At 37.4% G+C, this 286675-nt stretch overlaps 26 protein-coding genes and 1 long non-coding RNA gene across 49 annotated transcripts; 16 read left to right on the forward strand and 11 right to left on the reverse strand.

The window, feature by feature from the left end:
• The first annotated feature begins 485 nt into the window (after positions 1-485).
• On the forward strand, positions 486-60512 carry LOC110843255 (lachesin). 2 transcript variants are annotated; one of them, XM_035846192.1, is made up of 11 exons: positions 486-1228; positions 2847-3707; positions 4236-5160; positions 52034-52197; positions 57381-57525; positions 57611-57639; positions 57707-57746; positions 58146-58199; positions 58520-58750; positions 58834-58902; positions 59064-60512. In XM_035846192.1, the coding sequence occupies exons 3-11, from the start codon at positions 5100-5102 to the stop codon at positions 59198-59200; spliced, it is 930 nt and encodes a 309-aa protein (XP_035702085.1). In that variant the 5' UTR covers positions 486-1228; positions 2847-3707; positions 4236-5099; the 3' UTR covers positions 59201-60512. The 2 variants fall into 2 exon arrangements, with proteins under 2 accessions (XP_035702085.1, XP_035702086.1); XM_035846193.1 differs by lacking the exon at positions 58146-58199.
• Positions 55347-56909, forward strand: LOC110861997. Of its 4 annotated transcripts, none has more exons than XM_035846195.1 (3): positions 55347-55635; positions 55692-55831; positions 55925-56909. In XM_035846195.1, the coding sequence occupies exons 2-3, from the start codon at positions 55802-55804 to the stop codon at positions 56717-56719; spliced, it is 825 nt and encodes a 274-aa protein (XP_035702088.1). In that variant the 5' UTR covers positions 55347-55635; positions 55692-55801; the 3' UTR covers positions 56720-56909. The 4 variants fall into 4 exon arrangements, with proteins under 4 accessions (XP_035702088.1, XP_021966840.1, XP_035702087.1 ...); XM_022111148.2 differs by having other exon boundaries at positions 55709-55831; XM_035846194.1 differs by having other exon boundaries at positions 55348-55635; positions 55692-55836.
• Positions 59970-74637, reverse strand: LOC110862016. Its single transcript, XM_022111160.2, has 8 exons — positions 73269-74637; positions 70451-70611; positions 66401-66548; positions 66268-66333; positions 65381-65467; positions 63285-63530; positions 62555-62608; positions 59970-60713 (listed from the first exon to the last, which is right to left on the reverse strand). Exons 1-8 carry the CDS (start codon positions 73357-73359, stop codon positions 60589-60591), a joined length of 978 nt encoding a protein of 325 aa, XP_021966852.2. The 5' UTR covers positions 73360-74637; the 3' UTR covers positions 59970-60588.
• A 3765-nt stretch (positions 74638-78402) lies between these two features.
• LOC110862569 (hydroxyacyl-coenzyme A dehydrogenase, mitochondrial) lies at positions 78403-80198 on the forward strand. The gene is made up of 6 exons (XM_022111789.2): positions 78403-78710; positions 78873-78989; positions 79150-79308; positions 79427-79730; positions 79804-79920; positions 79998-80198. Exons 1-6 carry the CDS (start codon positions 78528-78530, stop codon positions 80111-80113), a joined length of 996 nt encoding a protein of 331 aa, XP_021967481.1. The 5' UTR covers positions 78403-78527; the 3' UTR covers positions 80114-80198.
• A 1032-nt stretch (positions 80199-81230) lies between these two features.
• LOC110863089 (neuroendocrine convertase 1-like) lies at positions 81231-88343 on the forward strand. Its single transcript, XM_022112324.2, is given in 13 exon segments — positions 81231-82015; positions 82179-82283; positions 82475-82657; positions 82740-82886; positions 82993-83274; positions 83382-83669; positions 84031-84073; positions 85498-85524; positions 85654-85684; positions 85779-85997; positions 87033-87199; positions 87338-87471; positions 87630-88343. Coding segments are annotated over 13 exon segments (2151 nt in total). The 5' UTR covers positions 81231-81694; the 3' UTR covers positions 87834-88343.
• A 1-nt stretch (position 88344) lies between these two features.
• Positions 88345-98182, reverse strand: LOC110863087 (heterogeneous nuclear ribonucleoprotein 27C). 3 transcript variants are annotated; one of them, XM_022112322.2, is made up of 15 exons: positions 98017-98182; positions 97692-97856; positions 97344-97471; positions 96711-96740; positions 96451-96632; positions 96247-96272; positions 96060-96165; positions 95776-95856; positions 95425-95507; positions 95243-95317; positions 95122-95167; positions 94989-95039; positions 94793-94909; positions 92571-92852; positions 88345-91884 (listed from the first exon to the last, which is right to left on the reverse strand). In XM_022112322.2, the coding sequence occupies exons 3-15, from the start codon at positions 97373-97375 to the stop codon at positions 91760-91762; spliced, it is 1236 nt and encodes a 411-aa protein (XP_021968014.1). In that variant the 5' UTR covers positions 97376-97471; positions 97692-97856; positions 98017-98182; the 3' UTR covers positions 88345-91759. The 3 variants fall into 3 exon arrangements, with proteins under 3 accessions (XP_021968014.1, XP_021968013.1, XP_021968015.1); XM_022112321.2 differs by having other exon boundaries at positions 88345-91887; XM_022112323.2 differs by lacking the exon at positions 96711-96740 and having other exon boundaries at positions 88345-91887.
• A 168-nt stretch (positions 98183-98350) lies between these two features.
• LOC110863176 (pre-piRNA 3'-exonuclease trimmer) lies at positions 98351-101441 on the forward strand. 3 transcript variants are annotated; one of them, XM_035846183.1, is made up of 13 exons: positions 98351-98704; positions 99006-99139; positions 99224-99293; positions 99417-99599; positions 99666-99779; positions 99853-100048; positions 100127-100366; positions 100435-100506; positions 100603-100663; positions 100721-100823; positions 100902-100982; positions 101058-101146; positions 101223-101441. In XM_035846183.1, the coding sequence occupies exons 2-13, from the start codon at positions 99006-99008 to the stop codon at positions 101362-101364; spliced, it is 1485 nt and encodes a 494-aa protein (XP_035702076.1). In that variant the 5' UTR covers positions 98351-98704; the 3' UTR covers positions 101365-101441. The 3 variants fall into 3 exon arrangements, with proteins under 3 accessions (XP_035702076.1, XP_021968116.1, XP_035702077.1); XM_022112424.2 differs by having other exon boundaries at positions 98357-98704; positions 99853-100045; XM_035846184.1 differs by lacking the exon at positions 98351-98704 and having other exon boundaries at positions 99033-99163; positions 99236-99293.
• A 136-nt stretch (positions 101442-101577) lies between these two features.
• On the forward strand, positions 101578-105394 carry LOC110850630 (chondroitin sulfate synthase 1). The gene is made up of 7 exons (XM_035846174.1): positions 101578-102308; positions 102428-102627; positions 102727-102881; positions 102975-103115; positions 103201-103387; positions 103511-103668; positions 103728-105394. Exons 1-7 carry the CDS (start codon positions 101779-101781, stop codon positions 104874-104876), a joined length of 2520 nt encoding a protein of 839 aa, XP_035702067.1. The 5' UTR covers positions 101578-101778; the 3' UTR covers positions 104877-105394.
• LOC110850619 (pro-resilin) lies at positions 105372-108895 on the reverse strand. Of its 2 annotated transcripts, XM_022098085.2 has the most exons (5): positions 108635-108895; positions 108485-108548; positions 108199-108387; positions 108097-108132; positions 105372-107999 (listed from the first exon to the last, which is right to left on the reverse strand). In XM_022098085.2, the coding sequence occupies exons 1-5, from the start codon at positions 108644-108646 to the stop codon at positions 105658-105660; spliced, it is 2643 nt and encodes an 880-aa protein (XP_021953777.1). In that variant the 5' UTR covers positions 108647-108895; the 3' UTR covers positions 105372-105657. The 2 variants fall into 2 exon arrangements, with proteins under 2 accessions (XP_021953777.1, XP_021953768.1); XM_022098076.2 differs by having other exon boundaries at positions 108097-108387.
• A 4152-nt stretch (positions 108896-113047) lies between these two features.
• Positions 113048-114343, forward strand: LOC110863276. Of its 3 annotated transcripts, none has more exons than XM_022112537.2 (4): positions 113048-113248; positions 113606-113823; positions 113887-114016; positions 114150-114343. In XM_022112537.2, coding segments are annotated over exons 1-4 (468 nt in total). In that variant the 5' UTR covers positions 113048-113247; the 3' UTR covers positions 114269-114343. The 3 variants fall into 3 exon arrangements, with proteins under 3 accessions (XP_021968229.1, XP_021968230.1, XP_021968228.1); XM_022112538.2 differs by having other exon boundaries at positions 113061-113504; XM_022112536.1 differs by lacking the exon at positions 113048-113248 and having other exon boundaries at positions 113511-113823.
• Positions 114344-115183: 840 nt separating this feature from the next.
• Positions 115184-117970, forward strand: LOC110858406 (probable glycerol uptake facilitator protein). The gene is made up of 10 exons (XM_022107182.2): positions 115184-115335; positions 115467-115570; positions 116306-116392; positions 116483-116531; positions 116590-116709; positions 116789-116934; positions 117004-117081; positions 117209-117366; positions 117435-117715; positions 117783-117970. Exons 2-10 carry the CDS (start codon positions 115469-115471, stop codon positions 117806-117808), a joined length of 1047 nt encoding a protein of 348 aa, XP_021962874.1. The 5' UTR covers positions 115184-115335; positions 115467-115468; the 3' UTR covers positions 117809-117970.
• Positions 117971-119808: 1838 nt separating this feature from the next.
• Positions 119809-123199, forward strand: LOC110853123 (NADH-quinone oxidoreductase subunit B 2). Its single transcript, XM_022101368.2, has 6 exons — positions 119809-120199; positions 120274-120377; positions 120456-120597; positions 122537-122586; positions 122665-122788; positions 122889-123199. The coding sequence occupies exons 1-6, from the start codon at positions 119998-120000 to the stop codon at positions 122984-122986; spliced, it is 720 nt and encodes a 239-aa protein (XP_021957060.1). The 5' UTR covers positions 119809-119997; the 3' UTR covers positions 122987-123199.
• On the reverse strand, positions 120639-122622 carry LOC118433844. Its single transcript, XM_035846182.1, has 2 exons — positions 122228-122622; positions 120639-122159 (listed from the first exon to the last, which is right to left on the reverse strand). Exons 1-2 carry the CDS (start codon positions 122376-122378, stop codon positions 120769-120771), a joined length of 1542 nt encoding a protein of 513 aa, XP_035702075.1. The 5' UTR covers positions 122379-122622; the 3' UTR covers positions 120639-120768.
• A 1657-nt stretch (positions 123200-124856) lies between the features above and the next one.
• Positions 124857-134044, forward strand: LOC110843266 (gonadotropin-releasing hormone II receptor). 2 transcript variants are annotated; one of them, XM_035846186.1, is made up of 9 exons: positions 124857-125309; positions 125388-125779; positions 129865-129968; positions 130172-130320; positions 131307-131412; positions 132149-132377; positions 132511-132637; positions 133227-133380; positions 133489-134044. In XM_035846186.1, exons 2-9 carry the CDS (start codon positions 125530-125532, stop codon positions 133732-133734), a joined length of 1365 nt encoding a protein of 454 aa, XP_035702079.1. In that variant the 5' UTR covers positions 124857-125309; positions 125388-125529; the 3' UTR covers positions 133735-134044. The 2 variants fall into 2 exon arrangements, with proteins under 2 accessions (XP_035702079.1, XP_021944922.1); XM_022089230.2 differs by having other exon boundaries at positions 124857-125779.
• Positions 134045-134203: 159 nt separating this feature from the next.
• Positions 134204-137861, forward strand: LOC110851551 (flocculation protein FLO11). The gene is made up of 3 exons (XM_022099381.2): positions 134204-134553; positions 135099-135350; positions 135460-137861. The coding sequence occupies exons 2-3, from the start codon at positions 135143-135145 to the stop codon at positions 137703-137705; spliced, it is 2454 nt and encodes an 817-aa protein (XP_021955073.1). The 5' UTR covers positions 134204-134553; positions 135099-135142; the 3' UTR covers positions 137706-137861.
• Positions 137862-137863: 2 nt separating this feature from the next.
• Positions 137864-139523, reverse strand: LOC110851554. Of its 2 annotated transcripts, none has more exons than XM_022099403.2 (4): positions 139233-139523; positions 138896-139120; positions 138787-138816; positions 137864-138661 (listed from the first exon to the last, which is right to left on the reverse strand). In XM_022099403.2, the coding sequence occupies exons 2-4, from the start codon at positions 139095-139097 to the stop codon at positions 137976-137978; spliced, it is 918 nt and encodes a 305-aa protein (XP_021955095.1). In that variant the 5' UTR covers positions 139098-139120; positions 139233-139523; the 3' UTR covers positions 137864-137975. The 2 variants fall into 2 exon arrangements, with proteins under 2 accessions (XP_021955095.1, XP_021955086.1); XM_022099394.2 differs by having other exon boundaries at positions 138896-139148.
• Positions 139524-142531: 3008 nt separating this feature from the next.
• On the forward strand, positions 142532-159560 carry LOC110848166 (serine-rich adhesin for platelets). The gene is made up of 16 exons (XM_022095311.2): positions 142532-143659; positions 144679-147011; positions 147172-147222; positions 153607-153677; positions 154695-154755; positions 156382-156528; positions 156714-156740; positions 156816-156929; positions 157022-157074; positions 157240-157391; positions 157471-157520; positions 157728-157902; positions 158012-158121; positions 158198-158308; positions 158398-158440; positions 158582-159560. The coding sequence occupies exons 1-16, from the start codon at positions 143566-143568 to the stop codon at positions 158674-158676; spliced, it is 3687 nt and encodes a 1228-aa protein (XP_021951003.1). The 5' UTR covers positions 142532-143565; the 3' UTR covers positions 158677-159560.
• Positions 159548-165075, reverse strand: LOC110848182 (arrestin domain-containing protein 4). Its single transcript, XM_022095334.2, has 12 exons — positions 164066-165075; positions 163941-163982; positions 163270-163386; positions 163078-163131; positions 162960-162993; positions 162742-162871; positions 162553-162646; positions 161922-161998; positions 160941-161021; positions 160773-160846; positions 160632-160662; positions 159548-160505 (listed from the first exon to the last, which is right to left on the reverse strand). Exons 1-12 carry the CDS (start codon positions 164142-164144, stop codon positions 160326-160328), a joined length of 993 nt encoding a protein of 330 aa, XP_021951026.1. The 5' UTR covers positions 164145-165075; the 3' UTR covers positions 159548-160325.
• A 1919-nt stretch (positions 165076-166994) lies between these two features.
• Positions 166995-181491, forward strand: LOC110848150 (insulin-like peptide receptor). 2 transcript variants are annotated; one of them, XM_022095292.2, is made up of 30 exons: positions 166995-167381; positions 167507-168594; positions 168701-169123; positions 169232-169349; positions 169577-169604; positions 169684-169787; positions 169987-170218; positions 170310-170436; positions 170508-170591; positions 170746-170878; positions 171270-171402; positions 171525-171737; positions 171900-172027; positions 172120-172221; positions 172299-172484; positions 172642-172910; positions 173051-173733; positions 173842-173961; positions 174034-174206; positions 174304-174564; positions 174808-175107; positions 175235-175308; positions 175397-175497; positions 178285-178377; positions 178463-178574; positions 178658-178671; positions 178743-178880; positions 178964-179097; positions 179230-179855; positions 179976-181491. In XM_022095292.2, the coding sequence occupies exons 3-30, from the start codon at positions 168992-168994 to the stop codon at positions 180120-180122; spliced, it is 4965 nt and encodes a 1654-aa protein (XP_021950984.1). In that variant the 5' UTR covers positions 166995-167381; positions 167507-168594; positions 168701-168991; the 3' UTR covers positions 180123-181491. The 2 variants fall into 2 exon arrangements, with proteins under 2 accessions (XP_021950984.1, XP_021950991.1); XM_022095299.2 differs by having other exon boundaries at positions 167507-168311.
• LOC110848174 lies at positions 175471-178322 on the reverse strand. Its single transcript, XM_022095322.2, has 7 exons — positions 177916-178322; positions 177576-177845; positions 177379-177519; positions 177197-177313; positions 176676-177129; positions 175945-176607; positions 175471-175879 (listed from the first exon to the last, which is right to left on the reverse strand). The coding sequence occupies exons 1-7, from the start codon at positions 178209-178211 to the stop codon at positions 175610-175612; spliced, it is 2211 nt and encodes a 736-aa protein (XP_021951014.1). The 5' UTR covers positions 178212-178322; the 3' UTR covers positions 175471-175609.
• A 229-nt stretch (positions 181492-181720) lies between the features above and the next one.
• Positions 181721-182460, reverse strand: LOC110848190. The gene is made up of 2 exons (XM_022095345.2): positions 182297-182460; positions 181721-182199 (listed from the first exon to the last, which is right to left on the reverse strand). Exons 1-2 carry the CDS (start codon positions 182370-182372, stop codon positions 181958-181960), a joined length of 318 nt encoding a protein of 105 aa, XP_021951037.1. The 5' UTR covers positions 182373-182460; the 3' UTR covers positions 181721-181957.
• A 5729-nt stretch (positions 182461-188189) lies between these two features.
• On the reverse strand, positions 188190-231044 carry LOC110842234 (RNA polymerase II elongation factor ELL). 3 transcript variants are annotated; one of them, XR_004833608.1, is made up of 13 exons: positions 230564-231044; positions 224408-224455; positions 195874-195995; positions 195367-195483; positions 194822-195139; positions 194668-194738; positions 194291-194447; positions 192837-194192; positions 192729-192764; positions 192519-192554; positions 192305-192404; positions 190810-192211; positions 188190-190347 (listed from the first exon to the last, which is right to left on the reverse strand). XR_004833608.1 is itself a non-coding variant. In XM_022087948.2 (12 exons), exons 1-12 carry the CDS (start codon positions 230714-230716, stop codon positions 192041-192043), a joined length of 2685 nt encoding a protein of 894 aa, XP_021943640.1. In that variant the 5' UTR covers positions 230717-231044; the 3' UTR covers positions 188190-192040. The 3 variants fall into 3 exon arrangements, 1 of the variants encoding a protein (XP_021943640.1); XR_004833607.1 differs by having other exon boundaries at positions 190758-192211; XM_022087948.2 differs by having other exon boundaries at positions 188190-192211.
• An 853-nt stretch (positions 231045-231897) lies between these two features.
• LOC110842451 (protein lingerer) lies at positions 231898-243295 on the reverse strand. Of its 6 annotated transcripts, none has more exons than XM_022088196.2 (19): positions 243163-243295; positions 242199-242429; positions 238700-238845; positions 238585-238617; positions 238461-238498; positions 237786-237856; positions 237257-237664; positions 237143-237185; positions 237008-237052; positions 236686-236703; positions 236155-236597; positions 235537-235968; positions 235066-235358; positions 234796-234974; positions 234423-234671; positions 234269-234344; positions 233805-234195; positions 233577-233729; positions 231898-233039 (listed from the first exon to the last, which is right to left on the reverse strand). In XM_022088196.2, the coding sequence occupies exons 2-19, from the start codon at positions 242346-242348 to the stop codon at positions 232944-232946; spliced, it is 3264 nt and encodes a 1087-aa protein (XP_021943888.1). In that variant the 5' UTR covers positions 242349-242429; positions 243163-243295; the 3' UTR covers positions 231898-232943. The 6 variants fall into 6 exon arrangements, with proteins under 6 accessions (XP_021943888.1, XP_021943889.1, XP_021943886.1 ...); XM_022088197.2 differs by having other exon boundaries at positions 233667-233729; positions 234763-234974; positions 243163-243294; XM_022088194.2 differs by having other exon boundaries at positions 234763-234974; positions 243163-243294.
• On the forward strand, positions 239402-239973 carry LOC118433847. Its single transcript, XR_004833613.1, has 3 exons — positions 239402-239473; positions 239571-239736; positions 239814-239973. It is a non-coding gene; the product is annotated as an uncharacterized LOC118433847 (long non-coding RNA).
• A 13-nt stretch (positions 243296-243308) lies between the features above and the next one.
• Positions 243309-244398, forward strand: LOC110842453 (probable 28S ribosomal protein S16, mitochondrial). The gene is made up of 4 exons (XM_022088200.2): positions 243309-243455; positions 243654-243800; positions 243867-244026; positions 244120-244398. Exons 2-4 carry the CDS (start codon positions 243684-243686, stop codon positions 244260-244262), a joined length of 420 nt encoding a protein of 139 aa, XP_021943892.1. The 5' UTR covers positions 243309-243455; positions 243654-243683; the 3' UTR covers positions 244263-244398.
• A 3-nt stretch (positions 244399-244401) lies between these two features.
• Positions 244402-245688, reverse strand: LOC110842452 (cytochrome c oxidase subunit 5A, mitochondrial). Its single transcript, XM_022088199.2, has 5 exons — positions 245529-245688; positions 245306-245424; positions 245106-245221; positions 244839-245006; positions 244402-244762 (listed from the first exon to the last, which is right to left on the reverse strand). The coding sequence occupies exons 2-5, from the start codon at positions 245379-245381 to the stop codon at positions 244658-244660; spliced, it is 465 nt and encodes a 154-aa protein (XP_021943891.1). The 5' UTR covers positions 245382-245424; positions 245529-245688; the 3' UTR covers positions 244402-244657.
• Positions 245689-255872: 10184 nt separating this feature from the next.
• On the forward strand, positions 255873-279344 carry LOC110841940 (homeobox protein B-H1). Of its 2 annotated transcripts, none has more exons than XM_035846122.1 (6): positions 255873-257225; positions 260847-261257; positions 261339-261394; positions 264823-265027; positions 265097-265142; positions 265200-265574. In XM_035846122.1, exons 1-6 carry the CDS (start codon positions 256598-256600, stop codon positions 265486-265488), a joined length of 1635 nt encoding a protein of 544 aa, XP_035702015.1. In that variant the 5' UTR covers positions 255873-256597; the 3' UTR covers positions 265489-265574. The 2 variants fall into 2 exon arrangements, with proteins under 2 accessions (XP_035702015.1, XP_021943336.2); XM_022087644.2 differs by lacking the exons at positions 264823-265027; positions 265097-265142; positions 265200-265574 and adding exons at positions 278234-278297; positions 278388-278458; positions 278601-279344 and having other exon boundaries at positions 255889-257225.
• The last annotated feature ends 7331 nt before the right edge of the window (positions 279345-286675 follow it).

Genomic DNA, 286675 nt, shown 5'->3' on the forward strand with positions numbered 1-286675 from the left:
TATATTTACAGGTTGTGTACAATCTAATAAACATTGGAGAATGCAGGACAAATACTTGAGTATAAGTGCAATTAACCTAAGGTAAATAATACGCTTAACAAGTAATGTTGTAGGTACCTATATTTTAGCTTATCAAAAAGGTTCTGCCTCTTAGGTTAAAGATAATCCTGCATTTTGAGGTCATTCGAACCAGACTCCTCTCATTCTGAAAATATTTTTGCGTCGATGCACATTAATACGTAATATCAATGCCTATTATTTCCTATCCAGGAGTGTATTGAAATCGGTATTAGGAATGGGCCGGGATGGAGCAAGTGCTCAATCGGAGTGAAATTGAGCTGCCCAATAACATGAGCGAAGGAAAAACGAGGGGGAAAGAGGCGTCGTTTTGTTGGAAGGAAAAGCTAGCAGCCAAATGCCCAAACTCTTCTCTATAAATCTCATCTTGACTCCAACTCTGCTTCAGTTCGAGTTCCAAGGTTTGCCAGGACGCTCCATGAGTTCACGCTCTCAAACGCTCCGTTTCTCAGACCACTCATTCACAACCACTCATACTTTCTCTCTGTCTCGGCATTGTTTACATAATAAAACACAGAAATCAATGTCATCACCTGAAGCTGTCAAAGTTTTAAAAATAGACTTTTATAGATCTATGTCAATCATCTATTGAGCGTAAACTAGTGTACTTTCACCAAGCTGGAAGACTTGCTCAACCCCTCTGAACTATAATACCATGCAGATGCATTAATTTTAATAGTGCGTAAATCAAAGCAAGGTTAAAGACCGCAGACATAATTAACCACACGCGGTGGTTAGTTGACACGGCAGGAATCCAAGCCACGAGCTCACGGGGGTAATTGTAAACGACAGGAGAGGAAGGAGTATATCTCAAGGTGTGAGTGAAAGTGAAGTGACTGAGAACAAATGCAAATTGGCCCCATCTTCCTATAACTAAGGCCAAATAACACGGGAAAAATTGGTTCCAAGGATAGTATTCAAAGTGGAGAAAAATTGAGTTGACACTTTATATTTATCTCTTATTACATACATAAAATAAATCACTAGAAATCACTTAGTCTACTAAATACCTTTACGTTCTTCAGTGTATTTTATCAATCGATTATCAAATCTGTACCCCATTGCTTCGGTAATTAGTCAATCTAACCAGTGAGAAGCCAGTGTGAATATAAATAAGCGTTGAATCCACGAAGCCACCTATTTTGTCAGAGTAAGTGATCATGCACTGATTATTTTTAAAAAAACGAGGAAATAGTAAAGATATCATCGCCTTATGAGCAAATAAAAATGAGAGATTTATTCATCACTTGAAGTATAAATAAGTCTTCATCCCCCTTTTGCAGTCTCAAATCTGTGTAGTCCTCCCTCTAGAAACCTTTTACTCTGAAACTCACACCCATATCCACCCTACGACGAGCAACCTACATATTTAACAAACCGTACATGCATATCAATACGTACTTACGCACATGTAGGTAGTTCTTTAGAAAGTCAATTGAATTAAACTAAGTACGAAAGTACATGGCAAATTAACAATTGAATCATTAATTTAAGCGAATATTGAAAGAATGCTTGCTGTAGAAAAAATTGCAAAGGACCAGCGTTGCATTCAAAATTGCCATTAATAATTTGTTCTCCTGGAGTGCAATTTCCATTCGAAGGTTTAATTGCATTTTTGGGAGAGAAGAGGACAGAATGTATACCGTTTTATATGAGAGTAATAGTCATCTGTTCAAATCTCACTTAACGAGTAGTTTTGCATCTTGATTTTTAGAAGAATCAGAAACGACGACCCTTCAAAGAACAAAGTAAAGTCTCCGATTCCCTGTCTCTCGTGTGACACTTTTGAATTTAAGCCAACTTGCTTGTCGAAATCTCTTTGCAGACTTTTCCCAATTTCGGAGTCAACGAATATATTACCAAAAGATAGGCATTTGACGCATCTGCCTGCCTGCATCTCCCTCCGCTCCTATATACCATAATTTTACATGCATGCATGAAACACAAGTTTGGAACATATATATTAGAATTTGCGCATTTTCGTCTTGTCTTGTTTGCACAAAGTGACATTTAGTAGACCATATTTGGGCTAAATCTGTCGCACACAGGAAACATAATATTGCTTCTATTTACATCCATCTATCTTTTATTAAAATTGCATATTTTGGTCAACGTTTAATACGTCTTAAAACTATTTCTTTTTCATACGTATCAGACATATATCAGTATAGTGTTCATAATTATATGTAGTACTTGTAAAATTGAACATGAAAATAGTAATTGGGCCAATTTTCTTTCCGACTGTTTCTTGGTGCATTAAATTAAAAAAAAACATTATCAACTTTTGGAACCCCTCAAGATTTAAATTCTCTTTTAGCATAGTTAAGAGTAGGGTAGATTAATAAATGCTGAGACATGGTGTTTGATGATGCTTGCATTTTCAAAGTGCAATTAAAATGTACAAGTACAATTAAAATAAGTACAAGTAGAAATGTTCATTATCCAAATTGGCGGAGAATCAGTAATTGTGATTCCTTCATTCATGGTCCAGCAGCAGTGGTTCCACTAGACAAATCAGGAACTAACCAAGTCCTAGCAGTGCTCCAAACCTGCTCAGGAGTGAATTAGGGGTTGTTGCGCCATATATATCAATTCATCTACTGTTAAACTTCAAACAACCCCGAAAATTCTAAGGGTTCTTTTTTCTCTCAAGTTTTGGCCTGAAAAGAGTTTGTTTAATGTCGGTCATTTGTCTGTCTTTTTTCTTAGAAACACGAGAACAAGAAAAATCATGAAAGACTAAAATGTCCATTATATTCTGTCCACAGGAGGAGGAGAATGAGTGGCGTTGTGGACTTTCTCCATGCTACACGTTAAAAACTAGAAACTCGAATAAAGTGCTAGCCAGCCAGCCAAGCATCTGAAGAGTGCAACTTTGTCTTGCGGAAAATAGGAGTCTTCTGCTCGGAGAAAGTTGAGACTCCAGTGGACGTCGAGGGTGCATGTATAAAGAGACCAAGAAGTTAAGGAGACAAGCTCCGAGAAATAAATTGTAGCGAAGACCGGGTTGAAACCAGGAGCCAGGAAACCTCAAAAAGGAAGTCAAGTACTCTCTGTTCTTCTTTATGCAGTCGAATATGAGCGTGCGATATAGTGAGTCTTCTGATATTTGAGAAAAATCTGGCGAGTTCAGTGGTGCAAGTTGACGATTTCCCTCAAAAAGTCTAAAAAACTCAAGACGGATCTTTATCTGACACTGGGTACACATATACCGTGAACAAAAGTGAAAGTCCCGAACTATAAAGTTTTACCAGCGCTTAGAGTGGAGACTTTTGTTTGAATTAAAAATTAGGAAAGTAAAGTAGAAACTTTAAACACCAACAAAGTTTTTTCTTCAAATGTTGCCACCCAGCGCTAACAGAAAAGCTCTCCCTCAAAAGCATAATATTTGCTAAAAGGCAAAAAGCTGCTGCGAGTGAAAGTTGCACCGAACGCGGTTTTTAGAGAGCTTGTGGTCTGCTATGTCATGTTGATTGTTAATGTTTACTGAGCCTATCGCGTAACCGCTACTACGACCAACCGTATGTGCCACATTGTTGGCCAAAAGTTCGCATACGCTACTTAAAAAACTTGTTTGGCGTTTGGAGTGGGCGAGGATTTAAAGTTGACGAGAGCCACCTATCCCGAATGTAAGTTGTGTAATATTGTATGTTTGTACTTGGGTGTTGAAGCTGGAAAATGACGATCATCATACATACACTTTTGCACTCGGAGTAAATTAAAAGTTGAGTTGCATGATGTGAACGAAAGCAGGTCAAACTAGATTCCACGGTATACATATTTGTAAATATATGCTTCCTTGTTGCATTACATGCCAGAGACTACACCAATTTTCTCACCCAAGTTTGTCAAATTCAAAACACACCATTTTCGAAATCCTGGCGTTACACCAGATCTATTGCAGCAGTTATTTAATATGTAGTAACTATACACATGTAGAATAATTACAGGTACAGCCAATTTCAAAATTCAAAGTTGAGTACATTTTTTATTTGCCTTGTCCACCAACAATTCAACTTTAGTCACTTTTGGTTTCAATAAAATAAAGCTTTGTAGGCTAAGCCGTTTCGGAACTGTAAATTAATCCGATTTCTGCCATCGTAAGTCACTCTAATGCAAAGTCTCACAAAGTCTGCCTTTGTTTTGAATCTAAACAGATTGTTTGCCATAAGTCCTTCCACTTCCCACGGACTCGCAGATTTCCTCATTCCTCAACTGAGTACTCTTCCAATAATTAAATTCGTTTGCAATTACTAACTTTACGACCTTCATCCAACTTTGTGACTCTCCTGGTCGTCCACCTCTTACGTAAATTCCGGTGAAGTGGAACGGGAGGATCGGTACGTTGCGAAGAAATTTAATCTGACTCCCGTGTCGCTTAATTATCACCTGCAGCCATTTCCGCAGACCAATCGAATATCCTTGAGTTCTATTTAATCAGACTCTACATAAGTCTCCACCGAGGGAAAGTGAGGAAAGGTGTGACGGTGTGACTTTCTGAACCCTTAATCTTCTCCTTTCACGACGACGACGACGACGACAACGGTACCATTGACTAATTTGAATACATTCTTGAAAATCCTGTCACCTGCAAGTTGGAAAATTAAGCAAGATCAGTGAATAAACATGTGATGAGTTACATTGCAATCGAAAGGGGTTAAAAATTAGGGCACGTACAATTACACAGCCGTGTAAAACTAAATAACCAGATAAAATACTGGGTTCGGCTCGTTTCCCTAACCCCACAAGAGTCTAAAACTTCGATTTCTTGACTCTCTGCCTCCTTGCGTCATTAGCAACTCCCAGTGCACAAATCAGTAATTAGTTCGTTAGGAGTTTTCATCCATCACTCTCTGAATCTATAGATTGCGAGTCTACAGACTCTCCCACGACTACCAACCACCTCCTCCGTCAAAAATATCACTTTGACGAGTTTTGTAGTTAAATCAAAGTCAAGTCAAAAAGTGCTGACTGGCAGTTGAGTGGTGGCGAACACAAACAGAAGTTGGAAGAACAGCAAAATGACTGGATCTCGGAGTTTCCTCATTTTTCTATGCATCCTGATGGAGATTGTGCTCTACGGTAAGCCAACCTACTCTTTTTCTCCCACAACTTATGTACTCATCCATCCATACGTACGCAACGCAACCCACACATTGATGCAGCTCATGTACGTGAATTTAGATTATTTTGGCTGACAAATCTCATGCCAAATGTGCTAATGACGGACTATCACGATAAAGAGAAAGTTGAAGCTTATTAATTAAATGAATCTTCATTACACGACTGCGTGGGTATAGCACGAGAAAGTTACAGCCATCAAATAGAATTTAAGCCACGGACGATAAAATGTGCATTTTATCTCCTTTTCAACGCCAACTCAACGAGACCATGTACATACACTTACTTATGATGGGGTTGCCTTTCAACATTTGGCCTGCCAGCACGACTAGCGAGGAGGAATATTATGCAACGGGGTCTGGACTGCACCGCCATCCATTATCCGTATTCTTGCTTTTATCCAGCAGACCTCCCATAATAATGACTCCGAGTACTAACAAGCCATGTCAAAACTCGTTGAGAGATCTCACTTTTCAAAAGATCTTCTTATTTGTTATTTTATTTCTCGGTGAATTGAGTGCAAGTTGTAAAGTAAGCGAGATCTGAAAGCAGATCTTTTGTTTACCTTCCATCCGCGTGGAACTGCTGTAGTAAACTAAATCGCTTCTTCCACTTCTTTTCATGAACATCATCAAATCCTACCAAAATTTTACAAACAAAAGGACGAGAGAATTCCAGAGCTGAAATTCAGCAGGATTTAGAGAAGGGCATTTAACGCACTGCCTTAATTACTCGAGGAATGCAAACAAAGTCCAACTTCTTGGAGACTTGGTCATAATGGGGCCATAGTAATTTCATAATGCTCTAAATTATACTGCACTGAAGCAAGTGGTGGTGTACGAGGCTTGGTGCGTGTATATTTTTCGGCTCACTATAGTTGACGGGTCATAATAATAAAACAGCGAGCATTTGCTTATAAGTTTACCTATAAGTTTTCTCCCTCTTTGAAACACACTTTGTGCCGTGCACTTCAAGCAGGCGTGAACTTGGCCTCAAGCTTAATCGTACTCTGGGAAATTCTGAACCCTTGAACTAATGCTTCATTCACATGGGAAATCCAAAACCTGGTTCACCATTATTTTACTCAGTCAGTTATTTTGCATCACATCATCGCCAGCATCAGCTCACTCACGGTTCAACAACGCATTCAAAATCTGGAAATCTCGCATAAGCCGAGTCCAGAGTTCCTTCGGCAATTGTAGTATTTAGTAGAGAGCAATAAAACACAATGCTGATCATAACGTTACTAAAAAGGTTGTGATATGAAATGCATAAAGATTCATCATTATAATAGATTTCTGACTTTGTACCTAAAAAAATTCTTGTCTTTTTGTCTAAATCAATAGCAGAAAAATAAACTGAACTCTGGGAAAAATCTGCATTCGAATATTTGCTTGTGCACGTGTGCCGTGTCGACTTTACTATTTGTCTAAATGTCTCAGCTCAACATTGATGTGTTGTCATAATGGATGCAAAAGTAGACTCAAACTCCGTTACCATCCTTTATTTGCAAGAGTGTCAAAACAATTCAGATGTCACACGTCTGGATGTTAAATTCTAATTGATACGGAAAAGAGGATGACATATTTCAGCAACTTTAACTAATGTACATATACACTCAACAGTTCCATAAGTGCTCTGAAATTTCATCTTAGAAAACCGATGGTCTCTGACTATTTGAATTTTAAATGCAAAATTACCAACGCGTGTTACCTGCCTAATCGAGTGGGTGGTGAGCGAGTAAAGTGGTTATCACCATGAAAGTAAATAAATGATTAATATTTACATTTCGTACTTCAAATGAACCACCAAATCCACATATTACGTTAACAATATACTCCACTTGAAATTAATGCCATAATTGGGATTCATAAAATATGCATACACACATACGACCACTTTTGACTAGCATTGTGCATACGTAAAACTCCTCGGTTAGTTACATGAAAGTAAATACATGGGTATAAATGACTATAGATTTCCCTAATTCTACGTGTTGGGAAATATAAATCATTGCGGGCGTGTTACTATTAGCTTATGCCTAGCTACAAGGGATGTGGTAATTTTAATGTGTCAAAAGTACCCTCTCATAAATTATGAGAAGTTGGCGATCCTAATTACCTATTAAGCTCCATTATTAGTTTCCTTTTATGAAACAAACAAACATGAAAGATAATGAACCTTGTTTACTACTCCCCTTCAAATTGCTCCAGTATGCATAGTTTACCTTCATAACCACCATCCAGCATATTTATCAAAATAAACTGAAAATGAACACCCATAAAAACCATAAAGAATCGAATTGAGCACCAGGACACGTGTGCAAATAAACACATTACAGTAAAATACTAATAACCCCGTCCATTTACCTTTATAAACACAAGGTGAAGAATCTAATTTATCCGCTGTAGATTTTAAATCATGGAAGGATGAAATATAATTTTCAGCAGGAATATCTTATTTTCCTCGAATTCTCCTTCTCCGAGTAGACATGTGTATTAAAAAGATTGCCAAAATGATGAGGGCGATGAGTAGCTCAAAGCCGTTGTGCTGAAGATTATTAGAAATTGAAAATGCATGGCGTGCGTCTTGCCTGGTTTCAGAACGATACACGGGTTCGAGTAATGAGATTGAGATTACCATTACCTGGAAGAAGAAGTTGAGAGGTCGTAAATCTACGTCGTCCCTTGAACGACGGAGCACCACGTTCATTGGGATGGGAACTAGACAATGCAGCCCGAGAGCAGCTTTCTACTTCATCAAATGGATTCATGTATTTGATCCCGGCTCAATTTTCCTTTCTTGGTCAAAACTCCAGGTCAATGGCGTCTTTCTTTGAAAAGTGAACTTCCTTCCCCAATCCAACTACAATTTACTGAGCAAATAACCCTGTTAATAAAAGGGTTTTGTTTTTACATTCAGACAAGAGAAACTCCTTTGTAAAGCTTGACCGAAAAGTTCATTCCTTTTTAGGCTGCGCAGATCAGATCAGTTTTCTTGAAAGCGCACTGTCCTGCTGTACTGAATGTGCTTGGATACATACTAAAAATATGAGCCAGGCTAAACGAGAAAAAGCCTTTTTCCCCCAACTGCAAAGGCATTATTACGCCTTCGTGCTGTTGAGATGACGTTTGCTCCTTTGCCCAAAGAAACTTTGAGCTTTATTTTCAAGATACTCGTAGTATTATTATTATTCACTTGAACTTGTACTTGTTTCATGGGTAGATCTTTGTTTCGACCCAGAAGCATGTTTTTATTCGATTAAGCTCCTCTGACTCTGCATGCGATTCAAACGCTAGAATGTTGCGTATGTATGTTGGATAACAATTCGGTACTCTACAAATGGTGCAAAAATAAAGGTTTCTTTGCTGGAGAAGAGAGATAGATGGTAACCACGGGGATGTGGAAGTTGGGCGTATGTGGGTTGAAGTCGAGAAGTGGTCGTTCAATCCGGATGTGCACACTACTGCGGTTTTAGTAGAGGTTCTGTTCACTTTTCACTTTCACATCTGCCAACGGCTGTCACGTTTCTTATCAAAGCGATTCCTTCACACCTACCAATTTCATTCGGGCCGGTGCCTTATTTCTGTACATGTAGAAACAGCAAAGCCTGCATTCCGGACCAACCTTCTCCATTCAAAGGGTTGCATGTGACCGGATAAGTGCATACACCAAAGTCTGAAAGTCATAGCACCATCACTGTTTCAAGAACTTTTTTCCTCTTTCAGCAATTTTTTGCTTTTGTTCTGATATGAATTCTATTCACACTTTTAGGCACGAGGTATGTTTATACATTTATACGAACAACGATTGACAAGTCGACAAGCTTACTTGGTTGGAGTATATGTATAGAAAATCAGCTGCACACAAATGACATTTTGAGTCGTTCTATCTTAAGGTTAAACTACTCCGTACATTAAACGGTACAGGACGTGAATGCATGCTGTCACTAACGCTAAATTTAAGTCTTCGAGTCAGTTTGGATCTTTGTGCACGTGTAACACGCTTGCACTCTACTGAAATGTCAAAATAGTCTAAATAATCAAAGTGAGAAAGAAAGAATCTGCATCTGCATTGTGATTTTGTTCCTGTTTCTTTCAATACTTACATGCGTATTTAGACTCTGTACATTACTGTAGTTGGGACTTACAAGTTTATAAACGCGTATACCAGATCATTAATTTATGAGAGAATGTTAATGGTTGCAAAGTTACTCTTGCAGAATGACAATAATGAACAAATCTGGTGTGTTCGTCTCGAGGAGAAGAGAATTCTTGAAAGTACGTGAACCACGGTATATGTTGCTTGATTACGTCTGCTATTGACTGAATTGGTGATGCTATCAAATGTCAGAAAATCTAATCAGCAAGCAGGCAGTAATTGGGGATGAAAACGTCTGCATCAAAACATCAACACCACACACTCCAAGTTTGGTTACAGTCAACCAAAGAAAATCTCTCCCACACAGTCGGTCGGTGTACCATAATGTCGCGCAGTATCGTTACCATCGGTTGGGGAAGAAGTGCAGTAAAACACGCCACACGCACAATATCACGCACAGGCGAAGCTGTGAAGCTTATTTTTTGCTCACTTTGGACAAGGTTATATGTGTGAGCCACTTTTTTCTGTTCCATTAAAAATGATCCTGACCAGGAGCCGAAGTAACGGTGTCGTTCCTGTCTTCGATCTCCTGGCTTTCCTTGCTCGCTCCAATACGTAGTCCAGCTTCTATTATATTCTCAAAGTCATGTTTGTCCCCATTGATCCAGAATTTGTCTCGTATTGTTGTCCATCAAATTGTACACCAAGACTGATTGGATCTTGTGGAAAGTTTACCTTGGATTCTTCTATTATTTGTAACATGACGAATCTGGGAACATTGGCTTGTTTACCCGTTAAATAACTAAAAAAGTTCAACTTGAACCAAGTTTGTACTCGCTCACTCGAGGGTTATTGGATTGGGTTATCGTATTTGTCTGTTCTCGAGCCTCTTATGACCATTCTAAAAGGATAGTTGTATCATAACAAAAAATTGTGTAGACAGCAATAAGCAGTATTTCTGAGGAGGAAAATAATGACCAAAACTTGCCCGGGTAGTAGTTGGGTAGGATATGTGATGATAAGTATGGAATTACTGCTTATGTGTTTCTTTAGGAACTGCATCAACTTCGAACTCACATGAAATGTCGCTGAATGCGTTGCACAGTGCAACGGCTGGCAAGGATAATAAAATATTGGTCATGAAAGCTGTGGCGGATTCTTTATCTATTTACACTGAAGGAAAGGCGGAAGGAAAACAACAACGCAATCGAAGTGGCATTTCAATTGAATTGTGGTGAAAATCATTGTTTTGTATTAAATATATATTTAACAACTTAAAGAATAATTTTAACATTAAGCTTTCAGAATTTCTGACATTTGAAATTCTAGAATTAAAACCAATCGGGTATAAATGTTTACATGATTTATTTCATTATTACGTTACCAGCATTGCAGGTTTGTACGGACTATGTGCATTTGTGCATTGTGTATTGTGTTTTGCAGAGTGTGAAAGTATTTGACTTGTCCTTTATTTGTGGGATCAGTGTGGAAATGTGGCAAGGGAACAACCATTGTATTTTTTTGTTCAAAGGATAGCTATTTTTACCCCTGTGGTGATCTATTCCATTCCTCAAAGTACATATTGAACACTATTCCTAGTCCTGCATCTCAAGAACATTGTTATTTCATTGGGTCGGTGAACGAGACAGATGCCTCATAAATTTTGCGGAAGAATTTTAAGTATCGTCAATAATACTTGACTAACATTAATCTATTAACAGCGTAGTGTATGAATGATTGTCACACAGCATAACAACTGTGTATCACATGCACAACATATCAGTCCATTAATTGAGAACGGAAAAGTGAGCGTTTTTCTCGCTACCACGGTTTCTTTGTATCATCTTGGGAGACGTCTTTTGAGCTGGCTTTACTTACACCCCCGTCGTTTTCCCACTGTGAGACCAACCGGTGGCAGTGATCTATCTGTTTTCTCAGTCCAGCACTTGAGACTATGCATTGCGATATTTGCTTTTTTGTTTGCCTACCACATGAAACGGTAAAAGTGCATCATGCTTCGTTGGTTAAACAAAACTACTGCCATTTCACGGGCAACCAAAATATTCCTGAGGACAGGAAATAAGAAACTGTACCGTAAATACTTGCAGATTGCATTACGACATAGCCGGCAGGCTGGGTATGGACGTAATGCATGCACTCCAACCATCGCCAAGCCATGACAGCAGCGCTGAGTTTTTTGTATTCACTCTTTGTCTTAGTTTATCTCCTTCCTTGTTTTGCTCGTCCACTTTCTCAACAGCAGTTTATGGAGGAGGCGGAGGTGGTTGAGCAAAAAGCCATGTCCAGGACTGGAGAGTTGAAAAGGTTGAGATACATATATGCATGTAGAAATGGTGTCACACCGCCCATAAGGATACGAGCATAGGTCCGACTGAACCTTAGTCACGACTTTCTCTTTGTGTAGTGGACTCCCATTTTGGACTTCTAGTCTCGTCTTGTCCGAATATTTTATGTGCATTTTAGACTTACCCATTCTTAGTACGACTGAAAATAAATGATGGACGACGACACTGAGACAAGAGATCATTGTGTATTTCGTGTTACACATTTGACTCTTCTCACAACATCCCACGCTTTCACTTTCACCGACGCAATGCAGAATGTCCACAATTCCTCCTCTTTTGTTAACTTTTTGTGCATGCTGAAAATGGTTGTGGTATCGTAGGGGATTTACCTTTTTGATTCTAGTCTATCCACTCTCGGTTTCATTTTCCAAATGGACGGAAAGATGAATTACTTTCTATGAACTCGACCACTTTTTACCTCCCTCTTTCGACTCCCAACTCGTTCGTAACAACTGTAACACAAAAGTTCAGATGTTCCGAATTGTGAAGATGAGAATTGTGTAACAAAGATTGTAGCTATTTTCATAAATACAAGGACACATGGTGATGTAGCAGCTTGGATAATGTACATATGTAAAAATGCTGAATCCTTTTTTCATCTTGTCGTTCTTTTGAAACTCAATACAAATTAAATTGAATTGAAAAGTGACGAACGTTACTTAGTCATCAAAATCAAATACCGTGAGAATTTAAACATATTTAATTTACGGTGAAAGCTATTCGTCAGACAAAGTTCAAAAGGATGTAAAAATGTAGAACGAAATGTGTATCGTCATCGACAAATAAGTTATGTAATTATGTAATTTGTAATGCATATGGAAAGAAAGAAGCATTTGCTTCCAAGTCAACCTTTAGGAGTTGTAAATGAAGTACGCTCACTACTTTTCCCAAAGGACCATTTCATTTAAATTGATAACTCAATTAATAATCATGTAAGAATATATATTTTCATACTATTTTTAAATAACCTAGCATTGGTGTTACATACGAGGGGAGGCCAATAAGTAATGCGAATCTACCCTTCAAAGATAAGATACAAAGCTCAGATTTCGTCCATTCAATCTACATATATCCTGTACATTGTGTTCCAAAAATCATAAGATTCCGATATCTCATTCTTTCACAATCTCTGAGCAAAGTCAGACATCACAAGCAAAAATGGATTTTCAGAAAACTGAGGTTCGTTCCACCATACGGTTTTTTGCATTACAAGGTGAATCGGCAACCGAAATTTTTGAAAAATTACACAAAGTTTACGGTGATAGTACTCCGTCGTATAGTACTGTTTCTCGTTGGGTGACTGAGTTTAAGTGTGGAAGAAAAAATGTTGAAGATGAACCCCGACCTGGCCGACCAATTTCAGCCACTGATGAGTTCACGTGTTCAAAAGTCCAAGAGTTTGTGATGCAGGATAGGCGTGTTACTATCAACCAAATAGCTGAGGAAATGGGGATTTCACGTGGTAGCGTAGGTTTCATTCTACATGAAAAACTTCGGCTTTCTAAGCTATCCTCTCGTTGGGTTCCACGCCTGCTTACACTAGCACAAAAAGAGGAAAGAGTGCGATGCTGTCGGAACCTGTTAAATTTATGCCAATTGGATCCGGTCAACTTTCACACCAAAATCGTTACTGGGGATGAGACATGGATCCACCACTATGATCCCGAAACAAAACAACAATCAATGCAGTGGCTGACTACTGGTCAAAGTGGCCCAATCAAGGCAAAAGCAACGAAATCTGCAGGGAAGGTTATGGCGACTATTTTTTGGGATGCCAATGGAGTTCTGCATACGGATTACATATCGAAAGGAAGTACAATGAATGCCAATCATTATGTGAAAGTCTTGGAGGAATTACGCTACAACATCAGAAATAAGAGGAGGGGATCCCTGCAAGGTGGACTTTTCCTGCTTCACGACAACGCATCGTCTCATACTGCTAAGATTGTCAAAGCTGCGCTGGATCGATCTGCGTTCTGGAAAATTGATCACCCCCCATATTCTCCCGACCTGGCACCCTGTGACTACTACCTTTTCCCACATATGAAAAAAATTATCAGGGGAAGGAGATTCGAGAGTGATAACGAGCTTATCTCGTGTGTGCATTCTATGCTAAACAGCTTCACTAAAGAATTTTTTTCTGAAGGCATGAAGAAACTGATACAAAGAGCTAAGCGTTGTATTGAATTGGGAGGAGATTATGTTGAAAAGCCGCAAAATGAATTGGAATAAATACCTTTCTTTGACGAGATAAATCATTATTCGCATTATTTAATGGCCTCCCCTCGTATAATGTTTGCATCATATGATTCGTAGCCAAGTACTATAGCAAGATTGCCATCCAAGGCAGTAGGTAGGTATTTATCAATGCTGAATCCGCATTTTTCTAATATGCGTCAAAATAATTGGTCATAGGATAAAATTGAATCAATTTCCACAAAGTTAAGTTGAGCATTTCAAAGCTAATCTTAAGATCAATCTTATCCAATTGAGAGAGATCTCTTAACTTTATCATCACTTCAATTCCTAGGACATGCATATTTACATATGTATCTACACGTATATTTAGAAGATAACGGGGTAGAAATTCGCTCATTCCTGAAGTACTTATTTGAATTAGTGTGGATTAATAGTTTATCTTCAACATACTCATTTTCGATAAGTCAAAGACTATCTTTGCAACTTTGTCCACGATTCAGGTTGTTTGCATTCCAATTCAAGGTTGATTTACTCGTTTCGTTTGGCTGAATTCTAAAATTGGTATTATAGAATTAACTCAGCCAGCCAAGGATATCCGTGTATTTTCATTGGTATTACTGCGATGTTGACAGAAGGGCAAATTAGTTGAGGTTAATGTCATCAGGGATTTAGCCGACGGATTGGAGGAGGCCAACGTAAGAGTATTTCCAAGTGGAACATAGATTGATGAGCTGCGCCGGAAGGGAGATATAAGGATGTAATGCTTGAGCAGGTGAAATCGAAACTCATCTTCCTCACAACATTCAATTCCAATCTATTGCCCATTTCTTCCCGCACTTGAAGAAGCGTTATGACAGCCATATCCCACTACGAAATTGGTTGCACAACGACCCACCGTCACCCTTTCTCGTCAGCAGATCTCGCTCACCAAAGACCAGCGGACCAAAGGGCCAAAATCCCAGCCATCATCAGCAACAGACCTGTGCAGGGGTTGGAATGTATAAAACCACACCATTTCTTTCACTGCCACGACCACGATGGTTGCCATTGGAGCAAGGAAATACTTCTCCCAGCTTTCACCACCACTTATTTGGCTGGATGCGACGGTAGTTTAGACATATAGCTCAGAAATAATTATAAGAACTTTCTGCATCAACTTAAGCTGAATAATCCCTTTCAGTGAATCCAATTGGATTAAGTTTGCTTACTCTGGCGCTACGTACTCTGATGTGCTCGTTCTAAACGACCTCACAAAAGTCGACAGTCAAAAACCATCTAGTTGAGATCTAGTTGAACGGGCAAAAAGCATACTGGCTGAAGGGACAATTTTCACTAGACTTAGGTACAATCGGTGTTTAGTGTTCAAAGGTGTTCCCAGAGGCGGGATTCTGAGTACTTTCCTATTTATACATACATACATGAGAAGATGCCTATGTATCTTACATCACGTCTTCTCGTCCGTGTCAATTAAGAAACAAATTATGTCCTTTAAAATTGGGCGGGGGAGTCGTCACCGAAGTTGTGCCATATATTGCTATAAGCCCACTTATGATGTGATTCTGGTGACATGTCTTCCTTACATTCTTACCCATGTGGGTCGATCCTTTAAACCCTGAATGGATGTTCCTTGTGCAATTTTTCGCCAAAATGGAATCCCTACAACAACAATACATTTTGCATAATATCTAATAATATAAGCTTTACGTAATAGAAATTTCAAAGTTAGAGCAAAAAAGTAGAGATTTTCAATTTTGTAAAAAACGAATACCCATTACATCAACATATGTACGTATTGCACATGTTTTATATATCAGACATATGCATATATCTAAAGATCTTTAGTACATCGGAATAGTTAATTGACTTTCAATGTATAGATACCTACATATACATATAAGTACGTAAATATGAAATATGCATACATTTGACCAAGATGTGGTGATACATAGTTTTGCGGAAAAGTACAAATTAAAGAAAATATATAAACCAAAAGTTCTATTGTGAACTAATTTGGAGACCAAGGTTATGAAAGGTGGTGCACGATGTGGCTTTCAGACCCCATGTAAGACGAGCTCAATGAATTTTTAAACAGGCTAAATCGAATTTAGTTCTGTTTACCTTGGGTCCTGAGTAACAACTTTGGCAAAGGTCGGAAGAACTTTCTTGTAAATGTGTTTGGTTCTGGTTTCTTACAAATCCGTCCAAATATGAAAAAAATAAACTAAATTGTAAATACCTCGAGTAAATTGGTGGAAAGGTTTTGATTCACGGTTGGTTGGCCTATCGTCATAAATTAGTAATAGGCCATATATTTGTATATGTAGCAACTTATCCTTAGGAGTGTTGTCCACTCTATCCGTGTACAAGTTTCATGAATTTACAAGTATGTATACGTATGCATGTATTTAAGTATCTGTATGTTGAATACATTAGATTTGTCAACTCTCAATTTTGGACTTTCTCCATTCAATCAAATTTATTTACACATGTGTGTGAAGGGTAAAAGGACATGGTAAACCTTTAACTTTATTTTATTTATTACGTTTATTTTATTTTCAGTATTTCATATGCACATTTTACTGAACTCTGATACATAGATACATGCCGAACTATAGCCTGAGACTCTTCTTCTGCTTCTGCTTCTGCCCCTGTAGCTGTATAATGTGTAAAATTTGTAAACTTACCTTTTACCTTGGTTCAAAGTGCGAATTATAAATAATAATCGGCAATTTCTTACCTAGATTACATAAGTTTTGGATGAGGATGTAAAAATTGAATGCCAAAGATTGTATAAGGCAGATAACCCATGTGCCTTGATGAAGGATTTCAAATTCGAATGAATGAATGAACCAGCGAACATTTTCCTATTGAAATATATCAAAGTGCGATTTGGTGCAAAAGTTGAAAAAAACTTGTACAAATCTGCACAAATTCTGAAACGAGGAATCCAGGAATTTGTTCAGCATATTGATACACATATAGAATTTATAGATGAGAGAAAGTGTGCCACCGTTCCTCAATCGAAGGGACAGAAAACCCGCATTTGCTATTGCATCAAATAGTCATAAATTGCTGGAAGAAGGAAACAACTTTACATTCACATCCTCATTCAGATCAATATTCATCCATATGCACTTTCATCTCGTATTTTACATTATTTCTATACAACAAAATTTGAACCGGGGTTTGTATTCAAAAAATTCTTAGCGTGTCTTCCTTCCTTTGGCTCACAAGCAATCCAATCCCGTTGGAATGTATGCTCGGTATACATTATTATTTTTAAAACCACTCACATCTCGCTCCACTGACGAACCTCAATGTAGCGTGGAATAAAATATGATTTATTTGCACAAGTTTATGGAAAAGTTTCAATAGTTTGATTTCTTGTCAACCATGAATTTTTCGTACAATGGTAAAGGGGAAGCTCCACCAGGCTCTTGACGACACATCACTCTTCCCGTTCCTTTAAGCCATTCTTTTGCATGTTACGTATATACAAATATGGCGACGAAATTCAAATTTCCTTCTGTTCGACCCATCATGTCCTCAATTTTTCCTCATTTCTTCTCGGATTTGATAATTTCTTTCAGCTTGCTCTACTCGTATTGATCAATCTCGAATATCTAAAATGCCTTTTTTTTACATTGTATAAGTTTATTTAATCTTATGTGCCAAGAAATTCAAATGTTAATTTTTACAACAACGTTCAATACCTTTCTACACGCATCTACAGCATTCCGAAAGAATCCATTCAAGTCATTCATTCCAAAACCCGAAGCTTAAATTTTTATGCGAGTTTAACAAAGCAAGAAACAAAAATTCTGCAAAGAGGAGATAAAATGTATATCGACTTAAATAATGCGGCACAGCACACTCAGGCCGTTAAGAATAACGTCAAAGGTATGTCTTCATTCAGTTGGAGAAGATGCCAAGAGACGTTCATCATTTGTACAGGCGGCCCTACGCTGTGCAGTACATTTATTATTGCGATCCATCTCATCCAGAAAACTGCAGAGAAAGAGAGAAAGAGCGATGGATGGACGTATTACTGCCGAGGAGGAAACAAGAGCGGAACAGTGGAAGAGCAAAGTGATGAAATTGATGTGCACCCAACAGGAACTGAAAGAACACAACATTAGCAAAGTTGTGAGATAGTCGGGAGAGAAATATCTCTGCTGGAAGGTGGAGAGGTAGAATAAAATTGTGGAAGTCAAGCCATTTCTCCGTCTATCAAAAAAACCGAGAAGGCAAGGAGGAAGAAAATGAAACAGCTCATGGTTCTTTGCGACTTGCAGCACGGCACATCCTCCTCCATCTCCATCCACCACAGTTAAACTACTTAATACTAACTTGGGCCTTCCTTTGTTCAACAACACTGGTTGTGTGTAGTGGGTAATTCTGAAGAGGGAGATTGTTCCAAGAAAGGGAAAAGTTTATCAGAATTGGTCCAAGAAATAAAACAAGGAGCCATTCCGGATCAGGCGGAGGAAGAGGTGGAAGAATAAAGATGAAGTTAAGAGATCGCATTATCCACGTTCGGACTCATTGTTCCAAAACAATGAGTGCCGTGATGATGGGATGGAAGTGGGAGAATAGGGCAGAGAAAGTCTCACCCCAAGGCTTTCGGCTCCCATGTCCCAAAGAAATGATATCATGATCATGATCCTTGAACTTTTAACTTGCTTCCGTGCATCAAAAGTAGGCAGTCATTGGCAAACTGTACGCTCCTCAGGACTGGCTAGACTATGTATGTAGACGACGGGCCACGGCTAGATATGTACACTGAAAAGAAAAAAAAAGTGCACAACTTTCGGTGTACATACATATATTTTTTTGCGCCAGGAGCTGCAACTTTCCTATAGTTCCCAATATATCTTATTTACACAATACCTTTACATTCAACAATTCCATAATCAAGATCTTTTTAGAGGAAATTGGGTTGAATCTGTCAAACGAGCTTTTGTAACTTTTAACTGAGGACAGAGTGCACGAAAATTGTACGAAAGCACTTTTACTGATTTTCCCACCACCGAATTTCTGTCTAATATAATGCATAAGTGAAGCGATTTAAAAAAAACCCTTTGCTCACATCCAAAAGTCTACATATTTCTGCACTTCGTGTACGAGGTGACGCCGGTCGGGTGGGAGAAAGTGTGGGAAGGAAGATGTTGAAGAAAACCAGTGTATTTTGTATAAAGCTTTTTCTCGCCATCACCTCACCTTTCCACCAATGAGATGAAAGTTGGGTCTTGGTGGCTGAATTTTAAAGTGTGGAGGAAATCGGCAGAATTTGACTTTTACCAGAGTAGCAGCGAGGTCTCGACGATTTCACTTACTTAAGTTTTTCCCTTTTGGTCCGCAAAAGACATTTTCTTCTCTTCTTCTCGTATCCGACTTAGCAAAAGTTTCCTTCCTTTACCCAAAGTTACTTGTTAGACATTTACATGTCGTACTTCAAAAGTTGGACCACCACGATATTCCATGTGTTGGTTGCAGTCGGTCGCTCGAGATGGAAGGAAATTGATGGTGCTGTTGTGTATGCATGTATGTATACTGCACTGGGTTTGGCTTGGTTCGTTGGTGATATGGGGAAATGTATTTACAAAAGTGAGATTATGCGGAATTGTAATACGTGAACTTTTATATATCTACACTTTCAAACATGGCTTACATAATTTAGCCGTTGCACTTTATATAATGTTTCATGAAATTATTTTGAGTATCATTTCAATGGTTTAGACATTTAATATTTTAGAATTAAATTTAAAGTGCAATATAATTTAAAATTTTTGCGAGTGAAGCAACTTTAAAGTAAATCTAGATGAAATTAAATTTCAACCTACACATACAGGTTTCTGAAACTTGTACACGTCTGTACTTGCACATCTATTAGTCTGCGTTTATATTTCGAAGATGCGGGCTCTCGTTTCTTATTAAGGTACAATTGAAAATACTTTCTCTTTGAATGTCAGCAGTATGCCAGAGTGAACGCATGTCTGCATTTTTCGATGTGAATGGAGAATACGGCTTAAAAATTTGTTTGTTAAAAGGCATGTGAAGCTTTGCCTGCAAGAAAAATAAGTTTTGGTCAGCATTAAATAGGTAAATCAAGTAAGAAGCTTTCAAATTAAAAAAGGTAAATTGCATAGATGTACATCTAAAAATAGCTGCATGAAAATATCAAGTGAATGAAAGTATGGGTTCTAAAATAATTTTAGTCCATTTTGAAATGAACACTTGTAAAAAAAATAAGGCGTGGACAAACAGGAGCAAGCACTCTTTGTCAATACTGGATATTCTTTGAAAAATATAGCTATCGTGGTTACACGTGGCGCATTTTTAGGTAATATCTCAGAGCATCTTCAAGTAAGTAGAAAGCGTGTTTCATAGTGAGCCAGCCTGGTTTGAGCATATGTTAACTAGCATAAGTGTGAAAGTGGTAGGAGAACTTTCCTTCCCGATTTCCTGAAAATTGCTTCACATTATCCAGCAGCAACTTCAGCCCTTCCCGGACTTATTTTTAATAGGGTGGGCTCAACTGGAGTTGTCTGCAGCGTGATGAGATGGATGAAGGAGGCTGCAAGATGATGGCCATCGAAGACATTGTTTCTTCTTGCGTAAACGGATATGGCCAAACTTTCTTCCTTGAAAAGTGTCATTTTTCCCACCTTTTGTAATAAGTCTGAGATCTACTTACTCTCTTTTTTACCCGACGATGTTATTTTTCGTACGCTCACCTTATGAACCTTTTTGCTCAAAATGTTATTCGTTTACAGACTACAAAAAAACCGCAAGGAAATAAAATCTATTGTGTTTTTCATGTTTTTAACTGAATTGCTAAATGAATAAAGCTCAAGCTCTTCCGGCCACCATCTTTATTCGTAGGTACAAATGTGTATAGAGGTTTAGAGAATAAAATGTTTAGTACACTGTTAATTTCCTCCGTATAAATTTCTAGGGACCGCCCTGCTCTCTACTTTTTTGTGAGTTGGACAAGTTTTGTATAAAATGCATTCGAGCCTTATATTGCATATATGTACATACGCGTACGTACGTGAAAGTTCATATTTCTGGTAACCTACAAAGTAGGAGGAAAGGCTTCTCTGAAGAGTAATAAAATGGCAAAAACAAGGCGCCGGGAGAGGATTGCATGCTGGTTGAGCAAATTGTGCACCACCCCTTTCACTCGATCTGTTGGAGACAGGCAGCTGTAGACATGCGATGAAGCAATGTGGTGCATGTGTCTTGTGTTGGATGGAAACATGCACATCAACCGACCGACCATCCAATCCAACTCAAGTGTTACTTGGCTCGGAACAATCTTCTTGCGAATAATAAACCCCACACCATCGCACACCACTCGAATATCCCACTTTTCCCCTCAAAATTTGCAATAGTAATTCCTTTTCCTAGAGACTCAATAAAACCTAACGATTTCTGTAATTTCAATGTTATTTGAATTTTGATTAATCAGTAAAGGAGATGTTCCTCTAAATTATTCATGGAGGGATCATATAGTGCATTCCTCTCAGCCTGGATACATGCTCACCTATGTATTTGGTATACACACCCTTACTTCACCCATGTTACAGTTGTGAGTTGCCCCTGAAAGAAAATTTCCAGTTTATGAGATTATGTTTTGCTCCATATGCTCTCACTTTCATCTTCAGCGATGAAAGAATATGAGGAATCTGACGAAGGTATTATTCACGAAGTTTTTAAACGACCATTGTCAATTAATTGATCCATAGATTTATTGAAAAATAGGTGTAAAACTGAAGCTGAAATGATCAACAAAAATGTACTTTTCCGATCCGGATCTATATTCCGGCCATAGAATTAGGGTAGTCCTCCTATGGATAATAACGGAAATTGATTCCAAGTTTGATAAGTGTACAAGTTTTGTTTTGGCTGAACTATTCTCACCAGGTCATTTCCTTGTTGCCCTCTGATATACAAACGAGTTTCCCCATTATCAAGCCTGGTTTTCAAAACAAGGAACTCATTCTTTCCAACAACGGGCTGCAACCCATTCCCTTTCACCTCGACAGCACAAATACGTTAGATCCTCATCCCCACCAGGTTGTACTCGTACGAACGTAGCTGTAGGTATGTATCCATCAACCCAAGTTTTGGCTGCTGCTGCTCTGCATAGCTCGGCCACCGTTAAGAGGTACAGTTATTGGCCTGGAGAAAGTAAAAGTTGGAAGTGTGGAGCAGTTTCGTTATTTGCCTGCACAGTCACACTCGTATCCTCTGCAGCTAAACTCCATCGCATCTTCCATCTCATCTCTCCCACTTTTTCCGACGACGACCCAGATACGGAAATGCTTTCTCCGTGTTTTAACACTTGAGAAGCCGTTCTCTTCGGCTTCTGAATTGCACGGAAGGTTGCTTGCTCCGTCGAAATATAGGCAGCGTCGTTCACATGCAGATACATATTTCTTTGTGCTTTGACCACTCATGCAATGTTCCCCTGCCACCACTCTTCCTCTCCTCTACTTTCAGGCCTGGAGAGCTACTTCCTCCTTCGCCCAATGTCATTGAATTCTTATGGCGAATTTCATAACAGAGACGTAAGTGGAAACATTTGCACTGTTGGAATTGGCTACTTAAATTTTCAAATCCATTGGTTTTTCCGCCCTTCCTCCTACCACAATTTTCATATAGAGCACATACGAGCAAAGAAAGCAAGTGGGTCGTTCTTCTTATCTGAATTTTCGGGTATTTATTTTATACATACATGCGAAATATAAGGACGGAGCAAGATGGGAGAAAATACAGCGAATTTGTAGATTTGAACTAGCCTTCCTTCCGTTTGACACTGGTTAAGTGGCTGATCAGCTTCTTTAGACCGACCGACTTTCTATACGTGCACGTATAACGACCTTTCTCCCCATTTCGACATGGCATCATCGTTTTTCTTGCACTTTTGCTCAAGTGGTTTGAGAAGCATTAAAAACATTTTGAAATCGATGAAGAAGATAAGACATGGTGCTGGGCTACATACGTTCATGACATTGTGCGGCTTGAACTTGTACCAGGCCTTCCTGCGCTCGTGATATTATTATCGCAAAGGGTTTTGAATGGGTGGTAGAATTGATATGGTGAACCAAATGTTGAGAATGTACAGAGTGTTGGACAAAGTAGTGGATCTAGACGATCAACCACTGCTGCTGGTTTGGCTGAAATAGGATGTATGCCCTGTCTGTGTGTAGAAATGCTGTGTATTCAAGAACAGGCTGAGGAGAGGGAGAAGTGATACTTTCCACTCGGATAAAAGCACTTATCAATGTTTTCGCTATAAAGTCAACTATTATGTGTTGTGTTATGCTATCAAACAGGAGGAGAAAGGAGCCATAACAGCAGCAGCAGTGGTCTTCTTTCATAAGTACATCACTTAAAAGATGTTTTCCAACTGGATCTATATCTCTGCCAATCTGCCAAAGTGTTGCTTGTTCTGTTGAGGACACGGCAGCAAAGCAGTGAAAAAATATCACAAAGACCGTTCGTCATTGATAGGACTGGAAAATTCACGGAAAAAGTGGTTGCATTGTCTGGACTGACCTTATATTGACATGAAGTGACAATACCTAACTACAACAAATTACCGTTTTATTTGCGAATTTTGATTGATTAAACACAAATAGTAACACTAGTATTTAGTAAAGTGTATTTTTACATTTTTCCTATATTTCAAAGAAACTCAACTCTTAAGCAAAATTAAAATACACAAACCCAATATTACGACTCGTATTTGCTACATTTTAATTTTTTTCTAATTAAGAATATCTTTAGTATGTTTTTGCAATTGAAGTTGTAAAACGCATTTGTCCTCTTCTGATGCTAACCCGATTTTCACTTGTCTCCATGCATATGTGCCTTTAACGACGTAATATATATGTTTGAGAGTTATATATGGGAAACCTTTTCAATAAGTAAGTGAACAATCCGTGTTAAAACAGAACATGAGCATAGCATCATATGTTTGAAAGCACATTCCTGATAAAATCTACCCATTAATTTTCCCCTTGTTACTTTACAGGCTGCAATTTTTCACGCTACACAAAAATACCCAGAATTGGCGATTTATCCGAGAAAGTTTGCTATATATTTCACAAAAAGAGCAATGAAGGAAATTGCACGATGATTATCTGACGACGCCTAGGTAGATGGGATCATATAGGGCCAATCTCATGAAGAAGGGCAAGAACCACCCAACGCTAAGATTCATTAATAACTAATACAGTGAGACTGAGGTGAACCCTGAATACAAACACGTTCGTTTGTCATTTTTAAGGTCTAGCTTGAAGTGCAAGACCCACAACACAGCATGGCAGCACATTGAGCCCATTTGCAGAATTTATTATGCCCAAGAATCCCCCAAATATAATTACGCCTCAGCACGCACAATTTAAATTTACTGCTTTCCTTCCTACTCCATGCACCATACTCATATTCCATTCGCAGCACAATGGCTCCCCCGACTGATTTAGCGGAGCGCATTCCTCCATAAGAAATACATTCGAAATACGTCTCCAGTGCTCCGCCATCCTCAATTCGGTGCATATGAATAATTCCCCCGGGTGGATGCGACTAATTCAAATTCTATGATATTGACACAAATATTTCCTGCTTGTGCGGGTTTGGCCATTTCATTTTGTAGTTCAATTTATTAATTGAAGGCTTAATAAGCTATGAGCAGGTGAAGCGACGGGGTCAGCTATGCTTTGCTCCCCAGGGTGTCAAATATGCAACTCCTAAAGGTTCGTGAAATAGAATTAGTTACTTTTTAAGGTCACCTTGTCTTAAATAAATCATAGTTAGATGGGTGCTCATTTCGGAATATCAAACTAGATTTTGTAAATTTTTTTATACAAACCCTAAACTGGAGCATGGCACTGGAGGGGTATTTGTTATGAGAAAATATGTATGTAGGTATGTTCCGCTTAAATCAGTCGATGGAACCACTGTGTGAAACTCCAAGCTTAAAGCGATATGAGGCGTGTAAATTCTAATAGTTGGTTTCGACTGTGCGGGACTAGAATCACAAAATTCAACGACCTAACTCATTGTGCTAAATACCAATATTGATTTCCGTCCCAAGGCAAAGCAGGACACAGGGTCAGAACAGAACAAAAATAATAATTCGTCTCATTCCCATTTAACTCATTAAAAACTATCAAGAATGACACTTATTGAGCAATTAAGGTGTGCGAGATTCGTAAATCAAATCAAAAGTAGGTGAGGAAAATCACAAGAGCAGAAAGTCCACTTCAAGAGTGCACTTTGGCATAATTAATTTGGCACTTCATGCTTCATACTTGTGCATGAATGTATGTACAATACATATGTACATTGTACATATGGGGACGGAAATGAAACTAATTCGCCCAAGGGCAGGATCAGTGTATAATGAAGAAACTCAATTATGCATATATCGGTACATAAAATACGAAAAATAGTTTACCTGCAAAAGGAGCCTGTAATTGATTTTAAGATGCAATGACTTAGGAAGTAATCGTGTAAATGGAATTTCTAAGTTCAAGACATCAAGGCATTACATGGCTGCTTGTACTTGGTATCAGAAGGTTCCTCCTCATCCTCGTCTCGTGAGTTCTGACTTTGTGATTTATGGTTTTCATGTTTATCTTTAAAAACACACATAAATCCGCTTGGACCTCACTTGCTGGATGGAATGTGAGATGGACGGACGTTTCTATGAGGAGCGAGCACAAATTTGGTTTAATGAAATTCTAGACGAGGTCAAAAGTATTATCAAAGACATAATTTTGCTAACCCCCTCAAAGCGATAAGAGGCTAATGTAGATTTATGACCTTAAATAGGATCACGGATATATGTGTGTATTGTTACTCTCTGTGCCCTTGGTACATGGATACATACATAGTTGTGCTACGCTACAGTTAGGTTTCGGTTTCTTATGTCACAAGAAAAGAACGACGCCAACGAGTTGTCATCTTGTTTCCAGATCATGAAACATTTCTGGATTTCGCGTTTTTACGAGGAAACATGCAAGCATTTTTTTACGCGAGCACAAATAAAATATTTATATTTTTCTATACGGTGTGTTCTTATCAAGGTTTCAATTTTGACAGCTTGTAAATGATTATTCACAGGTCTTTGATTATCGAACACGCGTTTTTACGCCGGCCAGCCCATTACTCTTTTTGCATTAATCTCAAATCTTACTTGGAGTAGAAGTAGACCTGACGTCTTCATCTACAATATATTGGCCAACTTGGACCGGACGTTTCAATCTAAGCTTAAATTAGATTAATTCCCCAATGAATGTTTACATGAGTAAATCTGAGTAATCTAGACTTGACGTGGCCCGAGCCAGTTGGTTATTTACCTCCCTTTCCCATGGACCTATTTCTACCGTCATTGAAACTCGATTCATACTTTGGTTTGTACTACGTATAAAAAGTGCGTACGAAATTTGATGTTGATTTGGATAACCCTTTTGAATATCACGGACAACAAACAGACACATACATGACACCAGCATAAAAAAATCCGACCCCGGCTAAAATTTTGGACTAACTTCTACCCTACATACACATTCCACCGTCCATGATTAAAAATATCGTAAACTTGTTGGAAGTAAAAATTATCTAAATACAAATAGTTTGGTTTTTGGGAAGCAGTCTTCCTAACGAACTGTTTTGTTGTAACGGTTGTTTCAGCCTGATTGAGTTATGCGTGTACGTATGTGAAACATGGGATGGTCATTACCAGAGTACTTAGAACAAGAAAAATTGCAAAACTTTGCATAACATGGGTTGCGACAACGAAGGCTGAGCGAGCTGTACCGTCGCATATAATAAAAGCAGTACGGGATCTCTCTCTCTCTCTGCACGACAATAAAACTTGGCGAAAAGAGAAAGGAGGGGACACACTACAATAACGGGACGAAGGAAAATGGGGTAGACACCGTTTCAGTTGAGAGTTTGAAAGTGGTGTCAGTAAAAGTGGAATTTTTATTATGGGCGGATGACATTATTCCATTGTGTCCCGGTTAAAAATGAAGTAATATTTAGATCATAAAAACGCATATTCTTGAGAGATCCACTTGGCCCTCGTAACTTTCACCTAAGAATTGAAGACAATAAGCCACCAAAAAAGGTGAATGCTAGATATTCATCTCATAAAACTTTTCCTCGTAAGGAATAACGTCTAAAATAATCTCGCTGTCATCCCAAACGTTGCTTTGTGCTGTGTAGTAAATTTTTTACGCAAAGATTCCAACTATTCTCCCGTATTGTTCTGACAATTAAGGCATGCAAAATTAGCCTTCTTTCTATCCAACAAGTCAAGCTTGTATACGATATGCACATGTAGTACACACACGAAGGTGAGAAAATAGGGGCACCAACAAACTTCCAGCAAAAAATAAAATCATATAAAAAGAATGTACAACATATACCTACTCAATTTATTCATTTTATATTTTAACAATCTTTCCGAGCATTACAAATTTATAGGTTCGACGGAGAAGCAATAAGTCACCCGATGTAAAAAAGCAATTCCTGAATTTATGGGTATGTAGGAGTATTTATAAAAAAAATAAGAAAAAAAGTAGAAAATTTCCTGATTGGATAAAGTGTTACCGGTGATAATCCACCTAACCTTACACATCCTATGTCCTCTCAAGCCTGAAGTCTGCTATGAATATTTGCAAAATAATTTCACGGAGCAAAAGTGGAAGGAAGAGTTGTTATACGAAAGAAACGAGGTCGTCATGTCCGTATGTGTGCGAGGGTGAAAGTGCTTAGTTCATGGTTCTGGAATATGCCTTTTTCTCCGGCCGGGACGTGGATGTAGGTGAATGGGTGGAAATGATCTTTATGAGATTCATGACTCTTCTCCCTCGCTCGTTATAGTGAATATGAATTTTACATTAAACCATTCCATTTATTCTCACTTTTTAAGCAAATCACAATCTCGCCGTAAAAACGATATAAGCTTATGCATGCTTGTACAGTATTTCATATTACTTGAATCTCCTGTGTCTAGACATAGTTCCAGGAACACTTATTCAGTAATTATTATTAGACTTGAATGAACTTGTGTATCAATGTAACGTTTGAAAATGTGAACAATGCTAAATGTGATAAGTACATAATACTTTTTCTACTTCATTAGTGCTTACCATAGTTGATGTTACGAAAACCATAATTCCAAAAACTTAAGTACGTACATATGCCTGCTGAGAGAGAACTGCAGGGTTCTCTTGTGTGTGTGTGGTGCTGTTATGATGGACGATGAAAGCATTAACTTTTGTGTGTTTCTACAGTCTCAATTTCCTTGCAAGTCTTGGAGAGAAGAGGAGAAAGAGCAGAATGCAAAATTCATTCCGTCAGTGTTCACTCGATCCCTGATGGGTCGTTCGCAATCGCAATCTACTAATTTCAAATTCCTCCCGAGTTTCAAATCGTGCCTTCGACAATGCTCCTCAGTGGGAAACTCGCTTGAACTTTACTCGTGTTATTTCCAGCACTAGCCAAGAACAATCCAACCATTGAGAAGCTCGTATTGCGAGTTCTGAAATCTAGAAGCAGTGGTGTTCTGGCTGAGGAGGAGGAGGAGGCGGCGGCGGCAGAGGAGGAAAGCCATCTGCTGATATTATTATATTATAGTATTTTCGATCCCACAGTCCTGGAGAGACTTCCTTGGTGCAAGTCTCTGGTGGTTTCGAGCACACAACACAAACAGTCAGCAATAAGGCTCAGAGTCAAAAGAGAAAGAATTCAAATATTCAAACATGCAAAAAATCAAGAAACTGTTTTCCCTCGGCAAACTCTTATTCCTCTCTTGCCCTTCTGCTATATACTTTTCGCCTGGTTGATTCCAGCAACAATCAAAATAAGGAAAACTCCGATTGTGTGTATGTACACATGAGCGCAGATTTAAAGGATACGAGCGCAGTGGGATAGATGGATTTTAGATTACTTTCCTCGTTTCTGTCTCCATTTAAAATTTACAAGCACGTTACTTTCCTCAATTCAACAGATTCCTTCCACCCGTCAGTCAGCTCAACTTTCTCTTCCTTGTAGTGATGCACTCACTTCATCCTGGTACACACACTCGTATGCGTAGTATGCAAGTAGGCAAAGGAGGCTGAATAGAACAAGATAGCTCGAATTCTGTGATTTGATTGTGGCATCCGTTACAAGGGAGAAAAGCACTATTTTTGCTCTACTAGTTCTTCATCCTCCTTATTCAGATTCCCTGATACGGAGGTAGAAAAGTCTACGTGTGTGTGATGCCTATCCGTAAATTATTCGGGTGTTATCTATGGACAGAGAGCCTGTGGGAAGTAACTTTGCGAGATTTAAATCAAATTCAAAGAATGCCTTTGCTCGGAATGCTTTGACCATTATGTACACGAGAGAGTACATCGTCCCGAATTTCTGTCGGTCGATGTGTTGCGTCATTGAAATCCATTGGATACAAGTTATTTGTTGAGCCGGGTCCTTTGTAGTCTTTATTTACACTATATTCTATTCCATCCCAAGAATGAAATGTGCATATATTTGGCAACGTGTGTTGCGGTCGGTTCCATCCTGATTTATGTATTCGGTGGACCATATATTTATGTGAATTAAGGGTCTTTAGAATTTACAAGCCTTACATGTGTTTTGCGGACAGATTCTACATCTAACGTACCTCTTTGCGGCTGTCTCTCTTGGCTATTTGCTCAAACTCTCTCTGTGATGAGGCTGGTGTTACTAGCGAAATAGCGTGGTTTTTAATTTGCAATAAAGGTTATGAACATCTCTGGGAGGGTGTGAATGGCTTTTGATTGCTTTGTCGGATTCTAAAAATATTTATTTTGTCATATTGGCCTAACTTTTGTCTAATAAATAATCAAGTAAATGTTTAAAAGGATATAAGTTGACGTGGAAATATGACATTCATGTGCATGGAGTTGTGACTTGTCACTTAACATGGATTTGTACGAGGCAGTCGTGATGGGCAATCAGGCACATAATGACTTTTTTCTCCTCAACTATTTATGAGTGACAGCGTGCACTCCAAGTTCAATGACAGTTTTAAATGAGGCAGAGTGCGAGGAGGGCAAGTGAATGGGCAAAAGGGTTTAGGCTAAATTGAGCTGGGTTTACGTAGTATCTGAATTCTGGTTAACGCTGTTCCGGACTTTGAACAACCAGCCAGGATCCAAAACTCTTTGATAATAAATGTTCTGGAGAGAAGAATAAGAATTTATGTGGATATGTAACATCTGTAACTTACGACGTCGTGATTCAACCTCGTTTCTATTAAAATATTATGTAGTTAAGCTCACGAAATTCTGCAAAAGGAGTTCCAAGTCCTACACGTTGTTTGTATAATGGGGATCTATGGGGTACGATGCTTCCACCACAGCGGAGAAGGCGTGAAGAGAATTACACACATATCCCACCTGCATTAGCTTTTTGCCACACAATCTCCTTCTCAAGACTTAAGATTCCCACTTTCTCCTCATGAATACGATCCACTTTTCTCTCCAGTAAGCACGGCGAGACAACCACCGAGCAAGCAACAGTACCTATTTTCCCAGCAAGAGAAGGAAACCCTTGAGCCTGTGGTGGATTGGATAGAAAGGAAAGAAATTGGGAAATTGTATTATGTATGTCATGATGGGAAAAGCTCATGATGATGGCGAGCTGAACGCCTTCTGGAGGGTAGCTACCTCTAAAATATGTGTATTACCACGTGGCACGACGCCAACTTGCCACAACTTCAATCATATCGAATTGAGCGTCAATTTACCTAATTACTAACTACCTCAACTTTCTCTCTTTTCTTCGCCCATGAAAGGAATGAAATGTTGGATGGCGTGGATGTTGATGGTCTTTGACACTTATTCTCTTCTGGAGGGATTAGGATAACTATTTTTTAGCGTGTTTCTCTCTCTCTCGTGTGCATGCATGAACTCGCCTGAACTTGGTCCGGTTGCCCTTCAGTCTGAACTCAAAGTCATTTTTCTTTCTCATCAGCTCTGCCCACCAAACGAAGCACTTGAATTTCCTAACCTTTTGTTAAGAAAGATGGACATTTTTGTTGTGCAAAAGTTGCTACCAAGGAGTAACACATTAGTGCGGAGAGCCAGATTCGTCTTCGGTCAGAGTGACTTCTGACCACTTAAACGAATTGCGATGTCTTTTTTTCTGGTGTAGACTTAACAAGAGCCATGATTCCTACTCCATTTCATTTTATTTACCTGACCAACGAGAGGAATATCTGAGTGACAGAATGTCATTATTTTACAAGCATTCCATTGTCAAATCACTGTTACTCTATCTAATTGCTTGCTATCCTATTTTTACTTACGTAATTCGTTTTGATTACATCAAGTACAAGTTGGAACCTTGCATGATGGAATTTGTGTCGTGTATAAATGATTAATTTTTTCTGATGACAATAAACAATGTTTAATTCTGGGATAAACATGAATATTCTAATATCGGTATTTGCAACTACATATGCAAAAAATAAGTACACTCTAGTACATGTGCAATACAGTAAAGCCAGGACTAAAGCTTTAACCTAGCTTCACTGCAACGCATACCTATGTAGATCGATTTGAGTGACATTTTTTCAGCTAGAACTAGAAGTTGTTTTTACCCAGTTTAATATTGGAATTTGAAATATTTAAATGTTGGCAGCCTTTTGTAAAATCGGAGTCAACACTTGAGTTCATACTCTAAGTTTGATATAGGGGAAAGAGCAGCTGAAGTATTCTACTGTACTTGAAGTTACCAGTCAAACCCATCCATGGATCGTTTTTTCATTTGCATGGCATGTGAGGTTCAGTAGACAGCGATGGAAACCTTAGCTTCTGGTTTCATTAGGCACGATAATTGGACAATTGAAGGGCAATTCTAATCCTAGATTTGGCACTAGGTTCGCGTTTTCAAACCACAAACTATCACTTTCCACTATCTAAACTGCAGCACCGATTCCTTTATTCTACACATTCCTACATACATATAGGTATTTTGTCCTAATGTAATTCTACGGGAACGAGAGTGATGCCACTGCTTTACCATTGTTGTCAGTACCTGCTTTAATTAACCATCCTACGACTGCCAAGTAAATCGAAAGATTAGAGGTTTTTATTTTAGTTGTTTCTCTTTAGTTGAACCATAATCGTCGAGATACGGGCAACCAAAAAATTTAGAATCTAATCTATAGCCAAACCGGCTGACAAATGTACACTCTTATGTGCATACATATTTGTCTGCAAAGAACTTTCACCGTATCTACACACTATGATTCGGACATGTTTTGAGCTATCAGGATACAGGATCATTAATAAAATCCAACAAACTGGACTGGGTTAACTTTGATACAAATGCAAACTTTGGTTCCATTATGACACAAAAGATATGCGTTTCTGGTTAAGAGCTGGGTAACAATAAGGCGTGAAAACTCGCAAACTAAAATACTGCACGAATAGACTGGTACGTATGTAGGATGAGACCACCGTAGCCAAAAGCACTAATATGACACCACTATAAAATGTTGTGTAGGTAGGTATATGTAGAAAAATGTATTTAGTTGACCTCGTCTTGAAGGGTCCACTTCATTTAATAGCATTACTTGGCGGGCCGAATGGAACCGATTTTTTATATGAAAAACACCAATCGGTTTTGGACCAGTATAAAATACATTTCATAAAATATAATATTGCTGCCCAGAGAATGGATGGTATTTGAATGGAAGTCAACAAATGAAATCAGATCAACAAAACGAATTCAGTACTTATGTACGAATGCACGCACTCTAGGCAAACAAAATGTGGGAATTTTCCAAATCCTTCCGTCGTCGGCAGCAGCAATAGATTTGGTTGAGAGAGCTGGAAAACGGGTTGGTTGCATTATCCAGATGAGATTTCATTGTCAATGCAAAATTACATGGAAAGCAATAGCATTCCGAAAGCTCAGATCCACCTTCACTCTCCGACACACTGCCTGCATTTGCATTCATACATACTTTATTCTATTCAGAGCAGAGAAAACCTCGAACGCGTACCAAAACTACTGCTCCCATCCAACAAAACAAACCCACCCACCCGTTGATCCACAAATGTGATTGTTTACCCTATTGTGCCCGCACCATTGTCGGGCTTAGCGATTGTTTACTCTAATAGGATGCTGTTTTTCATCATATTTTTTTAAAAGATTGCACATTTCATTTTGTGTACTACACCACATTGCAGTGTTACCGGCCTCGTAGGAAATTTCGACAAGAAAAGTCCTTAATTCCTAACCGATATCATATTTTGCCTGCCGCTGCCTGACATCTAATTCTTGAGCTCACTGCATGCCAACTTTCTTTTCTGTATTGAATAATATTGTAAAACAGTCACAACCCAAACACTTGACATTTGATCCTTAACCGGTTTTACATTTTTGGACTGTGAGCACTTCCAGCGTGCATGTTTTTGGGTGAGGTAGGCCAGAGGATAAAAATTCAAATACATGCTTCAGTTGCATCTCTCGAGTCACATATTCGTGTTCACTTTGACATACCCACCGATGGCAACATCAACATTTGTGGTTGAGAAGAGAAAGTTGACGTCTGTCATTTGAAGGGCTGCTTGGAACGAGTTTCAAGGAGCAGAATGGAGTCACAGAAATAAATAGCAAGAGGCAGATGCAAGAGCTACTTCTGTACACATATGCACAGTGTATGTGCTCGTGTTGACGTACGCTAGCCGGAATCTGAAACAACTGACACGTACGGGAGATGAAATCCAGTCTCAGTTTGAATTTGTAAATAAAATTGGCATATCTCTTGTGTCTTGAGAGTGACATTCACCATGATGATATCTAGATGTGGGCAAAATGCATTGATTTCAAAGTATGGAAGTCTATGAATCAGCGGTGAATTCGCGGCTCTGAAAAGCTGCAGATTCACAGCTTTATAATATGTATTACATCAATGCAATTGAATTGAATTAAATTGATCCTAATAGAAAAAAATAACCAAGGGGAAAATAAGATTGTAGGCATTTACTAGTTACATTAGGCATATTATCTAATTACATTATTTAAGCCTTCTGAAACTAGTCAGTAGTAGTAAATCATGACTCTATGTTGATCCTGTGAGTTTATTATTACAAAATAAAATACTATCGGTTTTAATTCCAGTTGATTGACTGGCATCTCGTTTCGGAACAATTTCGGTGAAGTTTGTTGTAAATTTATGCGGATGACAGCCATCCAACATGTTTGTGCTGCAGAACTCACTATTCACTCCTGTCCCCCTCTCCTTACATATAATGCACCCTTAATGATAAAAAACACATGCAATACTAGAGTTGGTAGAAAATAAAGTCGAAGAGCACTACGTCACGTAGTGAGAGTGAGCTTTTGGATGTCGAGAGGTTTCCTCGCAACATTTTGGCTTCTTCTGTTTGAAGAAGTTGGTTGATTTATTAATTTTCTCGTCCGGGTGTGTTCGTGCATATCGCAACTTGGTGCGATTCGCAAGGTATCTACCTCCGGAGGAAAATGGGTTAGCAGTGGAAGGTTTCACCATTCAGTCACGGCTACTTCATGAGTGATGGCAAGTAATTGAATTCATGAGGATTTTTATTGGCAATATTTATACTCCACCCGCAGCAAGCACTCGCCCTCACTCCTGACAATAATGCTGCTGGTTGGTGATCGGAACGACGAAAGGGTTGTTTTATCTCCACGATTTGGAGAATTGACTGCAAACGGAAAATCAGGGTAGCTCTTCTCCAGGAAGAGAAGCCAACATTGAATGCTGAAACACATTGAACGTTTTCAGAAAACATACGATGAAACTAAGAAAATAAATCAATGTTAAACATTCCCCAAGGGCCATCCCCTCAAAATCTCTCCCGTTCGTGTATTGCATTTATACGATTTTTTATCCATTTTTCACCCAGATTTTTACACTCATGGAGAAGAGTCAACGTGTTTTGTTAAAACAGAATGTCGGCACATTCAGAGATCCAGCTACACTGCGTCCTATGTGTGTGTGTCATGTGTTGGTATTGAGAACGTAGAATGTATAAAAGATAAGCGGCAAGTGAAATTTAGCACTTTCTTCACATCTTAACGAGATGGCATTCTGAGCTAAGTGTGCTCATAAAATTGGGAGCTGGTGGAACTGTCGAATCTTTGTATTTGTAGATTGTAGATCAGCATAGAGCACTCTGCCAGCTCTTTTCTTCCGCTACGGCATCACAATCACTTGACTTGACTTTTCATTCAGACAAAAAATGTCCCATTTGGGCTCGTCCCCATTCTTTCGGCTTTCTCCTCCGCCTCCTCTTTCCCCTTAACCAGTTTTTTTCACCATCCATCCGCCAGCAGAGAGAGGAAATGGGAGAGGAAGGTGCAGGGAGAAGTTAAAGGTGGTGGCAAACTCTACTTTATCCTAAATTGTGGTTCCGTGGTTGGTGAGGTAATTTTTATCCAGCTCAACTATCCTCGACACCAACGGAACAACCGTATTTAAATTGTTGGAAACAGCCTCGTTAATTGGGACCATATCATATCTGACCCATTTCATTCAGTAAATCACTCCCATGATGTCGGATTTATCTGATAAATCTTTTCCAATATATGTGTTTCTAATATAGTATATTATCGTTAATAATAATTGAAATAAACAAGAACAGACAATTATGCACAAAAGCGCCTTAGACCCATTTCATTTTGTTTGATAATGCTAATAATAGGTGAACATCAAATGTACACTTTGGTTAGATGAGTTAGCATACTATGCATTTAGTACATACAAACACGTAAGTACATAGTTGTTGGTGTATGTGCATATAACTTGTATCCTTTATTTGCGAATTTGTTCATCTTAATGATCTTTGCATCTGTCGAATTTTATTCCAATCATAATAATTAGGTTACATTTATGATGGAACTTTACGCTTGAGTTGAAAAACCCATGGTTATCGATATTTATTTGAGCATTTGACCATCATCATACGCGAATGCAAGCAGACAATAGGCTTCCAAAGGCCTCGCTGACTCTGAATTTGATTCGGTTTGGTTCACTTACATCTCAACCCCATGCAACCAAGCGGTTCGATTCCCATTATTATTAGTCAATTCTCTGGAGGAAGATTTCGTTCAGCTCTTCCTGTCTCCTCGACTGTTTATCTGTTCTGTCAATGGCCATCCGATTTTCTCTGCTTTGCTTTGTATCATCCAAGGAACTATTTGTTGTATTTAGCTTAGTTAGTGAGGGTGCAATGGTGGACCATTATTGAGAAAATGATAATGTTGATATTGTGCCTGATGAGTCATCTAGCACAATGCAAAGCTCACGCTTCACTTGCATTTCTGACATATCCTCAATTTCCCCATCTTATTATCTATGAAACAGAATGTACAACTGTACGTAAGCATTGCATGGCTGGAGTGTGAAGCATGAAGCCTCGAGTTCAAGAGAGAAACTTCCTATGTGAATTTGAAACTTGAATTTGACCACCAGAATGGATATGCAGTTGCCAGTGGTGCACTTATTTGAGCACGTACTTAGCATAAATAGGAGCAGAACTGCATGATCGGATGATGCAGACAGGCCAAAAAAGAACAAATCCATTCTCAGTGATTTTCCACTATTGGTGCAACTCTTGTTTCCATTTAAGCTCATCGCACCACAAGCTAAGTGGTTATTGGCCAATCCGGTTGAGCTGTTTTGTTCCGTTCATTGCATAACGGCGGCGTTGTGACAATATCCAGTAATGAAATAAAGGGAATCTGATTTAATCCGAGTCAGAGTCAGCCAAGAGTCAACTTCTAAGCTCAACATGGATTCAAAAGGGTCCGATACTGCTGCAGCTCATTTCCAGCTTTGCTCACTCCTACAGCAACGTAGTTGTAGGGGCCAGAATGGGGAATTATTTATGCCTGGCACGAGGCTGCTAAATAGCCAAAGCTAGTGCATAGCAATCAGTTGCTAACGGGGAAAGAATGGAATATTGAATGGGTGGCATGACCAGCAAATGCCAGAGACGAGGCGAGAAATGGGCTGCTAGGGGTCGAAAGAAGATAAAAACAGCCACAGACGGGATCCGGTCGTAGCGTAACACTTTCACTTGCTCAAGTTGATAATTCCGACCTTGGTCGACTTGCCATGAAATGAAATCAAGAAATGGCTTTGGCAAAAGGTTACTTTGCTCAGATCTTATGTGCTCAGCATTTGAGTTGGCTTGTCCTGCCGTGCCGCATACAGTGCTTCAACTGGCTGCGAAATTGCTTTTGCAAGTTGGTGATGCTGGAAACTAAACAACCTCAACGTGCCGCCCACAACAGAGAAATAACGAATTATTTTAGCACATTGCTATTATCATCACACAAGCCTTAGAAAGATTAGATACTCGGCTTAATTGACATAACAAATATTTCGCGAACTTGTAGTGCAATAATAATCTTGACCTCAAACTCTACTCATTCTCTGTTCTGATGTGGTAATTTTGCAGAAAGGTTCTGGAATGGAAGCATTACGGCAGCATTGTGAATTCAGATTCGGTACCATTGCAGCTTTTATTTTTAGGCAGCTTAACTCCCACTCAGCCCCAGTGAGAGCATAAGGAAAAGGGATTTCGGTTAGAATGATGATGTCAATTAAGTAAGTGGTAATTTGTTAAAATAAATGAACACTGCCTGGTTTTTTGATCGGAAATATGATTAAAATATGTATAAGCAAACATTGATAAGTACCTTCCATACTTTTCTCATCCTCTTTCTTACCTGAGAAGAAAGTATGTATTTACCACATTTAACTAAAAGACTTATAATTCTGAGGATGAGGTGTGGTGTTACTCGACCACTTTAAATAGTGTGCGACACGATGGTGGTCTTCAACCTCACTTAGGAAAAACAGTGTCCTATTGTTCATTGTTCGTTCACTTCACACCAACTCCCCATTACTGTTTTCACACCCTTCTGTGCTGATGTTAGCCCAAGTTATGAATGGATGAGTGGGAAGCAGGAGCAAAATAAATTATGAGTAATGGATTGGAGATTTGCTCACAGACAATGCTTGGATATATGGGCATACCGTGCACAGTATGAAATATTTCCCCATCCGACGTTCATCGAATTCTGTTGTTATTGCGTACACCCTATTGCTAATCGGCTGGATATCATTTCATCTCGAACGCAGGATTCAGAGTCAGTGAATTGAACGGAAGGAAGGAAATTGATGCGATTTGAGATAAACGGCAGAATTACACTCGAGTTGTTTAAACTGTTGATGGATCGACTAATAAAGTATGAATTCTGGTGCGTCAATTATTAATAATGGGCAAAGATATATGTACTTCTGCACTACTATTTCACATGGGTAGATATGTGCGTCCTCCTGGAAATCATGAGACTTAGAACAGCTTAATTTCAGGCTGTAATAAGATTGATACTTTTGGATAATTGTAATACAGTTTCGAGGTTTCTTTCAGTATGATTAACGTGACAAAATGTGTAGCTCAAACTAGTCTCTCAATCCTCTTACAATCTAGAGATAGGCCACTGCCTTCACTGAATGCCTAAAAGAACTGGAGCAGAAGCAAGAAATCTTCTGCAACGCATCCCAACATCAAACCGATTCCATGTGCTGGTTAATTTTGTAGTTCGGTTTATTACCAAACAATTTTTTTGAGGCGAAAGGACATACACATGAACGCATGCAGGGTAAAAGTCGTAACAGTTGCTACTACATAAAGGTCTGCAGTTGAGCCATGAAGCTAAATATGATCTAATGAGATTGCAAGGGAAGAAAGGCGACCATTTTAAATGCATTCTAAACCATGAAACAGAAAAGAAGGTCAACTCCTAAGTGAAACGACAGACTCATTTTGATAACGGCTCACTATCTGCTGAAATGGCAGACACAGTAAAGTTGGTAAGAAGAGACTTTACTCAAGAAAGTGGAGCGTAGTTCTTTTTCTCGCAAATAGACAGAACAAGTCCACGAGTCTTTTCACTTGATGTTGAGTTGACGATGACACAAGTGACACATACAAGTGCCTCTGCTTGTCTTCCATGTCATTTGCACATGTATGCTCCAGCCAACATTCTAGCGTTAATGGTTCAAAAATAATTTTAGCAACGACGTCGTCACATTCTGCAATTATGACCACGTTGATCAAATAGTTGGTTCTATAAATACGGTTTTAGCATTTCTTTGCACAAATTACACTTCCGAAATGAACTTTTCACTTTGTCGGACCTTCTGAGAATGAAAGGCTTGCAAAAAGCACGAATTGCTAGTTATATGCACAATGATGGAAATTGGCAACGTTAGAAATCAGCATGCAACTATAAATAAGCACCAATGGCAACAATAATGTCAAATACACAGCAGAGTACAAATCACAAAGTCAAGTATGCACCTACTGCATACGTACATACTCAAAACAAACAGTGAAATTGGGATTCGCCCAGTGAATCAGTGGTTGACGTTTAATAATTTTCACATTTTCCTTTCACTAACTTTCTCTCCGCGAAACGGGGGTTGACGATCCAAAACACGATTACGAATAGTTTAGTTGGTGGTGGTGGTGGTTGAAGCAATGTTTGGAAATTTAGGAAATTGTGTGATGCGAGAAAAGTTAGTTTGTGGCTTGTTTGAATGGTTGTCTGCTTGGATTTGAATTGTAGGAAGTCAGGGCAGGATGTTGGTGACACCAGACAAGAAAACTACCCGCACAAGTTCCATTTATTTCTTCATTTAATGTCACATGTATAAGTAAATGGGACCAAGCAAGGCTGAAGATAAATGCGACGTGTTCTTGTCCATTCATGTATCTCTCTCTTGTTGGAGTTTGAATTATATTGAGGTATTTGTATTCTCTTATCATCAGCGTCAAGTTGCCCGACCAAGTGGGAGCCAGGAATTATCCTAGAGCCCAATTCTTGCTGCAAATAGACAGAGTTTAATTACTGTTTACCATACTCGTGTTTGATTCCTTCCTCGCTATCTGTCTCGGCCTTCAGGGTATCGATTTGTCCATGGTGCAAGGGTTGGGTTAGCTAATTCACTCCATAATGTGACAAATTCCGAGGAATTGGAGAGATTGTCTGTTTATTTCATTGCACCTGAAAAATGTATATTTACGATTAGAATCAGGAGTGGGTGTGACACATTGACGAGTTATTTGTATACATTAAATTCTGGTTAAATAAAAGTAGAATATAGAAACCTGGCTCCCTGTGATTGTGTATGCATCATTAATTATAATCAAATTTTGCACTTTTTAAAAAAAGATGTTAGCTCATCCATGCTGTATTCCTTGTCGAATAACTTATTGATAAAACTCAGGGCGCATAAACTTTTTGTTGTCCGTGGTTTCTCTTAAGGGGGTGATGCAGGGATGAGCATTTTTTCAAAAAAATTAAAAAATTAAAAGTTCGGGAATTGCATGCAATTTTTCCATGAATTTGGTTGTCAACCACATATTAGAAACGAAATAAATAAATCTTGTCTTGGTCTTCATCTCTGAAGATGAGGAATAATGTTCGACAATTGATAAGATCCGTCAAGTGGATGACCAGTGGGGGCCATATGGGTCGGGTGAAGCCCGTGGTGCAGAATATTATCCTTTGTAAAATTTGGTTGACAACCAAATTCATGGGAAAATTGCATGCAATTCCCGAACTTTTAATTTTTTAATTTTTTTGAAAAAATGCTCATCCCTGCATCACCACGGACAACAAAAAGTTTATGCGCCCTGGATAAAACTGAAAGTCAGGTACATAAGTGATTTTATACCGTGTTGTTTTATTTAATGAATTGCTACACCGGAAGTGGAAGTCAGACTCAAATACGGGAGAAACCTGCTCATAAGTATGCTAAAGCAACACATTGAATGCTTATTCAAAAGATTTGCCCAACGTGCGTCTAATTCACTAAACGTTTAAAATGTCTGAAATGATCACGATGATGAATTAGTTGGAGGTGTTCAATTGATTTAAGAAAGTGAACAATTATCGATACATAACGTATGATTTTAGACATTTGTAAACTACAAAAATAAAAATAAAGGATAACAATTTATTTACAGTCATCCCAAATAGTAAATATATGCATATATACAGATGCATGCTTACGTATTAGAAATGTTTTAGTCCATTCGTTTGTATTTAGTAACCGAAAAGCGGACTTTCACTAGTAAAACATTATCATAACAAAACATTCTGTTGTAAATTTTGAAAATATCCAAATATAAAATTATTGTATAATTTATTTTGGCAACCCTAATCGTACTGCAAAGTATAAAATATGATATGGTCCTCATTGCATTTATATATATGACAAGTGGATGAAATCTAAATAATCCAAAGTCGCGTTGGTTTCCTCCTGGGAAAACTGCTTAACATATGAATTCCATTATCTCGCGTCAGTATCAATTAAACCCTTCATGTGTAAAGTTTAAAATGCATTACTTTTTATTTCGTAAATTATGTAATGAAAGGGTTGGTCTTGGTCGGGCGTCATGTTTATCCAAACATAAAAAATTGCACCCTTCATGGTACATAATAATATGCAGACCTTTGTCATTTAAAAAGTCACTCGTACGTACACAAGCATGATAATAAACAGTGCGCACTTCACATGTGTACATATCTGTAATAGCTTGAACGCATCAGGACTTTGGGTCTATTTTACACCAAATAAAATACAAACATAGTTTAAATACACATATATGTATTTACTTATTTAATATTTACTAGCTTCTTAGCACGATACACTTAACATTGACTCTGTACTTTATTGAATACAATGTCAGTTAACTTTGATCCAGCCTTCAATTTCGTGCTCGAAACCTGATATGACCATTCCTATTGTTTTTTTTTCTCTCTGAATGAATCTGCACTGTCTGGTACAATTTCCATCTCCGTCGTATTTAGCTCCCCTGTTGAGACTGGTGTCTAATCCAACTATCCAATTTAGTCTCGAGTAGACGAATGGAAAATCAAATGTTACTTCCAGCGAACACTTTTTATTAAACTGTTTCTTTATCCGGAGGAAAGTTCCTTTGGAAAATTTGTGCAATAAATTAATTCCCCGTGTTGGCTCCGAGATAGATTTCATCTGGATAAGGAATGCATAATGAGTTTGAACGGGAGGCGAAATGAAATGAGAATGAATAAATCTCTCAAGAAGGAAGGATGAATGGCAAAGTGAGTCTTGACATTGGGTCTCCACCGCTCTCCTCGTGATAGATGATCCAATCCGCGATACCATGGCAAGTATGCGATCGGAATCAAATTACCGACTCTTTCTTTCCTACTTTCTTAAGTATCGAGACCCAGAACCACCAAGGATCTTATCGATTTGCTCCTCTTACCTAAACCCCAAATTTGCCAACTTAACCGAACCAAAGATGTTCAATTTAGCTAAAGAGATAACCCAAAAATCACTGCTTAATGAAAAATGGTACATACTTATCTGACTGGGAAAGTTGAAAAGTGTCCGGACCTTTCTCCGCACGGTCCCCAGCTTTTTATCCCCTTCGGAATGAACCAACTATCGTAAAACCGACAAAAGTGAGCACCGCAATTCCTGCCCTTCTGCCCACGCATGTTGTGGAAGAGAAGGAGGCAAAAATTACCACAACCTCTGTATATAATGACATCCCTTGAAGTGAGGGGACATATGTAGCGTGGGTTGGACGGCTTTATGGAAATTATTTCTCGACTAGAAGTTCCATTTCATATCGAAGCATGGTCTGCTGAAACATTCTTAATTTTGTTATGACTGGCTTGCAGTGTGGCAGTCGGGAAGGCTCTGATTTTAGATTCCGCCACAGTTCTTGCTTTTAGTCCTAATTGCTTTCTCCTCGCTTTCCACTCCACACACTCCTTCAGTACGACTCGATCTCCATACATACTGCTCTTTCCAACGGAACGGATCCCATTTGGTTCGGATTGGCCTGAGTGAGTAGCAGCAGAAGAAGAAGTTCCGAGCTTCCTGATTGCGTTGCGAGAGATGGTGTGGAGTAGTCAGTCGGTTCGTGGTGGGGATGTTGAGTTGGTTGCAAAGAAATTAATGAAATCTTCCATGCACCGCTGCACCCGATTGATACGAGTTGATTGTCCTTTGATTTGTACGTATATATGATATACCCGTATGCAAATAAGGACAATACAAAATTGGGCTTGCCCCGTGGGCAACTTTGTAGTCTTTTGTTAGCCACATCACAAGAATTTTATTACGTGAACCAATTTTAGCATTACGCATATGTGTAGGCTCTATTTCTGTATAAAGTATGTGCGAACTTACTCATACACTAAACACCCTTCTACAAAATAGGTGCATACAGGGATACATTTAACACCTCTTTACTGTACTAGAGTATCTATTTATAAATGCTGGTTGTAGTGAAAGTAATTTTTTACATTCAGATAATCGTATGTGTGAATGCTTGATTTTTCTGTTGGATAAATTATCCTCTTCTTTCTGGGTTCCCGAAAGACAGATAGGAAATGAAAAATCTCGAAATAATGATGAGACTAGCTGCCTCGCATAACACAATTTTCTACAGAGGAGCTATAAGGTCCGATTAATCCTATTGAGCCAGACGTATGTAAGATAAGAAAGATGGAAACTTTACTTGTACGAGTCAATCGCGCATAGTCACTTAATTCTTCCTCCGTAAATATAAAAACAAGGAAAAGTTGCTTCCTTTTATCCAACCAGTAGTTTCACCCTTTCTTCTTGCATTCTAATCAAGAAGATAACGAGGGTTTGCACTTGACTGGATAAGTTGCTACTGTATACACCTCTTCAAATACATTGTTATCTACATACTTTCTCACTCTGCCATCTTTTCATCTTCGACTCTAAATTGAGAAGACTTGGCAATAATGGTGATAGAGTGAGAAGAACTCACGACGTTTTCCTCCTCAAATCTTGGCTTATTTTTTTGTATATCGCTAGAACGGTACAAGGAAGATACGAATAAAAAAGTTTCTCTCCTTTGTTCTTCCACTTATTACAAGAAATAGAATCGAGACAAAAATATAATCAAAACCCAGCTTGGATTTGAATACATAACGTGTCACGAAAGAGATAAAAATTGATGAAATGGGTTCACAAACTTGACGCAGATGGAAACGCGGAATATACGAGGCTTGCATCCGTTTTGATTAACCTTCAGATTAGATTTTTCAATACTTTCATACCTTAACTACAGAAACATATAGGTTTCTTATCAAACTACATAATCAGCTATCTATTTTTTACTCAGCATGCAAAAATTACAATTACATATATTTTCATGTGTGCAAATATGTAGAGGGTGATCTATATGTGAAAAAGAAAAATCTCAGCATTAAGAGTCATGGTTACTGGAAAAATGCAATTGTCTACAAGAATCCGAAAACCAGAAGTATGTATTCCAAACCGTTCAAAAATGAGAGTACAAAATGCGAAGCAAGTCGCAACATCGCCATATATATAAATATATACACATATACACGTATATCTGCATTTGGAGCTTTGTCATTCTTTATTGGTCACCCTTTATATCCGTAATGCAAGTTGCAGTATGTTCAGAAAGTTAAGATTTACTGATTTCTGAGAATATAAGAAGTGCAAATTTTTGTGTCGTGATTCTGCATTGATGGATGAATCTGACAACAAAAATTCACGTCTCAGGACGGGTTGAATCTGTCTGAAGTGGAAGTGCTATGCTGGAGGCAAAAGCGACTGCTGCTCAATATTTGCGACGGTGTCTTTCACTCTTGCCTTGCTTTTAGGGACACAATAAAAACAAGGGATGCGTAGTGTATTCTGCTGGATTTCCTTGATAGGATCAATAGGATCCAGAGGTCTGGGACACTTCCTTATTCTCACATTGGATCTTTTTTGATATTTATGGATCTGGTAGAGGTGACAAAGAAGATGTGACATTTCTTTGCCTTCTTCTTACTTTTATGTCGCAGGAAAACTATTTGTACTTTTTCTCAAGTAAAATCGTATCGCTAGGGCTCTCTCACAGTTGCGACTTGTACATATTTTCCCTTGTGCAAGTGTGAGCGGGCAGATACACAGAAAAAATCTCGAACCAATACCCAGAAATAGGCTAGCCTTTACTGATCTTTATCTGTACTAATTCATCGTAAGGTAATTAATGAATCATGAACGCATAACTTTCACGTGAAAGTGAAAGCTGGGCAAATAAACGCCAGGAACTGTATCGACCTAGGATTCAATAATTCTTTGAGGAAAATTATTTACGAGAGAAAAACATTAACAAAGGGGCAGAGTTATTTGAGGATCTGTATGAAAGCGTTGGAAAGATTAATCTGCCTCATCTTTCACTTTGGAACTATAAAGTGTGCAGCTGACTGAATTACTCGGTATCTTGGAAATATGAGATGTCGACAGCTCACATTTGACTTTTGTTTCCGGCCTCATGAGCTGTGCAGAGTTTATACGTGTAGGAAGGGGCACATGGGGGGAGATAAAGCATAGGACGCGCTTCCTTCCTCAAGCGAGGTTCTGACGGAGCTCCAATTGATTTATGAGCAAGGAGCTCGAATTGGACAGAATTTTAGAGGAAGTGGAGATGTTGGAGGAGGTTGTGAGTACTTGGCAATGTTGGTATGTCGTTCTCCTAGTTAGTTGTGAAGTATGATCGTCGTTGGTCCACTTTCACCGATAGAAAGAAAGACCTCGTTTCATTTCTCCTCCTCGGCCTTCCGCATTTTCTCCTCTGCTGCTGGCTGAGCTTACTATACTTCTCCGTATGCATGATAATAGACATTCAATAAATAGACATGAGTAAATACCGTGTTGTACTTTTCATTCTTCAACGCTTAATTTCAAACATGGCAATTTCTAAAGTTCGTCAAAAATCAAATAAATTTTATATCCCTTTCATTATTTCATTACAAAGCGTCATATCTCGAGGCACGCAGGTCCCAAAAGTGTTTTGAGCTGGCAGGATCCATTGCTGCAGAAAACAACTCGTATTTTCATGTTTTTTGGAAATGAGAAGTTATGAGCAATTTTGTCCACTAAAGAAGCAATTCTGGGTTGGTGTGGACTGGCAAATATTTTAGAAAAGGAGGAATGAGGAAGCAATATAACATAACACGAGAGTACGTGCACTTTACTGCTAAACGAGCGAATAAGGGCAGTTTAGACTTGGAGTGTCTTTATAAGGAGGAGGAAATGACGGTCATCCGCCGCCGTCTGAGCCACCATGGCTTCACCAAGTTTTATATGACCACCACACACGCTTGATTTCTCTGCCCGTCCGTTCAGTCGGACTTTGTGATGTACGAAAGATATAATAATAATGGTGGAGGAGGATGGAGGAGGAGGAGGCTAGTGGGTCACTCTGACTCAGGATTTCTTCGCCTCTCACTCGTCAGCTCTTAAAAATAAATGATCCCTTTTCTTCAGAGAAAGTTTGCTAACCATTTCCCCATTCTTGAGACAATATGGTCATTTCTTCAGTAATGGCTCCATCCCCCAACTTCTTACGATATATTCAAAGTTTGCTTCCTTCTCGAATTTTTTCTCATGCTACGTTTCCAATTTTCCCTCCCAAAACGAGTCCGAGGGTCCGATCCGACCAAATCATATCCACACCACCGATTGCTCTGTCCAGTAAAGCCATCTAACTTTGGCTTGCTCCAAGGAGGATGTTGGAAACAGGTCGGCTGTGAATGTGACCAAATGCTCCTTGAATTTTTATGGGATTTAAGGGAATAGTACGTGGATATTAAATGTGTAACCACTCGTTGTACCAGTTTTCTCTGAAATGTATCACTTGGGAGGAATTTAGGTTTGATTTATAAAAAAATCAATGACTCTCTTTCCTATTCCTGGATGGACCTGGTGCCTAAAATGCCTCTTTTTCAGAGATTTAATTTCTCCAGGAGACCGCTTTCTCTTGCTTAGTGACACAGTCTATTTGTCCCCACCTCGCAGTCTGGGCCTCAAATGAAACAGAATTGGCAAAATCTTAATTTAAAGTGCACAATTTATAGGCCATTAAAATCGATGGGGTGTGCAAAATTTCCCTCCTGCCTGACATTAGCAAAGTTGGGATTCCGGGTTCACATACATTAAGTCCAAAACTTGTTTCTTGGCCAACCCTCTCTGTCAATGGAAAGCACTATGGTTCTTATTACAACTCTGGAGGCCACCCTTACGACGAACCATAATTTCTTGCGTATAAGTATGTAGTTATTAATAGCTTGTCATTTCATTTATTTACCACACGATGGAATTGTTATCCAAGTGCTTTAGTTCTTCTACACATATCAGAGATGTGTGTTAAACTTCTTTACATTTTATTGCGAATAATTGCAACCTTGACGGTTGAGAACTCGTTAAACACATAAAAAACTCACTACTACATATTAATTATTGCTCAGTCATTGGCCGTGTGATAATTGGAGAAAGGTTAGACAAAAGAGCTTCAATTTACATTAAAGGCCTCACAAAATGTTTAATATTTAATATTTTTATTTAGATTTTTTAGAGATTGCTTGAGTCATGAAATGAATATCGGGTATCCACAAAAGCCCAGTGACATTTTTAAAAGGCCCTGTACTCGAGTTGGAATGGGTATACTTTGAATTTGAAATGTTTGTTATTTGGAATTATTGTACATTTACCTTTATGCCATACTTTGTATCCACAATTATTTTATAGTCGCTTGGGGTAATGCTTGTGCAAAAGGAATGAGCATTGGTTTCGTGGCACCGACTTGAGTTAAAATATTAAGAAAAATGATCCAAGGCGGGCGAAGAAGCTATATTTGCGGGACTTCGTAGTGGGAAAGCGAATGATAGATTGCACTCATAAAATTTCGAGTTGTGCCAAAACAAGAGCCATTCATAATGTTTTTCGGCCATCCAAATTTTTCATCCTTATCCATTGGGAATAGTGGACGATATGATACCGGCAGATAGGCCGAGTCACCTACATCACATTACAGCCATCTATATACCATTCATAATCCCTTTATGGTCCAGTCTCTGACTTCCTTGTCGTTATTACTGTAGGCATTATTGCAGCACTTTTACTCGCAAATCCAACTTTTCGTTTCCATCTATGCTATTTCTGGGACAGGCTGAGCAAACAACGTTCTGGAGAAATAGTTCGTACTTTTGGCCATATCAAGGTGAAAGCACATAAACGCAATACCAGCGCACAAAAGTCTTGTTTACTGCCAATCAGTGTGGATTATAAATATGTTTATAATTTCTTCTGTGCATATATTTGCCACATGCGTACTGATAAATTTATACAGGGCAAACTTTAAAAAACTTATACGTCGTCACAATCCAGAATACTTAATAAATCACTTTAGCGAATATTCAGACAGATTGAAGTAGCCATGTTTCAGCATTATTACTAAATAAAATTTTACATAAATGATAATCATAGTTTCGTTAGTTTATTATTGGGTCATAGAATGCAATAGCATGTCAGGATTACGTATTATGGTAGCCTGAAATAATGAAATGAGAAAGCGCAATAGTTCAGAATGTTGCAAAATAAAAGTGTGGACTGGTGCAGTGCAACCGTCTAGAACTGTAGTTTCCGTGTGAAGAAGGGGTTTACAGCATTAGAGAACAAACAAAAATTTATATTACAATTTCAGCAGCGACCAGCGATTTATTTGGCAATTGTCCACATCTTCTTACCCTCACACACTCAGCCTTTTATGGGCTGGAGAAAGCAGCAGAGGGAACTGTGGTTAGGAGAGACCTAAAGAAAGAAGGAAATCGGATCGAGCACACACAAAGCATGACAACAATATATTGTCTGATTGCATATTTTATTTCTCTGTCACTGTCTCCTTTATTATAGCGGAGATAAAATACTGCCTTTCTCTTCAGGAAACTGGGTTCCGGTACAAGGTTGCAAAAATTAGCAATTGTTGTATGTATTTGGTTCCTAAACAGAAAACTCTTCCTGGATTTGCATACAGTTTAAATTTCATTGCAACCTATTAACATGATGCAATTACATGGCTACATAAATATAAACACAGCAAGGTAACCACTACTATGGATAGTCCCCAAAAGGTCACATGTTAGTAAATAAGTAGTATTATGCATTATCCGATCGTCATTGACCACTTATTAGTGACACCGTTGGCTATGTAAATTTATAAAATTTCTAAATAAATTACTGATTATCATCATGGCACGTATGATGTTTTGTATGTTGACCACTAATCCTAAATTAATGCGGTCATTAAATTTTGGGAAAAATGTATGTAGTACGCATTTTCAGATCCTTAATATTATGAGACCAGAGGATGCTTCCGTCCTCAAGTTTATAATAAATCTCACATACACATATATTACATAAGGAAGTATACATCTATGTACGTGTGTGTGATGTTGGTTCCCTTTCCCCACCATCCACCTTGTCTCCCTTTCAAGCAATCTTGGGAGCAATATTATAATAATGTAGTGAAATAAAATAGAAAATGTTCCTCTTGTCAAACTAACGGGAGAATGCTTCAACTAAATCGATGGATTACTTTTGCTTTGATAGGATAGAGTTGAGGAGAAAGTGCCTTTCTCCAACATTCTCTTGGTTGGCTGGGTATTGGAAACCTGCGAGTTTATCTTTGATGCATAGTTCGATACGGTTGGATTCGCCTGAATGGCTGAATACATTTGGTTACCATTCCAAAGCAGCATCAGAGCAGAGTAGTCAAGTCATGACATTTAAGTTTGTTCAAGTTGCGAGAAATGTATTTGCATGTGTGTACTTTTACTTGCCTCCGAAGCGACTTGGCGTCTTTATAGTCATTCAAATTTTTAGAAAAAAGATATTTGGTTTCAGGTATTGGGTGGCAGCACTTGATATCCAATTTAATATATTGATAACCAAACCAAGAACATAATCATGAATTTTGGAGTGGAGATAGGATATTTGCTTCTACAAATTAAATGTCCACTTTTGAGAATTGGTCCAACTACATTTGTTCTTAGTTATGCTGAAATACTTATATTGCATTACGTTTATTTAGCAAATGCGTGGGACCCATGTTCAATTTGAGCGAGTTTTGAACCACGTTCACAGCACTGTTATGTTGCATACGTGTCATGAACGTATTGTAGAATTTCTATTTTATTATCAGGGTTGGTGGGGGATGGGACATAAAATTATACTGATATTACTTCCCTGTATTAAATTTGCCCGTTACGCATTCACTCTCGTGCGTCGTTTTATAACCTACACGGCATTTAAATTTTCAGAATGTTACGGAAGTTGGCTTTCCCAGCTTTCCTCAAAAAGTGTGGTAGCGAGCGAGAGGAAAAGTCTATTTCGCATGCTTCATTTGAGAGCGTGATTTATTAATATTCCATATTTTATGACCACATCATGGGAAAACCTTATTAATTTTAGAGTTGAACAAGGACTATTATAAAAACTATTTCATAATTTCCTACCTGGGCGAGTTTATGGTCAAGTCGTTGTGCTTACCTTGAAGAAGGTTTTACACGCATGTACATACTCGTAGAACCAATATAAATTATATGCATACACTGATGATAGTTTAATTTCGGCTTTATGAACGATTTTTGCTGCCTAACCGTGATTTTAGAGGACTTAGACGCGTATGCAGAAATACTTTCAACGAGTATCCTCTGTTGTATTGTTACTTGTGTGAATTTACAATGGACATGTACAATGCACAGAGGAAAGGTCACTCACCACTTCTCCCTAATTGAAGAAATCTGGATCTCGCAATTTCCGTGCTTACGAGCTTGCACTTAGAAATCCTTTGTAAATGGCAAATGAGGGCAGTGCACTTTGAATTATTATCAAATCGGCTGCAAAAATAGGATAACGGTTCATTAAAAGAAAATTTGAGCGAAAAAGCAGAATCGAATACTGCTTTTCCTGCTGGCATGGGTTTACATGTTTTGCCTTTCACAATTTGTTTGTTAATTATTAACAATTGTTGTCTCATGCAAAGTGTCTCCGGCTAATATTATTTGTCACTTTATCATTCTATGCGGGACACGGCGCCATAGAAGCGGTGTCAATTAATCCTGGTCTCTGGCGTAGCAGTTGGTCAAACTCTGAAATACTAAAACATACAATTTGCTGCTATTTTTGCACGCTTTTGATGAAGCTGGTCGTTTTGGTAAATGGAAGTTGGAGTATTTGGACAAATGTTCTCTCTGGCATGATGAAAATGATGATAATGCAAGTGACCTATATATTTCACCTAATCGCAATACAGCGGTAAACGCCAACGTGGTCTAGTTCGGGTCTCGGGATGATGGGCAAAAGACAATGGAAGCTCACAACAATAACATCGGCACGATTTATTAATTTATTTACCCATCTACACATAAAAGAACAATTTCATAGCTAAACACAGTGCCCTACTTACATAGCATAGCATTGCTTATGCAATCCTTTTGAATTTTCTACCTCTAAACAAGTATTATAGAATTAGCAAATCAAAATAAACTTTTACACATTTTCATATTAGTTCTGTAGTGTAGCTATTGTATTGATAGATTTTTGTACTTGTGTAAATGTGCATATCTCGTGTATGGATTCCCCAATCTGCAATCCATGAATGCCGGCTGCCGAAACAGAATATTATTTGGATGGAGAAAAGAATGCGAATAATATCAAAGTTTCTTATTGTGGAGAACATCTATAAAATCTACGGGTTCAATATGCTGACATTGAGGCGGTGGTGGTGATATTGGGTGCATGTGACATGAGGAAGGAGAAAGTATAGTTTTTATCAAGATCGTTTCCTAGTTCGTTCAACTTTCATCAGTTATCAGGAGAATACAGAATAGTAGTGCAGGGAAATGTGAATGTAGACTTTTCTTGTGACATGTCATCTTCCTCCCAATCTCCTCAATTCACAAGGATTGAGGACAAAAACTTGTGAAACTGGATAACTTTCTTCAACTCCTTCCGTGAAACCTTTTTCCTTTCTTATACGCATATCTCCGCTTGTCCTTTCATCACATCAAAATGGACATATCCTCGAGACTTACTCACTGGGCATACTTTTAGTGGTTGCTCTTGGTTTTGGGTTTGCAGATCATCATGTGACACTTCTGATACAAATTAATTAACGGAATGTAATGAAAAGAATTTTATTTTGTTGCAGGTGCAGAAACATCTGATGTGCTGCCTGGAGTTGGAAATATATATGTGTCAGATGGGAAAGTCGAACGTCCATATTTTGAGGTGGCCGGACCGAGAAATGTCACTTATATCGTGGGACACCATGCTCAGCTTCATTGCCGAGTGCGACATGCAGGAGATAGAATGGTAATAATTGCACACATTTTTCTAATGCATAGTTCAAGAGGACAGAGTTTAAAGACGCAGTCTTTCATGCCTGCACATATATTTAAAGGCTCTTATATAAAATCACAAAGGTGTTAGTTAACATTTACACTCCTGTATCTGCTCATTGCATAACATCAACAACATGATCAGAACAGAGTGTGTGCAATTAAATGAATCAAAGGCAAGCTTTGAATGTGGCGAAATAGTTTGTGAGGAGAAAGTCGTAGTATTTGTTACAATTAAACACTAGTGCATGTGTGAACTTGAGTACATAGTTGATGAACTTGCAAGGACATTTCACCTCAAAGGAGACGCAGTTAACTTCTTATGACGAATGTATGCGGCATTTATAAAACCACCCCCACCCACACCCAAATCCACCCCCACCCTCATCCACCCCCACCCTCATCCACCCCCACCCCATCCACCCCTACCCCCGTCCACCCCCACAATTTTTATGGGGCAACGTGAGATACCTTGGGGCAAAGTGAGATTCTATTTCATATTGGGGTATCGTTCGTAATTAGCGAGCGAAGCGAGCAGGTTAGGTTAGATCAACTAGGTACGCGGAAAGCCTGGAAGGCTGAGCTAGCAAACCTAGCTAGCTAGGCTAGATAGAACCTAGGTAGCTAGGGTAGCTAGAACCTAGGTAGCTAGGCTAGATAGAACCTAGGTAGAACTTCTAGCTAGCTAACCTAGGTAGCTCTGCTAGCTAGCAAGGCTACCTAGGTTAGCTAGCTAGAAGTGCTACCTAGGTTCTATCTAGCCTAGCTACCAAGGTTCTATCTAGCCTAGCTAGCTAGGTTCTAGCTACCCTAGCTACCTAGGTTCTATCTAGCCTAGCTAGCTAGGTTTGCTAGCTCAGCCTTCCAGGCTTTCCGCGTACCTAGTTGATCTAACCTAACCTGCTCGCTTCGCTCGCTAATTACGAATGATACCCCAATATGAAATAGAATCTCACTTTGCCCCAAGGTATCTCACGTTGCCCCATAAAAATTGTGGGGGTGGACGGGGGTGGGGGATGGATGAGGGTGGGGGTGGATGGGGGTGGGGGTGGGGATAGGATGGGGGTGGGGTGGGGGTGGATAGGGGTGGGAGTGGGGATGGATTTGATGGGGGTGGGGGTGGTTTTATAAATGCCGAATGTATGTGTTGATCACTCTAAAAGTATGTTTGTGGACCAGCACCTTACTCTGCGCATACGTATCTGGAGATGCACATCTAAAAGTTTGTCCCTATAATCAGTGGCAGATGCAGATAGTGTACGTATTTGTATGTAATTAATCGACAAGACCAGTTACAAACATTTCATACCTAATAGTAAAATCTAATTAATAAAATACGTATATGTAATCACGATAAATAGCAATGAAGGACAAGGAGTGGGGCGTTCTGAGACCCAAATTTAAATTTCCAGTTAATAGAAATAAAACGCATTATACCCTGATGTGTTTCTATTCGCTGTTGGTATGTACAATCCATCTTGAAAGAAATTTCGCGAGAGTCATAGTTCACGTGTCCCTGTAACGAAGCCAGGATTTCTTATATCCTTCAGCACATTTGTTAAGAGTGAAAGTCAACAACATTGCGACTGGTTATACGCACAGTGAAATTCAGTTCTTCATTTCTCTAGTTGATACGGTAACAGTCTGACAAAGCTTCTTTGAACTACAAGAAAGAAAACACAACTCCGAGATTTTGGCACTCACTTTTTAGCCCCATCGAAGGCTAATGGAACCGTCATGTCCGTCCGTCTGTATTGCGAAAACTCGTTAAAGCTAGCACATGAAATTGAAATTTTGTAAACATATCGTATGGGGCACGTGAGAAACCATTCCTGATCGACCGGTGGGGGATAATTTAGTGATTGGGGTTTGGTCAAGGTGCAAATACTTACTGCGCATAAATCTTGCATCAAATTTTAAGCAAAAGAGTGACCTCACTGCTTTCCCAAATCAGTTGAAAAGGGTGGAATTTTATGTGCTGAATTAATTTATCCACAACAAAGTCGCCTTTTTTCTTAAATATTAATTCAAGGAGGTGACTGGTGGTTGACCAATTTATTTATCGGAGGAAATGGCTGGATGGGGCTCTACCAAAGTCTGTTTCTCCTGCAGGGTTTTGCTTTGTGCGTATATATTTCACGAGAAAACCCATTATTTCGTCTTCAGTTAAGAGTGTTTCTGCTCTGTGCTGATGTTTCCCTTTCGTAGCGATCATGATATCATCAGAAGTCTTTCTTGGAATTGTTTTTCTCCGCATTTGTGACCCTCGTTCAGCATTGTTTATTTGAGGCACACTGACCCAAATGTTTTAGATGTTGTGGCTTTAAGTATAGCTGCTGAACCGATTTGGTTCAAGATTAGCATTTGTCTGGTCAGGGTGTCGCTACTGAATTGCCACAAAAATGTGGCTTAAAATGAATTTCAGATAGACTTAACCTAATTTAAATTTAAATTAGAGATATATATAACATAGATACACAGATGAATTCGATTCTACGACGACTCATACGTGCACCGAAAACGTTTTATACCAATTTGATAACAAGGAGAAGTTTTATCATTAACAACCTTGACCTACAAATCGCTACTTTTAATGGTTATAAATAGTTTGTTAAGTTACATCTTCAAGTCATAAATTATTGTTCATCACATGCAGTTAGGATTTTTTTGTTGTGATTTAATGTGTTTGGATGCAAACAATTAAATTTAAGTCGGTATTGGATTACACTGTGTAAAGGAGACATCAAAAGTTGAGGCTGCATCACTGATGCAGCAAATAAGAATCCCACACACATTTTAGTTTTTACGTCATGTCATTAAATTTAGCTTATCTACTTACATTAGGGCCCCCACTGGGTGAGTGGATGCCTACATGGGATGTATGTTATTTCAAGTTTTTATATACCAGTATCCACACATAAATATGTATATATCTGTAAGTATATTTCTGCATCGGGAATAATGTAGACTAATGCAGTAGTTCGATCAAGGAAGGAAGCGTAGATTATGATGTCGTAAGCTCAAAGTTCTCAGAAGTTGTTTGTTAGTCGGGGAATGAAAAAAAGTTGATCTAGTTCCAAAAATCAAAAATAACCTTCAGAAAGGTTTTATTCTGTCATTCAGTCAATCAGGCCGGAATGAAGAGGAAGCATTTCCCATGTGCCATTCTTGTTTTGTTGGCTTCCTCGATGATGGCATGTGTGTGCTAAACTAGAATAGTATTTGCAATATTGAGTCTAATCCTGTTGTAGGCTAGACCTCACTCCCCAAATACAAGCTATTCCATTATTATTCGATCCACTCCATTCGAAAAAAACTGTTTTGCTGGTTGGTTGGTTGGTTGAGGACTCTACTCTGCTGGGAAATAGTGGTGGTACTTTCTTATATCGTGCGTTTTGGGGATCAATACTTTGTAAGAAATCATTCAACTAACGCATTGGAAGAATTTCCTTAAAGTATAAATTGAAGATCGATTTTGAAACTAGAAAGAAGTTAAGTAGTAAAAATGGCTGGAGTGATGGGAGATGAGGAAGAGTCGCCCATGACAGTGGGAATCGAGTCGATAGACCTGCCATACTATGCGACCTACTCGAAACAGCCAACTGGAGGTCGCGTGAGTTTGATTTATATTGTCTCCTATCAATACTACCCGTCTTCCTCCTTATCCGTGCAGAGCGTCAGCTTGCCATACTTTTTTCCAGGTCATTCTTCCTCCAGAACATCAAATTCAGTACACCCCTTCGCTCCCTTGGGATAAACAAAAGGCGTTGGGCGAGTCAAACTCTGAGCTGCGAATCACTGCCACCAACAAAGCCAAGCCAAGAAGTGTTGACGTGGATTTGGAGGAAGATGACGGAGCCTACCCCACGTTCATCCCAGTGACTTACCAGCTTCCCCACTCTGACGCGGTGATAAGGAAATACATCAATACTCCACAAATAAACGACATTTCTGATAAGCTCGACAGCATGAAGGAGGACATCACCAAATCGATTGGAAAACTTTTGAAAAATTCAGGTTCATGCAGATGGTGCAATATCTTTAGCACTGAGGACTCCCGCTTCAGAGAGAGGGGTGGCTGTTGTGGAGAGCAGCATGGGTTTCATGGACCAGAAGCTAAAAGTCACTACCGACCTTATTTGAACTATAATCCAGAGATGGACTATGAAGATGGCATGAGAAAGATGATGAGAGCCGGAACGCCACGACTCACTAGCTCGGTGAGGGCTGAAATTGATGAATGGCGGGATGCTAATCCAGTTCGCAAGGTTCAGGATGAAATTAATAAAAAAGCTGCTGCTCTTCATGCCGACTCTCCAACGTGGAGAAAGAATATCGAAAGAGACAGATTCAGAAGGCAGGTCCTGGACTTGCCTGACTACGAAGAGGACGAGTATGGTCTGCCGAAACTGTCCCCTCTTCCAAGATATGCAAACACGAGATACCCCACAAACCACCTACTCACTCGACGCAGGGGATATAAGTTTATTGCCTAAACTGCATTGCGTAACGCTAAAAAGTGAAAGCACGTATTACTTTCACGTATCTTGTACGCTTTCCATCAAAATGAACGCCCATAAGTATGTGCATGCTTACGTACTTATATAAGAACGTATATATGTCTATGGTACAATATGTAATACCAAGATCAAAGGAAAGATAATAAAGACATTTCATGAACCTCTAGTGGCTGAAAGAAATTAATTAATTTTAACTATGAAAAAACATCATTATGTGGGTCTTTAGTTACAATGACGTATCACATATGCACGTATGTTACGCAATATTAATTTCCTTTGATTTAAAAATTTAGTCAATTTTTTAATTTATTCGGACTGCAAGACGGTTTCCCGTCCATTTCACCTAACTGCGTATATGAAATGCATTATATTATTACGAAGTTATTCAAAAGTCTTATTTATTTTATTTTTTAGTTGGAACTTGTTCAAAATAATAAATAAAGCATCTAATGTACTCATTTATAACATTCACATCCAGATACGTATTGCGTCTACAAGAGGAGTAATATTTCCTAACCGGAAGTACTTATATGTGCATGGTGCACTATGGTGGTTGACCTTCCTGAAAAAAACTATGTTTTTATGTATTACAATCTATTCATCTTAATTAAGGCAAACTGTTTTCACTTTGTTCTAGGTGTCGTGGATCCGAAAAAGGGACTTACATGTGCTCTCCTCTAATCAAATTAGTTTTACATCTGACGCTCGATTCAGCGTTATCCATCCACAAGATTCTGATGACTTTAATTTGCAAATAAAATTTGTGCAAAAACGAGATGCGGGTAAAATATTGAGCGAACTAATATTATTAGAATTATAAATCATGAACGACGACGTAATCCATCTATTGTTTCTTTTGTACTCTAGGTATCTACGAATGCCAAATACCGAACTTGGTACGTATTTGAGCTTCTTTTTAGTTCGTAAAGGATAAATTAATTTTAAACCGGTTATGTTTTGTAGGGGGAAACCATAAAGTACCAAGTTCTCCTCAATGTCGAAGGTAAATATTAATTTTAAAAATGAATTTTGATAGTATACTTTGTCATACTTTCTGATAATTTTGCAATGGGAATTGGTTACGATTCAATTTTAATTTTTAGAAAAGCTTGTGCACGAGATTCCTATTGCTTTCTTTCTTTGTAATGCTGTTTCAGTCTTGTGTTAAACCTTCATTTCTTTTAATCTTGGTGTAACTGATTTGTGTGGCAAATAATTCTTTTACATTACACGCTGACAACCACTTTGCACCTGAGCTTGTTCTTCAAGTGACATTTTCACCATTTTTGTTAATCACCTACTTTGTATTAGCTATGAAAGGGAATTTTCCTCGCATGTTGGAGGAAAAATTATTTATTTCTAAAAATCTTATGAAAAATTTGGTTGCTTTTCTTTCTTTCAGATCGCGAAATAATTTCGGATCAGCACAGTATCCAGTCCCCAAGATCCACTAAAGGTTTCCACTTTTATTAAATATTATTTTCGTAAACTTAGTTTTATTAGTTCAATTTTTGCACTATGCACGTTAAAACACAAGGGAAACTTTATCAGTCCCTCTACATAATATATTCAGATATTTTTGAAATTTTTCAGTGCTTTACCCCACCTTATTTATATCTTGGAATTTTTTGCATTTCAATTTACTCCTAAGTTTCAGCATATTTTTCAATATGTTGGATTTATCCTTTTAGTTGACTACGATGATTGCAACATTACAGCGGGATCGAAAACAACTATCTAATTAATACTAAATAATTGTTGATTTTTTATCGGCAGAAGCGCAAGCAATGATTTCTGGACCGGAATTCGTAAGGACTTCAAGCACAATCAGTCTTACCTGTTCGGTGAATATCCATTCCCAGCCAGCCGGATCAGTTACATGGTATCACGGTCAGAACGTGGTTGACTTTAACAGTCCCAGGGGCGGAATAAGTATGGAAACGACAAAGTCAGAGTCAGGCATCGTTTCTAAACTCGTTATTACAAAAGCTACCAGTTCTGATGGAGGTAATTGCAAAATACAAATCGCAACAATAGAAAGAGTAATCTGACATACTAAACAACCTGCTTAATCGCAAACATCATTTTAGGGAACTATACCTGCATTCCTGTTCCCAGCCACGCTGGACCTGCGTCTGTCATGGTGCATGTCGTAAATGGTACGTACAATTTTTGTATGCAATAAATGATAATAAGTGACAATTTACAAAAAAAATATTGATAAGTGCATATTTAGTTTTATTGTTGCGGCGCGACATGGCTGCTGCATTATAAATAAATACATATTTAGGTTTCTATTTGGTGTCATTATTTCTCGCAGGTGAACACTCTGAACCAATTCATCATGTTGAGCATAATAGCACGGGGGGAAGCCAATCCACTTGTTCACTTCGTCTCAACTTTCTTTTCGTCATCCTCGCTATCAACTACCATCAACTACACCGTGAGTTTCATTAGTGGAGCAGAAAACAAATATAGAAAACTCGTAACAATATAAAGTGAAGTTTTACTGTGTGAAAAGTGATTGAGATGAAATAATTTAAGCGACGTAAATTTCCATAACTTTCTCCGCCACCAACAACTTACTTTTCGCCAACCAACCAAAACTTCCTTAGTGACTACATAACGACTGTGTACACTTTAACCTTTAATACAAATTTGTAATGCTGATACTGTGATATTTCTTTAGTCAAGTTAATCAATCACTCTCGGGATAAAAGGATATGAACAACCACTTTTAATTAGTGAACTGTTTGCCAATGACCCTTTCGTGTGTCCTATCATCATCAATTTGCCCTTTGTTAGAATGATGCAACACAAGTAAATGTTCTCTTTATTCCTTATCTTAGAAAGAATATTACGTATGTGAATTGCCAGTTGCATACTTCCACTTGTAGCTTGGTTGTTCCGGGATACGCTGGAACGGTGCTGGTCAGACTGGGTATGACTTTCTCTTATTTTTAATTACCAAGCTACAAATCAGGGTGTAGCTTTGAATTTGCGCAAATGATTCCAATGACGAAGATTCGAATTCGACCCAAAGTATTTACTCAATAGCAGCAAGTCGTTTGGCTACAAGTGCGTTCTTTGACTATTATAAAACTCTGCCGAGTGAACCAATCTGCATAATGGAAATATATACTTATACGCAGTGGGAGAAACGCTAAAAAGCGTCCACATACTGGTGTGCAGTACAGGCAGGAGGTAAAATCTAAGCCAAATCATAAGTGTTTTGATATTTATCTGTTATTCATTGATCGAAACACACGTCATAACAAATACAGAGAAATTATGTATAAATTAACAATGATGAGAATTATAGATAGCTGATAGAACTACATATACCTATACCTGAGCTAAATATCCTTTACGCCATTACATATGTACAATACAAATTGACTTAGTTAAGGTGAAGGTCCGATACTAGATAAGTTCATAAGCATACAATTAAACTTAGCGTATAAAACTGGAGTAAATTAGATGTAATACTTGATTAATTCTTGTACAAATTCTTCCGTTATCGATTAATTATAGATTTTTATTTGCATTGTTTACTGTTTGGAATGTCTTAAACGATTATGTCATTTTCATCCTATTGACCCAAATTGTGGCAGGACATCAAAGTAATATCAAAATATGTGGTAAAATAGTGTACATTTATTATTATTTATTCTGTTCCACATTTAATTCCGGATAAGCTCTGTTAAACTTAATTTTGTATTGTCGTTTAGAGGAAATAAAGTAAGATTATGACCATGAAACAAAAATACGAGAATGTATAAAATCAATTGGAATGCTCAAAATATTTCCTCGTACAACCTTATAATTTTCCATTTATATGGAGCTCATGAATCTGCGTCTGCAATTGCAAATATTACAATAAAGCTAAATAGCACAGGAAACCACGTTGGTGATTTGGTCGCATGGGACGAACTGAACTCGTCTTCCTTCAACCCTGAGTTCTCGGAATCTGAAACACAGGTAACAATTTTTTGAGAAACTGAACATCCCTGAAACACTAAATACCATATCATTATTACATTTTTAACCATGAAAATCAATCATTAATTTTTTCATATTTATTTTATTTTGGACTCATCAGTCTACAACGACACAATTGTTGTACAACAACGTGCAGCACGCTGATGCTAGTTATTTATTCCTTAAAATGCACACAAGTTTCTTCCTCCTGATAGTCAGGCTGAGCATACAAATAGAATTACAAATGCAGCATTTCTAAGATCCCTGTAAAAAACAGCTAGGAATATGAGAGTAGCAATTCCCTCTGTGGCGTAATGGTTGACTGAGATGAAATTTATTGCATGAGCTCCAGAAGCCAGAAGTGTCAAATGATTCAATAAGTGCGTAGAATAGGTCCTTTGGAACCCATTAAATGCAGATAAACAATGGTTTTACAAGAGATAATCCAGTCATATTTAGCCTTGCACCGCTTCCAGTCACGCTGCAACGGAATGGAATCAACTGCAGAGATGCAATCCCAATATTACTTCTGCTGTATCGTACTTGCAGGCCTGGCTTCTCTCATTAGGCTCAGTTTTTAAATCAATAATTCATTTGCCCCAGAGTTCAAAAACAGGGGATCAAATGACTCTCACGGGAGTTGAAACATGCATTGTCTACGCCTAAATGACTAGCATAGTGGTAATCACTATCCTTACAGAACAGCAGATGCATGAATACAGATTGTACAGATGCACATGCAACAAAATTTCCAATGTGACTTCAGCCAGAGCAATGGATGGCATACGAATGGTTTTAGCCACAACCTCATTTATAGTAACCGAATTGGTTTCGATATCTAACATTACCCCAGTCGATAGACCCCACTCGACACACATACAACGTTCCCCTTGAGCCATGCTACTTTATTTCATTCAGGTTTTCAGTCAGTTCATTTACTGTCAATCCGATCAAAAGCAGTCCCTCTTGGAATTTATCTTGCAAGAAAAGAACAAGGCATGAGCTTGGCTGAGAGAATTTACGCTGCGTTCTTCCGACTTCCTCCCCACATATCTGTAAACGGAAGCAAAGCGCACAACCGGAAAAATAAGTTTGGTCCTCGCATCTATTTTGGTTTTGTGCTGTGGGTGTCACGAAACCAATCTACTAACCCAGGTCACACAGGTCCAATATATTTTGTTGGAGAAGAAGAGAGGGAGAGGAGGGGACGAGAAAGATGGAAATTGAAATAGAGTTTGGCAGGAGGCATTGTTCTTGGGGTTTGTTCGTGGTGGTGTTGTGTCATACTATTATTATTGCTTCTTTGCGGCTCTCGTACAAGAAGTGGTGGTGTCTGTCTCTGCGTGTGTGTCGCTGACGTAGAACTCGGCTGTGTGTAATTCACTGCATTGGCATTCGAAAATTCCATCATGGTGAACTCGGCTAACTTGCAGCCAGACCACATACATATATAAATGTGCACTTTCACTGCATCCTCATCCACATGAAGAGGGTAAACGGTAGGCACAGAATTGGACAAACATTATTAAATTATTTCTGAGACCCCCGGGGTTCACCTTATGAATCTGTTCCCTTTGAACCAACGCCAACACACACCCGCCGCGTCCTTTCATTCCTTTGATTTCAGTCCATCAAGAAATGTGACTTACCAGTGTTACTAGTAACGAGGGAAAACACCAAAGTCATACGTAATAAGTAGGCATACGCTCGCTCGTTATGCGCACACAGAATTATTTTTAATTTTATTTCGTCCATCAGATAATTCGTTCAATTCTCTAATTTCTATAAGATGCAGGTTGAGTGTACTTTGAGCAAATGAACAATACTTACGAGAATGACGTGGTCGGACTTTCAAGACTACAGAATCCGGGTAGACGGTTGCACCTGTAATATGGTCTTTGTTAATTCTGAGCTCATGTTCAAAATGCAAACCTGTCGTTCAATAAACTAATCCTAAGACGTGTTGTTATTTTTTTTATGATTGAAGATTCCTACAGCAGGTTAATTGTAGCAGATCAATCTTACTAAAGTGCGTAAATTCTTATTTCAGCGGTATATTTTTAGCCCGTGCCAGCTAAACAATTCAGGAAGGTGGACACAAAAGTAACGTACTTCATCATCTACGCTAAAGCAGTGTAATCAAATGCTTTTTTTGTGCTTATTCATACGTTTTAGTATATTAGATAATTACTTTTCTTGCACTAGTAAATATTTTTAAGGTTTCCTTTGATAGCTATGCGTGCATAAATTTATACGAGATAATTATGTAGAATTCATGTTATACATAGCTATATTTCTGTTAACGTTTCTTTCCACCTGCATACTGTCTAGACTAGATTAGTAGTGAGTGAGTTGATTCAAGGATTGATATGTCATTAGTCTTTACAAGCTTTCATTCATTCACTCATACGCGTATTGTCTAAATACGTATGCAGGTATTTAGATACTAAAGGTGAAGCAATCTCGGGCTAGCACTAAATGAATGTATATTTTAACCTGTGCCCATTTCTGCTTTTCACATTTCAAATTATAAAATAAAATAAGGCACAAGTTTACATACCGCCACAGGAATATTTGCCACTTTGAGGTTTGAGGATCACCAGTATTGAGACGGTTTGATATGACGACTTTTCGGTATCCACACTGAATCTCCCTTTTGCTTTCTGAATGGGAATCTCGTTGAAAAACCACGAAATATTTGGCGGAGAGGGCGAGCGTCCGTGTGAAATTATACAGGTGAAATTTGCGAGCTGTGAGCCTTGATCCAATTCCATTAAAGACGGTCCCAAGATTTTTGCCTCGTACCCTGGAGTCGCAAAGAGAAGATGAAATTGATAACTTTCAATTGTAAATGAGCTGCTGGATAGACGGGTGGGATCGTAAATTGAAACATATCCACTGCACATCGTCATCTTGATCGCCAGGCACGCTATGTGTACCGCTCTATTCCAGTCCAATTCCTACATTGGCGAATTAGATCCAGTTGGGAAAGTTGGGACCCCGTCTGGTTTGGTGTTATCATCATCTTGGATTGCCTTACGTTTGGTACAATGCGCTGTACTATATTGTAATGACATTATGTAGGTGAATGCCTAATGTATCAGTTAGTGCAGAGTGGAGCAATTTCTATTAGCAGGGCTACTATGCAGATGGAATGTCCTTGCCGCCTGAAGAAGAGCCATGCGGGCACGGTTCAATGCTGTAATATGCTCAACAAACTGAACTTTCGCTTGTTTCCACAATTCTACATTGAAATAGGCCTATTATATTCTGTTGTTTCACCACCAGAATTAATTTTAGAGAGAGAGATACAACAACACATAACTGAACAGGGAAACATAATTGGATTGAATTTATTAAAGGTGTACGAATTGAAATTAAATGCTGCTGGTTGGAAATGCGTTCCCAATGAGTGGAAATAACAGCATGTTGCAATTGTCCCCTGTCGTGTTCAGTACACAAATTGTTAAAATTATACAACATATGTCTCCAACAGCCATAATTTCATCTCAATCCCAAATAAATTGGGTTACAAAATGTTTAATTTGCCAAATTCTTAGATTCTAGTGACATAATTGTGATTTGTGAGAGCAAACCTGAATTGATAAATCTGATCTTTCTCCAAAATAATTTAATGAAGTACTCAGTATGTATACTCTGAACCCATGTTTGCACTCGAATAGAATAACTAATCCTAAGTCGCAAACGACTCCATATTTCTCTATTTGTTAGCAAACCGCATATTACGTAACGGAATCAAGATTGGGACAGACCTCCCAGTCAGATTTCTGTCATTTTCTCAATCTCGGTCTCCTCAGCCATCCAATCACCTAGGGTGTTATGAAGTCATAAATATTCAAAAAGTGGTCAATCAACTTGATACCTGTCTACCTAATCCTAATTCGCTTATGTATTTGTCTCTGTTATCAACGTCTTGTGTAGCATTTGATTTGTATCCTTTGTACCCCTCTCTTTGTGAATGTGAATACGTAAGATGTGTCTATTTTTCAAGTTTACAAAAATGCAAGTCCTAAATGGAAGGTGAATGTAAAGGGATATTGATTGATGACTTTTTCCCGGAAGGAAACAAAGTTCGGTTATTTCAGAAAAGTACAAGGTTACACAACAAAGATTTAACATGGAAAAATAAAATTGCAAAGTTTAACTGTGCCATGTTACGTGCTACATGTTTGCCAAACTGTGTATGTAGATTCAGGTCCCTCATTTATTAGTCTTAGATAGATAAGCTCTTGTTGGTCTCAAAGGACTGGAACGAGGCAAATGAAGGAACGAACGACTTTTGCTCCTAGCAGCAGGCAGGCGAGGGATTGAAAAGTTTGTTCTGTATGGACTATTCTGTAAAGCAGGTAGATTTTACGAGTGCGTATCGCATGCTGTGCCTGGTGAAAGCGATGAATAATTAAAAGATGAGATCCGATCCAAGTGCGAAGATCGCTGTGGGAGAAAATCCGAGGAGAGTGAAATTATGCAAATACACTTCTTCAAGTGAAAACTCTTGTCGTTCCAAAATGCACTTATACACATTATACCTCAATCTGTGTCCCATGCATATTGGGTGAATTTTAGGGTGACATTTCTATGAGTCTTGTTCTTGTACGGTTAGATTGGCTCTGTGAACTAGTACCAACTGTGTACCTTTAGAATGATGGTCGTCTTTTTGATGATATGGCGAGTCCAGCATTCCTAACGCCAAGGCTGCGCTGTCCGGGTCCTCAGAAGAACCTTCAAAATTCAAAGGTTCAAAATTGTAGTACCATTAAATTACTTTATGCCACATGACAATACCAATCAGAAAATATGCATTATTGAAATCTTACAAATTGTTTTCATTAAAAATTATAAAACTAAAACTATGACAAATAAGGTCAAGGAAAATGTAAGGTATCCATTTTGTTTATAGTCCTTGATATGCTCATTCATGGTTTTGCGCAAAAGTCATACATATTACTGTTCATCCGAGAAAAATGCGGCCCTAGAAATTCTGAAAGGTTACCTGGCGGAATTTATCTATTTTTCTTATTTTATCAATTACAGAAATTTATTTCAGTGTCAAAATTCAAACGTTGCTACGATATTCCCTAAAATTACGATAGCTGCCAGGTAACCTTTTAGAGAAACTTGGCTCGGCGAAGGCCACATTTTTTTCGGATGAACAGTAGTTATATTGCTTATTTTGACAAAATTAGTGATTTTCGTTTTGAAAGTGTTAATTTTGCAATCTTAGATGGGTTTTAAAAATTGTAACTTTGTAAAGTTCTTGTAATGTCTAATCTACATTATAGATTTTTACAAACTTCCTCAATAGCTAGTTGCTGACATGTATTTGATAGATAGCTGGTGCATGCAAGTGTTTCAATTAAATTTTATAGATTGTTTCGATCAGAACAATTCAGTTATTGCCACGCAAATTGTTTAAATGGTTTATGTACTAATATAATTTATGCTCATCGATCATATTCATATACATACAAAAATACATCCTGGTATTATCAAGCAGAAAAATATCACAAATGTGTGTGTACCAAGAACGATGAGGTGCACCGTTGCCGTCATTTTGGGATCCGTGTTAATTTGACATTCGTACGTCCCTGGAAGTACACATATCTTATTTTATTGCTTCATTAAATCATCAACGTCGACTGCTTGGTTTCGTACCTTCGTCTTTCTTACTGCTTGACGATATTTTGATTGTATAAGAGTTTCTCGATTTCCCTTCGCGAAGGAGAGAGAATCGTTTGTCGTTGGTGTAAATTTGATTCCCAGACGAAAGGATATGCAAATCTCTTTTCCTCATCCAGGACACCTAAAATTTCAAATTATATAGATTTTCTTGTATGAGCGTATAAGAGGCAAGATGTATAGAAACTAAAGTATACATGAATATTTAATAATTTAGAGCCTTCCCTATATTACGCATGGCCACGTTTGTCCAGGAAATGTGCATAAAATTTGACATATTGTGAGCTTGTGACATATTGTGATTATGGTATCTCTTAAAAATAAATTCTTTATTTTTACTACATGAATTCCAAAATAAGTTTGCGGTTCGCAAGCTGAAAGGATATATAGATTCCTATTCTTCAGCTGAAAGGCAATTTGTTGAGAAAGTAAATACTTAGGCCTGTATTTTGATATACTATGTAATGCTTCATTTCTGAGCTTGTTGTAAATATACATAAACCCAAAATAAACCTAGATTCGCAGAAAATCTGACAAAACATCTGCAGCCAGCCTGAATTTGTACTGCCAGTGTAAAAAGAAAAATCAACTCGTAAAATGCAAAGGAGCTCTTTACACTATTTATTTATTCTTTTAAAACAGTAGCTTCAACTATAGCAGCGAACGGATTCAATGTTTGTCAAGACAACTGAAATGTCCAATGTGGGTCGTTTAGAATTTTTAAATTGTTCAGTTTAAAATCATTCAATGAAAAACTGAAAATATATGCTGCGAACTTTCCCCTTCAGAGAATGCATACTTATTAGTTGACCCTATGCCCCAAACCTGCTGGCATTGTGTTGCAGTGGACACAACTTTTCCTTGTCTTAGAATCACTCGTTAACTGAATCCTTGCACCATCATTATCAAATGCCCTTTAATACTTTTTAAGCTTCATATAAAGCCGTATACATAAGTGATTGAAGCGGAAGCGCTTTGCGCTGTGCACAACTCTGTAAAGCACCAACAAAGCCTTCAGCAGGGCTTAAACCTTGGTCTTTAAAAACTGTCACATTTATGAACGTATAAAATATACGTGCAAGTACAACGCAACAATAAAGTATGTCAACAAAAGGGTAGAAGTTATTATATAGCATGGACGACAACAACCTTGTATGAAGTAAGTAAATGTAGTGGTTTAAAATATTGGAAAGCATACATGTGACGAAAGCAGATTGCTGCCCTCTCCTGCAAATAAACTCTTTCCTCTCGGGGGGTACAACCAAGTTTGTGGAATAAAACGTTTCCTCTTAATCAAGACGATATGAAAGTTTGGCCCGTTCAAATAAAATACATTTCAAACTCTTGTGTTGCTTGTCTTGATTGAGGTGAAAGCTGGTGAGAGAGATGTACGTAGGCGCCCATCATTATGATGATTTTCACCAAAACTTTTCTCGCTAATTTTAGCTTTTGCAGTAGGTGATGATGACTGTGAAAAGTAACATTTCCACACAATTAACACGAAAATAGAAAAAAAAAACTTTCCGTGACAAAGTCTATCGGATTGGAGGGAGAGAGCCGATAGTTGGACAAATATCGCAAATATTTTCCTTTTCATGGAACTACAGGGTCAATCGGAGAGAGCAGAGGCATTAATCCAAACTCTCATCTCATTCCTTCGGGACGTTGCTGAAGTTTAGAAGAGATGGTGAAAAATAGCGTTGGTTGCGATCAAATCGAGCCACTCATCGTCGTCGTTCACCATGACTCAGTGCGAGCCAAAGGGAAAATCACTGAGTCGGATGATATGGATATATGCATGTACATAGAGTGGCAAATCGTAGTCTTCTTTACTTTTGTTCTTGAAGGAGCAATCTGTAAGCGAAATGGACGAGACAGGACAAGGGCTAGCTTGGGGATTGGAGAGGAGGACGAGAAAGTGTCGAAATATTTCACGGCCTTACACAGACCATCGTCATTTGTTCTGCTGCAGTAAAGCGGCGTGTCAATCGGAAATAAGACTCTTGGGAATTAGGAAGGACCGTTGTCCAAAATAAATCGCAAATTCGTTACCAAGTCACAATTCACCTACGGAGAAAGAACGCCCCATCTTTTCGACTAATTATCACCATTCGCAAAACACCAGTTTCACTCATTGAATAACAACGCGTGGTGGATACCCGATAGAGTTTGTCAGTATGAGACGAATGATGTTGTCAAGATAACAATTTTTGATTAGATCACGTCATGCAAATTACATAAATACTACTTATCTACTTTGTCGTCTCAGACATTTCATTAGGATCATGCTGATATATCAAAGAGCCGACGCTACGTGATGAGTTCCTCGTAATAAAAAACACTATACATATTATGTATAAATAGACAGCTTAAAATTTTTCCAGTGACATCATTGTATTTAATTTGAAGAGAACACCAACATACATACAACATGACTTGGATTGCCTGCGTTTCTGTATCCGTTTAACATCAGAGTTGCAACTTACGAAGGGAATTTGCGTACCAGTTGACAATCTTGAAGATCTGTTGAAAATATTTTTCAAGGAGAGCAAACTAAAAGATAACTTAATCAATGAAATTCATAATTCAGCATTTTCAATTCAGTTGACCCACATTTTAAAATTGATAAATCGCAATTCGTTTGATTCATTAATATATTTACTACATACAGTTTACCTTGTCCGAATTTTCAAAGTTTTGTTCCATGCCTTTGGTAAGCATTTCCTGCGCTAAATGTTGTTGCCAATATGTTTGCAACACACAATATGTCGCACTTTTTATACAATCCTGCCTCAAACAGTATTTCGGAACATGCAACCATCAGCAAATGTTTGATGATAGTGTGGTCCTAATTGAAAAACTATATCAAGGTTCAGTGGGCGGTGGCCACGGTATCTTTTCATCGTAAATGAATAAATCCACTTCTTCCGTTGTCAAGCCCAATGATTAATGAGATATGGGTTCTTCTGTGTAGATCAAACTGTGGATTCAGAAATTATGGAGAAAGGAGAAGGTCGTTCATACATCGAGTCGATATCCAGTTGAATAGATCCACACTTCATCTCTGCCAATGATGAAGTGCACCAAACTCTTTATTAATTACTTTTCAACTGATTATGACACCCCAGGCAGCCACTCATCACCACGCTCTGATTGCTTATTGAATTTCAAACCTCGGGTAAAACTTTACTTTGCTTTTTCATTTTCGAGTGTAACCCACTACGCAACAAAAAAGGTTATGCATCGATTATATTTTAATTTAATTTACAAGACAGGCCCAGAAAAAGCGAATCAACAAAAGCGCATGTGGCCCGCATCCTCAAGTAAAACATGTACAAACATCAAACTAATTAATATATAATTAATTAACGAAAAATATACGTGTGTAAGAGAATAGTGAATGCTTCGTACATTGATATCATCTCAACGTAGTTTGTACTTACATACAAATAAAATCCATCTGCTCATCACGCTCTTTTCAATAACCTCGTACGTTCATATGTAAATATGTACCGGAAATATGCGATAGGGAATATAAATTTTAAATGAATTTGTTAACCTGACACTCGCTAAATGAAGTTTTGAGGTTGTCACATTAAACGCATTGCCGCAGAGGGACATTTCATTTTCAATATTTAATGTACGGTATGTACGAGGAAAGTGCCAGAGCTGCTTCCTGAACAGAAATCTCGCCGCCAAAGTGGCAGAGGAACATTTCCAGTCGAAGCGTGCATGGTTCATGGACGGCAACGGTTGATGATGATAATGGAGGAAGAAGGCATGCATGCATTATATCTCTACTCTCGCCAGTCTCACCCCACGGTAAAAGAGGTGTGAGAAATGTAAGCAAAAAAACAGAGCAGTTTCATTTTGGGCGAGAACCAAAACCAAACCGAAACCGATGACGGGGCCGGGATGGTTGACGTTGGATTTATGAAGGGGTACGCCACCATTACAATTTAGAATTTATGGCCAAACAAAAAAATCTGCTTTAAAAGGGAAGGAAATGATAATTGAAGATCGTACCGTTTTGTCGCCAAGATTGTGCACAATGCAGGTAATGTACGCACTTTGTCCGACAAACACGGTTGTGTTATTGTACTGGAATGGTTCGATGTAAGGACTCCTAGTGGTCAGGCCTATTCCACCACCACGGGAAAGATGAGACTCTCGAGCCACGGAGAAACCTGTAAATAATTACAATTAGCATTTAAATAATTACCATCGCTACCAGCCACCATAATTATTGCGAGTATGTAGATATACGAAAGCGTGCTCGCTCAACCGTTCGGCTTTCTTTTGCCAACAGACTAGCAACGTCGACAGCCAACAACTTTGACAATAATAGGATTGCCTTGATTTGGCAGTGTCAGGCATCATAACATTGTTATGTCCAATTCTCGTGTGGAATTGCAATTCATGGAATGAGCATGAACTCACTATATACATGCATAGAGTGAGTGAGTACATATATTTACCATATATTCCCCAGAGAAACTCGTCGCCCGTCGTAACATAAATAATTACATCTTTAAGAAAGCTCTTCGCAGTCCAAATCAGTCTTAAGGACATTCCTTACATCGACTTTTGAACCTAATGTCCTACTTTGATGGTTTGATTTTAAGTAACTTTCGTTTTAAGCTGCGAAAACCAGCTTCAATCAAAGAAATTGAAACTTATAATTCAATAAGTACAAGAGGTTGACAATTAAAGTCAGAAAAGTAATTTTTCAGTCTGAATGCATAGCTTTGACTGCATGCAATTTATCTGTTTCCATTACAACCTCCAATGGAATGAGACCTTACAATTTGTCGGCAGTCGGTTGGTGTCATAATAAGAGCACAAATTAACCACTTGGAGGAAATGGGTGGAAACAACTCTGATGAAAACAGCTCTAGAAAGTTTAGAGATTATGCGATTAAATCGGTATTCCGAAACTCAATGGGACTTAATCCGCATCTGTCATGTTAAATTGCTGGCGCATTCCATATTCGTAGTCAGGGTTTGTCACTTTCGGGTATTCGAATCTCTCAAGATTGAGTTCAAAGAAACACGTCGTATGCTCCACATGAAGTCAAAATGAACACTTTTAGCTACATAAATCCAAACCATATCCAAACTATTGGCTGATACATTACTATTTTATTGCTGATGATTTATTAACTTTCTAAGCATAAATTTCCTGGATAATCAGCAACGTATTTATAATGTTGATCATTTTTATTTAGGACTTTAAAATAATTGTTGACTGACAGAAGCAGAGGGTCCAAATCTATCTGCTTACTTGAAAGACCAGAAAGGCCGTCTCGTCGCACAATACTGTTCAATAATCCGTTTATGAATTATAAAAACGTTTTAACGTGATATTAATTATGTAATTAACGAAACCAATGAAATGAGCAATAAGCATGAATTACCAGAGTATTACACATTACTTTGGTACAACACTGCGTTGTTTGGGTTACATTAGTTACATAAAATGACTAGTGTCCAAGCCAAATATTGAAGATTTTGTAAGCCATTAATTACCGTGCCCCGCCAGTTATTTCAGCATCTTCAAACATACAAAAATGGCTGGTAAGAAATAGAGGTCAAAATTTCTGGTCAATTCGTTCAGTAATTTTTGCGCTTTCCTGTCAGAAGGTACAAATGAAAATTCTCTGAGCCCTTTCTAGGGTTACAAATGAAGTCATAACTAACATAACTTAACCCCTCACAGCTTTACATGAAGATCTCAGCACAATTCTGTATGCATTCCTAATAATTTTGTAGAATAAGAAAGGATCCCACTTTCTTTACAGGAAGCATAAAAAATACGTTATTTTTGTACTAATGCAGACTAATGCAAACTATGTAATGCAAGAGATTAGCTCGTCAGTACACAAAGTGCAACATTTAGTAAAAGCCAGCAAACTTTGGCCAGCAGTAATCTAGTAGTGTTCATGTATATTTATGTTCAAGTAATAATGCTTCATAATGACTCCCTATTACAGTGAGAGTGCTACTACCGCTATGCATACTCAAATACCCCAGTTTCCTACATATATCTAATTAAGAACCGTCATCATCTCCCAAATAGCTATGCTTTAATCTGTTTAGTCCTGGATCATCCACACATTTGAGATGTTTTGTTCCAAGGTGCACTCGTAATTGCTAAACCCAATTATCGCGCGACCTGATAGCACAGCTTCATTGAAATAGTTCGGTGCGGATGACCCTTGATATAAAGTTGCAAACATTCTTAATGCTTTCCTGTGGCCTAGAAAAAGAGATGTTGGAGGAATTCGAGACAAAAGAGACACCAATATTTGGTAGTTTGCCAGCCCTGTTGCTTTTCCTTTGGCCAGACAAACACAATTGTGAAGAGAACTAAAGCATTGTGTAAAATTTTACATTTTGAGCAAATATTTTTTCCTCTTTTCTAGCTCAAATAAAGAATCAGAGGTATTTAAGCACATCGGTAAATTTAGTCTGATGCGCTGCGAATTACGATAAACCAAGTCATTGTACATCACAAGAGGTTTTCAAGAGTACTCCGCAATCGTATTTCACGTTTTTATGATCTGGAATATTTTCTCCTGAATAGTTGTTGCACATTTTCATTGGCATTTGCATACTACAATTATTATGTATTAAAGTCCTAAAATGAAGGATGTTTAGTAAACGGTTCGAATGCTCTCACCATATTGAATAATAAACACAGAGTAGAATGTGAAGTCTCTCTCAAATTATAGTTAAAGTTATCTCAACTAAGAAACGCAGGTTTAAAATTTTAATTAACATGAGAAATAATCTCAAAAAAATTCTAGCCAAGTATTTGATAACTTTCTGCATTTATTTTTACCTGTTGTCTGCAATCCAGAAAAGATAATGAGAGAGAAAAAAAGTTTGTTGAGAGATCCAGTGCATTCAAAATTCCAAGTCATTTTCATCATTCCTTATTCGGTAAGAGTCGATGCACTTATTGTTACAATATTCACACACATCTGACACTTAATGTGCTTATGGAAGATATTTTCATGAACATACACCATTCCCCAATAAGAATATCTGTATAATAGAAGTAAATGCAATCTGTATATATTACGCAGATTCGTTGGGCAGAAAAGCAAAATTTACTGGATTATTAGTGCAGAGATTTTCGGAGAGAAGATGAGGAGACAATAATGGCCTGCTTTCGGCTTTTTCTTTTCCACACACAAATCAACAACTCTCTGTTTCTCTTTTAATGTCTCGATAGATTATAAAACACATCGTTCTGTTGCCAACGAGAAAGTGAGTTGATAGTCATTAGATAACGTCGAATAGATGTGACTGGTGATAATGACGACCATTAAAAGCACTATAACTTTGACTGGCTTCAAATGAAGTAGTAACACCACATAGATAAGTGTCGACCCACCACCGTGCGTGTGGGAGCAGTTGAATACAAAAAACGGGAACAAAAAGTAAAGATTTGGGCAATTTGCCTATTATTTTTTCAACACTTGGATTGTTTTGTTAGGCACTTTTGGAAACTTTTGCCGTGTTCATCAATCCGAAGATTGGTATGACCGAATTATGAATGAAGAATCACTTTTTTTGTTATAACCCATCACAAATGTCACAGTGAGAAATGCGGACCATGGATTTCGAAATCATAAACTTTACAAACTTTTAATATGAATTTCTGGAAGTAGACTCTGAATTTGTTCTGAATTTTCACAATACTCTAACAGTCACGGTAATAGCCCACTGTCACCATTTTTTCACTGATCTTTGGGTTATCACAAAGTTTTGAACGGGTTATATGTTTCCATTCTCCTTTACTTGCACTAACTGGCACTAGTTTGGACGCACACTCTTTCTCTCTTGAGTACAGTAACACGAGTTGTGAGATTTTCTGAAGTTTTTCTGCCAGAAGTTTTGATTCGTCTTTGTGCCAACTTAACTTACTGCTGCCTGTCATTCATGTTATACATGGACATCAGTCACTACTCTCCATTTCTATTCTTCTGCGCTTTCCCGTAATGAGTAATCTCTCGGATTTTGTGACTTTACGCGAACGTAAATCAGCACGTTGTGCTCACGTAATGTTTACCTCATCTAAGATGCAGACCAACTGAAGAAACAACGCTCTGCTTACAAACACACGTATTCTTGGCATGCCAAGAAAGGGACGTATCTACTTCTTACTACAGCCCAGCCAAGTAATACCAGATTTTAAATCTCACCACATACACAGCCACACTAGTTTCTGAAGCTGCATAAAGACGCACATGGGAAACCACAACGACGTGAGTACAAATGACTGTAGCACGCACAGGCACAATGAGTTGTTCCAACTTGTAATTTAAGGACAATAATGTTCTTTTAACGGCAAAAGTCTTTGGTAAAGGGTTGGATCAGAGTGATTTCAGACAAAATACTTGAATAATATTGTATAATTATATTTATAAGAATGCATGAACTGTGAAATATGTATTTGGCTGAACGGGAGGAGTTTTTCCATTACTCAAAACTTGCTGGAATGAGATTAATATACAAAAAAGGTTGGACACATCATTTAAAGAAAATGCAATTTACACCCATTTTTCCTAGTTAATTGCCTTCTTTGTCCAAAGCTAAATAAAATCCTAGAACAAAGGAAAAACGAGTAAGGAGAAACATACGCGATCCGAGTTTTCAATTTCGGCCCAGCAATTATTAAAGTAGTGGCACTTTACGCACAAGGTGTATGTTTTTGTGAATGTAACAGCCAACCGTCTTTTAACAAGATTTAGGAAGATGCATGGACCATCTTTCTCCGTAAATACTGCGAATGCAATCTGTAAAGTGTTTGTTTAGGAAATGTTACACGAACCCTTAAATAAAGCCGTGAGATTATGATTCTATTTTTTCAGGGTGTGATTTTGGTAGAGTTTATTGCTCATTTGGTTATGTGCATGGCACTGAATGAGATAGTTTTTAACATCCCCAGAGTTTTTACTGCGGTTTTTGTTGGGTTAATGAGTTCGAAATGCTGGGGCTGATACGCCGTAGCTGTAATAATGAGCGGAATGTAGGTTGTAGATTGTGATTATTCCCTTTATTATGGGTTGCGCTGTCATATAATGATACTTCCTCGACTTTGTTCAGAAACTCATTCATGAAAGGGAACTGGAAAAGTGCGAAAATGCCACATTCTGTGAAATTTTATGAGCTCTTCTTCGGCTGAAACCTCTAATTTAATACGGCCATGCAGCTGTAGATACAAAAAATTACTGTTTCATAGCGTAATGACTGTCATTGGAGTTTTAGGGTTTAATTTGTGACACATGTATTACATCACAAACATGTTTAATAGAATATATTTATTACTGAATGAAATAATGTGTCATGTCAGTTTATATAGGGTCCTTTTTAATTGTAAGCTCATCCTTGTGTGATATATACATACGTTCACATAATGTGAGATATATTACATGCATGTATTAACTGTTCGATATCATTTATACATCTTTTGTACTTTCCTTGGCTACATTTCATGGCTTCATGCGAATGTTGTAAACTTGCGCTTGAAAAATCTAGAGCTTCGAATTGCGTACAAATTACTCACATACCCTTTCCAGGATGGGTAGAAAATAGTTTTTGATACAATTTATGTATAAATATGTTGCAAATTATTTAGGTACTAAATTATAGATTTTAACGGCAAGCCTTTCTAGGAATTTTTGCCACCATTACGTTGCCCACACTACAACGTACAACACAATCAATACATAATCATCTATGTACAAGTAATTTGTTGCGTGACTGCGACTTCTTTAAACCAGAGCGGAAAAGAATCCGGCCATGGTACTTTACTTGTTCATGAACGTAATTGAAGTTGTAGTGACTCTTCCAAAGCTATTACCACCCGAACACTAAAACGCTCATCCTGTCTTCGGTATGTTTGGTGTTTTATTGTTGTTTTTTTAGCCTTGATCCTACCGACGTTGTAGTTGGATTGACATAGTTCATCATAATTGGAGAATTTGTTCGTGTGTATGATGATTGGAGATACATATGCACATGTACAGGAGTAATGTGCATTGCAGGAGTCCATGCAATCATCATTGACTAGAAAGGAGAAAGACTGCTACCAAATAATTTCTCTATATTACTTACTGTATTTTTTTTACTGTTGAACTGTATGAGTCAAAATTATTGAGAACGAATATTATTGGGCTTTTAAAAGACTAGTTTCTTGTATTCTGTGAGGTTTCACAGGGAGAGCCGTTAAATCATCCCTTGTTTTGAACTGGAATTTCAACAAGTTTTTATTTTGTTGCTGCTGTTGCTGTGCCTCATGGCATTTTTTTTCAACTTGAAATCACGACTTTTTCAAGAATTTATTTCCGTTCTCTATTTTTAACTTATTTTGAAGCTGTGAGTATTCAGCATTGGCAACAGGGGTTGGTTTTTTGTACGTGAAGGGGAGGACGAGGCTGGCTACAGCGTGTAATGTAATGGAGAAGATAATAAATGGTGTGTTTACCTTTTATGCATTTCCTGTCCCTTGGGGGTTTTCAATTTGCTCCTTTATTACACATCTTAAAGTACCAATCAAAACTTGTTCGGATGTTGAAGGGCTGTATTTTATTGCTGGGCTTGGTTCGACAATAATTTTTGATGAAGATTTTATCCGGTCTGTTCCCTGTATGTATATATTCCCAGTTTTCAAACCACAAACTCCAACTCGCACTATGGTGTGTAAATGCATTTTACAAGTGAAGTAGAATTGGTCAGGTTGTATTTTTTTACAATTTTTCATGAACATTTTCCACCTCGTTAATTCCTAATTTGTTTTTGCGGTGTCAAGAATCAACCAATACTTAAGAAAATAACATATCAGATAATGTACGATAAAATCTAGAATCGTGCATCACATCAATCTCAGATTTGGAAGAGGATAGAAGAAAACCTTCTTTGTGTCTCATTTGGTTTGAGGCAACGCATGAAAAAATCAGGTCTCTTGTAACTTATGCTTTGATGGAAATCATTATCCTATTTTATTCATACTTTGATTTATGATATGTTTTCGAATAAATTATGAACTGATTGTTCCTACATTTTGGTCTTTAATGTTTTTTTCTCCATATTTATGTTTGAAATGTTTAAATATAATCTTGCAAAAGCGCTAAAGTTGCATTGTTAGTGAACAAGTCGATGAGATATACATTTGTAAAACGTCGACACACAACCAGCATCAGCTAATTGGAACAGGATTACTTACATATGGACTGCAAGGTCCTTGATAAATACAGGAAAAATCTCAAAAACTTTGAAATTGTCCAACAAGCGAGAAAATTCCTGGTATTACAGATATACGCAGTATATTAGGTATGCATACTGTAAGCATGAGTGTAATAGCATTCATGCAGAGGTATTTCAATAAATCTAACCAAATTTTTATGTCGCCAAAATTAGATTTTGTAATGCTAATCCTAAGCTAAACAACGTAAGAATAACATAGCAGATGGATCAAAATAATAACAGGCCATGAATGAAGAGACGACTCAGCGTCCTTCTAAACGTAGCGTGAAAATGGTTTCTCATGAAATTGGATTACACACTTATTAAACTCACCCTAAAATTATATAAAAAATTAAGTTCTTTGGAGAAGCATTTGTTGCTGCCTGTAGTCAAAACAGTGCTTAGCTCCCAAGAATTAATTGAGACGTTGACTATACATATGTAGTTCCATTAATTTGATTCACACTTTGCCAGATTTTTGCTGCGAGGAAACACATTTTTTATCTGCTAACGTACTAATCTTAAATATAAATGTAAAAATGTGTGTATAATTATTATGAGAATGCGGTTGCCGTTGTAATTTATAAGTTGTTTTTGCCTGGAGCAAAATTCTCATGAGCTTATAGAGAGGGCTTCTCTGATTGCCATACGAAAACCACTTTATGTCACTTTTCTATCACTACACTAACCAACGAACATCAACCTTTGCACTATTAATGGTATTATTAATATGTTGTTATATATCTATGAAGCAGCTGGAGAGAGCCGGTTGTTTTTGTATGAAAAATATTTGGTCGACAACAAACTTTAAAGCATCCATCAAATTTATTAAATCTGGAGTTTATAAATGAATAGCATGATTTTGTTTTCGGCTGGAAATAAAATACAATCGGTGATAAACCTTTTGCCATCTGGGAAGTTACAACAATGTCAGAGGAGCACAAGTTTGTCCGTGCGATCCTTTCACAAGGCGTACTTGGAGCGAGTTACGGTGATCGGGGGAGGCCACATGGGGTCGGGCATTGCACAAGTATGAAAACCCACAAAATTTTGCAAATATTTTATGTTTAACGGAACTAATGCATATAGCAAGTTTAAGGCAACTGCTAAACAAGTATATGCCTAATCCAAATTGTAGAGGAACCATCGCGTATGTGTGTACCATTAATTGTGCTATTTTATTATCTGGCAGATCTCGGCAGCTGCTGGAAATTTCGTAACAGTTGCTGATGTAAATGAAAATGCGCTTTCAAAATCTCGACAACGAATGGAACAAAGGCTCGTGCGATTTTCAAAAAAACTATTGAAGGTTATTCAATACACATTGTTAGCCATAAAGTCCCAATTCCCATGTGTCAGTGTACAACCAATATCGAATCTTAGAACAAGTAGCTTGAAATAACTAACATCTCAAAACGAGAAATATCGCGTTTGACATGCATTACTAAAATATTCTACTTATAAAATAGGACGATGCAGAAAAAATTCATAAGCAAGTGGAAACTGTATTAAGCAAAATTCAATTTACCACCGATATAAAGAACGCGGTTAAGCAATGCGATCTGGTAGTGGAAGCAATTCCGGAGGACATTGAGCTTAAGCACAAATTGTTTGAAACAATTGATAAAGTATGTAAATAATGCCAAGGGTCAGGTTTTGACCAAACTTAACGCTGTTAAGTTAACCGGACCGAAATAATTATGCATTTAATTGTTAAAGAATTATTGTTTAAACAATAATTTACAGGTTGCTCACGAGGCCACAATATTTGTCACAAATACGTCTTCCATCCCGGTTCATGAATTGGCTCAAGCTTTGAGTTCAAAAAGGAAGGAGCAGTTTGCTGGAACTCATTTCTTTGAACCCGTGACTGTAAAGTTGTTGGAAGTTGTGCGAATTCCAGAGACGAGGGAAGAAGTATTTCACAAGGTGATGGAGTGGGGCAGATTCATCGGTAAAGTTCCCGTTGTCTGTAAAGATTCTCCCGGATTTATTGTAAATCGACTCAACATTCCCTATCTAATTAACGCAGTCAGCATGTTTGAGCGTGGTCAGTAATAACAATACACCTACAAACCAACTTTATTCTTGGCGTGGGTTATTTATGAAGAATTTGATCATAGGTGATGCGTCATATCAAGATATTGATGTTGCCATGAAACTAGGGGCTGGTTACCCTTATGGTCCTTTCGAGCTTGCTGATTATGTTGGACTGGATGTCATTTACATGATATTAATCGGTAGCAGAATTTATCCTCATATTTTATTCCTACCTAAATACATGTAAATTGGTTTTTGTATTTGACTTTTTGTTAAGGGTGGGAACGTCGGTTTGCAGACGTCGAGAGATTCAAGTGTCCAAACACCATAAAGGAAATGTACAAACAAGGGAGATTTGGAAAAAAGTGTGGACAAGGTTTCTACTCGTATTGAGAATCTTGTGATATGTAAATATGTTCGTCCATGCAAATTGCTCACATTACATAATAAACTACATACAGTCTAAATTCGCACTAAATTGTGGTATCGAATGGTAACATTTTCATTCAATTTCAGCATGTACATCAATTCGGTGTAAAATACAAATATGAAATCAGACGCAATAACTTTTGAATTACCTGGTCTTCATGACGTATTTATGGTATATCTAGTGAGATACCAGAGTAGGCGTGACCAACCACGCTGTGATATGTACGATGATGTTGTATACATTGGAAAAACAACAACTCATCCTTAATGGGATCCATTAGAGATAACAGATGTTCTGAGGTTTCTTATGAATCCAATTCTCCGGAGCATCATGCATCATCATATTCAAGCACGCTGAACATACTGTAAATTTCGTGTGCAATATTTTAACCTGTACCAATAATACCTCATTTGGTTTACCGTATCGTATCATAATTATCCGCAAGTTTTGCTCAAAGAATATTGACGTATCAAATATGAAACCATGCTTTTAGATTTTGTCTCTTTTTAGATTTTTGGCATTACAAAAAAGAAATGGTGTGTGCCACGAAAAAATTATGAAAGATTTTCAATCATAAAAATTAAACTTTATTAAATATTTCAATTGATTGATACGCATGCTAGAACTTTTTGCTATAATATATGCATACACCGGTTTGGTGGCGAAAACCTTTATCCATGCACGCATTTCCATATTGGTGACCCTTGATTGATAAGAAAACAAGTGGGCAGTAAAACAGGACGGAACATATGCCTTGAATTTACAATAGAATTCGTCGTCACTAGAAGGTAACAATGTGTCTCATACGGTATCCACCAGTACATAATATCCTGACATGACGGGATAATGTACGTACGTAAATATGTATGTGCCCAAACCACAGCCATATGTAGAATATGTTTGCACTTTGCATACGCGTGTGTTATACCTGTAATTATACCAGGCATGAGACGGATTACCTTGCTAGAGAAGTAAATTTATAATGTATTTCATTATCTTTGCCTCGTTATAAAGTGGTATACGGCATAATGTGTATTTAGCAGGATGCATTTGGGGACTCTTCATTTCTCCAGAGACACAGGAACTCCCCAATCAGTCAAACTAATCATCTCATTTACTTACTTACATCCCTGCTGCATTTCTGGCTTCTTATCAATCGATCCGCCGTCCATTTGAAACCATTGCAAACTTACATAGTTGGCATAATAATACACTACACTCATTCCTCCGGACACTACATGCACATCGTAAATGCCGAGGAGGCTCAAAATCTGCAAACGGTCCGTGTGGTGCTGTAAAATTTCATCCAGTGATTGAAAGATCAGGGAAACTTTATACATAGATTTTTTTGCCCATTTTTCTATAATATCAATAACCCAACATTTAAAATCCTGAGGCTCTTTAATCCTAGTTCTTTAACGATCAGCGCAGTATTAATAGAATATTCTAAAACTTTTACTACTACGTAAAGAAAATTTTGAGTACTGGAAAGTTGAAACTAATTTTTTTAGCAGTCTGCTGAAAATTTTATCCTTTGATCGATAATGATTAATTTTAAATCTGTGACCCTCTGGCTACTTCCTTTTGCGCTAAATCTGGTACTACAGCAATTAGTGCTAGTGGAATGTAAATCAACGAGGAAAGATTCGTCTGTGTCTGGCCTGAATCAAGCGTTGGACGGACTTTTGCTGAAACTTTATGGTGACATTGAGCCTCGGGATGAAATTCTATGGAATACTAAACATGCGGAACATGTCGGCGATGATAATGCAATTCATTATTCGAATGAGTGGTTGGTGTACGTTCAGGAGAAAGAAGCCGCTGATCGACTCGCTGCACAAAGTGGATATGAAAATCTTGGGGAGGTACGGACGCGATCAAACTTATTAATTAATTGCTCATGGCCATAAAATAGCCTCAAGATACATATGAACGTGGGTTTTCTTTCTGTATGTAATAATAATAATCTCTCTCTTTCTCTCCTCCTCGTGGTTATCTCTGTATTTAATTGGAACGGACTTCATTAAGCTTAAGGAATTTCCTGGTGTCTACCTGATGAGAAATTCGAATCATCCCAGGAAACATAAAAGGAGTGCACGGGAACTTACTCAACAACTACAAAACTATCCACAAGTAATCAACCCTTTAATATAATCCAATAATTTATTAGGCATAAAAAAACTGAAACTCATTACTGACAGTCCAACTAATAAATACGTGCGTACTACTACAGAGATGCTCCTGCATGCATATTGCATAATAAATATGTATGTGTACGTCCGTGAGTACTTAAATATTTGGTATTTGTTGATTAACTAAAACAGGTTGTATGGGCAGATCAACAATTTTCGAAATTTAGAGTGAAACGAGATCCTCTAGATTTGATTCATCTCGTGCAGAATTTTAAGGTGGACAACTTTTTTAGACAAAACAATCTCAACATTTTCGGGAATCTCGGAACCAATAATAGATTTCAGGATCCGCTTTGGGAAAAACAATGGTACATGGTGAGTTTATATCCATTGCAACTAGGTGGATAGATGCAGCATTATTTGATACTTGAACCCTTTGAACATTTCGGTTTCTCAGCAAGATACCAGGACTAGGAAATCTTTACCAAGACTTGATCTCAACGTTCTGCCAGTTTTTAGCATGGGGTACACTGGGAAAGGTGTAAAAGTCGTCGTTTTAGACGACGGATTGGAACACAGTCATATGGATATTTCACCAAATTACGTAATCAACAATTAACTAAATCAGACCTGCACGGAAATGCACTTTATTTTTTTGTACATTCGGATTGAATGAGACGTTGATTTTCTCCTATTGATCCGTTTTCAAGGTGGCTAGCATTAGTGGTGATTTAAATGACAACGACAACGATCCCACACCTCACTACGGATCTCATCCAGATAATTCTCATGGAACACGATGTGCTGGTGAAATCGCAATGGTCGCAAATAACTCTGTTTGCGGAGTTGGAATCGCCTACAATGCTGGAATTGGAGGTGTTCGGATGCTGGATGGACCTGTGAGTGATCGAGTTGAGGGAGAAGCACTGTCATTTGCGGTGGACCAAGTGGACGTCTATTCTGCTTCTTGGGGTCCGAATGACGATGGTCAGGTGAGTATCTTATCTTATATACTTATCCATCCACAATTTCTAATTGGTATTACATGCGAGTATTGAGTATATTTATGATGATGGTGTACTTTTTATCTTAAATAAAGACGGTCGAAGGGCCTGGTCGCCTGGCTCAGAGGTCTCTCATCAAGGGAATTACTCAAGGGCGGAAGGGAAAGGGGATAATATACGTGTGGGCGTCCGGAAATGGTGGATCTAAAGGAGATTGTTGCAGCTGCGATGGTTACACTTCGAGCATCTTCACCCTGTCCATCGGAAGCGCATCCGAATCTGGGGCTTTTCCCTGGTACGGTGAAAAGTGTCCCTCCACGATGGCAGTCACCTATTCTAGTGGGGCCTACACGGACCAAAAATTGTAATTGTTTTCTATTTGAGTCACCAATTTAAAATGTTACAATCATTCACAACCCATCCGTGCGTATTTATACGCAATATCGCTTCTACTGGCATGCAGAAAACAATTTTTAAATAAAAAGCAAAACCACAGTTTAGCCAAGCAGCCCTAGTGTTGCGTAAATAAGGAAATATATATTTAGAACATAACTATATCAACTATATGCATATTCGCCCACGCTTCTGATGGAAATTGCAGGAATGTGGGTGAATTCAGCGTATACATAGAGATGTATATACAAGTGCATATACATCCATTTATCCATGTTATGCATATGTATTTGGGATACCAAGGAATGTGATATCTAATAATTGTGTTTCTTTGCTGTGGCTTCAATCAAGGCAACTACAGATTTGATGAATCAGTGCACAACGAGCCACACAGGTGAGCAAAAATTAATTTATAAAGAACGTCCGGGAATGAATGGGAATGGTCTGAAAATGTGGTCATAAAATCACAATGAGTTATCGGAATTTTAAACTTTTTGCATATGTATAATACCAAATACGTACCTACATAATTTAATTAATAGCTAAGGCCGCCACACCCCCGTTGGCGACTAGTTCGATTTTCTTGCGAAGATTTTTCATTAAATTTTTTCCCGAAGTTTTTGCCACTTCCGAGGTGATTTTCTTCCATCGTCCTTTGAATTTTCGAAAGGTGTCAGGCACATCTTGAAGCCGGGAGTATACTGACTTAGAACGTGCCCAGAATTTTTCGATTGGGCGGAGTTGGGGTACATTAGGTGGGTTGATATCTTTTGGTACGAAATCAATATTTTTCTTTCTGAGGTACTCGGTCACTTTCTTTGCATAGTGACAAGTGGCGAGGTCAGGCCAAAACAAAACTTTATCATTTTTGTGAAACCTATTAATAAATGCTTCCAATCCAGCCTTGACGCAATTTTTCAGATAAATATCTTGATTGATATTCCCTTCGAGAACTACCGGGTCTGATACATGTCCGTGACTGGAGATGCATTGCCAAATGCAATATTTCTTTGGAAATTTGTCTTTTTTTCGTACTTTTTCTTCATAAGCCACTTCAGAGGGATCCGAGCTATGAAAAAAATGACGCCCTGGAAGATTTGAAGGGTCAACCGGAACATACGTTTCGTCATCCAGGATCACTACTTTTCCACGCATTTTCTTCAACAATTTTTGACAGCAATCCTTGATCCGACTTTCTTGTACGGGCTTGTAATTTGGTGCAGGTTTTTTGGTCCTTGCTTTGATTCCTAATTTATGGACCTTAATTTCCCCCAGGTAGCTTTTGGAAATTTTGACTTTCCTGGCAGCTACAGCTACTGACGTTGATGGCTTGGTTTTGAAAATTTTTTCAATTCTATTTTTCACTCGAGTGGTCGCTAGCTTCGCCGGACGACCAGCTGGCTTCTTGAATTGCACATTTTCGGAATCCTTGAACTTTTTTATGTAGGAATACACATTTGAACTTGGAATTCCTTCCTGCTTAAAAAAGTTCTAGGTCACCTTGGAGTCTCGGTTGGCTGTCGTGTTGTAGAACTCCATCACTCGTTTTCCTAACAGCTCCCTTTCAAACAAGCTTCTTCTACCCTTATCCATTTTTGAAATTTAAGAGTGATATACCAAATTGACCCTAATGAAGTGGGCTTTCAGAAATTTAAATTATTATAGTTCGCGGGTTTATTGATTTGTCAATATACTCGCTAGAGCGCGCATTCCCATTCATTCCCGGACGTTCTTTATATTTATATATCAGTGTGTTCATATGTGTGTGTGGGCCATGCAAATTTCAGCCGAGTGATAATAAATTTTTGGCTATTGCAGGAACCTCTGCTTCCGCACCATTGGCAGGTACATACATACATAAGTGGCTAACAGCACTATAAGCGTTCCAAAATTGATGGAATTTATATGGCGGAAATTATGTAAGATGTGCATAAAATGTACGTAATGCATAACAGCATATTTCTTTTCTTGCAGCCGGGATAGTTGCGCTCGTTTTGGAAGCAAAGTAATAAGTGAACTAACGAACGTGTTCGTAATGATCCCTCCAAAGAGTGATGCGGTTTGATGGAAGTTAACTTATTGATGTGATTTCTTTGAAGTGGGCAGTTGACCTGGAGAGATATCCAGCATCTGACGGTATGGACAGCACAACCCGGTCCACTTCTGGACAATCCAGGTTGGAGAACCAATGCTGAGGGATTCCAGTACAACTCCCGTTTCGGATTTGGTCTCCTGGATGCTCATGGAATGGTTAAAATGGCTCTAAATTGGACAAATGTTCCACCGCAGAGGATCTGTCGTGTCAAATCACTTCCATTGTAAGTGGTCTCTATAGCATATTTGTGTCCATATCATGCTGTATTCACGTACTTACGTATATGTATATGTACGGGATCGATTGCTCGTCACCACCACTATATATAAATACACATAGAGACTAAATGGGGAGTTTAAAAATTGCACAACTGCATGCCCATGACCTTGGTATTAAAAAAAATTTTAACTATTTTGGGGATGCATCTTACCCTTGTTTTTCCGAATACCCAAAATATATAGCAAAATCATTTAAAGATTAAATTTATGGCTTGAGTACGTGATGCATATGCAGACAAAAACTACATATACTTTTTTGAGTTGATGTGTTGGTAAGCGCATGTTTGTGACAATTTTGGAGTAGTTATCGTTTTCACTTTCAATTAGTATTGAAAAATCTGCAGTGCACGTCCTTGTGCTGTTCATTACCTGTTATTGGTGTTGCGTTGTTCTACATTTTGTACAAGGTTTTAGGAATTGCATTAGGACTAAATCACTCCTGAAAGCTTTCCAAATCCGATTCACTCCTCCTGTGTAAAATTGAGTTTCATCTCTCAAATCCTGCCAATGGTGCAAAAATGCCCTGTCGATTTTGAAAGGTAGATCAAAGTGCAAGCTCTCAGGTCAAAGTGTAAATATGTTCGCATGGAGCTCTCTCTCGACTCCATCGCAATTTCCTTTCCCCTCCCTTTAGAAAGTACTTGTGTAAGTTTTTATCCTCATCTGCCCTCCAGCAACGTGAGCATTATGGCTGGTACATAATACTTATATAACATATTAGTATTGCTCATCCAGAGGCCAAGGCTTATTTTATATGAACCATGCTCACACGCTTTCTCCTATGCTTTCTCTTTCTCTCCCTCCTTCTCCCCACCCAATTCAAGGAAAAAGAGAAATTTCCCGAAGGTGTTATTACATTAACAACCTGGAAAACTCGGTCACTTCGATCGAATTAACCCTTAATCCAATTTAACGATTTATCATGGTTTCCTGTCCAAGATGAGGACGTGTGTTAGCTGGCCTTTGTTATTTTTACCCAGGTCTGACCGGGTGATTGACCCAATGAAGCCAAAAATCGTGGAATTCATTACGGACGCTTGTCGCGACACGGAAAACCAAATCAACTTTTTGGAACATGTTCAAGTGATCACAACGGTCCAGTGCAGTCAACGTGGTGCACTGCAAATTGATTTGACTTCCCCGCAAGGTCAGTTTAACAGTCTGATCAGGTGCTCATCTTTATACTGCTAAAAGCATGTATGAAAAGAGGGAAGAAAAACTAGGGTTGCTTGTTCCTACACACACACGTAACATACATACATAAGTCCATATATATTTGAAACAGGAACTATTACCAGGCTCCTTTTCCCAAGGAAGTTTGACTCCTCTGCAACTGGATTCTCAGAGTGGCCTTTCTCCTCAACACACACGTGGGGTGAAAGTGCTGCGGGGAAATGGATCTTCAATTTAACCGATTCCGTAAGTTACACACATTTTTAGTTTGTACATCCAGACCTGCATAATATGATTATGCATGTATTCTCCATCATGTCCTGACCCCCTGTCTTAGATATTAATCGCTATTGTCCAAGCGACTCTTAGATTTATAATTTTTTCCGTGCTTGCTTACATATTAGACGGGAAATCCACGTCACGAGGGATTTTTGGAGAACGTGGAACTGATCTTATACGGAACACAAGAGCCAACTTTCCAAGCCTCGAAAGGGAGACGAGTGTATCCACAAGAGTACAAGAAAAAGAGTTTGTTCCCACATAACGATGGATTGAAACCTGGTGATAGGTTGCAAGCCATCTTGGACGATATGAACAATTGGGTTTAAAATTACACCCATTATTATGGAATGCTGTGGATTGGGAAATTGAGTATTTTTGTAACAAAATTCCAAATTATGAACATGTATCCTTGCATTGTGTACAATTCCTCGATACCACGCTGTTTGTCATATGCGTACTAGTATGATTTTTAACTTTTACGACAGATGTGAATTTTTAAGATAGCGTGTGTGGAGACAAACATACTTTCGATTTACTTTCGTGTAATTTTATGTAGGGAAAGCATATTGGTGAACTTATTTAGCAACTTTTTATTTTAATATTTTGACATCTACACACGATACAAATCAAGAGTGATAAAACTTGTTTCAATTCTAGTCAAAACTAGTTATTTTAAAATCTGAGAAAATTGGGTATTAATTAAATTCACACCAACTGTGAATGAAGATGCAACTGTGAAAGTGTATAAACGCACTTTAGCGAAGGCGTTGTTGAGCGTAATGAATAAGTATGTATCTTCAAATCAATGAATAAAAATTAAATTGAACTGCAATGAACTTAAGATCATGAATGAATCATTTATTTTTACATTTTGTTAAATAATCAAAAAACATCAACAACAGTACTACACTTCACAACAACAGTGTTTGCTGGAAGTTCAGCTTTTCAAATTTCACTTAAAAGTTAGCATGCAGTCGTTTGGTTGGTTATACACGATTATTATAAGACTAAGAAAACGTGTGTCGCAGTTGTGTGTGGCCTTACTGAACTAAGAGCTAGTTAGTTCTTATACAATATTCTACGTTTTTCTTTAAAATGTAACATGAAGTGAGCTGTTAATATTTTTTACAGTAGTAAGATTCACAATGGTTGTGTCTCTGTGTGTGTATATGTGTGTGGGGCCATGCACAATTTGTAATTAAAAGTATTTACACGCACATCATCCTCGATCCTCCTGTTCTTATATTTGTGAAATTCTCTGTCGTCTTTAACGTTACGTAGTATCTAGCTGGAACGTCATAATAATTACCTTAAGGATTGACTAATCAAACATCTGCATATGCGAGTACCCTATAATCAACGAATAAAATTAAAACGACATTGGACAATAAGTGTCAGATGGACGACAAGAATGATGACCATTAACACCTTCTCTCTATTTTTTGATGATGAGTAAAACAGTTACGGGATATAATAAAGGAAGTTGCACTCTTATTACTTTCTCCTCATCGACGACGACGACTCTTTTACAACGACGTTATATAATAGGAACGACGGCAGATGAGAATTACCCCAAGCTCCGTGGTCAAAAAGTCAGAATATAATACCTATAATTACTACCATTTAATACGACGTAATATTCGTTACTATGACAACAAACTCGACTTGTTGTGGAAGGATTTGACAAATTCAAGGCCCTAATTTCATGTAATAGTAAAATGTAATTAAATGTAACGTTAATTAGCATATCTACGTTTGCGGGGGGTATCAAATCCTAAAATTAGTTGTTATAAATTCTTTTACAAGGCAAACCTAAGACGTTTAATATAATTATTCGGTACTGATGAACATGTTTAATTAGTCATTCCATACTTCTAACAGTCGGGTTTTTAAAAGTTGTTGACGATATTAGCTCTTATATTCCTTACTCAGCTTAATTACGCTTACGTTTCTCAATATATGGTGGCTTAAAAAGAGTGCTTATAGTTCTTATGTAATATGTGGATGTCATATGGTTCAGACGAACAATGAATAGTCACGTTGTTATTTTTACGGTTTCGACAATCAATACAAGGTGATTAATATATAAGTATGCTAATTAATTATTATAATAATAATAATATTTACCATTACATCAATGCTACCATGATCAAAATCCTACAAAAACCTCAACGACACACCATAGAAGTGATCCCCCCAATCACCGTGTATGCATGTTGGATTTAATGTCACTGGAAGTTGACCACCCACCAAGTACACATGTATGTATATTGATATCAATAAAAACCTATGGAGGTACAATGGAGACGTAGAAAGAGAAAAATCCTCCAATAACTACTACAATGACAACCCTATAAACATCTATAGTATGTAACTAATTAATATGTACTCATATGGCATAATGCCTACTAAAAAGTATTGTTATTGTAATCTTTACCTTATTTTTTACTACCCTTCTTGCTTACTATCTTAATTTTATTAATGACAATCGAATCATTCTTAATTACAGTTGGCATTCAATCGCTGGTTGTTTTGTTGCCTGCTGCAGTGGTTGCTGCAAGTGGTGTCGGATGGACGAAATTTGACGACTCGTTATCATTGTTCCGCTGTGTAGTACATAACGGCGATCAAAGCTGCCCAATAACGACAACCACATGCACAGCTACTCGCAAACATCAAAATTGAAGAAAACACATGAGAAACGAAACAAAACATGACAGAAATATATTTTTACGACGTTAGAAAATCAGACTGCAAAAATGGGAAAAGGACAAATTGCAGTTCTATCTACTTGTTAGTTCAACACTTTAATGGAGTAGTATATAGTGTGCATACGTCCACCTTAGAATGAACTGATACACCATGAAATCTTAATTATATAATAATAGTAATCATATGTACATTTAATAACATGTCAGCATGTTAAAAGAGCAAGTGATATTATGAAGACGGTAGTGAAATGAATTTAGCATCTGGTAATAGAAATGCGGCTCAAGAAAGCAATATTAATAATGGTCGGTGTGTGAGAGGGAGGGTAGGTCGTGGACACACTGGGAGGGGAGACTACTAGACAAGAGGAAATTAAATTTGAGAAAAATGCGTCGTCGTCGTCCCCTAAAAGTACAGTATTGTATGTATTTATGAATGTCAGTGTGACACTTTTTATATAGTAGAGTAGTATGGCTGAGCGTTGCTTATTATTTTACAACAGTATCATCTTTCACAGTCGGTCTTCTTTATCTCTCATCATCTCAATATATTATAGGTATGTATGTTATCCTTACAAGTATTTGATTGAAAACTGTAGTACATATATAGCTGTTCCCGTCGTCCTTTTAGAGAATACTGAACTAACCATCGTGTGCACCTTCTTATATTTGAAACTAGTCAATCATCATCAAAGTGAACATAAAAAATATAAACTTTATCATTTCATTTCGCTACTACTATAGTTTAGTAGTTCAGTTCAAATCTTATAAATACAGAGTCTTTTGTTTTAAAGAACCTACTACGTGGTAATTTCTAGTCAATAAATTCACGCGGTTACACAAATAAACTAGTCGTAAGTTGATTTAAGTTAAAATTTCATCTCGCGAGGGTGTGTGTGTGAAATAATCGAATACGGCTTAAATAGCTTAAACTCTTATTAAATTTTAATGACTCATTACTAGTTGTATAAATAACGAATGTTGCGTGTACCATATCCTTTTTTTAAATGTGTCGCTTGTTTGGGAGATTGAGATTGTACAGTATTACCTATATACGCTGGATTTATAGCTCAGTTATTAAAATTCGCTCATGGATAACGTTCGAGGTTTGTAGCAGCAGTAGTAGTGTAGTATATAGTAGTAGTCACATGTCATTCATAAAATACGTACAAAATATTCATACTTAAGGCTATTCTATAGAATTGCTACTAGAGTACAAAATTTGTAATTAACAGAACACTTTTTGTTTAGAGGACTGGACTGGGGTCGCCTATTTTGCATCGTAAATGGTCAGGATGGTGGACTGAACCACAGATGATAAAATCACCATATATTTTAATATATATATATATTTGTATTTATACTAGTTCAATCAAGAACGAACGAGAAGGAAAGAAAAACGACGACGAGGAAGAGGGATGAAAATAAAGTCTTAAAAAAGGTCGAATTAATTAATGTGCAGCAACATATCAAGCATTTGTCATAAAGCACTGCATGAAGAAAGTTTATTATTATTCTGCCAGGATTTGTTTTTGTGGTAGAAATTAACGCCTGTATGGGTGATAGCTTGATGATTGGCTTGGTTGTGAATAACTCCCTCCACGCTGTGGTCCATAATTTCCTGCACCAGTTGCGTCAGTGCTTCCATATCCGGAAGCAGCTCCAGTCCCTGCTGCAAAAATATGATGATAAGCTACACGCTACACCCTGTCCTTTTCCACTTTTTTTTATCTACACACACACTTCCCCCGAAAAGGAACACTCAGTCTTGAACCAAATATATAAAGATAAAAGGACACTCGATAATTGATTTTTTCTGATGATATCATCACTGTAGTACAGTCCACTTGTTCCTAACCATGCTCCAATCGGTTTCTTTTACAACAAAATAAACAACGCTGGCCCAGGTTCTTCTCCATCTTCTGTGTCTTAATTAATATAATAATAACAATAATATTCCGTTCGTATAGGGAAAAAGCCCAGCCCAGTAGTCACCTTATTAGAATTTTATACCAAAGATCTTAGCTAATAAAAAGCCGTCAACAGTAACTTAAGCTAATCTAGAGAGATTGATTACTGCTAAAAATTTAAAATTAGGTAGGTGGTCATACGAGATGGTAAAACATACTAATTAGGAGCCGATCAAAATACGATATACGTAGTAGTGGTAGGTAAATAGCAGTAGTAATTGTAGTTGTAATTAAAGTAAGGTAATTTGTAATTTAAACTAATGTAAAGTAAGTAAGTGTAGTAATCCGAATTATAGGTGTCTTAAAATCAATATTATCAGAAATCAATAGGGTTTCTCAAGACTGAGTGCCTATGTCATGTATCGAAGATTTTTAGAAGTCTGACCGTAAGCACGAGAAGGTCCATATGCACCAGCAGCGGTGTCTTGTGGTTGTTGCGAATAACCAGCAGAAGTTCCATATTGAGGTTGCGGAGTCGAGTATGGGTAGCTGGACGCTGCTTTTTGTGGAGCAGGAGCAGCCCCGGGCGCAGTTCCAGGCGCAGCGCTCGGAGTTGCCCCTTGCCGCCCGTACATGTCAGTTGCTTGTGGGGTTGCCCCACTGCTCTGACCATTCTGTCCCATGGTGTAGTTCCAGTTGGCTCCATAGCTGTTTTGCGGAGTTGTTCCTGTGCCAAAGTATCTTATATTATTCTACCCAGTAAAAAAAGTATCTTCAAAAAAATGTACGAGGTTTTAAACTAACAATGGGAACGACAACCGTGTTCAACTAAGATTTTTCTGGTGACTCGCATAGTCCGATAGACCAACTCTGTATAAACAACATTTCGTGCGTCACTTTGACCAGTGTTTTCACAAACTTGTAGTCGCTGAATTTTTCGCATTGGTCGAACTGATGCACCAAATTTTGCTTTAAAGAGTGCTCTATCGAACTGTGTGGGTCACACAAAGGTTGGAGTTAACACCAATTGTAAGCACTAACAGAAAAGGAAGAAACAAAGAGAGTGCTTAGTTGATTGATAAATAAAGCAATTTGATAGGTAAATAAAGCGTCCCAAAAATAAATTAGGACAGCCACGCTTTAACCACTTCGCCCCTATAACGACTATGTGGCGTATTTGATCTTTACACCGAATACGACCATGTGGCGTAGTTCCCTTGGCTCCGGAATACAACCATGTGTCGTATTGACCCTTGACAACGGGTACGACTATGTGGCGTATTTTCCGTTCACGCCGGCATACGACCATGTGTCGTATCCGGAAAAAATTAGGTCATTGCCCTTCCAAGTATAGCAAAATATAGTTTTGAGTCAACAAAACGCCCTTTGGGCGTGAAGATGAATTGCCTCTTCGAAATCAATGTTATAAAGGGAGGTAAAAACAATTTATAGCCAAGTGGCTATTTCTAGCCATCACGCCCAGTTTTGAGAACTGCTGTTGGATGGAATTTTTGTCACCTATTTCAACAGCGCTTTCCGACAAAATTAGAGAAATTGTTTTTCTCGGATTTAGAACGAGCGTTTTTGGCGGGAAAATTAAACCTTGGATGAGTTGCATGAAATTAATATTATGAGGCTAAAAATAATATTGCCATTAGGACAAAATACGTAAAAATTAATTATTACATATCTGGAGCTGGGGCAATCTCTTTGGGCGGGAAAATTAAGAGATTGCCTGGAATTAATAGCAATTAATTTTCCCGCTTAGAATTGAGTTATATACACCAAATGCGCTAAAGTCGATTTCGAACAGTTGATGCTATAATTATAGCCTGTATATTGTATGTCAAGAATTGAAAGCAATATTTGCGAAGTTTAATTTTCCCGCCCAAATCTACTTCTTGGGCGCTTGAGGTGCGATAATCGATTCTTGCGAATTTATGTACTATTATGCAAGTGTTACTCCATGTTTGTCTAACTTTCCATGCGATTACAATCATTTTCAAAATTCGGCGGGTTGGCTATTTTCGGCTATAAACATTAGTGGTTCGGAAAAACGCAAAGATGCAAATTACGGCTCAATATCCATGCCAAAATGGTTATTCGCATCAACTTTCATAAAAAAGTGTCCAGAATAATTCAGGTGGGAACACCATGTTTTAGTTGATCTCCCAGTAATTAACGTCATGCAGTAGGTGAAAATTGCGGGGTCAAGGGAAGTAAAAATTCGTGGTTGCTAGGGGTGAAAGGTATGAAAATATGCGTTTCTCAGGGGTGAAATGGTTAATCTCGCATAAAAATTCATAGTCAACAATAAAATTTTGAATCATCTATCAGAAATTGTTCAAATGAATTTATATCAGTGATAACACTAATAAACCCATCAACCATATACTACCACGTTATCATTAAATCGGCTCTAAGAAATTTTTTTCTGCAAAAAATTGCAATAATATTAAAGAAGCAGTACAGCTGTGTATAATTTATAAAACTCAAGCAACAAGGTAGGCAGCAACCATATATACTATAACTAGATGAGTTTAGTAAACTGGAGTGGACCTATCATATTCTAAGAGTGGTTGGTGTAAAGTAATTTGTAGCGCCAAGATTAATTATAACGACTTAAATTGGTGTATAAATTAGTTGAACGAGTTGAACCCCTCTCACCATAGCCACCGTAGCTTTGCTGGGGAGTAGCTCCATAACTTCCCCATTGGGGCATTTGTTGTCCCTGGGTAGCTTGACCCCATCCTTGATAGCTCTGACCGCCTCCAGGTTGATATCCTTCAGATATTACAAGAAACAAAATCATTAATTAACTTGTATTAATATGTGTAGAGTTAATGAAACTATTGACATTTACCTTGAGGAGCGTATCCAGATTGCTGAGGTGGAGTTCCCCAACCTTGGTAGCCTAAAACGATTCGAGGTTGCTTTATACACATCAGTCTAAAAATTATTCAATATAATCGTTTCTATTAGCATATAAAACCTACCTTGCATCATTCCACCTGGAGGCATGTGACCCATGGGATTTCCCATCTACAAAAAAAGCATTTCCAAAAGTTAAAACAATATGTCAGATTAAATAACGCAAAGGGATAATTAAAAACTAACCATGGTGCCCCATCCAGACTGTCGACCCATAACCCCACCACGTCCATCTCGAGGTTCAGCACGCTTAATTTCAACCTGGAAAAAGTAATTAGGTAAATGTATAACAAAAAAACACAATTTGTGCACAGATGTTCAAACTTCAAATAACACAAACAACCAGAGTATATAGAAAAATAACATACTTGTTTTCCATTAACATTGACAAAGTGTTCAGCAACCAGTCTTTCAACAGGGTCATCAGACTCGAAGGACACAAATCCAAATCCTGCAAAGTTCCAAATGTTTTTAATTTCTTTGCACTTTACACTAAATACCTGTCTCATTTCACATAACACATGATGAATTATAATTTTTGTATATGGCCAGCCTTGGAGGCACAACACATATTATGTGTAACCACATATAAATGTGCTGTGTACTATGGGAAGGACTTTAATTTTGGCTGATTTAACTTATCACTCCAACAAATAGAGCAACATTTTAATTCAACTGCAGCCATATAATAAGTTTCAAACAAAAAATGAAGCACTCACCTCTGGTTCGTCGACGCTCTTGATCATACATAATAACAACTTCTACAACTTTGCCATATCGATCGAAAAAGGATCGGAGATCTGGAATGAAAATATTGTAAATATTTAGACAAACTTTTGAAGTAAACTTGCATACAACGGAAATACTTGCAGTTATGCATTTACAATTACGACCATCGTATTAACCTAACCATATTAAATACATTTCGTATTGAGCAAAGTAGTGGTATGTATGCTGTATTAATTAAATAAACTCACAAATGACAAATATTAAATTGACTTACCGGTTTCAGTCACATTAGGTGGAAGTCCTCCTAAAAACACTTTGGGCACGTTGGATCCACGTTTGGGTTTCTGCATCGTGCGTGGATTACAAGGTTTTGGGTCGATCTACAATTAATTTATAAGAATTGTTACACTTCAGTGTTATCCAAACTATAAAAAGCATTTATACAGAGACTAGTATATTACCGTTCGACCATCCAACTGATGCGGCCCTGAAATGAAAAATGACAATGGTATTATTAGTACAACTTGTACTGCACAAATGTTCTCGTAAGCAAAATGTGGATATAGACAGACAGACAGTAAGAAAAATTAAGAGACATAGTTAATTAATTGCGTAGTGCAAAAATTATTTTTCGTTTATTTAGAGTAAACCTAAACTAATCTTACCACTATTTAAAACAGCATCCACATTCGCAGGGTCACTGAAGGTGACGAATCCAAATCCACGTGAGCGACCAGTATCCGGGTTTTTCATGACGACTGCATCAACCACTTCTCCAAAACGGCTAAAATAGCGCTGAAGCCCATCAATGGTTGTTTCCCAGCTAAGTCCTCCAATGAAGAGTTTCCTGTGGCAAAATAATACGTTTCCACCATTAGCAAACGCACTCACTTACGCTTATTGAATCGCTAAGTAAGACCCCTACCAGTCATCCTGGTCCTTATAGAAATCGTTTCTATATAAAAATTCAACACAAGAATAAAGCGAATCAATCAAACTGTTAAACAATGGAACCAACTTAACAAAAAAGTTTTTGTAGCACACAAGACAATCAAAGTTGAAAGACACTAGCTCGCAAACAAGTAAATAATAATTCAATTCTATAAACAAAATCGTCTAGCAGCAACTAACAATGCATCTACCAACTTTATATTAAAATCAATTTTAGAAACACAAGAACATGAATTTATTTAAATGATGCTAAAAAATAAATCAATTTATCACGGACCACGGACGAAGCTAGATTCAAAATTAATTGCAAATAATAAAAAAAACACAATAAATGAATAAATCCGTCTATATTATTGAGGACTCGACTTGTCAAATTTGTCAATTAACGCAACACAACCAATCAAAACATTCATTCATCATTGGACACACTTGCAAATTATTTCAAATGAAGGATTTAAATTAAACCGAAACAACAACGCTTCTTGTATTAGTTGTACATTATTAAAATGAGTAAAATAACTATGTCTGTCCTAATCTATGATGTTGGGGGTTAAGAATATAATGCACATAATAACTATAATAAAGAGACAAAGACAATACAACTTACCCACGCTCATCTCCTTCGCCATCCTTCTTCATGATGCTATCCTGGTTATTCTTGACACCGCCGGACAGATTTCCTCCAGCAGTGCAGTCAATTACGACGTTAGAACCTATGGTGACTGCTAGTGAGTACTGAAATGGACAAAGTAAGTCGATAACGTTAGACCCTTGTTTGTTGCTGCCGAAATGGGAAGAAAATTTTAATGTACTTCTTTGCGAGTCTCGATTGAGAAGAAGAGATAGAGAGAAAATGTGGCAGAGGAGCCCAAGGCCAACGCAAGTTTCAAAGAAATTAAACCGACCGTTGTGCCATCATCGCCACTACAAAGAAGTGTACACCAGGTAAGCTCACCTGTTCAATTTTGATGGAATATGTCGGCGAGATAAGGCGCTGTCAACCTCAACTGAAGAAAGCAGTGGTGGTGGTGGCGGCGGCGGCAGGCTGATGATTGATGTGTCGTGGTGACCGTGGAGGAGCGAAGCAGCAACTCAAAAGAATCTACTGAACAGATGTCGTCTATAACAAAATAGATTATTATTATTACTACTATTACATTCTCCTCATATATTTATTAGTATACAACCGCTGGAATACCACCCACCCTTCTTACTCTTCAAAAAAAAAACTTGAGAAAAAATGTTTCAAACAAAGAGAGGGTGTAACCACCATGACTTACCTTGCTCTAAGAAGAAGTATTATCCTTAACCCCCTAAATCGTAATTAGAATAGTAGCCCTACTTAATATAAATTAAGTCTAAAATTTATCCTAAATTGTAAAATTAATTAGGAGAGAAGTGTAAAAGGACTCTTGTCCGTGGCGTGTAATCCAACATGGCCTCGCAGCAAGCAGCAAGGAGCCGGCCGGGCCATCATCACCATCCAGCACTCGCCTCCCAACCTCACAGAATCACCAGGCCTGGCTCATCCATCCCGTCCATGCTCCAACCACCACCACCACGGAGACGCTCCTCACCATCCATCAAACACGTCACCCCGTCCACGAGGAAGAGTGTTCTAATTCTACTAATTTTAATAGTTGGAGGCGAAGGAGCAATTAGTGAAATTACATTTGCAGCCTGAAGATAAAGGGTGGATGAGTGGGGGTGGTTTGGGGTGGCGTGGTGCATGCGAGCCATAGAACCCTGCCACACCTGCACTGCTGTCCGCAGGTCATTCTACCTTCTCTTCTCGTCTCACTCAAAAGCCAGAGGCACCAAAATAGATTTTTTTGTCACTCGTTCGATGAGAAAGTCAGCAACAAAGTTGTTGAAACTCAAAGGCTGCATTATTTGAAACAATATCCTGCCTGGTTTGGAAATTTACGAACCTTTTTATTTGTAACTTTTGGAATCGAGTTTGAAAAGGTACTGCTGGATATGAGAACCCTTATTTATTTTGTACTGTTTTTTGTACCGTTCGTTTGTATGATGCATTCATGAGAAGAAGTTCAAAGGTCTTTATTTTAACTTTTCATGTTGATCGACGTTATCTACGACGCTTCGATGAGTCATGTGCATTAGTAATGAGATAATTTACAAGTTTTTTTCTGAACGGTTTATCTTGGCTTTAATAATGTTTACTCTGAGCTGCTTTCCAATTGGGGTTGCATTTGTTTATCTAATAATAACAATATTATTATTTGTTTTTGGTTAAACTTTTCTCTAGATGACGGAGATAACGCGTTCCAATTACCAAGAATTGCTCCCTGAAATTAATGAACAAATTAAAAATGCAACCTTCATAAGCTTTGATGCTGAATTTTCTGGACTCGGCCCTCCCTCTGGGGGAATTCGCACATCGTAAGCATTATTTATCATTAAATGGTAAGGAAGGAAATCATTGATGGTTTTGCATTATATTCGTATTTTATCATTTAATGCTAGACTATTTGATAGCGGTGCAGAACGGTACCAAAAATTACGTAGCATCGTAATGCAAAACACAGCTCCTCAGGTTTGAAGAACACTGATTAATTTTTAATTAATTAATTGATTAATTTTTACTTCTGCTAATTTAATGTCAATTTCGCCATCATGCTGAACGAATTGGTGATGTATTTTTGATGTATTCACATAGATTGGCTTCTGTATTTTCCGTAAAACTGACGATGATGCTGCTAACGTATATCATGTCGATGGATACCAAGCATACGTTTCTGAACCATGTTTCGCAAGTTTTAACAACACGAATAATGTCGTTTTATCCCTGGAATATAAATGTGCCAAATTTTTGAGACAGTGCAATTTTGAGTTCAATGCGGTAAGAGTACAAGACAGTATTGTATGCATACCGGACTATTATTTGTAAATTGTTCGTTCATTTTAGCTTATCGAAAGAGCCGTACCTTATCTAAATTCCAAGAAAACTAGGGATCTTACAGTGTATTTTAACCAGCATCCTGACTTTATATGGAAGCACCCTAACCGTTATTTTGATAAAGTGTGTTAGTCTATGAATGTAAATAATATGTATAAGGACATTAAATTAATCCATGGCTTGATTGAACTTTTAGACATTTTTCCCAGAGTCTGAAAGAGCTGGAAAACATTGTTACACATCAGAGGATAAAGTAAACATTGTAAAACGGCTGAGGGGATTGTCGCAAATAGTTGATGTTATCCGGGAGCACAAAATCCCTTTGGTTGGGCACAATTTTGCATTGGACCTGCTATATTTCTTCAGAATGTTCTGCACAGAGTTACCAGGTAGTAGTATTGTATATTCATATATTTGCAATAACAATAATATATATTTTAATATCAAACTGGATTATCGTGGCATTACAGATGACTATGATACATTCAAGAGTTTGGTTGGCAACTTCCTCCCTCACGTGTATGATACAAAGTTCATGGTTCTAAGCTGTAGGAAACTCTTACATAGTCACCCAGCGTATAAGAATAATCAAGACAAGGACAAATTAGAATCAAGCAGTTTATTTACAGCATTTCTAAATACGACCGTGATAGGTGATCGGTTTTGTCCACATGTGGAGATGAACTCTACATGTGTCCACTTTGAAAAAAGTAATTTGGCATGTTAATACTATTATTATTTATTTCATTTGCTGATACATTTTCTGATTGCTCAATAGGTTTGCAAATCGGGCGAGAGTCTGATTTAGAGGTTGACAAGAACGACCTGGTACATAGTCCTGGATTTGATTGTATGTTGACGATTGCAGAAATGCTGGATTTTATATTCTGTACTATTAAAAGTTGGTCCATATGCATTAATTAATTAATACTGTTTTCTCTTGCAGCATGTATCACTGGGATTTTGTTTCTTAACATTAGCCATATTGCAGCTAGAATTGATAAAAAGTAATCAACTACTGATAGCAATTAATTTATTGAATAATTTGAGTTCGTTCTTAACAGTTTTGAGCGAAGGACCGGTCCCCCTACTCTTTCCGAACTCTTGGAAAACGTCCAGTCATGGAAAGATCAAGTTTTTATTTCCCGTGCAGCCGTGCTGGCAATGGTGCATTATTACATTATGTTATATCCTTACCACCAATGTCACAATGTTTGTTAAGTTCCAGTAATGTTGCTCTTGTAGTATCTTAGTGGAAATGATCCAAAACCTTGTAGACCAAGATGGACTGAAGCCACGATTATGCAGAAAATTAACTTTCCCGTTGTATGTTTTTATTATTTTTCGTTTATTTGATTGGTACTAAAGAGTTATTTATTATTAATTTTGAAATACTTGTAGCTAAAGGAGTCCTTACTGAAATTAGGTCCAGTAGACATTGAGAAAATAAACGATTACTCATTCCGATTTGCTGCTGCAGGTGGTAAATGGTAAGAAATATATTTATTCAATTTTCAGTATAGCGTATCTCAGCATTCTGAAGTTCAATTTGTTATTTCATAATAGTGCAAGACAAATGAAGAAACTGCTTACGGATGAAGGATACAAAATTAAAAACATCAATATTCCTTACAACAAAGAAAGCTATGCGGTATCTGGAGAATTGAAACAGGATGGAGTGTATGACCGATCCAAGCTGTTGGGATAACTCAGTGTTTACGTTTGTTATGCACATATGTATTACGGCGTTTTCTGAATGAAATAAAATGTATATCATTAGCCGTATATTTTTCTAGTCAATTACATTTATGATGCACCATGCATTAAATAGGAGTAGGTCGTCTGCTCAAGTAGTACATTTAATGAAGACATGTGCTCTGATTAAAGACCAAAGGAAGCGTGATTACGGCTTTCCAAGAATTCCACATCCACACTGCTGAGAGCACAGATTCCGTTTGCATGCATGAACAAAGTGTCCGACGAAAGTTTTAAGCTTCACATGCAAAAGGACTGGAAGTTACCCAATCTTCACTTGATTGAGGATTTAGTGTGGTGTACTTTTCAAGGTCATTCCCCGTGTGACTGATCACATAGGTCATTAGCTCATTTTTAGTTTTAGAAAATGGGGCTCAGATCAAGGAAAAAAACAGTGTTAATCTTCCTATTCTTTGTCGGCCTAATCATTGGACTTGTAATTTCGTATGGAATACGACTATTATCTAATAAATCGAGTTTGTGTCGTCAAACAAATTTGGCTCCTTCTACATCCTCCTCAATATCGAGCGCAGTAGTAAAGTTCCCAGACCAAATTGTCAATCTCGCGTCCAATCAATGGAACACGTCGTTTGGTGACAGTAGTGGCGATGACAGATCCAGCTCCTCCCCAATTACTGCGAGTGTTCAACGAGATGATAAACCGAGACAATTGCTGTTTGTGGGTGTAATGACTGCTAGCGTATTTCTTGCCACGAGGGCGAGGGCCGTGTGGGAAACCTGGGGTAAAACCATTCCGGGGAAAGTGGTTTTCTTCACTGGAGGCAATGCGTACAGCGAAGAAAGGAGAAAGTCATTTAACGAGTCCTTCCCATTGGTCCTCCTCCCCGGAGTAGATGATTCCTACCCTCCGCAGAAAAAATCATTCATGATGCTCAAGTTTGTCAATTCTTTCCAAGTCCATCTTACTTAACCTAAAAACCTACAGTATTTTCTTTTTTTACTGACTGGCATAATTACCATAAAGAAAATTTAAAAAAAACATGTCTAATTTTCAGATACATGTATGAAAATTATGGAGACAAGTATGAATGGTTCATGCGAGCTGATGACGATGTATATGTGCGTGGTAATAAGCTGGCCGAGTTTCTTCGACAAATTGACAGCCGGCACATCTACTTTATTGGTACCGCTGGTCAAGGCAATCAGGTTGATAAGGGGACCCTAAACTTGGCACACAATGAAAATTTCTGCATGGGTGAGGAGCCATTATGTTCACGCTTACATAGTTAAATATGTAATCTTGTTTTTTTTTGTTAATTCCGCAATTCTTAATTTTAAAAATTTTCACATTCAGGGGGTCCGGGAATAATTTTGTCCTTCCAAACTTTGAATAAAGTTGCTCCTCACGCCCAACAATGTCTAAAAGATATGTACTCAACCCATGAGGATGTTGAAGTGGGACGATGTGTAAAGCGATTTGCCAAAATTTCCTGCTTGTGGGCTTACGAGGTTATCAGCATCTCACTTTCAAATTTAACTCGCTATCAATAATTTCTAAACCTTTTTAAGCAATTTAAACGACGAACGTCAAACAATTTTCAGATGCAAACAATCTTTCATCATAATTCTAGTGGAGATTTGGCTTTCACTGGAAAATTAAAACGCAGAGAGGTGAACAAAGCTATTACTTTGCATCCTATAAAGGATTTCAAGCATCTTTACCGTCTTCACGTGTACTTTGAGGTTCATGCACACACATTGTATACTTATCGTTAGATTTATAATTGTTTCGTGAAAAGTTGCCGATAAGATTATGAATGTGTTATAGGGGCTAAAAATTCAAGACATGCTCTACGAAAAAATTTTAATCCAACGAGACATCAATTACATGTCACAGTTTCTACCGCTAAATAAATCTTTGAAGTACAACAAACAGCGAGGTCAGTTTAATCGAAATAATCTTGCTATTTTTGATGATGGGCATTCCACTGAAGATTTCATCGGAAGAACAACAGGTACCTTACTTAATTTATACTACCATACTTACGTATGTATATATGTACATAAAGACCACTAAACCAATATATTGCGTATGCAATCAATGGTGTAATTGGATTTTATCTATTATATGAAAATAGGATTTTCTCCCAGCCTAACAAAGTTTTCCCCAACCAAGCTAAACGACATAATTGACTGGGATTTTATTGGCAAAGGAATATTTTCTGCTGGAACAATAAGTCCAAAACTAAAGCTCAAGAGCGATGGGAAGGAGGCCTTGGAGGATATTGTCAGAGAGGTGCATAAACGATAAAATTACCCATTAATCTGATTCACTGATTGAGTGTCAAATTGTAGGTGATGGACATAATAAACGGCTACTCTCGGGCTAGAGGTAGAATTGTAGATTTCAAGGAAATCTTGTATGGATATCGAAGAGTGAATCCTGTACATGGATCAGACTACATTCTTGATTTGCTCATGACTTATAGAAAGTACAGAGGTCGAAAAATTACTATTCCTGTTCGTCGCCACGTTTATATTCAGAGACCATTTAGCCCATTACAAATAAGTTTAGTTGAACCAATTTCTTCCGTCGAAGATCAATCCATAGTAGTTGTTAATACTGTAAAGACTAAAATTGTAATGATCGTCCCGTTGGCAGGAAGGTACTCAACATTCAAGCGATTCTTGGATAACTTCCATTTCACTTGTATGGAGTTGTATCAGTTGGATAACACCTCTCAACATGTTTCGCCAACTCTATTCGATCTTAGTTTAGTGGTAGTGTTATTCGGCACTGACGACGAGAAAGACAAGTTTTTACACCTGGTTCAAAGAAAAAGGGATTTATTGTCGTGGGGAAATGATCCCGAAGAGACGCAGTGTAAAATTCAAATGGTTCAGCTAGACACAGAGTTTGCCAGGGGCCAAGCATTAGAAACGGGTATATCTCAATGTAACGATGAAGATCTTCTATTTTTAATAGACGTTGACTTGACTTTCAGTGCAGATGTGTTAAGAAGAGTCAATTTAAACACGAAACAGGGACGTCAAGCGTATTTTCCGATAGTATTTAGCCAGTACAACCCAAAGTTTTATAGCGACCCGACGAAAGATGACAAAGGGGCTTGCAAACATATTAATGGCGACAGTAATTTTAGCCAAAACCTCGAGTGTCAAATAAATTCTGATCTCGGGTACTGGAGAGAATTTGGCTATGGAATTGGGTCATTTTATAAATCTGACTTCCGAAAAGCTGGTGGATTTGATACCAAAATTAGTGGATGGGGAAAAGAAGATGTTGCATTGTTTGACAGGTTTTTACAACACACTAATCTAACAATATTTCGTGGACCAGATCCTCATCTAGTTCACGTGTTTCATGAGAATGAGTGTGACCGAAAATTGCCAAAATCACAGTTGGAAATGTGCCTTGGGTCACAAGCAAACACGCTGGGAAGCGATCTAAATCTTATGAAGCACCTTTTAAAGCAAAGGCAATAATAGGTAATAGGCCGGTTCGTAATATAGGGGAATTATGGGGCAAGTTTAATAACTTAAGTCCTGTTTAGTGTTATCATTTTCTTGTGTCATGTTTAATCGACTGGCTTCACTCAACTTTAGACAATATTATGCGATGATTTAGTTTAGAAAGCGACTATAAAAAGCTTGGCCGATACTTGATTAAATCATGTCAAAAAGTTTCTCACCAAGCAGACAGACCTCGCAAAACGCTAAATGGGTCTTATCTATTTGCATCTTTAAGAGGTTGGATTATTACAATGTACTTACATATGGATTCTGATAAATGTTTATTCCAAATACACATAAAAATACATTAATTAAGGTACACATATTAACACATAATTTTTATCTATCATATCACTTGAAAAAGTGCATGTATTTGTACAATACGAGCGTTATGTATGCCATGAGAATTTTCTAATCTGGAATTTGATTGGTGAGAATAATATTCCTATGCATGACATAACGATGGTGTGCGAAGTAGGACAAATGTAAAACAATTGATTATTATTTTGTAAAAATTCCTAGTCCGCATCAAACACCTTACATTTATATCGAGGTGCATCAAAATAATAGTATACAATAAAAGTAAGCCTTATTAATCAAACTATATAATCATTAATATAATAATTATGCATGTTGTCAGTCAATCATCTAAATAAGTATGTGTATCATATTTGAAATCTGAAATTGGTAGTTGACAAAAAATACATAAATTTGGGTGATATACAGTTAATCCCCGAATTGCATAAAATAAAATCTAATGATCATTTACTATTTTTATTGTTCTTCCTTGAAAATGAGATTTTGAGAGTGATTCTAATTTTTCAGAAGACTTGACAGCTTCCCTGTTATATCTCCCACTAGGCTGACCTGATACAAAATTAGGTGGACCGTATTGTGGTCTGCTTCCAACGGGAGCTTGAAAATTTGCTATAAGTGATGCTGGCCTAATGTCGTCGATAGAAATTCCTGAACTCCCAGCACCAGTTTGACTAGATCCTGTTTGATACCCACCAGTACTACCAAACGCCGCTCCTCCGTATCCACCGCCAGAAGGTCCACCCACAGGCGCTCCGTACCCGCTACTTGGTCCACTACCGCCTCCTGGCGCACCATACCCACCGTTTGAAGGACCAGTATTCCCGCCTGGAGAGTAGCTGCTAGAAGGACCACTGCCGCTTGGCGTTCCGTATCCGTTACTTGGTCCAACACCACCGCTTGGGGCACCGTACGACCCACTCGGCCCGCTGCTTCCTCCGGGGACACCATACGACCCACTTGACCCACCGCCACCCGGTGCTCCATACCCGCCGTTTGAAGGACCAGTATTCCCGCCTGGAGAGTAGCTGCTAGAAGGACCACTGCCGCTTGGCGTTCCGTATCCGTTACTTGGTCCAACACCACCGCCGGGCGCACCATACGACCCACTTGGTCCACTACTTCCTCCGGGGGCACCGTACGACCCAGTTGGTCCACCGCCTCCTGGCGCTCCGTAACCGCCGCTAGATGGTCCACTGCTTCCCCCGGGGGTACCATACCCGCCGCTAGATGGTCCACTTCCTCCGCCAGGCGCACCATACGACCCACTTGGTCCACCACCGCCACCAGGCGCACTATACCCGCCACTTGGAGTGCCGCTTGACGGACCGCTACCCCCTGGCGCTCCGTACCCACTGCCTGGTCCACTACCGCCGCCTGGCGCACCATATCCACCACTTGATGGGGCTCTGTTTCCACCTGGCGCCCCGTAAGATCCACTTGGTCCACTGCTACCTCCGAGAGCACCGTACGACCCTAGGCCACTGCTTCCTCCGGGGGCACCATATGAACCGCTTGATCCACCGCCTCCAGGTGATCCGTACCCGCCGCTAGATGGGCTACTGCTTCCTCCTGGCGCACCATACGACCCTGGCCCACTGCTTGATCCTGGCGCACCGTACCCCCCACTTGGCCCATTAGTGCCGCTTGACGGACCGCTACCCCCTGGCGCTCCGTACCCACTCCCTGATCCACTACCGCCGCTTGGTACACCATATCCGCCGCTTGATGGGGCTCTGTTTCCACCAGGCGCTCCATACGACCCACTTGACCCACTGCCTCCTCCTGGCGCACCATATCCACTACTTGGCCCACTTGGCACACCATATCCTCCGCTAGAAGGTCCAGTATTCCCACCGGAGGAGTAGCCGCTTGAAGGACCGCTACGGCCCGGGGTTCCGTAGCCACTGTTTGGTCCACTACCGCTTCCTGGCGCTCCGTACCCGCCGCTGGATGGTCCACTATTTCCTCCGGGAGCACCGTACGACCCACTTGGTCCACTGTTTCCCCCGGGGGCACCGTACCCTCCGCTAGATAGTCCACTTCCTCCGCCAGGCGCACCATACGACCCACTTGGTCCACTACTTCCTCCGGGGGCACCGTACGACCCAGTTGGTCCACCGCCTCCTGGCGCTCCGTACCCGCCGCTAGATGGTCCACTGCTTCCCCCGGGGGCACCATACGACCCACTTGGTCCACTGCTTCCTCCGGGGGCACCATATGACCCACTTGGTCCACTGCTTCCTCCGGGGGCACCATATGACCCACTTGGTCCACCGCCTCCTGGCGCTCCGTACCCGCCGCTAGATGGTCCACTGCTTCCTCCGGGGGCACCATACGACCCACTTGGTCCACTGCTTCCTCCGGGGGCACCATATGACCCACTTGGTCCACCGCCTCCTGGCGCTCCGTACCCGCCGCTAGATGGTCCACTGCTTCCCCCGGGGGCACCATACCCGCCGCTAGATGGTCCACTTCCTCCGCCAGGCGCACCATACGACCCACTTGGTATACTTCCTCCGGGGGCACCATACGACCCACTTGGTCCACTTCCTCCGGGGGCACCATACGACCCACTTGGCCCACTGCTTCCTCCTGGTGCTCCGTACCCACTACTTGGTCCACTACCACCGCTTGGAGCACCATATCCGGGCCCTGCATTTCCTCCTAGGGATCCATATGATTGACTTGGCGAACCTCCTCCGATTGAGTATCCGGGTGACGGAGGGCCATACTGGTTATTCAAGGCGCCATTACGTCCAAATCCTGGTCTCACAGAGCCTGTAAAGAATTGTGTATCATCTTCTTACTAAACGAATTCATGCATTCAGATGTATTAAATATATACGAATGAACTATATTAATGAATGAAACCAACCTCCTGGTGCTCCATATGAAGAAGTTCCCGTATTTCCTACATTTTCCAAAATAGAACGAATTCGATTTAGCAAGTCTGGAGTTACCAATTGACCTGCCAAACCTGATCCAGATGTTCCAGAGCCTGGAGTTCCGTATGAAGGAGTTCCACTGGAATATCCCCCGCTGTTACCGCTGTACCCAGCAGAATTCCCTCCTTGATAACCACCGCTTGAGCCTCCGCCAGTATTTGCTGGAATGTATGATCCTCCACCTTGATATGAGGTTGGTATTGGTGAACGGTTCGGGTAACCTGTCCGTGAAAAGATGATAATGATGACTCATGCAAATAAGCAAACCTTGCGAATAATCAAAATGAAGGAAATCTTTGTATGCAAGCTGAAACTGACCAGGGAAACCACCGGTCAGTGGAGCTTCTCCAACAGCAAATCCACACAATGTAGTGAAAATAATCTGAAAATATTATATGATCATCACAATATGTTAGTTCACAAGAGTGTAAAACTTGCATTCGTATATCATCTATTTTTCCAGCTTACCAAATTTTTCATGTTGAATGTCACATGAAACCACTTTCCTGTAATACTTTTTGGGGTAACTCCTAAACCCACATTTATTGTTCAAATTGAACTTATTTCACTGATCACAGAAACAAGTAATTTTGTTTTTAATATATTATGCAAAGTCTCAATCACGGATTCACATGTTACACTTTAAAACGCTTACTGCAGTGCTAGATTTATATTATGCAGAACTTATCATCGTCCTTCTTCTCTCGTGACTTTAAACGAATAGCCATTTGATAAAGTTCCCAGAAGACTTTTATACCTTTCGTTGCATCAACTCAGGAATACATAAGATTCCTCAACATTTGAAAGGTACGTTGGATTAACTAGCTTTACCTTTAAAAGTCACATGCATACTTACAAACAAGCGTCGTCGACTAATTCCATTCTGTCTTGACATGTATGTCCTGACATGTATGTACATGTACCTGAAAGGTGGACGACTTGTAAAAATTAAACAGAAAGTGCAACTTGACTCCTGATACTCAAGACAATTAATGATCAGCTAATGTATGGATTTTGAATTGAATAGTGCGAGTAAATGTCGTTGATATAAATCAGAACTCTTGAGACTTTTTATAGCTTTAAATACATACGCAAACATTATTCGATCATTATTTATCTACTGCTGTAAACAACTACATTATGGATATATGCATTTTAAAATTACTCATCGATCGAAATCATACAGTGATTTAATTTTGCGTAATAGCTCATGCAATCCGACCATCTTTTATTTTCTTAAAATTCTCAACTTTTTGCTGCAAATGCCAAAGCAGCTAGAAGTTTATTTTTACAATAAGTGTGGAGCAATTATGATTATAAACGGGAAAATAAAAAAAGTATAGGAATATTGACTTGTTTACACAACAGGCAATCTCGTCTCATATATTGAAACGATTTGAGACCATAAACACTAATTCAGCAACATTTGTCGTGAGCTTCTCCAGAGTGGGTTTAGGTTTGTTCCGATGTAAATGTATGATTTACTGTATTTAGCTTACGAACTAAATTAAGAGTTAATTCAGAATAAACCTTTTAAGCGCAAATTCATTATATTTTAAGTAACTGAAGTATTTAAAAGTCTGACAGTTTTACTGCTAAAGATAAATAAATCATATTTTTTGCAGATATACGGTGTATCAAAGTAAGTTTAATTAATTACTTAAACTACCGGATATTGAGCAAAGGGATACATGATTGATGACAACACAACAATGGTCCAAGATGTTTAAATTTGATGGGCAGTGTTATATTCGTAATATATCAATTATGGTAATAACAGTTTTGATTGAATCCACCTGTTGTGAGAAGCACTTGTGGCAGCTTAAATTGTGTGCAACTTACTCATGTCAATCATAAAATTGCTAAATGAATGCATACGTATGCACTATTATTAAAAAGCTTATCAAAAGTGGCTGTTCGTAAGGTCGGATAAAACATTGTTCATCTGAAAAATCTTTTGTATAAACATCCACCACCTATGCTAAGCAGGTAATATTTAGGTACTGGTGACTGATAAGAATTAATTGAGAACATGGGAAACTAGTTGAGTATCGAAGTGCATGGTGGTGTAGTAGTTGTCATGATTTACATAAATTGAAGGCAGCTGACTAAAATATATTATGCATTACAAATGATTTTGGTTTTAGACTAAAAAAAACTGTGGGATTATGTATTTCAAGCGCGTTTTTCTGGTTGGTTTTGTGCTTACATACAAGAACGAGGTGACTTAACAATGAGTAAAACATCATCATGCGTGTATGTGAGTACATTTTTCACAGCGGCTTAAAATGTCCAAAACAATGTCCAATTTATAATAATGATAGATCGTAATGATACAATTGATGTCCATGAAAAGTTGACATTCTTTTTACTAATATGTGTAATACCTCTTTGATTGAATGTAATTCATTTAAATATGGTGGTCTTGTAATTGAGACTAATATTAAACTAACTGGATTGTACAACATTCATATAACACGTATTTATGTATGTCTACATATTTATATATGTACACAAGTAATATGTCTATGGATTTAAAGTAAATGTGCGTAATTTACAAGTACTGAAGTCACGTTGTCTTCTGACGGACGGACGGATAACGTGTGACAGGAAAACAAATTTGTCCAATCACCAATGGATTATATTATATGAACGTATTTAGAATTGATAAACACTCATCAAATAAGTCTAATAATAAGACATTTTATTGTACAATTATAAAACTACATGCATCGTAACGATTGCAAGTAAAATGGGTCAAAAATATACTTTTTCTCACAAGTCAAATATTATAAATGCTTATTCAAAGTATTCATAACACAGTCAGATATGCAAATGTTAGTTACTATTTGAAGAAAAGGAAGTAGAAAAATCGTGTCTCGATTTTTATTAGAGTTTCGCCAAATTCTTATTTTTGCATCGGTCAATCTTTGAAATATTTTAGGATACAACATTTACAAAATACGGAAATCCATAAATATATACCATGTACGTACATATGTGCACATATGAATGTAATTTATATTTATAGCGTAGGGGTGCTGATTGGCTATATTTTATTAGCTGCAAGCAATCGTCTCGTAGTATGAGAGAGGACATAACAACAATGATATACCTACATTTGCCGGATAGGAAATAGCAACAGTTTCAAATTACAAAACTCTTCGAATAGTTATGTATAGCATATCCCACTTACAGTTCCTTTCATTACATGAGCGAGCAGCGGATAAAATTCGATATTTTATGTAAATGTGACAATTAAAAAACCTGTTTCGTTTGTTGGTGTGTAGGCAGTGTTGCCAACAATGTCATCAAAATGTTTTTTGGTTATCTGAGCGTTGTAAAACTGATTTAGAGTGACTTTCAATTTTAAACGGAAATCATTTATTTAAGACGTGTGCATGATGATGTTCTCACAAATATTACGAATGATATAACATCCGTTGAATTGAGATTTGGAAACCTTGGTGCATCTTCTTTTGATTTGCAAAAGATACCTTCATTTCCTAGCAAGTCGAGACAGACTTCTCAACTTCCGGTATAATATGTTTTCAAAATGTGTGTAATAAATTTTGCTGTTGCTTCTGGTGTACGTAATTACTAAAATTTGTCCACCCAAATATCAGGATTTGTTAAAAATTTGGTCTGCCCTACTTAAAATCAATAAAGTAAAATTGTACACCTCTCAGAATAATCAAAATGTAAAAATTTTTCGCACTTTTGGTAAATAGACTGTTTTTGTACCATTTGAATGGTATTGCAGCCCAATAAGCAAAGTCTCATATTATGTATGTCCATTTGGGAGACCAAAGAGCTAAAGTTAATGAGTCATTATGCTCGATAATCGGTATATGCATATGTATGAAGAGTGATTCATAAATTGGCCTGATCCAATGATCCAATGATCCAGTTGTGTTAAAAGCACATAATTTTAGAAATTTTCATAAAATCTGAAATTCGGCATTTATTTTAGATTTTCTTTCTAGAAAAGGTATATGAAGTTAGACATACGACCGTTGCATTACGTGATACCAAACTAATCAGTGCCGTTTTGACTCAATATGCATAAGTTATAAAGATCACAATCACATGAATACTTTTGAGAAACAATACATATTGACATCTCATGTGAAATTTGAAGTGCATCAGAGTTGCATGAAAATGCAGTAGCGTGAATCCCCAGCTTCTTCCATTAATTGTATAACGCAATTACTTACAATTCACCAGGTTTATCTATCCACAATCAATGTCACGTTGAGTGTGTCGCAGTCAGCAGTACGTGCATAGAAATATATTCTGATATCAACAATGACGAGGACCTGATGATTCACAACTACCAACGCTTTTGGTGAAAAATGTGTATGCATAAGAATTCCTAAAGCAATATTTTTTTAAACTTATACTGACATTAAATATTATCGTATGTATTATTCAAAATAATAATTTTGGATTTGTAGAATATTAGTAACAAAGTATCAATTCTGCAATGGATGGGAATCGTAATTATGTGCGTATGTGCATAATCGATATTTGATTGAAATCCACCATATCGTCAGCGTTGAGTGTGAGACAACAACAAATGCTATCGTGTGATATGAACTCATCGTATTTTTTGCTTTGACTTATGATAGACAGCTAAATAAATTGGACTTCATTCTCATGCAAGAGTGCATCCTCCATTGTCGTACTTTTTAGATTTGGCTAATCGACATTTTATTGAGATACGGTTAATGCGAACAATTAGTTTGCGTTTATAATGATACGCCAGCCGCCTTGTTTTTGAGCAGACATGACATAATATGTTCGTGACTGCGTTTATGAGACTTATGCAAATAAAGAAAGAGTTGCAATTCAGAGTCAAGTAGACTCGATAACTGAGAAAGTTGTGATAATTTAAAGCATTCCAATTTTACGGTTTATACACTTCAAATTCTGATGGTATGGAATAATTGGCCTCCGAAATGTCCAGTCGTGGATAACATTGAACCCGCTACAGCTTGGGAATTCTTTCGGTCACTAGAGTTAACATTATCGTGTCAAATTTGACAAAAGGTGTCCATCCACACACACCCACACCCAAAAGTGAATAGTTCTTTACAACTAATTTATTTATATGACTGCATGTCATGGATCATATTTGATGAATGGTTATACTATCCATATTTTATTTTTATTTTCAAAACTATTGAAACGAAATATTTCATGTACATTTGCATATGGTTGACTCAATACAAAATGTAGCTTTATATCTGTGCATAATCAATATCGTGCACATTCAAAAGATCATGAATCTATTTTTGAAAAACTCTATAAATATGAGGTCCCTACGAAATTGATTGTGAGTTTAATTTCAATTTTTTTATGTAACAATTACGACACAACAGTTTTTCAGAATGCAGAGAGCAAAGATTATTTCTGGGATAATTTATATTTCCGCAGTGGTTCTGGCAATAACTGAGCTGTCCTTCAGTTTCAGTTTCAATGGTGAAACTGTGCCGTGCAAAGGAGTAAATGTCACGGGTTATCCCAAAATGAAAGAGCAATACAAGCGCTGCAACAAAACCGTTTACGATGGGTATAAAAAACGAGGCGAAACCGCCGAGATGGTCCCAGCTTTACTTTGTACAGCGCAATGTGTTTTTATAGAGGACAAATTGGTATGAAGCATTTAAATAAAAAAAAACATTTGCTGGATTTCTGTAAAAATTGTTTCTTTGAAGGTGAACACCAAAACGGGAATGCTCAACAAAGCTGGGCTTGACAACTACAAAGAAATGTTTGACCATATTCCTGAGCTAGTTCGAAAAGATATCAAGAAAGTATTTTACGACTGCTTCGAAACGAATAAAAGTAAGAAATCCCATACGTATAGAGATAAAAACTTGGGTATATGCATATGTGTACAATATACAAACGCATGTAAGTTGTGACGCCGTGACGCCGTGTATAAACTTGCTGATGATATGTTTGTCTTATTTATTAGACAGTACTGTTTATGACGCAAAGAAACCAAATGAATGCAGTGGGATCACTAATGTCGCAATCTGTGTAAAAGCGGGCATCGATGGAATCTGCAACCCTGAATCAGCGGATGAAGAGTGAAATAGAGTCGAGATCCTATTACATTTAATTAATAAAGGTCTAAATAAAAATCGACTTTGTTAAAATCAAATGTTACATCATTTACAAAATGAGTAATTATTTTTGTCCATTAATTGGATCATTGTAAAAATAGATCCAAATAGTGAAATTCCTCAATATACTTTTGCATTAGAAAATATGGGGGAATATGAGAATATGAGCTTCTAAGGATATTTCTATACATATTTTACTATGAAAATAACCTTTTTCAAATTGATGCATATCAACAAATCCATCAAATTGGCTGATTTATTATAATTCAATTTCCACGAATCTGTGCATTTTTGAGTATGCATACCATTAATGCTATTTTGCTGAGAATGAATTAATTGATTCTCCTTCAATTGACAATAATATGCGTGATATTTCATTGACATAACATAATCTGACAAATGTATACTTGTAATTTGCTTGCATGATTCTGATTCATCATTTATTAGCACAATATATGTAACACTCATATTAGAGGCCATTCCAGAGGAGATTATACATGCATACATACATATATATGTACATGCCGGGGACTAGCAATGTCGTAAATTCGCCTCAGTAATTATACATTCATTTCAACATAAAAAAATGTTTTTCGTACATAATACCCACCTTGTAATTGACTGATTAACAAATAAAGATTTTTTTACTCCATGAAACTGATCAAACCGTGTTGTGATATATTATCTGCATGTCCACGCCACAATCTTTCTTGTAGGCGTGATTTCAGTTCATTAATATATGCCAGTTTGAAGGGAAATGTTTGATGAGTCGACGACAACGATAACGAAAAGCATGCGATGCAGTTATCCAATAGTAATTTTGAGGTTTATGAGAAATGTCGCATATTTTGATTGACGATATGCTTATCTCAAGTGTACAAGCAACAGCAAAATGGACACTTAATGTGTAATACCCAAAAGATAAGAGTTGTAATAGTTGTACTTTAATGACCACTTGGATCACACATTTTTGTCACGATTGTCAACCGCGTCGGAGTGGATTGTGAACCTTTGGCAATCAATCTCATCAGCCGAGTAAGAAAGACGTCATATTTAAAATATTTAGAATTCTAAAATCCACTTGCTTCATTTTTATTTATCAATTTTTAAGGTGAATATATAGAAATATAGAAATACTAAAATTCATTATTTTCATTTTCTTTTAGCAATGAGTACGCCAACCTACGACTGGGCAGTTAGGAATGCTCACATTAAGTCCGACTTTGTCCGGGAAGCTATTGCTGAGTTTCTTGGAACCTTACTTCTCCTGGTAAGATATTACAGCGACATGCACAAAGCTATAGCATAAAATAACCCAATTAACCTACGCATTAATAAACAAGCATTCTTATATTCTCAAATCTCAATTTCCTCCTAATATCAATATTAACAATTACAATAATTGAGTTAGCTGGTGGTTTTAGCTGGCTTTTTCTTGTTTGATTTCTGGGAAAATGTGTTTAATGTTCCGAAAATGCAGAACTAGGTCAACACTGATAACAAACGTAGATCTCACAATAGTCATGACTCTGATCAAATCTGATTTTGACTGTAAAATATTCAAATAATAAATTAATGTAATTGTAGTATCACACATAGGTAAGCATCCAGAACGTCTTTTATTTAAAACCATCACGAGACTAAAAAATTTTCACTCTCGTGGCAAGCAGTTTCATTTTAAAGTGATACCTACACATTGATTGGCATGCACATTGCACATGCTACTCTCAATACATATGCACACAAATCTGTGTGCATATGCAAAATATATGGGAAATGAATAAAATGCATTAACTGGAGTATCTGTAAATCTAACTGAGAGTGAGTACACCACTGTCACCAGTGTCACCACTACAATGTAAACAGACAAGATAGCATTGAATTGTTTGGACTGTCAAGTCAATCAAACATTCTATTGATTGAGATTTTGCGTGACAATGATTTAGTATGTAGTGCCATAATTATCATAATTAATCATGTTTCTTTAATAATCTATATTTCGTAGTTCTTTGTTGTTGGATCAGGGTTGGGGGCACTCATCCATCCTGACTCACATGCTGTGGGCGTTTTTGGCGTTGTCTTCGGGTTGATGGTTTGTGTGATTTTTGGCTATTAAATAAGATTATTTAATTCTGGCTGATAATTAATTTAAATCAGCCCGAAATCGATTTATGTATATTAGGTCTGCGTGCTGATTTTCGGTGGCGTCAGTGGAGCCCATATCAATCCAGGTATTATCCCATTAATTAAACTGGATTGATCATTTAAGGATTGATCTTATTAATCCAGCCGTAAGCATTGGCCTTGCTGTCGCTGGACATTTAAAATGGGCCAAGGTGCCCTTGTATATACTTGTTCAATTGCTTGGTGGCTATCTTGGATCACTGTTAGCATATCTTCTTTATGAAGGTTAGTCCACTAAACAATTTGTACAGAAGCCTTTACCCCTTGTACCTACGCTGTAATCATTTTAAGTACTTTTGTGCAGATCATATTGAGAATTATGTGAAGGGCTTGGCTCCCGAATGGACAGGATCTATTCCAGAATATGATTTGAATACGGGTGGCAAAATTATGGCATCATTCAGTCCTGCCGGTGCTGGAACTTCACTTGGAATCGGAGTTTTGACCGAGGTAAATGTAAACCCAGACCCTGCATGAACTATGACACTGATCGCAATGGTTTTCCATGATGACTTTCAGATTATTTTAACTGGAATTTTACTAATGGCTGTGATGAGTGTAATTGACAAAGGCAACATGAAAGTTCCTCCGCATTTGGTAATTAACAATGCATATTAAGTATTTATTATTAACTAGTGTTTAATTTGCTATTCATTGTCAACATAAATATGGATTAATTTCCGATTCGTGATTACAAATTGCAATTTTATTATCTCGTATGTAGGTGGCATTTTTATTGGCACTGACCGTTGCTGCATTAGCAATGTCGCATTCAGTTGTGACGGGCACAATGTTGAATCCGGCAAGAGATTTCACTCCGAGACTAGCAGCAAAAACATTGGGATGGGATAACAAACTCTGTTTTCAAAATATAAACTTTCAGTGAGCAATTGAACGAATTTGCATAATTGAATGGCATTATCCAATAAGAAACACAATTTAAAAAATAGGGGTAAACGACAAGAGTGGTGGCTGGTGGGAGTTATTGCTCCGCCATTGGGGGCAATCTTGGGAGTTTTGATCTACAACTTTCTCGTTGGTGCCCAGTTGACCAACAATAGAGATGAGTTGGAGCCAAATAACAACGTTGGAGGAGGAAAGGGCGAAAATGGGGACTGGAGAAATAACACCATGTTCATTCCAAGGACTGGAGCTCAACCCCCTGTTCACCAGCCACCAAATTATAACCAAGGGCAAATTAATGGACATTATAACCCAGGGTTTGCGCCAGGTAGTATAAAATACGTGAGCAAGTAGTCCGTGGAATCACATTTTATACCAATTTAAATATTTTACAGGTGACGTTCGACAACAGCGATATTAAGCAGGCGTACACAGTATTAATGAATTTATAAAAGTTTTTACGTTATATACTCGATACTTATTCGATGAGATTAATTCATATTTTTAATACTAAATGACAAATTTCATAAAAATATTGTACATATAATTCAATAAACCTTGGTTCAGATGTTTCTATAATGCAGTTAAGTTTAAAGTGCATCATATCTAAAACCAAATTATGTATGCTAGTTGACGCGTTCGGGACCAGAGATCACGTAAATTGTATGCACAGTCAACAGTAAATAGTTCATCGACGCGTTTCTCAATTTCCCCATGCAGAGGATGCTATCCTTAATTCTTGTATATCTATTACTATTATCGAACATATTCACAAATTTAAAGCTAATTTTAGGAGATGAATGAACTGCTAATTATGTAGCACATATTAATAGTCTTTGTGTAAATGAGTAAATCGCAGCATCAGGTCACATATTGTAAGCTAATTGGCACGTTATAATTATAGGTAGTCACTGTAAATGAGCTTAAAATTAAACTTGCAACTCGTTCTGATTGCCTTAAACAAAAAGCATAGGTATGCATACAATATTCAAATGAGAAGATTCGAGAATTCTGAGAATCACCCAATCCGCCCTAGTTCGTAAGAGAGTGTTTCATATTTTATGAAGTACACGAGGACGAGTGGTTTATGATGCAAAGTAAAACCTCAAGACTACTTTCATGTCCACGTTTATGCGAATTTCATGTCACACTCATGAAACCTTAGTCTGTAATGCGAGTTAAATTCATATTCATATTATGAAAGTCAGTATACTAACCTCTGGAATCGATCATAACACATTAATGGAAGTGGGCCTTTTTAGCTCACTAATAAACAGTCATCAGCGGGGAGGATCGTGAAGCAGGTTATGTATTTATTCCAGCAAGAGTGTGGTAAGAAACAGACGACCCAGATTTATTGCAAAGTAACAATTTTCTTTGTCCCTCCCTGTTACTGTTATCCTCTAAAGTTTAGCACTCTCTCTCTGGCACTCCAAAGTTCTCGCATGCTCTCACCATCACGACAACGGATTTAACTCTGTAATGGTTAGTACAGTGGGGTTTTGGTGCCCAGGTTGAGTTTCTCAAAGTTGCTTCTTGTCAAGCTAACTGGAAAAAGCGTCTCTTTTCACTCCAACTTTCTCTTTATCACGAGCTCCGTTCCGAACAAATAAACAAAATCTTTACCATCAAACGACGACTGAGCCACCCGCCTTGAATGAGAAAATGGCTACATGTAGAGTTTCGAGGTTTTCCTGCGAAAGTGTGCACAATTTTGTACAATACTGATGATACCACAGATGATACTATCTTCACCAGATATGTACAAGTATATGGCATGCCTTTTCTTGCAACTTGATCCATCCCTTTAATTACTATTTTGAAACGAAGTAATGCATCATTAAATTACTTTCCAAAAATAGGACATGTTTCGTAATATTTAGTTCTGTACTTCAAAAACAAAAGCATGTCCAAATGTCAACCACAGATCTCAAGATTAGTATTCATGGAAGCTTATAGTCCAAGTTTTGTACAGGTGTTATTTATACGATTATATAACAAAATACCTTTGTACGTATGTATGTAGGTATTTACGCATGGTCTGGTCCCCTTGCGGTATAAAAGACATGGTAAAAATGTATCACATAGAACTACCAAACATAACTTTCTAAAAGCAGTGCAGCACAAGAAGTTACTTTGTAACACTTGGAACAAAAGTTTACATAATTCTTTACTGTTTTATTGAAAAAAGAGAAAAACATAAGTCCTTTTCCGTGCTCGCAGAGGCAGAGCGAATACTTAATTGATTTCATTCCTAGTTGAAAAACTAAATCTCATCAACTCCGTCAGTTGAGCGTATGTCCTTTTAAATTCCAAAACTTGTGGCTGCGTGAGAAAAGCATGCGGCAGAGCGAAGGGAAAGCACCCCGTTTTTTTAGGAGCGACCCAACGAGAGAGGAGAAAGTTTGGGGCAAGTCGCCCCAGTCGGCGGGTTGGGTTGAGAAGAGGAAAAACATCTTCCTCAAGAAAGTTGAAAATAAAAATTGAAAACTTGTAGTAATAAAGTAAAATTAGTTATAATATTGAAATTATAGAGAGGAGTAGAGGTGTTTATCCTCTCTTTCTCCGATAAGGTTGAAAATTGGTGTGACCTGATAAATTATTAAAATAATGGCGTCGCTCGTCAAGGTGTGCGGTCGTTTCGGCACTGCAAGGCTCAGCTCTAGTCAACAGCCTTTGGGAGTACAATTGCACAAAATTGCGCCCAAGTCCCTCTCCACCCTTCCTTCATTTATAGACGATAAGAATAAGAAAGAGGACAGCTTGGCTCTGGTGACTGTGAGAAATGCGTCGTCAACTCCAGGATCAGAAGGTTAGATTTCGATAAGTTTCGAATAATATACGTTACACCCAACATATCTTTACATGTTTTTTGTTTGCTTTCAGTATCAACAGAGAAACCGAAACCTTACTCGCCCTTTCAAAACACAAACAGCTGGGGAGAGTATGCTGTTGCTCGTTTAGATGACCTTATGAATTGGGGTCGTAAGGTGTGGATTTTGCATTATTTATATATCTATTTAGTTACTGTTGTTTATAATTACTAAATGCATTTTTGGATATTTAAGAGTTCAATGTGGCCGTTAACGTTCGGTTTGGCTTGTTGTGCCGTGGAAATGATGCACATTGCCGCGCCCAGATATGACATGGACAGGTTTGGAGTTGTATTCAGAGCGTCGCCACGCCAGGCTGATGTTATCATTGTTGCTGGTAAGAAATACGTATAAGCTTTTCGTACATACTCAACCATATTTAACTGGTTTGATATAAATTTATTACCAAACAAAAATATCCGGAGCGATAGAGTATACAACAATCAATTAATATTTACTTCAATATTGCAATAATACACGGAAAAAAATTTAAACAATGACAACTATTTCAATTGGAGTTGATTTGAAGATGTTTTGTTGCTGGTCCCCAATTAATAGATTTGATATCAAGGGTTGCTGGTGGGGTGAATTCAAGTTCACGAGATGACCAAAACGCGAAAAACATCTTCATCCTCTCCATATGCCGGTCCTCCCAGTCAGAAAAGTTCTCATACTTGCTAAAGTCAGGCTGGATTAGATGGTCATCGATCTCACCACCCAACATCTTGCAAAACAAAACTCCCATTTGACCAATTCCTTCCATCTTGCTTGTCTCGGAGTTGAGAATAGTTTGGTCTTCGTCTTCACATTGAAAAATGGAGATTCCTTTGGCGAGTGGGTCAACAATAAGATGTCGTTTAGGAATGTACGATTCTGGCATCGGTCCTCTACTGTGGTCTTGTTTTGATGTACCAACATAAATTTTTCTAATTGTTCCAAATTTCATGTATATCCATTCATCGCCTTCTCTCCAGGAAAGGTCTGCAATTTTGAGTAGAGGGGACTCTTTCAACTCCCCTAAGTCTGAAGGTTCCCCAAGTGAAATTGAAAATCCGCTGCTCTCTAGAATTTTTTTCACTGCTTCCCAATCCACTTTATCAATATACACCTGATCTCTGATAAATTGCAGCCGTTGCTTCTGATTTCCCTCATTCGCATTCATCATTGTTATAATACAAAGAGTTATTGCGATAGTCTGGTGGAATATCCGAGACGAGTCCAAGTTCTTGGCGACCCATGGTTTTGGCGTGAGTAGAGTCCATCTAGGTGGGAGTTTTTCCTGCAGTCTTCTTTCTTTGTATTTCTGAAAAGACGCGTAGTGTCGCTTATCATTTCTGACCACTTCGATGAAATCGTTTAATTTGTATTTTGTGTTTTGTACATGAACAGGCGTCGAAAGAAGGAAAGTTGTAACAATAGGATTATTGTCATCTTTGATAAGGAAATGGGTCGAATAGGAACTGGAATGGTCAGCACATGACCCATCTAATTTTGAAGTTTTCCAACAATTCTCAAATTGACATGTCGAGCTTGTCTTCCAGGTTATTCGCCCATGGCTAAATTTCACATCAATAATTTCTCTGGTCTCAGAACTGTTTTTCTTTTTGAGAGGGTTCTTCTCTCTATTTTTGAGTGTACGTGGTGTTGGAGTCTGGCCGGGTTTGATGACTTTCAATGTCCTTCCTGATCTTAACAATTTCTTCATGTCATCCGACGTCTTCATCAACCTATCCTCCCCAGAGTAGCCGAGATGTGCCTTGACGTGCTTGAAAATGTAATCCGCCATGCTGTTTTTTGTGGGGGGAATCCATGTTTCTCCTATTTCTGGAGGAGGAGGAGATGATGTTCTCCAAGGAAAGCGGGTAGCGCTGACTTGTTGGGAAGTTGGTGGTGAACATTCTGAAAAACATAATTAATTATTACTTCATGCATTAATATAATTGGTAATAATGTCAAGTTGTACGAACCTTGAATCTCCATTAATTCACCAGCTTCATTTTTTACACAAATCTGGATAGTAGAGCCCGGAGACGGTTCATGCACGTACTTGTGCAATAAAACTTTCTTTTTAGGGGGTTGACTATTGTCTCTCTGCGAATCAGCGAATTTTGATAACATTTTACAAAAAAAGTACTGGAGATCTCCTTGAAAGTAGAAAAAAATTGGCAAACTTGACTCTGTTCGACAGCAAGAAATGGAGTGAAGAAAAAGTTGAGTGAACTCGAGAGTTGAACTCAGCAAATTTTCACTTTTGTATTCCTTTTTTTCATTTCCAGGTACGCTGACAAATAAAATGGCACCAGCCTTGAGAAAAGTTTATGATCAGGTAAGTCATAATTATTTTAGTCTCCATTACAAAATGACATATAATGCAAGATCGTCAACTGTGTCTATAATCTTATAGATGCCTGAACCCCGTTGGGTGATTTCTATGGGAAGCTGTGCCAATGGTGGGGGTTATTATCATTATTCTTATTCGGTTGTCCGAGGTTGCGATCGAATTATCCCTGTGGATATTTATGTCCCCGGTAAGCACATCCGTCCGGCACTGCTGGACAGTTAAATTGATGCAATTCCATTCAACATACACTACATAAAAATGATTTTTTACTTGTTAACAATGTATAGGATGTCCTCCAACCGCTGAAGCTTTGATGTACGGGGTTTTACAACTGCAAAAGAAAGTCAAACGAATGAAAACTTTGCAAATGTGGTACAGGAAATAACGTAGTAAAGTTGAAGCATACGTAGTAAAATACTTTGTATTATAATAATATTCCCTTTCGGTATCATCGGTATCTGCTGAAACGCATCATAAAGCATCCACAAAATTGCGGTTGTTTCTTTTAACCGCTGCCTGTTATTCACATTGTAAAATATGTACTAAATATATACTATAGACTAATGTTGAAGTGAAAATAAACCCACTGGTAAATCAACTCATTGTACTGTTTTTCATTGATACTACGTGCATTCAAAATTTAAATGATCATAAAATTATCACATCAGTTCTTACGTACCTACGTACCTACTTTAATACATAAGTTCCAACCAGAGTACAAAAAATGGGACATCAATAATTTGATAAAACTTCGCATCTGTAAGTAATTTTGGTCTCTGAACCTCGAGAATTTGACACGGTTTTAATTTATATGCATGAATGAAGCTTGAGAACTTATGCAACTCACATTAAATGCGTACCTATGTAAAGTTTTGTAGAAAACGATAAACTTTTACTGGTGTTAAGATTATAGTTAAGCCCATAATCGCTACCTGTCTGCCAATACTTGACTTTTCTCTATTTCCCTCCGGATAAACTTGTTCTTTGTTTCTTTCTGTTGCCCTCTTATACATAAGGAAAAACTTTGTATATAACTACTTACAGTCTGCTTAACGTTGAGTTCCGAAAACGAATAGTAATAGTAATCCTTGGGTAAACCTCTGCTGCGTAAGTGTGGGAGGCGGAAAGTAACATGGAATATTTACCATCTAATGGTGATGAGCATACACAAGTATGTACAAATTTATTACACGTTCAATAAAATATTCACTAGTACATATGTATGTATGCACGTATTTAGCAGTTCTGAGCCGCTGGGCTTATGTATGTACATACATATTTATGTATACCTTGAATTTATCCCTCTGACGCACCGGCCGTCTGTAAGCCTAAACTGGCCTCAAGTCAAATTTGTGAGCTATGTGTGTGCATATTCTCACTAGGTCATAGGAAAAGCTCTCGGATGGATTTATTTGCTTTTTGTATAATTGCATTTATGGGTTATTGCACTTCAGAACGGTGAGGATACTGACCATTTGTATTTTTATTATGAATATTATGTGTACATGGATTTGCAGGGAAAATCTCAAGAGAGAGCTCCATAAATAAGTAAACGTTCCAACTTTTTCAGATTTTCAAGTTCTTCATCGCAGGTAATCTACCATAATAAGAACAAGTTCCTAATTTCTTCCACCTCTCAAATTTCTTTGGATCTTATTAATAACCACCACCACCATCTGCTTCCTCTTACTTTTTCATCATCTTTGAGACGATGGCCAACTTTCTTTCAGCGCAGAGCAACCCTTACAAGGGAACGTGAGTGAGGACATGCTTAATGTCAGCCTCGTGGGCTCCACAAATCCAATCCCTTTCTATGTGTAGAGACTTGTTTGATGAAAGCGATCTGTGTAAACCCTTCTCCATTTTCCCAAATGCACTGACGATTTATAAGCTCAACGGGAATGAATACAAGAATTTGATCGAAAGAGAATCATCGTGGCTGAGGAGAATGAGGCTCTCGAAATTCTGATCAAGAAAGAAGAGTTTTCCGCATCGCAAGTTACCATTCGTATAACCTGTCAAAAGGAAAGTAGTCTGATCTTCTAGACTACTTATGTAGTTTGTATTGGGTGGCTCAGAATGCCCCTGCTGCTGCTGCTCACTTTTATTGAGAGATCTGCTGGAAACCATGATCTCCGATCCTGGTGATGCAGAGTTTTTGGAACTGAGACATGGAGTCTGGATATTGGGGGTTGCGGTGAAAACTGGCTGAAACTCACTTTCAACTTTCACTTGCATTTCAGAATCTGCGAGTGGAGCATGATCTCACATAATACTTGAATTTCACTCCTTAGCTCTCAGATTTGCCTTTTTATGTCCTGGTGCGTGAGTCAGTAAGTCAAGTAGGGCTATCATCATTTTTGGGGGTCGAGTTGCAAAAGATTGGCTAAAATTTCCCCTACACTCTCGTTTTTTCCTTGCATACATCTTCGTGTTACGGTATCGAGTGTTTCAGAATAGTGTTCCTTCACGGAAAAAAGTTGCTCAATGGGGCAAATAAATATCGTCTCGTGAGATGTGAAATTGTTTCTGCGCTATAGCATGCATACTTTCATCGAAACTCCTGAGGGACCCCGAATAAAGAAAATAATGCATATTATATTGCGAGTTAAGTGAAATTTATTATTACGTCATAGCTTTTCATCTGGAAAACTTTTAAAACAAAAATTGAAAAGGATTTCTGTCTCCCAGCGGAACTACAGACGTTGGTATATGTGCATTCATACTTTGACAAATATAGTCCATACACCACGCATATTACTGAAGAACTCTCGAAATCCGATTAGAGCACCTGGGACACAATCCAATTAAAATACCCAACATCATCAAAACTGGGGAAATTTAAGAAGACGAAAACAACTACGACAAAGGGGCTGAACAAGAATTTACATAAATCACGAAGGGACAAGAGACAAACTGGGTGGTGCAATGTACAGCTCGTCATCAGCAGCTACGCCAACCTCACTGTCGTGGGGTTTGGTGGATAACGAGGGCGACGGCGACGGCGGAGAGAGCATGACCACATTTTGGGAACACAAGGAAGACGACAGTTCTATTTGGAATAATTCCACCCCGAATAGCACGATCGAGTTGGAACTGCCAATTGACATGCAGTTCAATGCTGGCCATGTCTTATCAATTGTCGTCTACTCCGTGCTCTTTGTTTTGTCGGCAATCGGTAAAGTGGCAATCATTTTTACTAAAACCAGTATGATCACTATAAATATTTGTAACAAACAGCATGATTTATTCATGTGTCTACCACACATATCAACCACATATTATCAGCATATAACTATTTCTTGACTTGTTTACTTGAATATCAGCCATCATAGATTTCAGGAATTGCATTATTTAAATTAAATATCACCCAAAACTCCTGTCATATGTCGACATGCTCTTACGACAGAATGAGAACTCGTATGAACCGAAACTTGATCAGTGCATGCGATACACTCAACATTCGAGAATTGCAGAGTGAATTTCCAGCAGCATCTAAGATTACACTGCTTCAGAAGCAAGCCGTGTTCTCCAAGATGTTCCAAGGTGCCTCGGTTGATATTGCCCTTTACACTTGACTGAATTTGAATCGAAATTTGTTCATGTACAATCATGGTTCAACGATGAGAGTTGTGTTTACCATGAGCAGGATTTTATTTCGTTTGTGGGAAATTGAAAAGACTTTTAAATACTTCATTTTTTTAACGGAAATAAATCCATCAAGCAGGGATTACTCCTTTCATTTATTTAATGTTCAAGGAGACTTATGACATTATTGACCTGATCGATGTTGCAAAAAAGTTTGCCAAGCTGATGTTAACATCTTTCAAAGGGGGCGATTTATTCATTCATTCCTAGTTTCCACATCTAACAAGGGAACCTTAAGTACTGTCACATCTCGATTTCCTTTCGGATGGTCTTAATTGACAGATAATTTAGGAGGGGAGGTTGTGTACTACCAACTCACTGATCTCGATGCCCTTTGGATATGTTATAGTGTCCCATGAATGAACAAGAACCCCCAATTGGTTTGATGCCATGGCCGCATTTGCGCCCGCCACACCCACTCAAAGCTGCCCAAAACCCGCTTTCACTCCAGCTTTCACTCCATCAAATCCACGCCAAAAATCCAATTTTACTCGGATTTTGACATTTCTTTCACCATTATACTCCCAGATAGCTGCTTTCTTATACCCAACACCAAACTCAACTTTTTGAAATTCTTATTATTTTTAAAACTTAAAATTCTAAATGAGCATTGTCGTAGTAATCAACAACGCAAATTATGCATGCGAAATAATATTAAAAAAGTTGACTTTGATGTTAGATTTAAGAAAGTAACTATCTGGGAGTATAATGGTGAAATAAATTTCAAAATCCGAGTAAAATTGGATTTTTGGTGTGGATTTGATGAAGTGAAAGCTGGAGTGAAAGCGGGTTTTGGGCAGCTTTAAGTGGGTGTGGCGGGCGCAAATGTGGCCATAGCATCAAACCAATTGGGGGTTTTTGTTCATTCATGGGACACTATAACATATCCAAAGGACATCGTGATCCATGAGTCGATAAATTTATATTTATTTTTGCAAGTTGCAAAACATTTTGGAAGTTTACATCGTCAGCTTTTCACCTACTCAACAAAATAAGTTCTCCACGCCTCGTTTGACATTTTAAGGTTTTTGAAAGACTGGAAAGACTTCACCTGGGAGGGACCCTACGGGGTCCCTCCACTATGGAGTATATATAGGACATCCTAGATATACCCCCTTAGGAGAAACCACGGATAACAAAAAAGCTTATTCACCCTGCTAAATTATCTATCAATTAAGACCATCCGAACGGAAATCGAGATGTGACAGTACTTAAGGTTACCTTGTGAGTAGGAATTGCCCGCAGCCAGACTCCCACACAAAGTCAGTATTTGTCCCACAAAATGTGGAATTAATGAATGTGGATCTGCGAAAGCATGTATAATCATTTGATCTTTACCAATAGTAGTCTCAAGGGAGGAATTAAGGCATCTCATGCTGTAAATAATTAAAAATGTCTTTATGGTCAAACTCAACCAATTATTTAGCAAAGTTTGCTGCTATAGTTTCTTCGACCATAAAACTGGTACACCAAATCAACCGCAGTATATTAAGTTTCGGGATAGGCAACGTTATTGCAATGCTATAATATGGTTCCAATCACAATCTCTACCCAAGTTCTATTTCTAATTTGGCACTTTGATATTTTATCGTGCCACTGCACCCTTTAGTTGTTTGTATTGTTACGCAACACTGCACTCCAAATGTGAATGCGATCCGTAATAATTGGGCCCTTTGAAATCTGAAAATTGAAATGTCCTCGTTTAAATTAATAGAATTTTCTCTAGTTTCAACAGCATTGAAATCAGATACTAATAAAGAGCTTAAGGTTAGAAAGTACTGAAAATGTAATCATACGAGAAACAAATTATTCTTCCGGACCACTGCGAATAAAAGTGTACATAGTAGGACTCCATCACCCCAAAGCTGTGTGTGCAATGCACACTGTGCATTGTACGAATAAAAATGAAACATTAACTCGATTCGCCATGAGCACTTTGAAACGAATGTCACAGGAAATGGTTTGCATACATGGCTCTGAATATATAAATTCCGAGCAGCATGCATGTATGCATGCATGATATAGTACTCATTATTTATTACCGTTGACTTACTTATTACTGCAATAGAATTCATGCATATATCACACACGAGAGAAACAAAATTTTGAGAATGCACATCCATTAGTGGCAATGTTGTCAGTTTTGTGGCTTTGGCAAACTTTCCAAGTTTGACATTTGTGACAACTCGTAGATTCAGCCGTCTTCCTCCAGGAGTTTGCTTGAAAAAATGAAGAAACGTGCCATTCTCATTTCCCTGCAATGTCAGGAAGGATTGAGCCATTTTAGAGAGATGTAGCCAAGAAGAACTCCTTATTGTTATTCAGTTTCCATATGCAATATGCGCGAATAATGTCATTATTCATTCATGTACTTTAGTTATAGTTCAGTTTTATCCACCTTGGGGAATTTTTTCTACATGCGCTTATTCAATTAGCAAAAGTGCATTAAAAAACAGGTTGGAACAAAATATGCAATCCTTATTCAAGACGTGATTATGGGTTTCTCGTATTTCGAATGAAATGCCACAAGATGTCCAAGGTTTATTTAATTAGCCCAAAAACATGGCACAAGAGATAGTGGCTACTTTCGTACACAGTTAACAGCAAAGTTTCTCTTTCCATTAAAATTTGCATAATGAAAAAGTTAAGCCAATTACTCAAGAGATTACATATCCGCCAAGGAGTGAGCGCTCAACTCGGAATAATAACAGCTTCCCGTCAATATGACTGAAAGTGAAGAAACCATGAATTTGAGACTTTGCACGCTGCACACTTTCGGTTCTATCTACATTATTATGATCCAGTGATCTTGGACAAGACGAGTCAGCATTAGCTTACGTCAGCAGCATATAGATTTATATATATTAGTACCATGTATATGTACACAAAGAAGCACACGACACTCACGGTGTAGCCATATGCATATGACTGTATGAGTAGTACATATACCTATGTATCTGTATTATTTCTGTATCACGAGCAGTACATAAACATGGAATAATCCCATCAAAATATTTATCAAATCCAATTTACATACGTTGAAAAGGGGAGATTGTTAAGTAGAAATAATGCTGATCGAAGGATAGTTAGTATCCACTAGTATCCAGTTAATTGAATGACTGGATACTGGAAATTTGAAATGAGCCTATTGTCATTAGATTAGATACAAGTAGGAGGAACCTCTCTGACTAACTTTCACTAGAGTAGAAAGTGAATGCACAATCTTGTATTTAGTTTTAAGGGTGGTTCTTCAAGCGGTAGGTCATACATAGATTGATAGGAATCATGCTATGATTACCATACTGATGACGTTAGTGACGTTAGTGTATATAGTATATATGACGGAAGTCCAACAAAATGATCTCTCCGAAAAAGGACCATGGTTATGAGATATACATAAATCAATCATGTAGCTTTCATTCAAGAACATTACATAACCTTATTCCCGCTTGAATTAAAGAATACGCGAAGTGTGAAGTCGTTTTTATCATACCACTTAAACCTTACATATTTATGCACAGTATTCCATGTGTTCATTTCTATTTGCATAATATGCTAACACATAATCTATGGGGGGATGCGTATGTATGTATGAGGCACGTTCTTATTTTTCAGGAAATCTTACTGTTCTAATAATCCTTTTACGAAGAAGGAAGACCCGACTTGTGTTTCCACCTATGGATTTCTTGCTGTTAAACTTGGCAGTTGCTGATTTAATGGTACGTCAAAATCCTTATATTTAGTATGTTCCAAGTGAACTATTTCCTTGACATTAATAATTAATTGCTAGTTAGTTATAACTAACGTGGCGAAACGATAACCAGTGGTCGTAAAAATGACCAAACACTATTTTCTGCCATTAATTTATATCGAAGGACGATGAACAACTTTCCGTTACTGTAATTCAGTCCTTGTTTTGCAGGTAACCATGTTTTTAATGCCTCTCGAGGTTGCATGGAACGCTACGGTAACGTGGCGAGGAGGCGATTTGCTCTGCCGAGTAATGGCCTTCTTCAGGATTTTCGGACTTTTCCTCTCAAGCTTCGTTCTGGTCTGCTTGGCTGTCGACCGGTGAGCACATTATTTACGGATAATACTAAAATCGTTTAACTTTATGAAAATACCTTCATCGAGGAGATTTTAAAATTTAAAAATTAACTTAAAAAATATTTCGTATTACAGTAGCTTGTTAACTATCGACTCTTTTTATTATACAACTCAGGAGGTTGATAATAACAGATCTGATCTTGATGCCATTTGTATATATGGTAGTCTCACATGAAGTGGTTTGACTCAATGGCCACATTTACGCCCGCCACACCCACTCAAAGATGCCCAAAACCAGCTTTCACTCAAGCTTTCACTCACTCAAATCCACCCCAAAAATCTAATTTTACTCGGATTTTGAAATTTCTTTCACAATTATACTCCCAGATAGTTGTTTTCTTACATCCAACATCAAACTCAACCTTTTGAAATTTTCAGTATTTTTAAAATTTAAAATTCTGAGTTAGCATTGTTGTAGTAATCAACAACGCAAATTATGCCTGCGAAATAATCATCGAAAAAGTTGAGTTTAATGTTGGATATAAGAAAACAATTATCTGGGAGTATAATGGTGAAAGAAATTTCAAAATAAGAGTAAAATTGGATTTTTGGCGTGGATTTGAGTGAGTGAAAGCTGGAGTGAAAGCGTTTTTTGGGCACCTTTGAGTGGGTGTGGCGGGCGTAAATGTGGCCATGGCATCAAACCACTTGGGGGTTCTTGTTCATTCGTGGGACACTACCACGTATCCAAAGGGCATCAAGATCTGTTATTATTAACCACGGAAGCTCCCTCCTCAGTGACAATAAGTAGAGTAGTAGGCAATAATATTCATGATGATGCTATGAATATTGCACCGAAAGCTTGAATTAAATAAATATTATGTGAATAATGACATCAAGATCTTCCGAAAATGATTCTGCAAAATAGGTCGCTACACACTGATCTGGCGTGTTGTATTTCATCTCAATAAGTGAAATAAGGATGACCAAATTGTAACCTTCTGATTTAGGTATATGGCTGTCAGGTTCCCCATGCAGTCGCTTTCTGGTGTGAGAAGAAGTAGGCAAATGATTGCCTTGTCATGGATCCTGTCGGTATTCTGCAGTTCCCCTCAGGTATAATTCATCCTCAGTTACATCATTTCTTATAGTACAGAGCCATTACGAGTGAAAGTTCCGAGTAAGTGAAAGTTATTTAACTACTTTGTACGTATGTAAGACCTAGAGATTCGTAGAAAATAACCTCCTGGAAAAGTTGACTCAAAGAAATAAACTTTATCACATTATAATTGGCGACCCCATTTCTTTCACAGCCGTTATCATCCATATTTTCACTTGAAAGCAACGTGTATTGACGCAGACTGTCGACTTTACAAGGATTCGTTTCCGCAGAACACCCAGTACACTACGTATCCGGAGAATTTATCTTTAATTTAGATGGAGAACGGGTGTCTGACAATAGAGATTGTTAGCTATTGTTACAAAACTATTCCACACCCGGCTGCGCATTACTCTTGCGGTTTCTTACACAAGAACTAAATAGATACGCTAACAACTTGAACAATCTGTTATTACTGCGATCAAGTAAATCGGCAGGGAGCATCTGCACGTATTTGCCACATATTTTCGCTTGTGGTGCCAATTACTTTATGTAGGCAGAAACCCATTACTTCCTAAAAACCCCAATCTTTCACTATAAAATATTTACGAATAATGGCCCTATTAATAAAGTTGAGCAAGTTGAATATCATAATGCCCCAAAGACTGGGTTAGGACACATTAATAGTGACATTATTCCCAGTCACAAAATCAGGTCGCATAGACTTTCTCTATTTCGATTTGTATTCTGCAGGTCGTGTTTTTTCAAGTGGAACACCACCCCGTTTTTACTTGGTACACTCAATGTGTGGTCTACTCATCCCTACCAACCAAAACACATACGTTTGCGTACTTTCTCTTTGGAATGTTCTTCACGTACTTGGGACCTTTCATTATCATTCTGATCCTGTATTGCGGCATTGTAATCGAGCTAATTAAGAGACACAAAGAAAGCAAAGGACAAATGAACAGCAGAAACGGAGGTTGGTGTTGTCAGTTCGTTCCAATTTGCAAATTGCAGGGAAAATATTCCAATAATTGCTTTTCAAGTTGATACATATGATTGGAGGAATTACCCCAGAAAGAATTATAACACGATATTTTTGTGTAATTTAGGTGATGGGCTGAGGCGTTCGGGAATTGGTAATATTGGGAAAGCAAAGGAGAAAGCACTAAAAATGACTGCCGTGATTATTATTGTCTTTTTCGTGTGCTGGACACCATATTTTTTAATTTCTCTTTGGTAAGATTAATAACGCTTATTATTTCACAATATATGCTTCTCTGATACACTCACAAAATTAAAGATACATAATTATGCATAATCCACGAAGTAAATTTTAGACATGAAGGAATAAGTTCAATGAAATTGTACTCGTTGTGTTCGATTCAATTGATTTACGTGATATTTACATAATAATTCAGCTATAACAAGGTGCATACACAAGTCGACAATAATGTGCATAAGTAAAAACCTTGAATGTGGAATACAATTCCACGCCGAATAAATAAGTTTTTGAGAAAATGCCAAGATGGCTTTCACCTAGCTGCTAATATATGTAATTAAATATGTAAAACACATAACAAACAGAATCCTAATTATTTTCTAAGTAGTATAATAATGGCTATAATTGCATACCTGCGATGAACGAAGATGTTCCTGATCATGAGCAACCTGCATGCAACAAATTACATATTGCAGGTTTTATTCAGGCTTGATCAGCTGCAAGTGTAATTGCAAATTCTCACTGCGTTTGTCAACCAAAATGTCACCATATATTTTCCGTAATATGATACACATACTTAAGTCTTTTCTTGCCTTATAATTTCAGGTACTTCATTGACGAAGATTCGTTCAGCCAGCTTGATCCCAAAATCAATAAAGCTTTGTTCTTTTTCGCGTGCACCAATTCGACAGCAAACCCCGTGGTCTATGGGATCTTCCGTCTCAAATCAAATACGGACACTCTTAGGAGAGATAATAATGTGAGAACTTGGCTAAATATTTACATGGCGCAAGTGACCTAATTTAACATGATCGGATCGCACGTAAAGCATTTAATTTAAGCTAACTGACTTGTTGGCCATTTACAGGGCGGGACGTTACGACAGGGAATATCCGGAGAATCGCTATGCCAACGTCACCTTCACTCCAACAACAGCTTCCGCATGTCGGAAGTGACTCAAGACCAGAGCGTCACCATTTACACGCCTCGCAAGAGCACAATCAACGTGAGCATTATGCAACAGCCGAAAGAGTCGCAGGGCTGCAATTTGGCTGTCACTGCTAGCACCAGCAACCATGCTATCAAAGGGGTTTTAACACCCTCTTATGTCTAACTAATAAACTTCCCACTTCCTCGTTGAAGTTGATTACGAAATCGAACTGGATCAACCAACGCTCATGTTACATTGGGATTTGGAAGCACTCTGATAAGGAATCATCCCAGTCCAACCTTAAATACTTTGCTTTTACATATACTTCTCCTACTAAAACCTTGTTATATTGTATCCTGCAAATATTTTTGAAACATTGTTCCGTAATGGTTGTAGTACTTATGCTATGATATTTTAGGATTTGGGCATTTAAACTTTATGGAATACTGAAGAATATTTTGCTCTGCGTAAATAAACATGTATGAAAAACAGATTTCAAACACAGTCTCTTTATCACGCTCATATATCTGAATTTCTTCGAATGGCAAGTCCATGTATGAAAAATATCGTGTGGTGAAAGAGGGTCGCATGTAGCAGTGTGTGAGGATGTGAGCCAAAATGCGAGGGTGAAAGTTGCCAGCACCTCGAGCGAGCGGGAAAGGCGGTGGAGTGGAGGAGAGAGCATAGAGAGAGCGACAGGGAAATCGTGAACCTTGGTGAAAGCGGACGTAATGTCAAAAAAAAATTCCACTAGTACCACAAAGTATTCCTATTAACAATAGTTTATTAACCTTTTTTGACACACTCAAAACAACCATAGGTCGAAGCTTTGACCATTAGTTTATTTAGTGACCAGATAAACCTCACGTAGAAATTCTGATTAGTGTTACTTAAATATTGATTAACAATTGATAATATTGAATATCATCAAATATACTATATTCTCGTCAAGTCTTATGGAACTTTCCGTTCTACAACTTCAGGTTTTCTGACTTTTTTGAGGTAAGTAAGAGTAAGGAGAAAATTAATACACAAATTACAAATTTTCCTAAAAGGTATACTTATATAGCAACTATTTGTATAAATTGTTTGTGTTCGGTTGGTTTTAAAATTGTTTTTATTGCAGCAAGATTGCTTGACAATTTATCATAATACAAGGTTACGACAATTGCTTCGATAGCCTCAAAAACCTCCATTTTTGAAGTGCTAATTATTTGGGCCGTTGCTAACGGTAATTAAAGCACAAGAATTTGTAACAGAACGCCGAAATAGCCGATTTCACATTTACAACTGCACTGATTCTTGTACCCATGGTGAAAAAATAACTCGAGGGAACGAAATGTGAGTGTTGATAATTTTTGGGCGTTTTATTTTTTTTGGGTGAAAATTTGTGCGGCGCACACTGGAGTCTACAGACTCCAGGCTTTTAGAAAATTTAAGTTTTTTAGTCGTCGAAGCAATTGTCGCAACCTTGCAATTATTGCTAAAGTTGTCAAGTAACCTTGTTATTGCAGCTTTTGAAATATCTTTGTTCTGTACACTCCTAGTTTGACGGTGGTCGTTATTTTTCTTACTGACGTACTCGTGCGCTATGATGTTCGGACCATCGCCACCCACTCTCAAAAAGACCCCCCTGCTAAGTGCAGCTTCTCAGCCCAAAGCATGCAACAATTCCAAAACTTATGTGTTTGAACTCGAACTGGCTGAATCCAACGACAAAACATATCCAGAGTTCTCTTGGGCAGATCTTGTGAAAGATGCCAAAGTTAAGGAGGTGCCAGTGAAAAATGTAAAACAGGGTAATAATGATTTCATAATATTTGTTATGTAAGAATAGGAAAATATTATTATCTACATAATATGTGTATATTACAAACTGAAACTATTCTGATTTGTTTAATTGCTTAGGAGAAACCTTGCTAGACCCATATGCTTCGGACGATGAAGATCAATTAAAAGCTTTAGCTGCAAGACTGGAAGAAAAGTATGGAGGCCAGTCGTCACCATCATCATCCAAGCCATCGAAAAGAAAGAAGCAAAAACTGGACGATTGCATTGACAGGGCAGCAGGATACGACGAGTCAGATTCCTTCATCGACAATACAGACGCTTACGACGAGAAAATACCGAAACAGCTCCAACCAGCATGTGGTGGATTTTACATAAATTCCGGACAACTTGATTTCAAGGAAGTTGAAATTTCAGAGGATGACGACAACGACGATGACGATAGTGTAGAAGACATAATTATAAAGAAAAAGAAAGTTACAAATCCTGCAAAAGTTAAATTAACTAAACCCGATGCAAGTTTCAGTCCATATCCGAAATCAGGAGATCAAATTTACAAAAAGCGTAAAATATCTGGTGATGCCACACCTCTAGGTCTTCAACCAAAGTCTGCAACAGGAGCAAATGAGAAGCCTAAATTGCCCAAGACGGATAATTTAACATTGGCGACTAACGATTCAACTAAAAAGCGAGCACGGCAAATCTCTTCCTCCTCTAGTTCGAGCTCAGAGACGTCTTCCTCATCCTCTGAAGATTCCTCAAGTTCAAGCGATAACAGAAATAAAATGGAAAGCCAACAAAAGTCTAAAGCAGATCGAAGAGAACCTGAAGTAATAATTTTGCACTCAACTAAGCCAACACAGAAGAAAAGGTTGGATGGCTCATCATTTAATAATACTGCAGTGTCAATTAAACCAACAACTTTGCTTCCACGTAAGCCAAGAGTAAAAAACGTTCCACTAAACCCAAATTTAAAAAGGAAAGATGTGCCAGGTGCACTCCCCCTAAAACCTTGTACAACCTTACCTCCAGTCACAATTACTCGAAAAATTTTAAATCCTAGAGAATTTGTCAATTCTAAATCAATTTCTCCAGCAACAGTGAAGATGAAAAACGCTACCAACATTAACATTAGTAAGCTTTCACCAGCGTCATCGTCACAAGTTAGTTCCTCCGTACTCCAGTTAGGAACCAAAATATCTACCCCTAGTGTGATAAAGGTTCCCACACCAAAATCCTCGTTTAGTCCATCACCCACTATAGTGGCAACATTGTCTTCAATCCTAAGTCATGCGAGCCCTATCGTGTCAACTCCTCCTGGGTCTACATCGGCGTCACCATTATCAATATCATCCGAACTAGCACAAATATTCTCTGACATTCCTCATCAGTCGAACCAGCAACTTCAGCAGCAAATTTCAAACTCAGGAGTAACTTCATCTGCAAATTCTATTTGTAGCAAAAATGTCTCTACACCAAAACCAAAGCATTTAACGTGTAACGTGTATTCTGAAGCAATGGCAAAGGATGCATTAAGAATAATTTCCAATGCATCGAGTTCAATACAGCAGCAGCAGAAGAAATCTGAAAAGAGATCTCCTGAATTTAAACCACTCCCAAAATTGAAACATAAAAGCGGTTTCACGATTGAAAAGCAGAAACAACAGACGCATTCCCCATCTCCTCCCCCGTCATCTTTAGCAAATGCAAAATCCGTAAGGATAAACCCAAAGCATTTAGTAACCACGTCCACCTCCAACTTTACTGCAAATACACAAGTATCTTCGTCACCCCATATTGCAACCATCACTTCGTCTACTTCTCAGCCGACATATAATCCAGGCAGTGTTGAAATAACCAAATTAAAGAAAACTATGATGCCAGCATTGGGGTCAGGGATTACTGTCACAGAAGTCAGAGGAGGAGGGGGAGGAGAGAAGTCGTCGTCTGGTCCAACTATAGGAATGGCAACTATAACTGCAACAACGGGGAATATAATGTTTGGTGGTAAAGGCTCCTCGAATCTGAACCATAATCAACAACTAAATTCTCAAGCCTCAAATTTTAATTCAAATACAAGTAACATTCAATCTCCTACACAAAAAGTCTCGGCTGGCTCAAGCACTTCCACGTTACGTAATCTGACTAGTGATCTTTCCGATCGTTTCAACATTGGAAATTTTATAGTAAACAAGCAGAATAATAAATTCCCAGGTTTTATCACATCTTATGACGTTAGTGCACTATTAAGCGGCTCAAAAGACCTTCCGGATATTCCCAGTTCCAGTACAAACACTTCTGCCGCAGAGTTTAATAAATGTCCTAACCCTTCTACTTCCAACAATTCATCATTAAATCGAAAATAATTTGCACTTCTTTTTTGTCAACGTGTACTTATATTTCCTTTGCAAAATTATGATCTGATGTAGACTTATTTTTATTCTAAAGTTACTATTTTTTAATTGTACTTTAATATAAATGGACTGAGTAATCGAAAAGTATTAATAAAAGCAAACAACATACATATGTTTATAATGCGATTTAATTGATATTCATAAGGGTAATATGATAAATAATTTTTGAGCTCGTTCATACATATATCGTGCATAACCCATTATTAATTAATCTTCAGTAAATTATTCGTGGCACCAGTACAAATAAACTGCGGTTCCAATAGAAAGAATAAGGAAGAAGTAAGCTGCATAGCTCTTCAGTACGACCATCCCAGTGTGTTGTATGCTTCCTATAATTTCGTTGTTTCTTCTGAATACTTCCAAACTTTCTTCCAGCAAAGAATTTTTTTCATCTCTTGACAAATCGGATGCGATGTCATTCATTGTGTAAGCGATTTCCTTCTTGATGTCAGCAATGCTGCGACCATCACCAAAGTATGTAACTGCGCCCCCCGGAATATGCAATTCCCCAGCAACGTTATCGGACAAGGATGGACTTTTATAGAGCCCACACCACTGAAGAAGTCCACCAACTTTAGTTTTAAAGCGATTCCTCAAATCTCGTTTCCTCTTCAAAATTTGACCTCCTGATAAAAGGCCCAAGTACAAGTGGTAGATGTAAGCTAAGAGCCTCAACGGCTCCCTTTGTTCCAAAGTCTGCAAATGCTTGAGGTACTCTGCTACTGAGGGTCGAATTGGGTATTCTTTCAAATATCCAGGCTGGAAAAATTCGAGATCCTGTTCAAATGCCCTAGTTCTTTCTGCACCGATAATCACCTTGTGCATGCGTTTGAAAGGTTCGTACTTTGGGCCAAGTCTGAGCATTGCAGCTTCAAGGAACTTGAATATTTCATAAAATATAAGTAATCCTGCAAAAACATGAATACAAAGATGTAAGATGATATTTTTGATATATTTTTAGCAAGTTGTTGTGGTATACGTTTCCACGATTCTAATTTTACAACTACGATATTTGTATGATGCCCTTGCTTACCCTCAGCCCATATTTTGTCATCGGACATTGCTGTGAAAAATACCAGTGACTTCGATTACATCTTACATAGCTTTTTAGAGAGAGAGAGTTTAAATATTTAAATACGTACCTAGTCCTAATTTAGCATTGACCAGTGTGTCACTTATGTTATGAATTTTTCTTGTTTCTATACGCATTTTCTTTGTGAACGGAATGCCGTCATCAATGTCCATTGCGTCTTCGTCATCCTCATTTTGACTAACACTTTGAAGGCGCTCGGATTCAGGAATTTCCTCTAGGATAAAGTTTGGATTACTGACTTTCCCTTTCATTTTGATGAAACTGGCTGAATTGACTAGAGGAGAAAGTAGATCCACGATGTACTATTATTTAAGGAATTTATTATTGGGCATAATGTTACACTTTTACATTCAATCCATATTTTAAAAAATCAAAATACTTCTTACCTAGAGAAGGAGAAAGTACCCTGCAGCGCTGTTTTCACCTCTCTACAATGTAAACCTTTAACTGGCTCTGTGCTCTGTTTACATCGTTGTAAAATTTTTTCCCGAAATAAAATCCCAAATGAAATTAAGCGTGTTATGCTGTCGTATTACGTATCTTATTCTTAGTATCTAGAATAGTCTAGCCTAGTCTTGAAGTCTAAAAATTGTTTTTCATTCCTCGAGAACAAGTTGTCTGCAAAAATGTGGTAAGGAAAAGAAAAGGTTAAATCCAGCGCAGTCCACCAGCTCCGCCAATGAAGTGGAGAGGCAAGAGATTCAAACCACTATTATTGACTCATTTGAATACATTTATCAGAACGGGAAGTGTTGGGATAACCCTGAAATCTCTCTGTGATTGATACCGTCATCCTTAATTTTTTATTAGACTTGATACGAGTTCTGCTCCAGCAGTGTCCAGTCAATCTTCATCATCTACATGAGCGAGTATCGCACTGTTGTCAAATATTTGTTGTTGACAAAATTTAAAATCACCAACGTACAGTAAATTAGTAAGTTTGTTAAATTTAAAGTGATCACGGACCCACTGATCAGGTTCAAGTACTTCTGTTATATTTGGTATTTACTTACGACCTGATTTTTTGGGAGAAAGAAAAAGAAAGAGTCGGCGAAAGTCTCGCACGTTGCATTCGGGGCTGGAGAAAGCAGGAGCGTTTCAGAGCAGAGATCTCGCAGATTGGGAAGGAGACAAGGTAACCCTTAAAAAATAGTTCTCCTCTGCTACTCAGCTTGTGACAGTGCAGACCAGATGAGATTATGCAGCATCTTTACCGTGCATAAAATTTGCATATATGCTCACCAACTGGAAGTTTGGTTACAAATTTTGAGTATACTTTCACCATTTTTTATATTCGCTTGCATGCAAATTCTTAACATTTTTATTTTTTACACATGTCCTGAAAATAAGTGCATATTTAGCTAGGTCAATTTTAAGCGAATGTGTAGTTCACCCAACTACTACCCCCACTGAATTTTAACTTTGAACCGAAAATTTCTATCGATAAGTCATTTGATTGATATTTATTAGACACATTAACAAAACGGTTCCATATAAATATGTACATACATACACATATTTTGCAAGTGGAAGTGTTGTATTTTATCTTCGTGTGCGTCTTTGCAATTGATCTGTGTACATTGACATTAATCATGAATGCGAACTTATTTCGTAATCGTGAGCTGAGAATTATTCAAGTGCGATCAGACACTAAATAAATGTTTGCATAATTGTGACGAGTTTTCTTATCAAATTTATTTCCACTAATACCATTTAAATCTGAGGAATCAGGATATTTAATTGGAATATAAGAAATGCATATTAGTGTATGTATGAACACTATGAACTAATAAGTTAATATTGATTATAATAGTGCCTTAAACAGAAATAAGCTGAGTTCACAATTTTCCGAAAATCAGAAATAATCAGAAATTATATACATACTAAAATGAGTATCCAATAATTAATAAAAAATAGTGATTACATATATGACCTTCACCTTTGCATGAAAGAATTAAAAATAAATTGCAATTAATCAACAAGTATTCCTTTACAATGTTCATCATAATTAGCAAAATCGCTTAATAACAGATCAGGATCTCCAAAAAGGTTAAAAGCAGCCATTTGTAATTGAGGCAAACATACAATCCGAACGAAATATGAAGTATTATGTGCGACATAATATAATATTTTGACCTCCTCAACTTTGATTATACTCAAATTGTTGCCTGGTGTTGGATATGCAAGCTAAAAATTGCTAGTTCCGTGCGACTACTTTCAACTGTAAATATCTATGGTTTAAATTGGTCTAATTGTAGGATTGGTCTCGTACAGTCACAACACATGATATGCATAAGGATTTAAAATTCTTCTTATCAATCGACATGAAAGTAGCCACACACCTGCGTCACATTCATCAAGGTGCACATACTTACATGCATATCTTTATCGTTAAATATGTAAGCATCACGATTATATATATGACTCAATGTAATGCGACTAAACTGAGGATGAGATGAGTCAGATGAGAGGAGTTTACATAGATATGCAATACAAATTATTGCTGTGTTAAGAAATAACTATGCATTTTAATAAGAATGAATGAGATTAAATTATTCGTGATTATGAACGAATTACGAGCGATTTTTTACGACTTTACTTTTATAATATTTTTACTTTTTGTCAAAATAACATGGCTCATCTCGATGAATTCCAAAATGCTATCAAGTTCATTCTGTCGTAAATTTGTAGTTTACAGGATGAAAGAACTTTTAAAAACGTGGACAACGTTTGTTAAAATTTGTGAGTACGAGTTACTTTTATCTGTTAAATTATGATTATAATATTATAGTTACAGCAGTACATACACAGTTGAAGACCTGGCAGGATGCGGGACCAAACGAGTGTAATTAGTGTTCCAATCCCATCTTTAAAGAGAGGAACATTTCCCCACAACCATTATTACTTGAGCCAAGCTTACATTCTGTTATTGGTCTAAAAATACGGTTATTTGCTGTTGGCAGATGGCTAACGAAGACTAGACTAATGCTGATGTTAGTTGTAATAAAACTTGTGAGGAGCGAATGAATGGTGGTAAAATACATGGTTGGTGTGTTCCTTTTCCTCAATGAAATGTTGATGAAAGCATGAATGAATGGAGAGATGAGGAGAACCGTGCTGGGGTTGGTTACTTATCGTTAGTAGGTAAAGTTTTTAAAGTTGTTTGCTGCAGAAGAAGAAGAAAAGGGCCCTCCTTTTCCTCTATATTTCGTAAGGTTCAGAGTTTAAAGAGGTTAAAGAGTTAGCAAAATTTGTAAAAAAAAGTCTCCATATCACTTAAATACTCTACAATTCTTGGTGTCTGGGGTATAGGATCATTGCAAAAAAGGGGAGAGGAGTACATAGATGATGAGTTGATGGGGCTGCTGCGACCAGAGAGCGAGATGGATGATCTCTCTCAGATCCATTCATGTAATCCAATTGCACTCATTCAAGAAGGTGGTATGCATGCAAGTGTGGTATGGAGAGCGTTTGTGTGGACGTTATAATATTTTGCAGCAAAACGCGAGTAAGCAAAGGGTTGAGTTTACAAAGACACACCACATGCCTACAATACAGAGGAAGAATCAATAACTTGGCGAGGAGAAGAGATCAGAGGGAGGTTAGGTTGGCTTGGTTGGGACTTTTGCTTCAGCTTTAGTCAGCTTTAGTAGAGCAATGGCAAGCAAGGCAAGCTAAACACTTGAACCACCAACTTCGTCACGGAGTTGCTCCTTTTTCGTCTTTAAGAGTTTCTTCGTCTCCTTCATACATACGAACGAACGAACGTGTACGTACATTCACATACATGCATACACATCCTTCAACTCACGTAATGCAATGTAACAGAGTTTGATGGAAAAAGGAAGTTCAGTTGTTAGTGTGGGTCTCGTCGTATCTTCAATCTCTCGACTCACTCACACTCGACAGTTTTGCCTGCACGGTCGAATTTGGTTAGAGCGGAAACCATCCTTTTTTTGGAAACATTCTTCTTCTGCCAGTGAATGTGCTTCATGAGTTGCGGCTAACCAAACCATCTGCATCATTCATTTTGGTGGAGTTTGCACATTCGAATAGCAGAAATCTCAGTGTCGCATACAACAGTTTTACTACCGTTCCGTTCGGTCGGAGTGGAGGAATGGAGTGGGGTTGCATATTAACTTGTCGGATTTTTTGATGAAAAATAGTGTGTTTTGTTGGTACAATTTAATTGAGAAGAACATGGTAGTGCTGCTCTGGCGAAGACGAAGGAGGGAGAATTTCCTACGAGAATAAATAGGATGAGAAGGATAGAGGAGGACGGGTGAAGTGACAAAAATGTAACAAGTGAGACAAGGAATAGCACAGCAATGTAAAAAGTAGTGCACAAGCGTGTAATAACGGAAAGTGCTTGCTCGACTCTGCTGAATGAATGAATGGGAACTCTCTCTCAGATCTATCCAACCCATTTCAGTGCTAACTTGGCAAACTATCTACGCTACGTGTGCAGCAAGAGAGCGACTAAAGGCTCGGTCCGTTCATTCATAAAGTTCTCGTTGAGCTTGCAAGTACGCGATCGAGAGTATAATAGTTTCACGTTTTAAGCCCTACTCACTCAAAGGCTGTACGAACACAAATGTGAAGTTTTTCAGGGATTTCGCTGGAAAAAGTTTGGTGATCTTGTGAGAATTGTATGGGCTCCCCGAGTTGTTTAGTGTGCAATCAAGTCATTTCTACTCTGGAGATAGTTTTTGGAGTAAAATGACATCTGAAATTGGCCGGATGTTGAAATGTCTGAAAAACAAATCATATCATTCCCTTCAGGACGATGCCTACAGTCATATAACTCTTTTACGTAAGGTTTAATAACGTAATTCTCTACTCGATCTTTTACTGTCCCATTCCCAATTTTACATGCATTCTCTTGATCCGCTACGAAAAATCATTGAAATTCAGTCTTTCTGAAAGGAAGGCAAATGTATTTTTAATCCCAACTTGCGTCTTGGACGACAGGCATCCTGCATTATAAACATCCTAAGCACACATAAGCCAATTTATAAACAGGAAATCGATTATATTTGAGCAATATTGTTGTTTGGCTCAATATTTTCCATTGTTATTATGCATGCATGTACATAATTTACATCCCACGACTCTAGTCTAGGGAAGGGGCTAGACATTACGTGGATAGACGTATGTATGTACATAAATATACCCAATTTCTTACAACACGTAAAGTTTCACTGACTATATATTTTGACAAGCAGCACAGTATTTAGTAAACTTTAATACTTTAATACTTAAATACTTTTTTATTAGTTCCATCATTGGTAGGCTAATCTCTGTCCATCACTACAATTTATTTATTATTGCAATGAAAATGTGGATATGCGAAATTTTGAGCACGCGTCTCGTATTCTAATTTAAATAATTGTCAAGGACTGGGCGATAATACGTATCCATATGTAGTGTCGATATGTGTGTGATAATAATGATGATGATTTGATTGGACAAATCTTAAGGTTATTATCCGACTATTATGGATACGTCACGACAAGCATAATATAATGATGTGACTTTAATCCCCATAATGTCAAGTGAATGTCGAATCAATTGACTCCAATAATAATATTATGCATGTATATAGCATTCTCCATTCACAAGTTAATCTGCCTTGTACTCAATTATGCATTCCAGACCCGATTAGTCATTGTTCAACCGTCCCTATCTATCTATGGTCTAGAGATATTCTATTCACGGATAAGTCCATCGCTATTCTACGCAAACTCCTGATAGAAATTAAGAATTATGAAAAATATGCTTTCAGTTTCGAAGCAGTAAAAAATGTTTTGAATATTTTGTAATTGTATATAGAAACAGAAGAGACGAGTTCTCAGCCCAATGAAGACATAAGTTCAACAACGACAAATACAACAGTCTCAAAACATAACAGCGAACTCATTCCATCACCCCTGCAAGATAAGTCGAATGCCAATAACAAGCCCAACTTTAAAACGAAAAGTTTAGACAGTCTGACTGAGGAAGTGCTAAACTCGATTGATTCCACCAACGTTGTCGATTGTCATTTGAATGAAAACATAAATTCCGGACCCATTTCTCCGAATATTTTTTCTGATCAAAGGAGTTTGTCCAATAATTGTGGGAGCAGTAGCAGCAGCAGTCCACCAGCGTCAGAAGGTGGCATCATTGGTAAAAGTACAATAAATAACAACTCGAGTGGTAGTGGTGGACTTTTTAGTTTTCTGGGTCTAAAATTTAATAAATCCTCCACCCGGCATCTGGACCGGTCTTCCTCTGGAGATTCTTCTGGAGATAAGAGCGAGCCATGTAATCCAAATAGGTACACAAAATTCCCTTTGCGAGGAAACAGCACTGTGGCCCACACACCGGAAGCGGCTGCTGAACCCAGTAACCCAATAATTGTAACCCCTGACCCTTCATCCACTTCAAGCAGGTCATCGGTCGAATCCCACTCACAAAGTTCTTCTGAAATTTCATCAGCACCTCAGTCAAACTCAAAATTTGACATTTCACAAATCCAATTAACTCCCCAAACCAAAGTTTACTCCAACCCAAATCGAAGCCCACCTCAAAGTTCTTCAAGAAAAGGAGCCTTCTCGGCAAGTAACTTTATCAGCAAGTCAATTTCGTCATTTGGGAAAAAGTCTGGTAATTCTAATCACAAAAACAGTTCAAGTTTTATAAATAAACGCAAATCAAAGTCTGACAACAATTTGCATCGAGTAGACTTGGGCAGAAACTCTGCATTTTCAATCTCTGGGGGTGCGTCGGGTGGTGAAAGCAGTATTAATAATAGCAGAAGTGGTGTTGTTGCTGGCGGTGGTAGTAGTGGATTGACCACAAACTCTTCTCAAAATATTTACAACAGTGAGCCCAGAAGTGAATTGAGACTGAATAGTGTTCAAATAGGGGATCACCAAACCATCCACTTGCCCTGGACAGGTCCTGGTCTTCAAAGAAACAATTTGAGCACGACCACACCTCACCGAGTTCATCAGCATACCCACCACAATAACTTTTTTGCCCCTGAGGTTCGCTATGTTGAGTGCGGTTTTAAATTGTCCAGAACAGCAGGAGATGAGAATTCTCCTTCTTCCAATAACTTTGCGTTAATCAGGCCGGAGGAAACTCATGCTCGCTTACACAATCACTACCCTGCGACAAGTATCCAATACACTTCCTGCACCGCGGTCAAACGAAGGTCCAGGTCTCTCGAAAGGGACGCCGGGCATAGAATCAACCCACGAAATTCTATTGCATGCTCTAGTGCAGGCACATTAAATTCCTCCCACACATCCTCAAAATCATTTAGAGGTCGGGGTCTTCTGAGTAATAAAGGAGCAAAAACTCTTGGTGGTGGTGTTGCTGGTGAGACCACAGCAAATTCAGCAAATTCTAACTTTGGCCTACACCAAGTTCGCCGCTGTTTAACTCCAGAAGAACAAGAAATACTTTTAAGAAATATTAGTTGGGATTCCTTCACCCTTGAACCCAGGGCTGAAACTCCACCTCCAAGACCGGAGAAACCTGCCAGTCTTAGAAATAAGTTTGCTTGTTCTTTTGATCCTTCAACAAATCCCTCCCAGCACTCAAAGTGTGCATCATCATCATCGTCGTCATCGTCCTTTTTATCGAAAAAACCCCCCCATATTGGAGCAATCCGCCGTTCTGCTCCAAATTCGTTTAGCGTCAGCAGCGGTTCGAACGACTCGATCAACAATTGTTCGGCCCCACCATCCCCTCCTCCGCGGCCACCATCTAGTCTAAAACCAGAGAGTCGTCTCATCACCTCAATAGCAATCGGGGCAGGAAATACTCATCGGGTCCTCCCAAACAAAAGTTGCACGAGTGGAGGTGTCATCAGATCCACTTCTTTTAAAACACCCCATGTTTCACCCTCTCAGCTTCTTCCAATAAGCTCAAAATCAGACGTTGACGAGAATAACTCGTCAGATTTCACTATCCATCGTATGACATTTGAGAAGAACACTGAACAACGGAATACCAATTCTCAGCACCAATCGTTACAATTATCATCAACGTCTAGTTCTACTGATCCAATTATTGCTGCGACCTTATCCTCCAACTGTCAAAAGGCATCAACAACAATGTCCATTGACGAAACTCAGAGCTCCAGATTTATTAGCAAACCAATGAAGGGATGGGTAAGTTCTTTCTCAATATTACACCTTACATTTTGCATATCTAGTATACTTGGAACTCGATAATTTGAAAGAGTGGAAATAATGATGATATTCAAGTCTACGTCCACGTAATTTCTTTGCAAATGCACATGTGTTATATGCTCTTAATGTATTTTTGCAGCTTCACTCGGATCAGCTTCTCTCCAAGGAAGGTGTCACTTACACAGTTCGGGTAAGTTTATGTTGTTTTTATTTGCTAGCACCCTGTTCCGTTTTGCTCCATGCACCAGAAGAGTTATACAAAATTGAGGTCCTAAAACCATGAATGACGCATTCCATTGTCCATGTACTCATTACGGACCAATCTAAATTGCTTTTTCATTTTAAATAATTTAATGCGGCGTTCGTTCGTAGGAAGAGTCTGTCACTTGCATCGTCTTTATTTTATGTCTTGTCATGAGAAGAAAGTGAAGGCGATGGCGTGATTTGAAACGCATTACATGTATATGTAATATACTGTAATAATGGACATTTAAACGGAAAGTAGTCGTCTGCTAGCCATGTTACTCCTTTTAAATACAGGTCTTCTGTATGAGCTGTTATGTATATATACCTGTTTATAAAGAGGAACAGCCAAACAAATAGATAACATCTTCACTGGCATTTGAGGGTCGTTTGGGTGTTGGTTGTTGCCTTGTCTCTAATAATACGAGTTTTATTGCGTTCACATCTTTAATCTTTTGGTCAATAATATATAAGAGGAAGCATGCACAAAGTAGCAGCAGTAGAAAACGTAGTTGCAAAGATCGAAAGACTAAATAATGACTAAAACTCAAGAAAATATCTTTAGTCTTTTAGTCTTATGTGTTTTTGAGAAAAATGTACCAAGGAAAAATTAATTATATCATCTATTATTAGAGATGGGTTAGTTCATGTGTCATTTGTGTACTTCGTTCAAACACGACTTCAAATAAGACTTACTTTACAGGACGACATTTTACCTTTTTTTAAATTGTGAATAATGAGTCAAAGTATGAATACCCAACTGACAATTATTTATGCATTACAACTCTGAAAGCACTACGCTAAATATGTGACAGTATAATAATTAGCGACGATTCGCAATTCAAGACATGTAACTTAGCATGAATTACTAAAAGTTGGGAGTAATGGAGAACGACCATGGTCGGAATTACAGAATATCAAACCAAGTACAACACGATGACGGATTCTTTAACCGGAACTATCACGTTACACAAATTTCGCCATTATTTAAGGATACAATATGGCCAAAAGCATTCAAGAACCTAGTGCAAGTTCTCAGTCCAGCTCATAAATACAGGATGTTTAACATTTGCTATGCTCTGGTTCACTTTGACGTCATTCCTTAAGAAATATGATATTCAATCTGGCATATGACAATAAACAGTTTTGCGAAGGCAGGCAAAGGATATGCATATACCGGATCAATAAGCTGAGCTGGATATACGTCTGACTTACTTACTTAGTGTTACGGCAATTGTAAGTGACAATACCCAATGAAAAAAAGAAGAGAAAAAATATAATCTTAAATGTCAGGCACCTGAATGAAAACAGGCCATCGAAGTATGCCCAACGCAAGAAATAGAAGTATCTCAGCCTTTTAGGTACGAACGAAAGATTGAGAAACCGTAGTCACCAATGCTGTTAAATATATAATACAACAAGTAAAAAAAAGTCAGCCCCTCATTAAGGGCATCAATTTGTCTTCTCGTCCCTGCTATTCAACCACCACCAGACCAACAAGCCCTACTTATTTTGGTACCTGCATTGCTGAGAATCGTGTGAGTACACCTGTCCCTCTGTGATTTGGTGGACTGAGTGGGCCGTGGGTGTGAGTGACTCGAACAACAGCAAAAATAATGGTTCCTTCCAGGTAAATCGAAAAACTCGACCTCTGCCCACGCTTCCTGGCTTTTACTCAATACGTTCCTCTCGACAGCAGCAGCAGTAATCCGTCAGCTACAGACCGACCATTGTTCAAGCTGAGGATTGTGAGACATTATTGTAGCGCGTCTCTTATGACCGAATTTAGAGGGCGATGAATGAGTAGCTTTCTGACCACATGTAATTAAAAGTAGAGTCGCAGAATCCTAAATTTATGGACTTATCTCTGGGTATTAAAAAAAACATTTTGCTACTTCGACTAAATACGAAATAGTAGATATTTAGATAAATAAGTAGAAAGGTAGCAACTTTTTTTTACGTTGGTAACTTGCACACTGTGATACTGCCTGTCTTACATATAAATTGTATGATAGAATGAGCTGCATGGTATTAAAGGTAGGTTTGTTTGAAACCAGTGTGGATATTTTTCTACGTACATAGCATTCTGTTGGTGTGTGGGTGGTAATGGTTTAATCATAACTCTCGGGAGAATTGGTGCAGGTAGGTACAGTCAGTCATTCACTTTGGTTGGCACTTAACTTAGCTGTCATACTTCAGTTTTGTCAGGATTCTGGTTTATAAATATAAGCCAATAAATGAAGTGTACTAATAACTCAAAAACGCGGCGTAATGCAAGGCTCAAACTCGGTGAAGTAAAGAAAGCAGAGGGAAAGGCAGGAAATGCCTATTGGTCTCTCTGATCCTGCCTGAGTACTCAATGCCATACATGTGAGTCTCCCTTCCTGTTAAATAAGTATGACTCAAGCCTACACAACACACATGTGCCACAAACTAAGCGAGGATGAATTAAAAGGTGTATTACTTTGTTTTTACAAACCGCCCAGCCTAATACGTAATTTAAGTTTCAAAGAAATTCAATTTATCGTCTTTCGAAATTTTTCATCGCGAGTAAAATCAAAAGTCTCCGACTTGGTTGCATTTCTACGAGGACGAGGGCTTTGATTTTGATATTTCCTCAACAACAGCAGAGGAGTAAAATTCTATAGTATTTATTTACCAAAGATGAAGCTAGTGGCTGTTTAAATCTGACTGGCATGGAAAATATCACGAATGTGCACTCATTGTAAAGGAATGAATGGGGAAAATTATGACAATAAATAAATACCTTCCTTCCCAATAATCCTTTAAATTCAACGTGTGCAGATGGCATTTCGTCAGCAGTAATCCCTGTGTATCGGAATCCCATTCATATTCATAACCACGGCATAACCTTGTTGGTTGGTGGGGAATTAACTTTAATAATTCGTATAAAGCCTGTCACACACACCCTGCTGCTCATATCCCGAAACCTGGTTGGCAGTGTACACGAATTTTGGATTGGAGTGAAATACTCGTGATTATTTTGTGGTTCAGGTATTATTTCATTCACGTTTTCGGGCTTAGTAAAATTCTCTGCTCTCTACAATCCTATTACTTGTTTGTGTTGGTCGAAGCGCTGCTGCAGTGACCGATTACTCTCGACATGCTACGGCCACTAAAAGCGCATGTGGGATTGGATGATACGGAATGGTTCAAGTTTTCGAGGATATTGTTCTCATCTTGGTGGCTCATGTTGGTCCGTCGGTTGTTGGGACAGATAGCTCAACATGCTCAGAATACAAATCGCTGTTTGGATATAATTCTGGTCTGCACTTGGTCTCTGTAGCCTCTGCTCTCTAGTCGCCTCTAATGCTGCGAGAAAGGTGCAGTTTTGTGAATGAACGAGTCATCATGAATGGAACACCAAGGCAAGGTCTGCGTATATGTACGTGTGTACGTGCATTACGTTTTATGAATGGGCTTGCCAGGACAAAACAGCCTTGGTAGGAAGGAAATAAAATTTAACCGCTTTCCTCCTTCTATTTTAAGCTGTTTAAACAGATACATACACACCTACATAAATACCATCATATTTAGGATATGTCCATGTACTTATATACAACATGCTAGTCCTGATGTTATGCAAGAGAACAGTAAGTACAAATTGTGAGATACAGTGAGAAAAATGATTGTGGCAACCACTGTAAAATCAGAGATACTACAATAAAGAATAATGTACATGTAATCGGTTGTTACACATTCAAAAAATCGGAAGTGAGAAGTATCAAAATCATGAAAGCATGCACATATTGAGTCATATTTTTTGTCACACTCTTGTCTGACGATACTTGTAGCTTTCAATGAAACCCAAAGTGCTTATTTTTTTAACATGGTGTGTGACGGACATGTTCCAGAACGACATACATATGTGCATCCGCTATTTGTATATCACATTGTGTGGGGGCGAGACATGGGCGAGATGAGATGTGATAAATCCGTATGCACATGTATGTGGAAGTGACACAAAGGAGCGATAAAATAAATGAAGGAATTCCCATTCATCCATTTTGTGTGTGGAGGAAACTCTTCCTTCCTTCCGTTTAGTTTTATCATATCTCAAAGTTCCAAAATTTCCGTCGACTCAGAACCAAGTCCGACAAACGAATGAATGAAATGAATGAGTGCGTGTTGCTCATATGAGAAAGCACCCGGACGTTGTGTCGTGTAGATCAGGTTACCACATTTCATCCTGCTGCATGTGTGTGCAGGCAGCAGTTGTTACCGGTTAGTGTCAATGCAATGGTATGATCTTCCGGTTTTACTTTGTTAGCACACATGTACATATAAATATATACACATATCATTAACGCGGCAGTGGTAAAGTAATGCAGCGCTCCATCCGTTCCTTCATTCATTGACAGATGCAAATGGAAGTGGATGTAGAGAGGCATAAAAATGTAAAATTAGAACATCCTCTCAATTCCTCTCTCGTGCTGCCAGGAAACGGATATTAGACCAAATATTAACTAATAACACATACGATACTCTAATAGCAACCCCACATGGACGAATCTCGCCCATTTTCATGAGTTGATGACAAATACGCAAGTATTTAGGTCTGCTGAAGTGAGTTTGGAATGTTGAATGAATACTGATAAGTCGTAAATGAGTGAAAATCCTTTGATTTCTGTTAAATTTTCAATATTGCCAAATTATCAGTACCAATATTTGTCCGTCGCGTATGTACAATCTTTATTAAACAAATAGTAATAATAAATACCCGATTATTTTGCATCAAATTTAAACTGACATGTTTCTAAAATTCAACACCGCGCACACACATGCAAAAGCACTAGAGTTAAATGAGCCTTATAGCGACCTTAGGACCGCTTCCCTGGATAGATGCCTCGCCTCCAATGAAACTTTCGCCTCATATCATTGGACATTTCGAATATTTCGACTATTTCGAATATTCGGAAGAAATACAACGGCGACATTTTGTCCTGTTTGTCACTCCTTTCTGCCATTTGTCATGCTAGAATAATTTGTAAGTTGGTCTGCAATTTTAATATTCCTCCCATGTTGTAAAAAACTCCTCGTTGAATAACACTACCAAATCCTCCATTACAAAAAATGTCTGAGTGAATGAATGAATAATGCAAGGTTGCAAAAGAGTGGTGATGATGAGGATGAGTGTTGCGATGAAGCGCGCAGAAATTCTTACATTTTCTTTCATTATTCATCCATTTCGTCTTCGACGGATGGTGGTGGACTTGCGTTGTCAGCAAACGAGTAGAAGATGAGATTCTACCCAGACCGGACGTGTGTCGTCATTTAGATCTCATTTTTCACAAAAGACGCATAAAATTCCACCGGAGACTTTACGAGAACTGTAGCTTTGGCATTTAGTTTAATCTGCATTGAATGAAAGAAATAGAGTTCAAGACAAAATAATCAAGCATTTGTGCAAGGGAATATATGTTTTCGCACATATTTATATATAAAATAGGGCATGGTAAGCTATAGATGTATAAATATATATAAATTGCACCAAATTGAGTGTGCAACTTAACTTATGATGTAATGAAAGGGACGAAAGTTGAGGGGGTTGGGTAAAATTGAGATGACATTAAATTAGGGATTGGCTGATTTTTTAAAGGAAAGGATCGACGGCGATGGTGGAATTGTTGTCATGTTTAGATAATTCTGATTGATAATTGTAGAGTCGGATGTCTGGGTCTGGTCTGGCTGCTCGTGGTAGCCGATTTCCTTACTTGTATGAATGACTAGAAAATATCTACAATTTATAAAGTCAAGGATGCACTGAAAGGATGCAGGATGAAATAATGCTAAAAATCTCTTCTCGCAACTCAGAATTAAAATAAATTGTGATCAAACTATGCTCTTTTTATTTCCTGATTTATTTTTCAGTAAACAATTACAATGATGTCCTCACGCGTAAGCAAAAAATTAATTAAGACGAAAACTGAAGAAACTTGTAAATACAAACGTTCACCGAATATTTATACTCGGATTGAAAATAGGACTTAAAAGGGCTTTTTGTAATACAATTATAACAAAATTTGGAAAGTGAGAATTTCGTGAAAACTGTTTTATTATGAAATTTGAAGTAATTTTAGTAATGTTTAAAACACAGAACCATTGTATGCTGCCTTTGCCTGTGATATTATACATACGTATTTAAGCATAATGGGATTACATTTCCATTCATATTATGATTATGACCTTGGTATTTCTATAATGATTTCATTTAAAGTACGTTAAATTAAATATATTTACAGTAAGCATTAGTTAAGTATTTATTGTGAGATTTAAAGACCACATATTTATTTTATATTTTTCATTGCAGTACATCGGCTGTGTGGATGTGAACAAGTCAATGAAAAGCCTGGACTTTGATACGAGATCGTTAATTGCCAAGTAAGTTGAGTATAGCTTGTTTTGATTAGCATTCTCATTATTGTATGGCATCCTTTATGCTTTGCACTCTTGCCTTTGTTCTTCTTGATGCTCTTCAAATTTCTGTTAGTACCGATCTGCCAAAACAAAACTTGTCCAATTGACAAGAACAAAGCCCATAACTTTCTTTAATCTCAATCCATGATTCTCGCAGTCATTTCATTTCTTGTCGCTTTAAACTGTAACCCTATATTGGCCATCGGTATGTAAGTCGTAATACGTAAATTGTACACATACAATAATGCACAATTTAAAGGTCTAACTTTCCGTCCTAAGTTAGGACTCCTAACAAGTAAATATTTTTTATACATAATTCGCAATGATGGGGCAGTAGATAGAGTCTGAAAGACTACGATATTACAGAGTTATGAACATGTAAATAGTGAGCATCAGTAATCGTCTCGTCTCCAAGTTTTTCACTACCTGACTCAACCAACCGCAAGACTTCCCCAACATCCAACTATCCTCTGAAAGGACCCTCCTCATGAGGAGACGTGTGGGCGTTGAGCCGAGCTTGCTACACATTTTGTTAAGTAATTCTCAGCGTCAGCATTTCCAGCATTCTAACGTTCCCAAAGCTCCGCAACTTTGCCCATGAAGAACGGAGAAAGGAAGAGAAAATGGTCTGGCAACTCTTCATATTATTTGCAAAGCGATTCTAGTTATCGAATTTCTACGTTTATTCTTGGCTCATCTTCTATTCCACTTGTGTATTTACTGTATGCTCAGCCAGAATTGAAAAATTCATGTTTTCACAATGATCAATCCACTATAAGTTTCCATGTAGCTAGGCTGCATGATCCTCGTATCCCGTATGGGAGAGAGGATGGGCTTTTCGGAACAAATCCTTGTTGGTAGCAAATGCGCGATCGATGATGGAAATCAACTATGTCAATTATTTACTTCATTTTCCGCTTTGTTAATTTCAAGTCGTGTTTACTCGGTTTTAACGTTCACTGTCTTACTATTTCTTTCCAGGGAATGTATCAACCAAGTTTGTGAAGCTGCTGGAGTAAAGTCCGTTGATCGGAAACGAAAGGTAGGAGCTCGCTAATATTTGCTTACTATGTGTATATCGTCCCCTGTTCACGAACTACTTGTGTAAATATAATCTCCTTTTCTGTACTTTTTTGGCTCTCGTTTTTTGCATTCGGACATTGTGTTTTACTGCGTCTTTCGAGTAGTCTCAGTTTTTAAAAAATCCATCCACGCAATTCTATGAAGAAGAGAATTTGTCTTTAAAAATAGCATTGTATTAGTAGCAAAGTAGTTTGAAGGTGGTAAACCCACACGCCTACTGGATTTCACTCGACTCGACGGGGATAAAACCAAAAAACACTACACGTAGAATATACATAGGTCGTTCCAGATTACTCATAATAAATACCCTGCATGACATCACGGTGAGAATCATATCAGCCGATGGAGAAAGCGAAGGTAGTACATGCATATCAGTACAGTTCAGTACACACGTATAGGCGTATCTACATATATAGATATGGGCCCACACATGAAAGGAAAGCCCGGGCGACTGACACGGTCCACTTTCTTATGTATATTCAACACTCGTGTAGCTGTGCTGACAGTTGTTGAAGTGGAGGAAAGATTTGCTTGGCCATGCACGGGAAGAGTAACAAAGATGCCACTGCATAACCTCAGGACGGCGAGGACCAAGAAAGTGGAAAGTGCAGAGTAGTGGAGCCCGCCTGCCTCCCTTCATGCTGGCGTTTCTGCGTGGGTGGCAAGATTATTGATCATGAGAAAGCTTTCCAGAGAGAGAAAGAGAGTGAGAGAGAGAGAGAAAGAGAGGGTGAGAGCGAGGCGAAAGACGTAGGGAAAGTGGGTAAATTGTGTGCTTGATGCTAAAGTGTGACATGGCATACACTATTACCATGCAGGACCACTCATACCATGTTTTTACTGCACTAATTCTCTCCAACATAATGGTCATTTTCTACCCATCGTGTCTGGTTAGGAGAAAGCATTGCTTATGTTGAAGAGAAGAGCTCTCTTCGGCTCCTGATGTACTACAACTAAGGATAAGTATGTACTGCTCCTACTACAACAGCAGGTGGAAGGACGTGCCAAGTATTTTTGCAAAAAATGTTAAAGTGGGCTGGTTAATGGCTGAGAATTGCCAGGTTTCAGAGGAGCACTGGTCTAGCATAAAAATTAATTCAGCGCAGCCACATTTGGTTCGTACTTTGTCTCACTGGTTAACTCGCATGTATGCATACATCACTCGACCTGCCTTGTTTCAGCAAAGCTGTATTACCATAATCTAATCTGTCTCATTTACTTCGGTTCGTATGGCAGTCGAAGTGAGTCAGATGCGGATACATGATAGCAAATAATGACATTAGCGAGTAAATGGTTGCTAGAATTTGGCCTCATGTTTGCATGAAATTGTAACGACTGACAATCTACGTAATACTTTGATGTGCTGTATTATCAAAATACAGCATTAAACCAGATCAATTCTTGTGTCGCATAATAAATAAAGCATATATTTTGTGGAGGAGAAAGTTGAGACAAGTGAACACGCGCATGTATTTACTTTCCAAACCACTGTTACTACTATTCCTTACATAGGTTTTAGCGTCACCCTTATGCCCCCCGGCACAGAATTTCCAATAATATTCGTGATGATGTTTATGAATTGCAGTTTGATCGCAATGTGATGAGAATACTGGGCACAAGGCCAAGGCTAGAACACGCGGGGTTGGATGTGCATCTTACGATTACAAGCACTTGTCTGAAGCTCACTAGTCTGGACACTGGAGCGGTTATAGCTGCACATGAAATGCCGCAGGTGAATCAAAGCTTTCTGAATTACATAATACGTACTTAAATGGTAAATATATGTGACTGCGTTTTAAAATGAATGCTCAGGTTATAAGTTAAACGTATAATACCGAGGATGAATTATTTCCGGTTACAGTATAGAAAGTTTCGTTACAAGCGGTTTCACTAATATTTTCTTTCTCTGATCCTTAGATTTCGTTTGCCTCTGGTGGCGACACAGTAAGTAATTTATATTTTTATAGCGTATTCATTTGCGTATCGTAGTGTAAAAGTAATGTCATTTTTGTAATGCAGACAATGCTTGATTTTATCGCATACGTGGCCAAAGATAACGTGGTTGGACGTGCATGCTTCATTTTGAAATGTGGAAGTGGACTTGCTCAAGATGTTATTATCACCATAGGACAGGTAACTCCAATGCCCAATCAAATTCAAAGTATCAGATATGTAAGTGGTGTGCTATATGAACGACAATTAAACCAAATATTGCTTGTCTACAGGCGTTTGAACTGCGATTTAAAGAATACATTCAAAAACGACCACCACCTCCGAGGTATGTATTTTATCGTTATCTCGGTCAGAACAAGGATATTAGATTGTCCACTAAATATATCGATGCCTCTAGTACGAACGAAATGAGTTTGTCGTACTGGATTGAACTGAATATCCAAGTATCTACCTAATACGCCCACTCACACATTATATTGTACACATGCAGGTTGCCTCTCGCTGATGACCGAGAATATTACAACGACTTACCAGGGAAATTGCCACCCGATGTTGAGGGAAAGTGTAATGGGAACAATGAAGGGAAAGGTTTGGGTGGAAAAGGGAAAGAGATTCCAACTCTGACACTTCCGATTTCATCTGGTAAATACTTTCAGAGTTTCCAAAATTTGCATTTGTTAGACGAGCAGTGAGTGTTATACATAATTGCTTTGCTTTGCAGAAGTGTCTGTCAATCTGATTGACTTTGAAGCTCCTACACCCCCGGCTTGGGTGAGCATATGCACAAATATGTTATTGAGTTTATGTTATGTAGGCTGCGGAATATGTTTGTGAAAGACTATGACTAAAGTGAAAGTTCAGAATCAGAACCATGTGCGGAACAAAGCCAGATTCTGAAAAACTTTATTCATATTTAGCATATTCTCTCTCTATAACTTTTATATCATGGCGTTATAAAATAATAATTTAATCACCCAGGACCGAAGTACCCTGGAGTTTGAGGCTTTCGGCTCTATAGAGCCTCCCACGTTTTCCGATATTTCTGCTGTTGCTGGATCATCAACGTCCTCCACTGGACTGGGTTTACCAAATTCACCCAGCCAACCGAATAAACCGGTTGTAGTACCCAATAATAAAGACTCTTTTGATATGCGTAAGTGATTTCTGATTTTTGTAATTTTGTACCTAAAAACTTATTAAATAACTTAATTATAGCAATTATATGTAACTCATGTCAGTTCAATATTTGACTTTCTATTCAGAACCCTTCACCACAGCATTATCTGGACCAGAACAAAGGAAAAACCTTGAAACTCAGTCTTGGTTTCATGGGTGCATAAGTCGAAATCAAGCCGAGCACTTTGTGAAAAACGTTAGCAACCGTGATTATTATGACGTGGCAATAGTGGGTGTAAGTTAGTCGTTACTAATAATTGACCTTTTTCTAGGATGGAGACTTTTTGGTTCGAGAATCACAAACTACTCCCGGGCAGTATGTTCTCACTGGGCTTCAAAACGGGTCACCGAAGCACCTTTTGCTGGTAGATCCAGCTGGCGTGGTTAGTTTCTATCTACTAATTATAAAAAATATTCCACAATTTTGACCCCTATTGAATTGAGTTTTATAATGAAGTTGCTGACTGTTTAGGTTCGCACAAAGGACCAGACATTTGACAATGTGATCCACCTCGGTGAGTTATGCTATGTATATATGTCCCATATATTTGTATGCACATGTGTAAATATGCCTTGATGTGTTTTTACGAATTTAATCCAATGAAGATATTTCAAATTTGATTAATTTATGAAATCTATTTATTTTGAAATTTCAGTTCGCCATCACAGTGACAACTGCCTCCCCATCATATCGGCGGAGAGCATGGTCATTCTACGGCAGCCTGTTCCCAGAGAGTCATCTGTCCCTTAAAGACTTGATTGATACACAGATCAAGCAATGATGCTGATGATTTATATTATGAACAATTCTTATTTCGTTTTCTGGTATTTATTAAGGTTTAGCAAGTCATCACTTTTGATACTGTTTAACTGTTTACACACGCAATTTCCCTAGTCTATCAATATTGATGTTATAATAAATATGTATGCTTCATTCCTATACTGCTTAAAATGGAACGTGGAGGTTGGCACACATATATATTTGTAAAATCTCTGGAATTGTATTGTAGAGCATCTTATTTGAAATCTTTATAGATTTTCCAATGGGATATCTTCACTCTACTGAAATGCTCTCACCTTGTAATTGAGTCCCGAATTTTAATCCGTAAATGTATGTACATGTAATATATATATAATATACATAAAGTGTTGCACAATTGTACAATCGTTATCCAAGACTGTTACAAAAGTTAGTACGTTGTACCTTTAACACAATTGCACCGAGCTTGAGAGAAATATGTACACTATACCATGTATAGTTTGAAAGAGGGACTCTTTCTCAAACCATTTTAATTGACTTTTATCTCCTGCAGTGCAAACAAGATTCACATTGTTGGTAAATATATTTATATTGCCTGCTTCATTTTTGAGTGTGCTTTAGTCAAACGAATTATTTATAAATGCATATATTCATAAGTCAGTTTATATTTCACTGCTGTTTATTAGCCAATAATTTGCGTTTAAAAGAAGACTTTGAGAATACTTGAACGTGTTATCTTCACAGAGATGTTTACATGAAAATAAGTATAATGAGAGAGCCATATTGTGCCGCAAGCCGCAATAGTTTATTATTTAAGTAGAATTAGCAGAAAATACTATTTTCCAGTCAACTGAATAAATTATTATCTCTTGTAATTTCTTTTATTGCGTTCGAATTAACAAGTAGTTAATTAATATTCACTCTTACCAATACATTCTAATTTAAAATCTAGATACATATTTTATTGATGGCATTATTATTCAGTTTAATTTGCTATTTTAATACTGTTTAGTTATGTTAGAGAATATCTAATATATGATGTTGAAATTGTGCATGGAGGACATAATAGGATAAATGTAAGGAGAAGGGCTCACTTTTGTAGTATTTCAAGGGTCCAAATTATGCCATTTTGTCAACTTTTCGACCTCAGACGGCGAAAATTCATGACTCGCTATCGCGAGTGAATGGGAAAGAGAAACAAACAAGTTGTTTCTTCCTATCCTATTTTTTTACTCCTTCAACTTTTTCCACATCCTTTTTCCCATTCGCGAATCACATGTGGAGCCGTCCTGATTCAGGACTCCTGGAGTCGAAACGTTGACAAAAAATTGCCTAATTTGGACCCTGTAGGATTCAAAGTACTAAAAAAGTGAGCCCATCCCTTCTCCTTACATTTATCCTAATATCTATTATATGTGTAATCATTGTTGGTTCAATTAGAAAATTATTATTATTAGGGTTTATTAATTTAACACAAATAAGTTTTGGTTTGATCACCTATTTTTCTCGTTTTGGCTTCAATAATTAAAAGAAAACTGATATTAATAAAATTACAGTTTTATATCTGATAAATTTCAATGGAGTAAACCCTATTTCTGCATATCGTTTAAGGGATAAACCATCACTCAGCAGAATTAATCTTATTGCTGTTTATTACTGATTGCTTTAGTATCATTAGTAGTTCTGTACGTAGGAAGAATCGTCGGATATCGGTCTTTGGAATCCCTGGGCATGGTGCCGTCTCTGAGGGGGTAGGTAGCAATCAAAATCGGAAGTTGAAGTTTAATCTTCTTATCAAAACTGCGGGGGCTGATGACAAACTGATAATTGGACAGTTTCATACATTAGCAATTTCATTACAAATGTCATATTCCCACAATGACAAGTTTCAGGTTTTCACCAACAAAAGTCTTGTTTGTTGAGAGAAATACAAATAGTTTACTTACAAACAAGTCATATTGTATCCGAATCAAGTGACTATAAATCAAAATAAATCAAATATTAGTCATCATCAACTGTTTTTACATAGTTCATTTATAATACTAGTGCGTTTGACTAGTCGCTTATGGATTTGGCTGGTCGCTTACCTTCCTCTAAGATTGGTTGGGGGACACGGTGGGATTTCAATTTTCTCATTGATCCATTCGTCTTTGCCACCAGCCTTGTGAGATTAGTGAAAAATGCAAATTTTGTGGTAAAGTGTTATGCAAATAGGAGAATGAACAAAAATCAGCGTCATTCAAATTTTTACATACCTTTATCCTGGGTCGTTTGAGAGATGCCAACTCTCTCCGTTCCGTGTATACCACCTTTCCGTTTCCGGTGTACTGGATTGTCTGTTAAGAAAGCCGAATAGAAAACAATGTACAAAATGCTGGGTGTGTCACTTGGAATTTTTTAGACATACTGAATTTGCCATTGTCATTGGATTTGGTATGCAGTATGTTGCAATACATAATACATATGTACTTAGGAGGGGAGGTTGTGTACTACCAACTCAAGGATCTCGATGCCCTTTGGATATGTGCCCCATGAATGAACAAGTACCCTCAAGGTTTGATGCCATGGCCACATTTGCACCCGCCACACTCACTCAAAGGTGCCCAAAGAAACGGAGAAAGTAGCGCTTTCACTCATTCAAATCCACGCCAAACATCCAATTTTACTCGGATTTTGAAAATCCGTATAATGGTTTATACTCAACAACAACGCAACTTATGCCTGCGAAATAATCATCAAAAACTTGAGTTTGACGTTGGATCAGGGTGCATAAACTTTTTTGTTGTCCTTGGTTTCTCCTAAGGGGGTGATGCCAGGATGAAAATTTGTATTCAAAAATTAAAAGTTGGGGAATTGCATGCAATTTTGCAATGGATTTGGGTGGTTGTCATGGCAAAAGTGCATGCAATTCCCCAACTTTTAATTTTTGAATAAAAAATTTCATGACGTTAATATAAGGCTGGGAGTATAATGGTACGCGGAATTTCAAAATCCGAGTTAAATTGGATTTTTGGCGTGGATTTTAACGAGTGAAAGCACTACTTCCTCCGTTTTTTGGGCACCTTTGAGCGGGTGTAGCGGCGCAAATGTGGTTATTGCGTCAAAGTACTTGGGGTTCTTGTTCATCCATAACATATCCGAAGGGCATCGAGATGCGAGAGTTGATAGTACACAGCCCCTCCTCCTGAGATATTGAACACCTATATTTTGTAGCACTTGCTATTCATTTTCATTACCTCGGTTAACAGTGCCTCTGTTCCTATTGCCACCCGACTATTATTCGATATACTTGCCCATATATGAATATTTTCTCCTGTACACAAAAAAATATTAATTAGAGTTTTTCAAATTTTTTACATATGGAACTAAGGAATAAGAATTCTAAAAATAGAATACAAATATGGTACAGGGAGATGGCGATAGATAAAATTCTAGTCAAAATCCTGCTCTTTGGAAGGTGGCATCAGGACGCCAGAAGGAAGATAAGAAAAATGAGCGAAACAATGCATGCATTACGCATAAATGTTTTTGGAAAAGTTGACAAAATCGAAGTATTCATATTTTGAACGACTCAAAAATGGACCCATTTTGATAAGGTTTTCAATTTTGATTTGTTTGATATCTAAGAGAATTTTAAACTGAATGTAGAATTTTTAGTTGGATTAAAATCGTAGAGGCAAAGCCTGCTATATTTGTCATGTCTGAATTACTGCTTTGATGAATTTGATGTTTTATAACAATGGGATTGAAGGTGATTATTGTTGATACCCCGCCCCTTTAGACGATTAATAAAATTACATATCTACGCCTCAGTCATCTTACACTTAGACTCATAAAATGACATATGTAATCCAATCCATACCGTACCTGGTATGAATCCTCCTCTGTTCAGACGAATTTTACATTTGACTGAACCCGTCAGGCAATTTAATTTGTGCTCAATTTCACAATGAAATGGTTGCTAGAAGGGAAATACGAAATTAAGATGCGTTACTTAATACGTCAACCACATATTGAGGGCTTAAGTAAATATAATAATCATAAAATTGTAATTACAGCGATGGCTGGAGGTTCCAGGTTGAGATCGATTGGACTCATTACTATGAAAACCTGTTGATTTTTGTGAACCAATCCACTTGGTTCCTTAAGTGCAGCTTTACAAAAGTACTGCACCCAGCCATGTTTTCTGCAAAATATCAAATGATGATAAATTATGGAAAAGTTTTTGTGAGATAATGCAAACGTGACAACACTACTTTATGAAAATGTCATACCCTAAAAAGGTGGATGGTAGACCCAATGGTAGACCTTTAAATTTAAAGTTAATTATTATTAAAATTATTACAATGCATTATTACAATTCTAAGAATTCAAATTTGAGTAATTAGTAACCTAATTTATACGGAAAGCTGTGAATTCCGGGGGAAAGTAGGGAAGGACCTTGACCTAGATAAACAAATTATGTCATTTATGCTCCACATTTCTGGCAAGCATCAGTCCAATCAATCCAATGGTATTCGGTATTCTCATGTGCATAGCTAATTACAACCATTGACACTGAATGCATTAATTTCTTTCACTTACCGGTTTCACCCAAGAGCCGAATTCGGAAGTCAATATAACTCTCCTTATCATACAATCTCTCCTGGCCTCGACTTCGTAATCTTACACATCCTTCACCCACGACGGAAAGGAATAAACCTTCATAAAATGGAGAGGGAAGGTTAATTGTAAACATAAATGATGAAATTTGCGTGTGGGCGGATAAAATTAGTGATGCAGTGAATTAGACCTCGAAAGAATAGGGATAGTGCATAAGACATGCGATGGTTTTTTTACTGATTTTGACCCCCTCCCCCTCTGGTGAGTTATCTTAAGTATTCTATTATACCGACCAAAATTGAACGTGGGAGCTCATGGGAGGTGACCTAAAACCCTTTAGATCGAGCCCATCATGTATGAATGACCTTAACATTTTGCACGTCGCCAATCGTCATACAACGACTTGTTTCTTTTTAAATTTATCTTAAATTACCTTGGTGTTTTTTGTATACTTCTTAATGTGATAGAATATTATTTTTCGGAAAGGATATTTTCAAGCAATGAATAGAAAACATAGAGCGAGTCAGGAAACCAAACAACCATCTACAACATTCCTTTGCATGTAACGTGTGGATTTGGATTTTGTATTACAATGCAAACAAATATTTATGGAAATATTCATTTAAAATGCGTAACTTTTAGTATGTACCAACCATGAAAGGGCGTCTCTTCATCCAATTCCACTAAAACTCGGCCTGTCAATTACATAATTATAATTAATATATTGTTAATATATTAATTATAATAATCATAATTATTATTATTAATTATTATTAACCTGTCAAAAATTGGCCAGGGATGTAAAGTAGCGAAGGGTTATCGAAGAGGATTAAAAATTTCAATAACTTTCTTGACATTTTTGGTTAATTTAGAGGATAGCTAACTAAACATTATAGAAAATACAATGTACACACGACTGGACGATCACGATGATAAGTACACACTTTTTCAACGAGCACTACTAAACGAACTACTACAACGAACATTACTTGAAGGGAATATTTTTTGGTCTAGTTGACTCCCATTGTTGCTGATCGCGAGGGATGATGACGATAATTATTAGCATTAGATTTGTTTGGGAGTAGTTCTTCTTCAATTCAAGGTCTCAACAACAACTTGCAGCTTGGGTGCAGTTATTTATTTATACAAATGACTACTGAAGCGTCGGTGGACTACAGACTGTAATCCTCGATGATCTCGCAGGATATGTTGGATCGAATGAAAAACAGGCTATGTTTCAACAATATGTAGCGATGATGTAAATTCCACAATTTATTTTAGTCACCAATATGAATACTAACAACTAACAACACTGGTTGAAATTCAGAGTTATACGACACCATAATAGTATTTACTCTTTTTTTGTAACACTTTCACTTCTCCGTGGTTGGATTTTAACAAGGCATACCTATTAAACTGTTGGGATAGATTTCCTTTATATTAGGCAAAGTATTGGTCAATGGATGTGAATAGGTAGTACAAATATGGGAATGCAATTTGGAAATACTTTGTGTCCTGTACGTTGATGGTCACATCACAGGACGTGTCTGTCACTACATGAGACACTCAAACTCAATATCTGACATCGTGGTCTCTCAACTGACTTTGGTGACTGGGGCCGCAAAAATGCAAATTTGTTTCAAAATTTAGGGTATTTAGTTCACGGTTTGCAAATTTAGTTGTTAATCATAAGATTCAGGTGCAATAAATAAGTGCCTACCAACACATAGTATGACCGTACGTTTTAATACAGCAATGTCCATTCACTAATCCTAAGGATGAGTGTTATATTCCTTGTGAGACAATCACCTGATCCTGCTTATGCTTTTTTTAAATTTTCTTGGGGGTGGCTCAACCCTTTGCATATTTTAGTAGAGGAGACACTTCTTAGGAGTTCGTTTGTAGTAGTTTAAGCATGAGGTAAAGTTGCCCGAGGCAAAAATGACGTAAAAAACTTAACATAATGTGTATACTTATTCGAGCAACGCGTTTCCCATCCATGAGACATCGTTGTTGTCAAAGTTCAAGACGTTTTACTTTAGGTTGCAACGCATAACTCGCAATATATATTTTTTCTTTTATTCATACGAGTAAGCGGAAACAATTTATGATGCACAGTACACCACTTTCTATGCGAAAATATGAGACAAAGACGGAGCAAAGGTTCGTGAGTTGATTTTGCTATGTTACAGGAAAGCAATAAAGTTGTTTATGGTGAATCACCATTGAGAGGTTAAATAATTTCGAGGTAATCAGACATTATTCGAAATACCTCTATGAGATCCAGGATGCTTGAAAGCATCCAATAAGATTCATCGGCATAGCATATTTTCTCTTTAAGTAAAAATAGATCTCTGTGGTAAGTATGTTTATAGGATTCTTGAGAGCTTTTCATGTAGACATCATCACTTGGCCGAGAAAACCACCAGAAACCTAAATCAACATTGTCCGCCACCTACAAAATTAAATAGCAGCCCAATAATCGGGTATGGTGGTGAAAGTTTCTATATATATCCTCTCCCCTTGGTTCAATTTGTTCTCTTAATCCATGGTACTGTTTTTTCTTCGCCATTTTCAATCACAGTCCAATGTCCATCATCCTCTCTCGGACCACAATCAGTATGCAGTCTCTCTGCGTTTTCCCTATAAGTGAATCGCTATTATGCCCTCCATCACATTTGCTTTTAGCATTTATACTTTCTCCGTTTAGAATTTTCTGGCGAAACCATGGACGAAACGTTTCTCGTCGTCACTGCTCCCTAACGGGCGTCTGGGAAATCTGCGAATGAATGAATTACGTAGTAGTCCGTACCGTATAGTACGTATAGTATTGTATCTTTAGTAGTAGTACAGAGAGTCATCCATGAATTCTCTTAAAAACAATGTTGGAAGTTGTGGACCGCATCCATGTAATTATCACTATGTATCAGTTCGGGTCTCATTTTTTGCTGTAACACAGGCATGACGTTATGCAACAGCAATAACAAGGCTCTTCAAATTGGATTTTTGTCTTGCAGCTTTTGTATCACACTAAACTGGCTGCTGGTGCTGCTCACGATAAGAAGTGAACAACAACAGGAGAAAAACAACGTAAACAAGGGGCGTTCACTCATTGTAGTCCTCATTTACTCTGCTGCTGGGAAGTAATACGTAAAACGCTGTAATAAAAGAGAACAAAATGAATCTGCTCATCAGGGAAATATTGATACTCAAAATTATATGATCCCTTGCGGTAAGTCTCAACCATGTCCCTCGTAACATTGCTTTTGTCTCACCCTACCCGTTTTTTTATTAAAACCAGTAGCAGCACAATTAAGGTAGACACCGACAGGGTAAGAGCTAGGTTCATAAGAAGACTAGTAATTAAAATCAGAAAGTAGTTCAGGTACAGACGCTACTGGAACCTCTCATCGCCACCCCAAAAAAAACCAGGAACGGCGACATGAGGCGTGGATATATCCTCCGCGTCTCGCTATATTGTAGAGTAGTCTCTGATCATTAACCGCTTACTATTACAACTTGGTTTTGCAGGCAGACTGTTGTGCGTGCGTTGTGCTGCTGTGGTGTACGGCGACGACGACGATAGGAGGTGAATGAATGTGTTTCAATGTTAGTGAAGACGTGAAGAGGGATTTTGTTCAGAGAACTTCAATATGCGACTCATGCGACTCGGACTCTTAAATTCCCGTTCAGCCCGTTTATTTAGCTCGGCCGAGTGAGTGATGTGATCATCTATCCAAATCTAATACCTTCTTTTGCAAAAATAACCACCTCTGACTATTCAACAACCTATTCCTCGGGCCTGTAGGGGATGTGTACTTATTGCTACTCGTACTTTTGCAAGCGGTAGTAATCAAAATACCAGCCAAGTGATATCTTCTTCAGCACTGCTCATCACCACCCTGTGACAAGCAACAAACCGAACCATCGTCATTATCATTTAGTATCATCAGCATCACACCAGACCAGAAGACCGTGGAATGGATAGCTGATAATACGTTGTGTTGAGACTGAATTGCGAAAATTAAATAAACTCCTCAAACCTTTAGCAGACGAGCCAAAAGTGCAACAATATTTTATATTGTTGAATTAAGGTAAAATAATAGCAGTATCATTATGTATATAATTCGGTATTTGAGGACAGCTTGTTAATATACAATAACATATTTATTTCATACATTGGTTTAATTTAATCCATGATCTTTTTGTATTTTAAAAGATTCTACAACTTCCACAAATTTTTTTGAAATTGTGGGGTCGAAGCAAGACTGGACGACATCAATACAAGTTTATTGAGAAAACAATTTAGAAAACAAACATCTGTTCAAGATGCTACCAATAGGATCTTTCGAAATCATGTATGTAGTAGCGAGTCGGTGAAACAACAATGAACTTTAGTAATTCTGATTAATAAGTGATGAGTAAAGTGGAAATAGACAAACCGGAGGCCGTTATAGTGGATTGTTTGGTGTACTTTGTGCGTTCCACAATCAAAAATATTAATACGTAGTTTTGTGCGAGTGTTTCGAGGAATTGTGAGGTGATTATAAAAAGGATGGTTTTAAGGACGGAATGATACATAATGACGATCAGGATAGCCTTCATGCGAGAAAGAAGGTGGCGGATTGACCAGCAGCCCATCTTGTGCTACCACTTGCTCTGGGCGACGACGGTTTAATAGAGGAAGATCAGACTAAAAATGATGGAAAATGGATGAGAATGGAGCCTGATGGAACCCTATGCATATATGAAATCGGGAGGAAATTAGCTATTAGAAACATTGTATAAAACTAAGCAAGGTATTTCCTGGACACAATATTGGTAGTTGTGATCATCAGTTGAGTGAATTTGAACTTTTTGGGAGAAAGGCCTCCCTCCCAAAAACAAGGAATACGACGGGACTCGACGATCGCCTCTCGTTTTGCAGCATCAGCATCACCACCGGTTGATTGTTTTCAATATATATTCGTGCTGTTATCAATCCGCATATAGCAAACCAAAAACACCACCAGACAACAAACAAAGTCAGTCAATCAATGGGTCACTCGTCATAAAGATAACAAGAGTTTGATAAGTGATAACGATATTAAAGGATACCTGTGTGAATGAATGAATACCAAAGAAAACACACAAGAGACAATTGAAGCTAAAATCTTTACTTAAATTTACGTTTCTCTACAAGTAATTGTATTCGGTTGGGCATTATTGTGGACTTTTACTACATTGACCTTACGCACGTTGCAGTATTGTGACCTTCAAAAGTCCATACCAGCCCATTTACCGATTTCTTTAGTAAATGAATATAAAGTATGAATGATCAACAAATAGTATACATACATTAAAGAATTAGTGTTGCTTGATATATTTATGATACGTAGTATACCAATTTGAATTGCTGTGATTTAAATTGCAGGTATTTAGTGAGGCGAATCTTGAAAACAACATGAATGAATGACTAATTCTGATGACAACTACGTCATTTAAATCCGAAGACTGAACTTTAATTTCATACAAAACAAGACCATCATCTAATTTGATAAAATCTCACTACACATGAACTTGGACTCGTCACTTTGAAGCAAACAGTTGTGACACTCCTGCAATAATTACTATAATCGAAATCATTCAACTATCATTTAACGTGTGCCCTTTTTCGATTGTTGTGACACAGTAGAATGTGTATGATTTCTCAAACTACGGAATAATGAAGTGGAGCGTTACATTTGTAACGTCACTGGCCATTGTTTGGTCTGTGGGGTTCAGCTACACCATAGAACACCAACAGAAACTGCCGCACAATGAAAAAATATGTCAACGTGTCAGCATATGGGAGTGGGTATGTTAATATCGAAATCGGCTTTTAAGAATCATTTTATGTTACAGACACATTCACGACGCACATGTTTGTACGTTCGGGTCATAGTCACACTTTTTTGCATTTCAGGAACACTTTGACATGCTACGTGGCTGCAGTGTCATTGAGGGATCACTTCAAATTAATATGGTTTTTATTAACCCAAGTGCAGATTTCAGACAAAACATCACTTTTCCCGAGTTGAGAGGTGATTATTTAATTATTATTATTCAATTATTTCAACACCTTTTTTCTCATCTTAAAGATAATTATTTATTACTATATATTACCATTTTATAAATTCAAATTAACATCCGAATTCTCTCTATAAAAATGAAACAAATCTCTCCCATAAGTTCATGTCAAAGTAATAACCACTTTGTTGAGGCAGTAGGGATGAGTAGAAAGTATCACTAACATATTAATTAATTACAGAAATTACCGGATTTCTCATGGCATTTAGGTGAGAATAATATACAACTCCATCAGCATTACTCATCAGTACCATATGGATTTGTTAATTGTGATTATATTTCATTCAGCACGCCAAAAATAATTTCACTGAAGACATTATTCCCAAACCTGGCCGTAATCCGAGGACAAGAACTGATAGAAAATTACGCCCTCTTAATATACAAGATGCCAGGTATGTCCTTATATTTGTAGTAGACAGACATCAATTTTGTTGTAAGCGAGAAGTCCATTAGCTATGTAAACCCCAATCCCATAATATTTTTTCATAAAGGTATTTGGATTTTTTGAACGATAATTTTAAAAATGGCTATGAATTAGCCCAGCTCGCAGCAATGTTAGGCACGATTTATGATCACAGTTTTCACTTACAGGAATGCAAGAAATTGGATTGCCATCGTTGACAAATATTGTTCGTGGAGCAGTTTGGATTGTCGATAACGAGAATTTGTGTTATGTGGATACGGTAGATTGGACTAAAATTGCAAACGAGTCAAACACGGAAGGAATTTTTAAGAACAAACAACAATGTCCTGACACGTGTTCTCAGGAATGTCCAAAATCCGACTTATATAACGATAGAACTTTGTGTTGGAGCAAAGAGCAGTAAGTATAATTCGATAATTTTACTCATTTCAAATACTTAACAGGACAAAACCACCGTATGATCAATTATCATAAAAACAATTTTTTGCAGCTGTCAAGTGGTTCCTCATATTTCCTGTCCAAAATGCAATGGCAGGGCTTGCTTCGGAGATAAGCAGGACTGTTGTCATCCACAATGTCTCGGTGGATGTTATGGTCCAAATCCAAATCAGTGCCAGGTATGCAGAATTATCCTTACTACGTTTGTCATCAATGTACCATTGCTCAAGAAGACTTTCATTGTGTTTAGGTTTGTAAAGGCGTTGTTGTGAATAGTAAGAAACCTGGAGAAGGTCCCATTTGCAGGGATAAATGCCCATCTGGTTTATATGAGGTACAGAAATAAGCAATTATAATTTATTCAATCATTATTACTATTATTATTAGTAGGTCTAATCACAACTATTTATTTGCTATTATAATAATTGCGAGTTTCTTTCTCAGACGACTTAAAAAAATTTAATACGTTAAATGTTATTGAATTTCAGTATTTGCAACGACGATGTGTCTCTTCATCCGAGTGCCTTAACATAACAGCAATTGCTCCAATTAATCACCCGTATAACCCAAGTGGAAATTTCTCAGGAAAATGGTACACAAATAGAGATGGAACCCAAATGTGTAAGTTGATATTTTTCAGTCTACCAACGGAACCTTAAGTACTGTCACATCTCGATTTTCTTTCGGATGGTCTAAATTGATAGATAAGTGAGTGTAACTAAAACTTTGTCACGGGACATACGGTGAAAAATTACGTTTTTGCGAAATATTGGACGTTTTGGTGCAGCTTTCACCAAATATTTCGCAAAAACGTAATTTTTCACCGTATGTCCCGTGACAAAGTTTTAGTTACACTCACTTATCTATCAATTTAGACCATCCGAAAGAAAATCGAGATGTGACAGTACTTAAGGTTCCCTTGTAAGAATTAAAAAAATACATAAATTAATATGCTCTTGCTCATGTCTTGCTGAGTTGAACAAACTCTTGTAACTGATTGTTATATTTTTAGGCGTCCTTGAATGTCCAAAAAATACAGAATTAGCACCAAATGGGACGGCCTGCATTTCATGCGATGGGACTTGTAAGAAGAATTGTCAAGGACGAACCGTGGACAGCATTGAAGCCGCGCGTGATTTAAGCGGGTACGTAACAATACTTCATATTATTTCTGGCTATGCCATTATTCAATTAAATACTTTGTGTACGGTTTGAGTGGGCATTTAGATGTTGACAAAGTTTAATTATTAACTACACGAATCTCTAGATGCACTAGGATTACCGGTGCACTAAAAATTCACATCAGGAGAAGTTCCTCGTCAACCGTTTACGGAACCATTGTTAAAGAATTGAAAGAAAACTTGGACAAAATTGAAGAAATTGATCACTACTTGGCAGTCACTTACACATATTCTATATACTCTCTTGATTTCCTATCTTCTCTCAAAGTAATTAAGGGACAAGTGTTGGACGACAAAAAGTGAGTTTTTGGGTTATGAAACTATGAAGTTATGACTTGATAAATTACAAAATTTATTTGGAAAAAGTATTTTTATTAACATAAACATTGATAACTATGAAATACTTGATAAATTAGACTTTTTCTATTCTAGCTGATTTATAAATTGGTCAATTTTTTTAGGTACGCCCTCATAGTGAAATCAAATGAGAACTTAATGGAGCTGTGGAACGGAACGGATGTTGTAAATCGGAAAATAACAATTGAAAACAGAAATGCTCGAGTTTTATTTCATTATAATCCAAAATTGTGTAAGCTAAAGCTAAAAATTAGTATAGAGATTGATTTTGTTTCAAATTACGTCTTGGATACAAATTATTTAATCCATGACACTCTTTTTTAGGTCAATCAAAAATTTGGGAATTTGTACATCAAGCCGAAATAAAACCACCCGCTCCGAATGATAACATTGACATTGGTATTACAAACGGAGATAAAGCACCATGTGAGTATAATGTTATTATCGGAGTCAATAAACTCGTGATTTGACATTTACTTTATTTTCTTGGTATAATCACACAGGCAATACAAAAAAGCTCATGATTGAAGTCCTTCAAAAATCCAATTCGACCGTCATTATTAGATGGGAAAATTTGCGACGAAATCTCACCCGTACAAGTCATTTACTGAATTATGAAATTCATTACAAATTAGCCCATGGCTACCCGCAACAAAATGAGTCGAAATTTGATGATCGTGACCCTTGTGGTAAGTAACAACAAACATTCAAGTGTGATGAAAAAATATTTTGTAATAGACAAAACTTGCGTAGAAGTTACATATATATATATAAGTATCCAATGTCCAAATATAACCGAAATACGCCTGTCAGTATTTATTATCACTAATTCTAATGAATATTTAGGTGATGATGGTTGGAATGTTCAAGAACAAGCAAAAATAAGTGACAACGAGGTCAAAGGAATAGGAGTTGGAAACGAACCGCGGTGGGAAAACGAGGCATTGATAGCTAATTTGGACCCCTACACTTATTACGCTTTGTACGTTAAAGCCATTGTGATTCAGGACACCGATTCGATAAACAACAACACGGGTGCAGAGTCAGACATTATCTACTTTCGAACGTATGCAGATTATCCCACCAAACCGGTGAATGTCATGTTAGCCTCAAGTGTAAGTAATATACGATGATTTATAATTGTAATATATAAATATAATTCTTTTTATTAATTATCATAAATGTTAATAATAATGACAACTACTTAGTAACAAAAATGAATAATGACTAATGCTCCTGGTTTTCCCTTGTGTAGGGTCCCGATAAAATTACTGCAAACTGGGAACCTCCTTTCAAAGCTAATGGAGAAATGAAATCTTTTAAAATTTGGATTAAAAGTGTTCCAGAAAGCCAATCTCTTCAAGATCAACGAAATTACTGTGAACAAAACAGAGCACCAGTTATCCCTCCCATTTCATCAAAAGGAACTGACAGTTTTATTTCAACAACGTTCGCTCCAATTTTATCAGCCACGTCTAAAGATGCTGATTGTTGTTCCTGTAGTGCACCGCAAAAAACCTCATCAAAAGATCAAAAAATTAATAAAGTGTTTGTTGAAACTGATATATTTGACATTATTATGGGCAATTATCTGTTTCGAGTTCCAAGTGGAAATTCGCGTAGTGCCTCTCCAACATCTCGCCCAGAAGATGATCCGACAATAAATGAAATCAGGAAATCAAGACGACGACGGTCATCGTCAGTTCGTGATGAACATTCTTCAGCTTCCAACGAAGTAACAGAACATGAAATTATTGAATTTCCTTCCGGATCATCACACAAAGAAATCCTGGAGAATGAGTTGGCATCTTTGCCCATAAACAAGGAGCTCACATTTCTGAAAGAAATTCCATACAATTCATCCGTGTTGAAGTACTCTTTTGTATTGGATAATCTAACGCACTACACAACATACTACATTGGAATTCAGGCTTGTCGGTAAGTGAATTTATTTTGAATTAGCAGGTTATATCTAATAACAAACTATTAACGATTTTAATTTGCATGTCAAATTTCTCATGATTTAAATCCATATTTTTGTAACAGTGCGATCGATCCCAACATTACTGAAAATGATACTCGAACATGCTCTGAAATTATTGACGACCGTGTTCAAACGGCTAAATCCCCCACGGCTGACAATATTGATCCTCGAAGCATTTCTTGGTAAGTCGTTTCATTACAAATATTTATTAGATTCTAACCTATTCTAATCTATTAATATCCTTTAATTGAAAGGAATGTTACGGATTCTCATCGCCTCCATCTACGTTGGGCTGAACCCTTACATCCAAATGGGGTGGTGATGGCTTACGTAATCGTTTTACAAAAAGTAGGTGCCAGCAAAGAAGAATATTGGGGACGGAAATGTATAACACATGCAGAATTTATTAAGAATGGAAAGAACTATAGTAAGTTTATTTTGAAGTATTTGTTTTTGACACCGTTTGTTTTTAAATTTTCATCATAAGTTGACCGAGTAATGAATTGTTAATTTTCACTTTTCAGCATATTCGGACCATTTGTCACCTGGAAATTACAGTTTAAGGATTCAAGTGGCTTCATTAGCTCAAGATTCAGAGTTTAGCGCAGTACAATATTTCTACATCGAAGATATCAATGAGACTAGTCCTGGGTTTTGGGTATTGGTGATCCTACTTCCACTGCTGCTGATACTCTTGATTGCTGGCTGTTTTGTGTATTGGATATGGACAAACTATCCACCGACACAACTTGTTGTTTCTCCAAACCCAGAATACATGCCAAATGGTAAAAATATGGTTTAACCAGACTTATGTATTTGTATGCGGTGTTATGATATTTCCGAGTCATGCTAAGTTCAAAATAAGATAAGGAACTATTTACTTGTGCAATAATTTAAGAAATATTCGTAAACAATGTTTTTATACTTAATTAAGATGATCAAGTTTTTTCCTAGGGTTTGATCGCTATAATAAATCTATCCATTATATTCTGTCAATCTAATTGTTTTTCTGCTTTTATAATTTTCAGTGGATATTGCAGAGGAGTGGGAAGTACCCAGGGATAAAGTTCGCCTCCTCAAAGCACTCGGACAAGGCTCATTTGGGACAGTTTATGAAGGGAAGCTTCTTGACTTCATCGTAGATCAGCCTGATCTATTTTGTGCTGTGAAAACAGTTGCTGATGATACCCCTAGCGAAGAAAGAGCCCTGTTTTTAAAAGAAGCAGCACTTATGACTAAACTAAACTGTAATCATGTCGTTAAGCTATTGGGAATCGTTTCCAAGAGTCAGCCAATTTTTGTTATAATGGAATTGATGGAAAATGGAGGTAAGTTATGTTTTTTATGATTTCAAGTTTTTATTAATTTTATTACATAAAGACTACGTAGAACTTGTGAACTTTCTAATTTTTCATGTCATACTGGCCACTTAATTATTTATTTTTATTTTTAAAGACTTGAAACAATACTTGCGGTCTCGGCGTCCCGATATCGAGAAAAAAGATACTGCTCCTCCTCCAACTCTCAAGGTTTGTTTAAATTCTAAATAAACGCAAGTACTAAAACAAATAAATATTGATGCGTGAAATTTATATCATACTTGTTTTCTATCCGTAGCAAATTTTGCGAATTGCTGCAGAGATTGCAGATGGAATGTCATACATTCACAGCCAGAAACTAGTACACAGAGATTTAGCCTGTCGAAACTGCCTTGTTCAGTAAGCGTGTTCCAAGTACTTTTATTTTATTCAAATTAAAAAAATGCCCTAACGAATAACAAGTACATATTTGTATGAATAGCTGTAATATAGTTCATAAATACTGAATCTTTTAATTTGTCTCGTCCTCCTCTTGTGTCGGTAACACCATTTCCTTTACATCAGCCATGTTAATAACAATGGGATATTTAACCCCTTTCATTTTCATGCGAGGTTTCTCTGTTCCAAAAGTAATGGGTGAGACCCCTGCCAGTCCCAATTCAACAACCTCTTGTTTTTCCTCCTTTGAGCAACGCAACCACGCAGCGGGGGATATTTGTTTGTTGAAAGGGTCAACCTTCCTCCCTTGTCGTCTCACCCGAGCTTGCAAAAAGAGATGAACCTGAAAAATAGTCAATTATTAAATAATGAAATACTATTGAATCTTGATAGGCAGGAAATTATTACTAGCAACAGAGCCTCCAACTTTTCAGCCTCATCCACATTCACACGAGGTATGACACCAACTTGGATGCACTTCCTCGATCCATCAAAAATTGCTTTCCCAGGGTTTGTTAAATGAGGAGTACGTGTATGTACATCGGACACACCTGAAGGTTGACGGTTCTTTCCGATGTATCCCTGGATTGTCTCATCCACTTGCGGTGTCTCGTTTAAATGTCGACAGTACTCAGTGGGTGACAGTTGACCATATTGTTCGGTTAGGGGCATTAATGCAATGTAAACACATGCTTTTCTACTTGCTTCATAATCCTGCCTTGTTCGGAGTTGCTTGATTCGGTCAGCTACTTCTTTTTCAATTTTATGGGGGTCAGATAGTAGTTTCTTTGGAGGAAGTAACTGGGGCGGTCGCTGGAAGTTTGACTGAGTGGGGATCGGAAATGGCAATATTTTGCAATCCTTCTTGTTGAGATGGAGGAAGGCGACACAGTCTGGTCCACACTTTGCAGCTCGGCAGAGAAAGGGAACCCCTGTCACTCCATCCGTAATGGCTTTCTCTTGGTCTGCAATAGGAAGAGTGAGGAACGTAGATGCTTCCCTTCTCATATTTAGCCACCTCATCCTTGACCCGTCTTTGGCAATGTATTTTTGACCAGATAGAGCGTATGCCTATTAAATGAGGAACAAAAAACTTGATTATTATTATACATGCATAAAAGTATTCATTTGGAACCTACAATTAATTTTGATTCCAACTCATGTGCTGATTGGAGATTATCCTTATGAACTGTTCCCTTGAACTCCCACAATTTCAATAAGACTACAGTCTGCCCTCTTTGTCCTGCTTGACCCAAACAAGAGGTGTTCGGGTCTGTAAAGTGGTGAGGGCCAACACATATTCCGTTTCCATTACATCCGATGTAAAACGATACGTTTTCCCCACCCTTCATGACATAATCAAATGCGTCAGCAGCTGAGGTAAACCTCCCACCGATGGTGGCGACTAGGTAAACGCTACAAGGGCCCGTCACACGTGCCACTTCTGCGGTGCAGTATACATCCAACCTTTTAACCCACTTCATGCACAATTCACGGAAATTAGCATGGTGGGGCAGGACAGGGTCAACAGTTCTCAACTGATTGAGTTGGTTAGTGTGGAATGGATGAAGCAGCTTCATTTGAGATTGAGACCTGAAACATAAATGTAACTGACACTGTTTTGTCCAAATAATAATTATTGATTGTGTAAATAACTCACAATGTATTGATATCAATAATGGTGTGGTTGAGTAGGATGTGGAATTTCAGCATGGCTTTATTCCCTCTAATAACTAGTCGACAAGTAGGGCAAGTGTTTGAGGGGAGTTCACGGTCTCTATATAAAATGAAAAGATTTTGATGCACTTATTTGTTACAAAAGTATTTGTATTGATTACTTACGGGTTGGCCGGACAGTTTTCGTTCTCATGACCTTCACAGTGGTGCCGGTATCCAAACCCTTTTCCACAAAATTTGCATAAAAACTTGAGTGGTTTGGTGGTCTTCCTGATTGCTGTGGGTGTCCTTGGTTGTTGTCTCCAACTGCAATCGATATGGTTCATTTTTATAAACATAATATATTAAACTTTAGTACTTACTCTTGAGTTACTGTTGGGATGGGAGGAGTAGGTGGCGGAGTTTCAAAAATAACGCCAACATCATCATCATCCTCTGTAGCGGTCGGTGTGGGCGTGGTTGACAAGAGTCGTGTCTGTCTCTCTCTCGCAGCAGTGGGTGTGTATGTGGCGGATGGAGGGTGAAATAAAGGAGGACGGTGGAGACATTTCCTCTGGTGGCGTCTCAAACCGATTCTGAGAGGAAAGGTTGCATCACAAGGTGACCATTTGCACCTAAAAACAGTAGTTCCCCTGCAATTCACATTTCAAAATAAATCCTCCTCAAATAAATAATCCATCATAATAATAATTAAACACTTACTCCTTACGCTGCATTTTCGATACTCTGTCCGACAACCTTATATCTGACCTAGCACTAAGTAAAACTACGACTAGTAAACAAACGCTAAAAACAATTAAATTCAATTTTAACAATTGACAAAAAATGACTAAAGTTGCACTGGTCAGAGTAAGTGGCGGGCAGTATTTCCCGAGCAACTCATCTGGCAGGTATGATAAATATCGCAAGTTGTGTTTAATTTTGGGTGGGATGGAGATGGGGAAGTTGCACTCATTATTATAGAGAGACTGAAAGATCAGTCCGATCGTCAATTTCATTATTGGTAGTACTGGATCTTTTCTAAATAATTACTCAAACAACACAATTAATATTTATTATATTTGTAAATAGCCGGAGTTTAACCGTTAAAGTAGGTGACTTTGGAATGACGAAAGAAATTACTGATTACTACAGAAAACAAACTAGAGGGCTGTTGCCCGTCAGGTAATACCCGAATTTCTTTTATTTATCAAAGCTTCGTCCTAAAATGAAATGATCAATAGTAAATTTAAAGTACTTATACCTTAAGGTGGATGGCTCCTGAATCTTTACATGATGGGGTCTTTACAAGCCAGTCTGATGTCTGGAGTTTCGGAGTAGTTTTATGGGAAATGTCCACATTGGCTGCACAACCTTATCAGGTATTTGAGTGAAATTGACTTGTGGGAAAATACGAATGGAATAAAATACATATTTATCACATTTTTTTACTTATGTTTTGCAGGGTCTGAGCAATAGGTAAGTTGATATAATTCATTGGAATAAAGGTAACAGGAACAGCTTCTAATCAAAATTCATTTATCCATTAGCCAAGTGCTAGACTTTGTACAATCAGGAAGAGTTATGGATATGCCGGAAAAGTGTCCTCCCATTTTATATGAGTTGATGTCTGGCTGTTGGCAGTATGATCATCGCCATAGACCAACATTTGTCGAAGTTGTAGAGAGGTTTGTTATTTTTACGATACTTTTTTATGATTTTTACACGAGATTATTTAGTTTATCTATCGTGGATTTTGTTATATTTTCAGGCTGTCACCATACTTAGAACCATCATTTGCTCAAGCATCTTTTTACCACAGCCCTGAAGGGTTAGAATACCGAACTCGGGCATCTCTACGCCCAACAGAAGAGGAACCCGTAACAATTCGCACTCCACTAATAGGTAAGGTTTTTGTGAAACGGCTGTATTTAGTTATCTCATCGTCTAAACAAGAACAAATATATTCTGTAAATATGCATGTGGTTTATGGAGACATTTAATATTTGTTTAATGCGTACTTTTTATAACTTTCAGCTACTTTTGATGTATCTGACGACGAACTAGATTATGACTCTGACGATGATCACCAAGGGCTAAGTCATCATATTGTTGACGATCTAGAAGACATTTCTTCACGACGTCTACTAAGCAGTACTCCAGTCAAACCACTTGTGGAGCCAAGTACAAGTCCTGCAAACAAAACGCTGATAGAAAATGCTGGTGTTGGTTTTCTACCTCTTTCTTTCTCAGGGAATAATGGTTCATTTTTAAAGAACGCAAGCCCTTCTTCAGGAGTGTATCCCTCTATAACTGCCTCAGATCAACCATCCTCTCTGTTCTCCAACCCTCCGCTTTACACACGTAATAATTCGTCCCAACCCCAACCGCCACCAGCACCAACAACAAACTCAAACAACAACTACACTCAAGCTTTATTTGCCACACCCTCTTCCTTAAGTTCTACTAATAGTGTCCCGGCCTCAACATATTCTATACCCCTTACTCCAGTAAAAGTTAATGAAGTAAAACCTAATAAAAGTCGGCCACCCCCAAGTAGAAGTCCAATCACTTACACTTCTGTCACACCTGTGAGCCAAAACAACGCAGCACAAATTTCAACAAGAAGTAATAGTGGATCGGGAGCAGATTCTAATGAAAGGGTATGGCGATAATTCTGAATTACAAGTCTAAGTATTAATTAATAGCTGATCTTTATTATTATTTCTAAAGATAAAGATACAAGTATTAAAAGTCAAATCCATTAATTTTATATATTTCAGGAATCCAATGAAAGTTCAAAATCGTTTGGTGTAAATTGTTCGGGCGATAGTCATAAGTTTGGTAATGGAAGTAGTACAACAGGGGGAAACGGGTATATTTTGCCAGCGACGGGGAACCAACGAAATAACAAGACGACACAGTTTTAGATATGTTATTATTATCGGCTGGTTGAAAAGTAGATTTTATCATTTTCCAGTCTTACACTAAAGACACTCTCGCACTGAACTACAATAGGGTACAATTGCTAAGAATCCGAAGCGTACTGGATGTCCTTAATTGGGAATTATAAAACCAAAATTGGCATTACGCACGACTGATGAATTCACTTTTGGAGTACTGGAACATACTCCACTGTTACATTCGGCACTGTCAGAAATATACGTATTCATTCAGCTTCCAACAGGTCGAGGATTTATTCAAGCTTAAGATGCACACGATGCGGATGATATTATTGTCGAAATGAATTGCTGCTATTATAGTTACATGATGATTCTTGTACGATCCTCGTCTGATATGATCTCAGTATACATTTATATACATGTAAGTGACTAAATCGTATGAATTTAGATAAAATAATAATGTGTATTGGTTTAACTTCATAATTAAATAGTATATAAAGAGATACACAGTTTCAATTCAAAATAAAACTGCGAATCTTTAACTGATGCGGGTAATTATATTTTTTGGTTGTTAAAAATATAACAGTTAGTAAACGATTAATTATTGGTAGGTTGAGTCAATAATAACTTTGAAAGGAGTTGGTGGAAAATTATATTTAAATATATATGCATACATACATATGTGTCTACTAATCGACTACAAAGTCATCCATTTCATGTCCGTAGTTTAAACCGGTATTTATTATTCAGCTACAATAATTTTCTTGATTCTGCTGGGCCATGAACAAGTGATGAAATTTAAAATAATGTCATAAGGAATCTGTACAAGATGATTGTAGATTATTTAATGGATAATGATTTTGAATATTTCATATCTGTTGTCAATTCCATGTCGTTCCTTAAAGAGAAATTTGGTTACTTTTGATTTATTATTCTAGAATAGTGTGTATTTATATATACTGCATATGTTATATATTCTCGAGTGTACCGGTGGAATTGCTTTAATGAATTGTAAGATAAGTTCTTATCATTATTTGAACGAAAAAAAAACTTGGATCTTTTTGAGTGAGACATTAAAGTTTCATTCACTACACAGTTGTTGTTGTACAACTTTTATAGATTAATATATTACAAGACGATTATTAATTACTATTCAAACCAGGTACAGAGTTATATTTTTTAAATTAATATGAAAAATAATATGAAACAAAAAAGAGTATTCTATTAAAAATTGCAATCATTGAAGCATTACCTCCAGACAAATATATGACGCCTCTGGTTGTTAATTCTTGTGTACAAATTAGTTTCGTAAGTTGTATTTGTATTACCTATGTAACTTAAGTATTGCGTAAATAATGCAATAATAAAAAAGATGCTTGTCCAAAATGATAAGTAGCCAAAACTTTTGGTTTATATAACAGTAATAATCATTTTGCTCTGCCCATTTCATATTCTCGGAATACCTTAACAAATCAGTCCTTCTCTTTTGAAGGCCACGTAGATGTTTGCATGAAAAATTCGTGGAAAAATCTTGATTTACCAGCGAATAGTGCGAATTTCTTGAACCGGATAATAAATTATATCACGGATCATACTTATTTAAGAAATGTTGATAACTACGATAATTAATTTTTCACAAGTATTTATTTTCTCATAATTTCAACTTGGTAGACCATTTAAACAAACAAAACACAGAAGAATGATGTAATGATATAAAAATATTATTTCTTTGGCACAATAAATCAGAAAGGAACTCGGAAAGTTTTTGAGCTCTGCCAATTCTACTCTAAGAATTTGTACAACATTTGAATTTGTTAACTAATCGAAGGCTAGAGTTTTAATGAGCTAGACGCAAATATGACTTAATGCCATCCCCATCCGTGAGAAACCGTGACGACGGGGCCGGATGACCATCCCCAACCTCGGGACCTGGGAGCCCAACCCCATCCGTAGTGTCGGTGACCACCCCAACCTTTGTTGAACAATTTGGGTCCAAGGAGGGAGCCAAGGAGGAAACTTTTTCCAAGGATCAACGGCAAGGTTGGGTCATATGGCGACCTCTTGGCACGATGATGAGCCTCAACTTCGGCAGTGTGCTCATATTCTTTAGAAACAATTGCAAAAATTAATAAAGAGTCCAAGTAAATTACCCTCCTCGGAGAAGTGAGTGCACTGTGTTACGCTTTTTATATTTTACTGACCATTCTCATGGCTGAAGACATCGGCCACTGCCAACGCGACGAGGAACAAGGTTGCGAACGTGATGAATCCCTTCATTTTGACTGATTTTTGATGATTAGATATTACAAGAAATGGTTAATGAACGTATAGAAGTCAGGACACCAACTGATACAGATTTCCGAAACGCAATCCTTTTTATACATTGACGCTCCAAGAATGGAATGAGCCAGCCAAAATTGCTCAAGAGTCTGCACAGATTGGTATGCAGCCATCGACCTGCGAGTCCTCATATTTCACCAAAGCCAGAAGCCATAAGGGGACGACGGCGTTGAACTTATTTGCTCCAATGAGGAACTTGTTGCGCTATTGTTAGAACTAGATTACTTACATTGACACAACATTAGACCCACACCACAAGAATTTAAAAAGAGCACTTATCGTCGCTGATACTGATACAGTGAAAAAATATCTAGGTACGTGTGTGCGGAGGCTTCATTATTCCACCAATCAAAGCTCTGCGTGACCCTCCTCCCACCCTTCACATCAAATCACATCTTCATGACGCCTAAATCAATTTATCTAGGTATCTATACTTTACATGGATACATACAGAAAGTCCATTTGATTTTGACATTTGCATTCCACTTGCTCCCTGTTGCCAAAATCTAAACTACATACAAAACTAGATTTGGTGTGTGTCATAACATGATGATGTTGGCCATTAGTTCTGCAGATAAATATTAAATTGTATGTATAATGCATCTGGTAGATGCGAGACGACTTCCTATTTGCTAGATTATGAGTTACAACAATTACTGAACTACAGCCTCAAGTCTGGTTAGTTTTGTGCTCATCAACATTTGTCTGTTAATTTTTTGCTTCAATTTCATTTTCATTTGGTCTATTCTAATTCTAATAATGCATATTCATCGCTGTAATAAATCTAGAAAAAAACTACGTGCAGAAGACGCATGAGCACATCAATTTTTTACCCGAGTCAGGGCTTATGGAACCGTCATGTCCGTCCGTCCGTCCGTCTGTCCGGCACGATAGAGCCAAAACGGCTGAACCGATTGACTTGAAATTTTTACCATATGCATATTGGACAAAGTTAGGAAACGAGTTCGAAGATGGGCGAAATCGGTCAAGTGGTTGACCGGTGGGGGTCATCGGAGTGGGTGGGGTATTATGCACCAAATTTCAAAATTGTCGTAGAAGGCTAAAATTGGGTACAGAGGTTGCTAATGGCTCCTAATAGATAAACATGACTTTAAGTTTGAAAAATTTTCATCTTGAGGGACCCTATGGGATGACCCATACTGATTTTTCAAAATCGTCGTAAAAAGCTGAAATTTGGTAGAGAGGTTGCTAATGGGTCTTAATAGAAGAATATGACGTGGAATTGGTAAAATTCTTATCTGGAGCGACCTTATGGGGTGACCCATACCGATTTTTAGAAATTACTTTAAAAACATTAAATCCGGCAAGGTCATACCTAATGGCTTCTCATGAAAGGATATGAAGTTAAAAGTGAGCGAATTTTAACCAGAGTGACCCTGGAGGGTAACCCATACCATTTTTTAAGTTTAATTTTTTCCATCTGAAATTTGGTACGAAGGCTAAAAACCACTTCTTGATAGCAAATATAGCTGTGGAAGTTCAAAGTGGTAATATTATGTCGGTCAATTCGGAGAAAAATTTAGAAACAGCTAGGACTCACGGAGTCAGGGACTCTGTCCCTGACTCGGGCTATATGGAGTCTGCACTGTAGGTTTTTTTGTAAATAATCAGACATTTCATCATAAGAGGACTGTGATTGGGAGGTTAAGAATCGCTGCTGGGCGTACAGTGTGTGTACTCTGTTGCGTGTTTGTGGGTCAAATGTCAACTGATTGAGAAAATTGAAAACTGAAAATTTGAAATGGGTTGGAAGGAAGACTGCGTATGTATTTTGCTGCGTGCTCTGCATTATTTTAAATTGCATACGATGAGCGAATGCTGAAATTATGAAAAGCGGACAGCTAACTACTTAAATACATATGCTGATTGCGAATTGTGGACAATTATATTAATTACACACCTCAGAGGAATTCTGAGGACCAAAGACTTGATGTGCGTGAGAGGAACATTTATTGACAGGCGACAAATATTAGTTGATAAATGCACCATAGAAATTAATATTTCGTTTTTTTCTATTCTGTCCTTGTGGGGGTTACTTGGAGATTAATTTGATGTTACTTATAATTTGTAATACAGGTTGTGTCCAAGATTGTTTGACACTTTATCACTGTATTAAATATAGGGAGAAGATTTACCTAAGTATTAAGTGTCAAGTATTTAATGGTGGCATTTAATTTCAGTTTATTGGACTTTATGAGATTAAAAAAAAGAATTGACACTTATTTTGTAAGGTGTCAATAATGCGAAAACATGGTTAAATTCGAAGGTGAAGTTACAGTAGCACAGTCTTTAGCTCGAAATATGTACATACATATGTATGTACGAATAAATGTATGTAACGTAGCTAGTATTTATGTAGGTAAAAATAAAGTATGGATAAAGTTAAATGCGAACGGTGTCATTTATAGGGTTGAAGATTGATATGGTTTTAGAAATTCTAGTGGACCTTCTTTAAAATTAAATAAAAAACGTTGTTCTGAAGTTAAGTGATTGAGATAATAAGATGTCTGTCATTAAAAAGCGTTGTAACAAATTATCGTGGAGCAGTGGTCTGTTAATTTTGCAATGACCAGGGGTCACTATGACTGCGACATTATGCAGTCAAATCGGAAATTATTTGCTAGTTTTGGCACGTCACTTTGACAAAATGTGACTTCTTCAGCGAGAAAATTGTCGTTGAATGAGTGACATTATTTTCAGGACCTCATTTGTTTGTTGAGCCGCATCAGTTAGATTATGAATCACTGCCACCATGTGATTAGGTTATGAAAAACGAGTTTACGTCTAATATAAGTTATTATGTTTTCAAGGGGCTGAAATATTCGGCGTAAATAATTTGATTAAATGCGTGCTTCCCATGAAGCTCACGTATAAGAAGGAAACAAGTTGTTCATGCAATCAGCCAAGTCAAATGACATAATCTACCGTATCTTAAACGCAATTATAATATTGCCCTGATTGCCAAATAACAAAAAAGCGTGAAAATATACCTAAGACGATATGAGCAATATTTATATGATTTATTCAATATATAATTTATCGTGACATCGATAAAATCAAAACTTTTAGCCTAATTGATCATCAGTGTAGTGTCATGCTATTTTACATATTTTCAAATTTAAGATTTTCTCCAATCTAATGTAACTTTAAGGCAGATTATGACTTGACATTTCTGGGTTTTGACCACCTACAGTTGACATTTTAACCGATTTAACATATTGTAGCATATTTATATTTGCATTTATAGCGTGTGTCTGATTGCCAATCAGTTTGAAATTTGGGCGACTGAGTGACTAAGATGGACGGAAGACGGAAATTGTGTCTGATTGATGACGTGCGACGGAAAGAAAATATTTACATTTATCCTCACTATCATTGTCACAAAAATGAAAATGTATGTTCACATGGAATGCATAGCGTGCGGCCAAAATGTGAGTCTTGACTTTACAATGAACAGAGTACATTGTAAAGAGTATAATTTTTCAAAGTTTGTAGATTAATCTCCCCAACAACCCGTATAAGTAAGTCCCAATATGTGCATGTACATGCATAGGCATATTTTAGCGTCATTGCTCATAAAATGCTAGGATCGGTTAAAGGGCATACAGGGGTATGATACATATCAAAGTGTAGGTCTAATTGTGTCCATCATCTGGTACATATATGCAGTCGCGATATTCGAAACCTCGTTTAACTTGGAAAACGGCAGGCGCATAAACTTTTCGTTGTCCGTGGTTTCTTCTAAGGGGGTGATGCATGAGTATTTTTTTAATTAAAAAATTAAAAGTTCGGGAATTGCATGCAATTTTTTTATGCAATGCAATGTTTGGTTGTCGACCATATCTTTAATAAATAATGTGGCAAAAAATATCTTGCCGAAATATTAGGCAAGATATTTTTTGCCACATTATTTATTAAATATATATATATGGTTGACAAGGAGAAACCACGAACAATAAAAAGTTTATCCGGATAACGGTGTTCAAAAATAAATAAGTTGAGTGGAGCATGAGTTGGATGATTAATGGGCAAATAAAATAAGCTGGGACCACTTACAATAGAACCTTTTTTCAAGTTACACCGGGATCGACTAGCGAGTTACGTCAAAAAAATCAAGCCAAAAATTAGAAGTCACGTGACACTTATCTTTCCGTTGAATGGCCCTTTTGAAGAAAAGTATTGGCGGTCAAGTTCAATTTTTGAGGAAATTTTCTCTTGCTTTTTTCTCCACGGGGCGAAAACCAAGGCGCTCGTGTGAACTTTGACCTCTATTGTTTTTCTTCGCAAGGGCCATTCAACGGAAGGAGAAGTGTCACGTCCTAATTTTTGGCTTGATTTTTTGACATAACTCGCTAGTCGATCCCGGTATAGCTTGAAAAGAGGTTGCATTGTTATTAATAACAATTGTCATTATAATTGTCATCATATTGTGAACATGACAATAGTCATGTTCACAGTGTGAACTTCACACTTACTGTTACCTTACTTCCATAAGTTAAAAATGTGCTAAATTCCACAAAGGGTCAAGTTATGAAATAAATTGAAATGGGATGCACCCCTCCACATTCCACAAGGGCACGCCGAGCTATGCAGTAAGGTAACCTCTCTGCGTTTTGAACATGGTCATGGGAAGTTTTCGTTTAAAAGGATTTTCAAAATTGTTCTCCATGGATCACGAATGCCGATTTTATACAATTCGTATTGAGTTTTAGTCAATTTTAAAAGGGGTCCCATGTTATTATTATTGAGTATGAAGTGATGTATATGGCAATCTTGAAAGTAATGGCTGATTCGGGCTTTATGAAGACTGCACATTGTAGGTTTTATAGTTGATAGTTGCAAAATCCTCTGCAGGCGAAGTGCAGAATCTATTAAATATTTCCAATTTTCCTTCATATGGACAGTCCTCAGTAGGAAGTTCCTTCTCCACACCTTTATACGGAATGGAGAGCAGAAAAACAAGTTCATACAATAAGGGAACACCTAATAAATAAATACAGCAAAGTAATGAGCTTGCCAAGCATACATTGAATACAAAATCATGCAATTTTCGACCTATTCATTTATTGCATCGATTACAGGCAAATGCCAGCGCCACAACCATTCATATACTAATTTCCAACATGTCTGAGCGAATTGCTACAACTTTTGTCTTGTCAGTTGTTGCAATTTCACACGTCTCATCATTACATTTTCATTCTGCGTTAACCTGTTGTTGCTTCTCTTAAACTTCAGCAAGACGTATTACATATTTGGTACGTACGTGCATAAATATGTAAGTTAAGCCATAACAAGTATTGCATCAATGTTATCTTTTTTTTATTTTGTACAACTTTTTGATTGAGTTTTATGACAAATGTGTGACCCATTATGCAATCTCGTGAGTTGTACTTGAAGGGATGAGAACGATAAAGTATGAGATTATAACAATTAAGGCTGAAACCAACGAGAACAAAGAAAAATTCAAATTCCGCAAAATACTAAAAATCCCTTTTGACAACTGAATCTTCTGATGCAGTGAGCTAAATTAGTGCTGGAGATCGAGTATCGAGTATACAAAGATACAAATAGGTATGTACCCGTACGCATGGGCAGTTAGCTTGTATTTGTTAAGTTAATGAGTTAAATTGAAACGTTCCGGAATAAGACTATGCAAATATGTAGATGGTTCACAGCAGGGACATTGAGAAGGTTCATTAGTGAAAAATTGATACAAGTAAAGTTCAACACATATTTCGAGATTGCAAAGTTTTGATTTATTTCAAACTACTCTATCACCAAATATACAGAGACTGACAATGGAACAATTCACAGTGTACAGAGGATATATTATTTAGTGTTGTGGTAAATTAATTTGCAAACGTAAATCGTAATAATTACAATACAGCGAAGACAAGACAGTTTTGAAGTATTAGTTTTGCATAAAAAATACAGAATTTTGGCACTTTTGAGAATCGTCTTTTTCGGTTCACATCAATATTTTCACATAAAATAAACACAAATAATCCAAATCTACAATTTCCTTCTAAATGCATCTACAGAAGTTACTTTTATGTATTACATCGATCCAATAATTATGGTTCAGCTTTAATTTTTTGAAACCAATTTAATTTAAATTGCAAAATTTTCGTTTTGTTGCATATTTCGCAGCTTCATACATACATACGAGTAGTCAAGGTCAATAAACAGTCTAGTGATTGGAGAACACTTAGCAAAATAAACAGATTTTAATTCAACGCATGATTTAACAAGTGAGGCGACAGAAATAACGCTTCTGTACACGATGTGTGTACATATGTATCTGACTGAAAATCATATACATATTTATGTCTACTAACACGTATCTTTATAATGATTGTAGATCAATTACCACAAATTAGCAGTCAGTCAATTTTTCCTTAACTTTATCTTCGATTAACAAATGCATTGCACGAAAGCTTTGTTTTCCAAGAACAGTAATTAAATAGAAGAGCAAAAAATACAACATCCACAAATCACAATAAGAATATAATAATAATAATCGGGTAGGAAATAACGGCAAATTCAGTCCAGTTCAAAAACAGGTTTCAAATATTCCTAATGGACTAAAATTAATATACATAAACATGCATGATAATTATAGCGCAATTGTCATAATGTCAACTATCATCATCAGTACAAGTATCCTGCTATTTCGAATCGTCCGATATGTGTTTGATTGCAAAAATATTTTACTTGATCTCCACATTATTCTTTTGACTCAATAACACTACATACCGTATATTTTATATATCTAGTTCTCGTTCCTTAGCACTATTAAGCACTATTATCAGTACCAACCAATATTATCTTATAAGTACCACTACAGTATTATTTTAATAAGTTTACAAGAAAAACGTCTAGCGATGTATGCTTATGCATATTTATCCATAATTCTCATCCACAAATTCCAGCAAAGTTATCAAAATATTTTTCATCATGTATCACGAGGAATTCTGATAATGAAGCGACAAAGTTACAACCTATTTATAATAATATTATCAATGCGTCTTTTTATATATTTGCTTCGTTTGTCATTTGAATTATAGTTACAAAATCTCTCGGCTAGAGTACGTATTTCAGCTTTTTATAACATAAACTAATCATTAACTAGGTTACAATAGTGTTTTTTTCAGTACTTTTTTATTTACTCGCCATAGCATGACGAGTAGGTTTCTATTATTTAAGCCAGTCTTTTTTTAAACGTTTTCAATATAATATCTTGACCCTTATACGTTTTCTAATATCTAAATAATATGACAATGCATGTTGCTTTAATTATGCCCAATAATTATAATCAGGTTGAATATTACAAGAAAAAAGATAAAACTACGCCCAAAGATTAACAACCTATTTGTGATGCACTGTAATTCTCTCTCATTTTTTTCCATCTATTTTGGAAACAAGACGAAACAGAAGAATAATTTGACTCCTATAAATTTTCTGATATACATTTCCAATAATCCAAGGCATTTTCCAAACATGCACTGGAAACGGGGATTAGTATCTCGGTAATCAGTTCAGTTTTCCTATTTATTATGACACCCCACTTGACTTGTGAACGCTTTTCCCCAAATAAAAAAGACGAATTCTGAAGTAGTAAGGACAAATTGTGTTATTAGAGACCATAAGATTCCCCCTATGATTTTCTTCCGCACATACATAAGCAACGCTGCGTGACTTTTTATATCGCTGCCAATTTTATATAGTAATCCTTCATTAGCGTTGACTAGTTTTCTACGCTCTCGAAAACAGAAGGAATCCTTGCTTCAACACTAATCCGAAATTTCATTGACTTTGATAACTCAGTAAATTTGCGATAATTAATGGTTTAATTTAGAATACGGCTTTTTAGCCAGAGTCAGGGCTCATTCTGTATGAATTAATCAGGGTCCATCAACTGTATTTTTGCAGGATTTCTAGATAAATTTCTATGCATAATAAACAGGGCGAGGGATTATATAAAGCCTTCGTGAAATTAAGCACACTATGCTTACTGCGAATTTACTAGATGAGGTCTGAAACTATAAGCGGTACCCAAGAAGATTAATAGCATAAAAGTCCAGCACCAAATACGGTATCCAAAAATTATGTTTTACATTTTATGAATGATAGATCCGGATATTTCAACTTGCTTGCCAGCAAAACTTTCCCAGCATAAGACACCCATATTATATTCCCAAACTTTAAAATCTTTTAAAATTTTTTTGGGAACTTATAAACTGACGGGACAATACCTAAAAATTCTTCAAGGATACAGTTGATAGACCCTGATATCAGTACGATAAGTTTTGGAATAATCAACCATATTCGTTTAGCAAGGCAAGGTACATACAAAAAATGTTTGAAATTCGTAGCTTGACCACCTCGGAAATTTCATTTTCACATCTCAAATTTCAAAATCGACATACATACATACATACATACATAATCGTAGCGTTGTTCAAATTTGAATATGACAAAACCTACGAATGCGACAGTCTTGGAGGAATATTGGCTTTTTTTGAAATTGGCGATGGAAATTCAGTTAGCAGTGCACAAATAAATGTTTATAAATTATTTTCGAAATAAAGATAAACGTTTAATTGAGTGCCTGCCTGCTTCGTGCATGGCTAAAGTAATATCAATAAATACGTAAAAATGTTTTGTCTCCTTCCAATCAAATATCACCATCACTCAGAATTAGTTACACAGGATTAGCACAGCCCATGGACGCAGCACATATAAAATCACGTTCGTGCTCCACACGACTCGAACTTTGTTGTCTATACCCCTAATCAAAATTTCGTACATAAAGTAAATGCAGGTTAAGCTAAAAATACCTAAAGTGCTTGATAAAACAAGATAGTTTGAATGAGAAATCACAGTTGATTACCACATGATAAGAAGGATACAAAAAAATTCGAAACACATATGACATAAATGACTTAGCAAATACAATCAAGCAAATATACAGATAAAATTGCCAAAAAAGTGTGATTTGTGTGCAGCAATAACATCGTTGTTTTAAAAATAAATACCAAGTAGCAACTTCAAGCACTTTATCATTCCAATTCCTAAATTTGCGACGCCAAATTAAAGGTACCAAAAAGTGCTAATCCGAGTACCCACAAATGTAGCAGGATATTTTGATGCGTCTCAATTTTTATATTAATCTATAATGCATGCTTGTGATTGTTTGGATAGCCAAGACTGATTGCATATTACAACTTATACAACTTTCTACCTGCACTACCAATACATATTTATAGACAACATAGTTTTGAATAAACTCGCGTCATTTTTACAACGTTAGAGAATACGTGATTAGTGAGCAACGACGCGCCGATTGACTGGTATATTCGGAATATTAAGGCCAATGACACATGAGATTGGTGACTACGATTTACATTTGCGAGTTGCATGACGACTTTACGAAATTAATTGAAGCTGTCTGTGTGTGAACGCTGAGGATTAACAAGAGTTGAAATTTTCATGCAGATCAGTTTGCTCTCTTCCAAAAATAATGAGTTCAGTGGGTACAGAGGGGTTGGCTGCTGCTCAATAGTTACGTCTCCAGCTATCCGTCATCGAACTGGAGAACATTCGTGTCCAAACAAGTGTCGGTCATAGTCGCTAACCAATTCTTTTATATGGGACAACTTTTTGTGCAAGTAGTTAAATTTCTCCTTAGCTTCTTGGTATTTTCTATCCTTCTTGCTGGCGTAGTACTCTTTTACTATTTGGTCTCGGATGTTCTAAGGATGAAACAGAACATTATAATTTTTAATGCGGATGTTGCTAACTTTGAGGCTAAGCCCCACACAGGCCTTAGCATTTACTCAACTAACCTGATATTCCACAGAGCCACGAACCTCTTCTCGCAGTCTTTCCTCCAATTGAGCAAACTTTTTTGAAACTTTCCCTATCACATCATGCAGATCACGGTACCTATGAAGTCAACAATAAAATAGGATCAATTAGAGTCATCGAGTTGGTGTAATTTTTAACTGCAAATTGAGCAAATCTCTGGTGCAATAATATTGTATTTAGCAAAAGTCTTACCGTGGATAATCACTGTTGAAGTCGTCTTTGTAGCGACTGGAACAATAACAGAAGTACATTAATTATAAAGTACATGAAAATGCAATGCATCTTAATTTGGCAAACGCTCAACTACGTGCATTTGTTAATCGTATTTAGTTATTTTTTCTCGTGTTTCATATCTCATTACGTAAGTGTTAATAAAAAGCAATGTAATTTTAATTATTTTACCTCCTTTGCTCGTCTGACTCGATGGCCGTGTATTGACTGTAAATATGTTATATAAATATACAAAGAATTTTCGGTAGGGCCAATAACTCTGAAGGCTAAACTACTCACGTTAAGTAAGGACAATCCATACAATCCTTTGCTGAATTATTGGTATGATCTCCTGCTTTGCGAGGTGGTAGTAGCTCAGGTCCCTTACTTTGAGCAGATTTGCGATTTTCCCGATCCTTTCTATCACTTTTGTCTTTATCTCGACTGCGAAACTCTCGTTCTCTGTCTCGACCACTGCCTCGTTCCTTATCACTACGACGATGATCACAATATTCCTCCTTTGCACCATGTTTTGAAGTAGATGGGGACGAACCATGTCCAGTTGCACTCTCGCTTTCACCATATCCACCAGTGGCCACAGAGACTTGGTCATTCCCAGGTCTCATGTCACAATCTCCCTTTTGTGGCTGGTTTAGTGGCAGAGAATCAATACCGTGACTTTCAGGACTAGAGTGCGGCGACAGGTACTCGCCTGATCCGTTCGTGGTTGAGCTCACACGATTACAGTTAGAAATGCTCATGGAGAAAGTGCCTTGGCTTTGGTTATTGGGTTTCGTGCTGGACAGGGATGCTCCATCCTGGAATGCAGCTCCTGTTGCAAACCCTGTCTCCTCATTATTATGATAATGTCTTCCGCTCGTGCTAGTACTACTTCCGTTTCCACTGTCAATAGAGTCAGTTTCATCAGAATCCATGGCCGCTTGGGTTCCTTGTGGGTCACCCACTTTGGAAGTCCAGGTGTAAGGAGAGAAACCCCCCATATTATCATCTCCAGTATGAAATTCGTCCCGCGGAGAAGTGTGATTATTATTATCTTCAGTACTGTAGTATTGAGGGGATAGTTGCCCGTCAGCATTGACAGAATTGCCGTGACCTCCGAACGAAAGGGCCAGCCCAGCATTCGGACCACTGTTGTTAGAGCTGCCGTTAATGCAACTGATGGGACTCAGCCGTTCGGCAACACGATTTTGATGCAAATGTGGGGACAGACCATCTCTGTCAGATCTCCCAACACTTAATCCTGCGTCTGAGCTAGAAAAAGAAGTTGATCCAGGGTTGCGAACGGGTCGCTTGAAATGTGACACGCGCGGTTTCTTGCTATTCGGCACATCCTCGTAACCACTAATATCTTCAAGTAAAATACCATCGGGACCAACAATCATGGGATCGGATGACATTGGACGTTTATCTCCGGGTCTGTGACCATTCTGTTGACCACCACCTGAACTATACTTGTTAATTCCGACGCCTGACTTAGTTTCAAAATGACTGTTGGAATATTGGCTGCTTTGATTATGCGATGGCGATAAATGGCCACCAGAGCTTGTGGAGGCAGTACTTCTCGGAGAGCACCCACTGACTCCACTGCTCACACTAGAATCAGAGCCAGGCGGCGTGAGGTTCTGAGGTTTACGTCTAAACAATGGGAAGTTTATCTTAGATAACCACTTAAAACCAGGGAAATTTCACCCCATAATGCCGGTCCAATACATATGTAGGTATATTGTACCCACCTCTTCATTAGCTGTCTTTCCTGTTCGGTGTAACAAGGCCAATCTTCTTGAACATCATTCCATACGCCCCGAAGAAGAACATACTCATTATTTTTAAAAATGGAAATCTGTTTGAGAATTGTCATCACTAGCTGCTTTTCTCGATCTTTGATCCCGTCTATATATATATATAAATTTATATAAATTAAATGGGATCTAAAGAACACTCAAAACTCAGATCTAATTTTATAATGCCACTTTAACCCGATCCTATCTAGGATCATTATAAGTTAAGACACATTTCAAGATTATGGCATTTATTGACTAATTGAGAGTTTGTAGAAGTTGGTAACAATTGCAATCACCCACAACATTATTTTAAATCTATTTAATCTTACCACGAGATAATCGACTTTGGAGTTCTGGCTTCTTAAAAGGTTTTATGCTTAAAAGATGAATCAATCTCTCCCTATATCAAACAAGGGTCGATTAATCTTAAATGTTCCATATGTTCGAAATTTGTTATATTTTGTGAATGTATCAAATACGCACTTTAATGGTCGTTTGGCAATATCCGCCGGTCCAATACCAGGTTTACAACTCCCTGCAGGTCTTGTATTAATTCCGGAGTTATTGTTTCCAACCGAGTTGAATCCGTTAAAAGTTCTATTTATTGACGAATTTGATGAAGAATGACCAAGGGACGACGCATTTGTAGTTTTTGTATTGGTAGATGAGGAATTATTCGGAGAGAATTTTGCATGACTAAATGGCGAAGTTTCGCGACGGTTTAATGGAGGAGGAATCTGATCCATCTTCTTCTTTACTTTTCTTCCTATGTCCGGTCCGTTTTGTTTAATTACTTTAGCACTGCGGAAAAACAAAATTTCAGCTTTTAAAGCTTATTGTGCATGCTTGATGACAGTATTTTTTAGAATCCAAAGCTATGTCACTTCATTGCAAACACAGAAAGAAATATGTACTAACAAAGGAACGAATAATGTTTACATGAGACAGAAAAAATACAAACAATACAAGAAGCATTGTTGAAAAAATTCAATGCATATTATTACATAAAACTAGTACAAAGTTTTTACCATTCTTGTTTCCTAATATCTTCTGCTTGGATAAATCTCTGTCTTGTTTCCTCATAAACATTGTCATTTGCTTTAACACGTATCTTAAATGGTAGTGCCCCCATGGAGTCGAGTGACCTGAAACAGCGTTAATATTATTAATTACAACTTTCTGCGTTGAGTATTTCTGAGCCACTGGCATTACTGAAGCAACAGTAAAATATTTTGGATGCTTTTAGTCAATCATGCATGAGAAATGGGAAAATACATGGAATTCTGTTAATTTATCATTTACTGGAGTTAATTTTTATATTATTTAAGCTTATATTTCTTCAATTACAAAAAATATTCCTAAAATCTGTGGCATGTCATTAAAGACTCGGGTTGTTAATAATTACTACATATGATGTTCCATCCGAGCAAACACTACTTGACATGTGCACGAAAGCCTTTACGGAAAAGGATATCCATCCATATGTGGTTACATTATTGACGAAAGAGATGTTGAATTGATTGGCACGTAATTACCTTGAGCTCGACTGTTGAATACATTCGAAACTCCCTTGCGGACCTTCAATATCGGCATTCGACTGTAAACTGAAGTCGAACACTTGACCTTGACTGCTGTGCGATGAGGGAATATTAATTCTCTGCAAATATAAAAAAGAAACTGAATTTTATTTTTAGTTTAATATGTAATATGTAAGTATGTGACACTAATTATCATGGATAATTTTTATTATCGTAAATTTTTAATAAAACAGCAACGCATGAATTCACCAGCAGAAAATTTGTTCAGGACGTGTACATAACGCATACCATTGATGCATTCGACTCAATGGAGTCAAGTGACCTGAAACATTGGGGTTTTCGGCAAAAAAATACAATGCCGGATTGGTAATTTTGATACAATCCGGCAAAAATTAGAAATTAGAAAATTAGAAATAATTTTCTTATATCAATGTCTCACAATAGTGTGTTAATAACTCTTCTAAAAAAGGGATCCTTATGGTTAAAGAGAAGCGTCCGAACATTTTTAAGCATTCTAACTGCAGAACAACAGGTATACAATTCGTTTAATTTCAATCTCGGTGCATAAAAGATGTCCCAAATCGGTAAACATTCTGCTAGCTTTCAACTTATCACTTAAATATTCATGAGTTCATGCGAATGTTATTGTACAAGATTAAATCATGTTAGTCAACAGTCACAAGTTTATTTGAGCAGTTAAAAGTGGCAGCTATAAAAATTTCGACACAGGAGAGCAACTCTAACGTAGCAAATGTGTCCCCGTCTAATCCAACAGCAATAGAGAATTATAATGTGTGGGCTAAATGAACACTAATTTCAAACATCTTTTCATATTATTAGATATTTGGCGATCGTTGCATTCCACAATTTAATTTTCACAAGACCATTATTGCCAGACTGCATCCTTCATGCTGCATATAATTTCATCTTGATCCAACAACTGATGAAGTATGGTGCACATGTTTCATCCCGTTGCAATAATTCTATTGCTTGATAAATCATCAAGTTTTGTATTCAAGTCTGTCAATTTTTACACCATAACTTTCTATTTTCGTGAAGCAAAATGTCGGCTTCACGGTATTACATTTCTATTCAGTCACCATTATATTGGATGATGACTATGGCAAAGCTTTGCAAAGGACGAAAGGTAATCACAACGACATGAAGGGTTGCGAAATAAAATGTGGTGGTTGCCATCATACTTAACAACTAGCACTGCATGCATACTAGTTTACTTTGAGCAATAAATTATACTGCACCAATTGGATTGCACTTTTGTGACTGTCAGCTGCCCTTATAATTTGCTCCCTCGTATTTATGGCCAAATTAGCACACTCGCAAAAGAACCAAATCTTGGAGTTATAAAATCAATCTAACAATGTGGCAAAGAATAAAATATTTCGAGGTATCAAGAGAGCGCACTTTAAATCAAGAAGTTTAACTTCATGTGCATGTATTTATTTAGATTTTTATATGCATTTATTGGGAATTATCTGGTCAACGTTTAATAACATATTTCGCACCCAACACGTTCATGCGCATCAGTGTTAATGATTGTGGGTTGTGGATTAACCTTGTGTCAGACTCAGAATTCAGATCAACTGCTAAAATTGATGTAAAATATGGACAGGCTTTTGACCGCTGGTTATGACACAATGAAGCTTTTTTGTTGAATTATACTTACAGTACTGACACCATGGTCAAGGTACTGGAATCATTTAATTAATTCATCACTGGGGTGAATATTTAAATATCATTTTACACATTATAACTTGAATACTAAAAATATGTGGGAGGCAGTATTTCAGTTATGTATGTATTTTAAAATCCTAATCACACCTCAACTATAAAAGCACCACTAAAAGCAGACCAATACGAATTAGAGTCAAAATATTCCGCATACAGATTATCCTATGACACAAATTATAGTTTGTGTCTTGCACCGAAATGTTAAACCCATTCATCATTTTGAATACATTAACCACACAATTCAGTTTCAATTCTTTAGAGTATCATTGTAACATATGCATGAAGGCATGGATATGCATACAGTATAACTATTATTCCAAGCCCGGACACCCCGCGGTCCAACCATCAAATATGTGGGGACAATTTTGCCATTGTTAATGCATCCTCCCTATCAAATTCAAATCTACATATGTACAACCAAAGTTGAGTTGTTTGATATATACTTTAATTACATAAAAAATGCAGACTGAGCTTATAAAAGCAGACAAACTCATTTCGAAAACCTAGCGTATACTTATTTTTGCCCACTTGGCTGGTTTCGACCGAGCAAGGTATCTAAGCTTCCTACAACTAAATTTCAATTTATTGTAGCCCTTCATTTAAATCGCCTTTTGAGAATGCACTTATACTCTCTAATAAATGCCATAAAACAAGTTACACCTGTTGCATCCAACAGTCCGTAGGTATAATACATACACCCGTTTACCTCTTCTGCAACGTCTCTCCCCAATATTTGCATGAATCAACAATGGTTTCGTGTTTAGGAAGCATCTAAATTACCCTTCATATGTATCATCTTAAGTAATAGGGAAGAACCTCATTGAATCGTTTCACGACAAATAATTTACCAATTACAAGAGAGCAGGCGATAGCATTTGCAAGTATTTCTGACTGATTAAGCTGAAACGAATCAAGCACATATTGAACATGCCCTAAAAAATCAAACGCGCAGTGAGAAACCAGAGTTTAAAATGCATTAGGCGCAGTTACAACAAATAATGATGACTACTGCCTTATGTGCATCTCAGGTTGGTAGACAGTTGGGGAATAAAACAATGTTAATGCCAAACCCAGTGTTCCCAGTGTAGTGTTATTTTGGCATTGCATTTTCATGATGTGACTTCACTGTAACAAATAACGGAACTATGTCCCAAATCGATAGATTTAATAAGGTCCTGTAACATAAATGGTCAAACCAATGTTCTAGTATGCATTGCATATGTACAAAGAATGCGCGCATCATTTTTAGCGGGTACAATTCAGCATTCTCCATTATAGAATCAAAATCAGTCGTCATTGTATCATATCACATTTCACCCTCGACTTGTCAACTTCCAACGCAAACACGACTAGTATAAACAAAATTTAAGTAAGACAACAAGTAGTAATGACATCCACCAACAAATGCCTAATATTTAGATATCTGCATTCCGCATCGTGCATAGTCATTCATCTACTAGAGCCCTACTTAGCTTAGTTATTGCATCTTGTGACCAGAGACACATTGAAATGAGGTCTCCTCTAGATTAGTAAGCGGTGCTGTAGGCTGAAGGGATGTTAAGAAATACAAACAAGAAAGAAGCACACAGAAGACGGCGAAGGTGTGAAGTCATAGCAATGATTTTTTGCAAAGTAAACGGTTCGTAATTTAGGAAATGTACTGCAGCCATCAGCAATTTCATCCATATCGGTGGTTAGGAATGATTGAAAAATTCTGCGCACTGAATTGCACGTTTGGCTGTGGGTTTGGACACGATAATCATTCATCGTATAGGCAAATCATTAATGGCCATACGTGTGACGGTAGGTTTAGCAGCAGTTTTTACGAATGAGAAAACCACACGTCCGTAGCTGTAATGGTGTCAATCTATGGAGATTTATTGAAGGACTAAAAAATAAAATTGGAATACGTGATTTCATACTGAATAGTATCAAAACGTACTCGATTTCTCTAATTTATTCAGCACAAAAATACACACTCGTCGCAAGTCGTAACCGCAAGAATAAGTACTCGAATACCCCTGATGGCATTATACTGTATTAAAGTATTTTAGATATTGGAGTTCAATTTGATCAAAATAGCCTAATATTCACAATACGATGCGAGTAATTCATAATAAACTTGAGCATTATTGATTAAGCTTGCTTAAAAGTAACTGCTAAGCATTTTTCTGTTTAATAAATAGTTGTCCCATTGTCAAACTTTCGACATTTTAAATAACTGCAGTTTCTTTAAATATTAAACGGCTCCCATGAATTTGAAGACATTGCTGCTTGCTGTCCGTGAGCGTAACTAATACTGCGATATCAGGACTGTATGCCAAAAAATTTCACACTTTTTTTTACAAATGTGCAATGTGCTCAAAAATACAGTAAACAAAGTTCGTACTATTATAGAATATGACTTGTAAACTAAGGATAATCATACAAAGTAAGTGTTTAGCAATTGTTAAAAAGCAGGGATTTCATGGGCCTGGCTAATGGAATTCAGCATTTAGAGTTTTTATTAGTCTCGAATCATACCAGACAAATTGTGCACCCTGTAGCATAATCTAAAGACAACCTATGCACGACGTAAATAACACCCCTCACGATTACCTTCTGCAAGTCTACGGGGAAAATACTGCAAGAGTATGCTGGTTCACAAGTCTACTAGTCCAAGTATGGTGTAGAATTTAGAAGTTGAGCTATAGATGACCACTACAACCGTGGTTGTCTGACCAGTTTATGCAAAACCATTTGACCGTCTTCGCCTGCCGTTAATACGAGTACGAATATGCAAAATTTAAAAATCTTTGTTTCCAATTTATATACTTCTCACGCATGCATGTAAATGCTCGTAAGGCGGTGTCTCCTATATTCATTATGCATGTCGTATACGGGGAATATATTGAATAAGTATGCAAATATGTAATATCACATGATTTACCAGACAGATAATTCGGACTGGGTGAAAAATATATTTGAACTTGTAGACTAACCGATGTGTGGATCTGAAATATGCAACTTATTCATGTGTCGTGCAGGGAACCAACGAATTGTTCCATTTTTAACTCGATAAGGGGCAACAATTATACAATATTAAAATATAGAAACGATTATAACCTAAAATCAATTGCATGAAAGCAGTTGTACAGATTCCTCAAAAATCCTGCTACACATATGTATAATATATATCGTACACATGTTGTTAACGTTAAATATTATTTTTAGACAACGTTCTTAATTATGCAGTGAAACTATGTACGTTGAAAAGTGAATGTTTTTCACGTCATTGGTAGGTTATGGCTCTCTAGAATATGGGCTCGATTTGGTTGGTTGGTTGGGATTTTCCATTTTTCCATTCCGTTTTCTTTCTTTCTCTCCCTCTCTCTTTCCATTGTAAATGTAGTATTATGATTAATCCACCAAATCGAGAGAGAAAAACTGTAGGAGGTTACACAATGCTTGAATAATGATTAAAAATTTCTAGATCTGAAAACTTATTTGTTTCCCAAATATTCATATACAAAATTCATGTCACAAAGTCGCCATAATGAAAATTCACGGTCAACGAATATTTAGTTTAAATACTATGCTATGAAAATAATAATTTTGTTAAGCTCTCAAACTATTTACTGTTAACAATATCTGATTGGTAACCATGGGAATGGAGAATACTTCAATATCACACTTAATTATTCTATCTCTTACTGTCTTACTATTAATTCATTAAGGGTGATTAACAATTACCAAGAAAATAACATCTCAGAATATTTTCCAAGTCTTAATTCAACCAATTGGTTGAACAATAATTTAAGGTTCCTAGCACATTTTAAAATTGTAAACTGACCTCACTGATTTCATGGTGACTCGAACATATTTTCAATCACTCGATCATATTGTATTGTATTGTATTGTAAACCTTTATTCAACTGTCAACAAATATCAGCTAATATAAGCTGGTTTCCAATTCATGACAGAAATGCTATAATTTAAAAGCACTATATATAGTATCTTATTCCATGCACTCATCCTCAGTACTGCTCATCTTCAAACTTGTCTAAGAAGTACAAAGTTTGAAGTTGACAAGTCGCAGTGCAACCAATTGACCACAATTTTTGTCATACATTTTCTCCAATCATAAAACATGAATTCATCCGTCCCCTTATCAACGAACTTGAATGAGAAAACTGTCATATTGTTTGCACTAGCTTTCTCTGGGGCAACACATTTGTTATTTAGTATCATTATTGCCATCGTTATGTATGTGTAAGCATCTTTATTTGTACCGGCTTGGTTTCTGTCTGTCATTTGTTATTAAATTAATGAAATCAAGACTTGCAATAACAACTAACCAATTAAAAATCTTGCATAAAAACTCTATTGTAAATTGGTATCCTTGTGAAGCCAAACTTCATTTATCTTGAGATGTAAGAACCCAGTTTTTGGTGTCTCATTGAATACATTTTTAACATATGGTCGAGTGAATTCCACTGTCAACTGTGTAACCAGTAACCAATTATTTTTGGGGTTTAAACATAAGATGTCTCAATATCGATTTACATATATGCTGAGTACAAACATTCGTAATACTAATCTAATTAAAGCATATATGTTATAGCAGCTCTGCAGACGTAAAACTTGACATAACTGGTCAATTTATAATTAAATGTATGTATAACGTACATACGGCACTAATCAAGCCGCTATTGACAGTAGTGGTATTCACAGTAACCGATTATTGCGATTATAATCATTATCGATTATAATCATTATCGATTATAATCACCCAAAAATTCTCTATGGGGAAAAATAAACCAATGTGATTATAATCGTCAAAAAAATAATCCTCTCCGAGGACGATTATTTGGATTATAATCCTTGATCCAAATGCAACTTTTTTAAAGCGTCTGAAAAAGTAACCGTTGCTATGATACTATTTAATGAATCCTGCTGGATATTTTTGGCAAAATAATCAGAAAACAAAAATAATCTGGTGCGTTCATGGTATATGATTATAATCGATTGCGATTATAATCGTCCTCACGATTATAATCGGTTACTGTGAATACCACTAGTGTTATAATCGTAATATAATCCTACTTAAGGGCCCGGGGGAAGTTGCTTAGAAATCATGTCAACTTTGACCATAAAATTCAGCAATGCGCAAGAGGGCACATTTTTCAAATTATGTTTAATTTGTTAATCATATCTTTAGGTTTTACTAACTTTTTTTTTGACAATGTGCCCTCTTGCGCAGTGGAGATATTTGGTCATAAAGTGAGCACAAATTGGCTTAGAATTGCAAAATTGATGGCATGAATTGCATTTTGAGTATCCATGGAACAAAAGAAAACAACTTTTTCAAAAACTTGAGGGAAAAGTGATCAAACAAAAGCTTTTGGACGTGGGTGTACCATAGAAACGGTGTCAATTAATCTTTATAGAGTAATAAATAATCCTAGATTCCTAGCAATTATTGTTGCTAACATAAAATCAATTTTCGAAAAGTAAATCTTCCCCCGGGCCCTTAATATAGTGCCACTGCCAAACTGAAACACTTGCACCAAAAAAAATAAATCGGGTGGTGTTAACTAAATAGATCATTTAAACTAAAATTTACAACTCCTAACTTTTCCATTCTGGGCATCGAAGAACGACGCAACGCAATAAATGTGGCTCATCCATTTGAAGGGAAGTGATTGGATTGCTCAACCACTTCTGTATTGATATTGATTGTTTTTATTTGTAGATTTCATCCAGCTGTGACCTGACAAAAGTCCTCAATCTGCTGATTAAATGTTGCACAATACAATGCCATTAAATTAAACCAAATTTCAGGCACGCAAGAAAGTGGATGAACCAATCAAATAAGTCTTTGCAACATAGAAACGATAAAATTTGCTAAGCAATGCGTATTATGACAAGCTAGGTTCTAAGTTATAGTTTACTATCACTACTTAAGGTGCGTTTATGCTTCACGTAATCGTCACGTCCTCCTCCAAATCCGATTTTTTGATTGGTTAAAATTTTTAATTGTCGTAGTGATAATTTAGTTCAGCCAATCAAAAAATCGGATTTGAAGGAGGACGTGACGATGACGTGAAGCATAAACACCACTTTACAGCTGCCTAGTTAATTCAGCTATTAAATCAGTGCAAAGCATTCTTCATTTTAAACTAATGACTACTAAAGTACAATGCACAATAAACAATGCTGACGCTGATGATGCATAATTCGGTTTAGCTGTCCCACAGCCCTAGTCTCTACCGTGCAATGACACAGATTCGCCTAAATAGAGAATTCTCTGTCGATTATGTATACCGTGTGGTCGTCGAAATGAAATTACAATATTAACAGTTTTTCCCAAATTGTTAGTACCTTTGTTAACAATATCACGTATGATTTCTATCCACCCAGTAATTAGATTTTAAGCAATGCCCACATTTTGTTATCTCGATTTAGGAATACAATTATCTTCAAAGTTTTCTTGTTTCGCCTCGGTGGAATCAAAAATTGTCTTGAGGTATTCCAGTGACAATTATCAATTATTAGGAGGATGCATTAAAACAGCATTACTGGCTGGATGGACTTAAAGTCAGGATAAACTGTCTACTCATTCCTAGCATAGCTCATATCGCCACATAAATTTATGCATTGTTGTCGCGTAAAGTAATCTTAAGGAGGAAGGTTCACTACCTGGCCTACTTGCCAACAACAGGATTGGATGCCTTTTGGATATGTTATAATAGCCCAGTACTAAACCTCCAGAATGTTGTGATTCCATTTACACTCGCCACACCCATTCAAAGGGGTGAGAAACCCGATTGATTTTTTATCAGGCCTTATATTTATACATAAATATGTCAGATTTTGATTGAACCGATCATACTATTGCGCGACAAAAAAATAACAAGCAATTATTTATGGTAGGTTGATGTATGCATATTATGCATACATGTAGTGTATTATAGATCCTTATGTATGTATCTATATTTTCTATATAGGGCAGATTCAGAGTAATGTGTATATTGGTACGTATCTAAATGTTGCTCAAGTATGAATGGTGTCAGTTGATCTTGTAGAAAAGGAGTTCAGCATCAAGCTCCAGTGAGACGGCAGATAAATTAAAGTTATGAATATTATTCTGCGCTCGTTATCAAATCGCCAAACCTGCTGTCCTAAAATTCATTTGGGAATCAGCTCTTGCGTCACATTAGCCTCCATCATTAGCATTGATCATTAGCGGTGCTAGATTTGTGCAACTGCAAGGCTGAGCCGAACACCATTATTGTAATATTTGTAATATAAAGAACTCATGGGAATCATCATTTTGCGAAAGCTGCCATGTTGTGTAATGCGTTCATTTCATTTAGACAACCAGACTTTTAATCATGAAAGGCAAGCAAGTTAGCAACAACATTGAACATTTTGGAAGCATTGAGCCATGAGTGAGGAGCAGAAGAGATACATGTTCAACGAATAATAAAAATTATTGAAGGCCAAAAAGGACGAGTGAAAACTGCGCTTCACTTCACTCACTCATTATCATCATTACTATCCAGCTAAATCCAATATTCCTATGAGCAACTTATATCTATGCAGCCAGACTATCTCACAAATCATCCACCAAGCATGTACCTAGTTTACATACTTCTTAATGCCTACATTTTAACCAAAAAGTATAAGGCGGCCGAAAGTTCAACAATTTTGGTATGCAAGCAAGTTTCTCTGAATCACAAGCAGTTGAAATCCTGGGATCCTATTGACAAACCAACATGATCTTCGTTTCGCATATAAATCGAAGTACGTAAACAATTATTTACTGGTCTCAAGAGTTTTTTTGGAACAGTGGAACGTATGTACGCAACCTCAAATCAGTCAAGGCAATGACGATCGCAATGATGTTGACAGTTTGGCTTGGGTATAGCAAAAACCATGTACTAAAAATTATATTCATATGAATATCACTACTTGGAATGATGATGGTACCACTACTGTGTGCACCACCACACCAGGGGGCAGAGTTAAAAAGTAATTGAATTCAAGATCTGGAATTTTTGTTGACGTTGATGCTTATTTACACAGGGTTATATGTGAACAATATGTTCTGCAGCCAGATCAGCCATTTGTACTTTACAATGTCATCCCAGCTTAACGACACCTGAGCGAGAAGTCAGGGTTACTTTGCGGACATCTCTCTCGCCATCCTCATCACAGTATCTTTGTACTGCGCACGCTACATAGTACCAGCCAGCGACCAGTAATAATACTTTGCAAGTCCTGAACAAGCAACATGCTGAATTAAAGTATGCATGTAGGAGCAAAAAAGATTAAACAAAATTTTAGTTGCTTATTGCTTTGCTTTGTTGTGGTATGACTTTGGCTAGCTCGTATGTATCTGCGACTTATTCGCTCACTACTCTCAATACAAAGAAGCAGGAACACTCATGGCCAAATCAACCAGCTCAACCTCAACTAGAAGGTTAATTCTTACGTCGGCATCTAATTTCGTGACTCGCGTTACAATGGAATAATGTGTTTGTATGAACTATATAGAGATTATTGGAGATGACAACTGTAAGTCGAGAATATTTGGATATTTTCTTCTTCAAAAGTTCACAAGTTACAACTTTGACAATGCACCCACATCAGAAATATGATCCGCCAACAACAGTAAATCTATCTCCCGTTGGTAGATTCGTAATTCATTCAGTAAAACCATCGCTACCACGCACGCACACACCTCGTTCCAAGAAGTTCGGGGTGAATGATATCATATGCCTCTGACTGACGTGAGCAATCTCGCATTGCTAGTTAAATTGGCACACCGCTGGAACAACTGGAAAGCGTACAATTAATTGGATACAACAACAACCTTTGCTTTGCGAACCGTTCACGATGAGATGCAAATATTATTCCAACCAATAAACAGATTAATACTCTGTACTGTATGTCTACTCTCACACCCAGCGGATGATGTTAATTTTGTAATACGCTTGGAAAACTCGATTTTCTAGTCCCTATTCTGACATCGATTATTTTCGGATTTCAGCATTGTTTTTTCAGAACAGAAATATGCAGGCAGACAGATGTTAGCCAGTTTCGTAGTAACTTTAATAATCTGTTAAGTGCCGGAATTTCCAGATGGCAAAGTAGTGTGATCTTGTCCATTCGAAATTTTCTAGCGATAATTTAATTTTATGAGTATTATTTGTTTGAACTTTTCTAATTTCCGAATTCAATCTGTAGCATCAATTACATAAAATGTACATGTAAGTATTCATACAATGAAGCATGTTTGTGAACAAGCTAAGCCATCATAGATCATTCAATTGAAAACATTTATACAATTTTTTGAAAACCTTTGGGGGGAAACCAAATCGGACAAAAACATGGTAATATTGATTTGACTGACCAGGATATTATTTATTTGCATAATAACTTCGACAAGTAGCAAACTAGTCTTGCAACTTTTTTATACGAGTGAATCACAAACTGACTAAAATTTCTGACCTCTGCGATTTGAGTGTAAATGATGCAAAAGAAAGATTATAAATTCTAGATGAAGCAGGAAGCAAGTGCAAAGTGATGCATTGTAATTGTACAATGTAACATGGCCGTAAAAAAGGAAGGAGCGAACATTGAAATTGTGAAAGGAGTTTCATGTAGTCGACGACGATGTACGTGTACATTGCAAATATCTGTTGGGCTACACTACACCTTTACCACATCACTGCCGCCGAGTTGGCAATCGTACAAAATCTGTACAATACAAGCCTCAACACAGGAATGCAACAGTGCTTGAATGTAAAATAAATTCTACTGCTCAGACACCAATTTGAAATTCAAAATTCAATTCTGCAAAATATCGGCCTAAGAGAGAGAGAGTTGTTAGCTTACATACTCAGCTCTAGCAAATATTGCTAAGCAAATCAAATGCAACAATTGGATAGCATTATCAAACCATGCGAAATACCAGAACCAAGTAAGGATGGCTTTTTAATAGGGAAGCACGTCTCGTTATTCGTTAAATGAAAGTGTGCCTCTCTGAACATGTGATTTTTTAACTCACTTCAAGCCACAACGTTTTGCAGTATAACCAACAATAAAGTCTTACAGTATTATATTGAAGTACATACATTTACACAGAATCGCATACGTAGAATAAAATGCTAGCTCGTGAAATGTTGGGACTATGAGCTCCACTAATAAGCATCGGATTTCAAAAGTAAAGTGTCAACAATTGAACCAACCATTGAAATTGTGAGTGTGATCATCGAACATAGGAATCTAGGCCTGTGTGTCGTTCGTTCATTCTCCTTCGTAGGAGTAGCACGATGAATTTAATTTGATGGTAAAAATAAAAACGTAAACGTATATGTTCTAGTCTGGCACCCATACATTCAAGTATTCTTAGAGTCTGCAAATTGCTAACTGCAAACAACAGCTCTACTGCTCAGTACTGTTTTTAGCAAATTCCTTTACGAATTTTTACGGCACAATTCTTTGCGAAATAAGAAAAGAGCGTATAAAAGAGAAGCAGAGTCCCTTCGTTTTATACTTCTTCAACATCGTAAATGTTACCCAATAATATCACACAATCAACGTAGCGTTACCACCCTCAAACTCTTTCACCCATTGTTTTACTATGTATTTATTTACATCGTACGAAAGGTACAAGTTTTGCTGTTGGTTGGGTGCAAACATACGTATGTATAGACAGACATTAATAATACCTTGACCTAGGTTAAACCGCAATACGTACAACGAAATTTTTAACCAAGCCAGGAACATATATGCAACTTATGCAAGAGATGTAAGGTTAAGGAGTGGCAGAGGCAAAGCAAAAAAAAGACTCATTCAAACGTTTTCGAAAAGCGCAATGTGCAGTAAAAAAAGGGGGGGCAAATTCAAGGTGGATGGAGCAACAAGTGAGCGAGAGGAATGGAATAAGCAAGCGGGTAGACGGAAGGAAGCGATGGAAGTTTCAACCGACTTCCTGGGGGCAAGTGACGCAAGGTGCACCATTCAGGGTGGTGGGGGTGTGGGAAAGCGGAGAAAGAAGGCCAGTGGCACTGGGAGTTCGAATTGAATTGAATATTCAGCTCAGTCCCATTCCACGGCGAAGACTGAAGGTTTCCTCAGCTCTTATATACCAAGATGAGAAGCGGTGAAGCTGCTGAAGCTTATAATCACCCACCCGCTTTAGCCATTTACAGTTGTGTTCAATTCGACTGCCAATTCTGATAATACGAGACGGTATTGGCTTGCCAATGCTACAACATCCCATCTTGTGCATCCAATATATTTTGCCCCTTGCAGTCTGGCGAACCCCCAGAGAAGTCGACTCGCAGCTGCAACCTATTAACGTTGAAAGCCATCGGGTAAGCCCCACTGAAAACAAGTTTTCTCCCCTTCGCGGAACTTCCATTTGACTATGAACTGAACATGAACCAAACCAGTCGGAGACAGCCACTTTCCACTTTGCAGATTAGCAAATCATAAGTAGCACTTGGCCAGATCATCGTAGTAAATAGACACAAGAGAGATAAAAAACAACCATTCATTGGTATGCGTTATGTTGTAGCACAAGCAAACATCATACCTGCCATTCATTCACCACCACTAATAAATTCAACTAGGACGCTGTGACAAAGTTAAAGTACCTAAAATGTAGCTAACCAACACAACAAGTTACGTATATATACGAATGTATCAGCGTTTATCTATTCTCATCCATCCCATGAATTGCTAAATGAACCAATGCATACTGAAAAGAGATGATCATCCATCTAGCACGTTCTTCTCACCTCTTCACAAGCTGACTCGTACGTACGTAATAGCAACAATGCCCCCAAGTTCGTGATGCCACACAGATACACACTCTCGAACTTCGTACTCGTGGGTTTATCTCAGCCAATTTAAACTTTAACCACGGGTGCCACAGTATGTACGCAGTTGACGGGGTTTCGTGATTGGTTGGAATAATCAATGCCCCGTGTGGTACGACGAAAGTTATCATCACAAGAAGTCAAAAATATATGTTTGCCTTCCATGGTATTCCTTTCTTTACGGAATATCATGTTTTTATAACAGAAATTGTTAGTAAATGATCAATTTAAGTATGAATAAATAAATCACTAATAAAAATTACTTATCCTCTAGGTACGACAACTCCATATGTGATATACAATTATGCAATTAGTGCAAATTGAAGTTCATACAAATTTGTCGTGAGGGTTGCACAGTAGTATAACAGGAAAATATCACAGCATCAATAATGCATTTTAGTGTAGAATATAAAGCTCGTATGCTATGCTATAATACTTTGAAAATTAAGTATGAAAATTAAAAAAAAAGAGTATATGAATTGAACTGAAAGATACGTATCTCGGAACAGAAGTTTATGTCAAAGCCTGCATTCACATTGTTTCAAGTTCCTCTGATATTGTATAATTTTAAGTAAAATAAAGGATGGGATGTGACACTCCAATGTTTGACAAAAACACAAAATTCTAGGAAACTAAAAAAAATAAAGCCACAAAACATCTGCAAATGACATGGATGATTTAGAGCGAAAGCAGGTCATATCAAAATTACAGGCAATTCAACACTAATAATATGAATAAGCCAGCCCACACTCTTTGCTAACTTCCAATAGACAGTCGATCCTATTTGATAACCTTCACAATATGAACATTGATCATTACATATCGCATAGAAATAAAACATTTATCCAGATATACCATTCAATGTAGACTACGGCTGTCCGTGCTATACTTTTTTAATACAAATCAGGAGCATGGTTAACTTTTACATGGCACATAACTACATAAGTATGAATGTGTAGGCCTACGGAGAAAATCTATTTGAGACATGTGTAATGATAAAATCTTTGTATTTTCAGCACATCTTTTAAAACATTGTACCAAATATGGTGCCTTTATATAATTGCACTCTCTCAACGGAAATACAGTAAACATCCATCCGCCAGGACTTTGGTTTGCATGACGCGTCGCGTTGCTGCCCACGAACATGACGTCATCTTCCAGCGTCACGGATGAGTGTCCGATATTTTTTCCTACTCTTTTGGTGCATGAACTATCTTGGGAAACTGGCATATGTCTGTGGATTGCGGAAATGGAATTTTAATAATTGATCCCAATGTTACTACAGCGGGGAATGAAGCATAATCCCAAAAATATTACTCCTTTGATTTGCACCCCAATAGCCATCTTTCAATTACAACTTTGGATTAAATGTTGTTTTATGCAGCAGCACAAGTTTAGGCAGCTCAATGTCTGTAATCCCACCGTGTCACCTTATATCTATCTATATTCAGGGAGACAGGAAATTGGGCAACAAACCGAATGATGAAAGTTACAGTTAAGGGACCAGATGTAATGAAATATGTACAAAGAGCGAGACATACGCAGTGGGTAGGTAGTACCATATGCAATACAATACGACGCAGTCCCGCATATGGCCAACCCGACGTCAGTCATGTTCGAGAAAGGAGAAAGCAAGAGAAAGCAATGCAGCTTAATTTTCTCCCATATGTCTCGCATCCACCCATCCTTTACTTCCCCGTGCTTTCTCCATTGCTATTTACGTCCAGTCAGTCATCTCTCAAGCAAAGCTAGTAAAGCAAGCGAGCAAACAGCAGATAGCACAATTATCTGGTGTTTCATATTTGCAACAACTTGTTAACGCGTACGTGATGAACCGAATGAACCTTAATAATGAATAAAAACGATGAATGTGTTGCCAAGATTTTCTGTCTGCTTGGATCGAGTCAGCGAGTAAATGGTTATGTTAGCTGGAGCATGAACGATACGTGCATAAACCTTCTCGAATCACAGTACCCACAGAAATCACCCCCGCATTTCATGAGTTTGTTTCCTCCTGGTCGAATCTCAAAGTTCAATCAATTTCAAAGCGATCACTTAGTATTCCTCTGCAATTATTCATAGCTCACAAATTTACATGCCCCCTACGTTGCATCCTGCCTTGTGATGCTTTTCATGATTCTGTTTTCGAACTAAAGATTTCATAGAAATGGAAATAAGTGAAGATTTGAGTTCAGATTGAACGACTTCCATCAAGGTTTTGATTCATACATAATTTATATTTTCAGTTTGTCATCAAACGACTATGTGTAAACACTACATGTGAAGCTGGGGCACACCCAATACAAAAGGCAGAAACCTTCTATGTATGTTTCCGTCTGCGTTTATATATACATGAATCTGATAGATACCTAAGTGAAGTAACCTTAAACATAATATTCAGCAGAACAATGAAGAAATTTTGACACATTTGCAGATGAACTCAAAAACACGAGGATCACGAAAGGATAGAGCAGATCGATCTTCAAGTTGGTTAAGTTGAAAGGTTGGAGGAGAGTAATAACGCTTGCACAGTCGTTGTGCCCAGAATAGAAAACAACTTGCAAAGAGACTAGCCTTGACTCAGGAGTAAATGTAAAAATAGATATGTAAAAGAGAGATTCTGACGCCTTCGTCTCAAACACGGCGTGTTTAAATAACACACTAGCTCTCACAATTGTACTGAACACTTATCAGTGGACGGAGAATCAACTCCACATTTTTACAGATTAGGGGGCGACCTCTCGAGTTAAATTTTGAACAAGTTTATTGATAAGCCCATATGCCGGAGGAGAATGTGGTGGCAACCAAGAGAAATATTTAATATTGTTTGGGCCATTAATTCGTAAATGTAGCGCAGTATAAAAGGAGACATAAAACAGAGCTCGGATGAATGCATGTTAACAAATAAAATCTATTGTCCACACCCACTCAATAAACTAAATCACGGTACAGCACAATAGAGCGTCATCTGCTTCAGCCAAGCTATTTATTAAATTACTTGGAATTGCGTAAACCTTACAAGTGGAGTAGAGGATGGATTTCCCAATTCCTTTCCTACTTTCAAGCAGCAATATCATAAAAGCTGTTGCAAGTGGTTGGTTCTTTGCATGCTTTTAAGCCGAATCCGTCAAACATTGGTTTTTTTGGTTCTGTAATATGCTGTACCGTGCAGACATCCTACTGCTGACTTCTACACACTACAAAGTAATTAAGGATCAGGAAAAGGTACACCACCAACAACACGGTTCGTTGATTCCGCCATTCGCCTGATGCATATAAATAGGTTAAGTTTCTTCTGATAACTTTTTCGCAGATCATATCTTAACTTTCAGATTAATCCAATGGTTTCAATCGTAAATAACTTTTGATCGTTTCAAGGATTCCTAGTTCAAAATCAAGTAAGACTCGTGGAAAATGGGTGTATGCAGTTCCATTATTGGTCCCTGTGAAAGTCGATCAGTGTAATCTGTTAGATAGTTCAAATGCAAGCTTGGGAGCGAAAATTCCCATAATAACTATAACACCAACGCTGAATGTACATATGTACGTCAGTCTTCTCTATTCCTAATCTCACCTAAAAGACATTCTAGCCCTACCACCCAGCTATACAAGAGAGTCAGTCGTAAAAACCCTAACTTTCGATTTGCCAGTAGCACCATAAAAGTTTTTGTTTCTTGAGACGAGTCAACAGTGCAAAAACTTGGACTAGATTTATTATACCACAAGGACTATTGCACTGTTAATTAATGAGACAAAAATTGATGATTATGCAGATTCGAAAACGTGACTTAAAACAGTGTCTGATTTCTTTATTTGCTTTCAACCACAAAAAAACGTTTGAAATGTAGTTCATTTAGTTTGTTTGTATGAAATCCCATGATCGATGATGATATATGTAGTATTGACTGATTCTTCTCACATTTTTACCTGGGATGTCACTTCTTTCCATTAACTTGTTCGGGCGGAGATAAATATATGATTTTAACCATGCATATATTTTTAAAATATGATGACATTAACGTGACGAGGATATAGCCAAAATCAATTGCAAACTACATAATCATCATAATGCCATTACTTTATAATTAACCAGAAAAAAATCAAATATACATATCAATGCCATACATACATGTACACAAGGTCCGGAAGACATTGCAGGTGCACATATATTCATATGTATGTACAGAATCAGATCAAAACGTCAGATAATATGTAATGCAGTATAAACTTGCTTTTTATAAAACTTGGGTCATGCATGTTACATGTTTTACCCAAGCTTTGCTCGTAATAAAGAAGAAAATCGAATTTGCTATGACAAAGAAATAGGAAATGAATTTGATCCAAAGAAAAAAGACTGAATGACTGTAGATAAATTGCTACGCTACGAATAAGACGGCATGACGCTGTTCATTCATTCTGCAGTTGAGGCTATTATACGATATTATATATATTGCAGCGATGCAGTTGTATGAATGTATGTAACAGCGCAACAATAATAATGGTCTAAGCCAAGCATTGCACCATACACCACTCTAAACTCTTATTGCATAGCCAATTGAAAAACGCAACTTGCGTCAACTAAATCTTTAACTCGTCGCCTAGTACACGAAATAAAGAAAATGTAAGAAATTGTACTTACTCACAGATATTACATATGTATCGACTATGCCAAAGAGTTTTTCGTGTAATTTTTAAAATTTTAAATTCACTTTATATATGCATACGCAACGTTGGCTAAAACATGTGTTAACTATCGTTTAAGGGTTGATCGTCAATCATTGATGGCAAATGAAGCTAGAGATTAAACGATAAGATTCTGGAAAACTTGTGCATTGTAAAATCAATCAATTATGTAGTATCTATACCCACTGAAATGATGTGGTGTTGGTTGGTCAGTTCGTGATGTTTAAACCAACAAATATCGTGAGCATCTCTCAAGTAAATGTATATCTTTCTTTTACACAGATATACTCAGAACATGGCACAACACAACTTAGCAAATGAACAATTTTGTAACTCATTGCATTGTCCATATTTGAGCAAGTTGAATGAAATACGACAAAAAATTTATCACCTCTTTCAAGGATACATCCATCATGTTATTGTATCTAAAAGTTACGACTCCAATAATCCCAAAACGCTATTTTTGCCCACCACCACCGTGCTTCACTTAATTAATTGTCGTTGATGACCTTGATATCAAGAACAAGAATGAGTTGCATTGCACAAAAGGTAGACGAAAGGTGGAACCGCAAATTGTAATTCGCCATCGGACAACAACAATATGCCGAGCTAATTTCCTGCTCATGATTAGTGCTAACTAACGCATAGCTATGCAGCATAATGTATGCAGGTCAATGCAAAACTTGAGCTTATTATTAATAGCTTTCTCTAATATTGGAAAAACTTCAAATAAGTCAAATAAAACTGTGGGACAAATTAACGGACAGCATGGATGATGATTAAGAGAACAATGTGTGGTTTTCTTAATTGTGTAAATTCTCCATTAAGTTTTCTCTTGATGGAATTTTATTGATGATTTTTATATTTAAAAATATAGATATCTAATCACTTCTTGGTGACTAAATTTTAACGCTGATCATATAATATTCCTTTTGGTCGATCGTAAAAAGTATGAACTGCACAAATCGAGCAAAATATTTTTTTCAGGTAATTTTTTCAGCAATATTAAATATGTATCTTGGAACTCTTGTAACAAGCATATGCATAAATATTAAACGTCCGTCACGTCATTAAACGCTATACATGAGACCCCACCCTTCCTTAAATTGTCCAACACCTATAGTAAGATTTTGTCCTTATTTGTTACAAATATTACATGTAATGGAAACTAACACATTTAAGCATGCACGTAAAACTTTGTGAGGCCTGCACTTGAACTACTAAACCCAAATTCGCTAGCATTTTGTGGTGTGGAGAATAAAAACTTGCCCTTTCCCTAAAATTCAGAAAAGGTTAAGTTACTACACCAACTGATTATGAAAAGCCGAATATGAATTATGAAATATGAATCAGTCTTTTTTAAATCACACTGTTTGATAAGTGATTGATGGATAAGGCTTTAAGACCTAAAACTATAAATTCTAGAAATCTTCTTATAGGCCTTGTGTGTAATTCGATTTTGGGTAAGGGAAATGCAACATCAATTTTAGGGGCGACTCTATGAGGTTTAGATACATTTTACCAAAAAAAAATCCTTTATGGGTCAAGTGGTAATTTCGGAACATTCGAACCGAGTGGTTTTCCCATCCCACCAATATCAGGTTTTCCCTCTACTCCCCAAGGAATAACAACTACTTGTTTTATTCTGTTTTTATTGAAAAATGTGATGTTTAAAATTAAAAGAATATGATTCGTGCTTTTCAATTGCAAGTGTGTGAATGAAAATGTTTCCATTTCTGATTATGTGGAAAAGTGTTCAATTGTGAATGATGCTGCAAAATGTACAAAATAACTCATGCAGATGAATTGAGTGCACGCATTCTAATATGCATTTCATATACCATTTAATAAATGATTATGCCAATTGGAGATAATCACAACTCACAAGACCACTCTTGACATGCACAATTGTCGACCAGAATAGGACTCGATGTTAAATAATGTGGATCCAGGCAGGTTGCCTTGAACCTCAAATTTGATGGTTAATCTTTTATACATAATTTATCTCACACACACGTCTATTCCAACCAAGGTTTTCAGTGCAGCTCTTCAAGTACGTCATGAGTGATCAAGTGAGTACATACATTTGCTTTACATTAAATTTTATATGCAGTTAGGCATCGCTAAACTCTGTTTGCTATTAAACATACATAGTATTATTTATGATAGATGTCCAACAAAACTCAATAATTCCACATTTAAGTTTTTAATTCAAATGCTTCCCTCAAATATATGTTTCTGACTATAAATGATGTCGGTATTTGAGTAAAAAGTCTGCTTATCTTTGGGAATAGTATTCCACTTTGATCAGAGGTTACAATTAAAAATGAGCGCAGTTACGTAGGAAAAATATGTAGTTACCAGCTGCGATTTTGCACTGAAATTTCATACAATCATTAATTTCAATAATTTCCATATGCACTCCCCTAAGCTACACAACCTTGGAACCAGCATAAAAATGACATACCCTCGAAGAGAACTTGTAGCAAAACTATGCACTCAAGGGTTGCTTTCATTAAAAATGATCTCGAGTCGAGATTCTCGACAATTGTTATATAGGGATTGCATTTTTATGCATGGCCATATAAATCCTTATTCTATTTAGAAATCCTTATTTGAGATAATTTGTATCTACATTCATTTATTATAGAATAGTCTTAATTTCATATGCTTTTTGACAAAATGGATGCAGTAATTTAATGCAGCAAGAGTTGTGGTATCTTGATTTTGAGATTTATAAATTTTTCGTAGCAATTAACTATCGATACATTTAGGAGTACGATTGTTGTCGCAATAAATTAACTCTGATGAACTCGTCATACATATCGTAAATTGGATGGCCACCTTGATGCGGCGCTATTTAAATGTTTGTTGATGAATGGATTATAAAACGGAAACCAAGGGGTGTCATTTACTACATTTTAAATTTCAACACGTATTATCCAGTCAATGAACCCAATTGAAAATATGGACATTCCATCTGCAATTAATAAATCTGAAGGTTCTAAACTGATTATCTGTAATTCAAGAAAAACGAGTAAAATAAAAACGCATAAAATTTTTGTTAAAAATTTCCGATTCCATGCAATTTTCGACCAAAAATTTTCAGCTCAACAATGTCGTCAATTAATCGAAGGCCGAAATGGAATGCATAAGTAAGTATATATCCATATGCGCGATCAAGCTTATTACAAAAAAACCTACAGTGCAGACTCCATATAGCCCGAGTCAGGGACAGTGTCCCTGACTCCGTTAGTCCTAGCTGTTTCTAAATTTTTCTACGAATTGACCGACATAATATTACCATTTTGAACTTCTAAAGCATATGTGCTATCAAGAGGTGGTTTTTAGCCTTCGTACCAAATTTCAGATGGAAGAACAATTTTTAAAAAATGATATGGGTCACACTCCAGGGTCTCTCTGGTTAAAATTTGCTCACTTTTAGCTTCATATCCTTTCATGGGAAGCCATTAGGTATGACCGTGCCGGATTTAATGTTTTTAAAGTAATTTATAAAAATCGGTATGGGTTACCCCATAAGGTCGCTCCAAATAAGAATTTTACCAATTTCATGTCATTCTTCTATAAAGACCCATTAGCAACCTCTCTACCAAATTTCAGCTTGTTATGACGATTTTGAAAAATCGGTATGGGTCACCCTATAGGGTCCCTCAAGATGAAAATTTTTCCAACTTGAAGTAATTTTTATCTATTAGGAGCCATTAGCAACCTCTGTACCCAATTTCAGCGTTCTACGACAATTTCGAAACTTTGGTGTATAATACCCCACCTACCTAGATGACCCCCACTGGTCAACCACTTGACCGATTTCGCCCATCTTCGAACTCGTTTCCTAACTTTGTCCAATATGCATGTGGTAAAAATTTCAAGTCAATCGGTTCAGCCGTTTTGGCTCTATCGTGCCGGACAGACGGACGGACGGACATGACGGTTCCATAAGCCCTGACTCGGGCTAATAATTCACGTAGATTTGTATGATGGTGATTAAACTGCATCATCGGTGGATAATAATTACTCACAAATAGCAATTTGAACGAGGGTGGTCAATCACTAACTTAATGTCCCATGCAGACATTGAGCAACTGTTTTGAAATATCACGAAGCAAACCAAAACCAAGCAACCTGCTATAGTGCAAAAAGGTTTGAAATCACTTGACTGGGCCAACCAGAATGAATTCTAATTCCTTCCACACATAATCCATTTATCATTCTAAATTCAGTCGATTTCACTTTCTCCTTGCGTACCTACCGAACCAACCAACGAACCAAAAGCAATTTGGGTACCCAATAATACAGACGATGATACCTGGCTTAAAGGTGTGTTAAGGTTGGTAATGATTCATTTGTCCGACAACATTGATGTAATAGATGGTTAACTGCAGGAACTTCATGACAACAATTATATAAAACCTAAATTAACAAACCTCATAGAAAGACAATACTGTGTACTGAAATTGGACATGACACGTTAATAATATATGTAATAACTGATGGCTTAAAATCTAGATTCACACCGAATCAAAATTTAATCGAAAAAAAACATGCTTGTGGGATCTATTAAGTATCGCAGATGGATGCTCTGGATGTCCGTCCGTCCGGCCATCACGATTTCTAGAGGGGGTTAAGTTCGAAGAAGTCTTGGGGTCACCACGACCACACCACGTGGGTATTGTCAGTCTTATTTTTCGTGGTTAAATATAAATCACAAAATAAGCATAACTTAATTTTAGAACGGAAAAATATTTTTCGATTCTGTTTCCACCGTATAGTTTCATAAATCAGTACACATATTTCGATCACACCCAGTGGCTCTAAGGGGATGTGGCCGGGCCAAAGTGAGATTTCTACAGAAAAAATTCCCAGTACCTTGGACAGCATTTTGACATTATTCTAATGGTCCCGCCATGAAAAACTGTGATGGGACTAACCATAATTTGAACATTGACAGCCAAGTAAAAATTTGAACAACAAAAAATCAAAATTACTTGGTACGTTTAAAGTAATACCAAAAATCAAACAACAATAACACTGCGATACCATAGTATATCTATGATTATGACATTTTATACACGTCGACCGTACAAAAATAGTCGATATAATAAGGTTTAGAGGAAGATGGTTTCTGGCTTAACTCAAAATGTAACAAATATTATCAATTAAACTGCCATCAATTATCACATGTACCTTTAATAATCGTACACATTTCCTACAGAAAGAAGTATAAAGTTGTAGTCGAGCTGTTAATAGACCTATTGTACCAATGAATCTGAATATAAAGAGGGGCTCTGTGTGCATTTTGTCACTAGAGCAGAGTCGACACGGCGGATATCACAAACAGTAACAATTGGGGACAAGGTTTTATTATCAAATGCAGAGTGGCGCAAAGATTTATTTGTTTTAAAGGAAATGCATGATATTCATTTTCTGCCTAAAACAAAAATATAATATAAAAATAATTGCACATAACTTGAATACATCTTTGATGAACAGTCGCATCGCTATAAGTATTTTGGAAATAAACCTAATGCATATATATGCGTTCGATTGTAGGTGTACAAAAAAGTACTTTTCCACATTTCATTTCCATGCTTATTAAATTAAATTTATTTTCATCGCAAAAAAAATATCTTCGGATCTTTGTATAATGTACATTATGGCATGCAATTTTATGCAGTGTGTATGTATATGGTGCCAAAGTATATTAACGATTGAATTGTGTGTATGCATGAATGATCGCATTTTCTATAAAATATCTACTTTCTTATGTGCACAAAAAATTTGGTCGACCTTCTTTAATCTATGATCCCAGATCACATGCAATAGTAACAACATTGAATGCATTATGCATTATATATTATTTGAATGCATTATGTCAAGCATTATGGTGTACAATGTTTATCAGCAGTCGTGATATGATTGATATTATCATATCAAGAATAATGATAGATAATAATATTGAATGAAAAAAACGCCCATAAACATTATTAATTAATTAGTGCTAAGGTTTTCCAGAAATCACAAAATCCAGAGTCATAAAAAAGCGTTATTGTTCTAATTCTCTGTTGAATTAATGCTTAATCCATTTTCCAAATTAACAATTTTGACAAAAAATAGTAAGGGTGTACTAAAAGCTGTATTTAGGTCGTGGTCATTATTACAGCAAGCAACAAGCCTCTGCTGGTCTATTTGATAAGATACAATGGTTTAGCATTTACATATAATTCAGAATATCAGAAATGTGAAGGGAGTCGCGACACGGAATTAAAATTGCAACGACATTTCTATCGAAATAATGTCCAACTCTAAATTTAAGATTACATGGGCTGCTGCATACATGCAAAAGTTGCGAGCACACTTATTCCACTCATCTACACTACATATGCGCAAATACAAAAAAAGGTAATCCCCCAACCAACATATAAGATTGCCAAGCTGTGCCTTAACACACAATACGTTGACTGTTGTCTTAGACTGAATGGAAAAGATTGCACCACACAAACAGTTGACTCGAGTAGAAACTGCTGAATAGTGCTGAACGACTTTGTACAACAATGCAGATTTTAAAAGCCAACTAAATGAGATTCCACGTACATAATGCCTTCGACAGTAGCCATATGCAGCCACTACTCACTATAGGATGATAAAATACATAATGATAATCATGTAACCGCATTGCAGACTTCTCTTCGAGCCATAGAAGAAAGTAAAACATGTACATTGGCTAGAGCTCTGGGATGCAATGCAATCTGCACACTAAGAACACCATAGTCGGCAGCAGCAGCGTTGAAATTAGGCCATGCACTCAAACCTCACTCACTGTTCATTCCACCTACCTTCTACATAAGTGGCTTATATAAGTATATATGGATGGGTATAATAATAATAAGTAAAAAAAAAATCGCTTGTATATCTTTTATACCTACGTGCACTCAACAGTTTCAATCATAGCACAAAGGCAGCCTGAATAGTAGAATGCGACAAACTAAAAATTACAAAAACTCGAATGCCCTCGTCATATAATTTTCAATGTCCCGATGGTACAGGCAAAAAATATATATTACACTCGAATATGTTATATATCTCGATTGAGGTTGATCATCGTCAATGTTTCAAAATTATTGCGACTCCCGATGTCCTAATAATTCATTCTTTGACTTTGCAGAGACTTATCTAAGATGCCTAAAATGTGCCAGGTACATTTTCAAGCAAGCATTGCATTCAATGAAAGCAAGTTGGAATTTTTTCGGACAATGTTCATTGATCCTAGATAAAATTGTGATCCTATGAATGCATGAGTAACATGTAAATTATCTATTCAAAGTTAATATTAAGATACTCCATAGAATATAATCCGATGTTACGGAATAGAAAGAATTACACTTATTACTAAAATGTACATGTACCATAATTCTACAAATGTAAAAATATTACTCCCTGCTCCCTGTAGTAAATCACATGACACATAATCGTATGGTGCATACGTATGGCATAGGGGCCATCCATAAATTACGTAACGCAAAAATCATCATTTTTTAGACCCCCCCAGCCCCCTCGTAACGGCATCGTAACGCTTCTCGACTACCCCCCTCCCCCTTCGTAACGTAACGTAAATTTGATTTCACCGCAGGTAATTTCTTTAACAGTAACTTGCAAAATTTTCATTTGTTCCAGGTTGTGTAGACAAATGTCGCTTTTATTGCTTCTATTTCTTTTAAATTGCTAGATAAATTAGAATTTTGTGAATTTCTTGTTCAAGAACAACGAAATCATATTCGACATCATCATATAAGAAATGGAAATTGTAAATCTTACAGGTCTCTCAACGTTTACCAAGACTCACAATGGAACCTTTTGTCAAGTTGCACCCGGAAAACTATCGTATGACCATTAATAGATGAGTACAATTCTTGACAACCATCATGCCTCCTAAGTGACCTCGTTGGGGCTCAGGTGATCGGCAAATTCGATCAAATTCTCATCTTAAAGGTAAGGCTCAATTAATCGTGAAACTTACGTCACACCATCGCTCTCCGAGGTCACTGTGGAGGAATGATGGTTCACAAGTAGGCAAGAATTTTGCTCTTCTTTTAATGTGAGCACCATAATGAAAAACGTATTTACATGCGTACACTGAAACCTTCTGGATGACATGAGTTCAATTCGATTTTTAATCGCGTTTATGAAATGCGTTACGTAACAAATTTGTTATACCCCCCTCCCCCTACATAACAATTCGTAACGCTCTTCCCATGACCCCCCCTCCCCCCTCTTGCGTTACGTAATTTATGGACGGCCCCATAGTACAATTGGCTGATTTCAGAATTAAGCATTATATTTCGTGTTTCGAGTAAGAAGAATGACCATTCTTTGCTTACATGAGTTGTTTGTTGTATTTGTACGGTCGTTATAAACTAATTAATAAATCTGCTTATGTACTAGGATTACACTCAAATGGATCATCTTCAACGCTAACCACTAATTAGCTAACGATAGCCAACCACAATTGATAGTAGGATTGACTGAGAACTATGTATGTAGGTGGCAACGGATAGGAATCAATGACATTCCATCATCCCTCTAGGATTTACACATACACGGACGACATGGTTTTCCATATATACTTCACATGATTATAATTCCCAAACATTTACAGTTCTATTGTAACTTTCCAGCTGAAATAAATTGATTCATCAAGTGATGGAAACAACATAAAATGTAACAAATTGTATGTATCAGAGTGACGAAATTTAAATAAATTAACACTAGTAGGCTTAAAGTGCATCACCATTGGCGGTGGTACTGGCAGTCTATATGCAGATGTACAAAAGGCGTTAGGACATGGTTTTGACGAATTCGCGGGTGAATATCTCTGGTGGGGAGTTGAATTTTGAACTGATTTTTGGTCAGTTGCAAGATAATACTCTCAAAAAGATATATTTAAAATTTTAGGCCGATAGCTTTATAAATGCCCCCTCCAGTGCCCCCAGAGTTGGAAGGAGCCAAAAAAAACACTTTCCAAACTGAATTACTCATATAGCATGATAACCCAAGAGGTCAGAGGTGAATGATTGTTAATATTACAACCCTAGATAATCATTGCATGTAATAATAAAAGAATCTACATGAATTACATAACGTTGGGCCTCCATCGTCGCTGATACTTTTTCATGAAAATTGATAAATCGGACTGTGCGCAGGAAAATTGACCTGCTGACCTTGAAAGCGGACCCACTCGGTCAAATGAAGATTGAGGGCAAAGCTCTAAGTGTCCCAAATAATATTAAATTAAACAGTGAAGATTTTGTGTAAACAGTTTTGGAGAGCGACCCTAGCTAATCAGCTGTCTCGGAATCCTAAAAAACTCGTGAACTTATTTGGAAAAATAATGGTCAAATTTTTTCGAAAATAAATTTTACTAATCTTTTTGTGTCCCCTACTGCAGAACTATTTTATCTACAAGGTACAAGTGACAAAATAATAAAATTATTGCGTTTTGGTTAGTTAAATTATTTCTGAAGTTCGACATCGAAAACGACGGGAACTTTTCCAAAAATTTTATAAGGTCTGATGAAAACTCAGTCCGTGGGGTGTAACCACTTATCAAAATTTTGTCAAAAGTACTTACAGTGCAATATACTATATGTACCTTGGATAAAAACCACGTTAGGGATTTTTAGCATAAAAGTCGTAAAATGTGGGGGCCTAGAAAGTGGAAGAGTTGCGTTAAAGAGCGCATTCCATTAGGACAAGTATGAAATTAGACTGCAAAACGGACTTAAAAGATAAACATAAGGCAAACGTGGTTTTATATAGTGAAAAGCATGCTAAGTCCCTTAATAATAGTCGCAAAGACGATTTTTGCATCAGGACCTCAGAAAAAAATATTTTGTTCAACGCCATTTTATAAGAACACTGGTTTGGAAAACTAAAAAAGGACACCTCTCCAAATTTGACCTTGCCTCATTTCGCAGAGTACACAAAATCGGAAGCCAGATATGCTTACCTATAGTTTGAGACATGGGCTTTCACATAAAAAATGTTAGAAATCTCTAAACACCATCTTAAAAACCATCCCGCAATTAAGGTATGAATTCGTCAAAACCATGTCCTAACGCCTTTTGTACTGTTGCAATGTGATTTCCAAATGTTTCTGTAGTGTACATATTCCATAGTAAATCAAGTTTAATGAAATGAGAACTTACCCCATCATTGCCAAGGAACTGTAGAGTTGCATTCTGTCCAGTCTTTTGCTGCAAAACCACAAAATCATACTCTGTTAATGCTTTACTATAATGGCATAAATTTTTAAATCGTGAACTTGAACCACAATACAGGAAATTGTAGTTTTGGATTTAAATGTGGATTTTAAAATTTCAATGAGTTTCATCTCATTTATGCACGAAATGGTTCAATTTAAATACAAATTAGTTCCCTAAATTTTCTTCAATTGTGAATGGATAAAAATGAAAGACCCAGATTGTGCCTTGTGTATGTGCCTTTTAGTAAGTATATGTTATTATTTTATGTAGATAAATTAATAATAATCAAATTAACACATTTTCTCACTTTCGCAATTCATTGTAGTGTGAGAAGGTTTTTATCAACTAATTCAACATTTTTACATTATTTATTCTGTATTTCTTTAACACACGTTATAAATGCAATCATAATCTACAGTACGATATATCAGTGCATATGTAAATAAAATATTTTTTTGTATGTCCCATGAACCGACAGGTTGGTGCTGATTGGACTGTATAACTCTGTCACTACCAACGTTAACTTATGTTTCTTTTCCTTCGTTTGCGAGAATTATTCCATTTTTGTCTTTATTCGTAGCAACCGGTCGAGTGTGTACATTTTGCTTGATTCCGTCGATTTATATCGTCTATAAAATAGCATCGCTCATTAATACTTTATACTAATTATAAATTAGGCCAAGGATAAAAGATTTTCATATCCATATATTTTCACAAGTTCTTTTTAATGCTGCTGACATTTGTAGAATTGATCCTATTAAACCTACATATTTCGTCAAAATTGCAAAAATATGTATGCTATGTACATGTCGCGGGATCATAGATTTGGTTGCGATCACTTATAGCTTTCCATTACACATGCACGAAATACTTCAAATTGCTGAGATTGATTTACACACAAAATTTGGCGAATTTTATTTTATTTACAGGAAATCCCATCGAATATGAATATCTACAAGTAAATTATGTTTACTCAGAAACAAAATCCAAATCTCTCTTATGTTGTATGTAAATATGTGCAACCAATTGTTATTTGACACATTATTTTAGCCTATAAAAATATTATTTTCATTAATACAGTAATACGTTTGGACATCCAGCTCTATTAAATAAGTCTTTTAGTGTTCATTGGTTTTGTGGTTACAAAACATTTACTTTGATGTTCCACATCAGAAATTCCTGAAGAAAACATTTATATTTTACACCGTAAGCAGTAATTCTCCGGGAACAGTGCAAATTGCACTGTACAATGCAAGATATTTCACGAGCATAAAATTTTTCGATTCAATTTTACTTATGGATGACTGAGAAATAAGTCTCCAATGGAGACAACCAAAGACCAATTCATCATCGCATCTAACTTACCTGCATACTTATTTGTGATGACTTTTGTAATATAAATTATTTCGCCAAACTATTTGAATACTAAATAAACCATCTATTTCTTGTAAATTTTTTTACGTCATTTCCACCATCATTTTAGGACACCCATATGGCTATAAAATAGGTAAGACTAATGATTCCGCTATTACAGCTTGGCGTATTACGCACTCTGATATCCTACTCTTCTATAGTTCAAGTGAATTAGTGTATCACGTGGTGACAAGTTCAAAAGATCTGTAATGAAAGAATCTATCATAATGGATAGGATTGTCGTGGTGATGGTGAGAAATCAAAAATCAAACGACCTTGTCGTATCCCATTGTGTGTAGCCCAAACGCCAAGTGATCACTACAGTACAGCTCAACTTGCTCAACCATAAAAATAATTGTCTCAATGCTAGGAAGGTCAAACTCGACTCAACACAGGTCGACAGTGAGTAAATACACTTGATTGCACTGAACGTTAAAACATTGAAAGTAAGTGGCCTTCAAGCCTTTTTCTTTTAGGGGATAATTCCTCTCATTCTGATAAAAATAGCAACAAATGTTCACAACAGGTTTGGTTTCATTTACGATATGTATTTTTTTATGCCAGACTGGTCACCCTGCGAACAAGTAAAACTACAAGTATTTTATGCAATTTTAGATTTTGCCATAATGGGCGACAAAAGTAGTTACATATGCTTAGTAGACTGATCAGGATATACACAACTATATTCTTGGAGATGTTGTACATACAAGTATGAAATCTATTTAAAAAACAAGGAAACAATTTAGGTTGCAATTGCACATTGATTACACGTTCGCATCTTTACTTATTAACAATTGATGATCGAAATACCCTAACAAATTGTATTCGAGATAATTCGCGAAGCTCTCCGCTGCACCCAAAAGTTCTAAGTGTTTAATTCGAAAATAGTTACATAATTTCATCATGACTAGATAATTTTTGCAATCAGTTATTAACACAATTACCCGAAAATCAAAATAATATCTTAAATGAAAATCAAGCTGGATAAAGTTGGGGGAGAATAGAACATTGGTGTTTTTATTTTTGTGTAAATTAATTTCACATTGTCAAGATGCGACTTATATGCAGATTTAAATAATTCGATCAACATGAATAAAATCTCTTCAGTTAAATATTGTTTTTGTTTTTACGTCCATAATAATTCGTTACAAGCGTTGTTCTAGTTTTTTCTAGCTGCCTGTGGGTACACAAAAATGAGACTCCAAACTTTAGAGTCTCCAGACAAACTCCAAAGTTAGGAACAATTAAAAAATTGGACTAGTTGGATACTAAAAATCATATCCAAAGGCAACGGCCACAACCAAGTTTATTAAGAATGTAGTAAGTATGAAGTTTTCTGAGATACTTGCATATGTCAACTTTACGCACAGCAAAATAATACCGCATTGTAATAAGCGAGAGTACACCTTTCCATGTCCCCTTCTTCCTTGTGCATTTTGTTACGCATTTTGTTAGGAACTGAAGGGAAGTTAAAGGAAGGGAAGACCTGTGATCACAATGGTATAAAATCTAGATGTGTGCCTACCTGGTTGGAGGGTGAAACTCGTGCTCTGTTTTTGGACCCGACTAGATCGTATTCCAGTTCTCAAACTTTGAATTGCCATAATAATATAATGCGTGAAAAAATTGCTTGCTCCTTTTGTCCAACGGTCCATCACGCTGGCAAGTCTTACCTACATACATATGCTTTGCCTAGTGGAAGTAAGTAGGGAGTACTTCCTCTCGTTTAGAAACATGCAGTTGAATATTATGGGATACGCAAATAAATAAATAAGCAAACCGAGAAGGGAGCCAAGGAACGACAAACCTTACTTTAAAGGGGTTGGTTGGTTTAGAAATAAGAAGTGTAAGAACATTAAGGAGGACGAAAAGGACTCCTCGGCTCCTGCTAACCTTCACCTAAAAATGGTCTCAACTTTGAAAGAAGAGATCGTCCATATCAAGTAAATATGCTTGGTCGTCCCCACTCATCCCCAAAAACAGGGTTTGCCTAAGACGGGAACAGCTTCTATCTCAGCTGTCTGTCTATCTCTCCGAACTTATTATTGTCAAGTTTAAAGCTCGTTCTGATCAAATCCTTTATCTACACTTGCTCAGAAGGGTAGGCAGTAATGATACAGAACGACGATATGCCTCTTCACACTCAAATAAACCACATTCATACGTATAAAATGAAAGTATAGTGGGACACCCGGTTTTTCGTCTACATAATTTCCTACCCTTCCCTTCTTGCATGAACTTTTCTTGCAGTTTTACTTTATATTTTGTGTTCGTTTGTACGGTCTCATCGCATTGCATTGCATTTAGGGTTTCTAAGTTTCTTTACTTTTATTGCTCCATTTTCATTGCAGTCACTCTGGGTATATTTCTCTAGCCACAGGTCGGAAGGGACACGAGTCATGTAGGGCGAGAGACTCATATGGACAGAGACGAGGGACACGAATGAAACGCATTTGTATTCAAAATGACGACATATGAGGAACATGTACATAAATAATTAATGTCAATGGGATTTTTGTTTAATCCAACAAAACGCGTGATTGAAAGATTGGAGATTAATCTATGCATGGTCATCAAAAAAGTTTTTAAATTATCAACTACTCATTAATATATGTACATTTGTTTGTATTGTATGAAGTACTACCCTTGAGTACTAGTTTATAAAAAAGATGGCTTTACACTGTTCAACTTAACCTGGCAAACCATTTAATGATTTTCGGGTTATTTGGGTACAATAAAATCATGATGGTGATGACATATAGTTATCTACCACTTATCTAATTTGAAATTTGCACTGTCGAACCTATGAAGGGCTAAAACGATGGTGTGTGAGTGTGTCTGCTAACTCTTTGGTACAAATTATAGATTATATTGTGCTCATCATCAATGAAGATTCAGCACCAAGTTTCAATGCTGAGTGAGGGAGATTATGCATTAGTTTGCACTGCCTACTTGAAATAGTATGTACGTAGATAACCACAAAGTCAAAGAGTGTTCAATTTGCCTCTAATTTTACGGCTTATTTATGATGTCGATAACAACGCTTTGTTTAGGACAGAAGGCCTAAATTTCCGAGTCATTGTAATGATTCATCATAATGATTAGCAGGTGGGTGTATACACTGGAACGTTGTTGGTTTGACTATTGAATCTGTTTTGTGCGGTGGGAGTGAGGCGAATAATAAGGGTTGGTTTGATACCGTTAATTAATTTCAAAACTTGAATTTCGTGACGTACATGTAGTAAAGTAATTCCCCCAATCCATTCACAGTCCATTCAGTAATGAATTTTTTTGTGAGATTATATAGCCATTACAATATCAACGAGATTCCTCATTCGCCAAATAGCTTGTCCTAACTCCTCCCAGCATCCCTTGCCCTTTCATTTCGCAAACAAACTGCATCTTGTTGCATTTATTATATTTTTTTTTACTTGCTGCATTTTGCACACAGCTATTCTACTAGCATACATTTTCTAAAATATCCTTAATTTTTTGTATTATATAAACATGCAGGTTTCCATTCCGCACGGTGGTTGTATTATATTGGTTTGTAAATCTTGTTAATTTATATTTTGTCAACATATTTTAGCAATATTAATACTCGGATTGTGAAAGAATATTTCGTTTGTGTGGCTGGGTGTATAAAATGTACGAGTCGTTTTGCGATTTGGTTGAACGAATATTATATGACTTTTGCTCTGGTATGCCAGACTCATTTCATGAACGAAGTGAAGTGATTCATCAAATTCGTTTCAGTTTGCATTTGTTTTAAGCAATTTGGGTATAATATGTACATGTGAAAAATAGTCATGACAAACTTCATGATTTACTCTCAATACAATTCAAATGAATACCACCATACTCTATTTGTCCTTATCCATTGGTAAACATAGTATTTTTTTCTGCTTTTGAACAATATTTTTGTGACACGATGGAAAACTCTGTCATTACTTTTATTAATTTACAAAGATATCCATGTTAATTAAGAACTTATTTTTGTTCTGTATTGGGTTTGACATGATCACAACTAATAGCCTGGCAAATTGATAGCCGGTAGCATGTAGTACAATATAATATAGATAGCAAATAAAATATCTCCCATTTTTCTATCCGCAAAATTTTAAATTATTAGAAAAGATGTGCCCAATTAAGTAAGTGAAGTCCCTCAATGGGTGAAATCTACGAAATCGTTTATAAAGCTAATTTCATTATGAAGAAACTTTTCTTTCTTCAAGATTTGGCCGGGATCCAATAATTTGAAATCCGCACTGAACTTTTGAGTTGTCATACACGAAATACACTATATTCACTACATACTATTTACATTATCTACAGACAGAGTGCTGCGAGGAGACTATTAATTTGCATAGTACAATTAGTACAATGCAATGTTCCATTTTATTTTCGTTTTGCTAGAGCCTATTGTTTCAAACAATAAAACTGTTTGCTGTTCGTCACGTTAAAATTCCCATAATTGTACATTGTTGAAATTGTAGGCATGCCATATTATTATGAGGTACAGTTTATTGTGTAATTCCATAAGCAAGAGGGAGTAAGAAGAAAGATTATTCATATTTTGGCAAATTTTTAGATTAAGAACAACTTCTTCATGAAGAATGAACCTCTCCGATGGATGAACGAGTGTATTTTTCGCAGTGCAATTAAAAAATATATACGAGAGCTTACCTGTGTCCTCAGGTACTCCTCAATAGCTCTAATAGCCGAATCAGTTAACTTAACGAAAAGCACGGTTTTGTTATTGGTAGCAGTTGCATTGTTAGGGGCGGAGGAGCTCGGATAAGATGACAATCCATACTTGACACCTTCGATAAGGGCCATACTCACTGGGGGCGAGTTTTGGTTTCCAAGTTATTCCGGCTGGCAGTATATTTTTTCAACACCACTCACTTTTTACTCTCTCTTCGTCGCAAGTCGTACTACGAGGTGGATAGATATATAATATAATAGGATTGCAAAACTTCACTGATTTTTCACTGATTGTTCGGATTGATGTTTCCTCCCAGAGTCCAAAAAAGAAGTATTTTTTGGCAAATGAGCAGATTTCGAGTTGAGTTGTAAATTTTAGTTTCCCATGAATGCAATTTTATTTTTATACTCACTTCAACATGTAACTTCAAAACCCAAAACCCAACTAAAGGCAGCAGCAGCTCTCGTTCAGTCTCTCTCTTCATCCACCACCACCACCACACTATGGGCAATATCTCTAAAATTGTGGTCAAGTCTTATGGAAAATTCCCCATATATTTTAGTGTCTCAAAAAATCAAGCAAAAAATCTAGATTGTAATAAATAAAAAGATTAGCTGCTACGCTAGCTAATTCTCGACAGCTTTCCTGCCGAGAAATTAAAGGTAAAAGTTTTGGCAATTTTCTTAGGTGCGACAAAAATATAATTTGCTGTAATTATCTTACAAAACTTTAACTTGATTTGCTTATCCCAAACAATATAATAATCCATGCCATATCAATTTTTTACTTGCCAAATTTTTGCAAATTTTATTTTTTGTCATACCTTAGAAAATGACTAAAATTTTAATCATTAATTTCTCGTAGGGAGCAGATCAGGTTATCTTTCTGCTACAATTAAGATTTTTTTAGACATTCCTCTAAGGAGGAATTTCTAAATTTTTAGAAAAAAAAATTTCTGGCCAGAATTTTATCGATTTGGCCCAAGGTGCGCCACCTCATTCGACTAACTAAGCAGTAACCTGCCTTGAACAAAGGAATCGCTACGCCATGAAACTCTTCAGCTTATGAAAGCCTTACCATTTCTGAAAATTTCCAGAATAGACAGTCAAAACTTTACAAACTAGCCACTTGTCCAGTAGGGTAAGGTTATCAGTAGGAAAAACCAACGACTATATGAGCTATGCCTACAATTTATGATATTTAGTACATACATATATTTATTATAAGAGTTTTCATGATGGTAATTTACGATGAGATAGTAGTTAGTTAGTAATACAAGTATGCAAACAATAGGAAATGAAGTATATACGAATTACCAATTTTTACTGTAGTTTATTGTTAATCTATTAAATATTAGTGAAACTGTAGGTAAGTGTTCTGGTCGTCAGATTTAATTGCAATCGGATTAAATCGGTCAAGAGTTGTTGTGGGTTTGGCGGTGGCGGTGACTCAGTCTGCTATATATTTTCATTTTAGAATTTCTGAGCTTGATTCATTCACTTCTTCAGTTGCACTACGAAACCATTTCAGTAGGACTTACATAGACAAAATAAGAGGTATTTATATATAGAGGTTTGTAGTAATGCAATATATATATATGTATTTATATATATATATATATATATTATATTTATATGTCTAATTTAATTACCCACAACAGAACAATCAATCCAACAAACAACAATGAATGTTTTAATTTTTTCAAATGTCCATAAAAGGTCAACGCAAATGAAACGTATAAAAGAGGCGGATCGGAAGTAAGGAATGGAAAAAATGAAAAATTAATTCAAACACAAATTCTCATTGTATATAAACGCATCACTATACGAGTTTAATAAGTTTCAAAGATGTATAATTCATTATAACTATAATCGTAAAAGGTACTGAATTTAATTAAATTTAAATAAATTTAAAAATTCACATGGTGTCGTCTATTATTAACTTTAATTTATCTATCATCGATTTTTACGAACGATTTTACTTAAAGTTGTGTATCTGTACGAACAATGAAAAACGTTGCTTCTGGCGCAATAGTTGATAATAATAAGAAATTTATCTAAGATTAATCATTAATCGAAAACATGATATATATTTATATATAAGCCGTTGTTCGGAACCAAGAAAATCATGGGTAACAGCAGCTTAATTTGCCGCTTACTTACGCGCACAGTACAATGAGATGATTTAAACAACTTCGAGAATATGCTGTGTTTTTTCTTCTAATAACACTCATGAGACAATCTATAACTAATCATTACAATTTGGTTTTTAGATGTACATTTGACATCAAGATGTAAAACAGAAAACACTAAATTGTTGTCTGAATGTGTGCATGTGTAAAGGGGGGGGGGAAGAGGGTTAGTTGTTTCCCCAGTAGGGTCCTCCGCTGTATTGTTGCTGTTGTTTTCCTTTTGGCTGCCCTGGGCCTGGCCTAGATGCATTACCACCAGCATCCTATAATTAAAACAACACAAATTATGTTTACGTTTTTAAAGACTGCAAATTATTCGTACATATGAACAATCAAAGAGAATTATTTGATATAGTAGAGTGAAATGAGTGGATTATGTACAGAGCAACACAAATTAATATATGTAGTAACAGGTCAGCTTTTTAGCGCAAGCAACAGTCACATAACCAATCACGATATACCCAACCAACTATACTCAAAGGCTAAAATCATCATACATACTTCCCATATAAAAGATGCACATCATTTAATTTGGTTAAAAAATCCCTGCATAAACATATACATCGTGGATGTATTTTTTGTAAATTTCTGATTATAATACTTTAAACACACATTAGCATCGCAAACTTTCATTACGAGTTTCATATATCACACTGCCCATGTATAATGCAAAAACCAATAGACCCGATATATTATTAGTTGGATTTAACAGATCAACAACCACGTTATTAGTTGTATACAGCATCAAATCACAACTGTGCAAAAAGCCAAACACAATTGAAAGAGAAAATAATAGAGACTTGATGCATAGGAGGAAGAGTATGTACTGCTTGTGATGGGATGAAAACGCTGTATGACGTGGCCATTGCGTTACTCAAATTGTTTAATACGTTTGGCTGAGCACCGGAGCTGAATCCCCCCTGTCCCCCAGGTCCAAACTGTTTATCATACGACTGCAAAGTGTACGTACGTTAGGTTTTCTAGATTTACCATTCATAAAAATCACATTAATTTAATGTGCTTCTTACATTAATTTTCCCCATGTGTCCCTTATAAATTGAGGAATTTAAGTCAGTCGATTGGGAAACGCCAGTTGTTGAACCTTTCGTACTGTTGGAGTTGGGTCCACTTGGATAAGAACCTTTGTTGTTAAAGTCATTTGTTGGACCTCCCTGATTGGTGTCGTAAGCGTACGAAGCATTGTACACGCTTTTATTTTGATACTGATGGTTAACTGCTGGCCCGGAAGGGTTTGTCGCTGGAGCCATTGGTTGTTGATACATATGTGTGTAAGGAAAAGATCCTTGTACCATGTTATTCCCTACATAAAAGTATGGCATGGCTTGGTTGTACATGGCTTGCTGTGTATTTCCACCTGCGAGATTCGACGGAACAGGAGAGGCCGTTGAGCTGTCAGACCTACAATATAGCAAATACAGTTTCGCATACAGTTTTTTTAAATTTTACATAACCGTTAAGTAAATCCGCTAACCGTTGAAATCTCCCGTCAGCTGCGTTGGAATAAGCTTGCATTGTTTGGGCGTCATTTCGTCCAGAAACTTGGACGCCTAGGTAGAAATGCAGATATACACATATACACACAAGATAAAATAATATGAATGTTAACTTGGTATAATGACACTTACCATAACCACCCGGACCCGTGGCATCATAATAACCAAAGTTTGGAGGTAGCCTTGGCATAAATTGCATAGAGTTATCTTCGTATCCGTAAACTTGCGTTTGTACACCATAAAATGGAACAGCTGGCGTATTTTGACTAAGAATATATGGAGGCATAACCATTCCCGGTGGCATCATCTTAGATGTCGTATTAGTCGTTGCTGGAACAGATGACGACTTTGCATTCGATGATGTAGAAGATGTGTTTCCGGCTGTAGTACATAAAATAAACGGTAATTATTTTTATTACTATCATTTTCAATGGATTAGACATAGTAAAGTAGGAAAAATAAATCTAATTACAGGGTAATTCAGTCCCGTAGTTCCAATCCTCACCTGATCCAGGTTGCACGTTTGATCCCATCTGAGAAGTTGCAACCGAGCCAACAGACGAGGCTGGCATAACATTAGCACTAACATCAGTCGTTGATTCTTTTATACCAGTCGTTGTGTTCAGTCCTCCCATCTTGGGACCATAGCTTGCATACTGTGTGTTACCAGATGAATTGTTATAGCTGTAAGAACAAAATATTTAGTTCACTCAAATTGTCAGAGCTGTTGGTTTTTAAAGTGTTAATCACAATCGCAAATCAATCAATCACTCACCCTGAATTGACATTAGAATTCATATGGTAACCACTCTGCGGAGGTGCCGTGCTACCAGGTCCATAAGGTACGTTAGCGTTTTGAGAAGAGGCAACAATAGGCTGACTTGAAGTATTTGAAGCTGTTCCATACGCAATGTGTGACATGTATCCCGATTGTTGATTTGGTATCTGTTGTTGTGAACCATAAACAGGACCCCCCGTAGCTGCAGTTGAGCTATAAGTATTTTGTGACACTGGAGGAAATCCAGGGGCAGGAAAACCAGGCGCAGGTTTATTGCCTGCATGTGCATACTGAAAAAAAAACGCAAACAAATTTATATGCCATTCAACATTCGATGTAGTGAATTGGGACTGACTGAAGCTAGTCTTGGTACTAATTATTTATATTAGTATTAACTAATTAGTATAATTATTTATTTATATTATAGTCTCTAAAAAATCACAATAATTAGCTGAAATAATTTCTTACCGATACGAAAGCTGAACCAGCATTATTTCCAGAATTGGCTGCCGCATACGAATTGGATCCAGGTTGTTGCGATTTTGTTTGGTTTTGTGAGAGTGATAAATTATCTATACCACCACCGGGAGTGTTACTAGTGCCGGTTAGATTGCTTCCTTTTCCGGGATCAGTAAGGGATGACTGGGCATTGATTGAAGTTTGGAATGGAGATGGGGAGTGGCCGGATGATTTCAAATCTTTGTCGTTTGAATTTCCGGACCCAAAAGAATCCATTTTTGTACCTTGACCTCCATAAATTAAAGTGTTGTCCTGCTTTCCACCCTGCATCACAGAGCTAAACGAGAGGGACGGGTCTGATGAGGACAAGTCTAAGCCACCAAATTGAACGTCTAAAGTCGACCCTGGGTCATCAGGCATTTCAACAGCAGATGAAGGAATCTGGGAGCATATAAAGAATAGAATCACTTTATACTTGCACGGGTAGATACGAAGTTATCATATCAAACGAGTTAAGGGTCGACACCCTAAATGAGTTCCATGGTCATACGCTCACCACAAATATCGATAAATAGTATCACAACTTTACGAAAAAAATCAAATAATTATCACTACAACGCAACTCACTTTGGATGGTGGACCACGTGGCCTTTGCACTTTATTTCGTGGAGGTAAAGCCTGGTTAGAAACTCCGACATTCATTTGATTAGAGTTGGAGTAAGACGACGACTGAAGCGAAGCCAACAAATTTACTCCAGGGTTTGCATGTGATGAAACTCCTGATGAAACTGTAGAATTCTGTTTCGAAAGCAGTAAATTTAGATCAAGAGTGTGCGATCCGGATTGCTGGTTGCCACCGTTCGCTCCAGACCCCGCAAGCCCTTGTACAACGCTGCTCATTGTGACCCCTGATTCTTGATTAGCAGCCATCTTCAAAATGTCTGCTGAAGAATTACTGGAAGCACTCTGAATGTGATTGGAATTTGGATGCCCACTTCCTGAGCCATTAGTGGTATCATTCAAAGGACCCACCGTCGTCTGGGTAGAAGGGGTAAAAACTTTGGTGTCAGCTAAAACACACATTACATCATTAAAGGACTGTTTAAAACCAAGAATAAAATATTGGCATGTGAAGTGCTATGCCGTATTAATTATTACCTAATGATCCAGTATATTCTATACAAAAATAAAAGATGCAACATATTAAACACACACATCATTTCAATCTCAAATGGAACGTAGGAGGTGTCTTTAAGCAAAGCTAATTAAATTAGAAATGGTTAACATAAAATCGTCGAAAGAGCCATTAACTCATCATTAAGTCCGAGAGGGCTGGATTAAAAGTAAGACCGAGTGTGTATTTAGGCCGAGGGGTTTTATATTTCGAAATTCGCAAAATTGTATTTGAAACACATTGAAAGGAATAAGGAATAGTTGAAAGAAAGAAAAATTAAGCGAGCGGATGAGCTGATTCCCGAACCTTCATTGTCCCAGTCTTCTGCGGAAGGAAATTCTCCCCATTTGTCTAAAATTTAGACAGAGAAAATCAAATTTTTGCCGTTACATATGTTGTTTACTTTATCAACTATTTTGGTGTGATAAAACAGCATCGTACCGACTTTCATTGGTGCCTCTTTTGTACCGTCTGCTTGATAATCCTAAAATACAAAGATGAACATTATGAATACTCATTGTGGATGGATGTTATACTGTGATAAAGAACACTTACTGTGTTTTCCCACACGTCAATAGTGTTATAACTGTCTCCATCGCGATCACCACGAGCACGGCTAGCAAATGTTCTGCCACCCCCACGAGATCCACGTCCATTTCCTCCGCTGATACCTCCTCCACCTCTGCCTCCTCTCCCAGGACCATTTGTCATTCCGCCCATTCTTCCACTTTTCATGAGCTCCTCGTTTTCTTTGTCACTGCGACCTCCTCTTCCAATTCCAGGGCGACCACCGCGACTTCGAGTGCCTATTCCACTACGACCAGCCCTGTCCCCTCTCCTCTGGTCTCCTGTGAAAGGCTGGTCACCACCACCTTCCAAGTCTTTCTTCTCCCCTTTCAAATCTCGCTTATCTGACTTGTCACGCCCAGTTCTTTCCCCGTCTTTGATTACTCCTCCCTTTCCCTACAAAAATAATTAATTAATTTACAAATTTAAATTGTTGTTCAAATTTATATCAAAGATCGTATTTAAATCTTAGATACTTTAATACTACTACCACTTAAAAAATGCATCGTACACTTACATCTTTGGGTACAACAGCTGTGTCAGACTTCTGATTTGGAGTCTTCACCTTGCGTTTTTTACCTGCTTGAGCTGCATTATACAATCATAAGTCAGTTAATAAGTATAATAAAGATGAATTACATAGTTATTATAGTATATATAATAATTATATGCAAGTTATGTATTTTACTGGCATTAGTCTAGAAATAAATTTTTATAGTGTGATCGTAGTACAGAGTTTTATATAAAAACCGTCGTACAATGATACTCACAAACTAAGAAATACAGTAATAAATCCAGCATTTATAAGAGAAGTACAAAATGTGAGCTACTTGTACTTGAAATATATTGAACATATAGTGTAGTATGAGCAAGATTAACTCCAAGACTTAGTCCTCGACTCTTCGAATTAAAAAAAACTATAACCGTCAGCACACAGGTAGGTGAAATATCACTTTCTATATCAGTATCTGTGACGCAAGGACCAAGAGAATTAGTCCCGATTGGGTTATTACATACAACCTGAATTGAAAATAACGTGTTTTTATATGTTTTGCATTCCGAATTTTCTAATAATTATAGACAACCTGCGGAGTGCGGTTGCACAATGGAGGAATAATTATTTGTAACTTGGCCAGAATCTAACCATTTTTATATTATGGTAGAAAATAAAAGAAAGTAGTTGCATATTTACCCCATTCCGACTCCAACGACTGACTCCCTCCATCCGTGCTGCGATTTAATTAATTGGATGTTATTTACATATTTTTTTTTTAAATTAGAGTGGACAGAGTTAATTTGAGAAAAGACCAACTTACAGAAGTGTAATAGCCATTTCAATATCATACTCTCTGCAAAAATATTGTTATTTATTAAATAACGATACGTGATTACTATTATTCGTCGTGTTGAAATCATATGGGTTTCCCATACCTGCTGTGAAGAGCCATGCAAGCTTGATCCTCTGTTGTTCTCGTGATTTCCATCACTTGCCGAATTTTCTTTTGCAATTCTGGATCTTCAACTCGATGTGAATCCATGATCTTTGCAATTTGCATTTGTTCAGCAGTTGCCACAATCTATATGCATAATATTATAATATTAATTCTTCACTTATGTTATAGATGAAGAGTACCGTTGAAAGATGTTAATCAACGTAAATTAAAAACGACATGTATAACGACACGGTCACATACACAAATATTAAGTGGAGATGAGTGTAGCAGTGGATATTTCACACGAAAATGGCTAATTCTTATACACATGGTAGCCAGCTCACCGTTCAAGTCAAGTTTAGACTTGTTCAGATCCAGCTTATAGTAATTTGTGATGGGTGGTGCAAGCAAGCAGCCGCCGAACTGTCGTCCACCCCACTACTAACAAGTGTCTCATTTGATGAGTGGCCTTCAAGCAGAGACGACCTCCGAACTCATTCTTCTCCAGAATTCAAAATTTATCATTGGTGAGTACAGGTTATGCAATAATTTTGAAACATTTAACTTATAGCTCAATTAATTCTCTCCTCCCTGTCTAATTAATATTATTATATATTTTTCAGTTTAACAATGGACAATTCACCAGTGGTAGTGGATTTGGTGTCATCTGAGGAGGAGGAAGATGAATTAGTGATGCGGCCAGTATTACTGGGAAAACGTTCTCATGTCATCAGCAGCAGCAGCAGTAGCTCGGAAGAAGAGAGAGATGAAGGTAAATGTTGTTTTTCAATTAATAAATCTCAAATTAATTATTTCTTCTCCCATTTTAAAGTTATTTTCGATTAATGTGTGTTATTGTCATTGTATAGTTATTGATGATAACAATCTGGTTGCCAAAACTGGAGCAAAACGGCTTTCAAGACCGGCTCGAGATCAGAGAGGTCAACAACAAAGGACCCGGAGTCCACCCCCAACTCGTGCGCCAGGTCCATCTGGGGTGATTACTGTAGCAAGAGGGAGTGGACAAGCCGTGACGTAAGTTTCTCAACATTTTTATATTTGACCCTCGTTTATTGGGATAATCAAAATAGTTTTATTTTTAATTATTTCAGGATTCGTGTTGTCAGACAGTATAGAAGAGTCAACAGTAAGAGGTCAACGTTGCCGGACAAATTCTGGTGCAAATATTGTGGCGCTGGTTTTCCGAGAATATACGCACGGAACAGGCATGTAAAGATACATGAGGGGAAGTTCAAAGGAAAATCGTAAGTCACATAAAATTAATGAGTTACTAGTTAATGTCATTATTATGCATAATAAATTATTATTATTAATTTATGAATATGTTCAAAATTGCAGTTACAAGTCCAAGAAGGGGGCTTATCCATGCACGCATTGCAATGTGGTGTTTTCTTTCAGCACCAATCTGTCGAAGCATATCAGAGACGCATGTCGTTCCATCCCAACAAACCATGTAAGTACTTATATACAACTGTTATGAAATAATATGGGCAAAGTATGTAACTTTGTTTTTTGAACAGGACTCTGAATGATATGAAGAATATAAATCCTTTGAATCACAATTCAGCGTTGAAGAATAGGGGCGAGGATCCGTTGGACCCAAATAACGAACAATTTGAAGTGGACGTCAAAGATATGCTCAATTGGGTGAAGGAATTTGCTGCCGCTCAACAGCGAAGAATTGACCTCCGCCCATCATCGGTCTACTTGGCTGCGTCACTCGGCCAAAATTTTGACCCCAAAATACACAAACCATTCGAGTTTGTCAGGAACGGAGATGAAGGGATCCGATTTTATATTGGCTTGAACTCTAAAACAATTGGACTTAATTATCATCATCTCCAATTTCCGGAGAATTCACCACTTGGGAAAGCTGACAAGTCTGGAGAAACGTGTGTCCTCCTAAAAACTTGGGGATTTGAGGTGGGCTGTCATGCCGAGAAAGTCAAACTTGCTCGTGCTTTGGAGGCATCCTTGATAGTGAGTTTCAATTGTAGTAAAATTTGTAATTGTCATTTCCTTTTTATGCATCAACATTTACTTATATTGGAATGTTTTTTTGGTTATTTCAGGAATTTGCCCTTACTAGCCAAGAATTTAAATCTAACGATGGGAGGGAGTGCAAGTTCTACAATCAGCAAAGGGAATTGGTTGCGTTTTTTGAATGCAGCAGTGAGGAACAGCGGAGGGCGTCGCTGGAGAAAGCAGTGAAAGGGGTACCATTCATATGCTGTCAAGAGGACTGTCAATGCGAGGCGATTGCACATTTCAAGAGTGGCGAGTGTACTCCAATCAAGTTCCCTCTCAAAGAAAAGGGTGTCGTCAATCCGTTAAACATCGGCTCGGCCTCAAAAACATCCTCCAAGACGAAAGTGGACAAGAAGAAGAAGAATCCTCTAGTTACCCCTGCCGAAATCAAAGTTGAAGTCGACCGTCGTCTGAAAGACCTTCAGGAAAGGAGGCGACAAGACCCCGACCACGAACACCATGTTTACATTACCATTTTGGCAAGAAAACAAGATTTTCCTGGACTCTGCACCGCCCGGGATATATGTAGGGCAATAAACAATGGTGGACATGCCCAGGCCGTAATTTTATATTACGTGGGAAAAGGAGAACGTGATGGGATGAACAAATATCACAAACATCGTCCTGACCTCAGTGCCGCTGCAAAGAAAGCAACCGGTGGTGACTATTGGGTCATACAAGTAGCAACCTTCAAGTGTCCCAGTTTGGAGGAAGCAGAGAAGTTGGAAGCAAAGTTATTGGTAAGATCAGTTTTAATTTTTTGTACAAAAAGTATGTTTAAAAAATATGCATACTTATTATAATTTGCATGTTTTTGCAGATATGTTGTCTGCTGCAAGCTCGGAAGAAGATGGTCGGAACAAATTTCAACTCATTGAATAAAGACATGCCATGGTCTGCTTTCAACAAATTAACAGAGGAGGAGAAACTGCAATCCGTCCGAATGGGAGTTGCTGGAGTTTCTCCGATAACTTTGCAAGGAGTTGTTCCCCATTTCACAATGGGAAAAATCTCATTTCCCGTCAATTTGGGCCATGCAATCAAGAAAAATAACATTTTGGATGTTACCAGCATTGGCCCTTCTAAGGATTAATTGTTTTACATTATACATTCATTTCTGATTTATGACAAGCTTATTAATTTGGACATATTTTTCGAAATATAAATTCTGGGTAGTTTGTTAGCAAATTAATTGTCTCTTTCCTCCTTCACTGCCACACTCATTTCCACTTCTACTTAATATTTGCCTACTTGAACGTCTCATTATATGAAATTGGGTGTAATTTTATACAAGTAATACATATTTTTTTGTTGTGTATACCATTGTTCGTTATTATGTAACATAATAATGCATATAAGACAAACTTCAAAAAATAAAAAAGGAACGGGAAATGAACATATGAATCAAAAAATCATACTCATCATAAAGTTGAAAAAAATAAACATACCACAATCTTTGGGGTGAGATCAAGTTTGTCTGATTTTGAATCTGACTTGCTGGACTTTTTACTGTTGTTGTTATTGGTAGAGGGATTCTGTTGTTGAACCCCCCCTTTCACAGGGCCTCCTTTTGTCGTCGTCGCACCACCGGAACTCATCCTGATTTGGTAATTTCACTCACGTAATAAGGATTTATAAAATTGCTACCTATATACAGCGGCTGTATGTACAACAGAAATCTGGAAATCAGAAATTAAAACATAATTAACTAAGATCCATGTGTGCTTGATGAACGGATTTTATATTTTAATATTTAGGTATTTTTTTGATGATGAAATCGCACGTGTCTATGTAGCTGTTGTATAGAAAAATACTCCAGAAAGAAAATTCCCGAATGAAATGAAATACAATCAAAACCCTTGAAATAAAACTGCACGACGGTCGATAGTCCGGCCAAAATAGTAATCCAAAAAGCAAAAAAAAACATAACCATTATTGTGCAAAAATGTTTTAAACTGCCTAGTACATAAATCTCGTATATTAAATTGAATTGTCCCCAGATGCCGAATGTAAAACGTTGTTTGTAATCACATAAAGCAGAATTACATCACAAAACTTCATAACTCCACATTCTTATTATAATAAGATTTGGTGTTACTTTAAATTTTTTGGAAATGTGCTCAACATAATTGCAAGAATTTTTTGAGTAATTGCACGAAACCCTTTGTGCTAATAAACCCCGATTTTCGCTCGCTTCTGCGACGCCATTGACTCATAATAATAATGTGATGCAAACTGAGTTGGCTAAACTGCGAGTCATGTTAAGAATTGCGGGGGCCTGGTTTGTGGCCTTGACCCCCAGCAAGATTTCCGCCACACGGCCAGAGTGCCTCAGGAAGAAGCTGAGGGTTCACTTGAGCGGTTTACTAATTGTAAATGTCAGAAAATCACGGCAACGACGAGGACACGTACCTTCACAAAATAGTTCTCTCTCCAGTCAGTAAGGACAAAAGACTGAGCGAGAGATAGACGGGACGAACGAATTCACTTTTGCTTTTTTGTGCAAGCGAGTAGTGAGGCTTGCTTTAGATGCTGGCTGATGGTTCGTGTTTTTGTGTGGAATCGTCCGTGTTCGGGCACCAAACCAAATGACCTCGTCACCTCACTCTACGCCGCCAGAGTGTTCTGGACGTCAACCCGGCAGCTGCAGCAAATAATAATAATCCATGTGCGGTTTCAAATTCACTCGACAAACCCATATAATAGTAAGTTATGTTATAATAATAGTGTTGATTGGCTTGTTTTCGCTGGAATTCAATTGTCGTTCTTTGTTTTGTCATTGCTAACTATTGTAGTTGCTTGCTTTCATCTGTTCATTTAAAATTTAAATATAAAGAACAGAATACTATTTTGAATTTTAAGAATTATCTATCATGCATAACAATTTTACCTAATTTTTGCAGGAATAATACGATCATCTAATTAGAGAGAAAATGCCCCTGCCAGCGGTTGGAGGAGCTGCCCTTCTCGCAGATAAAGGCCCCAAGATTATACGTCTAGCATTGCATGGTCATGCTAACCGTCCATTTTTTCACATAGTTTTGACAAATGTAAGTAACTGATTAATTACAGTAATACATGTTAAATATTACTTGATCTCTTCTCTTTACCTGCAGTGTAAAGTGAAACGGGATGACCTCCCTGTCGAGCAATTGGGTACGTATGATCCCATGCCTAATTTGGAGAATCAGAAACTACTAAGTCTAAATGTTGAAAGGACGAGATATTGGATGGGACAGGGAGCTATCTTCTCCACCCCTATAGCAAAACTGTTAGGTACAACTTCATTTATTAGTAGGGTATTATTAGTAGAGTATTACTTAAAGCGTCAGAAGGTAACTATTTTAAAAATAACTTTTTTTTGAGTAGGACAAGTTGGATTTCTAGACATTCACCCACAGACGTATATAGATGCGTGGAGAACGAGATTTGATGACGCTAGAATAGAAGCTGAGACTAAAAAAGCCACAGAGTCGACAACTAACGTTGAAACTGTTCCTGCAACATCGTAATAATGAAATCAATGTAATATGTATGTAATAGAATTAGGTTGGAAAATATTGAGCTCGGATTTAGTGTTTGTCAGCCAAATAAACCAAATAATTACGTTTTTTAAACAGAACGACAATAAAGTCATTTTCCTATAAATTGTACATTTTGTTACAATATTTTATTCATATACTCTCTTACTTGTTTTACAAGTTACAGCTATATGGCAATTTAACTTAGCTATATTCCACGGCCATGCAGCAACAAAGATTGACGATTCGAAAGGTTATTTTATTCGTTGGTAATTTAATGTTGCAGCCTGGGGAAGGTGAAGATGAATATAATCCGAATGTTATCTTCTATGACAGTATCATTTCACTACGAATATTTGCAATTATTTATATGACTTAGGGAGCTATTAACCATGAACATCAAACACGCTTTTCAACGCCAACTCGGGCTTGTCGTATCCCAGCTCTTCAGGTGTACTAATGCCTAATTCGTCAAGGGTTGGTCTAATTTCCTGTTTATTTATAAACAACAAGATTGATACCAGTCCTTGTGAAAAATATTACCTTACACATATTAGATACACTTACCTTAATGACATATGGGTAGAGGTCCTTGTTGACCAAACATCTAAACTTTATAGCTTCCAAGAATCGGGTTGTAAGCGCGTGGTCATTGACGCGACGACAGGCCCTCAATGCGGCGCTAATGATTTTAGGGTCAGGGACCAAATCCATCCCAATCAAATTGTTCATTCCCTGTTGTACAAATTAATTAATAGAATTTTAGGGCATGTTATTATTATTAAAGGCTGCATTAATTTATTAGAGGCTATTTTATTATTTTTTGTTACATACTTTTCTGATCTCCCAGCCATCAATATCCGGGCGGCTGAAATAAGCCACATATCTTGCATCAAATTCCTCGTCTGTCTCTTGAACTTTGTGTGACATATAGCGAGTATTGGAAATCGCTAAATAGAGCAACATAGAAGATAGTTAACCACAACTAAAGATGATAATTCAAGTGGAAGTTGGTAACTTAACACGTAATTTACCTGGTTGTGCAACTCGGGCATTGATGACCGCCCCACGAAAAGCAGCTTGTACGGATCGAGAAACGAGTCGCAACATTTTGATTTTAGTTAGTTATCCCCACAACCGGTACAGAATTGAACTGCAAAATTGCAGTTTACAATTTATATATTTTATATTTATGTGATATAGCAAAATAGCACTTCACACTTGCACTTAATTAATACTTCACAGTTCTAACTTTACCTTGATTAATGACAATCCGGCACGAGCAACAGACGCCCGTTCAAAAATTTTAAACTGCAACTAAAATTAATACAAAATTTTTTTAGTCAAAAACAGCCGAAGAGAGAGATGAAATCCAAATTACACATTAGAGGCGGAAGGTATGTGGCTCTGGGTGCTGGAGAAAGTGGAGAATTGGTCGTCTTTTCCGCCAGAGGGTGCAGGAGACTCTCTCAAGAAGTAGAGATATAAAGTCAATTTTGTCCGTGCCTTGTTTATTACGCGTTGAGCATGATTGACTTATCTCTTGCTTTTAACAATTTCGATTCTGCATGTTTGAAATTAACATTTCCATCTTCAATTTAAAATTAAATTATTTTCACATGGTTACTCATCTGCTTAGGCTCATTTTAGGTCTTGACGATCTTATTAAGAACGCTTGTCGACATATGTCTCACGGTGAGACTCTCACCCCCAAGATTTTTGTTGGTGGAATTTCGAATATTCGAAAGAATAAGAATTACAGAAAATGATAAACAATCCATCATCACAGGGGAAATCAACCTGTCACTCATGAAATCCATTTAAATAAGCTCGTACATATCTGTAGTAGACTATAGCATCAGAATACTAGAATGTACTATAATATACTTACATATGTATAGCAAAATGTGTATATCTTGATTGCTCGGAGCAATGTCGTCATCCTGTTAAAATAAAAAGTGAACTCAAATAAAATCATGGATTGATAGAAAGGTGCGCATAAAATATTGAGTTGTAGGCCCCAGTGATTTGTCAGTCAATGTCCCCTTTTAATATTCTTATAAAGAAGCACTACTTTATGTTAATATCCTGTCTTTCTGTCTGTCCACCGGAGTTCCTACTCTTAAACTTTGAACTTACGTTTTGGGAATCGATATATGAGATCCCAACAACGTCATATATATACTTATCATACCACTTGGTACGAGAGTGACCTAAAACGGGTAAATGTCATCACCTTATGGTGTAAAAACTATTTCTCTTACGGTTATTACAATATGTCTTATCAAGACCTTCATAAAATTTGGTGGTTTTTAAAAGGGTATTGCAATTTGCAATTCCACTAATAATAGACACAGGCTAAAGGTATCCAAATATATATTTTGTATGCTGTACATGATACACAGTTCCATGAATTGGCACTTGGAGATAAGGTAAAAATCGGGTTCATATTAGGAAGGAGTACCTGCAAAACCTACAACATGTATGCGGATACAGAGCTGTTCCTGTCCAATATGACAAATATGAAATGATTTTCACTTTCTCCTTCTTATACTTCGACAATTCTCAATTTTCTCCAAATGCCAAATTTCCGTGTTTTGATAGATATCAATGGGAAAAGGAGTATGGTCAAAGGTCCAATTTCACAAAGTTCAAGAAAATTAGCAAAGGCTCGTTGAAACTCCCTATAATTTCACAGAATGGAGTTATATTTCGCTACTCGGTTATACCCGTTTTATTTTGATTGTTAGGCATCTTGGAATCATACTTATTATTCGAGTTATTATTATTATACACACAAAATATGGAATCGGTGTGAAAAGGGTTGTGATAGATCAAATCGAAAATAACCAAATGAAGGATTTTTTCCTGGTTTTTGACGTGGGTTGTTCTTGTTGCTTTTCTGGTTGGTCTTGACATGTTAACAACATTGTTGCCCGTTCGTAATATCTTCTTCCTACAACGAGTACATCAGGATTGGGCTTTTTTCTTCTCAAATTGGCCTAATCGGATCAAAATGTCTAACCATGAGGGAATATCTTGGTGCTTGCACAGGATTAAAGTGTGTTACCCATTTGATTTAGTTTGGTTAGGTAGATTTTGATTTCAATGAGATTTGGAGTGTATTGTACATTAGCCGTCTGTCTTTTCGCTGTTGATTTAAAAAACATGAAGAGTTGTTCTTTTTATTGCTAGCAACTCTTTCATTTATTTATGCTATAAATCCTAATTGACAAATTTAATTCCTAATTTGTTTTGTTGCTCGAATTGACAGATGATTATTTGACAGACGATTTGGTATAAGGACGGAATAAAGAATGGGAATGAAATGAACAAAAAGATTATTTTTCCAATGCGTGTGTGCCGTGTGTGTAGAAATGCATGAATGTATGGTATGGTACTTAAGGTTTGGGAAGATTGTTCGTCTTTAAACTCAAGTGTATGTAGCTTTTCGTCATCCTATTTTTGATCACAATGTATCTTTAAATGTAAATAAATGTAAATGTATCCAATCTGAGGATGAGTTGATTCATTCGTGAATTTCAGGTTACCTTGAAACTAATTGTAAGTTTCATCTCTAAAGTCCTAAGTTTTACTTAACCTACGTTGATAATCCCTGTATCGCATAGCTCTATTCTGCTCTATGCGACCATTTTAAAAATGTGGCCCACACACAACACTACACAATACTCATAGTACCTAATGGGTACCCATCCACGTATTTACTGTACACATAAATATGCATGACCCCAGATAAAGATAACCTGTAAACCAATAATTATTGTGATCATGTTCAAATTGTTTCTTGTGTATAACCTGAAATATGTGCAGTGACACTAAAAAAATTATTATAAATAAATTAATTAACTCAATTCGAATAAATTTGATGAGAGTTATAGTGCTGCCAAGTATTATTCAGTCCTAGATAGTTTGATCGGCAGTTCCGTCTATGCCCTGACAAAGGCCAAAAAGATCAGCAGGAAATGAAATACATATGCTGCATCACAACAAGAAATGGAGATTATTAAAATACTGCACACAATAAACGTAACATTGCGGGCCTTGTGAAAATATCCCATCGTGATAAAAGCCTATAAAATAATGTATGCAATTTTTGGTCGTGCATTACGTTGATACGATATGCACAACATGAGACGTTAGATTACAAAGCGAAAGAGATCTGCCCGACTCATACAAACTTTCAATGTGTCTTCTGAAATGTATCAAAATAAAGTTTGAACAAATCACAATGAGAATTTTATACCTCTGTTGTCATCATTGAACCCTCTTCTTACGTCGGAGATGCCGCACCTTATAATTTGCGGATTATTATACGGATCTCATATGTCCGTGATTATTGGATTACCCATATTCGGATATCCATCCTCGCCGTTGTTCTCTATGAGGGCACCCACCATTTACCTTTAGCTCACAGCAATGTAGTTGGGGGGTTCGACCTTTGAGTTCAATTTCATTGAATGTGGGGTGTGAATGAGTTGTAACAAATTTGTTTGTCTAGCTTAAGCCACATAAAAAGATGATGTTGACTCATCTGAAGCACTCCAATATCTTCCCTTCAACTCTGCATTATATTCTCAATTCCTTTTCCCTACGCATTGTATCCTTTCAACTTTCAATAACCTCGTTGTACTTTGTAGCCATACGTTGGTGTCATGCATTGTTGTGGTCCTCAACTCTGAATGGTATTATAGTCCTGTGCAATTTTATTCATCTCGCCGACATAGGGTTTTATGTATTAAGTATTATACGTATGTACATATATTTGTTTGTACATCTATTAATCCACGTATGTAAAATAAACACAAGAATCTAAATATCTTACGAGCTCCAGAGTATGATGAAATAATATATGGTGGGATTTGTAGTGATTAAAATAATTTAAAATTAGTGAGTTATCTTTCCACCATCATGCATTCATTAATACTGATGATACCGATAATAAGGATGGTCACTATTGCATCTGATGAACTTATGCACGTGCGTGTATGATACTGCACATGCTGCACATTCAATGTCAGGATATATTTATATGCACAGAACAACCATAAAACAATTGTCTCGTGACCAGCAAATTATAAAAACTAACTATATTTATATCTTACATGGTGAACAACTTAACAAATTTAAATAAATGCAGATTACTCTATTTAGTCATCGCTTGATTCGACCAATAGTTGACCTTTTCACTAAACCGGAGAAAATTGCAGGTATAACATTAGATACTGAATGCTTCCTCAGCATTGACAACTCCAGCCTTATATTTCATTCCGGAACTTATTGCTCGGAATCCATATGCATCTAAAAAAATAAAATAAAGAACCAACTAGCATGCTTGCACAAAGAGAAAACTTTTTTGTATGTATTTTACTCGTGAGTAATATCGATCAAGAGAAACAGAGAAACGGGCATTGAATAGAATGATTATCGCACTCAAACATCATCACTTTCAAACTTCATCATCCGGTACACCGCAAACAAGGGATACTTAAATCCTGCCAGCAAACAATAGGAAATCCAAATAGCTCTCGTAATTCTTACTCCAAGATTCCATCATAGATTTCAAATTATTGAAAAGGTTACATTTCACTCGCTCGGCACTCTTTGTATCATTTGATCTGTCACTGCGGTTATGTAGCTGCCTGTGCCTCAGCGTTCCCATTTAGGTACATAATAAAGCATTTGGTTTGCACTCACTCCTCAGCCGTCCGAGTAAATCATCCATTAGCCACACAAAGACCGGATGGTAATCATTTGCAGCTTTAAACATATTTACCTGGACAGTCTGCATCTTCAGATTCATTCGTCTGCGAACAAGAAGAGTTCAACATACAGTCTGTAATCCCAGTCAGTGCTTTTAAAACGTTGACTAATAATAAGTAATTGAAGGCAGAGTACTTTGGATAAACTATAATGTAACTGTTACGCTTCTAAATTTGCAATGGTAAGTTTGCATTCGGAACTAGGAGCAAAATTTGTTTTCTTCAATATATCACAGAAGAATGCAATGCACGTTTAAATGAGGGGCAAAAATGAGACTACTCGTAGGCAAACAAATATGTTCGTTTCCAATGTACGAAATTATATGGTTGTAATGATTGAATTGAATTGGAAGGGTTGGTGACATGACAGGTGGTTGGGTAAGGGTTCAAAATGTTGACTAAATGATAATTAAATTATGATAAATAATTTACGTACTCAGCGGGAACAAAAGGGTTGACTTTGACGCATTTCATATCCGAGATTAAACCGAATAATAAATAAATATGTAGTTATATTTAGTAGAGCACCGGTCAACACGGAAAGGATTTTGAAGCATCATTGAACAACTGTTGGTGTATTATTAAATTTAATGCCCATTGTTGTTGATGTTTGTAGCCCAAGAACACCTATATAAAAGTTGAACTTATGTATGTACAATGTAGTGCACGATATAATTAGTGTACATTTATGTAATTTAATTTCAATGCCGTGAAGACTTTGAAGAGGACTTTCTGTTTGAAAGGGGTATGAATTTGAATATCTAGTATGCTGTGTGCGAACATTGTATCTGCTGCCAGGTCGAGAACCACTTGTTTCTCATAGGTTGGCCTTTCACATCTTGACTTGACTAGCTATCAATTATATAAATTATGTTCTTATTTTTTGTTGTTATTCAGTTAAACAATTTGATTTTCACACTTTGTGTATTCTCAATTTATTAAGAGTAAAATCGAAATTTGTTAGCACCTGCAAAGCCAAACTGCCTTAAAGGCTCTAATTTAATAGTGTATCCGCAACAGAACCAAATTGGTACTAATAACTCTGCTCATTTAGGCGAGCACTTGGTGCTTTGTCGCAAGCTTTGAAAACTCGTAGCTTCGAACTCATCTAAGTCGTATAAACTATGTCTATATGCATGCGTACATATACAGAGAGTCCAGCACGTTGCTGAAAACGTATTTGACCTTGAATAACCCCGGAACGGTTTGTCGTAGCGGGTCAAAATTTTGAACAGAGGAGCATGTTATCCTCAGATAGTTGTGTGCAAAAATTCAACTCTCTACTTTCAAAAATGCCTCCCCCACAGCCGTCAGAAATCGAGACAGTCATTTCAACTCTTTCCAAACTCCGTCTAAAAAATTCGGTCTCCGCAGAAAAAATATTCTTTTCAAGTATTCGAACCCAAATAAGTCCATTTGACTTATATCGGGGGATTTTACAGGTATTTCACTATTCGAAATGATTTTTATCCCCATCCTAGGTTCAAGGTCGTTTGCATTATCTTGAGTCAACTTTCTCGTTTTGGAAGTCCCGGAGTCATGATGAAAAATCACCTTATTTATTTTTTCACCGTACAATTTAGGAAAATGTTATTCTAAAAGTGGTTTCAAAACACGGTCCACACTACCGACCATACTTTACAGATACGTTCACTTTTTGGAGGACTTTGATAAGTGGGAGGATACCACGACCGGACATTGCACCCACAACCATAAAATGTTTGAAAAAGTTCTCCTCACTGAAAAGCACCAAATTTCTTGAATTTTTTTCGGCATTTGTCGTGTACTAAGCTCTTCGAACCCAATTAGTAACTTGTAGGGAAAATAGTTCTTCGTAAATTGTCACCAATAACTCACTCCAATTCCTCAACAGAAAATTTAAATAATTTTTTTTGCAAACACCGGCGAAATTTTTGTTGGAACAAGTTGAAATGACTGTCTCACCTTCTGGGGATTGTGGGGGAGGCATTTTTGAAAGTAGAGAGTTGAATTTTTGCACACAACTATCTGAGGATAACATGCTCCTCTGTTCAAAATTTTGACCCGCTACGACAAACCGTTCCGGGGTTATTTAAGGTCAAATACGTTTTCAGCAACGTGCTGGACTCTCTGTAATTCATTTGCACTCTACTTCCACAAGAAAGCCTTTCCCTCGCTATGCACATTTTCATATATGTGAAAAAATGTGTAGAAATTAATGTATTTATAATCACGTCTTTCAATTATCACGTGCATTAATAATAACCCGAGTTGAATGATCTTGTCTTCGTAGGTATGTACATACATATGAATGTACACCTTCTTCGCCAAGTCTCAAGAATCATTTTAAGCTCATATTCTCGTCGGGTACTTTATACCCTACATTTCATTCCCAAACATTTAATTTTATGACCTCACTTGCGTCAAGTATTAACCCACACATTTCTTTCCCAACCGTTCATGGCGAAATACGTTGGATAAATAGCAGTTCCAACTTCCATCTTGCTTCTCAATGTTATTTTTTTTAATTCAATAATCGAAACTTACTATTAGATTATTAGAAATAAGAAATAAGGTACTAGACAATAAAATTTTTTGTAAAATTTGACAATTGTCGTAAAATAGAGGCATTAAAGTCAGTCCAATATGATCCTCAACACTTATCAATATTTAGCAAGATGGAAGTGTTAATTTGTCCAGCTTATCAGCATTTAATCCGAACGGATTGAATTGTGCGGAATGAATTGTCTAAGTGTCCTAAAACCATCTTGTCTTGGGCAAATTCACTCGCATATAGTTCCATAAAGATTTACTGTTTCTCATCCTCCTGCTCCCATAGTTCATAGTTAAAAGGGGAGAAAAGAGACAATTTGTCGTAGCTTAACTGGAAATGAAGTGTTCGTTATTAGTGGCCGTGCTCCTATGCTGTCTGTCACTTGAAGTGGATTTGAGCTACCCCTTTCTCTCCATTTCCCCCGACGACGACGACGACGACGGAGAAAGGCAAGCATGGGAACACTCCGAGTGTGAACACAAATGCCCCAGCCGACAAATTTCTTGTTCAACACGGAACCAGAGTTCATTTTAGATGCAGTCACAGTCCGGAAAATGCTGCTCACTTTTCGTTTCATTCAGCTGCACACTTGATTCATCTGGGAGAGAAGCAGGCATATCCGTGAGGCTGCTATGGTGGGAGAAAAGCAGGGCCATGGCTGAGAGATGGATGGAGGAAAGCTGGCTGGCAGTCGAGTTTAGATTAGATTCAAGTTGAACAAAAGTTATTTCTTTGTGAGTGGAGGAACAGTTCAGCCCATTTGCGCCGTAATGAGGTGACAGACTTAAGAGTCTGAGCATCTACTAAACTAATAATCCGCCCGTCTCTTTTGAAGGGAAACTAATTAGAAGGAATTTGGCAACAAACATTCTCTCTCTCTCTAAGGAGGAAAATTGCCTCTGCCTTTCCTAATTAACATTGCTGATGAGAAATGTCTACCTTAAGTTTGCCAAACGACCCAGCAGTCTTCTTACTTTACTTAGTCTTCCAGATAATTGATTAAGATTATTATAGCATCATAGAGAAAACCTAATGTACTTACTTGCCTCACCTCATTGGGCCTTCCTTTCATCCAGGTTTTGCTTAAATTCACTCACAGTTCGACGACGACGGTGGTGTATATATCCATTTTATTTAGCATGGGCATGATGATGATGATGCGGTGCACGTAAGTGAACAGAACTTAATCAAAGCAGTCGTTTAATTAACTCTCTCTCTCTCTGCGCCCATGTAAAGGAGTGCTCCTTTAATCACTCATTTCTAAGCAAATTTTTCAATCACTTTGAAGTAAATTAAAAACTCAGCTTGTCCCCACTAAGCTATCAAATCTCGTCCAAATCTAATATTTCATAGCCTTTATCCTTTTATTCTCTAATGCGAAAGTAAGCAAATACGAGGGTGGAGTCTCTGGACTAGCAACAAAGTGAGGAGGCTGAATAAATTTATCGAAATGAAAAAGAAAAGCTAATTTCCATTGAAATAAACTCAATTTCATGAGCAGGAAATTTGTATGTGGATACCGTGCGCTGTTCGACTTGTTTTCCATCCATTCCTTAGTTCCGAGTAGTGGAAGCGTAAAAAAAACTGTTCATTAAAATTGGAACAATGATGTAATGACACTTGGAGAAAAATAAGTAGATTTCTAGTCACAGTTTACTCTTTCGTCTTCAATCGAAATATTACCAAGATTAAATCAAAATCAAGTCTGAAACGAGAACATGCTGGTGATGACTAATTGGATGAAAATAGGTTGGCCCACGTTTCATTATTTGTCATTCTTTATAAAGATGTGAGAAGTAAATGCCCAATTCGTATAACCAACTACACATGTATAATACGTATATACGGACACAAATGTAAGGTTAGACTTTGGTACAACTTTATGGTGGTTGTTGATGTTAAAAGAAAATGCAATCTGATTGAAGAGTGGGTTGTAACGGGCCTAAATTATGAACAGCCCGATTTTGGATGTAAAATGTGGCAGATGTGGATTTCTAGGGTGGCTTGAAAATTCTATTAAGTTCTTTATTTTGCGACAAAGAGGACAATGTTTTATTCACAAACAAATTGCTTGTCTGGTTGGATGTGTGTTATGGTTGGTCACCAGATAACATTGAAGCCATCGCCGCACATTATTATTCACTCGTCCTTTACCATCCATTTTGCTTGACAATATTCACAAAATTGCATTCGACTTTTCCACTTACGACCTATTACATTCAATTCCACATTCAATATTCTACACATACAAACCCCAACGATGACAGATTTGATGTTCACAAGTGATTTTATGAAAAGTGAGTGTTGGTTTTTTATTTTGTTTCACTAGACTCCCGCATACATAATCCCGTCCACACGTAAAATGCGGGGTGCACACGGCGTCAATGTTTTCAATTCATTTGTTTTCCCCACAGTATCAACTTGTTTTCCTCCGTACAGTGTTGTTCTGATGTCATTTTTCCCTCTGCATGGTGATAAATACCTTTGATGCTTCTTTCAATTTACTTATGCACAAATAAAATCTGCATGAGATCACCAAGTTTCACGATTCAAATTTCAGTCTCCTATATCTCAACTTGTTAAATGTCGCATGCAATAAATATGTCCTTTTGATATAATAATGTGGAATGTATCTGTTTCACTCATACCCAAATAATCCGTACTGATTGACTTAGGAGGCACTCAAAGTTGTGAATATTATATTTTCTAACTACATTATAAGCGCTCATTTTTGTATTAAAACAAAAAAAAATAATCAATCAATCCGCTAAATCTCGTTTAATCCATCAGTATTACTCATCTTCAGTTGGTACTATTGTTTAAAGTTTGCATAATGTTACCCAATTGAATTACATGCCCACGCTAGTAAGGTTGTCTGCCAATGACTAAATAATAGTTTCTGAATTTTTGACAGTTCAAATGTTCATGTCTTAAAATAATGGGCTGAGCATTTAAAGTAATTTGTCTACAAGAAAGCGATATATATGTAGAAAAATGAAGGAGTAAATAGGAAGGACAACTAATTTTCCAGACAAAAGTGAGACTCATGAGATCACATGAAATGCTTAACAATTCGCGTAAGTGTAAAATAATAATAAATACGTCTTATTTTTAGCCATATTTACGATCTGCTATTGAGAAAATTTGAATGTTGAAATATTTCAGGATAAAAATTGTGTGAAGAAGAGACTATAATTGTTGCAATATGTGAGTCACAACTTAATCGGAGTGCTTAAATGAATGAACGAATGACAAAATAGTGGTTACAACGCCACGGAATAGAAAGCATGCACGTAAAACATTACGGTTAAGCTCTTACGCTCCATCACAAAGCAGGCAGGCTAATAAACACAAATTGGAGATTCTTCATCCGCCTTTAAGCGAGCACAACAATGTACAAAAATTACTTTGCAAAGAGCTGCCGTATAGACATAAGTACGTTGTGAATGAGGACGGCGCTTGACTATTTCGCTCTGGCCAACCCTCCCTCTCTTAAACTCCACCTTTGGCCCATCCAATCCTCTTATTATGACCAAAGTTATCCTTCCTCATCACTCACTCCATCCGTACAACGTTCTTTTATTCTTCCATTTCACATCATCATCACAAACACCAACCTACTCGATCCGTCTCACTTGACTCGCACTCCCAACACGGCTTCTCATGGTGCGTCTCTTTTGGTCATCTTTCTCTTAATAATTTCTAATTTCACACGGCCCAATCAATCAATTTGCTGCCTTCCGAAAGAAAGCACGGCCATATCCCACGTACGTTTGGTGCACACACTCTGCATATCAAAATGGACAGCCAAGTGTTGAATCGGCGGAAGTGAGAGTGCAGGCAGGGTAGCAGACTGTAACGAGCCGAGTGAGTGGGAATACGAGAAAGTGAGAGAGAGAGACAAAGGCAGTTTTCCCTGCTAAAGCTCAGAACCCGGTTGACGGTAGCCGGAGAAAGTGAGAAACTACTTTCTTCCTCTCAGAGTATCGTCACTGCTTGCTGACCACTTGGTCATGGCTGTTGACACCGTGTCAAGTACAAACTCAGCAAAGGCTGAAAGTGAATCATCCGACGAGAAGACAACCACAGTGTTACCATCATCAAGTCCAGAGTCTCAGCATGAAGAAGTCCCAGCTCCAGGCACAATTTCCGGTCCTCACTCTATTGATGCCATTTTAGGAATCAAGGCTGCTTCGGAGAGAAACATTGGAGGTGGGATTGTTAATGGAAGTGCATTAAGTAGTGGACAACTCCACTTTCTCCACTCGCTTCATCACCACCACCACCACAATAATCCCAACTTTCCCAATCATCATCATCACCATCACTATCTGAACTTTCTTGCAAATAACAATAATCATGTTGACAAACCTTTTGGGGGAGGAGGAGGAGGTGGAAAGAGTTTGAGTGAGGAGGGTGCTTTCCCAGCTGAGGAGGGATATCAAGGGGGCGAATTTAATCCTGCTGACGTGAAACTGTCGCCGGGAAACATGAGCGTGGGGACTGGTTTCGAGTTCCAGAGGGGAGGAGGAGGAGGAGGCAGAGGGCGAGGAGGGGGAAGCAGCGACACGAGCGAAGAGTCGCGACGAGGGGTGAAGAGGTCAAGAATCAAGGATCTCCACTCCTCTGATTTATCTGCAGGTATGCAACCTCACCTCCTCAAATGTACATTATAGTTCCGCATAAATTGTTGTACGTGTGCTGTTGGTTATCATGTATGCATGTAAATATGTACGTACAAGGGGTGTGCGTATCGTCTAAATTAAGGGCCAGTTGGGTGAAGCTATTTGAAACTAAAGAGGACACGCTTAACGAGATAAAAAGACATTGACAGGTCATTAAGGCAAGAAGGCTTCTCGAGGGTACTCGTAAGACTTTACTAGGTTCATCTTCGCTAAGAATTATGATGACCAGATTGTTCCCTTGCTTTATTCGGGCGTGTTCTTCACCTACATATATGCATAACTGTATGCACATATTTATGTTGAATATGCAGGACATATATGTACGTGTCTTAGTCTGTTACAGGGGGTCCGCTTCTGTTCCCTTCATACCGATTGGAAATTGTATTGTAATATTTTGACACAATAGCTAAATCTCTATCTCTCTCTCACTTCATTGTTCCTTCTCTTTGTGAATGTAGTGACTGATTTGGTAAGTTGGTAGCTAACTGCAGGTGTGTAATGAGGTCTTAATTAAAGCTACATTAATTACCCGAGCGTGTGGTACATAGATCTAAGCTTTGATAATTGCGTCAGCAATCAAAAGGAAGAAGAAGGCATAAAGAAGTTGAAGATTTCATTATTAATATCAAATTGGTTCTTCATCATCAGTCACTCTCACTCACTCACTCGTACACACGTGGGGTTCACACATTTGCTCTCTCAATCACAGGCGCAGGTAGGACAATGCATCATCGCAGCGGTATTAAGGCTCATCGGCTCTCCACATTACTATCTCCTACCACCGACTAACTGTCTCCTGCTGGAGTTGATTGCAGGGACGGACGGTCAAAACGAAGGATGATTCATCATATCAGATTATAAATCTCACAGTGTTTTATCTTACCTCAAAGAAGCACCATCTATTTTATCTAACAACAATATTTTACCTTCGTCTGTCATTTGCCAGAATCTGGACAATAAAAGAGGCAAATCCTGCGAGTAACTTAACCAACCGAGCAACTTATAGATGCAAATTGCAATTAGTCAACAGATACATAGCCTCCAGCACGTATACACATGTTGTGGTCAGTGAAGTATAGGCCGAAAAGAGTCCAATAATGCTTTTATTTTCTGTCCATCCATTAGTTCACATTAGTGAGGAGTCAGACAGTTAACACAATTAAACAAGTCATGATTTGATGATAATGATGGTTGATGTGGATGACGTGATGGCTCGAGTTGGATTGGCTTCAGGCTCGGGGCGACGGTTTAGACACCTTTTTACACTGATGGGTCTGCTGTTTGTCCATTATAATTCCATTTTTCTTTTCGAAACTTCCTGCTGATCCTTATCTTGAGACGTTTTTGCTAAATGTATGTACCTGTTCTTTGTCTAAAGCAATCATGCCGTCTTCGTTCAGCTCCAATGAAGCAAAAACAATCCCTGATTTTCGTCACCCAGAGTACGCAGGAGGTGAAGTTGAAATATTAGACTCGTTTAGATTATTTAGGCTTTACCAAGTGTCGCCAAACTACTTAATCATTCGCTTAAAATTTCACAAGGATTGACAGCTCTGTGTGGATTACATGGATGGATGAACAATTCGTATGGGCAAGAATTAGGAGGCAGGGACACGAATGATGATCTAGAGACAATGATTATTGTGGGGCGCAGGGTTCTTCAGTTGAACATTGTGTTGGACACCACACCATTGTTTGTATTTTATCAAAACAACAAACACACTTGAGGTGAAGGATTATTGGTTGTTTAATCCGCCATGGTTGGTCACCTTTATTTTCAAACGTTAATCCTTATTCCTGCTTGTTTCCCTACTTAAATATTATATTTGAGTCATTCTAAAATTCCAATCGTCCAAGGTCTTTTACCTACTTTTGAAATTGGTTTGCAAATATTTTATTTTCAACCGTATTAAAAAATACACTTGATTTTGCAGTACATTCATATTCGAGGTTTCTCAATATAAAACTTTGGTTCTACCGTGTGCATCAATTACACCCCGACAGTATTTGCCGTTGTAGGTAGGTCTATAAACATGCATAATTGCAAGGTATAACGCGAGGCTTTTATTTAGGGAAATTTGACAAGGTAAACAAACATGATGATCGCATGTATCATATGAACACGACAGTGTAAAGATTTTGTTGGCGATATGTAATGAAAAAAGAGAATAATGTACTTGTGCATGTCCGTGCAAAAGCCATCAGAAAATAATTAATGGGACGAGTACGACTAATTTACCAATTATTATCCACAGCACAAATATAATATGGCAAAGTTAATACATAAATGTGAATTTCCAACCCCCTTATCCTTTGAATCCTTCAGAAATAAAAATCAAAGTAAAGCTTGTTCCCTCAGGATATGAAACATGAAAAAACTGATTTTGATTACCGATATAAAGTGGTTATTCTATGTCTTTCTTCAAATCAAACATTGTTATCTTTGCGACGATGCATTTCACAATAAAAGCAAAAGAAAAGTTCCAATTTGTTGCCAACACAAATTTCCTATGCACACAACCAAAATCCCATCATTATCTCGCTTACAAAAGTTGTGCTTCAATTGGAAATAGAACAGAATTTCAAATGAGTTTCATGCATAACCATCTTTTAGTTTGAGTGTCGGACAGCTCAATCATAGGCCAGGCAACTTTCTTCCTGTGGGTAAATATCAGTGACAGAACAAATAGATCCATATTATACCCCCCAGCCCAACACTAATATTTCCTTGTGTTATGCTTCACCTGCGATGACAACTGACTGGTTGATCAATGAGCACACGAGGTTTGACAAATTGATGAGCAACTCGTTTGTTTTCCACTTGTGCATTCAAGTAAATAGAGCAAAATATAAGAGGCAAAGTATATAGTTTCAACTTCTAATTTGCACCCTAAAGGAAACTTTGCTGGCTCCAAAAGGGTGTGATTACCTTCACTACAAATGGATTCTGACCAAGCACTTGATTCATTATTAGAGTTGTTGCCCAACACTTGCCCAATTCTTGTCGTTCTAGTTTTTACTACATATTTAGCATTTATTTAGTTAGTAGTTGGCAGCACGCTACCTCATATTTTAACCGATTTGCAACTTGAGCAACTTTCCAATCAAATACAACTACTGGGAATCTGGAATTTGGTTAAAATTGAAATGTGTTTATATTTCAATTAAATCCTAGAACGTTGTATTTGATTAGGAAGCAACTTTCCTAATTAATGTCTAGGTATCAAATAGGGGTAAAATAAGTATGTATGGGAAATGTAATGTAACTGACTCAGGATCAGTACAGGTCTGTACATACCGTAACTTGGTCGGTGAAGTAGCGTGGTTGGCAGGTTTAACACATTAATTCACATTGGCATACGTACATAAGTGCATGACATGACCGCAATAACCCTATTAATAGAAACCGAAGGTGTACCTACATATGCGCGCATGTATGTGTGTACATGTTGGTGGCCCATGCAAGAAAAGATAAGGGTAGGCAAATTGAATGTTCAAATTCTTTTAAGAGGCAACTCTGTAATTTCCTCTCTTCCTTATTGGATTTGTTAAGTAAGTTGCTTTCATTTCCCCATAGATGAGGGAGATTACTCCGGGATTGGGACGAAAATTCGCCCTGGCTCCGTAGGCTCTGATACGTCATCCGATTTCGGAACCGGTGATGGATTGCCCAACGGTGGCGGTGGCGGCAGTGTGTGTGGTGGGAACATTTCACAGAGTTTCGTTGCTAATAATAATAATAACCACCACCACCACCACCAAGGAACCAAAGGGGGTCACCACCATCCCCACAACAATCATGACCACGATGACCTGGATATTAATGATGAGGACGTGGATGGTCCGGACGAGGACCACCCATCCTCTCCTGGGGGAGCAGACTCCATCGGCGAGCCCAAGAAGAAACATCGAAGAAATCGCACCACTTTCACCACGTACCAACTCCACGAGCTGGAACGGGCATTTGAAAAATCTCACTATCCTGATGGCAAGTTAAAATTAACGACAGTCTGAATGAAATTATAAATACTATTAAAATTACATTTGTCTAATAATTTGAACTTTCTAGTTTATTCGAGAGAAGAACTCGCTATGAAAGTCAACCTGCCTGAAGTTAGAGTACAGGTTAGTAAAAAAAATTATCTCTTATGCGCATCTCTGTAATGTGTAAAGTATTATTTGGTAGTAATGAGACATACATTTTCATAAAAGAGTAAAAGAATGTAGAGCATTATTCCTCAAAGTATTTTCTCTACCCTCTAATTTATACAAATCAATAATATGTAATATATTATGTGTACACACAAGTTAAGCAGAGTTAATTTATTTTGCGTGTTTCTCATTGCACCGTAGTCACATTTCCCATTATATTTCATTTCGCCCTTCTTAATACTTCCTCTTATAACTCGAGTTGGATTTGTGGCAGCCTATTATTTTCCCATAAAAGGTGGAGTAGCTTTCCTTAATTTAAATAATTTTTCTTCGTTATCGAATCAGACTCGGCTCCATTGCTTTAATTCGTGCACAAGTCTGGAAGGTAATAACAGGTAGCAAGCAAATTATTACAGATATCGCGAGACACACAACACTGACCCTGCTTTCTCTGCTGGATTAAATAGACGCATTAATATGCATGCACCCTGCCTCGCCTTCTCCACTCCACGGCAAACAAAGCATTAGTATTGCTAATGAAAGAGTCACTTTATATAGGAAATCTTAAATATTTTATTCTTATTTTTTTAATCGTAAGACAAGCGGTCCATATGCTTTCCTGTCATGAGATGGTCATTGAAATGAGTCAAAATGGCAGTTGCGAAGTTGCAGGGTAAACAAACATATCCTGTTAAATTGTTTATGTCTGCGTGTTTAGGTGAGCGCAAATGTCTGCGGAAATTGCTAGCATCATCTGTAGCGACCCGGCACTTGCCACACTTGAATTTTCCGCTCATCAACTTTGTTTGGCAAACGTTAACATGAGGCTGTAACAGGGTTGTGACGTACGTGTTGAAAGCACACTCTCCGAAGTTGCATTTCAACAATTCTAGCGGTCCCGTGTACAAACAGGTTTCTTGATGTTCGACGAGACTACCATTAGAAACACATCTGTAACCACAATTTTTTGGACAAATAAAAGGCCGTTCACCTGTATGCGTACGTATATGAACAATGAGAGCGTTGTTCGCCCATTTTCGGGTCTTGCTAGTGCATCCAGGATAGGGACATTTATTGTCCGTAGACAACATATCCGGAACAACACAGACAATTTGTGTTGCATTTGTTATTGCTTGATGCTGGTATGATGCAACCCTATTTGAACACATAATATCAATGTGGTCACTAACAAACAATTTTGCATCATAAAGAGGTATTGCAGTTTGATTAAACTGTTGCATAGCTTTTGAAATTACAATATAATCAAGAGTGGATTTACAGACTCCGTCTTTGGCACACGGATGTGGTGAGAAACGTGTGAACACCTTTTCAGGCCAAAGTTTATCCGACACGTTGAGAAATCCATGTTTCTCAAATATCTCTTGAATTTGATCAAACATTCTTGATCTATCGTCAGGTTTATGGTTAATTTTGAGTTTTTGCATATTGAAATCACCCACCCATACTACAAATTCATTTTTCAATTTTTCTGACAACAAATCAACCGTCGTCGCCCATTCCTGTCGCTCAGCTGCTCGACCTAATCGCGAACTATTGCAAGCTGGGAAATACAGATTTAGGAAATAAATCTTTTCTTTAGTCAATAAACTTAGAACCTCTACCATGATTAATCTCTCTGGATTAAGTGGTGAAGTTATGTCAGGGTATGCCTGCTTCAAGTCCACATGAATAACTTGGACATTCTTGAAAAAAACACACACTCCATAGTCATACCACTTCAAGTTTGGAAGATTCTGTTTGGGGTGATGGAAAATGCAATCGAATCCAAATGGTCTGACTAAATCTCTAACTCGGGCTTCTTTGGAAGGATCCAATTTGGTTTCTTGGATGAAAACCAAATCACTGTTTTCCCAGTTAGGGACCATTGCCTTGATTGTGACTTCATCAAGTCCATTTGCATTATATGAATGGTAATTCAGTACTGGAGCAACTGTGGTCAATGTTTGTCTTCTAGTTGTACTAGAAGACATTTTTGGACACCAAGTCCAAGACTTACCGCACAAAGCAGTTATTTTTTATCCGCACAAAGCAGCTTTATTTTGAACCGCACAAAGCAGATTTTTTAACAGATAATGATAATACAAATAATTAAAAGGCTAAGGCTAGCATTAAAAAATAAAATCGAAGAAAAACGACGACGTGGATTGGCTGGATCACGAGATTTCTGCAATTTTAAACAAAAACGTAGGTTTAATTTCAACCTAGCTTTATGTGTGATTTTTGTAAAATTCTGCAAAAATAAATACCCTGATAAGCGTCCAAATACAACAGGTAATGCCAAAATCGAAGAACAACGAAGGCAATGCTACGCCGTGCTTTATGGTCCTCCAAATTACCTAAACGCACAACGAATAAAGTATTTTAAATATTCTTAACTTTATGAGCCTAGTTTTATTTTAAGATCCATTGTTCATCAACTTACCTTCCTTCACGTCAGAAAACGTGCGACGACGTACTGAAGGAAATAAAATCGAAGAAAAGCGACGACGTGGACGACCCTCGCGTTGGCAAGCAGGAAATCTGACGATGTAAACAATTTTTCTTACAAATATAATTACTTTGCTATATAGCTTTAATTCTGAATAAAACTGAAAATTACTTACCTCACACAACAGCAGAACTTTGATTGTGAAGGCAACAATAACGAAGGGAGTAGGGACAACTACGAAAAATGATAACGTTTTCCTACACACAATACACGAATTATTATTTATTTTGTAGGGCTTACCAATTAATAAATTTATTTAGTTATAAACAAATTACCGAGTTTTTATGGAGAGAACACAAAAAACATCCACCCTGTACGTTTGACGAGAGGAGTGAGCGAGCAGCGAAGGTGGCGGGCAATCCGAGCAACGTTTTTCCAACCGCCCGCCCGCCACCTTCGCTACTCGCTCACTCCTCTCTCGTCAAACGTACAGGGTGGATGTTTTTTGTGTTCTCTCCATAAAAACTCGGTAATTTGTTTATAACTAAATAAATTTATTAATTGGTAAGCCCTACAAAATAAATAATAATTCGTGTATTGTGTGTAGGAAAACGTTATCATTTTTCGTAGTTGTCCCTACTCCCTTCGTTATTGTTGCCTTCACAATCAAAGTTCTGCTGTTGTGTGAGGTAAGTAATTTTCAGTTTTATTCAGAATTAAAGCTATATAGCAAAGTAATTATATTTGTAAGAAAAATTGTTTACATCGTCAGATTTCCTGCTTGCCAACGCGAGGGTCGTCCACGTCGTCGCTTTTCTTCGATTTTATTTCTTGGTGTTGCTGGTGGTTTATCCAAGGTAAAGTTTATTTTGGATTATTTCATTATCAAAATTTATCAAACTAAAGCTAGGTTAGCAAAGTAAGCTCAATTAATTTTTCCTCATACGTACAGATGGACACTGTAAATCGGGGACGAGGAAGTGGTGGATTTCGAGGTAGTCGTGGCGGTGGATATCCAAGGGGACGTGGCGGTGGCCACATCAAACTGAACTACGAGGGACCCGCTGATGGTCTTCGCCGTGCCGTTCTTGGTGAAGGTCGTGGCGCTCCAGCCGGTGGTCGTGGTGGATTTAGTGGTGGTCGTGTCAGCAAGAAGGGTAAATTAATTTGATTTTATCATTTTATTCATATCATTAATTTGGCGGAATGCATGCTTTTTATTATAGCAAAACGAAAATGTGGGGAATGCAGGGAACGGGGTCATGTGGGAAAGTAAGTATTATTTTTATTACTCTTATAAATAAATAAATTTTTACTACTTGTTTCCAGACATTGCCCTTATCCGCAAGAAGTCGCCAGTGCCAAAAAAGCTGCTGATCTCCAGAAAATCGCCGTAGCTACTCAAGCTGAAGCGGCCACAGCTGTCTCGCGGGCTGACGCTGCTGCTGCTACTTCTATTGGTTCCTCTTCTGGAGCAGCTGCTTCTGCTGATTTTCTGAAGCCACCTTTTGTTGGTTGGGTGCCAGGCTTTATTATGCCGCCAGTACCCAACAATGACGTCATTATGCAAGAGACGTCTTACATCTCACCACTTCAGAAATACTTTCCTAAACAGTAATTTGTTTTTTTCATTTGTATCATTTTGGTCGTAATGATAATTATTGTATATCCTCGTTAGTATGTTCTAAATAAATTCATTTTAAGAATAAGAAAAAGGAAAGTCGGCGTCGAGCTTCGCCTTATATTACCATTTTTCGATTTTTTCATTTTAGAAAATAAGTTTAGTGAATTTTTTTATTTATCTAAATCTGGTGAATCTTGATGGCTTGTCACTACATATCCATGCAGCAGTCACTCGTCCTGTAGTTGATAATTCAGTTCAGAGATCCACGCCGAGGGTTTCATCGTTTTATTTTACTAAACCCTTCGGCGGCGCGCCGCGGCGTCGGTCAATTTTATTCTCGGCGGCGTAACAATATCGCTATATAGTTATATATATACATTTATAGATTCTGGTTGAGAAAAAAGAGGTCCTTTTGAAGTTATAGCGAAAAACAATATTTTCCCCACTTTTCAGTGGTTCCATTGGCCCCGGTTTGCCAAAGGCAAATAATTCGGTACCGTAAGATTCCGTTTTGTTAGGAAAAAGTATACAGTTTTGGCCTCCCGTTTAAATTTTAATACTTACGAAGTTCGCTTTGCCGATTTACCTTGAAAGGAATTTTTTATCAAGCGACTTGAAATATATCACAGTTTCAGTGTTTAAATTAAGGTTACATAAAGAAAAATGCACTATTACACAAATTTTCATGCTAGAAATGATCCAGAATTTTGTAGTTTTACAAAACAAGGTTCAATTTGAGACTGAGACATTTTTCTTAATGAGAAAAATGAGGTGTGAGAATTTCTCATACCTCATCCTCTGCAAATCATTGTACAGCTCATAAAATGTCGATTTCCTGAAATTTAATTAATTTTACGTAAATTTTTCATTCGGCGCCAAATTTGGGAAACGGCGGCGCGCCGGCTAAATTTTATCGGCGGCTGCGGCCCAAAATTATGACCGGCGTCAGCGGCTACGACGGCGTCGGCGTGGATCTCTGATTCAGTTAGTTTGCTTATAATTCAATCCTAATTCATTTGAATGATTTACCTGCCTTCCAGAGTGAGTGCCACACACACACTGCCATTTTTGTGTGACCATAAGGCCTTCGTTGTTAGTTGAGCATTAAAAGTAACGGTGTGGCGACTTGGGCACACAAACGTATACTAAATATCTATATATACACTGCATATTATCTTCTTGAGAAAAGCGTTTCAGCAGTTTCAATGGGGGTAATTATCCCGTAAATTGCACACCGGCTTCAAATGAGATTTGGCGTGTTGATAAATCTTTCTAGTTGATTCATACTTATTAATCAAAACCTTACATGCATGCATTCTTCCAAACCCACAACGACTCCCAATTCTTGTTCTCGTCCCTCGAACCACTTTAATCTCTGTCTAATTTAGCGTTTTGCTAATTCCCCTCAAATCTGGAATTTCTGCCACGAAAGGAATGGTGTTGCCTAAATAAATGGTGAGTATTATTGGGCCCGGATATTTACATGTATTAACACACTTTGATTTTATATACGTCTTTTATGCATGCCATAGATTTGTACATGTGTATGTAGATATTTATGAAAACCTAAAGAGTTGGGTTCCAACTTTCTTCTGTCTCTATCGCAAGTCGTAGCTAAAATCAGAAAAAATTGGGAGTTTACCAATAAAGAAAGAAATATTACTTCCTCTTACATCACGAAATGGGTTCCTGGTAAAACTTTGCTACTGCTTTCTCATATTGCTTCATTCCGGTTCGTCGTTCACAACTTTCACCTCTATAATTTAAATAAAAGTAGTTTTAACCAAATACTGGTTTTTAATTCAATCAGTAAATTTTTGAGGTATGGGGGTAAATAAATATGCATGTTGTATGTAGGCTATGTGTAACGGTGTGCATACTTACTTATGTAGCATGAGGCTCATAACTTTATTTTGTGCCATGTCATGGTGAAATATTATTCCAGTCCAACTTAATCCTTGAGTTTCACGCTGTTTTATTATATCACATATTTATTCTTCCAAAATAAATCTTATTCGTTTCCCATATCTCAAAACGTTGAGATTTTGACATCTATTAACAAAGAGAAGGAACGGCTCGAGAGAAGGCCGCTGTTGGTGGTAAATTTTCTTTTCTGCTGCCGGAATGAATTGATGGCTTGCGCACCGTATCATGATGATTAATTTAATTATCGGTTCCCCGTAATTTCCACTTATGATGTAGCACTGCGATATAATTTCTTTATGGCTCTTTTACCGTGCATATAATACGTGTTTCGTGTTAATGCTAATGAAACTTTATTTATTTCTTTGGGTAATAGTTTAGAAAGGAAAAGTGTGCATTAGAGAAAGCCTTCGGTATGTGTGTTCCAGCAAAATCTGACTTAATATCGTAACAGGTTATTTACCATGCTGCTTATTATTATTGCCACTGTGGACTTGTGAGCATTTAGTTGGTCTCGCATTATTATACATGCTCCAAATCAATCTGAACCCTATTCCTTCATTACTTGATGCATTCGCGTGTTGAATTTCACTGCTGCGCCCGTTTTCATTTCCTCTTCCACTTGTTCACCCAGACATGAGGATATTCACATGTGCATACACAGCGTAGTGTGGTGGCAATCAATAATGTGCCTGTCCACTTCATTGTTAATTCTCATTTTCCTTGAATTTAATGGTCCCGTCAGGTGTGGTTGGGACTTATTTTACGACTCTCTTCTAATAATCACCCAAAAATCAAATACATTCCAGAGTTATGGAGTTATAAAACTTGTTCCAGTTAGCCAACTACTCCAAGTAACTAGCTGGCAATTTTGCTTCGGAAATCAAATTCAGCATGAGCGATTAATAGGAATATGCGAATTATGCATTTGGTGCACGGGGAGAGGAAAAGAGGGACGAGAGAAAGTTAATATTCATAGATTAGAGAGAGATACGATTTCCCGATAACGTTTATGAGAGGATGAATGAATCACGCAAAAACAAATGCGCTTTTAATACCATTATCAGCACGATTTTTTCGTGACACACTCCGGGTGCTGACCAATTCTCACCCGCGGAGCATTTATACATATGCACATGGAGTATATTTTGTGGATGAAAATTCCTGCTCGACACTTGATTGACTGTCCACTCCAGTAAGAACTAATCAAGTGAGTGAGCCATGTACTAACTAGACCAACCTCTCTGCACATTTGTATGTACTTTTCATTTACCAGAGTTATGAGACCACGGTCGGGGTCCTGATATATTGATGTTGATTTCTGACAACCCGAGTTTGTGACTCTTTTCCTGTCGTAAATGCAAACGCTTGTTGCCAATTATTAAAATATTAAAAACAATTGACTTTTTGCTCTTATCTTATTAGTTCGTATAACCCTTCCAGAGTTCGCCTACTGATTGTGCAAGGCAAAAAATTAAAACCTATTTTAAGCGTTTAATCAATCTTAAATATGTACATGGGAGAAATGTGGTCCCTGTGTACGTATGTACGTATAAACATTCCATTCCTCTTTTGGAGTTGAGGCCCTCGGCGTGTTTATCAGAATTATAGTTTATCACAACGGCCTGGCATTAGATTAGAAGACGTCGGCAAACAAATAAAAGAGCATTTTGCCACATTTGCACACTTTCCCACAGTTAGTAATGGGATGATGATAGTTGAACCTATTACCACAGTATATTGCCCAGGCTTATACACGCTTCACCTCAACTTCACTTTAACATTACCAACCAAGTAACCGCACAATCCATAGGCGATGAAGTGATGGGTATAATAATAGGCATGTAAACTAACAGGAAATAAAGACATTTTGTGTGTGGATATACATATGTACGTACGTAGAGATATATTTACGCTGGCCCTTTCCTAGATCGGATAAGTTGTGGCAGTGAGGGTGACTGGATTCCTCGACTTGGTTGATCCGGATCATCAGTAAATTCCCACGAAAAATTACACTTCTCCTTCTCCCAAATTCAGATGGGATTTTCGATTTAAGGGCTTAAGCCGCCTCGCTTCGTATCGGGATGAGCAAGGAACGCAGACATGGTTTCAAGAGCACACGATCAAAAATTCTTCCGGAGGAGACAAGTAAATTCTCGAGGAGAAAAGTTCACATTATCGCAAATGATCATTCACTAACTAAATATCCTGTGCGAGGTGAATAAGGGGCTCGTTGATGGATAAAAGGCTCGTTGGAGAACCACTCATCCACCCTTGTCTCTCGATTTATTATCAAAATCTCATAATGGATCATCCTTCGCCTATCTGTCGGCATAGCATGCGATGCTATGTGCACGTATATCTATACGTACTTGTGTGACGTATATGACGATGAAGTGGTAGTGGATGTACACAGATGAGGAATAAGGTGAATAGAAATAAGAAAGGGACTGGTAATGGGGCAAGTAATGGAAATGTGAATGGGCAATAATGCGATTCTTCACGGGGAAACTAGTGTCATTTTTATGAAGAGTACGCTCAAAGGGAAGTTCGGAACTTGTCGAGGCGGAATAATACCATTTGATACCATTTGATAGGAATAGGCGAGGGGGACGACAATGAGGAATCCATCCCATGCGCCGGCAAATTGATGGACAATTTGCGACAAATATTATTGTTATTTTTATTACACACTTGATTACTTTACGTGGTAATTTAGTTTGGTAAATGTGCTTGTGCCTTCGTCTTTCTTCTCCTCCACGTCCTCGTAATGAGAAGAACTTGAATATGACATGAGAAAGCCCACATGAGAAATGAGAAAAAGTGTCGTATTTCTCCGGGGGAAATTGAGATTTAAAGGGAGATGAATGAATTAAGGCATGTTTTATATTTGTTACCTCTTGTTGTGTATCGCCCTCTTATTTTGGTTGATATCATTATTACGCGTCAAAACCAATACATATCTTCAATTTATTCTCTCTCTGATTTCATAAATGAATAGCCCAGTTCCAAATGAAAACTTAATTGATTTAAGAGAATGGCCCTCCCGAGAGCTTTATATTCCAACTCTCACACTGTACATAAATGCATGGACGATGGGTATGTAGGATGGATGGTGATGTACGAAATAATACGGATGATGAGAACTGGAGGCGATTTCCTTGTTAAAAATATTCAATCGTCGACGATACCCGTGGGCGAAAGAGTGATGGATTTTTGATGGAAGAATAACTTAATGAAGCCTGAGCATTGTTTTCAATTTATTTCGTTCAATAGCTTTGTTTGTAAGTTCAAATTCATTTTAGTATAAATTACTCGTAACATTTTTCCTTTACATGATTATTTCTGTTTCCAACACGGTGTGGAAAAGTGTTTTGTAATTCTCAAGAAAAACTTGCAACTTTCCTTGCATCTCGCCGTGACTATGTATAACTCAATTTATGAGCTTGAGAGTTCCTAAAAGCAATTTTCTTAAAATAAATGTCACTAAATTGATTTAGCCTCATAGCCCATCCGACTTTTTGCTATATATGTATTTCACATAAAGCCAGCCATTTTTTTGCTAGCTAAAAGTTGTGTATTAAACCAGTGAAGAGATTCATTGACGTTCCTGCTGAGGTAGAATGGTGATGATCATGATGAGTTAGTTGGTCTTGCAATATTAGTAATGCTCTTAATTTTATAATTAATTGAGGCGTAATAATGCAAGCCCGTTCATAACTTGATTACTCGTCGTTACGGCGTACTTCCAACTCTAATAATCGTTTTACCCTATTCGAATAGAGTGAGCAGGGCAGCTAAATTATTATCACATTAATATGATTCACTAGGTAAACCAGACACAAAGTTGAGTGAGATGACTTTGGACTGGGTTCAGCAGGATTTCAAGCAGGCTGGAACATTGAGATTTATCATTATTTAGAATATCAAAATGGCGAATTTACCTCTCGAATTAAAGTTTATTTTGATATCTTGCAAATATTACAAGAGATTTATTCGACACATTCGACAAGATAGAAGACATAAATTTACTTGACAGTCTAATACATACTACGACATGTATGTAGTTGACCTCAAACTGCTGCATGTTGTTCGAGTTGTTTCCAGCCTGCTTAATTAATTTATTTATGTCCCGCACAACACTTTTTGATATGTACTTATCTAAATATATGCATATCTACGCCTTATAACGTATAGACACCCAAACTCGTGGGGCTGTGAGGTGATGATACTATTTACTAAGCTGAAAGTTTTAATTACTTTTCATTGCTGCCTAAAATCAAATGAAAATGCTGTCAGTCCAGATTAGGGCTCAAGTCGCCAGATTAAAAATCTTATATTTTCTGGCATTCATCGATCCATCAACTCATTAATTTAATTATTTTCTGTTCAAACTGTGTCTTTGAACAAAATTTATTTTATGGTGGTGGCAAATAACAAATTTTCACGCAATCTGACGAGTTGACTCTTCAGTTTAATTGAGTTTTAATCTCGTTTTGCTGAATTTCAGAGTAACTCAATTTAAGTCGGATTCGGCAAGGAAATTGCGTATATATTATATTCAAACTGCAAATTCAATTGAAATATGCCAGTTCAATTGAAGAGTTTAATAAATAATTCGCAACATCACATGAATGTATATACATACATCGCTGTATGTACATATGTATATCACACACAGCTACTCATACAAAAGTATATTTCCATAGGGTCAATTACTAAATATACTGTCACGTAAGGTTTTATACGTACTTTACTTAATAAAGCATCCATCTTTGGTAAGCGTATGGGTTGTTATAAATGGAAAAATGTGTTCTGTTGCGATTCCTTTGTTCAATTACAGACAAGTAAATTGAAATTAAGGATCAAATGAGAGAGAGAGTTTTGCAGTGATTGGGAAATTTTGTCAAAAGGTTTGTGCTTTTCCTGAAACGCTGTCCAGCCAGGCAAGATAGTTTGCGTGATAACATTGTGACGCATTCAGGTTATTACTGTCAACGGTCATAATGATTTGGAGTGGCTGGTAATGTAATAGATTATAAGGGGACAATAGAGATGCTTGGAACTGACAAGCGGAGAGTAACATTGGCCAAATAGCGATAAACGAGGACCGATGAGGGCGGAAGAATGTCCACGTTCTTAAGAGCCTATATTGTCCAATTTGGCCATTTACCCTCACTTTACAAGAAATTCAAGTTGGTTTGGCTGGTCGTTTAATGATGAAATCGAATGGAGACCGTTCCGTCGTACTCTTTCTTGCTATTGAATTTTCTCTCAATTTGGACTTTTTCTACCCAAAACTTCATGGCTGTGTTCAAGTTGTGCACATAAAGCGCTCCAACTTGAGGAGCAAACAAGGGCACACAACGATATTAAATTACTAAACTATTTCTTTCCTCTATTACTCATTATTACACCCGACTGGGCTTGAGCTCCTTTGATAAATCCGGAGAACAATTCTTCCTTAGTTGGAAAAAGTCTGTCTGTGTCGGCCTAATTTCAAACTTGATCCAGTTGTTCCTCTATGAACACCTTTTCTGAAGAAATAAACCTCCATTCCCTTTAATCCGGTTGTTATAACTCATCTCGAGTATACATACTTACGACACGAAGCAAAGTGGCCGACCCACCTTCTTATCCTTTCTCTCTCTCTCTCTGTGTAGTAAAGTCTTTTTGTCGTTGATCGTGGCCGTGCCACCCGGACATAATAAGAACGCTCACCGACAAACACCATATAAACACCGTATCCTTTATCTCAAAATCCTCAAGAAAAGTCATTAGCATAAGATTACAGCTCTTCATTAAATTAGCCATCAAACTTTTTCCTTAAAGTTTATTTATAACGTATTTACGTAATGGCACTGGATGTTGCGCTGCTTAATCTTTTGTAATGAGCTTTACATCATGCTATTTTAATTAAGGGTGCCTTTGAAGCAAAATGGAATCATGCATATGCAGATGGAGGGGAAGGATTTATCCGTCCAACCTTAAATCTTTACACAGGCGTGACATCATGGTCATCATCCGAGTACAAATTAATTCCTGCATTGACAAACGCCTAAAATTAATTCTGGTTTTCAACATCGGCTGAATCCCATGCATGTCTGGATTTAGCCCCGTGATTATTGAGGTTGCTCTTTAATGCTGATTGTATATTAGATGGGAGTTGTCGTTATTATTATTTAAAAGTAGATTAAAATATAAAACCAAGTTTTTGATTCGCAAAGCGTCCTATTTTTGGTACATCCAAAGTTTGAGATCAACACTATGTAGTTAAGGATAAGTTGACGACTGCAACGGTTCGAGTGAGCACCGAGCAGCAGCAGGAGTTTTATTTCTGGTTCTTTTGTCCATTGTCACACGGGATTGGTCTCGTCTCTGGATTTGTCCATCCGCCATTGTGCTTCCTCCTCGAGTTCTGTGATGTGATTCTGCTGCAGTTGATGCAATACGTCCTTGTTCAAAGGAAGTTGTCTGGCCAATCAGGAATCACGTCGGGTTCTACTAGGAAAGAGATGGTGATGGAATGATCTGACCGTGTATTATTAGCAGACCAAGACGGATCCGTTTAGCTTTTACCAGTTTTTCATCATCATCTACTGATTCATGCAGCTTAATCAGGATGACATCCCGCTTGATACATTGATAGGATGTATATCAACCGAATTTAAAACTTGATGAGATGAGATTCTTCGTTTTTTTTACTGGTAAAGGTGACCTACGAGTAGGTACACATATGCATATCTACATGTATACTTACATACATCAAGTACTTATGTATATATTCTGTACACCGTATTCCATATACCGTAGGATAAGTATTAAGCGTCTTTGACCGTTGACAAAGTTGAACATTTACGAATGTACGTGTATCTTTCTTCCTGTTTGGAGTTTGCTGGCGAGTTCTTTTTGTACTCTTAATTGCCTTAATCGATTATTATTACTATTACGGATGGATCTGCATCCCCCTCTACTTTTGTGATATGAATGGATCCTTGAGCAATAGCGGTGCAAACCCTTTCTCGCCCCAGTAAGCAATTCCCATAAAATAAGACATGTTTTTTAGTACAAGACACCAGATACCTATCTCTGTCTACCTGTTCCTCTTGCGCTCTTATTTATTTATATAACAATGGAGTAAATTAATGTACCATCTTCCGGTCTTTGTACATGAGCGACGACCTAGATTTATTTTAAAGCAAACCCTTTTCTTGCTATTCATCCTATTGTGCTAACAAATTGAATATTAGGTGCATCATTGATGGAGCTGGTTAATTATTAGCTCCTCGGAATTATAATGACCATGTACGTATGGATGTAAATACGTAACGAAGACGATGTGTATTATTGAACTCCATTATCCTTAACAGCTTTATGAAAGGTAAAAACCCGGGTGCACTAACAACTAAATAAACCAAGAAAGAGTGTCGTGTAATACATATGACGAGGATAATATGGCATAACCACTTTAGTTCTCTAATAATAAATCCCTCTCGGCCCAAGGCCCTATTCAAGTATGCAATTTTAGTAAAGTGAGAAAAGAAGGGTTATGCATGTGTATGAGGAGTGTACGTATAGCATCATTTATTGGGAATTAAGGGCTCTAATTGCCCCATCAACAAGGAGCTGGCTCAATTATACCCTGGGTTCACCCTTCACAAAATCATAATCAATTAAAAGCGTGATACAATTCTAATGAAACTTGGACGACGCAGTGGTGTTGCCTATCTCATTGGAAATGTGATTAACCCGTTGTAACAAACAACTACGGGAGGATGGAGAAATGAATCCGTAATCTGATGGTGACGGTGACGGGCGGAGGGTGATATGGCAAAATGTATAAAGACGTTGAAAATTCTTTATCGATTATTAAGTCATTAATGGCTTAAAATGTCGGAATTTAATGGGGGGATAATTGGCCTTTCAGTTGTTATTGGCAGTCCGTCAGTATATTCACAGTGGAAGTTAAGTCTGCATAAATCCAATTAAGTGCCTGATTCTACAAGACGTACGTGAATCTTTTCCAAGTGAAAATACCCCCATTAAGATTTGGTCATAAAAGATAAAATGCCATCACGTGGATAAGCAAGTGGGTAATAAAATTAGTGCCAGAGAATGGGGCGAGCGAGTGAGTGATTGGAAAATTGATAAACGATGAAGTTTGCTGCCCAGGTAAATGGAAAATATTGTGGCACAGTGCAGATTATTTGTAGTGATTTGCTCAACTTGACTTCTTGTTACAAAAGTGTACATGATAATTGTCCATTGTACAATAAGTAATACATAATGGGCTTTAAGATACCACATCATATGCCGTACAGTGATGTGGCAGGGGCACATACATGCATATCCTATAAGAGCGGGCAGAGAGTGGACCTAATTGATCAGTATCTTTTAGTTGGCAGTTATTAGGATATAGAATTGGATTGACAGATCCATTAATTTTTAAACTGACTTAACAAGTTCATTCTTCAACAATGGTTATTATTGTTACAATCACTGCCCCACCAAAGCACGTCCACTACATGTGTACGTATGTGCATTTATACTTGTACGTACGTACATAAACCACCGCATTTAACGGCGTACTGGCAGTTTACATTATCAAGCGCTACAGTCATAGGACGTGGCAAGTGGATGGATTGGGAGTGAGTGGGATGTAATTGTTGTAATGATGATAAAATTGTAATGTGTCTGTAATAATAATGGGAGGTAGTCAGGTTAAAAGGCTTTGAAATCAAGTTAAAATGAGTGAGCTTCTGTGGGCACACAAAGGCTTTTATGAATTTGTTTTTCAATTCAATTTGTGGAAGGGTATTAAAGTCAGGTAGCCACTTGGAGCCAAGTTGAATGATTGAGGAGAAACTGATAAGCAACTCTTCCTTTTTTCTGACGTGGCTTTTGAGAAATCATTTTTCCTGCTCTACGATTTGTGGCCGTGTCATTAATTGTAATACATATGCAGTTCTTTGCCTTGGAGCTTATCACGGCTAAGAAGAAGTCGTCGCAGCAGTGCATGGTAGTTTTGACAGTGTATTTATGTATCTACTTAATATGCCAAATAATGTAGACTCTCCTCGAATTGCATAATATGTACGTATGCCAATACTTACATATAACACAATGGCAATGAAGAAATATCTCGCTAAAAATGAATAATCAAAAATTTTCAAAAATAGAGTGCATACATTTACCATTGGCGAATGTAGAAAAAATTGTCGTCTTTGAACCATATTTCTTCGTTATTTATGCACATTTCAGTCAATTTTTTCCAAACTCTCAACCACATTGAAAGACGTATAATTTGTACTGCCGTGGCTTCATTTATCCACTTTCTTTATTTCTAGCCCAAAGAGGAAATTGGATTTTGAGAAATCAAAAACCTCCTGCTGACACCATAAAGATGAATTTATTGCGTTGGTTCATATTTGCATCCGTTCAAATATTTGATTAAACTTATATCTTCACAAATAGGGCGTAATGGCATATATAGCATTTTTCCTCTTAAATTTAGTGAGAATGAGTGTGAGTTTGCCTTAAATTCATTAATATATACACATTTATTTTAGATAATTAGTTCAAAGTGAATAATTACAAGAATTAAATTTAGTAAGTGAGGCAATTTGTTAATTACAGCAAGCAAAAACTTGTTAAACAAGTTTTATCCGAGTGAGTGGTAGGTTGAATTTAATTATGGGTTCAAAATGTAATTTGAAGTTTGGGGTTGAGACTTTTTGACAAGTGCATAGATGGAATTTTGCGGTGGTTGGGTAAGAAAAAAAAGATTAGTGCGTCTCCTCTAGAAACTCTCAAGTCGCGCAGGATAGGAGAGAAACTGAGGAAAAATGCTGGCATAAAGGTAGATGAGTTAATTAGAGAAAAGTTTTCAATTTATTCGGTTCGGCACAAAACCAAATTTATTTAAGGAACACAGTCTCCACATTATTAAGGAAGAATAGAACAATTTGAATTTCATTACTGGGATTGCTTGCTTGGAGTCAAAGCGGGTTTTTGAGAAGGGACTCTCTGAAGAACGACTTGATTTTCCCCTGGCCCTCGATTAAGCCCGAAACTTCTGAGAAGCTCGAGAGTCCGTACGGAGAGTACAATAAGTGGGAGTTATAAAGTTTAGATTTTTGGTGGTTTTTGGCTGGCGAGGCAGCAAGGCGAGAGAGGGAGGAAAGCTAATCTGTCTCTTGAGAGGAAGGAGAAGCGAGGAAAAGTGCTTTTTACTTTTTCCTCAAATTTTCAAATCTAATCTAGTGCGGTCCCGTCGGGCGAGCACTCACTTCATCCTTCTCACAATAGTCTGCAATTAAATTGCCATTCACATCCACAGACTTCTTGCCACGACCTTTCTCTCGCCTCCACCGCAAAAAAGTTTAACTTTGTGAGGGTATTTTACTAATTTGATGTTGATTTCCGCTCATTCTTCGGCGTAATCTAATGGACTTGGTGCTCGTCTAGAAAATAAATTCCTTTTCACACTTTTTTCAGTAGCCAACAAAGTTGCGAATGGCTGGTTTTTTGAGATTTTACAGCGTTCCTGTTCTATGTATGTATGAGAGCATTGAACGCCCTGCGCAAGATTTTCATTTAAAGTAAACGTTACGTGTGGTATTATACAATTACGGGATGAATGAATCGTAAATATAAAAAAAACTATGAATGCTAGCTGAATTGACCACTAAATATAATGCATTTTGCCTCGATTAATTCCCTCAGTTAAAATAATTTATGATCTCCTATTCCGACTGAATCAATGAATAATCCATATTTCCTGGCCACTAATAACAAGGCAAATTTTAACCAACAGGTCTGGTTTCAAAACCGTCGTGCAAAATGGAGGAGACAAGAAAAGATGGAAGCCGCTCGTTTAGGTTTGTGCGAACGAATGAATTGAATGTTAATGCTATGAGCATCTCAAGTGGATGGAATTCTGGAGCTTATTTTAATTTATTATCCCCCAGGTCTGGGTGACTATCCACTCTCAGCCCTGGGTCGAAGTCCCGGCGGTTCATCTGCAAACCAGGCAGCAATGGTAAGTTCATGTTCTTATTTTGCTCATGCATTTTATTAAGTTGTTTGAGCTCAAATAATTTTGGTGAAAGTTAATCATTTGAAGAAATCGAGAATTTCTATTGTCCTATGTCGTCATTTAATGAAACCTAAAATTTTTGCAGGCTGGGTTGCTGGGGGCCGCAGCGTCTAACCAGGCAGCTCTTTCATTTATGACTGACCCTTGGTTGGCAGCATCACCCCTTTTGGGCTCCACACTGTCCCACGCCCTCCCTGGATTCCTATCACACCCAAACACTTGCTACCCCAGCTACTTGACCCCCCCTACGTCTGCAGGTAGTCTCTTTTCAGGAAGTCACCATCACCACCACCACCCACACCACCACACCACTCTCATTGAACCCAGAAGCGGAGTGAAGTTGAACTCCCCTCTGACCGCTCACCACCTGAGCCCCATCAACACGCCGACCACGGTTGGAGGGGGTGGAGGGTCACCGGGGGCCACCAACTCCGACTCTAGTCCAATGGGCCGATCATCCAGCATTGCAGCTTTGAGGATGAAAGCAAAAGAACATATCGAGACCCTGTCCAAAGTCATTCAAATTACTTAAATATTTTGGCAATGATGGATCTCTAAGAAATTGGTGGTTTACACCCGCAACAACCCCACATTACATACATAAGTATATCATACAAACACGTTAATCACGTATAGATTTCCCTGGGCATGTTAACTTGTATGTATTTATTTAACCATAATCTAACAATAATAATATAATTCGTAGGGGTACTTAATAGTTGGGTGTGTTGAATAGAAATGTTACTGTAATAAATTATTAAAGTGCATATGTCATGACGTAGAAAACCAATGAATAAAGCTGTGAAATTATTATTCGTTGTAAACTATAGATGAGTGACAATATTACAATCTCCACAAGTATATTTGACGAATCATTTGTAGCAATTTTTGGTACTCGTTAACTCGCGAATTGACAGAATGGGTCGTCACTCCTCACTTCCTCAGTAGCAAAGATCGTGTACTCTCATTTTGTCTCACTGAATTCTTGTGAGTGAAGAGTCAAATATTGAGTTAGTTGACATCAAAGGGACAGTCTGTTTTAATTCCACTTTGTCTAAAGGCAGTTTACACACAAGCAAATGCTTATATAAAGCAATAAAATGCTAATTCATGTTGACTTTACCTAATCAACCGTTTTCCTATCCCATTTCACCCACCCTTTAAAGCAACCAAGAAGGCGGAATGCTTTCTCCAGAAAAGGAGCTCACTATGTACTATTAATTTCGTCGCAGTCAAACAACAGAGCCAGCTTCGTTATAGCCTCCTGCTTCCTTTCCTCTTCTTTATCTTTACAACCAGTCGACTCTCTTCCTCTCCATTCTCGCCAAGCTAACCGACTCCCACGTCTCATGTCATCTCATTATAGGAAAGGGTTCAACTCCATGTCCATCCAGGGTGGATCATCCATTTACTGGAAGGCTGCTTTAGTGCGTTGGTTGGACAGCGCTTAAAAATTAGCCCTACATTCGCTTGCTTTTAATTTTTACGTTAAAATTAAGTATAATTATCGTGATCAGTACTAATAAAGTTTAAGATAATAAAATATTTCATAAACAGGGGAGCAAAATGTATATCGCTCACCATAGCACGCACTTTGAGTGTGAAAACGTGTGCCAGACCAACGGTTTCCCGTTGGACACAAAATGCAGGAGTAAAGCACTTGGGACAAAAAGCATGTCGCACTCAATCAGATGCACATGAGCTCATCTCTTTCTCTGTACACTTTTTAACCCCGAATGGAATACCTGGCTAGCTAGTGAGAGGAGACCCAGCTTTTTCCTAACAATAATTCCATTTAATCCTTACACACATGCATTACACACACTACAACAAATCACGTAATATTGCTAAACGGAAAGGCAGGAAGAGCACTTAGGCTTCCTCTGTTGTAAACTAATGGACCAATAATTGAGCCACATTATTACGAGGGCCTTTGACGCGAATGACGCGAACCGTTCTTGAATTGGAGACATTTTTACTTATTTGCGACAACAAAAGAATGGACCCCCTCTGCGCCAAAGGAAATTCCATAATGTGAAATTAGCAATTGAATTTTAAAGGTAAATACACTTCATATTTTAAGAAAATGTGGAAAGCATGGTAGGTTTTCTTGAAATAGGTACACGACGCAAGTCATTACTGAACATTATGACACACACTATACTGACTGTACCAAATCAAATTAAGGCAGATAAAAAAATCTAAGGAGCTATCTGTCCAAATAATCTCATTTCATGCATTTCATTCGATCCTGTTTGCACACTAAATTGCGTTTCAATCGAGTACATAGAATTACTTTGAGGATTATATCCAGGTGGAAATTGTGTCGAGATGGTTCATAGCGAAGCATGTGTGCTCCAAAAAGGTAACAACTTGCAGTATGGGACATCATTACTACTAATCAAAAGCATATGATTACGTAGCGATAAAAAATATCAGATCGCAACCTCTTCATCAAAATTGGGACCTAGATTGTATCTTTGATGTTGACGAGCACTTATAGTTCTCCTCTTAAAAAGGTAGAAAGGATTATAAATGTGTATAAAAAGTAGACAAATGTAATCCCCTTAAAAATTTGGGATATTTGGGGATTAGTTCTAGCACTTGAAATAACCACAAATCCCTACATTGAGTGAAAATGGTTCGCATCGATTAGTCGTCGCATATTACAAGCATGCACGTACATATGTAAAGATGCGCACATGCATATAGGGCCTAAAAAATTACCCCCATCTATGAATACGGCTCATGCAGGTCAAGCGGGATGAAATTAGCATCGAATATAAATATATAATTATTTAGTTATGAATTACATTTGTCACAACAGGGTCGGAAGTTTTTGTTATTCGTCAATTTTGCGTTTCGACTTGCTCACGGTTTGCTAATATGTGAATCTTGACTCTTGAACCACGTTCAGTCAGTCTCGGTTTACACGTTTTGCATATTCACTAATACTTTGTTCTTGAATAATTTTAAGCTGGTTTTACAGATTCATAAATATGGCATTCCCACAACAATCAATCTTCATTGCACACAAATCGTTGTGTGTATGCATATATAAATTGTGAAATGTGACAATAAGCGTTCATAATGATGTCTCACTCATGAAAATAATGACATGGTTGTGATGAAAACGCAAAGGTTACAATCGTGGAGGACTTGAAGGGATTAGCAGCAGCGGACAGTGGCCGTAGAGAAAGGGTTGCAATAATGTAACCCTTTCTTTCCTCCCATTATATTTTCACTCTCAACAACCACCACATTTACTTCACATTTATTTTCCTTGTTCATGGAGGTGACATTATGGTGCGGTGATAATAACATACATTTCTCACATCCTGCAATTCAATATTTGTGATAAGAAGACCAGCAGCACAAGCAGCGCTGGAGGGGGAGGAGCTACCAACAAAGTGTGATAATGGTAATAAACAAAATGCCAGTAAATAAGCGAGATAAGTTCAAGTAGCAACTTTAGTAGCTGTTTGTCACAAAACAAAACCGAAATATGTCATTTTGCATTGTGTGAATGGGTCGAGATAGAGCTTTTAGTTTTGAGGCATTGTCAACGCCCGATTGTTGATTGTCGATATCCCCACGGTTTATTATTATAGTTTGAATGATGATGAAGGGGTAGTGCTCACACCACTACTACCGACATACTTACTACTTATATGCATTTAAATGCAGAGCCCATGGAACAACTGGGGTACTTTACGACTACTTATGAAACGACGATGCTGCTAATCCTCGTGTGACGATGAAGGGAATTCGAACCGAATTGACAAGGCACACGCTCCCACCCTTCAACAGATTTAGTATTATTAGCCTTCGGCACTTATTTTCTGCATCTAACAATAATTTACAACTTTGTTAAAATGGATAGAAAACATACAAGGTATGAACGGGTGGATAAACTGAATAGCTGCGTAGTGTATGTACATGCATACAAGCAACATGCCTCAAAAGTATGGTCTAACCGGGGGAATGCCCGAGCTTGTTGTACAGTTTGGTGGTCTGGTCAGTTTCCAAGTTTTTAAAACGTATAAAACAACACTTTGTCTATAATCAATTTGGTGATAGACGGAGAGTGATTTTTCAATTAATTGATGCATATGAATTTGACATAATACATACAAATGTATGTCTATGTATGAAATAATGAGGGAACTCACGTCACAGTTTGTAACCTTCGTAACTGCGTAAGGTTTGTAAGCTTACAAACTTTTACAAACTTTTACACACATTTCTAAGGAAAATTGACTTACGAACTTTTACGAAACTTACGCACTTCAAAAGCATGTTTTTGGTTCGTAAATAAAAGTTCGTAAATAATTCAAGTGTTTGATATTTGCATTTTCGGTTGAAATTGTCTTAGAGATGAATTGTCTATTGTAAATTTTTCATCATCATGCAAATTAATTTAATTACTCAAACAAAAGATTGCTCCAGCGGAAAATATTGGTCGCTATCCGACCAGCCCCCAAATGTCAAATCTGGGCTAAATTGACACACTTCATCCAGTGGGGTGTCAATCGATCGGTCTTGATCATACGATCATTTTGGTATATTATAGAATTTTATGACTTAAGAAATGGCTTTGTAATTCCTGAAAAACTGATATTTTGGGCAAAAAAATTCAAAAATAATTGCATTTTATTTGGTCTAATCTAGGATAAAGTTGGCTAGCAGCATTTTGATGACGTTTTATGTACGATATTTTTTTCACTAAAAAATGTTTACGAAAATGTTTACAAACTCAACTCACGTCAAGAGTGTGTAAACTTACAAACCTAACGCAGTTACGTAGGTTACGAACTTGACGTGAAATCCCTCAATATGTGACTCTTTTTGCCATCTTTTAGCCGTAATGGGGTATCTCAATATAATAAATTATTATTAAATTATTACACACATTAGGTAAAACCTCCTCCGTAAAAAGCTCGGACTCACTGAAAATGGTGACATTTATACGAATAATATAATGCCAGTTGGATTATACAAACAATATGATATACAATTATTTAATTAATGTGTAATTGCTGCATTTAACTCCAGATATTTTACAAGAAGACCTATGTATAAAGTTACTAAGCCATCGATAAATGGCTTAGCTTTTTCATTCAAGAAAGAATTCGTCCAGTCGAAATTGTAAACTTGTTTGCTAACGAAACCCGGGTTTTATTGAAATTTCTAGATGGCGACAACTGACAACTTGCTGTTTGCTCGGAATAATACATAGTTGTGAGAGTTGTTATAGCATAACGTGATGCTTGCAATTTGTTACTCCAAATCCATTTTCATATGAACTAACCGGGATGATAATTTGGCAAAGTCCAACTCCTGTGATTTTGCTTATGATCTCACTTCCTTGAATACATACAAAACAATCTAAAACATGTGACGTAGATTCTCCGACCCATCAAGCAGGAAATAAGACTTGAGAAATCTAAAAAGTTCTGACGATGACATTAGAATACGAACATATTTAGGATGAAATAATGATTTGAAATCTTATAGTCATTTCTGTACTAGGCGCACATATGGCTAAGGATTTGAATTACATTATACTTAAGCTTGGGTATATCCGAAAGAACTATGCTTTGCAACTTTGCTGTCACAGCAGATTCACAATATCAAACACTAAATACGTATGCTGACGGATGATGATGATGATGAAATGAAAGATGAGGACATGAGGATTTGATTTTGAAACATTATTAGAAATCCTAGATTTGAGTTGTTTTTATCTCGAGCGACGTAGGGACGCAATGACAGAATGAGAATCCTTGTGGGTGGTCTTTGAATTTCTAAAACAGGAGTGCATCCAGCCGGGCATACTTTCTCCCTGAAATTAAGTATTTCATGTAATAGACTCATTATTTATGTAAGTAAAACGACTAACTCCAATCCAATCTATATTGTAAAAGTGTGTGGATAATGTGACATCAATCCTTGACAAATATTTCACAAGCTGGGCAGGTGGGTGTGGGTAGTGACTGCTTGGTGACTATGCATACGTTCGTGATGAGTGAAGGACGGGTAATCTGGCAGATATTCATATACACATAGAATCAATTTACTGCAAGGGACACACATTATTTATATGATCTTCATCAGCATCATCATCATCAGCATCATCATGAAATGGAGAAGGCACAATGGATTAAGTAGGATTCTATCGGCAGCCTGTCAAACCCAGCTGCTCTAATTGCTACCTGCAATCTAATGGGATTGCGAAATTACATACATACACTTGTGATTTCTGTAAAATACAAAAGCGCCGTCTGCCTCCTCATGTAACACATTATGGGAACGAACGAACTAACGAAACACTGAAACGATAAAATTATTCAACGTTTGTTAGTTTGTCATTAGTTTCCAATATTTTGTGCATGTGACAGCTCTGCTTTGAACCCAAGTTTTGAGAATACATAATTTGCTGTTTGCTTTTGATTCATCAAGCATCATGCGCAATATATGTTATTATTCATCTCCGGAAAATAAGTTGATAAATTCAGTTGAATTTTGAGACTTGATTATTAGCGATAAATAATTATGACATGAAGGGCAGCTACGTAAATGATTTTGGAAGCCATTCAAGTTTAAAGCATTCAAGATATTATACGTTACATGGGGAAATCTATAAAGATTAAAGTGTCAGTCCAGACCACCAACCCTGATTTTGATAATGATCGTAATTAACTCGTATATTGAGTCAAATCTCTCATTAAAAACCTATTTGATAAAAGTAATCAAAGACCGGCTTCAATGCTTGCCATGCAATTTTACACTGTACAAAAGTACTTCCCACAGAAAAACGTACGTATTGATTTTCCGTGTTACAATTTCTACAAATTGTGAGTCTTTTTTATGTTAAATCATTAAATTCGAGTACATTTCACCATGTGCTTACATAAAATTCCAATTTCACAAAATTGCCAGCTATTTTATGTAAATATTTATATATATGAATATGATCCCTAATTTGTGGTACTGGTGTTAATACCATAAAAAATTACATGAGCAGCATTTCCTCAGCAATAACAAGTTTACACAATTATCGACCTGCCTGGACCTAAATATTTATGTGGGATAGAATTTGAGAAAAATGAGACATTTTGCGTGGATTTCTCTCCCCCCAACGAACGAGTTGAAGGAAATGAATAAATGGTGGAGTCGACTGAAGCGTGTGCCCGGCTAATGCCCGGGTAAATAGTGACCACACAACTGGGTTCGCGTCTCAACCTTTCGTGTTGACCCAAGGATTTAATATATCTCACAAGTGTCGTGTGTCCAAGATTACCGTAGTTTATTGGAAACCCTGATTTCATTTCCAATGAACTTCTCTCTACCAAACATCATAATAACCATTTTGATTCGGATCACACACGTAAAGCTGAAATAAACAGCAATGATTTGCGATATTATTAGTTTGTCAAGCTGCGTGCTCTGCTTGCTAACCTCTTCTCCACCACCGCCCATTCCAGTTCGGCCCCATTGATACCAAAATCTAATAAGTATGGAAATATATCAAACATTCAGGATTAATTCGTTCATATTACATAAGTGGACGATGCATGTGGAAGGTCAAAGTGTCAAAACTAGTTCGCAAAATGATGGTTTTATTAGGAAATATGTAAATATATGCTTTGATTAAGCTATTCCTGCTTTGCATAAGACGAATATAAATACACATGAAGCCAGATAATAAATACATGTAACTTATTTGTTACATGTCTTCAAAGTAAGTACTTTCCAACTATTGATAAATACGAAGTACTAACTAATGACTGACTGACGAATAGCATTATTTATTACCACGCTTGAGCGGTTGCAATTAAATACGAACGTGTTTATTTATATGCTAAACTTATTCATGTACTTTGTTGTTTAACATGAACACAAACAATTTTAATGAAAGGAATGTTAATCATTTGAAGAAATCAAGGGTTTCTATTTTGTCATCCCACTATGCCAAAAGTAAATAGTTAGCCTTTATAAACCTTCAAAGTTACAATAATAACCAGTAACCAGTTGGCTTTCCAGGATTAATTGCTTCTCATCCATTTTAATTAAATCTCTCCAGACCGTTTCGAATAATAAAGTGAGTAGAGACAGATAATTATTTGGCAGGACCATGGTTTCCTTGTTACTGTAGAG

This window comes from Folsomia candida, unplaced genomic scaffold (genome assembly GCF_002217175.1).
Source record: "Folsomia candida strain VU population unplaced genomic scaffold, ASM221717v1 Fcan01_Sc001, whole genome shotgun sequence".
NCBI classification, from domain to species: Eukaryota; Metazoa; Arthropoda; class Collembola; order Entomobryomorpha; family Isotomidae; genus Folsomia; species Folsomia candida.

Bases quoted from the DNA above. Each gene is read 5' to 3' on its own strand.
- LOC110843255 (XM_035846192.1), top strand. From the start codon at position 5,100: ATGACTGGATCTCGGAGTTTCCTCATTTTTCTATGCATCCTGATGGAG. The intron at 5,161-52,033 runs GTAAGCCAACCT...ATTTTGTTGCAG, and splicing joins GATGGAGATTGTGCTCTACG to GTGCAGAAACATCTGATGTG. The intron at 57,640-57,706 runs GTACGTATTTGA...TATGTTTTGTAG, and splicing joins AATGCCAAATACCGAACTTG to GGGGAAACCATAAAGTACCA.
- LOC110861997 (XM_035846194.1), top strand. From the start codon at position 55,729: ATGGCTGGAGTGATGGGAGATGAGGAAGAGTCGCCCATGACAGTGGGA. The intron at 55,837-55,924 runs GTGAGTTTGATT...ACTTTTTTCCAG, and splicing joins AACAGCCAACTGGAGGTCGC to GTCATTCTTCCTCCAGAACA.
- LOC110862016 (XM_022111160.2), bottom strand. From the start codon at position 73,359: ATGATGAAAATGACTTGGAATTTTGAATGCACTGGATCTCTCAACAAA. The intron at 70,612-73,268 runs GTAAAAATAAAT...AATTATTTACAG, and splicing joins TTCTGGATTGCAGACAACAG to GTTTCTCCGTGGCTCGAGAG. The intron at 63,531-65,380 runs GTACACAGTTGG...TTGCGACTCCAG, and splicing joins AGACGACCATCATTCTAAAG to GGTACGAGGCAAAAATCTTG.
- LOC110862569 (XM_022111789.2), top strand. From the start codon at position 78,528: ATGAATAGCATGATTTTGTTTTCGGCTGGAAATAAAATACAATCGGTG. The intron at 79,309-79,426 runs GTATGTAAATAA...AATAATTTACAG, and splicing joins TGTTTGAAACAATTGATAAA to GTTGCTCACGAGGCCACAAT. The intron at 79,921-79,997 runs GTAGCAGAATTT...CTTTTTGTTAAG, and splicing joins CATTTACATGATATTAATCG to GGTGGGAACGTCGGTTTGCA.
- LOC110863087 (XM_022112321.2), bottom strand. From the start codon at position 97,375: ATGAAGAAGGATGGCGAAGGAGATGAGCGTGG. The intron at 96,273-96,450 runs GTAAGATTAGTT...TTTTCATTTCAG, and splicing joins GGATGCTGTTTTAAATAGTG to GGCCGCATCAGTTGGATGGT. The intron at 95,318-95,424 runs GTATGTTATTTT...TACTTTTTCCAG, and splicing joins TCAATGTTAATGGAAAACAA to GTTGAAATTAAGCGTGCTGA.
- LOC110863176 (XM_035846183.1), top strand. From the start codon at position 99,006: ATGACGGAGATAACGCGTTCCAATTACCAAGAATTGCTCCCTGAAATT. The intron at 99,780-99,852 runs GTGTGTTAGTCT...TTGAACTTTTAG, and splicing joins CTAACCGTTATTTTGATAAA to ACATTTTTCCCAGAGTCTGA. The intron at 100,049-100,126 runs GTAGTATTGTAT...GTGGCATTACAG, and splicing joins CTGCACAGAGTTACCAGGTA to ATGACTATGATACATTCAAG.
- LOC110850630 (XM_035846174.1), top strand. From the start codon at position 101,779: ATGGGGCTCAGATCAAGGAAAAAAACAGTGTTAATCTTCCTATTCTTT. The intron at 103,116-103,200 runs GTTCATGCACAC...AATGTGTTATAG, and splicing joins GTCTTCACGTGTACTTTGAG to GGGCTAAAAATTCAAGACAT. The intron at 103,669-103,727 runs GTGCATAAACGA...GTCAAATTGTAG, and splicing joins TGGAGGATATTGTCAGAGAG to GTGATGGACATAATAAACGG.
- LOC110850619 (XM_022098076.2), bottom strand. The intron at 108,388-108,484 runs GTCAGTTTCAGC...TTTCACGGACAG, and splicing joins ACTGACCGGTGGTTTCCCTG to GTTACCCGAACCGTTCACCA. The intron at 108,000-108,096 runs GTTGGTTTCATT...AATTCTTTACAG, and splicing joins TTCATATGGAGCACCAGGAG to GCTCTGTGAGACCAGGATTT.
- LOC110863276 (XM_022112536.1), top strand. From the start codon at position 113,560: ATGCAGAGAGCAAAGATTATTTCTGGGATAATTTATATTTCCGCAGTG. The intron at 113,824-113,886 runs GTATGAAGCATT...GTTTCTTTGAAG, and splicing joins TTTTTATAGAGGACAAATTG to GTGAACACCAAAACGGGAAT. The intron at 114,017-114,149 runs GTAAGAAATCCC...CTTATTTATTAG, and splicing joins CTGCTTCGAAACGAATAAAA to ACAGTACTGTTTATGACGCA.
- LOC110858406 (XM_022107182.2), top strand. From the start codon at position 115,469: ATGAGTACGCCAACCTACGACTGGGCAGTTAGGAATGCTCACATTAAG. The intron at 116,393-116,482 runs GTTTGTGTGATT...TATGTATATTAG, and splicing joins GCGTTGTCTTCGGGTTGATG to GTCTGCGTGCTGATTTTCGG. The intron at 117,716-117,782 runs GTAGTATAAAAT...AATATTTTACAG, and splicing joins TAACCCAGGGTTTGCGCCAG to GTGACGTTCGACAACAGCGA.
- LOC110853123 (XM_022101368.2), top strand. From the start codon at position 119,998: ATGGCGTCGCTCGTCAAGGTGTGCGGTCGTTTCGGCACTGCAAGGCTC. The intron at 120,200-120,273 runs GTTAGATTTCGA...GTTTGCTTTCAG, and splicing joins GTCAACTCCAGGATCAGAAG to TATCAACAGAGAAACCGAAA. The intron at 120,378-120,455 runs GTGTGGATTTTG...TGGATATTTAAG, and splicing joins TTATGAATTGGGGTCGTAAG to AGTTCAATGTGGCCGTTAAC.
- LOC118433844 (XM_035846182.1), bottom strand. From the start codon at position 122,378: ATGTTATCAAAATTCGCTGATTCGCAGAGAGACAATAGTCAACCCCCT. The intron at 122,160-122,227 runs GTTCGTACAACT...TATGTTTTTCAG, and splicing joins TGAATTAATGGAGATTCAAG to AATGTTCACCACCAACTTCC.
- LOC110843266 (XM_022089230.2), top strand. From the start codon at position 125,530: ATGTACAGCTCGTCATCAGCAGCTACGCCAACCTCACTGTCGTGGGGT. The intron at 129,969-130,171 runs GTACGTCAAAAT...CTTGTTTTGCAG, and splicing joins TGGCAGTTGCTGATTTAATG to GTAACCATGTTTTTAATGCC. The intron at 133,381-133,488 runs GTGAGAACTTGG...GGCCATTTACAG, and splicing joins CTCTTAGGAGAGATAATAAT to GGCGGGACGTTACGACAGGG.
- LOC110851551 (XM_022099381.2), top strand. From the start codon at position 135,143: ATGATGTTCGGACCATCGCCACCCACTCTCAAAAAGACCCCCCTGCTA. The intron at 135,351-135,459 runs GTAATAATGATT...TTAATTGCTTAG, and splicing joins AGTGAAAAATGTAAAACAGG to GAGAAACCTTGCTAGACCCA.
- LOC110851554 (XM_022099403.2), bottom strand. From the start codon at position 139,097: ATGAAAGGGAAAGTCAGTAATCCAAACTTTATCCTAGAGGAAATTCCT. The intron at 138,817-138,895 runs GTACGTATTTAA...TATTTTTCACAG, and splicing joins CAATGCTAAATTAGGACTAG to CAATGTCCGATGACAAAATA. The intron at 138,662-138,786 runs GTAAGCAAGGGC...ATGTTTTTGCAG, and splicing joins TGACAAAATATGGGCTGAGG to GATTACTTATATTTTATGAA.
- LOC110848166 (XM_022095311.2), top strand. From the start codon at position 143,566: ATGACATCTGAAATTGGCCGGATGTTGAAATGTCTGAAAAACAAATCA. The intron at 154,756-156,381 runs GTAGGAGCTCGC...TATGAATTGCAG, and splicing joins CCGTTGATCGGAAACGAAAG to TTTGATCGCAATGTGATGAG. The intron at 158,309-158,397 runs GTTAGTTTCTAT...CTGACTGTTTAG, and splicing joins TGGTAGATCCAGCTGGCGTG to GTTCGCACAAAGGACCAGAC.
- LOC110848182 (XM_022095334.2), bottom strand. From the start codon at position 164,144: ATGTCAAGAAAGTTATTGAAATTTTTAATCCTCTTCGATAACCCTTCG. The intron at 162,647-162,741 runs GTAATTACAATT...TTTCCCTTCTAG, and splicing joins TGGAACCTCCAGCCATCGCT to CAACCATTTCATTGTGAAAT. The intron at 161,999-162,552 runs GTACGGTATGGA...TTTTGTGTACAG, and splicing joins CAGAGGAGGATTCATACCAG to GAGAAAATATTCATATATGG.
- LOC110848150 (XM_022095292.2), top strand. From the start codon at position 168,992: ATGAAGTGGAGCGTTACATTTGTAACGTCACTGGCCATTGTTTGGTCT. The intron at 170,879-171,269 runs GTAAGTTGATAT...TTATATTTTTAG, and splicing joins TAGAGATGGAACCCAAATGT to GCGTCCTTGAATGTCCAAAA. The intron at 178,378-178,462 runs GTAATACCCGAA...TTATACCTTAAG, and splicing joins AGAGGGCTGTTGCCCGTCAG to GTGGATGGCTCCTGAATCTT.
- LOC110848174 (XM_022095322.2), bottom strand. From the start codon at position 178,211: ATGAAATTGACGATCGGACTGATCTTTCAGTCTCTCTATAATAATGAG. The intron at 177,520-177,575 runs GTAAGTACTAAA...TATCGATTGCAG, and splicing joins ATCCCAACAGTAACTCAAGA to TTGGAGACAACAACCAAGGA. The intron at 177,314-177,378 runs GTAAGTAATCAA...CATTTTATATAG, and splicing joins GAAAACTGTCCGGCCAACCC to AGACCGTGAACTCCCCTCAA.
- LOC110848190 (XM_022095345.2), bottom strand. From the start codon at position 182,372: ATGAAGGGATTCATCACGTTCGCAACCTTGTTCCTCGTCGCGTTGGCA. The intron at 182,200-182,296 runs GTCAGTAAAATA...TTGTTTCTAAAG, and splicing joins TGTCTTCAGCCATGAGAATG to AATATGAGCACACTGCCGAA.
- LOC110842234 (XM_022087948.2), bottom strand. From the start codon at position 230,716: ATGGCCCTTATCGAAGGTGTCAAGTATGGATTGTCATCTTATCCGAGC. The intron at 195,484-195,873 runs GTAATTACGTGC...ACGCTGTTTCAG, and splicing joins ATTCAACAGTCGAGCTCAAG to GTCACTCGACTCCATGGGGG. The intron at 194,193-194,290 runs GTGGGTACAATA...CCCATTGTTTAG, and splicing joins GAAAGACAGCTAATGAAGAG to ACGTAAACCTCAGAACCTCA.
- LOC110842451 (XM_022088194.2), bottom strand. From the start codon at position 242,348: ATGAGTTCCGGTGGTGCGACGACGACAAAAGGAGGCCCTGTGAAAGGG. The intron at 238,618-238,699 runs GTATGGGAAACC...ATATTTTTGCAG, and splicing joins TGCATGGCTCTTCACAGCAG to AGAGTATGATATTGAAATGG. The intron at 237,665-237,785 runs GTAAGTGTACGA...TTATTTTTGTAG, and splicing joins CAGCTGTTGTACCCAAAGAT to GGAAAGGGAGGAGTAATCAA.
- LOC110842453 (XM_022088200.2), top strand. From the start codon at position 243,684: ATGCCCCTGCCAGCGGTTGGAGGAGCTGCCCTTCTCGCAGATAAAGGC. The intron at 243,801-243,866 runs GTAAGTAACTGA...CTTTACCTGCAG, and splicing joins TTCACATAGTTTTGACAAAT to TGTAAAGTGAAACGGGATGA. The intron at 244,027-244,119 runs GTACAACTTCAT...TTTTTTGAGTAG, and splicing joins CCCTATAGCAAAACTGTTAG to GACAAGTTGGATTTCTAGAC.
- LOC110842452 (XM_022088199.2), bottom strand. From the start codon at position 245,381: ATGTTGCGACTCGTTTCTCGATCCGTACAAGCTGCTTTTCGTGGGGCG. The intron at 245,222-245,305 runs GTAAATTACGTG...TGCTCTATTTAG, and splicing joins TGCCCGAGTTGCACAACCAG to CGATTTCCAATACTCGCTAT. The intron at 244,763-244,838 runs GTAAGTGTATCT...ATAAATAAACAG, and splicing joins TCTACCCATATGTCATTAAG to GAAATTAGACCAACCCTTGA.
- LOC110841940 (XM_022087644.2), top strand. From the start codon at position 256,598: ATGGCTGTTGACACCGTGTCAAGTACAAACTCAGCAAAGGCTGAAAGT. The intron at 261,258-261,338 runs GCAAGTTAAAAT...TGAACTTTCTAG, and splicing joins AAAATCTCACTATCCTGATG to TTTATTCGAGAGAAGAACTC. The intron at 278,459-278,600 runs GTAAGTTCATGT...AAATTTTTGCAG, and splicing joins CTGCAAACCAGGCAGCAATG to GCTGGGTTGCTGGGGGCCGC.